Raw genomic sequence first — 288358 nt, forward strand, 5'->3', positions numbered from 1 at the left:
AGATCTTTGGCGGAATGAAGATTTGGCTGATCCGACGCTCCAGTTTCCTGTGAGATTTGATCAAAAACCACCATGGTTCTTTCAGATATCATTGTTTCAGCAATATTCGTTGCTGGAACATCTGTTTCAGTTACTTCCACTTGGACCGGATGAGGTGAAGACTGATGTTGATCAGCAATTGAGCTTTCCTGCTGAATGTGAGAGTTTGCAGGATCTTCAACTAGAGGATCATGAACTGATGCTTCTACTTGATAATCATCTTAGATTCGAGCTGACTCATCAGTTGGAAGATTTTCTGAAGTAGTCAACAGAGCCTCCAGATTGTCAGCAATTCGGTGATCTGGTGATGGAGCAGACATCATTGCTGGATTATTTGGTTCAGAAATGGCAGCGTTAACGGGCTCTTCAGTTAAGATGGGATTCTCTTCTGCTGCTTTATCAGCGGAGTGATCAACTGACAAAGGTTCATTGGTTGAATCTTCTTGAACCACTGATTGAATAATTTCATCAATATGTGCTAGTGTCAAGTCAGCTTCTGAATACATCTTGGGATCATCAATGGGAGGTGCTGACAAGGATGAAGATGGAGCAATTGAAGATGAGGAGACATCTGCTTTCTGAGAAAGGGTAGCAGTAATGTCCATATCAGGCTCTCCTAGCTGATTGTTCAGCTAGTTCTTCAGTCACAAGCTCTTGAGATATTGCTGGGATGATCAGTTCTTGATTCATTTCCCATTGTTTAATTTCTTCTCGTAGTTCAATCAAGTCTGTTTCCAGTTGATCATACACTGCTTTATCATTGAATGCAGTTGGACTTGTGGGATTGAAATTTAGCCGAAGCTCAGCAACAATCTGCCGCAGCTTCTTTTCTCTCGAAAGATCAAATAAATACTTCTTCCTCTGCAAAGCTTGATAAATCGAAGAAGCTTTGACCATCTTCAGCACTACTCTTTCCAGAGCAATAAATCTTTTCAGCTTAGATTTTTTGTGGAGTTCCTTGGCAAAAACATTAACTCAGAAGTTTACCCATTCTTCGTAAACTTGGAGCTTTTCTTCTGCAAATTTATTGACCTCTTGCCAAATAAGATCAATGTGAGTTTGAATGACATTCGTAGGTCTGGGCTCTTTTGTATTTTACCCTTGCCCTTGGAGTCAGTCAAAATGTGAGGAATGGTTAATCCAGACGTAGTTACATCAATCCCCTCTCTAAGCACAACTCCTGTTGGTCTGGAAAATGGTAAAGGAGATTAATGAGAAATAGTAATAAGTGGAGATTTTACTCCAGCAAGTCTTGTTTTATCACTAGATTCAGTGATTTTACTCTTTGGCTGAATGGTGAACAAGGATAACTGATCCTCAGTTGAGGACTCAGTTGGGACTGCCTTCAATGAAACATCCTGGATTGGATGTTGAGCTCCTGATTCCATCATTCTATCAGTTGGTATGACTTCAATTGTGGCAACATGTTTGGTTTTCAGTGTCCGAGGTTTCTTGACGATTGGAGGAGACGAGGTCTTCTTTGTATCAGATCACTGACAATCAGTTTGCGCTTTGAAGTCTTTTCTGTGCTAGAGTCTTTGCAATCTTAACTGATTTGGGAGCAGCCTGCTGCGTCCCAATCTTTTTTTTTATCTTAATAAATTTATCAGGAGAGATGTCCAACTTAGTTTTTGGCGGCAAAATATTCTTGGCATTGAATACTTTGAATTTAGATAATCTCTCCGAATCATCAGCTGCTAACCCTTTGACTTTCATCAAATAGCTCAGCTGTATTGCAAAACCTTTTGACTGCTTGGTGGAAGAGAACATATTCTTCAAGATGTTGAAAATGAGGTGCTTCCAGTTGAGTTTTCGTCCAGCCATGATGACAGTAATGTCTTGGAATTTCTCCAAAGTTAAAGCAGCAAAGGATCCTGCTTTTGCCAGCCCCTTGGCTACAATGTCAGCCAGTAACTGAACCTCGTGCTTCAACTCTTTTTTGGATCGGAAACTTTGATTTTCCGTCCATCAACAGAAAGTAAAGTTTGCATCTCTTCGACATCAAATGCTTTGACATCAGCAAGTTGTGCTAACCCATCAGAAGGCGGCAAAAATATTTCGCCAAGAGAATCTTCAGAGATGGTCAACAAGTGATTGTTTACAGTAGAGATGATGCTTCCATCAGAGTTGATAAATCCACTTGAGTATAAATCTTGAAGTTCCTTCGGATAGATCTCTTGTGAGAATTTCCCTAAGAATGTTTTCAACTCTGCTGATTCAAGCTTCAAAAAGACATTCTTCACATCGGCTTCTCCGATTGATATGGCCGATTCAAAATTGATAGTCATAGCGTTCAATAAGTGTGCCGGAATTTGATTTGCCATTTCTGAGAATAAGAAAACCTGAAATTTTGCAAGATTCAAGCTCGGAGTTTATGAGTTTTCTCTCGATAATTGATGTACGCGTAAGAAGAAACTGAAATGAAGCGGGAATTGTACTTATGTACGTGACTATTCAAATTCTGAACACGTGTTAGTCCATTAAAATTTTGAATGAAAACGTGTGTACGTGTGCTGTAAGCGTGTGTACAATTTAAACAGTTAATATGCGTCCACGTTTTAAAATAAGATTCATCATGAGATAGTAGTCAGTCACGTCACTTGATTTGGAATATAATATGGCTAATTGGTTAACTTATATGAGAATATTAGTGAAATTCCCAACTGAACGATCAGTTGTAAGACTGTGTCCTTTCAGTTGAGAGTTTACTAACATTTGTCTTCTCAGTTAACCTCTTAAAACCAATATCCCCCTTAATAGATGCATATAAAAATTACGAGAATATAAGCAAGATTAATTAAAATTATCCTAAAGCTTAGTAGTGTAATCGTTTGCCGTAATGACATTGTCCTTTCATCTTCCTTGTCCTGGTCTATAATTAAGAGTAGAACAGTTAGTTGCAAACATATCGGCAAATAGAAATTCAACATCTAGAATGGCAGATGCAAGCAGTTCAAAGACTCCGGATATGGCTGAAGATTTTATGAGAGCTGCACTGGAAAAAAGGAAAGAAACAATAGAAGATGAAGTCTTCCATCAAATCCTTCGCTACTGGGAGGATTTACAAGAACTCTAGTTACTTTGGGAGAATGAGATGGCTACTACTCTCGTCCTTGTGGAGAAACTGGAGAAATACCGGGAGCGCCTGAACGTAACATAGACGTTGAATATTTTCGGGCATGACAGAGATTATCAGCTGATGCTCTATAAGGAGAAGAGAATCCTAGAGCTTATGGCTGAGTTTGACAGCTTCCTTAAGACTTCCATTGGAGATTTAACTCAATGGATGACCAAGTGGAGGGCTTTTGTTCAAGAAGAATTGTACACTGTAATTCACGACGATTTCTTCAGATGAATAAAATGTCGTTTCAATTTATCTTTGTCTTTTATTTTCCTGTATTTGTTTTTAATTTCATCAGTTGACAAATAAATCATAAGCAAGATTACTGATAAAGATTAATCGATAAAAATTAACTGATAAAAATTAGGATAAATCAATTAATCCAAATATATTGCGAAAAAGAGAAAACTTAGTCTCGGCCAATGTTTTGGTGAAGATATTAGCTGCTTGCTGATCAGTTGAGACATATTCCAGTCTGATGTCCTTCTTCAAGGCATGATCTCTGATAAAAGGATGCCTGACATCTATGTGCTTGGTCCTGGAGTGAACAACTGGATTATAGGTAATAGCAATCGTGCTTGTATTGTCACAAAATATGGGTGATTCTTTTGCATCAACTCCATAATCTCTCACTTGTTGCTGGACCTAGAACAGTTGAGCACAGTAGTTTCCAGCAGCAAGATATTCTGCTTCAGTTGTTGAAGTTGCTATGGATGTTTGCTTCTTATTGAACTAAGAGATCATTCTGTCTCCTAGAAACTGATATGATCCACTTGTACTTTTTCGATCAAGTTTACATCCTGCATAATCTGCATCTGAATAGCCAACTAAATTGAAAGATGAGTCTTTAGGATACCTAACTCAACATTTTGTGTGCCCTTAAGATATTTCAAAATACGATTGGCAGCTGAAAAATGTGATTGCTTAGGATTTGCTCGATATATTGCACACATACAGACAGTAAATACAATATCAGGATGACTAGCAGTCAGGTACAATAATGAACCTATTAAACATCTGTAAAGTGTTGTCTCAACTGATATTCCCCCTTGATTAGTGTCCAGTTTAACTGATGAGTTCCATTCCAAATTTCTTCAGCAACTCCTTCGTGTATTTAGTCTGACTTATAAAAGTCCCTGTCTCCAGTTGCTTCACTTGTAATGCAAGAAAGAATGTCAGTTCACCCATCATGCTCATTTCAAATTTCTCCTGCATCAACTTAGCAAATTTCTCGCATAATTTGGGGTTAGTTGACCCAAAAATAATGTCATCAACATAAATTTGAACGAGTAGAATATGATCATTCTTGGAGAATTTGAACAATGTCTTATCAACTGATCGAACAGAAAAATCGTGATCAGTTAGAAATTTTGAAAGAGTTTCATACCAAGCTCTTGGAGCCTGTTTAAGACCATATGTATAAGGCTTTGTTCAAATGGTAGACATGATCAGGAAATTGATGATTGACAAAACTCGGAGGTTGTTCAACATAGACTTCCTCTTACAACTGGCCATTTAGGAATGCACTCTTTACATCCATTTGATAGACTTTGAAGTTCTTGAATGAAGCATAGGCAAGGAATATTCTGATTGCCTCCAGTCTTCCAACTGGAGCATATGTTTCATCTTAATCAATCCCTTCCTCTTGCCTATATCCTTGTGCTACGAGTCTTACTTTATTGCGCACAACTGAACCGTCTTCGTTCAGTTTGTTCCTGTACACCCATTTTGTACCTATAATAGTTTTTGAAACTGGTCTTGGAACTAGGTTCCAGACATTGTTATGGATAAACTGATTTAGCTCTTCTTGCATTGCATTTATCCAATTTGGATCAGCAAGAGCTTCATCAGTTTTCTTCGGTTCAAATTGCGATACAAAAGCTGAATAAGTAAATAAATTGAGCATCTGACTTCTAGTTCTTACTGGATCAGATGTGTTACCTATCACCAATTCTGGAGGATGTGCTTTCTTCCATCTGAGTTCAGCGTTTGTTGCTTCTTTATCAGCAACTACTTCTGTGGGCAAATGAATGTTTTCAATTTCAGTTGGACCGGTTTCAGTTGGTAACTGAATATCATCAGTTTGCTCTATCAACTGATCATTAATAACAGCTTCCAGTTCAACTGATTGATTAACACTTCTGGTTCAGGTGTTTGGAGATTGTTTTGATTTATATGAATGTCTTCTTCATCATCATTCTCCAAACTGATATCTGTAAATCTATAAACTAGCTCAACTGGATCAGTTGGTTTAATCGTTAGTGCAGATTCATCAAAGACACATGGATAGATTCTTCAACATTCAAAGTGTTTTTTTTGAAAACTCTATAAGCTTTACTCACTGATGAGTACCCAAGAAATATTCCCTCTACAGATTTTGCATCAAAGGTTTTTAAATGATTTTTACCATTGTCCAGTATAAAGCATCTGCAGCCGAATATTTTGAAGTATGCAACCACACTTTTTCGTCCATGCCAGATCTCATAAGGTGTTTTCAAATGATTCTTATTAATCATTTATCTGTTCTGAGTATAACACGCAGTTTTCACTTCCTCTGCACAAAAACTTTGAGAAATACCGGAATCAGCAGGCATTGTTCTCGCGGATTCTTTAAGAGTTCGATTTCTCCTTTCAGCTACCCCATTTTGCTGAGGAGTTCTAGCTGCTGAGAGCTCATGCTTAATTCCAGCATTTTCTAAAAAATTTGAAAGAATTTGATTGATGAATTCAGTTCCTCGATCGGATCTGATTCTATCAATTCCAACTGATTTTTCATTTAATAATCTCTTGAAAAGCTTGATCAGTTGAGCAGCAGTTTGGTCTTTGGATTTGAGAAAAATAACCCAAGTGAATCTCGAAAAGTCGTCGACAACCACCAAGGTGTATTTCATTCCCCCTAAGCTCATGACTGGTATTGGACCAAATAGATCCATATGCAACAGTTATAAGTATCGGGAAGAAGATTTACGGCCCTTGTTCTTAAAAGAAGATTTTACTTGTTGACCAAACTGACATGGTGAGCAAATTTTATCTTTGGTAAAATCTATTTTGGGTAAACCAGTAACAAGATCATAATAATCAGATATGCAATAGATTGAAATTCAGGTGGTTTAATCTCTTATACCACAACCAGTTTTGAGAAAATTTTGAAGCAACTAAACATACTGGTGCATAAAGTAGATCATTCCAAATACCTTTGTAAGTGTTTCCACACCGTTTTCCAGTTAGGATGATCTCATCAGTTGAGCGTTTGACTGAACACGAGTGTTTGTCAAACTGAACTGAGAATCTATTATCGCATAGCTGACTGATGCTAATCAGATTTTACTTGAGATTCTCAACTAATAAAACATCATTAATGATAAAGTTACCATGGATAAGCTTACCCTTACCCACGGTTTTACCTTTGGAATTATCTCCGAAACTGATGTTTGGACTAGTGTATTTGATCAGTTGAGATAGCAAGTTTGCATCTCCTGTCATGTGTCGTGAGCATCCACTGTCCAAGTATCAGATTGATTCCTTGCTTGTACCTGATACCTGCAATCACACACAAGATATAATATTGGTACCCTTTTCTATTTGGGTCCAAAATTGATTAGTCCTTTAGGAACCCAGACTTGGATCAGTCTAACTGACTGTCCAGTTGTTGTATTCCAGATGGTTTTTCTCGATTTGTGTGTGCTTGGTGTGTAGCGTGCAGACGAAACAATATGTGATTTTGCTTTTTTCAACTAATTGTTCAGCTGATATCTTTTCTGAACTGGATTTCTGTTATAGTAATTGGAGTAGCCATTAGAATAATTTTTGCTGAAAATTTTTGGTGGCTGACTGCGTGAGTCAATCACAACTTTTGGGCTATAACCAATACCACGTCTTTTGCCCTTGTTCATACTTTCAGTTGGCTGTTCAACCAGTTTACTTGGCTTAGTTTGTTCTTGTACCATAACTGATTTGACAAAATGAATGTATTTCCCTTTATCCATATTTAGTTTTGGTCGAGTATCATTGGAAAACATTTCATCTTGGTTACTGAGCCACCAACCAGTTTTATCAGTAACTAATTTCTGTGAGTTCTATATATCAGTTAATGCAGCAGATGATTTGTTCCAAGCCTGAATAAGCTCAGTTTGCTTTGAATTTTCAAGAATTAACTTTTGAATCATTAATTGATCCTTGATTCTTTCACTTTTGAGTTCAGCAATCTCCTTTTTCAGACTCAACATATCAACTGATTCATCAGTTTTAGTTTTATTGTCTATAGGATCAGTTTGCTTTGCTCTAGCCCTTGCAAATGATAAGGCAAGCTTATGATACTCATTAACCATGTCATGCAGAGTTGAAATAAGTTCTTCTCTAGTGAAATGAGTTGAGGCAAAGTAAAATACCTGTTGACTGCTTGATTCCTCTTCTGTATCACCAGCCATTAGACACTTTACTTCCTCCTCACCATCACTGGAATTGCATGAGGTTTCTAGCTCTGACTCTTCGCTATTAATCTCTGCCCATTTTGATTTACTCTTTTCAGCCAAGAGTAACTCATGCTTCTTTCTGAAGGACTTCTTCTCATCCTTGGGTCTCCTCTTGTGCTCATATGATTTCTTCTTTCTTTCAGTTGAGCCTTGACTGTCCCTTTTTGGTTTGGAACAATCAGCAATGAAGTGACCAGGTTTGCCACAGTTGTATCAAGCGTTTGATTCCTCCTTAGAGTTGTTTCTCTGATAGTGCTTCTAGAAGTTCCCCTGATTTTTCATCATAAGTCTTCCAAATTTTTTGATAAACAATGACATGGCATCATTCCTTAGTTGATCAGCAACCTTCTCGACTGAACCAGTTGGTTCAGTTCTTACAGCAGCTAAGGCAGTTGTGACTGCTGGAGTAGAGGGTTCTCCTTCTCGAGTTTGCAGCTCAAACTCATAGGCTTTCAAATCAGCAAATAGGTCATGAAGCTCGACCTTGTTTAGATCCTTGGACTCCCTCATTGCCATGGTTTTAACATCCCGCTCCTTGGGAAGACCTCTGATCACTTTTAATGCAACTTCTTTGTTCGTATACATTTTTCCAAGTGTATTTAGCTCATTGATGATACAGCTGGTTCTTTCATCATATTCATGCATCGTTTCTCCAGCTTTCATTTTGATGTTGTCGAACTTCTGCACAGCAACAAAAAGTTTATTTTCTTTGGTTTGTTCATTCCCTTCGCAAAGTTGGATCAGCTTTTCCCAAATCTCTTTGGCTGTCTTGCACATTTTGATTTTACTGAACGTTGCTTTGTCTAGCGTTTTATACAATATGTCCTTTGCTACGTTGTCCAGATTTGCTTTTCTTTTATCCTCAGCAATCCAATCATCTCTGGGCTTTTCAATTCTGTGAGGTGTCCTATCTGTGATTGCGACTGCTGTGTTGGCTTTCAGAATCTTCATTGATCCGTCACTGATGACATACCACATATCATCATCTTGTGCAGCTAAGTGAGCCTGCATCCTGATTTTCCAATCATCGAAATCCTCTATGGAAAACATTGGGATCTTGTTGAAGGAAGTCATAATGAACAGTTTGGATAGAGATATTTTTAGACAAGATACAACCGCTCTGATACCACTTGAAAGGATCGGCTACAAAGGTGATAAGTGTTTAGAAGTGGGGGTTGAATAAACACTTGCTGATAATGAATTCTTTTCGAATAATGAGTTCATTTTAGTGACAAAATGATGCTCGGTATCTTGTCAGCCGATGACAATCAGTTTGACTAAAAATAGTTGCTGAAGTAAACTGACTGAAAGATAGAATAACTGAATGAAAAATGATAACTGAAATAGTATGCACACAATTTGTTTCTGGATGTTCGGAGAATAGAATAACTCCTATGTCACCCTTTCTATCACGAGGATAGGATTTGCACTAAAAGACTTTGATCAAATACAACAGTTGTATCGACCCACTCCAGTTTGGACTTATCACTGTCAATACTGAAACTCTTAGTTACAAACGAATTTTACAGTTCTCAACTGAATGAAGCACAACTTAACGATTAAGCAAATAATAAAATCGTGCTAACAAGATCAAAAAATGTAGCCTTGAATGATACTGATAAGCGAGTAAGTGTCAGCGTAGTGATTTCAGCAGAGTTTCAGTAAGCTTGAATGATCGTTCTTTTTTTCTTCTCTGGCCTCTTCACTTATTTATAGGCTTCCCTTTCAACGGTAACAATTAAATGTTATTTGAATTTTATATCCGTTGATTTGCCACGTCAATATTCTTTTGACACTCGTACACTGCAGACTCTGAAATGCGGCGTTCCACTACTAGTTGTAGTCTGTTGTACTATTTGTCGGTTGACGTGTTTCATCTGAATGATCTGCGGTTGAACAAAGCGTTTGTTATGTTCTTAAATGAATAAATCAACTGATCAGTTAGTTCTCTTCGAAAGTTAGTTGGATTCAGTTGCGTAGTTCGGTTATTTTCATAATCAGTTGGTTTGCAATTTTTCAAACACCGTAATTTTGTTTCCAACAATTTCCCCCTTTAAGGTGTTTGACAAAACTAAGCACAAAATAACTGAACAACTGAACTCATTGTAGATAACATAAGAGTTTTGATATGGAATTTAGTAACAGTCACTGACTCCAAGACTGTTCTTCTTTTGTTGATCTAGCAGCTCTTGAATTTCTTCCCCCATTTTGTCAAATAAACCCGTTTGAAGAGATAATTTCCGAACATCGGTTGATAAAATATTGACAGTAGTGGATATTTTAGAGACAGCAGATATCATTGTGGTTTGCAACGAGTCTATTTTTCTTGTTACAAGCGTCTCCAAATTTTTGCTGATAACGTCTTGAGTGATGGAGAGATTCTGAGCCAAACCTTTGTTCTTTTGAATTGCGTCCACTGATTGAGAAAGAGAGGTTAAGGCTTCTTGAATTGCTTTCATTTTCTCTGAGTTGAATGCTTCAGAATGTTCTAGCTTCAGAGAATGTTCTAATTGAGTATACTGAATCTTGTTCATATCAGTAATCACTCTATGTATATTATGCTGAATGTCCTGAATTTTTTCAGGAACTAAATCAAAATCTCTGGCGGAATGAAGATTTGGCTGATCCGATGCTCCATTTTCCTGTGAGATTCGATCAAAACCCACCATAGTTCTTTCAGATATCATTTTTTCAGCAATAGTCGTTGCTGGAACATCTGTTTCATTTACTTCCACTTGGATCGGATGAGGTGAAGGCTGATGTTGATCAGCAATTGAGCTTTCCTGTTGAATGTGAGAGTTTGCAGGATCTTCAGCTAGAGAATCATGAACTGATGCTTCTGCTTGATAATCATATGAGATTCGAGCTGACTCATCAGTTGCGTAGTTCGGTTATTTTCATAATCAGTTGGTTCGCAATTTTTCAAACGCCGTAATTTTGTTTCCAAAACCTTTAGCACATACTGTGGTAAAGAAATAAAGTTTTATTTAAAACATTGAATTCTCTTTGTAGAAATGTTAGAAATAGAAGCATGCTTGATAAGATGGTGAAAATTTAAAACTAAAGTGGGGAACGAAGATGTTTGAAGGTGGGAATTGAGCTTGACTATATTTTCTCGAATCAAGGTAACTATCAGCAGCGGAAAAAAAAAAAGAAAAAAAAAAAGAGAAGATGGAGATGTAAGGTGTGGGGGAGCCGAAAAAAGGAATGAAATCCTATTCCTGGCTAAAGTTGGAGATGTAAGGTGTTGAAGAGCCGAATAAAGGAATTAAATCCTATTCCTGGCTAAAAATGTAAACACATAGATTTGAATCTGAGATGAAAGGTTCTAATATAGTCCTTTGATTACTGTATTCAAATTTAGTCGAAAAAAAAATGATAGAAAAATGGGCGCTGCTGGTGATTACTGAGTGCAGAGGAATAAAGAGAGTAAGATTTACACTAATAAACTGATTTAAATCTCTGACAATGGTTGAGAATGGACCCCTCCGTCATTTATGATGCTAGGACTAACGACACACACATAGACGTTCAGGTTTTATTTGAAACAATGTCTAGACCAAGGGAAGTGCAAAGAATTATGCCTTTACATTGATCGACAAGGGAATATGTTGAGTTTCGCTGAGTCTAGTGGATGACTATGAATTCACTGTCGAGCTACTTGTGTCATTTTCTATTTTTTTTCTTGTCACCTATTTTGCTCGAGGGCGATCAAAAGGTTAGTATTGGGGGGTTGATATAGGTGGATTTTACTTGTTTTTCATATAATGTTTTGTCTCGTTGTGTTGCATTTATCATTTAGATTACATTCATTTTGTGTTATTTTAGAGTAATTTATATATTCGTGTTGCTCATGTGTTTAGTTGGTGAAAATGCAGGAGATTCGTGCAAAACTAAAGATCAAAAGGAGAAATTCGAGAGACCTCCGCCAGGGCGCACATTTATTTCCGCAAGGGCGCCTCCAAGATGTGAGAATCAGAATTTGTGCGAGAGTCGTCCGCCCGGGCGGAAACTTACGTCCGCCCGGGTGCGTAAAAAAAAATTGAAAAATAAAATCTGCGCATGCCATCCGCCCGGGCGGAAACTTATGTCCGCCCGGGCGCGCTCGTTATTTTTGGAAATATTTTTGGACGATTTTTTCCCTTAATTCTGAACGGGGAAGATATGGTAGGGAGGGGAGGCACGAAAAAGGGATCATTCAGACTTCATTGGAGCAGCCGCGCAAGCGTTGGAGAGGATTTTTGCGCTTGGATTGAAGATTCGAAGCTTTCCGGGCGTCATTCTTCGCAATTTTCGTCAATTCTAGTATTTTTAATTTAGTTTTTATCTCTTAAACATTGTTGTGTTTATTTCCACTATGAATTCTAGTAGCTAATTTTATTATTTGTTAGGATTTAAGGGGATTCTACCCCAAACTTTGATCTAATTAATTTATATTTCGAGTGTTGCGTTATTCTTGATTATACTAATGTTTTATCGTGTTGTTAAAGCGTAGCTAACTTTAACAACGTTTTTATATTACGAGTGAGTTCGAGAGAATAACTTGTGATCGGAACGAGTAGTATAATCCGTGGATCTACAATTTACATAGACATATGAAAATTGGATACGCGCCGATAGTCATAGTCCTAAGGGTCGAAAACTAGGGGATTTCATAAATCGACATGCAATTCACTCTTGATTAATAATTAAAGACATTTAATTACCTCTTTGAGTAGAATAGGTTGGTATAGCTCGAGAGAGTGTGTTCAATTGAATAGGAAATCCAGTCGGAAGCATACAATCATTATCAAACAAATTAATTAATTAACGAAGGGTAGGTGAACCGATATTCCAAACAAATTCATTTCTCATTGAATTTTAAATCCACCATTTTAGATATTCTATTTCATTATTTAATTCCTGAATATTTTTATTTGCAAGTTTCTTTGATCACAATAGTAATAAAACAACCAATCAATTTTCGTTGCTAAAGATTTAATAACTGAAAACAAAATTGTCAAATACAGTCTTCGATGGAACGATAATCGTACTCACGTACATTATACTATTACTTGACATTGTGCACTTGCGATTAAATTTTGAGCATAAAAAATCATATTTTTTTGAGGATTCCACATTGCAAGTTTTTCTCGATTAGGTGTAGCTACATACGCTTTCCTAGATTCTGGAGCCAGGCATTCTTCCATATGTGAATCCTTCGTTAAATGATTGGAAATCTTACCGGAGCACGTGGAGTCGAGATTCAGAGTCACATTGCTTTCGAGAAAGCGCATGATCTCTACCAGTATGGTGAAGGATGTGGAGCTTAGTTTGCAGAAGAATACAGTATGGGCAGATCTTATCGTGTTTCCGATGCTAGAGTTCGACATTATTATGGGCATGGATTGGCTCACACTTAATGGATCTACCATCGATTTCCAGCAGAGGTCTGTATCTATTAGACCCTCCAATGGGAAATTGTTTATTTTCGAGGTTGTGCAGAACAGATAGATGTCGTGCATCATTTCTTTCATGCTTGCAAAGAAGCTTATTCGGAAGAGCTGCTAGGTTTTTCTTGCCGGTATTATCTCCGTACCCGACAATGGCAGTCGATCGATTGATGATGTGGAGGTTTTCAGGGACTTTCTGGATGTGTTCCCTGATGATGTATCATGCGTTCCACCTGAAGATCTAAGTCACTGTATCGTCTAGCACCTACTGGAATGAAAGAGCTAAAGGATCAAATTCAAGAGCTGCTAGACCAAGGATTCGTTCGCCCTAGTTTCTCTCCATGGGGAATGCTGGTGTTGTTCGTGAAGAAAAATGTAATGTCGCAAAAGTTTGAAAGGTCCACGTAAACCACATGCATGCAGGTTATAAAATTTCTTTTGTATTTTATTAAATTGTTTTAAAGCATTATATGCATGTTTATTTCATGAATTTGTGTTTTAATTCATGGTATATTTAAAGTTTCATGCATTAGGATTTCAAGTTGCATCTCACGCTCGAACGAGAAACGAAGACCGAAGAAATGTAAGAGAAAAATATTTTTATTGAATGATTAATTTTAATTAACTAATACGAAGTGTTTTTAAGTGTATTTTTTGAAAATTGGGCCTTGGTGGGTATTTTACTCTTCATATCGTATTTTTAACCGGTACACAAATTTTAGCGAATCAGTGGAACTTGTGAGGGCTCGAACAATATTTTCAAAAATGTACCTAAACGAATTTTTTTTTGGAGTGTTATCGGGCTTGTTGGGTATGTTTTAATGTCTAATGGGCTCAAGACCTTTTAATCCTTTTTAAAATATTATCAATGGCCCATTATTATGGAATTATATTAACCTAAACCTAGATTATTAACCTTAATCACTCCTTAAACTATAGCAACCGCCCACCCCATTTCCAGCAGCACTCCCCTTCGAATTTTGCAAAGCAAAAGAGCTTCAAGATTCGGCCATTGCTAATTCCTTCAAGAAAGCTTCTTCCCGCTTCTCCGTTGCCCGTCCCACGCGCGTATCATCAAGATTTTGATCATTTAAACGTTAAAACACACATGTATCTCTATTTTATCTTCATTAACGACAATATTATTCTAAATTTTATGTATTTTCACGAAAATTTTGTGATCTACCTTGAGTTTGCATTTTTATTCAAGTTTGACATGAAAGTTGTATCATTTCTTGACTCATTCTCACGTTTTCATGTATTGTTGCAAGGGGCTGCTGATTTCCATGAGTTCTAAGGGGTGTGTGTGCTGTAATTTAAGGTGACATGATGCTAGAAGTCTAGGATGTGCACGGTCTAGGTGAGGGCCGAATGGTTGCACTAGGAGGCCAGGGTTTTGAGTGGTTTGGTGAGGGTTTTTGGTGGACTCGGTGTGGGAGGTCTGAACCAAGCCAAGGTGCGATCCAGGTGGGTCCAACTGAGGTCTACGGGAGGTCCATAACCAGATGGTCTCGGCTAGAAAGGAGTTTGATTGGCTAAGGCCGATTGTGTTTCGTGTGGGCGCGACCGTGCATTTTCTTGGTGGTTCGAGTGGTTCGCTTGCATGGTGCAGAGGGCTGAGATTAGGTTGGTCTAGTAGGGTCCTAAGTTGGGCTAGGATGGGCTGGCATGAGGCTGGTCCCATCGGCTTGTAGGCTAGGATCGAAATTTTCAAGAGTTGGTGCTCTAAGGTCTCAAGTGTGCACTTGTAGAAATTTTCCAGCAACTTTTGGTTAGGATTTGGGGGTCATAAGGGGTCTGGCATACTTGGTTTAGAGGCTGGAGAAGTAGACTTAAGACATGAATTGAGTTGCGGAAACTTGGTTAAGTTTCGGGTCGATTTGGGTTAAAACCGGGACCCCGGTCGAAGTTTTAAAACAAATCGATTAAGTTTTGAAATGGAGTCAATTTTACGTCTAATAAATATTTTTTAATATGTTTTGAGGTGTTTTAAGGAATTTGGTGAGCTTCGGGTCGAAATTTGAGGTATATGGATAAAAAAGTCATTTTGGGTTTCCATGTCATTTTGGGTTTCCAGGGCAGAATGGTCATTTTGCACTCAGGTTGAGTTTTTTGTCCTGGCAGCGCCCTGAGCACAAATTTATCATGTTTTTAAATGTTATATATCACGTATATGATTTTTTATGAAATTATGAAAATTACGTTGCATGCTTTGTTTTAAAGAAAATTACGTATATGCATGATTTTAATAAGTGATGAAAATTACGATATTTTTGAAGGATGAGAGTTGGTTGTTACAGACTATATACGTATATGATGAGTGAGGCTTAGACTCAGTGTACGGGTAATGATGTCGCTGACGTCAACGTCGTCGGTGTAGGGCCCAAAATCAGCACATGTAAACCTCATGCATTTATTTAAATTGTATTATTATTTATTTAAATTTTTAAATGATTTTAGGGATGCATGATTTGTGATCTTTGAATTATTTTAAATTATTATATGTTTAATGGATGTACGCTAAAATGTTTTCTTGAGTTGTATGTTTCAGGCGAATATTCGATGCGAGTTGTATGTTTCAGGCGAATATTCCATGCATTTATGCAAAATCCGTGTATGTTGTGCAAAAAGTTTGAAACAATTTTGGATCAAAATTTTAGATCTCAAAACCGAGTCTACAATCATTTCGAGTACTGTGAATTTTTGGTCGACTTTCTGGAAAACCTTTCAACATATAAAAAGTCTTTGATACCTTCGATTTGACAGTAAATTCGTAATTTTTGGACAAGAAACGAATGAGTTATGATCATTTTCTTGTGAATGATCAAACTGTGACGTTTTAAAAATATGTTCTTCATGTTCTTTTAGTTTTATTTGTTGCAGGCTTTGTTGGAAATCGCCGTGTGATCATTGCTGGGTTTAGGTATGTCGTGTGTTGTGATCATATGTTTTTGGTGTGTCAATCGGGTCGGTAAAGGTGTGAGTGGATTAGAAGTCATAGGGAAGCGAATGGGTAGAAGATGATACTTTTGGGTTTTAGTTCGCGCAAGGTTAGCGCCACATCACTGCATTTGGAGTGCTGCAGCGCTGCTGGTTCATGCTGGGTAGCTCCACGGCGCTGCAACGCTACTCCTCAGTCCCTAGCCGCTGGTTCAATGGCCTACGCGCTTCAAGTGTAGATGCTATTGCTTCATTTAGGTATTAATACGTCGTTATGTACAAGCTTGATGAGGGTTAGGCTAGGTGTTATGAGTCTTGAATGGGAGTCTTTGAGTCACGGTTTAAAAGACGTTCGGGATTTCCATTGCTTGGGAATTGTTCATACTTCACATGAGGATTTTTTTCGGGTTTCGACGTCATGGTTTAGTATGATATTTAACATGGTCAAGTCCCGAGTGGTCTAGAAATTCATAAGTTATTTATTTACTTCGGTGGTTAGTTGATTGGGACGATTAAGTTATGAAATTTGAGCGCGCAGCGGAAGATCTTGAATTTGAGACTTTTTACACCAAAAATATTATATTGATTTTTTATTTAATTTTTGAATTCCGTTGTATCAAAATTGGATTCTGCTTGATTTTTGAAATACGTGTTAGCATGTGTAGCAGTAGCCCAAGAATATCCAACGAATCCCTCAACGCTATGTAAGTATGTTCGACGTGCAAAAGAAAATATTTTATGTTTTTTAGGTATGCTAATTGACTTGTGACCAATTATTAACGGGTTTGGAAGCCGGAGAACACGTCTCGGGACCTCTCCACCCTAGTAAAGTATGACCGGGTTTTGATCAGGATGAAAAGCGGTAAAATATGACCATGAACCAATCCACCCGATAAGTTATGACCGGGGATATTATGTATGTGGTAGTGGACATCTCTGCCAGCTCAGTACTGTGGTTTAGTTTGATCAGGCACGCTATGTTATGGGTCACTTGCTTTGAAACATATCTCTACGCAAAATGATGATGACTATGCATGTTTAAGTATGTATGATACAATTACTTTATGAAAATGTTTATGAAATGATGGCATGTCTATGTTATGCAAGTATGTTTAAAGTTAAGGTACTTATGTGCTACTTTAAAATGCATGTGATTTTATTATACGTTACTTGATATTCTCGATTTATACATGTTGAGTCTTTAGACTTACTAGACTTGATTGATACAGGTGAGGACGATTATGAGGAGACGATAGGCGGAGATAAGTGAGCTAGCTCGAACTGTGCGATGGACTAACCCGAGGACCGCCTTAGTTTTCAAGAATTTTATTTTTATGCATGATAAAATTGTTTACTCCGATTTTTTTTAACGAATTACTTTATGTTATTTTAAAACAAATACTTGTTGCAAGTTCGTTTACATTTCAAACATTTGTTCAAGAATTTACTTGCAAGTGTATTTTGAGAAATTGTTATTCATTTAAGAAAAATTTTATTTTCCGCAAATTTTAAGTATGTTAAAAGTACGGTACGTAACAGTCGGGTACCACGGTTATATGTAGATGGATCCATCGAATAGAGCTGATACAATAGATCTGATACGATTATAGCTGATACGAAAGTCATAATTAATGAACTGAATTCAATAAAAGGAAAAAAGTATACGTATATGATGATATAATGAGACTTGTTTTAACACGTTTTGATTTTATACGACATGTTTACGTTTACGCTTTTAAGTTCATGAAATGTATGTTGTAGTATTTTTCATTGTTGCATGTTGTGTATATGTATTTGTTATAACGTTACAGGTGTGTTGAGTCTTTAGTCTCACTACGTGTAAGGCTCGAGAATTATCAACTGGCATTGATGTTAGACTTGTAAAGGTAAGAATGCATGACATTTAAAGCAGAATTGTGAAGCTAGGCCGAAGCCACACCGCACCCGCGGTACAGGAAGGACCGCACCCGCGGTGCATTGACAGAAAATTGGTGAATTTGTGCGAAGCAAGACCGCACCCGCGGTGGTAGCAAGACCGCACCCGCGGTGGTGAGACCGCACCCGCGGTCATGCAGGGACCGCACCCGCGGTCTAGGTGCTGCACTTTTAGATGGACTCGCCGTGAGCACAGCGCACCCGCGCTCTTAAACTACCGCACCCGCGGTGCTGCATGCGAGAAATCCACCTCCACTCCTTATGTTGACACATGGCATGGTATATATACACTTGGTAGATGATTCATTCTTTCTCATTTCAGAAACAGGAGCACCGAAAGCATCCAAGGGAGAAGACTTCATTCTCTTTGATCTTAAACTAGTAATTTTGAATGAATTACCTATCCAATTTGTGAACCAAGTAGAGATTTGTATTCCTCTCCTCCAAAGCTTCAAAAGGATGTAAGTTTCTTGCAGTTTTAGCATGTTTCAGATACTTATGTTGGGGGAAGTTCAGATTTGATTTAGAATATGTATTATTGATACCGTGAGCATGGTATATTCGTTATCGGATTGAATTTCAGATACCGTATGATGTTGGTTCGATTTTCTAGCATATATGAGTTAGGATACTTACAGATTTCAGAATATATGTTGATGTTTTGATGATAGTATGAGTTGCTTGTGATTGAGTATGATATTAGTGAGTTATCGGTATCGCGAGACTACGCTGTTATGCTGTCGAATTGTATCAAAACCGAGTATTGAATTGTATATGTGCTGAATTGAATTGAGAAGTGATATTGTATGTCTACATTGCCTTTCAGAGTTGTTATTGTCAGACTCGACATTCCGACTTCAAGATCTCGACAGACATTATGCGACGAAAGGTATAATTCATGTGGTCTTGGGATTGCACAACTCGATTCAGATTTGATACGAGTTTCCCTAAATCACATACTAGATTGTTATTACATTTCATTATGTAATGCCTTGTTTATTGATTTATATTCGAGTCCTGAGATAGGAGATACTGGCAGACTGGCCAAAACTAGACGTTTCGGTGTATCGACGCATGGTAGTAGATTTACTCTATGTGTAGACCCTCGATACAGAGTTGACCGAAGTCTAGGAATAAGACGTACCGTTGCCTCGAGTGGTTGGGTAGGTAACAGACCGTCTTATTCATACCGGGATCCCTAGATTAGAAATGAGTCGAGTCAAGATTTAAATGTTGAATACAGATTTGTATTCTTCTACATGTTTAGATTTTCATTCATGTTACTTGATATATGCTATGCTTTTGTACTTGATTTAGTTACATTGCATGCATCCATGTTTTATACTGGGATATGTTCTCACCGGAGTTATCCGGCTGTTGTCGTGTCTGTATGTGTGCATGGCAACAGGTGGGGCAGGAGCTGGGTCACGAGGAAGATGAGAGATTGTTGATAGCGTGGTGATCTCGGGCGTTGCAGCTTACTAGTTGTTTGTACTAGACTTGTACCGAAACTTTTAAACACTAGTGTATGATTGTACGAAACATACATGTATGTACGTTATGTTGTTTAATTAATATAAAGACATGATATGCTTTAGTTATACATTTGAATTAATGTTAAAAGCAAATTTTTGACCCACATTTTCGAACAAAGATCCAATTAAATCCCAAAAGAATTGAGTTAGAGCCCGGGTCCCCACACTACGCGTGTTTTATGCAGGTGAGGATGTTGACGAGGAGGCTGGGGTGTCGAATTCTGAGTAGGCAGGATTGGATGTGCGCACATGACCCAATGACCATATTTTCCGCACATCATGTTTTTATGAGTTTAGTGTGGACATGAACATTTTTATACGCTTGTTTTGTCATGTTGATGATTACCAGGATTTTTACTTGTTTATTTTTACATACATTTATGATGGCCGAGTTGACAATTTTTAACTGCAGTATTTTATCTTTTATTTGATTACGATTATTTTTATAAAGGGGTATTTTCAATAGTAGTGCATGCAAGAAAAATTTTAAATTTCGAAAATAAGTTTTTTTAAAAAAATTGTAGCATTTTCAAGTATTAGATGTTTCATTTGGTATTAGAACAAGGGTCCTGTATAGGGTTGTGCCATCGCCAGCTTCAGCAGCTCGGTCTTAAAGCCTCATGTCTGTAAGTTCACATGTATTAAATGTTTTGAAAGTTTTGTGCCATGACCTGCATGTTTACGCGATACCTATTTTCTGCGATTTTCAGTAACATGTCTAGCTATTTTTACGATTTGAAGAGTATATGTTTAAAAAATAGATTGGATTGCATGTTGGTTACATTTGGAATTGGACATGTCTAAGAATTCGAATATTGAGTATTAGGAGAGGTTGAAAATGATTTGACCATATTTTTTGTTAGTAGTACTGTTGTTCTATTTATGGGTCATAAGTTAATCTCGAAGATTAGGAATTCTTTTGGGGCATGTAGATTTTCTAAGAAAATACTGATGATTCGTGGTTACTAGTTGAGATAAATTTTGAGGATTTCATATAAGAAATAATAATTAAAAGACTACGAAGATCTTTAGAAGTATGAAAATGTATAATATGAGATTTTTGGTATTGATGGAAAGGTGAGATTTTTTGTTATGAGAATTGATTTTGGGTTTATTATGCTTAAAATTATTGAACTTTATGTTACGGGAAACCTATAGAGTGGAATTAGGAATGTCAAGAACTTATGGGTGATTGAGGAATTTTTGTAATTAAAGACCAATTAGATAATTTTCGAGGAAATTTGGAATTATTTTGCAATTGATAAGAAATTTGGGGACTAGTTTAGAATTAAAAGAGAATGTAATTGTTTAAATGATATGAATTTTCGATGATTTAGGCATGAAAGGATATTTAGAACATTGAAATATCTTGGTTATAAGGGCATAAGGAATGTTACTCAAGGCCATTGTAAGATAAATCAATATTGGGCTTGAAAATCTAAACGTTAGTGGAATAATGCTATGGCAAATTAAGAATTTAGAATGATAACAATTTAAGATAAAATTTGATCAATTAGTTAAGTTATAAACTTAGACAGTAAGTTAACTTATATTTGGGAACTTAAGTTTGATGTATCATAAGTTATAACCATGATATTAAGATTTAAAACTATACATTTGGTAAATTAAGTTTTTCTATAAAGTCGAGTATGATTGATGATTAGGTTACTTGATAAACGCATGTAAGAAGTAAGGTAAACACCATGTTTTGAGGAATTTTTTTGTAAGTCATTGAGAAACATTGGAATAAGTGAATACATATGTTGGAATTATGTATATAAGACTATTTGGGTTGCGTAAGCGTGAATTTCAAGTTCATGAGAGAGGCGTTTATATAAAAATATTGGATGAAATAAAAACAAAAAGGAATTAGTTGTGTTCCACATAGGTTACCAACGAACAAATATGAAGATTTTTATCGAGTAAGAAAATCTAAATCTTGATATGGAGTTCTAGAACTCTATGTGGTTATAAGTGAAGTTGATTTATTAAATTTAGTTCATCATTAACAGGAGAAAACTTATTAAGTTTTATAAGCTAGAATTAATTAAGCATTGATGATACGTAAGAATGTGACATTTGTTTCAAAGAGAAAAGTCCAAGGTATTAGGCCTCAACAGTATTGTAATTGGGAAGAAAATAGTTAAAGCATGTCATTGATACTAGGAGGGTTTTATTATTTAGGTACAAGATCGTATATTTGGGTTTTATGGGTTGACGTTACCCGAAATTTAAGATTTGCAACAATTATATATTGGAGATGTACTTGTAAATCGTTAAGTTATGTTAGGTTGGTGCCATAAGATAAAAATTTTATTCAAGGATCTTATGCTAATATTAATATGGGATGGAAATAAGAATTAACTTTTAAATGTATTACCTAGAATAGAAATCTATTAAGAAATTTTGGTGCTAAGTTTTCATGAGTCGAACTGCATGAATTTCAATATTTGGATTTGAAGCTTTAGCATACTTGGAGTTCAAAAAATTTAAGAAAGGATGTTGCTGGTATTTTAATATTGAAATATAATAGGTCGATGAACATTATGGGTATTGTATAAGCAAAGTAAAGTGCGATAAGTTTGGACATCCATTTCTAGTATGAGGAATTGCGAGAAAGGTCAAATTTGAGGTCATAGTAGAATAGAACTAAGTCGTCATAGGCCTTTTTGAGTTGGGATATCACAAATGAAAACTTTGGTAGGCAATTTAATTAGGATTTAAGAGACATAAGGACAGCTTAACACTTATTTTATCAGATTAGTGCAGCGGAAGGATGGATTGTTGAGATACTATAATTAAGAGTCTAAACTTTTGATTATCGAGGATAAGAGAATTTCGGGCACGAAATTCAATTTAATGGGGATAGATTGTAACGTCCCAAAAATTTGAAAGTCCACGTAAACCACGTGCATGCAAGTTATTAAATTTTTTTTGTATTTTATTAAATTGTTTTAATGCATTAAATGCATGTTTATTTTATGAATTTTTGTTTTAATTCATGGTCTATTTAATGTTTCATGCGTTAGGATTTTAACTTGCATTGCGCGCTCGAACGAGTAACGGAGACCGGAGAAAAGTAAGGAAAAATATTTATTGATTGATTAATTTCAATTAACTAATATGAAGTATTTTTAAGTGTATTTTGCAAAAATGGGGCTTTGGTGGGTTTTTACTCGCCATGTCGTATTTTTAACCCGTAAGCAATTTTTATAGAAAATGGGGACTTTTTGAGAGCTCGGGCAATATTTTCAAAAATGTACCTAAACGAAATACTTTTTGGGAGTGTAATTGGGCTTATTACCAAGGGCGAATTAGTAGGTAATTATATAAACCTAAACTTAGATTTATTAACACTAATCACTCCTTAAACTTCAGCAGCCGCCCACCCCATTTCCAGCAGCCATCCCCTTCGAATTTTACAAAGAAAAACTACTGCAAGCTTCGGCCATTGCTAATTCCTTCAAGAAAGCTTCTTCCCGCCTCTCCACTTCACGTCCCACACGCGTATCATCAAGCATTTTGTCATTTAGACGCTGAGGCACGCATGTATCTATCCTTTTCTCTTCATTCACGCCAATACTATGCAGAAGTTTATGTATTTGCACGAAAATTTGGTGATCTACGTTGAGTTTGCATTTTTATTCAAGTTTGACATGAAAGTTGAATCATTTCTTGACTCATTCTCACGTTTTCATGTATTTTTGCAAGGGGATGCCAATTTACATGAGTTATAAGGGGGGCATGTGCTGCTGCAATTTAAGGTGACATGATGCTAGAAGTCTAGGATGTGCACGGTCTAGGTGAGGGCTGAATGGTGGCACTAGGAGGCTATGGTTTTGAGTGGTTTGGTGAGGGTTTTTGGTGGACTCGGTTGTGGTAGGGCTGAACCAGGCCAAGGTGCGATCCAGGAGGGTCCAATTGAGGTCTAGGGGAGGTCCATAACCAGCTGGTCTTGGCTAGGAAGGAGGTGGATTGGCTAAAGGCCGATTGTGCTTCGTGTTAGGCACGGTCGAGCATTTTCTTGGTGGTTCGAGTTGTAACGTACCGTACTTCTGAACTACTTTAAAATTTGCGGAAAATTTAAATTTTTCTTAAATACCAAATAAGATTTTCAATTGAAATCATCCATAATCCATTCCCAAAAAATTTGCAACCAAATGTTCGAAATTTAAAATTTTGCAAAATCATTTGTTTAAAAATCATGTCAGTGACATAAAAATCAGAGTATTTGAACATTGCATAAATTCTTAAAACTTTGGCGGTCCTCGGGTTTAGCCTCCCGCTCAGTCCAAGCTTGCTCACTGGTCCTCACCTCTCGTCTCTTCAAACTCATCCTCACCTGTATCGATCAAGTCTAGTGAGTCTAAAGACTCAGCGTGTATAAACTGGAAGTAGCAAGTAATACGTAATAAAACCACATGCATCTTCAAAATAGTGCATACATACCTGAACTTGAACATGCATACATAAGATTAAACTTACGTACATACATACATAGACGTGCCATCAACATAAAACTTTTCGTAAACATGCTTGCTTCATACATACTTGAGCATACATAACATAATTTTGCGTAGAGGCATGTTTCAAAGCAAGTGACTCATACATAAATACGCTTGATCAGACTAAATCACAGTACTGGGCCGACAGGGAAGATCCACTTCCACATACATGAGATCCCCATTCATAATTTAACGGGTGGATTGGTCCTTGGTCATACTTTACCGCTTTCTAATCCTGATCTAAACCCGTTCATAATTTAACGAGGTGGATTGGTCCCTGGTCATACTTTCCGCTTTCCAATCCCATACATAATTTGGTCACAAGACATTTAGCATGCCTCAAAAACTTAAAATATTTTCTTTTGCACGTCGAACATACTTACTTGGCGTTGAGAGATTCGTTGGATCTCGCTTGGGGCCACTGCTGCACATACTAACATGAGTTCCAATAGTTATCTTTCATAGCTTAGACATATAGTCATGCTCACACCCAAAAAATGATAAATTTCCTTATGACCTTCTAAATCTCTCGGGACTCGACCTCGTTTAATCATCGTACTAAATCATAACATCAAACCCCAAAACAATCACTAAAAGAAAGGCAAAAAAAATTATTTATTTTTTTATATAAAGTCACGGACCCCGTGCCAAGGTCCGTCTACAGGTCCGTGTAGGTTCTGGAATCGCGAACCAACGAAGAAACACTACACTTAAGGCTTATTCATCCTAACTCGATCATATAGACCATGAACCAATGACTTGAACCCCTCCTAGGATGCTATTGAACTTATTCAAACTCAAGTAAATGCCCCAAAACAACTACGCATCACAAACAATGCAACTCAATCCGTGAACACGACCTTTGACACCAAAACAATTCCTACGACTTCTAATTCAACCAAGTGCCTAACGACACGAAACGAAACAACAACAATCATCCCAACATCATTCTCGATATACCTAAATGCAGCAGCGATCAACCGTCGATTTCCAACGAAGCCTACAACAATAAAAATTCAAGAACACATCAATAGCATATATTTTCAGAAAACACAGCTTGAGCAGTCCCACAAAAACAATCATAACTCATTCATTTCTTATCCAAATATTTCGAATTTACTGTCAAATTGAAGGTATAAAAAATTTATACGTTTTATTTGTTGCAAGGTTTTCCAGAAAAGCGACCGAAAAATCGCAGTATTTAAAAGAACAATAAATTTCGAGTTTTAGATCTTAAAACGTTTCAAAAATCAATCTAACAAGTTTTTGCTCAATCTTTGCACATCACACATGGATTTTCACACGTAATAAACATCAAAACACATAATATGACGAGATCGATGCATGAAAAATAGAATATACATGCCTTTTGATATGAAAACTCACGATACGGCGATACCGAAGCGGAAACGGCGCGAGGATTGATCCGGAACGATTAGTGGATCGTTTTCTTGAAAAAAAATCAACAAAAATTTCTGGACAATTATCAAAAGAAGGGGCGGATGCTAGAGGAAGAACAAGGAACCCTATATATCTATATTTTCTTTTTAAAACAAAGAGATGAGATGGTGTGTGTGTAACCTTGAGTGTGTGTGTCTGTGTTGCCAAGTGTGTGTGCGTGAGTTTGTAGATAATTAGGGCCAAATTATTGCTTAATTAAATATTAACCACTAATTAAAAATACTAACCTTCCTCTACTTTAAATAACATCTCCTAATAAAAAAATAAAAAGTACAAGTGACAAATCTTTAAAACTCTAAAAGTCATAAAATCACCTAATAATTAAATTAGGTTTTCAAAATACTAAAAACTTATAAATCATTTAAAATTCCCCATTCTTGACTTAAAATAAAATACCACATTTTAAAATTGCCAAAATCGTCGCCAGTCTCTTTTCCTCGATCCCACATCGAATAATCGCTTGAAGCATGAAACTCAAGAATACATTTTTAACGTGCATCACATAAACATAAATAATTTATAATAATGCAATTTCATAGAACATACATCGCTAGAAAAAAAATCATTTTAAAATTGAATAAATGATTTAACAATTAAATAAATGCATGGGCTTTAAGTGTACTGATTTTGGGTTCTACTAGAGTGGTACGATTGCATGGGGCTGAGGGCTAGGCTTAGGTCAATTGATCGAGCAAAACTTGCACAGTAAAATCCCCAATAAAAATATGATTTTGTATGCTCAAAATAAATCGCAAGTGCACGATGTCAAGTTATAATATAGTGTACGTGAGTACGAGTATCGTTCCACTGAAGACTGTGTTTAACAATTATTATTTTAGTTATTACAACTTTAGCGACGAAATTTGATTGTTTGTTTTATGACTAATAAAATTCAAGAAAATTTAAATAAACAAGCTCAAAGATTAAATGATGAAATATGAATGCTAAATCAATGGATTAAATTTCAAATGATAAAAGAATTTGTTGGGAATTCTGGTTCACCTACCCCTTATTAATTAATTAATTCGTTCGATTGTGTTCTACGCTTCCAACAGGATTTCCTATTCAATTGAACACACTCTCTCCGAGCTATGCCAAACTAATTCACTCAATGAAGTAATTAAATGTCTTTAATTAATTATCAAGAATGAACCGCATTTCGATTGATGAAATCCCCTAGTTTTCGACCCTAAGGACTATGACTATCGGCACGTATCCAATTTCATATGTCTATGCAAATTGTAGATCCGCAGAGTACACTACTCGATCCTATCACTAGTTATTCTCTCGAACTCACTCGTGATATAAAATTGTCGTAAAAGTTAGCTACGCTCAACGACACAATGAAAATCGTAGAATAATCAAGAATAAAGCACAACTCAAAATATAAATTAATCAACTAAAAGTTTGGGGTAGGATCCCCTTTAATCCCAACAAATATGAAAGTTAGCTACTAAAATTCATTGTAAAAATAAATGCAACAATGTTTAAAAATGAAAGAAACTAGATTAGAAATACTAGACGAGACGAAATCTGCGAAGAACGGTGCCCGGAAAACTTCAAATCTTCACTCCAAGCGCAAAGTTCTCTCCAAAGCTCCTTGGCGGCTGCCGAATTATCTCTGAATCGGTCTCCAATTCGTCCCCCTCGCATACCATATCAGTCTTGTTTTGAAATTAAGGAAAGAATCGGCTGAAACAAATCTTGCCAAAAATAAGTGGCGCTCGGGCGGTAGAAAAGTACCGCTCGAGCGCCTAACTTTCATGTAAGTTCCCTCGGCACTTCAACTTACTCGCGCCCGAGCGGTAGAAATGTACCGCCCGGGCGCCAACTTTCTATAAAGTTATGTTTCGAAGGCATTTTCTCGCGCTCGGGCGGTAGAAAAGCACCGCCCGAGCGCCAACTTTCTGTCTCGGCCCTTGAATTATTCACTTCTCGCGCCCGGGCGGTAGAAATGTACCGCTCGGGCGCCGCTTGTTCTGTCCAAATTCTTGAGCTTTCCACCTTTCGCTCTGATTTTCGTTCTCCGATCATTTTTCCTGCAGATCCATCACACACAAGTGAGACATAATCAAAAGCAATTATTTACTATAAAATGAACAAAAAGTAAATGAAATGCATGCATGCGCAATGTAAACACAATTAAAACTAATGCAATAAACACGTAAAAACACCCCCTATCAACCCCCTCATACTAACCTTTTGCTTGCCCTCAAGCAAAACAGGTTAAAGCACGAGACTCTAAACAAACACAACAAAAGTAAAAGACTCAAACAAGAACTAACCAACACAACTAAATACCAATGGTGAAGTGACACGTTTATGTTCATGCCTCAGTTTTACTTTCCCACTACCCATCATAATCAAGTCAAGTCGCAACGAATACTCATTCTCGTCTACACATAAATATCGACTACTAATTTGAACGTGTGTGTGTGTCATGATGGGTCTAGTCATTCGTACGTCAAATAGATCAATCATCAAATCATGCGAGTCACTCAATCAACACTTCAATACAAGTCTCACTAGCATGCATCCCCGTGTCCATTTATCACTAGCCATAAATTGAACATTTATTAAATTTTTAAGTGCAGATAAGGGTGTCGAAAAGAAGGAAAATAAGCTCAAGTGGCTAAAAGTTGGGAGTACACCGATCATTTTCATTGTGCAATTGTCAAGATTTTCCGTCTGACTTTCCTCGTCTCCTTACATCTCCAACTTTTAGCCTAGGAATAGAATTTCATTCCCTTTATTTCGGCTTCTCCCTCACCTTACATCTCCTTTTTTCTCAAAGATCTTTTTGCAAGAAACTTTGTTATTTCAACATGTTGATGCACAATTTTCACAAATGTACTCCCTAGGCTAAGAATATATAACTTTTGGATAATAGCTGGTCAAGAGTATAATATGTAAATTCAGTGCATCGGGAAGGAGGTATATGTAAAGTTCAAGGCACATCAATTGCTCTCATTCACGATCCCAATCAGTGACTTATTTCCACGGGTTTACATGCTAAATCAACTTGTAAATGATGTCTTTCAAGTTAACTACACAAAACTTTCAAATTTCACCATTATTCCTACAAAATTCTAGCCCCCACACGTATGTGCTTAAAAAGTTCAAAATTTATACCATAATTCATGCTTTAACAATCACGAGTATCCTTCACGAAGTGACCCAATCAATATTTTTTTTTTTTTAAAACTATCAATTCACCATCATCATTGACTCATAAACATGTCTTCTCACCATAAACGACACCAAACAAAAGAAATGCAACGAAACTAAGCCAATTAACTAGACAAACAAAACAAACTACCCACCCCCTCATACTTGTGTTGTGCAATGCCCTCATAGCACAAAACGAAACACACAATAAGAACAAAAAGAACTCATGAATGCAAATGCAAGATGGACGATGCAAAAATAAAAAGAAAGGGGAAACAGGAAACTCCCCTGATCAAGGCTCATCCTCGTCATGTTCCGGCGGTTGCACTCCGGCGGCACCCCCGTGCTGGTAGTAATCATACTGGAACTGGAATGGGGGAGGAGGTAGTGGAGACGGCGGCACGGTCGATGGGTCAACGCCCCCTTGCACAAGCAGCGAGCGCATCATGGAGTCAATGTGAGACAGATGGTCGGTGACATACGAGTTGAATTGACCTTGATGCGTTTGGAAGGCGAGATTCTCGGCCATCATATCGGTGTGAGTTCGCCGGCGGGGTGGTGGTGGACGGCGGCGTGGAGCGGCGGCGCTAGAGCCACCTAAATTTTCCTCCTCAGTGGGGAAGTCAATCTGTCTCTTGGCATACTTTCGCTTATCGTCTTCGATGGAAATCGGCTTCATGGGTTGAATCCACTCCTCGTCGTCCCGGAATAGAACTCCCGCCCGGGCACACAACTCGGAGATAATTGTCGGGAAGAACAGACCGACGTGACTGTTGCGAGCACACAACATGATTTGAGAGTGGATAAGTGTGCCTACATTCACGTCGTAGCCGTGAGTTAACGCAAAAAGGAGAACCGCTCGTTCTTTTTGGACCTCGCTCTTATGCGAGACCGGCATCATCCGTCGGGCCACAAATAAGTACCACATGGCAGCGTCAACGGTCAAGAATTTCTCGTCGAAACAGCTCGGCGGTCCGTCCACTGGTTTCCACATCGCACCCGCACCCGGATGGCATAGCGCGGTGATAATCAAGTCATAGTTCGGGTCAGCAGCTAAAGCCTCAAAACGAGAGTTGTCGACCTCCGCCGTTTCCAACAGTGCATTGATAGTTGCCGAGTCACACGGGACATGTACACCCCGAACAAACACCGTCCCATTTCTCCCCTCCATAGCATTCGCGTAAAATTCACGCACCACCGAAACTACCGCCGCCTTAGGATGATTGGAAAAAGTTTCCCATCCGCGCCGTTCCAATTCTATCCGAGGTCCTAGGTGCCTATCGGCAGTTTCTTTTCGGAATCCCCTCTCTACTATCGGATTTCTATTCATCTTGGCATTCTCATACCTAGCCCGCGCTTCTTCACTAACAAAGCGATGCCTAACAAAAGTCGAAGAAGAGGAAGAAACGGAAGTACCTCTTTGTTTCTTCTTTGGAGCCATAGTAGTGGATGAGAAAGATTTTGGGGAAATCGGAGAAGATGACGCTTGAATTCCAAAGGATGAGCTTGCCCACGATGCTTGAGTCTTGATGGTAGGAGAGATTGCCTGCAAAAATTTGAGAGTAGAGTGGAAGATGGTTAGGGATTTTGGGGAGAAATTGGGGAAAGTGGCGTGCAGAATGAAGAAGGGAAAGGGGATCTCGCTTATTAAAGCAGTCGCGCTCGAGCGGTAAAAAGTTACCGCTCGAGCGCCAACCTTCTGTAAGGTAATAGTCAGAGTTGAGCATTCGCGCTCGGGCGGTAGGAAATCACCACCCGAGCGCCAACTTTCTGTATGCCAAGGGAAGTTTCGCGCTCGAGCGGCCTAAAATACCGCCCAAGCGCCAACTTTCTGCCCAGAATCGAAATAACGTTTTTTTTTTTTAAACAAAATTGAAGAACAAGAAACGAGATTAACAATAAATACGAATAAAGACGACAATAATCGAAATTGAATTAATATGCAAGATAAGGGAAAAAGAAGAGTTCTCAATTTATAGTCGAGAGCTTGACTGTCGGTCCGTCTCAGTTCGGATGATCTTGGAACCGTGTGATTCCAAGTTGTGGCTCAACTGTGCCACCCATGTAGTGCTTGAGGCGCTGGGCATTGACCGTGAATGTCCCGTCCTTCCCATCTTTCAATTCGACAGCTCCCGATGGATAAACTTTCGAGATCACGAATGGACCGGACCATCGCGACTTCAATTTACCGGGAAACAAGCGCAACCGGGAGTTGTAGAGCAGAACACTTTCACCCTCCTTAAACTCTCTCTCGATGATTCTCTTGTCATACGCCTTTTTGGTTTTTTCCTTGTAAGACAGTGCGAGATCGTAAGCCAAATTCCGGAACTCCTCCAATTGGTCCAACTGAAGCAAACGCTGTTCACCTGCATCAGTAAAATTAAAGTTTAACGCTTTTGTGGCCCAGTATGCTCGATGCTCTAACTCAACAGGTAGATGACATGCTTTACCAAACAAAAGCCTATACGGTGTAGTGCCTATAGGTGTTTTAAAAGCAGTCCTATACGCCCAAAGAGCATCATCTAACCTCACCGACCAATCTTTCCTACTGACACCTACTACTTTCTCCAAAATTCGCTTAATCTCACGATTCGACACTTCCACTTGACCACTCGTCTGTGGGTGATAAGGGGTAGAGATTTTATGTGTGACACCATATTTGCTCAAATGTTTTTCAAAGAGTTTGTTGCAAAAATGAGTGCCACCATCACTAATGATTGCTCGTGGTGTTCCAAAGCGGTTAAAAATGTTTTTCTTCAAAAATTTTAGAACCACTTGAGCATCATTAGTGGCGTATGCTTCCGCCTCTACCCACTTAGACACATAATCCACCGCCACCAAAATGTATTTTTTCGTGAAAGAATTGGGAAACGGTCCCATGAAATCTATCCCCCATACATCAAAAACCTCACACTCAATGATATTATTTAAAGGCATTTCGTGACGGTTAGAGATGTTACCTGACCGTTGGCATTTATCACAATGTAGCACATAAGAACGAGCATCTTTAAAGAGGGTTGGCCAATAAAAGCCACATTCGAGTACCTTAGATGCCTTCCTCGTTGGTCCAAAGTGACCACCTACCTCACGATCATGGAAATGGTTGAGAATCTTATAAAACTCTTCCTCCGCAACACACCGTCTTATCATGGAATCTGCACAAATCTTAAACAAGAACGGTTCCTCCCAAAAATAGTATTTCACGTCAGAAAAGAATTTCTTTCGTTGGTGAAAAGATAGGTTTGGTGGAGGTGTGCCTGTGACAAGATAGTTAGCGAAATTTGCATACCATGGACAATTTCTCACCTCAAATAGTTGCTCATCCGAGAACCAATCATTGATAGCATGCTCAACAGAATCATTACAAATACATTCTAATCTAGACAAATGATCTGCTACCACATTCTCAACACCCTTCTTGTCCTTGATCTCTAAATCAAACTCTTGCAACAATAATATCCACCGAAGTAAGCGTGGCTTTGCATCTTTTTTAGCAAGTAAATATTTGAGGGCCGAATGATCAGTGAAAACAATTATTTTGGACAAAACAAGGTATGAATGAAATTTGTCAAGTGCAAACACTACGGCTAGTAATTCCTTCTCAGTTGTTGCATAATTTAATTGAGCCTCATCTAAGGTCTTACTTGCATAGTAGATTGTATGAAATACCTTGTTTTGTTGCTGGCCAAGCACGGCCCCCACTGTAGTGTCGCTGGCGTCGCACATTATCTCGAAAGGTAGATCCCAATCCGGTGCCACCAAGACAGGAGCCGTCACCAAGCGCTCCTTCAGATTCTCATATGCCTGTAAACAGTCAGAAGTGAAATCAAATGGCACATCTTTCATAAGTAAAGAAGAGAGAGGTTTTGCAATTTTTGAAAAATCTTTTATGAAACGCCGATAAAAACCGGCGTGGCCTAGAAAACTTCTAACTCCCTTTATGGACGCCGGAGGTGGTAAACTTCTTGATGACTTCCACTTTCGCCTTGTCCACCTCTATCCCGTGCTCCGAAATCTTGTGCCCTAGGACAATGCCCTCTTGTACCATGAAATGGCACTTTTCCCAATTGAGCACCAAGTTGGTTTCCTCGCATCTCATCAACACCACCTGCAAGTTCTGCAAACAGTCATCAAAAGACGGTCCGAAAATAGAGAAGTCGTCCATAAATATTTCAAGAAAAGTTTCTATCATATCATGGAATATAGCGGTCATGCAACGTTGAAAGGTGGCGGGTGCATTACACAAACCAAAGGGCATTCTTCTAAAAGCAAAAGTGCCATAAGGACAAGTGAAAGTGGTTTTCTCTTGGTCCTCGGGCGCAATCATGATTTGGTTATACCCAGAATACCCATCTAGAAAACAATAAAACTCATGACCCACTAACCTCTCAAGCATTTGATCAATAAAAGGGAGGGGAAAGTGGTCTTTTCGGGTGGCATCATTCAATTTCCTATAGTCAATGCATACACGCCATCCCGTGACAGTCCTGGTGGGTATTAGTTCATTCTTATCATTTGTAATCACAGTAATACCACCCTTCTTTGGCACACATTGAACAGGACTTACCCATGCACTATCAGATATAGGATAGATAATACCTGCATCGAGAAGCTTAATCGTCTCAGCTTTCACTACCTCTTGCATCTTAGGATTCAATCTTCGCTGAGGTTGCACAAGAGATGAGTACTTGTCTTCCATCAATATCTTGTGCATGCAGACTGAGGGATTGATCCATTTGACTATCCGCCACCTTCCATGCAATGCGCCCTTGTGCGCTTTTAGAACCTCCACTAGTTTGGCTTCCATCACATCTGTCAAAGCGGCAGAAATAATGACAGGTAATGTGGTATTCTCACCTAAGTAAACGTACTTGAGGTGTGGAGGCAACGGCTTTATCTCAAGTGTGGGTGGCTCCTCGATGCTTGACCTTTGAGGGGTCAAATCTCTTCGTTCTCCTAGATCCTCCAGTCGCATCCTTATCGGCTTTCTCCATGGAAGGTTGGCATTCAAGTGTGCCACGATTTCATCTTTCTCTTCATCCAATTCCTCTTCTCCCAATTCAGTGGTGATAGTGGCCTCCACCGGGTCCCTAAAAGTATCCTGCACATAATGAGACACAAGAGAGTCCAAAGCATCAATTCTAAAACAACTATCAGAATGCAGTGTGTGCTTAAGTGCATGAAAAACATCGAAAGTAATCTCATCCTCGCCCACTCTCAGTTTCAACTTCCCATCTTGCACATCAATCAGTGCCTTGCCAGTTGCAAGGAACGGTCTACCCAAAATCAGAGGCATCTCCGCATCCTCCTCCATATCAAGCACCACGAAGTCCGCAGGGAAAATGAATTTGTCCACTTTCACTAGCACATCCTCAATCACTCCGCGGGGGTACTTGACAGACCTGTCAGTCAGTTGTAAAGACATCCTCGTCGGCTTAGGCTCTCCTAATCCGAGTTTCCTGAAAACAGATAAGGGCATCAGATTAATACTTGCACCAAGATCACACAACGCTTTACGAAAAACAACATCACCAATCATGCAAGGGATAGAAAAACTCCCTGGGTCTTTTAGTTTCGGTGGGATTTTGTTTTGCACCAAAGCAGAGCAACTCTCAGTCAAGTTCACTGTCATGTGATCCTCCAATTTTCGCTTGTTAGCTAAGATGTCCTTCAAGAATTTGGCATAACTAGGCATTTGCATTAAAGCATCGGCAAAGGGAATATTGATATGTAATTTTTTAAACACCTCAAGAAATTTACCGAATTGTGCATCTAGTTTTGCCTTTTTCAATGCTGCAGGGAAAGGCGGGGGGATAACAATCTTAGGATGTGCCGTGGGTGCTGGTGTAGAGTGAGATGACTTACCTTTTGACGCCTCAGCATGCTCATCCGATACTCGGCTTTTCTCTTTCTCTCTAGGCTCCAAAATCTTTCCACTCTTCAACTCAATGGCCTTCACTTGCTCTTTTGGATTAGTTTCGGTGTTGCTTGGCAAGGTGCCGGGCTCTCGATTTGCTATCATCTTGGCCAATTGCCCAATCTGAGTTCGAGCCCCTTAATCGACGCATCTTGATTTTAAAGTCTAGTTTCAGTGGATGAAATAAACTTAGACATCATTTGCTCTAAGTTGGACTTTTCTTCTCTAGGAGGATCGGATCTGTACATTGGTTGTTTGCCATATTGTTGTCCTCCTTGCGGTCTAGTTTGACTGTTTTGACCGCCCCATGAGAAGTTAGGATGTTGCCTCCACCCAGGATTGTATGTGTTCGAATAAGGGTCATGCCTTGGGCGGTTTTGGACTCCCACTTGATGCACAGGTGCTCCTTCGGGCACATAGAATGGATTGTCATCTTGACAGTCTTTCACATAGTGCTCACCCCCACATTTCTCACAGAATGCCTCTTGCAAACGCATAGCCGTGCCACCCATGTTCAAGCCATCCAGTTTCCTGTTTAAAACATCAAGTTGTGCAGTAATAGCAGATAAATCAGTTACCTGGTGAATCCCTGCACTTTTCCGCTGATTGTTCCTGTCAGATTGAGGGTGATAACTGCTAGCAGCCATCTCCTCCAGTAGCTCATACCCTTCCTCAGCAGTTTTTCTCAATAGATTCCCACACGCAGCAGCATCTATCATAGTACGGTTAGGAGTAAGCAAACCGTAATAAAAGGTTTGAACGACTAACCCAAGTGGCAACTCGTGATGTGGGCATCTTCGTAATAGATCTTTGAAACGCTCCCACGCCTCATATAGTGACTCTTGATCGAACTGAGCAAATGTTGTGATGTCTGCCCGCAGCTTCATGGTCTTCGATGGAGGAAAGTATTTGATGAGAAACGCCTTCGCCATGTCCTCCCATGTAGCTATCGAACCTACAGGTAAACAATTTAACCAAGCTTTAGCTTTATCACGCAAAGAGAAAGGAAATAAACGCAGTCTAACAGCATCATCAGAAACTCCATTAAATTTAAAAGTATCGCAAATCTCAAGAAAATCCGCGATGTGTGTGTTTGGATCGTCCACAGCAGTTCCTCCAAATTGGACGGTGTTCTGAATCATCTGGATAATGGCTGGTTTGATTTCGAATTGGTTTGCCCGCACAATCGGCCTCACAATGCTGGGGCGTGCACCATCCAAAGAAGGCTGGGCATACTCTAACATGGGTATGCGGCGTGGCATCTCAATTCGTCTCTCGTTTTGGCGCTCCGCCTCCTGCTCTTGTTCGTGCGTCTCCCATCAGTTCCTTAAGTCTTTGCTGTTGTCTTCGCCTGCGGAAAGTCCTTTCCATTTCAGGGTCACACTCGAGCTCCAAGTCAAGTGACTTTGGCATGCACCGGAAGAGATATCTGAATTAAAATATAGAGTGTTAGTTCAGTAAAAATAAAATACACTAAAGAAAATAACTAAAAATATAATTGTAGATTAATAGTCCCCGGCAACGGCGCCAAAAACTTGATCGAGCAAAACTTGCACAGTAAAATCCCAATAAAAATATGATTTTGTATGCTCAAAATAAATCGCAAGTGCACGATGTCAAGTTATAATATAGTGTACGTGAGTACGAGTATCGTTCCACTGAAGACTGTGTTTAACAATTATTATTTTAGTTATTACAACTTTAGCGACGAAATTTGATTGTTTGTTTTATGACTAATAAAATTCAAGAAAATTTAAATAAACAAGCTCAAAGATTAAATGATGAAATATGAATGCTAAATCAATGGATTAAATTTCAAATGATAAAAGACTTTGTTGGGAATTCTGGTTCACCTACCACTTATTAATTAATTAATTCGTTCGATTGTGTTCTACGCTTCCGACAGGATTTCCTATTCAATTGAACACACTCTCTCGAGCTATGCCAAACTAATTCACTCAATGAAGTAATTAAATGTCTTTAATTATTTATCAAGAATGAACCGCATTTCGATTGATGAAATCCCCTAGTTTTCGACCCTAAGGACTATGACTATCGGCACGTATCCAATTTCATATGTCTATGCAAATTGTAGATCCGCAGATTACACTACTCGATCCTATCACTAGTTATTCTCTCGAACTCACTCGTGATATAAAATTGTCGTAAACGTTAGCTACGCTCAACGACACAATGAAAATCGTAGAATAATCAAGAATAAAGCACAACTCAAAATATAAATTAATCAACTAAAAGTTTGGGGTAGGATCCCCTTTAATCCCAACAAATATGAAAGTTAGCTACTAAAATTCATTGTAAAAATAAATGCAACAATGTTTAAAAATGAAAGAAACTAGATTAGAAATACTAGACGAGACGAAATCTGCGAAGAACGGTGCCCGGAAAACTTCAAATCTTCACTCCAAGCGCAGAGTTCTCTCCAAAGCTCCTTGGCGGCTGCCGAATTATCTCTGAATCGGTCTCCAATTCGTCCCCCTCGCATACCATATCAGTCTTGTTTTGAAATTAAGGAAAGAATCGGCTGAAACAAATCTTGCCAAAAATAAGTGGCGCTCGGGCGGTAGAAAAGTACCGCTCGAGCGCCAACTTTCTGTAAGTTCCCTCGGCACTTCAACTTCTCGCGCCCGAGCGGTAGAAATGTACCGCCAGGGCGCCAACTTTCTGTAAAGTTATGTTTCGGAGGCATTTTCTCGCGCTCGGGCGGTAGAAAAGCACCGCCCGAGCGCCAACTTTCTGTCTCGGCCCTTGAATTATTCACTTCTCGCGCCCGGGCGGTAGAAATGTACCGCTCGGGCGCCGCTTGTTCTGTCCAAATTCTTGAGCTTTCCACCTTTCGCTCTGATTTTCGTTCTCCGATCATTTTTCCTGCAGATCCATCACACACAAGTGAGACATAATCAAAAGCAATTAATTACTTTAAAATGAACAAAAAGTAAATGAAATGCATGCATGCGCAATGTAAACACAATTAAAACTAATGCAATAAACACGTAAAAACACCCCCTATCATCAATCCAGTAGGGTCCTAAGGTGAGCTAGGAGGGGCTGGCGCGAGGCTAGTCACGTCGGATTGTAGGCTAAGATCGAAAATTTCAAGAGTTGGTGCAGTAAGGTCTTGGGTGTACACTTGCAGAAATTTTCCAGCAACTTCTGGTTACTGTTTTTGTGTCATAAGTGATCTGAAATACTTGGTTTAGAGGCTGGAAAAGTAGATTTAATACATGAATTGAGTTTGGGAAAATTTGGTTAAGTTTCGGGTCGATTTGGGTTAAAACTGGGACCCAAGTTCAAGTTTTAAAACGAATCGATTAAATTTTGAAACGGACTCGAGTTTACGTCTAAAAAATATTTTTAAATATGTTTTGAGGTGTTTTAAGGATTTTGCTGAGCTTCGGGTCGAAATTTTGAAGTTCAGGGGTAAAATGGTCATTTTGGGTTTCCAGGGGCAAAATGATCATTTTGCACTCGGGTCGAGTTTTTAGTCCTGGCAGCGCCCTGAGCACAAATTTATCATGTTTTTAAATTTTATGTATCACGTATATGAAATTTATGAAATTATGAAAATGACGTTGCATGCTTGGTTTTTAGGAAAGTTACGTATATGCATGCTTTTCATAAATGATGAAAATGACGATATTTTTGAAGGATGAGAGTTGGTTGTGACTGACGATATATGTATGCAATGGGCTGAGGCTATGACTCATTGGACGGGTAATGTTGTCGCTGACGTCCCCGCCATCGGGTACCACGGTTATATGTAGATGGATACATCGAATAGAGCTGATATGAAAGTCAAAAATAATGAACTGAATTCAATAAAAGGGAAAATTATTTGATAAAGATCCTATTATTTGATTACGATTATTTTTAGAAATGGGTATTTTTCAGCAGTAGTGCATGTATGCAAAATTTTAAATTTCGAAAATATTTTTTAGCATTTTCAAGTAGATGTTTCAAAGAAGATGGGAATATGAGACTTCATCGACTATCGAGAGCTGAATCAAGTGACAGTAAAAAGCATGTATCCATTGTCTCGAATCGAGAATCCAGCTGCAAGGAGCTTCGATATTTTCAAAAATTGATCATCGATCGAGATATCATCAGTTGAGAGTAAAGGAGGCAGATGTGCATAAGATGGCTTTCAAAACGCGCTATGGGTATTATGAATTTTTTGTGATGCCTCTCAGACTGGCTAAGACCCCGAACATACAAACCACATGCATGCATCAAAATTAATTACAATTTATTTAAATACATGGTCTGAAGATATGTTTAAATATTGGTATAATTTAATGAGTATTAACTGAATGTTATGAATGTGAACTTTCTGCAGTCAAATACGCAATGTGCGAGAAAACCGGGGACGATTTTAATGAGATGTCTATTTTAGAAGTTTAGGAATTATAAACTCGAGATTTAGTGATCCAAAATAGGAAAGTGATGAATTTATAAGTAGTAAGGGCGAATTTAATTGGTAACGAAATTTTGCTAGAAAATGAGAAGTTTCAGACTTACGTACCAGAAACGAGTGCCATCAAATATTTTTACAATATTTTTTGTACTTTTAGTGGAATAAATAATGATTTAATTAATTCTTTAATGGGCCTAGATTAGTAGTGATTAATTAAAAGAATTAGGGGCCTTTAATATAACCTAAATCCCATCTAAAAAGTTGATTAAAACCATGGACTACTCCCACCACCTCTCATGCCTCCTCACATCTTTAGCACACACAACACATGCACAGCAATTCCTAGGGAGGGCGAACAATTTAGTCAAGGAAGGAAAGAAGTTTCGCGTTCGTGTCTTCGCTTTCATTTCGTATGCACAAACGATAAAAACATGTTTTCAAACCTTTCTTTATGCACAAATCAGTCCATTTTATTTCATATGTTCGATGTTTGTGTGTGAAAGTTTATGAGGATGATGATGTTTTCATAAAGAATTTCATGTCGTTTTGAAAATTTTTTAAGGAGAGATGAAAACTAAGGGATTAAAGTGTAGATCTAAATGCTTAGGAGTATGTTTTGAAGGGCAAGAATCAAAAGAGAGGTGGATAGGGGCTGCACAACCTTGCAAGCAAAACGCGTGCAGGCCGAGAGGGAAAGGGGTGCCTTTGGGTCTCTTTCGGCTATGGGGGCTTCATGGGGTCATAGCCGTGGTATTGAGGGAAGGTTTATCATTCTAGGAAGTAATAGGAGGGGTCCGTCAGGGATTGGACAAGCTAGTATGGATCAAAGACCGTGACTCCAAAAGTTGCACTTGTAGTCTTGTGTGGGGTGCGTTCAGTTCCTAGGGCTAAGGGGATGGTTTAAGGGCTTTACCAAGGGCTGAGACATGCCTTAGAGTATTGGTGAGGAGTTCTTGTATGAGCCAAGGGTCGAACCAACCATTGTGATAGCCGCTGGTGCACGAGGGAGCCGCTGCACGCAAGAGGGTGAGCGAGGTGAGCTGCTTATGCGAGAGGTTTGAGGCGTAGGGCATCAGGTCTGAGTCCAAAAGGATCTTATCATGGAATTATTTAGGGTCTAATGAAGAGGTCTAGGGCCTGTTTTGGGGTCTTTTCATGCTGTGGTCCGTTCAGGGTCGTAATTTGTTCGAACGTGTCAAAAAAGAGACGAAATGGGCCTAGGTTAAAATTGTTATTTGAGTTTGGGTTGGCTTGGGTTTGGGAAGTTCAAGAATCTTTAATTGGGTTTTAGGAAGTTAATAAAGGTCTGGTCTTGGGTTGGTTTGAATCAAAAGGGTAGTTTGGTCATTTGTTTTTCCGAAAACACGAAAACATGGGTAAACGAGTCATCTTATGAGTGAATTGAGTCTTTTTTGAAACGTAGGTCCTAAGTTAAAATTTCGAGAAGGAGTCTGGACATTTTTAGAGTGTTTAAAATTATGGAATTGAGTTGTTACCATTAAATCAAAGTCAGGGTCGTCCAGGTAAGTATATAGTTTAATTGTGGGCGATCGGTTTGAGGAAAATTCGAGGGTTGTTTGCAACTTCCAAAAACAATTACATATCATGCTAAATGTTATTTTAGAAGTTTTAATGGATATGCATGATACATGATATTTTTAGTAGTTTCGATGTATATGAATGATATAATCCATTTTCGGAAGTTTTAATTAATATAGAAAGTTATGCATGTTTTTATGAAATGATAAAGTAAAGGAAAATATTTTTCAGGAATGTGAATTGATCGTGACGTAATAGAAGTAAGGGTTCTGTGGAAAGCAGGACGGTGACCTTGCAATGAAAAGTGAGTGAACCGTCGAAAACGTGGGCGGGAATCTCAATAATAATGGATCTGTTGAAGAAGTGAACAACAAAGTTATTTTATGATAGGTAGAGGGATCGTCGAAAAAGCGGACGTTGAACACGACGACCTTGTACTATAGTTTATAGATTGATCAATCGACTGAATATTGTCACTATTGAGGATCGGAAATCACTTAGAAAACGATATTCTTATTGAAAAATGTTCGTATATAAGCATGGTTTCAAAATTTTCATATTTCTGAAGGTTTCGAGTTTGCCTGACTAATCTATTTTTAGCCAACGTGATTTCAACTCATGTTATTGTATAATTATGTGCTTGATATGTCAGGGTTGAGCATGCTGATTCATTAGACTCACTAGGTTTGAATGTTTGCAGGTGATGATGATATTGAGTCGTGAGGTGCAGACTATCGAGTCATCCGGGAGGCGCAGTGCATACCCATGGACCTTGAAATTTCGCATATGCTAGAGATTTTAATGATTTTATGGATTATTGCTTTTATTTGTAGACTAATAGGATGATAGAATTTATTGAGTTGGATTTTAGACTTTTATTGATTTATTTAATTATTGCGCATGAATGATTATGGATACTACATTTATTTCATTGTTTATACTAGTTTATTTATGACGACTTAATTATGCATGTTGTAGGAATTAAGAATATTGTTTTAGAAAAATAAAACTAGTGTAAATTAAATGGAATTCATTTATTTCATTGTTTATCTTCATGGATCTCATAAATCGCGTATTTTCAGCCGTACCTTAACTAGTTTATCATTGTATTCATCGATGAAATTTTAATCTATTCCAAGAGTCGAGAGGAACATGATCAGTACTTGAAGACGATTTTGCAGGTATTACGAGACTGAAAGTTATATGCAAAGTTCAGCAAATGCGAGTTTTGGCTAAAGAATGTGGCATTCTTAAGTTTTGGCTATAGAAGGTGGCATTCTTAGGCTACATCGTTCCAAGAGAAGGAATAGAAATCGACCCATCTAAGGCCGAGGTAGTTAAATAGTGGCTGGTGCCTAAAAGTGTAGCTGAAATCTGCAATACCCTTGAGATATTTGAAGAAAAAGAATGCAAAATTTGTATTTGGACCGGAGTGTCAAAGCGGTTTTGACCAGTTGAAGCAAGCGCTCACTACCGCGCCAGTTCTTGCTATGCCAACAGAACAAGGGGAGTATGTGCTTTATACAGGATCAGTTCTCATGCGACATGACCTGGTCATCGCATATGCGTCTAGACAGTTGAAGTCCACGATAAGAATTATCTGACGCATGATCTCAAGTTAACAACAATTGTAGAACCCGAAAATCAGATTTCGTATAAGCCATGCATAATTTCTATTATTTAAATTAAAAATGAATATTTTATATATATATGAAGTGTTTTATTTATTTTAAAAGTAGATGTTTAGTTTTATCTTTTCAGGATAAATACGCGAGACCGGACCGGAGTTTGGAGATTTGAGATAAGATTAATAATAAGAAAATATTCCTAAATTTAATTTAAGCTAAGGGGTAATTTAATTTAAAGACAAATAATGTTTTGGGATTTAATAAATTAATTAGAATTAAGTTGTTAAATAAATTCTTTTAGGTTAAAAATTTAATTAAAGCTTAAATTAAAATGTGTAAACAATTGAGGATGAAGTAATATAGGTCAAATATATTCAAGAAATTAAACATAACTTTTAAACATTTAAATTTGAAGTTATGTATGCCATGTAATATTCTAAGCCAGATTCTAAACTAAATTAAATTATTTTTGCATTTAAATATATATATTGAAGGTTTAAAATCCTAAACAATTAAAATTCAAGGTTTAAATAAAAATATACAATGCAAATTAGTACTAATGACCAACATTTAAAATAATTCAAATGGTTAATAACACCCTATTCAAGCCATCTCTAATTTTATTTTATGGTGTAATCATCTCCCCATTTTAATGCACTAATTATAATCAAATACAAGAATACACCTTATTCCTTCCTCAAGTTATTCTACTAGCAAGTAACGTGAATAGGCAGAAAAAAAAATTAAGAACAAGAATCGACTAGCAAGAGGAAGGAGAAACAATGCAAACCCATTCAAATTCTCACTTGTAACTCCCATTTTAATGTATATTATGGACCCTTTAATACCACTATTAACATTCATCTTCCTTACCTACATATCCTACATCCTATATACTCGAAAATATCAGAAGTACATCAGCTAAAGTCTCGGAAACCAGGAGGAGAAAAGTGAATCAAAAACCACTCAAATTCTTGATTTGTAACTCCCAAACTAAAGGCATATAATGGCACCTTTAACAACTATTATATTATTCACCTTCATCACCTACATTCCCCACAACCTCACCTTCGAAAATTAGCAAAAAACAGCAGCTTAAAAATCGAGATCAGCAGCTGAGTCAAAGAAGAGAAAACAACTCCGTTCTGTCGCGTCGTATTGTCGTTTTGATTTGTTTTTGTCAAAACAAATTCCAGGAATGTATATGTTGCTTTTTTGCTCTTCAATCAAGTCCTATAGATATTTTAAAACATTATATACTCAGGATTTGTGAGGCAAAAACGAAATTTTGACAGCATGTATGTAAAAATCTGTACAGCTTTCTCGGCCTTGGCTTGTTGCTTCACGGTTGTTGTGTTTTCTGTTGGTTTCAGGATGATGTTCGGTTCCAGGCTTCCATGGCTGCTTCTAGGCATTAAGTAGAATGTGTTAGAGTGTTTTTGGCTCAATTTTTTCGGTCCATGACAGCAAGTTCTTCTTATGTGCAGAAATGAACCTTGGTTGCTGTCATTGAGTTGTTTAAATAGGGAGTTCGAACCTTGGCTGTCCTAGGACCGTAGCCATGGTTAGAACCCTTCCTTAACATGTCTAGGATGTTATAAAATCATTTTTTTAAAGCTGGGTTCACAGATCCATAAAAATTTTACCAAAACAATACAAGTTCAATTTAGCTATCTTCTCTTGCTGTGTGAGTACACTTCCATGTGGGTTGAAGCAATGGAATCTGAGAAGAATTCCATGCATTCAAACCAAGTGTGGAATCTCGTGGATCCACCTGAGGGAATTGTTCCCATAGGGGGTAAATGGATTTACAAGAGGAAACTTGGGACGGATGGGAAGGTATTGACCTTCAAAGCGAGACTGGTGGCAAAAGGATATACTAAAAGACAAGGAGTTGACTTTGAGGAAACTTTTTCTCCAGTTGCAATGTTCAAGTCCATAAGGATATTGCTAGCCATAGCTGCATAGTATGAATATGAGATATGGCAGATGGATGTCAAGACAGCCTTTCTTAATGGAGATATTAAGGAAGAGATTTACATGTCTCAACCTGAAGGGTTTACATCTGTCGGAAGTGAGCATATAGTATGCAAACTTCAGTAATCTATTTATGTCTAAAGTAGGCATCTAGGAGTTGTAACCTCAGATTCGACAGAACAATCAAAGAGTTTGGTTTTACTAAGAATCTTGAGGAAACCTGTGTGTATAAAAAGGTCAGTGGGAGTGCTGTGACATTCATGGTGCTTTATGTTGATGACATTCTACTCATTGGAAATGATGTAGGAATGTTGCAATCAACTAAAATATGGTTAGCAAGTAAGTTCTCAATGCAGGACTTGGGTGAAGCATCTTTTGTATTGGGAATACAGATCTATAGAGATAGATCAAAAAGATTGCTTGGTGTCACCCAGTCCACATACATTGATACCATCGTGAAGCGGTTCTTGATGGATGAGTCCAAGAGAAGACATCTACCAATGTGTCATGGCATGTTCCTATCCAAGTCAATGTCTCCCAAGACTGATGCAGAGATAGCGGCGATGACAAGCATTCCTTATTCATCCGCGATTGGTAGCATCATGTATGGGATGATATCTACACGTCCAAATGTGGCTTTCGCACTAAGTGTAGTGAGTAGATATAAATCGAACCCTAGTCTTCCACATTGGAAAGCTGTGAAAGACATCCTCAAGTATTTGAGAAGGACCAATAAACTGTTCTTGGTCTATGGGGGTGGAGAACTGAAATTGGAAGGCTATACCAACTCTAGCTTCCAAAGCGATATCGATGACTCGAAGTCAATCTCTGGATTCATATTCATGCTCAATGGTGCTGCTATCTATTGGAAGCGTTCCAAGCAAGACAAAATAGCGGATTCCACCACTGAGGCCGAGTATATTGCTGCATCAACTGCAGCAAAAGAGGCTGTTTGGATAAGGAATTTCGTCCAAGAGTTGGGCGTCAATCCTAATGGATTTGCTCATACCCCAGTGTTTTGTGACAACACGGGAGCCATTGCTCAATCAAAGGAGCCAAGGTCTCATCAGAAGTCCAAACATGTATTTAGACAAGATTTGATTTTATGATATTGTTAGAATTGAATAGAATTCAAATATGGTGTTTCTGCTACTGTAGACATCGTATAATTGAAGTCAGATTGAAGAACAGATTGTTGATGTATTTGTTATGATTTGCAGAATGGATTTGACTGAGATTTTATATCAGATTCGTATTGTTATTGAGATTATCATTTGTATCAGTATTGATTTCGAAGTCTGGTATTATATTTGTGATGTTTAGACTGACGGGGTTATCGAGACAGTATTGTTATGCCGTCGAAACATCAGTTGGTACAGATTGATCAAATTCAGTATTGGTTTCTGTTATCTTGTGATATGGTTGATATGAATCAGATTGTAGTGTATTCAGATATTAACCAGATAGATTTTGAATTGGATTATACATTGATACAGTGTATTGGTTATTGTCATTTCAGATCAGATATGGACAAATTCGACTTCGAGACTTCGTCTTCATCAGACGGGGACGACAAAGGTATAATAAAGTACCACATCCTCCGAGAGATTGTGGAAAGAGGAGATGTCTCAATTGACAAAGTCAGCTCCGCAGATAATGTTGCTGATCCGCTAACTAAGCCTTTACCTGGACCATTATTCGAGAAGCATCGCGAATCGATGGTTTGAAGCATATGGGTAGTTCGCTCTAGTGCAAGTGGGAGATTGTTAGAGTAGGTACACGTCGAGCCAAGTGTTGGCCGAGTGTTCACAACGAAACTCTATGTATAAACAATCTTTATTTTAATAATATTTGAAATTATTATTTTGGCACATCTTTATCTGTATACACATGCTAGATGCATAGATAAAGTTCTTGTATATACAAATAGTAGAAAGAATATGAGATGCTCATATGATGAGTATCATGAAACTCATATTTGGAATACTGCATATTCTAAACAGTTCCTAGTCGATTCAGCCGTCGCTAAGAAGGATATAGGTCGCTCGAGTTTGAGACTAGTATCTGCGATGTGAGTACCATGTCTCATTGGTAGGGGACATTGTGATGTTCGAACATGCTGATAGGTGCTCCTTGTAGAATGCACTGAACAACCCTCCATAAAGGACTTTCCAAGTGGTTCTCACTTATCGAGTGGAAATGTCCTGTTTTATGGTTGTACACCATTAGTCCTTATTACTCGGGACAACATTGAGACTCTATGTGCTAGCATTACACTTTGACTTGTTTACCGACTCTCATGGGGTCATCAGGTGACAAGGTTGGGTGTTTTGTCGAAACATATAGGAGTCGATGCATTGTAGTCGAGGATTCACCCCTTACCTTTGGGTATGGATATCCTATGTGATCACATGTATATGTAGTATGAAATCTCTGATCAAAATATGGTGGTAATTATGAAAGAGGTTTCATAGATTACACCATCGATGCAACTACGACATGACACATAGTATCGATTCCTTGACAACTCTCGATATACCAATGGTTGTCGACTCGGTCGGAATATATGAGATGAAGGGACCGTACTGTACACTAACCATAATAGAATGGTTTTTGCAGGCACTATCATTTGATACCTAGGGAATCATGTAAGCGATGCTGCTAGGCGTTTAACATGATTGGTTGGGTACTATCAGACTGGAGTTCTGACGTTCTTATTATCAAGGAGTTGATTATTTAGAATGGAGCAATTGGGGTATGCTCGTATAAGGACATGTTTAGTCCGAATCACATGGAAATGTGAACCAACAGCTAGTTGTATCAATGAACCATTGAGGGCCACACAAGTACTAGCTTTCTAGATCTCGTTGAGAAGTAAAATAGTTCAATGTGTTGAACGGCTTATAAAAGAGTTTATAAGTGTAATGAAAAATAGAAGTATGACTTCTATGAGAGAAATGTAACTTTTAATTTGTGGAAGTGTTCCTAAATTAAAAGTTGGCCAAATAAATAATGTTTTTGAAAATTGTGATTTTCATAAACATTATTATGGACTAAATTAAATTAATTCAAGTGTTGAATTAATTAAACACTAGTGAGTCTAGTTGAGTCCAAATAATTAAATTAATTCAAGTGTTGAATTAATTAAATCATATTGGGTCTTGTAGAGCCCAATAGTAAAATAATTATTCAACTAGTGGCTTGAGTAAATTCAAGTAATGTTTAATTAGTCTCAAATTTGTTTGAGATAATTAAATTAATTCCATGAGTTTTTAATTGTTAAAAACCAAATAAAATGCATGCATGAGAGGGGAAGGGTTGGAGATTACTTTTTCAATCTCCAAGGCTTGGCATGCTAAAACTGGTTTTAGTTTTTCCCACAACCAAGACAACTCATCCTTCTCCCATTGCACTAAGCCTTGGCCGAAATTTTTCATGATAATTCGTTCAGTTTGTCTTTTTCAATTGTTGAGGAAAACACTCTCTTCTCAAAAGAAATATCCTTTTATTTTCTAGTGCAAAATAAGAGGGGGATCTACCTAGTTGATGGTGGGGTTAATTTTTGAATAAGGAGTGTTCAAAGGGAGGCTTGTAGATTGTCATCCTTGAAGAGCTTAGTTGTTTATCAACTAAGTTGGAGCCAAACATCAATCTCAAGAGAATGATAAGTATATTTTTCTTAACACCTAATGTATGACATATTGTGTTTTGTATTTGCTACACATCTTAGTAGAGGTGCTCGATTTTTTTCTTGAAAAATAAATTTTGAACTGCCGTTGCGCATTCGAACACCGTAATCGATCGTCTTTCAAACACACCATAATTTTGATAACAAGTACTATATATACAGATCACATACAACAATGAAAAATACTTGTACTTAAAATATCATTTTCATGAAGATGCATAAACTTTAAACATAAACATTTTCATGATGCATTTTCATAAACAGTTTCATAAACATTTTCAAAATATTTTCATATCACCATAAACTTATTCATATTCATCGTGTTCATATTCATATTCGTATCCATATCCATAACAACGTATTCATATTCATATACATATTATCGTATTCATATTCATATTCGTATTCGTTTCCATATATTCATATCATCATATTCATATTCATATCATCCTCAACATATTCATATCATCATCAACATATACATATTCCTTTTTCCTTTCGTTGAATTCAGATCGTTAATTGTGACTTTCGTGTTCATCTACATCTACGTCTACGGGTTGGGCGATGGATCCATCTACATGTAACCACAGTACTGAGCGGCGAACTTCATCTACGTGTTAGGTATGTTGGAGGGATGTCAAGTGAATTTCATATGGCAGTAGGACTTCATCTATCACGTTCCAAGCCCGGACCTGCGCTTGCGTGACTGCACAATGGGCCCCTATAGCAGCTACTTCGTATTCATAATCGTTTTACAAAAATGATTAACACAAGTTTTTATAGAAGTCCATTGTAAGCTCATTATAAAATAATTTTAAATATTTAATTTTTATCATGTGGGACAAGAGGTATATAATTACCCCTCCTTTAGAATGTGATGTCTTCTTCGCGGCCTGACCCCTCGATCCAACAGCACCGAAAATCTAGAGGTGACTCCTACAGGTTCAAGAGGTGGCTCCCAGCCTGACCCCTCGATCCACCAGCACCGAAAATCTAGAGGTGGCTCCTACAGGTTCAAGATGTGGTTCCCGTTATGTAGCACTTTGCCCCTAGGTTCAAGAGGTGCCCCCCATACACATATCATTTTTCCCCTCATAGCACTTATTTCCTGGTGTTCCTTGCAGTGACCAGCTCTTATGCCATTCTGTCACGTCCTGAGCCCGAGCCTGCGCCTGCATGATTGCACAATGGGCCCCTATAGCAAATACTTCGTATTCGTCCTCGTTTTAGGAAAATGATTAACCTAAGTTGTTATAGAAATCCATTGTAAGCCATTATAAACTCATTTTAAATATTTAATTTTTACCATGTGAGACAAGTGGTATTAAATCATCAAGGATCGTCTTTGATATGAATTTGACCAGGCCTGGCGTGCGAATGATGGGAAGGAGATTTATTGAGCGTTGTTGTCTCAGACTTTCAATGATGCGTGAACTAGATTCGACGGCAAATCCTTTTCTCGAAGGGTTCGTGATGCATGGAAGTGAGTTGGGAGCCATAAGATCATTGTTCAAGTGTCAAATGATGAGGAGAACAACACCCGAGACTAGAAGCATCCGAACTAGGGCGGTCGAATATTACCGCCCGAGCGCGCCCACCTGCGGAACATAATTCCAGAACCATAGGCGCTAGGGTAGGATATTACCGCCCGAGGGCGAAGACCTGTGGGAAAATTCCTTGTTTTCTAGTTTAGAGTCCTAATTAATTATGGAACTTATTTTTGAGTATCTTATATTATGTAAACAATATTTGGATGATTTTTGACACACTTTCAGATTATTGAAGATTGAATTGAATGTTCTTAATTTTTTCTCTAAAAAAACAAAAGCTTTTGCTCTGTTATCAAAAATCAAACTTATCAAAGTTTACTTTGTTGCGTTTGTCGATCATTTCTTACGTGAATTGTCGAAGAAGAGTTATTTGAAGGTTTGTCGAGTGTCGATGGTTTTCTCTGTGATGGTTTATTACTAAACCACGTAGTTTTAGGGGTGGAAATCACGCATTCTTTGATTCAAAAGATCGAGACATCACAACACGGATCCTTATTCTTGCGTACGAGTATTCATATCATTTGGTATCAGAGCTTTTGATTCCTTCTGATTCAAGTAAGTTTATCGTTTATTATCAAATTTGTGCTCTATCGTTTTGTTTTCAGATCTGCCTTATTCTATCGTTTCTTGAATCTTGTGATTTTCAAAATTCCGTGAGTCCTTCTTCGTTTTTTTCGAGTTGCACGAGTACATTGTTGTGCAAAAAAAAAAAAGGAGTCCAAAAATTTGCTATAAATTTGTTTTGATATTTTGTTTATTATCTTTTGTGAGTCAATTCAAGTGACTCACAATCAAAAAAATTCAAATTTATTGTTTTACGTAGTCCGTGTAAGTCGATTTTCATGTGTTGTGAAGTTTGAACTTGTGGTTTTGATGCACACAAGCTATAGAGCCTAAAGTGTAACCTACGAGAGATTTGTAGTGAGGAAAAAAAAAAGAGTCGAATGAATTTTCATTGGAGTGACTAGTGAAGATTCGTGGTGAGAAAACTTTATCTTTTATTGTTTTATACTAACTTTTTCTTGCAAGTATAATTTTTGACGATCGTCAATTTCAAACAATGTTAAAAAAGTTGGATAAAATGTGGGAGAGAGAGTTTATGCCCTTACATAAAAGGTATAGGTGGTGCGAAGAAGAGGGTACATATGATAAGCAAGATGATGAGAATAGGCGAGGTAGTAGATTTGGAGAGAATAGAGCGTTGCATTTGGATTGTGATGATGATAAGAGATGTGAGGAGAATATAAGAGTAGGAAGAAGAGGTGAACATGATGCGCATAGGGATTCGTTGGCATCCATGTGGAGGACGAGCTTGGTAGAGAAAATCATTGCTAGACCAATGAAGGAGTTGAGACGTGAAACTACCAAATATGAATATCAAGGTACATTTAAAAATTCAATTTCTCGTACTTGTGATATTATAGGTTGTTGGTGTCTAGAATTGGGAATGATGTTAGTTAACGTCCACGTAAGGAGGTGACAGTAGTAGAGTCATTTGTTGAGCTTGAATCACAAATTGAGGTCGATGTTGTAGTTGAATCTAAATCTGAAGTTGAGGTCGTAGTTGAACTTGAATCTGAATTTGCAACTAGAGTTGATGATGATGCTATTCCACTAGTTGGTGAGTCGAATGATGTTGAACGATATACAGTGGAGGCTCAATCATTAGATGGAGAAGAAGTACATAATTTTTCTACTATAGAAGAGGAGAGTAGGAAAGGATAAATTATTTTACGTAAATTTTTTGAGGAACAAAATATTTCATTTGTTCAATTGAATCAAAATGTTGTTCTTAAAAATCAATTGAATTTCCTCGAAGTGTACTGAAAAAGAATTTAAAATGGCCGAAAGAGAGAGAGAACAAAAGAGTAAGATGAGCATCAAAAGAAAAAAAGATGAGATGAGAAAAAAGAAAGAAAAAGAAAAAGATGCCAAAGAAGAGAAAAAAATAACTTGAAGGCCCAAAATAGAGAAATAGAGAGTTGTTATTCTTGTATAAACCATTTTAAGTACCTTGGTATAACGATGTTTATCCATATTGTGATGGTATAGCCGGTTCAATTCCGAGCGTTGTTATTCCTTCTTTTTAAAGTTTTGTAGTTGTCATGATGAGGAGGCGGATGAGTCTTGTTGAAAGGAGAACCCGATGGGCTGAGCCGTATGAATGCAAGTGCAATCCCGATGAGGTAAGGTTATTTGCCAAAGCAACATCTAAGAGGTATGATTTGCTTACTTACCTTAATTCATTGTTTTGTTGTTTTCAAGATTTTAGTAGAAATGTTGAAAGGATGATTTTAAGAGAGGTGATCATATCTTCATTTTTGTCTCTAAGATTTATGGGTGTGAGAATTATGAGAAGTTCCATGCATTGAGTTTGAACATTGTTGTTTTTGATGTCTCACGAATTGCTAAATTAGTGTGAATTGTGGCTACAAAATTTTGTATGCATTAGACTTCAATTCTTGTGACTTGATAAATGATTGCATGGGTAGTACATTTATTGTATCCTATTTGTATGATTTATATTTGATTGGTGATGGTTTTGAGAGTATTGATAAACTACCTGCACCTATTATGAATTTTGACTTCTCACGAGTTACTAAGTTGATAGGATGTTTTTGCTACAAGTGTTTATATGCATTTGACTTAGATTCTTGTTGAAACGTCTGCTACTCGTTTTCTTAAAACGTGCTAGAATTTTATTTTTTTATCCTTAATCTCCAAAATTAAAAATATACATATATATAAATAATTTAAAATATCTTGTCACAATTTTAAAAATAAACATCCAACTACCATTTAAAAATCCAAAGGATAATAATTTAAAGCATAAAATCGTCAACCATTTACCAACCTACAAACATTATTTGAAAAGTATATCCCATACTATAACCTCTCAAAAATCTCTCATAACATAAATAAAAGAAGTAAAAATATCTTAACATTACTTAAAATCATAAATCACAACTACTGCGGAAAACTAGATTCGCTCATCGGGTTATACGCATCTTCAGTCCAGCAAAGTCAACCATCAAGGACCTCCATTATCAATATATATATATTTCCGCAATTTTATATCAGTGTGCGTTTCACATATACATAAAAATAAACCTATATTGATGTGAATGATGAGAAAAACGAGGTATAAGGCGTGTCTTTGCGTTTTTTACGCTCGAAAACTTAGAGACAATCGCTTCGGATGTGCAATGGAGAGACGGCGAAGGTTTTCTATGAGAAGCTTGGGGAAACCAATGGCTTGCTGCTGGAAAAATCGAGAGGAAGCTGCTGCTGAATGGTATAGAGTGGGCGGCCAAATGAGGGTGGAATAATTAGGGTTTGAGTGTAGGGTATTAAATAAAATAATCTTAATGGGCCTTTTAATTAAAAATAAAGGGATAAAAAAGATTTTAGGCCCAATAAACATTAAAATAATTCCAACAAGCCTAAAAACATTCCAGAAAAATATTTCGTTTAGGTACATTTTTGAAAATATTGTCCAAACCCTCAAAAAGTCCCCTGACTTGCAAATTTGTGAACCGATTTAAATTATGACCCAGAGAGTAAAAATACTCCACCAAGGCCCAACTATGAAAATCTCACTTAAATAATTAAAAATAATACTACACCATTTAAAAATAATTATTTAATAAAAACATTTTTCCTTAATTGTCCCCGATTTCTGTTTCTCGTTCGAGCACGAAAACTACTAAAAGCCCTTATGCATGAAACTTTAATAAACCATGAAATAAAACACATATTCATGTCACAAACATACATTAAATGCATTAAAAATAATCAATTAAAATACATAAAAAATTTGATAACTTGCATGCATGGGGTTCACGTGGACTTTCAAATTTTTGGGATGTTACACTCCCTGTATCTATATTATTATCTTGAGTTATTCTTGTACATTTGGATTTAGTTTATGTTTTGTTGAGCCTTGTCAGCTTTATCTGAATAGTTGTTTGTGGATCGTTGGTTTGTGTAGCGTCCTTACCCTAGCCACTACTAAATAGACTAATAAACATGCAACATTAAACTTAATAATAACAATTAAACAGCGGAAACCAAAACTTAATCATCTTACAACCCAAACGAAAACATAACAATAACAGTAGTCTTAAACATTAATATAACCATAACGAAAACTTAATTCTAAACGAAAATACGGTAAACCACAAAAAATCTCTATTGGATCACCACCGAAAACCCAACTACTCTAGCCACTGCCCTGGTCGTCCGAACCGTCCAACCTAAGACCTGCCCCGTAGAATGGGGTGCCCAAGATGAAAACAAGGACGTGAGCGACAATCGCCTAATACGAGAATGTACGAGTATACAAACTGATATGATGCATGCAAAATGCAATATGCTCGGATATAAAGGATCAAGTCAAGAATCTCATGCTCAGTCTAGAGGCGCCTGAGTGTGTAGTCTCTGATCTGCCCTAGGCATGTTTTGGCTCCTACACTCATCATCAAGACGTGGACATCCAATGTCCAGGTCATCAGAGCCCGCGGGTCCCGTCGGACACTGTAGTTCTCGATGCCCCATCGTCCACAATACAGAATAGAGCTGAGCGGCCCTAACAAACGAGGTATATCTCAAAAGATATCAGGCTCAACATGATATGTCATGCATAATATGCCAAAACAAGTAAAACATGTATCATGCAACAGATAAATATGCAGCATATAAGTGTGTATACTACGCTTGGATATCTCAGTCAGTACATCACGTACCTCACTAAAACAATCTGACAAAAAGTTCTGAACCTAGACAATACCAACATAGTGAAATCACTAACAAACCAGATCAAATATGCTACAAAGATCTCCCTAATAATCCTTAAATCACTATCTAAGGATTTAGGATTATACCTGCGTCTGTCGTCAGCCCGCTGATGATGTCTCGATCTCAGTTCACCGACCCTTTTCTCGAGTCGATACTAGCTCCGAAACTTCCCGACACCAAAGTGCCTTAGAAACTGGCTAGAAAACCTAAGGTACAACTAGAAATCTCTCTGAAGAATGCGGTGAAGGAAACAAAAGAATCGGCTTCCATTTATAGGCTGCATCCGTACTATTTCAGAAAATCCGAACCAATCTTATCTTCCACGTGTCAGAATCTCATTTGTCTAGTTAGATTTCTCGAGATAATGTAATCCTGAAGTAGGTCAGTTTATCCCTTTTAAAATTCAGTGGATCTCAACAACTTGATCCTGATTTATCAATTCCTTAATAATAGTTAATTAACAACTCATTAATTATGTCTTAATTAATACTTCATTCAAAACAAGTATTCGGGTCATTACATCCTCCCCTCCTTACAAAGATTTCAGTCCTCGAAATCGAAACTGAAGTACAATACAACTGAATAAAATACAACTCAAAACAAATGTGGATACTCTGAGCACATACGACACTCTAACTCCCAAGTCGCTTCTGTAGTACCTTGGCGTTGCCATTGCACTAGAAAAAATGGAATGGTCTTGTCTCTGAGCTTTTTCTCTTTCCTACCCAGGATTAAAAGCGGCTGCTCGATATAAGTCAAGTCTTCTTCAAGTTGAACATCTGTCGGACCAAGAACGTGCGATTCATCTACTACATACCGTCGTAGCAACGATACATGAAAGACATTATGAATGCTGGAAAAATATGGCGGTAAAGCCAATCGATACGCCAAATTTCCTACACATTCCAAGATCTCAAAAGGTCTGATGAATCTTGGGGCTAATTTTCCCTTGAGTCCAAATCTCATCACCTTGCGGAACGGTGAAACTTTAAGGAAAACTTTTTCCCCTGACTGAAACTGTAGAGGTCTACGCTTGGTATTCGCGTAACTCGATTGAAGATCTTGTGCAGTTTTAATTCTCTTCTTAATCAATTCCACTACGTCAATCGCTTGTTTCACTAATTCAGGTCCTTGCACTTGTCGTTCTCCTACTTCGTCCCAAAACAAAGGAGTACGATAACGTCTATAATACAATGCTTCGAACGGAGCCATATACCAATGCTACTGTGGTAGCTATTGTTATATGCAAACTCTACAAGCGGCAGATGATCATGCCATGCTGGTCAAAATCCAAAGCACAAGCACGCAACATGTCCTCGAGTGTCTGAATAGTCCTCTCAGACTGACCATCGGTCTCTGGATGATAGGCAGTACTCAGACTCAATGTCGTTCCCAACGATTTTTGAAAACTTCCCCAGAACCTTGAGGTAAAGCGTGGATCTCTATCACTGACTATACTTCTTGGCACACCATGATATTTAAGAATCTCTTGGATGTATAGTCTTGCCATGCGATCGAAACTATATTCCTGACTATACGGAATGAAATGTGCTGACTTAGTCAGTCGGTCCACAACAACCCAAATTGCATCACAATTCTTAGAGGACAGCGGCAAGTGGGTGAAAAAATCCATCGTTACATGCTCCCATTTCCACTCAGGGATACGAAGATTCTGAAGTAATCCTCCTAGGTCGTCGATGTTCAGCTTTCACTTGCTAACAAACTGAACACTTGGCTACAAACTGGTAAACACTTCTCTTCATACCTTTCCACCAAAACTTGGTCTTCAAATCCTTATACATTTTCATGCTTCATGGGTGGATACTCAAATTACTCCTATGAGCTTGAGATAAAATCTCGTCTCTCAATTTAGAATCTTCTGGAACTACGATTCTTCCTGACAGGCACAAGGTTCCATCTGTTTGGAACGCAAAGCCAGATGTGTTGTCTCCGTTAGCTAACCTTGCTAACTTTTCCACCTTCATATCAGAAAACTGAGCTTCTCTTATTTTGGCATACAACATCGGTTCAGATAAAATGCTCTTTACTCGAATGTGTTCCATTCCTTTCTTATGATGGAAGTGAAATCCCAGAGAACAACAATCTTGGATTACACTTGATATAAAACTTGTCTGAAGTGCAGATAATTTCACCTTGCGACTAAGAGCATCAGCTGTAAGATTCACTGATCCTGGATGATACTTGATTTCGCAATCATAATCCTTTAACAAATCCATCCATCTTCTTTGGTGCATATTCAACTCTGCTTGATTGAAGATATACTTCAAACTCTTGTGATCTGTAAAGATCTCAAATCTCTCTCCGTAGAGATAATGTCGCCAAATCTTCAAAGCAAACACAATCGCTGCCAATTCCAGATCAGTGAACTGGATAATCCTCTTCATGCTTCTTCAACTTTCTGGATGCATATGCAATCACATGACCATTCTGGGTTAAAACGCACCCAATTCTTGAAGTGATGCATCAGTGTACACAATGTACCCTCCTGATCCAGATGGCAGAGCTAAAACTGGTGCAGTTGTCAAACGTTGACACAGTTCATTTAAACTATTTTCACAATCATGTGTCCATTCGAACTGAACATTCTTACAGATCAGTGAGTCAATGGTTTGGCAATCTGAGAAAATCATGAAATGAATCTCCGGTAATAACCTGCCAAACATAGAAAACTTCTTATCTCTTGAGCTGATTCCGGTCGTGTCCAACTCAACACTGCTTCGATCTCCTCGCATCTGAAAGGAAACGAAAATCAACCTCTAAATCCTCAAATCAGAATTTCTAATGTCCCAAAAATCTTTGCATGCTCTGATACCACCAAATGTAGCGTCCTTACCCGAGCCACTACTAAACAGACTAATAAACATGCAACATTAAACTTAATAATAACAATTAAATAGCGGAAACCAAATACTTAATCATCTTATAACCCAAACGAAAACATAACAATAACAGCAGTCTTAAACATTAATACAACCATAACGAAAACTTAATTCTAAACGAAAATACGATAAACCACAGAAAACCTCTACTGGATCACCACCAAAAACCCAACTACTCTAGCCACTGCCCTGGTCGTCCGAACCGTCCAACCTAAGACCTGTCCCGTGTAATGGGGTGCCCAAGATGAAAACAAGGACGTGAACGAACATTGCCAATACGAGAATGTACGAGTATACAAACTGATATGATGCATGCGAAATGCAATATGCTCGGATATAAAGGATCAAGTCAAGAATCTCATGCTCAATTTAGAGGCGCCTGAGTGTGTAGTCTATGATCTGCCCTAGGCATGTTTTGGCTCCCACACTCATCATCAAGACGTGGACCTGCAATGTCCAGGTCATCAGAGCCCGCGGGTCCCGTCGGACACTGTAGTTCTCGATGCCCCATCGTCCACAATACAGAACAGAGCTGAGCGGCCCTAACAAACGAGGTATATCTCAAAAGATATCAGGCTCAACATGATATGTCATGCATAATATTCCAAAACAATAAAACATGTATCATGCAACAGATAAATATGCAGCATATAAGTGTGTATACTACGCTTGGATATCTCAGTCAGTACATCACGTACCTCACTAAAACAATCTGACAGAAAGCTCTGAACCTAGACAATACCAACATAATGAAATCACAGACAAACCAGATCAAACATGCTACAAAGATCTCCCTAATGATCCTTAAATCGCTATCTAAGGATTTAGGATTATACCTGCGTCCATCGTCAGCCCGCTGATGATGTCTCGATCTCAGTTCACCGACCCCTTCTCGAGTCTATACTAGCTCCGAAACTTCCCGACACCAAAGTGCCTTAGAAACTGGCTAGAAAACCTAAGGTACAACTAGAAATCTCTCTGAAGAATGCGGTGAAGGAAACAAAAGAATCGGCTTCCATTTATAGGCTGAATCCGCACTATTTCAGAAAATCCGAACCAATCTTATCTGCCACGTGTCACAATCTCATTTGTCTAGTTGGATTTCTCGAGATAATGTAATCTGAAGTAGGTCTGTTTATCCCTTTTAAAATTCAGTGGATCCCAACAACTTGATCCTGATTTATCAATTTCTTAATAATTCTTAATTAACAACTCATTAATTATGTCTTAATTAATACTTCATTCAAAATAAGTATTCGGGTCATTACAGTTTGTGTCTAGCCAACACTTGCATGTGAATGTTTATGAATATAGAAACGTCGTCCCTGAGTCATTTTTATTTTTTACAGATATTTTAAATTTTTGGTATGTTCTATTTACGGAGAGGTCATACCAAAATTTTTATAGGCATGAGGTTCAATTTTAAATTATTTTAAACCATTTTTTGCTGCATTTTCAATATAATCAATATTGTTTGATACTTAATTGTAATTATAATAATATGAGAGATACGTCCGAAGAAGAGTCTAGACATAAATAATTTGTCCACATGTGTTTGACTATTAGAAAACTTTATATGTTTCTCCTGGCGTGAATTGATTTTATTGTCATATGTCCGATTACAGATATGTCATGTTAGAGGCATCAGCATGAAATGAGCTAGTGAGTCATATTGATAATTTTAATGATGATGTGGCATAGTTGTTTTGCTTGAATAGATTTTATATATGATTTTATTTGGTGAAATGGATCGGATATGATAAATCTATGAGGCTTGATGTGATAATTTGTGAATATTAGAACTATATTTTTTCGTGGGATAGAGTAAATGTAAGGTTTAGGAAATTCGAATTACGTAACATGTTTGCATACAATCTAGGGTTTTTATTTAAATTATGTATTTAATTATATTTCAGAGTTTAACAGCATGCTTATTGCATGATATGTGGGTTACTGCATATTTATTAGGGTTTTAATTTACTAGTCGGGTTATATTTTTAACTGGTACGAAAATTTTAACGAGTCAGATTACTTTTTGCGGGTTCAGACAATATTTCCAAAAACATACCAAAACGAAATTTTTTTTTCGGGAGTGTTATTGGGCTTGAAAGATTTATTTTATTTCATAATGGGCCAAAAATCTTTTTAAACCTAATTATTTTAATTAGGACTTATTATACACTAATCTTTTTATTTATAACCTATATTTGAGATGAATGTATGCATTAAAAGTTATCTTCAGAAAGTAATTTCTGCTTGAAAATTTAACGATAAGTATAAATGGTGAATAGTTTAAATATCAAAACATTATTAGATAATGTTCTGTATCTGAACTTCATAGTCCTACGAAGGTGTAATTTTGACTACATGTTTGGCTAGATGTTTCGATTTCAATAGCGTATTGAAGAATAATTGTTTTAGATAATCTTTTACTCCTATTGAATTTTTTATGGTCGAGGCTCTCAAACAAAGATTCAGCTGGTTTCGTCCATAGAAATGATTCATTTGTGAGGTTTTTGTCATGAAGGATTTGTTATGTAGGATGTTGATAAGTCAACCGATGTGCGCAAAATATCTGAAAATTTGTTATTCTTTGGTCAATAGTGAATCGGTTACGATTGAATTTCCTGTGAAATGAAAAATTTATTCTGATCATTCAGTTACATCTATGGATTCCTACACGTCATTTTCATATCATGCCATTCAAGCATTTGTTGATATTATAATACGATGTTGCAAGTATTTGGTATTTCTTGAAATTTGTTCTCCGATCTTTTTTAGCCGGCGCATATGCGCGAGATGTTTAGAGAATCTCGCGCATATGCGCGACATGAATCCGCGCATATGCGCGACGGCACCCGAGACTTGGCAAATTTGAGCAAGGGCCTCGCGTATATGCGCCGAGTAAGGGCGCGCATATGCACGAGCTGCCGTGTAGATACGCGCCAAGGCATATCGCCTCGCGCATATGCGCCGAGAAGGGTCATGCATTTGCGCGAGACGTGTTGCATGTAGGATGAGCCATTTGCTTTACATGCGTGAATGTATATATAGATATATATATACAAAACGTACGAAAATTCTTCAGAATCAGAAAATAATCGAGAAAAGTCTCTGTGAGAAATTTGTCCGTCCGATTTTGAAATTCGTGAGAAATTCGTCCGTCCGATTTTGAATCCGACTTCGATACTGTGTTTCTATCAACGCAGGCTACAACTGGACGTAAGTTTTGTTAAGTTTTGACATGTCTTGAAATTATGATATTGTCAGAATTGAAAAGAATTCATATATGATAGTCTTGGCATGCTAGACATCGTAGAATCGAAGTCAGATTAAGAAACGAACTGATTATGGAATTGTTATGATTTTCTGATTATATTAAGTTGAAATCGGACAGATTTGGATTATGAATGAATTAATGATTATATCGGATATGAGTTATGATTTGTAATTGATGTCTGTTGATATGGTATTGACAGGGAATACTGAGTTTGTACCGTTATGCCGATGATTTGAATTAAATCCAGATTAATCAGATTCAGTGTTAAATTGAGAATGGAATATTGATATTATGATTCTCGATATGTCGTTTCAGATTTATAGAGACAGCCTTGAGTTCAGAATTGATATTGCTTCAGACCGCGACTACAAACGAAAGGTATAAGTCAATGTGGTATTGGGAGATCGACTTGAGTCGGTTTGGACTTGAGTTTTCCTAAATCACATACTATTTGTTATTGTTTGCATTGACTTGGTTTGATATGCTTCTTCTATGGATTTATAGAGAGCATGTGTTAGACGAGTCTCGACGAGTAATCTTGTGACAGAAGTGCCTGATAGTGGCGGGATCGCCACGGGCACATTGCACGATGTCACAAGATAGTATAGAAATCTTGGGACAGATGTGCCTGATAGTGGCGGGATCTCCACGGGCACATTGCACGATGTCACAAGATATGATATGGGCAATAGGGCCACAGTCCATGACGGTTAGGTCAGTACACTGGATGTTTGGTTATATCGACGTGGATAGAACTGGAGTCTTTTCTATTACTGTTGGTCGATATAGGAATACCCACATCTGGAAACCGGGATCCCTAGACTAGGATTGAGTCTAGTCTGAGTCGTGGAGTCACGAGCATTGTCAACAGTTTGATATTGATTATATTTCAGCTTTTGATATGTATTGCTGTTATCTATCCATGCTTTTATGTTTATCATATGATTGCATGTTTCGTTGATTTATACTGGGATTATATTCTCACCGAATTATCCGGCTGTTGTCGTGTTTGTAAGTGTGCAGGACAACAGGTGGGACAGGTTCAGGGTCCAGGAGATGAGTAGAGATCGTGATTAGAGTGGAGGCTCCGGACTTGGATTAGAGATAGGGTTGGATACTTGAGATTAGTTGTTAAACCTTAGTTGAATAAATGTATGTGTACAGGACTTGTACTTCTATACTGAGATGTATATACGTTTTATTTCACTATGTTCCGCATTTAAAAAAAAAATTGTAGACCCTGTTTTATAATTGTTTAATTAGTCCCAATGATGATTATGAACATGATTAGCGTCCGGGTCCCCACAACAGGTGGTATCAGAGCTATATATCCTTGAGACTGAGCTAGGAGCTAGTGAGCGGGGTAGATTGAGGTTTTCTTTCCTGCTTTTGAATGCTAGCATGTCTTACTGCTTTAATATATGTTACTTGTTTATCTGATTTTGATATGGTAATGTGTATTATTGAATATGGATCAGAACCGATTCTTGATCAGAGGTAAGATGATCAGAAAGGGACTGAGACATATTTATTATGTGATTTCTAACCTTTTTGATATTCAGATATGCCTCCAAGAAGAGTACCAGAACATGGTAGCACGTCCAATCCTCCAATAGACGTTACAGCCACTCCAATGGAGACATTGTTAAAAAGGTTTCAGTCTTTTCATCCACCGACTTTGAAGGGTACGGAGAATTCCGTGGAGTGTGAGAGTTGGTTGGATGATACTGAGATGATGTTCGAATCTTTAGAGTATACTGACGAGCGGAGGGTGAAATTGATAGGACACCAGTTACACGACGTTGCTAAAAACTGGTGGATCACAACAAAACGGGCATTGGAACACCGAGGTACGACCATTACATGGAATGTGTTTAGAACTGAATTCTATCATAGGTTCTTTCCAGTGTCTTACAGAAAGGACAAGGGAGCCGAATTTGCTAATTTGAGACAGGCCAGCTTAACATTGAGGAATATGTGGCCAAGTTCTCTTCACTGTTGCGATTTGCTCCACACGTAGCCGAACATGATGAGGCCGTTGCGGACCAGTTCATAAATGGCCTAAATCCGGAATATTTACGTTGGTAAACACTGGGAGACCGAACAATATTACCGACGCCTTGAATAGAGCCAAGGTAGCCGAAGCCGGTCTGATGAGACAGAGAGGAGCTTCGTTTATGATTCCAGCACCGGGACCACAACAACCACCTCCTCAATTTGAAGGTGGCAGCAGCAGTAGCAGGAAGAAGGATTTCTTGAATGCTAAAGGGAAGCAGTTCAAGAAGTCCGGAAGCAATTCTTCTAGCTCTGGGAGTCCTCGACAGAGCCAGAGCTATACTGGACATATTTGCAATACTTGTGGAGGGAAGCATCCCACTGAGCAGTGCCGAGGAGTGTTTGGCAGCTGCCGTATCTGCAAACAACAAGGACACTTTGCTCGAGTGTGTCCACAGAGAAGTGCCCAGGGATCCCAGGCAGCTGAGTCATCGGGATCAGTGGCTCAGACAGGTAGACGATCATCTGCTGTTCATTCTTTTCAGCCAACACCGTCTACTCAGTCACAGGAAAGGCCAGGAGGAAGCCAGACAGTGAGCCAGCCTCCTAGACAGCAGGCCCAAGTTTTTGCTTTGACCGAGGAGCAGGCACAGGATGCACCTGATGATGCTGTGGCAGGTAACTGTTTTATTTCTGGTTATCCTGCATACGTATTGATTGATACTGGTGCATCGCATACTTTTATTTCTGAGAGGTTTGCATTGAGTCGTGCATTACCTACTGAGTCATTGTCTGCGGTAGTGTCTGTTTCTTCCCCGTTAGGGACATGTTTGATATCGGTGAAGTCTGGGGCATATTATATCCGGAGACGGGATATTCGTTGATCCCAGTAAGGTTGAGGCAGTGATTTCTTGGCCGAGACCGACATCTGTACTAGAGATACGCAGCTTTTTGGATTTGGCAGGATATTATCTCCGATTCATTAAAGATTTTTTGAGTATTGCCAAACCGATTACACTGTTGACTCAGAAGAATGCTCCATTTGTTTGGTCTGAGGAATGTGAGACCAGTTTTCTCGAATTGAAGAAGAGATTGACCAGTGCTCCAGTGTTGACTATCCCGTCAGGTACTGGTGATTTTGTTGTTTATTGTGATGCATCTCACCGCGGATTGGGTTGTGTTTTGATGCAGCGGGGGCATGTGATTGCTTATGCCTCGAGACAGCTAAAACCCCATGAGACTCGATATCCAATTCATGATCTTGAATTGGCAGCCATCGTCTTTGCATTGAAGATATGAAGACATTATCTATACGGTGAGAAGTTTGAGATCTATTCTGATCACAAAAGCTTGAAATATCTGTTTTCACAGTCCGAATTGAATATGAGGCAGCGAAGATGGCTTGATTTGCTTAAAGATTTCGATTGTGAAATCAAATACTACCCATGAAAATCCAATGCAACAGCTGATGCACTAAGTCGAAAGGTATGTTCTTTATCCTTATCGACTATGGGTGTTTCGAATTTGATTGAAAACTGCTGTTTGTCTGGATTATTATTTGAGACAGATCGGAGACCTATGAGATTATATACTATTCAAGCTGAACCAGAGCTTATTTTGAGAATTAAAGCAGCTCAGAAAGTTGATCAGAATATACAGAAGTCGATTGCTATGGTCAGAGCTGGACATCGATCGGAATATCAGGTTCAAAATTGTATTTTGTATGTGAATAATCGTCTTGTTGTGCCGAATGTTTCGGAGTTGAAACAACAAATACTGACAGAAGCGCACAACAGTCATTTTTAGCATTCATCCTGGTGGCAGGAAAATGTATAATGATTTGAGGACACAGTATTGGTGGAAACAAATGAAATCTGATGTCACTGAATTTTTAGCCAAGTGTCTGAATTGCCAACAGGTGAAAGCTGGGAGGAAGAAACCAGGAGAACTGTTACAGAGTTTGTCGATTCCTGAATAGAAATGGGATCACATTTCCATGGATTTTGTGACACAGTTGCCACATTCCTCCCGAGGTTGTGATACGATTTGGGTGGCGATTGATCGACTGGCCAAATCTGCATGTTTCATTCCATACAAGATGACGTACTAATATGATCAGATGGCCGATATTTATGTCAAGGAAGTGATTAGATTGCACGGAGTGCCGAAGTCAATTGTCTCCGACCGTGATCCTCGGTTTACTTCGCACTTCTGGCAGAGTCTGCAGCAAGCTCTCGGTACGAAGTTACATCTGAGTACCGCATATCATCCACAGACTGACGGACAGTTAGAGCGTACGATCCAGATATTGGAAGATATGCTGAGAGCTGTAGTGCTTGATTTTAGCACTAATTGACAAGATGCATTGCCATTTTGCGAGTTTTCATACAACAATAGTTATCAAACGAGTATTGAGATGGCACCTTTTGAAGCGTTGTACGGAAAGAAATGTCAATCCCCTCTGTATTGGGATGATATCTCTGAGGTCCCTGAAAATGGACCGGATATGATCAAAGATATGACGGAAAAAATGAAACTGATTCAGAAGAAAATGAAGGCAGCACAGGACAGACAAGCCAAATATGCCAACCTTCGACGACGAATATTGGTATTTGAGGCAGGAGACAGAGTATTTTTGAAGATTTCGACTTTCAGAGGTGTTGTTAGATTTGCCAAGAAGGGGAAGTTGTCTCCACGATACGTCGGTCCATATGAAATTCTTGAAAAGATAGGAGATCGTGCCTATCGACTTGCATTGCCGCCTTCATTATCAGGGATACATGATGTTTTTCATGTATCTATGCTGCGGAAGTATCTCCCTGATGATTATCATATTATGCAACCAGACGAGACCGAGCTGGATGAGACATTGAGTTATGTCGAGAAACCGATTAGGATTATCGATCGTAAAGAAAAACAGCTCAGAACAAAGACGATTCCTCTTGTGAAAGTTCAATGGACTCGTCATGGCATTGAAGAAGCAACCTGGGAGACTGAATCAGATATGAGACAAGAATTCCCAGCATTGTTTCACTTATGTAAGTTTCTAATCAGTTTTTATTACATTCCTTCTTATTGATATGATTAATTGCCTGTGATTTCGAGGACGAAATCATATCTTAGGGGGGGAGAAATTTAATGCCCGAGAATTAATCACTGTTAATTAACGATTATTGAGTTATAAGTCAAAGTGATTACAAAAGGATAAACGAGACACGATTGGAGATAATGTGTGAAAAGATGTATGTGCGAGGATGAACTCTCGCGCATATGCGCGACTCAGCCGGGCGCATATGCGCGAGATGTCCAGAGAACCTCGCGCTTATGCGCGACATGAATCCGCGCATATGCGCGAGGGTACCCGAGACTTGGCAAATTTGAGCAAGGGCCTCGCGCATATGCGCCGATTAAGGGCGCGCATATGCGCGAGCTGCCGTGTAGATATGCGCCAAGGCATATGCGCCGAGAAGAGTCGCGCATATGCGCGAGATGTGTTGCATGTCGGATGAGCCATTTGCTTTACATGCGTGAATGTATATATAGATATATATACAAAAAGTACGAAAATCCGTTAGAATCAGAAAATAATCGAGAAAAGTCTCTGTGAAGTTATAGAAAATCCTTACGTCTTTTGTGAGAAATTCGTCCGTCCGATTTTGAATCCGGTTTCGATACTGTGTTTCTATCAACGCAGGCTACAACTGGACGTAAGTTTTGTTAAGTTTTGACATGTCTTGAAATTATGATATTGTCAGAATTGAATAGAATTCATATATGATGTTCTTGGCATGCTAGACATCGTAGAATCGAAGTCAAATTAAGAAACGGACTGATTATGGAATTGTTATGATTTGACAATTATATTGAGTTGAAATCGGACAGATTTGGATTATGAATAAATTACAGATTATATCGGATATGAGTTATGATTTGTAATTGATGTCTGTTGATATGGTATTGACGGGGATACTGAGTTTGTACCGTTATGTCGATGATTTGAATTAAATCCAGATTAATCAGATTCAGTGTGGAATTGAGAATGGAATATTGATATTATGATTCTCGATATGTCGTTTCAGGTTTACAGAGACAGCCTTGAGTTCAGAATTGATATTGCTTCAGACCGCGACTACAAACGAAAGGTATAAGTCAATGTGGTATTGGGAGATCGACTTGAGTCGGTTTGGACTTGAGTTTCCCTAAATCACATACTATTTGTTATTTTTTGCATTGACTTGGTTTGATATGCTTCTTCTATGGATTTATAGAGAGCATGTGTTAGACGAGTCTCGACGAGTAATCTTGTGACAGAAGTGCCTGATAGTGGCGGGATCGCCACGGGCACATTGCACGATGTCACAAGATAGTATAGAAATATTGGGACAGATGTGCCTGATAGTGGCGGGATCGCCACGGGCACATTGCACGATGTCACAAGATATGATATGGGCAATAGGGCCACAGTCCATGACGGTTAGGTCAGTACACTGGATGTTTGGTTATATCGACGTGGATAGAACTGGAGTCTTTTCTATTACTGTTGGTCGATATAGGAATACCCACATCTGGAAACCGGGATCCTTAGACTAGGATTGAGTCTAGTCTGAGTCGTGGAGTCACGAGCATTGTCAACAGTTTGATATTGATTATATTTCAGCTTTTGATATGTATTGCTGTTATCTATCCATGCTTTTATGTTTATCATATGATTGCATGTTTCGTTGATTTATACTGGGATTATATTCTCACCGGAATTATCCGGCTGTTGTCGTGTTTGTATGTGTGCAGGACAACAGGTGGGACAGGTTCAGGGTCCAGGAGATGAGTAGAGATCGTGATTAGAGTGGAGGCTCCGGACTTGGATTAGAGATAGGGTTGGACACTTGAGATTAGTTGTTAAACCTTAGTTGAATAAATGTATGTGTACAGGACTTGTACTTCTATACTGAGATATGTATATACGTTTTATTTCACTATGTTCCGCATTTAAAAAAAAATTGTAGACCCTGTTTTATAATTGTTTTAATTAGTCCCAATGATGATAATGAACATGATTAGCGTCCGGGTTCCCACACTAATGGAGCCACCCATTACAAACTCTTCGTCCAAGACTGATTTCCATATTATTACGAGCACTGAAAATAGCTGCAGAGCAATTAAGGGTGAGTATTCGGTAAATTCGGTTACTGACCGAGTCGAATTAGTCATAACCGAACCGAACTTAACCGAAATATTTAGTCATAACCGAACCGACCGAATTAATTTTCATAACCGATGAAAACCGATTAATTTAAAAAAAATTGTGATTTAATTTTAATTATATATGTATGGTTTAGGAAATTCGAATTACGTAAGATGTCTGCATACAATCTAGGGTTTTTATTTAAATTATATGTTTAATTATATTTCTGAGTTTAACGCATGCTTATTGCATGATATGTGGGTTACTGAATGTTTATTAGGGTTTTAATTTACTAGTCGGTTTATATTTTTAACTGGTACGAAAATTTTAGCGAGTCAGATTACTTTTTGCGGGTTTAGACAATATTTCCAAAAACATACCAAAACTAAATATTTTTCGGGAGTGTTATTGGGCTTGACAGATTTATTTTGTTTCATAATGGGCCAAAAATCCTTTTAAAGTTAATTATTTTAATTAGGACTTATTATACACTAATCTTTTTATTTAAAACATATATTTGAGATGAATGTATGCATTAAAAGTTATTGTCTTCAGAAAGTAATTTCTGCTTGAAAATTTAACGATAAGTATAAATGGTGAATAGTTTAAATATCAAAACATTATTAGATAATGTTCTGTATCTGAACTTCATAGTCCTACGAAGGTGTAATTTTGACTACATGTTTGGCTAGATGTTTCGATTTCATCTATTGAAGAATAATTGTTTTAGATAATCTTTTACTCCTATTGAATTTTTTATGGTCGAGGCTCTCAAACAAAGATTCAGCTGGTTTCGTCCATAGAAATGATTCATTTGTGAGGTTTTAGTCATGAAGGATTTGTTGTGTAGGATGTTGATAAGTCAACCAATGTGCGCAAATTATCTGAAAATTTGTTATTCTTTAGACAATAGTGAAAACTTGTTCTCCGATTTTTTTTAGCCATATGTAACGATGTTCTATGTGTGATGTGTAATTGATATCTGATTATGCTTTGGGACTGTATTTTCTTGATTGTTGACTTGGGTGCAGATTCCTCTCGAGTGAGGCCACACTGACTGCTTTGATTGTTGGGTTTGTCTTGTTAGTTGGGCATGAGGTTCATAGTCGATCCGAAACACCCTCAAAAACCATTTTATCGGTCAAACCGGTAATAATAAGAAAAAAAGCCTACAGCCTTTTCAAAATGTCCGATTCTCTACATTCATAAAAGAGGAATAATAATACAGATACAATATGGAAAAAAAGTGCTTTACAAGAAAGTAGGTTCTCTAACTAATGGAGCCACCCAATTACAAACTCTTCGTCCAAGGCTGATTTCCATATTATTACGAGCACTGAAAATAGCTTCAGAGCAATTAGGGGTGAGCATTCGGTTAATTCGGTTACTGACCGAGCCGAATTAGTCATAACCGAACCGAACCGAACCTAACCGAAATATTTAGTCATAACCGAACCGACCGAATTAATTTTCATAACCGATGAAAACCGAACCGAATTAAAATCGGGTAACCGATTAGTTTAAAAAAAATTGTGATTTAATTTTAATTATATATGTAATTTTTTTTAACACTACACTTTACACAAATACATAAAACATAAAATCACACACATCACAAATGTATAAGTTTTATTTGAACACAATTAATACACATTATATCGATTTTAAATTTAAAAATTGATAAATAAAATAAATTTATTAAATAATAATATTTATTATATTGGTTAATTCGGTTAATCGATTTCAAAATTTTGAATACCGACTTAACTGATATAATCGATATAATCGAATTTTTTAAATTTGAAAACCAAATTTTCGAAATAATCGAACCAAATTTCCAAATTATCTCGATTCGATCGATTAATTCGATTTAACCAAAATCTTGCTCATCGTAATCACCGGAGAAGAAGACATGACAACGCCCCCTAAGATGAGGCTCCTCCAGTTGCCTCTTCCAAATAATATTATTCATACTTTGAGCCACTTTCATTCCCTTTCTTTTTCTTCGCGTAATCCCAGAAGATTTTCATCGTCTCCATGCTCGCGTTACCAGAAAAACAAGGTTCTTTTTTTTCGTTAACTCTTGGCTTTATTTTTTTGTCTTATCGTGACTTTTTGGTGTTCGTGGGGGCTTTTGTGTGTTTGTTTATGATACGTGAGGGGCCGTTCGAAACGGGCATTGTTAATTTGGAGTTTTTTTTTTTTTTTTTTTTGTTTGGAATTGGAATTCATTGCTCTTCAATAATGGACTTTGGCAGACGGTCCTCATTTTTTTATCCCCTATTTGGTGCTCTTGAATCCATTCGAGGTTTGATGAACTGTTGTTACTGCAAAATGTATCACCCTTCTCCCGCCGACGGCATTACTAATGGATATGGTCCTTCGGTTTGGGAATTTCAAGAATTTGTTGCTAGTTGTTTTTTTTCTTTAGAGCTGGGTTCAGAGCCGTGAAGTTTTTTCTGTTGCCAACTTGCCCAACATCTTGCTTCCTATGTCTGGACACTCCTTTTTTTTTTTCTTCTGAATTATCGGACACAAATTCGACACAGATACGGATAAGGAGACGGATACGACATCAGATACAGAAAATTCTATGTCGTTGATTTTTTGTAGGTTTAACCAGTCAGATTCGTCTTGAATACGGCTAGAATACGTCATAAACATACGGGGATACCGAAAAAAAATAGTTTTTTCTTTTTAAATAATGCAATGAAGTTGTACATTGTATATATATTTCTACAATATATTTATATAAATATGTATATCTCTATAATTTTTAATACTAAATTTATATATATATATATATATATATGTATATTTTAATAATTATCGTATCGTAACATTATCGTGTCTTATATTTTCAAAATTTTCCGTATTACTGTTTCCTTGTCGTATTCAATACGATATCCGTACTTGTATCCATGCAACATAGCTTGCTGCTATAGGTGTTTTGCTTCTGTGATTTAAGGCTCTTCGACTGGCAAAAAACACTAAATTTTTATGAGTAATTGGTGTGTATCATACTCAAAAAACGTTGTATAAAAAAACCATGCACAACAGGATTGTTATCTCATACAAAAGATGTCATTTTTCAAATAAAAATGATCAAAAAATAATCTATTTAGGGATATTTGATTCGATACAACTAGTGAACATTCCATGATTTGTGCCAAATATGTCTTGTTACCTTTTCATAGCTTGGGGATTCTATAGAACATGCATACAAGGCAGTTGGTTTGTTTATGATAGAAACTGTATGTCTCAAATTAATGTTTAAATATAATTTTTCGAGTGAATATTAAATATAAGAAGCAATTCATATGCTTATGCTAGTAATGTTCAGATTTTAAGAGAGTGTGCTTTGTTGGGGATATGGCGAAACATTTGGTGGATTTGTTTTAGGTTAAGTTAGGTTTGAAGGATTATTGTTGGATAGATTAATTTATGCAGCTTAATCAGGTGTTTGGTGTACTTTGATTGGACCCAACACAATGTATTAGGGCCATTATAATAATCTCTCTATGTGATAAATTAATGCATCATGCTGTGAAGAAAGGATTACGCATAAATCAGTATTCTTGTAAATAAAATGTCACTTTCGCCCCTCGCCTCCTCATTATCATCACTATATTTTTCAATTTAAAATTAAATTTCAGGGCCATTATAATCATCTCTTTTAGCAATAATGGTCTCCTAATTCTCCGCCACTCTGCATATTTATTGATTTGCAAAAACACCCCACACCGGCGATTGTATTTGACATGAAAACAGGATATGGAGACAAATGAAGGGCAGGGGTGTCGCCATAAGTACCATCAATTTCCATGGTTTCCTAGAGATGGAGCAGATAAGAACAAGATTGAGCGATCAGATTAAGAAAAAGTGCAGAGGTTGAGTTGGAGTAACTTCTGTTGGAAATTTATTTGAAACTTATCTATCTTCATTTGTATTTTGTATTTTAAATTCCTTGGTTTAGATTAACTTACCGTTTCCCATTTGTTATATATATTCTTGGTAAAAGAGATTAAGATTAAGAGAAATAAACCGCATGTTCTCCATTTCTTCCACCCCTCCAACCATTGATGGTGCCTTGATGGTCCAAATTGGAAATATGTTGTTCTTGAGGAAATAAAGGCACTAGAAAAGAACAGTACATGGAGCGTCACCGATCTTCCATCGGGAAAGAAACTGATGAGATCCTCTTGAAATGGGCGAGCCGAGTAAGGAGTTCCAACGGATCAAATCAACAATTTATAATGTTTGGGAATTTTGAACGAAGACAATGGCTTGAACAACACCTGCAAACAATGAAAAGAACTCGTGAATGGGCGCCGGAGGGGTTTCCGACGTAGCCACTCCGATGATAAAGTCAGCAGGTTGTAAGATGATGAACTTCGAGCAATATTTGAGGAAAAATACGTAGAATGCTTAAAGTTCAAAAGTTTTTCAGGATCATTTAATGACATTAATATCTGCTATTTATAGGAGAGGAATGGGTAGTTACCTCGATTCCCGCGTCATCTACTAAGTCGGTTTACCATACTAGCTTCTGATGACTTCTCGGACACTCCAAGCCCAAGTTGCTCTGGCAGATTAGATTGCCTGTAATGATTACACTCGAGTGTGGCTCATTTATCGAGGTAGCGCTATTCTCGAGGTCGCCCAAGTGGGTAGGACAGGTGAGAAGCACCCGGCCAACTCTATGAGGACCCGGGTTAATAGTAAAGAATTGCGGACAACACCACTCTGCCCAGGAAGGGGAGTTCTACCCGGATGCTCCTGAAACCGATCCTGACTATGACCCGGATCCTAATGGGGGTATCACCACCCATCCCTAAAATAGTCGGGCTAGAGCTTGACTCGCTGTCCCGATTCGATCTTTCCTGCTCTCTCCCGGATTGCAATTGTGAATAAATACCAAGCGAGGGAACTTTCTAAGCGTCTTGTATCCCATACCCCCGACTCCTCGATATCTGATAATTACTATTCTCGAGAGAATCGATTGAACATATCATTACGTATGCATTAACGAGGATGCCACTGAAAATTGCTCGCTTTTCAAGGTAATGATGAGTCTGTGCCCTCGATAACCGCACACGTCTCTTCACTTGTACGCACGATTTCCTAGGCGCCCTGTGATCGTCCGATTAGATTTGAATCGAGGGCGGAGATTAACGCTCTCCCCTATAAATAACGACCTTGCTTATTCTTCCGTCTCATCAGTGCAATGGCAGGTTCAAGCAATTCGAAAGTTCCCGATATGGCTGAGGAGCTTATGACATCTGCAATAGAGAGAAGGAAAACGGCTATGGAGGACGAAGTCTTCCACAAAATACCTCATTTCTGGGAAAAATTATACGAGCTGGAATCCTCTCAGTATGTAGAGGGGGTTCCTACTCCTAAGAATGTGGCTCTTATGCGGAAATATCGCCGACGCCTCGGTGTTGTGGAGTACGTGGACATCTTTACTCACCATGGTGTTTACGCATTAATGCTACAAAGGGAGCTGAAGATCCTGGAAGATATAGCCAGGTCAGATAGCTTTGGCAAGACCGCTACCGGAAATCTCAGTGGTTGGTTGCATAAATGGAGGGTGGTTGTTGAAAATGAATATCTCCGTTTACTTTCTGCTCATTTCTTTTAATTAATAAAATATCCTTTTCGTTTTGTTACTGCATTTATCTGGTAGAACGTCAAAACCAAATTAACAATAAGTAAATAACGAAGATTAACATGACTAATACTTCTCAGACTTAAAACAAAATGCTTGAGCTTTTGAAATCCCGGCCTATCAATCAATATGCCCGAGTCCCGAATTTGTAGTCCGAGAAAAGGAATAAGCCGGGACCAAGAATCCTCCGGTCTGCTGACGTGGCGTCATAATGATATGCGATTTATTAAACTCCTGCCAAACGAAAACGTTCCGTATTCCGAGGTACATCAGATTTGACGTTTTGATAACCGTTCAGACCCTTTCGTCTGCCCCGCGCAATTTACGAGGGGCATCCTGATCGTCCACCTGTCTAGATTCGATGGTTTCGATCAACTCTTGCCTTCGAATAATAAAGGAGACGCTTCGACTGGCTGAGACTCTTGGACTTCCTCCACATTTAAAGACGCTTGCCTATAAATAAGAGGGTACAGATGCACAATGAACCTCAATCCAAAATGTCGAGTTCAAGTGGTTCCAGTGCCTGCAGCAGTACACATGTCCTGGTGACTCCGGAAATGCGTCCTCATGTGGAGGAGCTGAAGAGAAGAATTGAACAACGCATATGGGCGAAGGTCATGGCCGTGCGGGACAAGGTTTATGACCTGGACTATACCTACCGCAATCGTCTCGCCACTACTCGAGCACAAAGAGCAAGAGCGAGGATGTATACCCGAGAGTTCGTAGTAGATCGGGTGACAAATCTGGTTGATGACGAAGTTCTGCTACATATGATGCTGTGGAAAGAGTGGCATGCTTTGAACAAGATAATGAAGGATGAATCCTTCATCAACCTCCGCATTCACGAGTTAACTAATTGGATAACGGAGTGGCAGGATTCTGTATCTAATATAATGGATCCCATAACTTTTCGTCGCTATTTTATGTAATGGAAATTTTATTGATTTTTATTGTTTCACTACTCCTCTGCAAACAAATCTTGTACAAATTTATGCGGACTGAAACAACAGACGTACCATAAATTGTAATAACCCAATCTTTAAAACTGAAACTACCCTTGTGACATACCTGGTGAAAATATGGTCCCAGGATCTGGTATCTCTTGCACTCAGAACATACTCCCGGGCTGGTCAATTTTTTGAATTTGTAATAACATACCGGGGTCTCGAACTACCCGGACTTAGAAATCACCATCCTGGGTCTCTAGGCTTCCCGAGCTACGAGACAAACCCGCCGAGGTCTTCAAAACCTCCCGGCTTATCCACACAGCATCATAATGACACGTGTTACTCTATTCCAACGGTCAGTAATGTTTCGTATTCCGAGGAACAGTAGGCCTGACACTTTAATGACTGCGCGTGTCCCTTCACGTACTATCCGATTCCCGAGGGTCATCTCAACCATCCGTTTAGATGCAAATCAACGGTAGAGATCAAGCCCCTCCCTTTATAAATAGTGGTATACTCTTTTGCCAAAATCACTATTGAATTCATATTTCAGCGGAACTCTTCCGCTTGGATTTCTCTCCTTCTCCGGCGTGTACGATCATTTTCCTCCGACGACCTCCCCACTGTCTCCCTTATTTACTCGTAAGTACTCTTCTTTCAAAATGTCTAATTCTACCTCTTCCACGTCGGGAGCCAACGCACGAGGCTCGCCTAGCGACGAATCTGCTGCGTTACGCTCCGATGCTTCTCAATCTCCCCCACCCCGTCGCTCTATCACCCAACCCGCTAAGAAACCAGTAGCCTCTCCCATTAGACTATCTTCTTCTAAACCCTCCATTCCTAGTCACTCCCGAGCTCTTGCCCAAAAGAAAGGTAAGGGTAAAGCTCGGGCCGCGGGCCCTCCTTCTGCCGAGGCCCCGGGAATTCCCTGGTTCTCCTCTTTGATTAGCACCCTGCGCTCAGGGGCGGATGAGGAACTTAGGACCTTGGGTAATATTCCTTCCAATCTTTCTATCCTAATACCCGGGTCCTCTGATAGGGCAAAAAACCCTCCTCCAGGGTACACTACTTTCTTCCGGGACCAAATTAAGAATGGTCTTAGGTTTCCGATTCACCCCTTTTTCATTGCAGTTGCCAAATTTTTTGGCGTACCAGTTAACCAATTCCACACTAATTCTTTTAAAATAATGGCTGCCACTAATGTCCTCTTTAATATGAACAATTTTCTTATTAACCCCCTCATTCTTCACTATTACTTTTCTTGCCGGTTCGGGGATAATGCCTTTTCCCTGACTGCCCGGCACAATACTCGCTTCCTTGATGATATACCCTCTTTTCAAAAAGGGTGGAAAGGAAGATACTTTTTTATTCGACTTCCAGGGAGATCTTCCCTGCTTGACCGGTTTTCTCTCCTCTCTGCCTACACAACCTTCCCTTCCCGGCACTTATAAATTCGAAGAACCCTTCATTGTGAGCCAAGATTTGGTGGAGGGGCGCAAATACTCATCTTCCATACTAATTTCTGATGATAATTTGATCACGTATGGGTTGAGTCCCCGGGCTGAGGATCCCGAAGATCGCGTTATTGATGAGGTGGCGGGCTCGGGCTCTCAACCCGGTAATTCGCCCCTCTTTCCTGCCGCCTCCTTCCTTGTTCTCTCCTTGATTTACTTAACACAATTTCTTCTTTGTCCAGATAATTCCGAGATGCAAGCGGCCTTTGCTAAAAGACGGGCAGCTGAGAAAACTGCCCTGGGAACAGGATCTTGCGGCGCGCCGCACAGCCGCCGAAGCAGAAAAGAAGCGTGCTGCATAGGAGGCGTCTCAAAGAGTGGAACTTACTGGGGAAGATCTTCTCCGGGAAGATACTTCTCGGGCAATGGCTGAGACTGTAGAGGATGCTGAAGATCTTGCCCCTCATAGTCAAAGAAAAAGAAAAACCGCGGCGGAGCCCGAGCTGGTTGTTCTGGAAGGCCCATCTGAGGGTGATCCATGTACTTCCCCACCTGCACAACCCCGGCCTCCCCCACAACCTACTGGGGCCTCAGCCTCCGAGCTCCCTTCCAACAATATTTTTTTCGAGGGAGCTACTGCCAGTGGTGCTAAGCGCTTCAGGCAAATGCTCAGCCCTACTGAAGCAATATTCTTGAAGAGCATCCCTGCTACTAGCAGGTTTCTGGAAGGATCAAACCGGCTTTTCTCTGTAAGCTCTTCGTCTTATGGTTTAATATTGATACCGACCTATTTTTCCTGACTTTTGTCTTTGTCCAGGCGGCTCAGATGATGGTCTCGGCCTTCGAGGAGGTGGCGGCAGTGGCCACCAGGACGAACAGGCAGGCTCGGGCGTCTCAAGAAGTTCATGACCAACTCCGAGGGGAGATCGCCCGGGCCGAGAAGCTGCACGAGGAGAAGGTTGCCGGGCTCCTTGCTTCCTTGGAAATGGCCAACCAACAGTTGGCCTCAACTCAGCGTGCTAGGGATGAAGGTTTGTCTCGAGAAGAAACTTCTCAAAGGCAAATTGCTTTCCTGGAGTCCCGAGTTCTCTATCTCGAGGAAGAGGCCACTCTTCAGCAACATCGGGTTGTGGCTGCCGAGGACAAGCTCAAGCTCTCCCATCTTACTCATGCGGAATGGAAGACTATTTTCCTCCAGTCTTCAGATTTTCAAGCGGCTGTTGAAGATAAGTCGTATAACTATTTCAAAGTCGGCTTTGAGAAGTGCCGCGAACAATTTGAAGAGGAGGGCCTGATCCCGGCAGGCAAAGAGGACTTCCCAGACATCGACAGAGCCATTGACTCCTTGCCCAAGGACGATGCTGCTGATAAGGAGACGGAGCAAACCTTCGAAGAGACCGGGGAGAAATCTGCTACAGAAGCCTTAGCCTAGGATCGTTTCTTCATACTTTCATACTTTCTTGTGTAATTTTCGCCCCCAGGCATTCGTTATAAAAATCGTTTTCCTTACCATAATATTGTGATCCATTCTTCAAAGGCCGATTTGTATATTTGCTCTTAAATAAATAAACAAAACTTATAAGTGCTAGACGCCATTTGGGTGTAACAAATTCTTACCCGGAATCTCGAACCTTATGGCGGATCAAGTATTTTATAATTGACAAGAAGTTTAAGATGTGAACCTTTGATAATCCCGGCTTCTTACTATGGATCCATATCATTTGAAGTAGGGGACCAAAGGAAAATCTCCAAACTCTTCCTGATCAAGGGTGTGTTGCCCCGAGCCAGGGTGTAGTGCCCTGGGCTTTTGAGAACCAAGGTACGGAGCCTTGGGCCGGGGAGCATGTCCCGGGACTTGGGAATGGTCGAGGTGTGTTGCCCCGATCCAGGGTGTAGTGCCCTGGGCTTTTGAGAACCAATGTACGGAGCCTTGGGCCGGGGAGCATGTCCCGGGAATTGGGAATGGTCGAGGTGTGTTGCCCCGAGCAAGGGTGTAGTGCCCTGGGCTTTTGAGAACCAAGGTACGGAGCCTTGGGCCGGGGAGCATGTCCCGGGACTTGGGAATGGTCGAGGTGTGTTGCCCCGAGCCAGGGTGTAGTGCCCTGGGCTTTTGAGAACCAAGGTACGGAGCCTTGGGCCGGGGAGCATGTCCCGGGACTTGGGAATGGTCGAGGTGTGTTGCCCCGAGCCAGGGTATAGTGCCCTGGGCTTTTGAGAACCAAGGTACGGAGCCTTGGGCCGGGGAGCATGTCCCGGGACTTGGTAATGGTCGAGGTGTGTTGCCCGAGCCAGGGTGTAGTGCCCTGGGCTTTTGATTGTTTTCTTTGTGGGAGATAATAATACAACACTTTTGGGAAAAGCAAATCTTTCATTAATATCCTCAGCGAATCGATTACATCCGTTATGTATAGTATTGCTTTAAATTAAATGCATTCCAGGGTCTTTTGAGAGAGCGTCCTTGTGCATCCTCTAGATAAAAAGATCATGGGCTGACTCTTCGGATGATTTTGTATGGCCCTTCCCATTTTGCTTCTAATTTTCCCACCTCTCCTGCTGGATTGACCTTTTTCATGACTAAATCTCCGATTTGGAAATCTCGGACTCGAACCCACTTATTGTAAGCTCTCATGACCTGACCTCTGTAGGCCTCCATGCGGATAAACGCTCGGTCCCTCTTTTCCTCAACTAAATCCAATTCCCTGGCCCGGCTTTCATCATTATTGCGGGGGTAAGATTCTACCCGGGGAGAAGTCTTTCCAATCTCAACTGGAAGAACTGCTTCAGAGCCGTATACGAGGCTGAAAGGGGTTTCCTGAGTAGGTATACGCGGAGTAGTTCTGTAGGCCCAAAGAACACTAGGTAATTCTTCAACCCAATCCTTCCCTTTACCCTGAAGTCTCGTCTTCAATGCCTGTATAATAATCCTATTGACAACTTTTGTTTGGCCATTTGCTTGAGGATAAGCCACAGAGGTGAAGGATTGAGTGATCTTCATTTCTTGGCACCATGAAACAATTCCTTTGTCTTGAAATTGTCTGCCATTATCTGAGATTAATCTCCGGGGCACTCCAAATCGGCATACAATATTCTTCCACAGGAATTTCAATACCTCCGTTTCGGTAATTCTTGCCAAAGGCTCAGCTTCCACCCACTTGGAAAAGTAATCGACTGCCACTAATAAGAATTTCTTCTGAGCTCGGACAAGCGGGAAAGGACCTACAATGTCCATGCCCCATTGATCAAAAGGGCAGGATGCCCAAATAGGCTTCATAAGAGCAGCCGGGCTGTGTTTGAAATTTGCATGATGTTGACAGCCCTCGCAAGTTTGAACCACCCGAGCTGCATCCTGACCAAGGGTTGGCCACCAAAATCCTGCAAGCATAGTTTTTCGAGCTAGAGACATTCCTCCGAGGTGTTCCGCGCAACATCCTTCATGAATTTCCCGGAGTACATAATCTACCTCCTTTTCAGGCAAGCATTTTAAAAGAGGCCCCTGGAATGATCTTTTATACAAGATTGCATTTAAGAGGACAAACCTGGGAGCTTGTCTCTTAATCTTCTGAGCTTGACCTCTGTCCTCGGGTAGTGCACCCTTTTCGATAAATCTGATTAAGGGCGTCATCCAGGAGCTTTCTGGATCGGGTGTTCCTTCTTTGTCCGTCGAGAGGATCAAGCGGGAGACGTGCAATACCTCCTGGGTGCTTACTTCACTTAGGGATGCTGCCATTTTTGCCAGAATATCTACCTCGTCGTTTTCTTCTCGGGGGATTTGCTCGATACTCCAATCCGAAAAGCCCTCTGCTCGAGCTTTGATAAGCTGTAGATATTTCAGCATCCTATCATCTTTAGCTTCATATACACCCTTTATCTGCTGAGTTACGAGTTGTGAATCAGAATATATAATTATCCGGGAAGCCCCGACTTCCCGAGCAGCTCGAATTCCAGCTAGCACAGCCTTGTACTCGGCCTCATTATTAGTTACTCGGGAATCAATCCTTATTGCCAATTTGATTTTTTCTCCCGGGGGAGATATCATCACGACTCCTACTCCGCACCCCGCAAGGCTAGACGCCCCATCTACAAAAACTCTCCACACTTCCTCTCCACTGGGCTGGATCATCTCAGACAAAAAGTCTGATAAATCTTGTGCCTTGATAGCCACTCGTGGTTTGTATTCGATATCGTACTCCCCCAATTCCACCGTCCACTTAATCATTCGTCCGGATACCTTAGCATGAGTCATGATTCTACCAAGAGGGCTGTTGGTAAGAACCACTATTTGATGCGATAAGAAGTAAGGTCTTAGCTTCCGGGCGGTCACGATCAAAGCCAAAGCAATCTTCTCTAACTCTGTATACCGGAGCTCGGGCCCTCTTAGAGCGTGGCTGACATAATAGACAGGCTTCTGATCAGAGCCTTCTTCTTTGATCAACACTGAACTGACAGCATGCTCTGTAGAGGATAAATACAGGAATAATTTCTCCCCGGGCTCGGGCTTTACTAATACCGGGAGCTCTGCAAGATGGGCTTTCAAGTCCTGGAAGGCTTGTTCACATTTATCGTTCCATCTGAATTGCTGGGCCTTTCTCAAGACTTGAAAGAAAGGATAACTTCTGTGTGCTGATCGAGATATAAATCGAGAAAGGGAAGCAATCCTTCCCGTCAGCTTTTGTACCTCTTTTACAGACTAGGGAGAGGGCATACATAAGACAGACTTCACCTTCTCCGGATTTACCTCAATTCCCCGATCTGTAACCATGAATCCCAAGAATTTGCCACTCTTTACGCCAAAAATACATTTGGCCGGGTTAAGCTTGATCCCATATTGCATGAGGGTGGCAAAAGTTTCCTCCAGATCATCAATAAAAGTAGTGACCTCCCGGGTCTTGCTTAAGATATCATCCACATAGACCTCCACGTTCCGCCCCAGCTGCTTCTCGAATACTTTGTCCATAAGACGCTGATAAGGGGCCCCTGCATTCTTCAACCCGAAAGGCATTACAATATAACAAAATGTACCTCCCGAGGTGACGAAGCTGGCTTTATCTTGATCTTTTTTGGCCAAGGGAATTTGATGATACCCCTGGTACGCATCCATAAAGCTCAGCAGCTCATAGCCCGAGGTGGAATCTACCAGCTGGTCAATCCGGGGTAGCGGATAATGATCTTTGGGGCACGCTTTGTTCAGATCGCGGAAGTCTACGCACATGCGCCATTTGCCAGTGGATTTAGATACTAAAACCACATTGGAAAGCCACGTAGGGAATTGAATTTCCCGAATATGCCCCGCCTTCAGGAGCTCCTTTACTTGCTCTGATATGACTTTGTCCTTTTCAGGACCAAAGTGCCTCTTTTTCTGCTTTACGGGGTGAGACCCCGGGAGGATGTTTAAATGATGCTCCGATATAAAGGGAGAAATCCCCGTAAGCTCCTGCTTTTGGAAATCTCGGAACGAATGCACGCTTTGGGGGGACAAACCCTCAAACCATCTCTGAGCGGAATCCACCAGAGTTGTCAAGAACACTTTGCACTTGATTCTATCAGTATAGCAGTGTAACATGGCCATATTCTCGAATCTGGCTAGATGCTCCTCCGGGTCCGCATTGCCATCATAATCTTTTATTTTGGCAGACTTGAAGTTGCCCGGAAGAGGTTCCCGAACAATGATATCAGCAAATGGACATCCCTTTGCCGCGGCCCGGGCAGAGCTGCGACTTTCCAGCTGTCCTTCTAGGACCTCCATTTTCTGCTTTAAATCTCTCAACTCCTCTGCTGTAGTCGGGGCTTTCGACCCGGCACTATAATCTACATTCTCTTCACTCCCTTCCTCCTCATTCCGCCCCTGCTCCTGCTCTTGCTCCTGCTCCTGCTCATGCTCGGGTGGTGTGTCACGTCGAGAAACTTCTTTCCTGGCCATAGCTTGAGCCATTGCATCAGCCATCATTTTTTTCAATTCCTCACGGGTCATGGTTACGAGATTCTGTTCGGTATTATTAACATTCACTTGTCTTGAAGATTGTCCCCCGTCCCCCTGGGCCCGGGAGTTATCTTGGTCTGTTCTTCTGGTACGAGCCATATCAACGCCTCGAGCTCAATATAATTTCCCACAGACGGCGCCAATGATGAGATCCTCTTGAAATGGGCGAGCCGGGTAAGGAGCTCCAATGGATCAAATCAACAATTTATAATGTTTGGGAATTTTGAACGAAGACAATGGCTTGAACAACACCTGCAAACAATGAAAAGAACTCGTGAATGGGCGCCGGAGGGGTTTCCGATGTAGCCACTCCGATGATAAAGTCAGCAGGTTGTAAGATGATGAACTTCGAGCAATATTTGAGGAAAAATACGTAGATTGCTTAAAGTTCAAAGTTTTTTCAGGATCATTTAATGACATTAATATCTGCTATTTATAGGAGAAGAATGGGTAGTTACCTCGATTCCCGCGTCATCTACTAAGTCGGTTTACCATACTAGCTTCTGATGACTTCTCGGACACTCCAAGCCCAAGTTGCTCTGGCAGATTAGATTGCCTGTAATGATTACACTCGAGTGTGGCTCATTTATCGAGGTAGCGCTATTCTCGAGGTCGCCCAAGTGGGTAGGACAGGTGAGAAGCACCCGGCCAACTCTATGAGGGCCCGGGTTAATAGTAAAGAATTGCGGACAACACCACTCTGCCCGGGAAGGGGAGTTCTACCCGGATGCTCTTGAAACCGATCCTGACTATGACCCGGATCCTAATGGGGGTATCAGAAACCATTTGGGTGCAATTGGATTTTCATAGTCAAACATAAATCCAATGGTAGCATAGAACGACTAAAAGCGAAACTTGATGCCAAGGGATACACACGATCATACGATATTGACTATCAAGAAACTTTCGCTCCTGTTGCTCGGCTAAACACTGTTCGGGTTCTCTTATCAGTTGCAGCTAACTTAGACTGGCCGTTGTATCAGCTCGATGTTAAAAATGCATTTCTTAACGGTGATCTTGAGGAAGAAATGTACATGAAAATCCCACCTGGCTTTGAATCATCACTGACAATGGACAAGGTGCAGTAAGTCTCTTTGTGGGCTTAAACAATCTGCTAGAGCTTGGTTTTATCGATTCATGTGTGTGTTAAAGAATGATGACTACGCTCAATGTCAATCCGACCACACCTTATTTGTGAAGCACTCTGGAGAAGGTAAAATTGTAGTCCTTATTGTTTATGTGGATGACATCGTACTTACTGGAAATTATGAAGAAGAAATGACTAATGTGAAACTTCTCCTTGCTAGAGAATTTGAGATGAAAAACCTCTTGCACCTAAAATATTTTCTGGGAATGGAAGTAGCGAGATCTTCTAGTGGTATATCTATTTCTCAATAAAAATATGTCACTGATCTTCAAAAAGACACATGAATGTTAAAGTGCAAACACATGGACAGTCTAATGGATCCGAACGTCAAGATAGGTGAAAAAAGGCTGCCCTCTTGGTTGACAAGGGAGGATATCAAAAGCTAGTGGGAAATCTAATATATCTGGCATATACATGACCAGATATTGGATTTGTAGTGAGAGTATCATCAATCAATTCATGAATAACCAAACTGAGGAACATATGGATACTGCATATCATGTGTTGAGATATCTAAAAGGTCTCAAGGACTTCTCTTCAGAAAAACAACAGATCGATGAATCAAGGTATATAGTGATGTTGATTGGGCTGGATCTCCTATGGATAGTTGTTCCACATCAGTGTATTGCACATTTGTATGGGGAAACCTAGTGACATGGCGAAACAAGAAGCAAACTGTAGTTGCTCACAGCAGTGCGAAAGCTGAATTTCGAGCCAATGCCCATGGAATCTACAAGGGGATGTGGATCAGAAAGCTACTAACCAAATTGGATGAAAACCCCCAATTAAATTATTGTGTGATAATCAAGCAGCCATCAGCTTATCCAAGAATCCAGTACATCATGATCGGACGAAACATCTTGAGGTGGACCGCCATTTCATCAGTGAGAAGATTGAGAATGGGATTATCAATGTCAGCTACATTCGCACTCAACTGCAAGTGGCAGACATGGTGACAATGGCTCTATTTCATCGTACTTTTGAATAACTATGTTCCAAGCTAGGCATGATCAACCTATATGACCCAGCTTGAGGGAGAGTGTTGGAAATCAGATTCTTATCTCATTAGTTTATTTATTTGAAACTTATCTATCTTCATTTGTATTTTATATTTTAAATTCCTAGGTTTAGAATAGCTTATCGCTTCCCATTTGTTATATAGATTCTTTGTAAATTTAAGAGAAATAAACCGCATGTTCCCCAAATCTTCTTCCTTTACTAACTACAACTTCGTCAAGGGAGGAATAAGAGCGTGGTAGGAGAAGAGGAGAAAGAGAGTTAGATGGTTGGATTGCTATGATGAAAGCAAAGGTGATAATGCTACTGACAAAACAAGGTGAGAAGTCCCAAAGATAATGTGGCAGAATTGATAGAAATGAAGAAGGAAAGGAAAAACGTTGAAAGATAGGACAAACAGAATAAATGAAGGGTACCAAGAATGAAAGATCAAAATCTGAAAATAGTTAAAAATGGGTATAATGGTTATTTTATTCTTTAACATAATATACTATCATGTCCCATCATTTTACACCGGACGGTCAATTAATCCTTTGTAAGGATCGGTTTATTGGATGTAAAGTGTTTAGAAAGAGGGGTTGAATAAACACTTGAAGATTATGAATCTTCTTGTAATAAAGTATCAGTTTAGTGACAAACTGATATAGGATTCTTGTCGGTCAATAACAATCAATTTAATTGATAACAGTTGCGGAAAAATAAACTGATTGAAATATAGAATAACTAACTGAAATGATAACACACAAAGATTTATGGATGTTCGGAATACTCCTACGTCACCCCTTCTATCACAAGGATAAGATATGCACTAAAAAACTTTGATCGACACTAAAATAGTACAGACCCACTTCAGTTCGGACTTATCACTGCCAAAACTGAAACTCTTAGTTAACAACAATTTTCACAGTTCTACGACTGATCTTAGCACAACTGATCTAATTAAAGATCGAATGTAGTACAAAATAGCTTGTGCTAGTTAGCTCGAAAGGTAGCCTCAATTGCTACAAATAAATCTTATAAACGTGAGCTATTTATGCTTTGAGTATGAATAAATCTCAGCAGAGTAACAACAAGTTATTGAGAGTAGTTCGCGTCGTGTCTTTCTCGACTGCTCTTCTCGCCTATTTATAAGCTTATCTTTCAACGGTAACATTAAATAATATTTGAATCTTTATATCTGTTGATTGCCACGTCACTATTCTTCTGACATTCGTACACTGTAGACTCTGATATGCGGCGTTCCACTCCGAGTTGCAGTCTGCTTTTGTACTACTGTTGGTTGAACGGTTGAAAGTCCTTTTCAACAACTGAAGACGTGTACAGCTTCGCTGTGAGCTCGTAACTGATTTATTTCCAAATGATCAGTTATTTCTCGACGTTAGTTCAGTTCAGCTGGATTCAGTTTCCTTTGATGATTCACGCGATACTTTTAAGTTTAGGCGAACTGTGCAGTTCGATTTCTTGATCAGTTAATCCAATAAATATATAGTTTGTCAAACAGCATAAATTATGTTTCCAACAATTTCCCCTTTTTTGGTGTTTGACAAAACTTGTAAGGTTTGAACTGATCAACTGAATTAAAAAGTTCTTCAAATTCATTTGTAGATAAAATAACTTTCTAATGTACAGATTCGTACAAAGAAATAAAAATAAACGATCTTCAACCAGCAATCTGAATATAGTTGATCTTCAGTTCATCTTCTTCCTTTGTATTCTTTTTGACTATTCTTTCATTAATCTATCTGCTTCCCCCTTTTTGTCAATCACCTCAATTTTTCGAGATAAGATGCGAACATCAGCTGCAATAACTTTGACTGCATTGAGCATAACTTCTTGCAGTAATTCAATCTTTTTGGTGACAGTACTTTGCAGAGATTCAAAGCGCTTGCCGACTAACGTTTGAGTCTAGAAATGAGATTCAGTCGACAGTTTGTCTTTCTTGATTTCGTTAATCTGAGCATAGAGAGCATCGACATGGCGAGCGAACTGATCTAGTCTGTGTGTTGTGACTTCTTGATTGGAATTTAGCTTTAACGAATGTGCAAGTTGAGTTGATTGAACTGCAGAGATGGCATTCATCATATCGTTGAGATTGTGCTGAACAGTGTGAATTTCGTCAAACAAAGCTTCTGTATCAGAGATTTGAGGAGACATAACTTTGGAGGATTCTGGACTATGTACCCTTGGTTGTTGAGTAAACACGACCCTGGTGCCTTCAGTTATGTGCATCTGTAATTCCGAAATAGTTTCAGTTGCTTGCGCTTGTCGAAGCTGGGGAGGAGAAGAGACAAGATGATGATCCAAGGTAGAAGATGATTCTTCAGTTCGAGGAGCAACTGGTTCATCAGTTGGTTGAATAATTGTTTCTTCAGTTGTTTGATAAACTGGCTGTGCAATCAGCACTTCTTCAACTATTACTGACTGTAGTTGAGTTTCTGTAGTTGATTCAAAAACCACATGCTCAGTCACTGGTTTGACAGATTCTCCAAAAGTAGCTATTTCAGCTAGTTCTTCAGTAATTTCAGCTTGAGCAGCTGATTCTTTAGCAATTTCAGCTTCTATTGATACTTCAGTAACAAATGTATCGGCTGGTTTTTCAGTCAACAATGCATCCTCAACTGACTCGATGGAATCTAATTGAATGTCAGATGTAACTGAATCGATGACCTCATCAAGATTGGCCAATGACAATTCAGCTTCAGAATAAAGTTTTGGATCATCAGTAGGAAATGATGTCATGAATAAAGTGTGAGCAACTGAAGATGAGGGGATAGTTTCCTTGATAGAAGAAGTAACAGCAATGTCCTTAGAAGATTCTTCAGTTGGCTGTTCAATTGGATCTTCAGCTGAGAAATTTTGAGAAACGGCTGAGATGATCAGTTCTTGATCTATTTCCCAGTGTTTGATTTCTGCTTGTAATCCAATAAGATCTATTTCCAGCTGAGCATATACTGCTTTATCATTGAATGCAGTTGGACTGGTAGGATTAAAGTTTTGCCGCAGCTCGGCAACTATTTTTTGTAAATTCTTTACTCTGATAAGATCAAAGAAATATTTCTTCCTCTCCAGAGCTTGAGTAATTGTTGAAGCCTTGACCGTCTTCAACACCACTTTTTCCAACTCAATAAATTTTTTCAGTTTAGATTTTTCTGTAGCTCCTTGGCAAAAACATGAGTTCGGTCGGGACTTAAAATAAACCTCGATAAAAGTTCTTTATTGGGATTGAATCAATCTGAAAACGAGGTCGACGGTTTAGCGGAATTGGTGGTTGTAAGAAAGACCAGTGGCCGATTAGATTCCTAGGGGCACCTTTGGGAGGAGACCCCATGACAGCTGAATTCTGGGCACCTGTGGTTGCTAAGATGTCAACTAAACTGGCAAGTTGGAAAAAGGCATTCTTATCTAGAGGCGCTCGACTAACTTTGATTAAGTCGGTCTTAAGCACACTACCAACTTACTATATGTCACTTTTCATGGTCCCTCAATGCGTAGCGAAGCACATGGAAACTTTAACGAGGAACTTTCTGTGGGACAGTGCAGACGGGGAGAATCATTGCCATGTTGTTAACTGGTCTCAAGTGTGCAAACCCAAAGAGATGAAAGGTTTAGGATTGGGGAGTGTTCGATTGAGGAATAAATCTCTACTAGGGAAGTGGTGGTGGAGAAGTGCGGTAAAAAAAGAGACAATGTGGAAAAGAGTTGTAGGAAGCATGTATGGTTTTGAAGATAATGGTTGCGATTTAAGGGAGGCAAGGACTGCGACTTTTAGAAGCCCTTGGAAGTTTATTTCTCGGTCCCATTCGTCTTATCAACACTTGATTGGCACGGTGCTTAAGGGAGGGAACTTATTGCGGTTTAGGGAGGATAGGTGTGGGGATCCGGGCTCTAACTCAATTCTTTTGGGATTTAATTGGATCTTTGTTCGAAAATGTGGGTCAAAATTTTGCTTTTAACTTTAATTCAAATGTATTAACGAAAGCATCACATGTCTCAATAGAAATTAAACAACGTAATGTACATACAAGTCTGTGCGTACAAACATACACTAGTGTTCAATAACAACTACAAACATAAGTGCTACACGTCCAGTAGGAAACACTAGGAATCTTCCACGCCCGAGATCTCCACGCTATCAACTCTCTCTTCCTCGTCATGACCCTGATCCTGCCCCACCTGTTGCCATGCACACATACAGACACCACAACAGCCGGATAACTCCGGTGAGAACATATCCCAGTATAAAACATGGATGCATGCAATGTCATAATCATGTACAAAAGCATAGAATATATCAAGTAACATGAATAAAATCTATACATGTAGAAGAATACAAATCTGTATTCAACATTTAAATCTTGACTCGACTCATTTCTAATCTAGGGATCCCGGTGTGAATAAGACGGTCTGTTACCTACCCAACCACTCGGGGCAATGGTACGTCTTATTCCTAGACTTCGGTCAACTCTGTATCGAGGGTCTACACATATAGCAAATCTGCTCCTATGCGTCGATACACCGAAACGTCTAGTTTTGGCAAGTCTGCCAATATCTCCTATCTCAGGACTCGAATATAAATCAATAACAAGGCATTACATAATCAAATGTAATAACAATCTAGTATGTGATTTAGGGAAACTCGTATCAAATCTGAATCGAGTTGTGCAATCCCGTGACCACATGAATTATACCTTTCTTGTCGCACTGTCTGTCAAGATCTCGAATCAAATGTCAAACCTGTCACTTCAAATCTGAAATGGAAATATACAAATGTTCTATATCAAAACACCACTCAAGCAAGTCTTGGAATAATCAATAATCAGTCTCGGTACAAATTGACGGCATAACGGCGTAATCTCGCAATACCGATCAACTCCAACAATAATACACAATCATAATTCATTCCTAATCTCATCAACACATCCATATATATTCTGAAATCTGCATATACTCGATCCATGTATGCTGGAAAATCGAACCCATAGCATATGACATCCATAATTCGATTCGGTAGTGAATATATCAAGCTCATACTATCAAGAACACATATCTTCAACAAAATCATAAATTCTCCAACACATATGTTTCGAACCATGCTGAAATTATATCAAACTTACATCCTTTCGTAGCCAACGATGCAAGGATCAATAATCCGGACTCGGACTTAAAATCAGATTAACAAATCTTGCACAATCTCGAATCTAAAATGGAAAATCTTGAAGGAACAAGGCTTGCTCTCGGTTCTCTCTTCCAGTCTGAATAAATGAAGACTCAGCAGCTTAGGTATTTATATAGCATGCCATGTGTCAACATAAAAATCGAAGGTGGCACTTCGCATGCAGCACCGCGGGTGCGGTAGCTCAGGAGCGCGGGTGCGCTGTGCTCACGGCGAGTTCATCAAAAAATGTAGCACCTAGACCGCGGGTGCGGTCTCACACTGCGGGGGCGGTCTTGCTAACACCGCGGGTGCGGTGTCTGTTCGCACAATTTCACTAATTTCCTCTCAATGCACCGCGGGTGCTGTATCTCTAACACCGCGGGTGCGGTGTGGCTTCGGCCCTGGTGCTCAAAATCTCATAATTCATGCATTCTTATCTATACAAGTCTAACATCAATGCCAATTGACAATTCTCGAGCCTTACATTTCTCCCCCTCTTAGACAAGAGTTCGTCCTCGAACTCATACACAATAAATCATGCAAGTATATACAAAATTATAAAGTCAAAACGGGAAGAAAGACTCACATCAGAAAAATAATTCGGGATGCCTCTGTCTCATCTCAAACTCTGTCTCCCAAGTTGCTTCCTCGATGCCATGACGACTCCATTGAACCTTCACAAGCGGAATGGTCTTGGTTCTAAGCCGTTTCTCCTTCCGATCAAGAATCTGTATCGGTCTTTCCACATAGCTCAGAGTATGATCTAACTCGGCTTCGTCAGGCTGAATGACATGAGAATCATCTGGCATATATTTGCGCAACATCGATACATGAAAAACATCATGTATACCGGACAGTGAAGGAGGAAGAGCAAGTCTGTAAGCTCGATCGCCAATCTTCTCAAGAATCTCATACGGACCGACGTATCTAGGAGACAACTTTCCTCGCTTGCCAAATCTGACAACGCCTCTGAAAGGTGAAATCTTCAGAAATACTCTGTCTCCCTGTTCGAATACTAACGGTCTGCGTCTAATATTGGCGTACTTTGCTTGCCTATCCTGTGCCGTCTTCATTCGCTTCTGAATGATCTTCACTTTCTCTGTCATCTCACGAATCATATCAGGCCCTAACTCTGGTACCTCAGAGATATCATCCCAGTACAACGGAGATCTGCACTTCTTTCCGTATAAAGCTTCGAATGGTGCCATCTCTATGCTAGTCTGATAGCTGTTGTTATATGAAAACTCACACAACGGCAATGAATCTTGCCAATTAGTACCAAAGTCTAGTACTACAGCTCTCAGCATATCCTCTAAAGTCTGGATAGTCCGCTCTGACTGTCCGTCTGTCTGGGGATGATAAGCAGTGCTCAGGTGTAAAGTCGTACCCAAAGCCTGCTGCAACCTGTGCCAAAAGTGAGAAGTGAATCGTGTATCACGATCTGATACGATCGACTTCGGCACACCGTGCAATCTGACGACCTCTCTGACATACAACTCTGCCATCTGATCGTGTCGATAGGTCATTCTGTACGGAATAAAGCACGCTGATTTGGTCAGTCTGTCTATCACAACCCAAATCGCGTCACAGCCCCGCGAAGATCGAGGTAACTTCGTCACGAAGTCCATGGAAATGTGGTCCCATTTCCATTCAGGAACAGACAAACTTTGAAGTAAACCTCCGGGCTTCTTTCTTTTTGCCTTCACCTGTTGGCAATTCAGGCACTTAGACACAAATTCTGCAATGTCTGTCTTCATCTGCTTCCACCAGAATTGTGTCTTCAAGTCGTTATACATCTTCCTGCCACCAGGATGAATGCTGAACCGACTACAGTGTGCCTCCGACATGATCTGTCGTCTCAAATCTGAAATCTCTGGCACTACTAAGCGGTTATTCACATACAGAACAGAATCTCTAACCTGATACTCTGATATATGACCAGCTCTGACCATATCAATCGATCTCTGCACGCTCGGATCAGTTCTTTGTGCTTCTTTGATCCTCGAAATCAGATCTGGCTCAATCTGAATCGCAGCAAGTCGCAGCGGTCTACTCTCTGTATCAAATGTCAATCCAGACAGGCAACAATTTTCTACTAAACTCGATACACCTATAGTCGACAAGGACAAAGAACATACCTTTCGACTTAAGGCGTCTGCCGCTGCATTCGACTTTCCTGGATGGTATTTGATCTCGCAATCAAAATCTTTCAGCAGATCAAGCCATCGTCGCTGCCTCATATTTAACTCTGACTGAGAAAAGAGATACTTCAAGCTCTTATGATCGGAATAGATCTCAAATTTCTCGCCATACAGATAATGACGTCAGATTTTAAGTGCAAAAACAATCGCCGCCAATTCAAGATCATGAATCGGATAACGAGTCTCGTGCGGCTTCAGCTGTCTAGAGGCGTATGCTATCACGTGCCCTCGCTGCATAAGAACACATCCTAACCCTCTGTGAGATGCGTCACAGTATACAACGAACTCACCTGTACCTGCAGGAATCGTCAAGACAGGCGCACTAGTCAGCCTCTTCTTCAGCTCTACAAAACTGGCTTCACACTCTTCTGACCATACAAATGGCATATTCTTCTGTGTCAGCTGGGTGATAGGCTTCGCTATACTGGAGAAATCTCGGATAAAACGTCGATAATACCCGGCTAGACCCATGAAACTGCGTATTTCAGGCACAGAAGTCGGTCTCGGCCAACTGGTAACAGCCTCAACTTTACTCGGATCTACCGCAATACCATCTCCAGATATAATATGCCACAAGAAGACAACCTGTCGCAACCAGAATTCACACTTGGACAGTTTGGCATACAACTGGTCTTTTCTTAAAGTCTTCAATACGATCCTCAGATGATCTGCATGCTCAGTCAAACTCCTCGAATACACCAAAATATCACAATGAAAACAATAACAAACTCATCTAAATAGCTCTGAAAAATACGGTTCATCAAACTCATGAAAACCGCTGGTGCATTCGTCAAACCGAAAGGCATAACAATAAACTCGTAATGCCCATACCTGGTTCGGAATGCAGTCTTCGGAATATCAACGTCTCTAACTCGGAGCTGATGATACCCTGATCTCAAATCAATCTTCGAGTATACCGAAGATCCCTGTAACTGATCAAACAGATCGTCGATGCGAGGCAAAGGATACTTGTTCTTCACTGTTGCCTTATTCAGCTGCCTATAATCAATACACAGTCGCATCGAACCATCTTTCTTTCTAACGAAAAGCACCGGAGCACCCCAAGGTGATACACTGGGTCTGATATATCCCTTGGACAGAAGATCCTCCAACTGTGCTTTCAACTCTTTCAGCTCTATCGGTGCCATCCTATATGGAGCTCTCGAGATAGGAACACTGCCTGGCACAAGATCAATGCTGAAATCAACCTCTCGAACTGGAGGCAACCCTGGAATCTCATCAGGAAAAACATCTGCAAACTCGCAAACCACTGGCAGATCTGCCAATGCTGGGCTCGACTTCAGTAAATCTACTGAATATACGAGAAAGCCCTCTGCTCCTCTCTGAAGCAGTCTACTCATAGTCAGAGCAGATACTAAGGGAATCCGAGATCTGGAACCCTTGTCGTAGAATTTCCACTCATCTGTCATCTCGGGTCTGAATCTGACAATCTTGTGGAAACAATCTACAGTGGCCCTGTACTTGGTTAACATGTCTATGCCAACTATACAATCAAAATCAGCTAAACCAAGTACTACACAATCGAGATCAATCTCATGCCCCTCAAACTGAAGCATACAGTGTCTAACAGTAGTCACAGATATCAAACCACTTTCCCAACGGAGAAGCTATAGACACTACCGTAGACATCGACTCAACAGGCAATGAATGTCTCAATGCAAAATGTTCAGATATAAATGTATGAGATGCCCCTGTGTCAATCAACACATATGCAGGATAACCGCAAAGAAAACAGCTACCTGCAATGACATCATCTGGCGCCTCCTGCGCCTGCTCCTCTGTCAGGGCAAAAACGCGTGCCTGCTGTCTGGGAGGCTGACTCACCGTCTGACTACCTCCTGGTCTCTGCTGGGTCTGTGTAGAGGGTGGCTGGAAGGAGTGTACAGAAGATGCCTGTCTCTCCATCTGTGGCGCTGGTGCTGATGATCCGGTGCACTGGAATCGTTGTGCACCTCTCTGGGACAAACTCTGGCGAAATGTCCCTGTTGCCTACAGATGTTGCAGCGTCCCATAACTCCTTGACACTGCTCCGTCGCATGTCGTCCTCCACACGAGCTACAGTATACGCCACTGTAATCTGACCCCTGACCTCTCTGTCGAGATCCACTCGAACTCGATGAACTACTCCCAGATTTCTTAAACTGTTTGCCTTTAGCCTTCAGAAATTCCTTCTTACCACTACCACTAGCTCCGCTGTCAAAACGAGGAGGAGGTGGTGGAAACTGTACGGTAGTAGGCTGTGGCGGTCTCTGCCCCTGAACACCGTAGGAAGCCCCTCGCTGCCTGATCAAGCCAGCCTCGACTCCCTTAGCTCTGTTCAGTGCCTCTGAAAAAGTACTAGGCCGGCCCGTGTTCACCAAAGTAAAGACATCGGGATTCAGCCCGTTGATGAACTGATCGGCCACTGCCTCATCGTTCCCTGCCACATGCGGTGCAAATCGTAACAATGCAGAAAATTTAGCAACATACTCCTCAATGTTCCACTGTCCCTGCTTCAAATTCGCAAATTCAGCTCCTTTGTCTTTTCGGTAAGAGACGGGGAAGAAGCGCTGATAGAATTCATCCTTGAAGACTTTCCACGTAATGTCAATGCCTCGGTGCTCCAAGGCTCTCTTCGTCGTCAACCACCAGCTCTTTGCAACCTCTTGCATCTGATGCCCTATCAACTTCACACGTCGCTCATCAGTATATGCCAAAGACTCAAACAACATCTCGATATCATCAAGCCAGCTCTCGCACTCTACTGCACTCTCTGTACCCTTCAGGGTAGGCGGATGGAAAGACTGAAATCTCTTCAATAAGGTCTCCATCAGCGTAGCGGTGACATCCATTTGTGCACCTGATGTGCTACCCTGCTCTGGCTGTGGTATACGTCTAGGCGGCATAGATCTGATTATCAAACTGATTAGTACACAATCAATATCATCTGTCTCAGCCCTCCTCTGATCATAGACTGTGATCGAGAATCGGTTCTGATTCAGGCTTGAAATGCTGTAAATCAATTCAGATAATACAACACAACATATAATAGGGAAAACAATAATCATGCTAGCATCTCAAAAGCAAGTAAGATGACTCGATCTACCCCGCTCATTCTATTCTATCTCAGTCTACAGAACCTACTGCTCTGATACCACCTGTTGTGGGGACCCGGGCTCAAACTCAATTCTTTTGGGATTTAATTGGATCTTTGTTCGAAAATGTGGGTCAAAATTTTGCTTTTAACTTTAATTCAAATGTATTAACGAAAGCATCACATGTCTCAATAGAAATTAAACAACGTAATGTACATACAAGTCTGTGCGTACAAACATACACTAGTGTTCAATAACAAATACAAACATAAGTGCTACACGTCCAGTAGGAAACACTAGGAATCTTCCACGTCCGAGATCTCCACGCTATCAACTCTCTCTTCCTCGTCGTGACCCTGATCCTGCCCCACCTGTTGCCATGCACACATACAGACACGACAACAGCCGGATAACTCCGGTGAGAACATATCCCAGTATAAAACATGGATGCATGCAATGTCATAATCATGTACAAAAGCATAGAATATATCAAGTAACATGAATAAAATCTAAACATGTAGAAGAATACAAATCTGTATTGAACATTTAAATCTTGACTCGACTCATTTCTAATCTAAGGATCCCGGTGTGAATAAGACGGTCTGTTACCTACCCAACCACTCGGGGCAACGGTACGTCTTATTCCTAGACTTCGGTCAACTCTGTATCGAGGGTCTACACATATAGCAAATCTGCTCCTATGCGTCGATACACCGAAACGTCTAGTTTTGGCAAGTCTGCCAATATCTCCTATCTCAGGACTCGAATATAAATCAATAAACAAGGCATTACATAATCAAATGTAATAACAATCTAGTATGTGATTTAGGGAAACTCGTATCAAATCTGAATCGAGTTGTGCAATCCCGTGACCACATGAATTATACCTTTCTTGTCGCACTGTCTGTCAAGATCTCGAATCAAATGTCAAACCTGTCACTTCAAATCTGAAATGGCAATATACAAATGTTCTATATCAAAACACCACTCAAGCAAGTCTTGGAATAATCAATAATCAGTCTCGGTACAAATTGACGGCATAACGGCGTAATCTCGCAATACCGATCAACTCCAACAATAATACACAATCATAATTCATTCCTAATCTCATCAACACATCCATATATATTCTGAAATCTGCATATACTCGATCCATGTATGCTGGAAAATCGAACCCATAGCATATGACATCCATAATTCGATTCGGTAGTGAATATATCAAGCTCATACTATCAAGAACACATATCTTCAACAAAATCATAAATTCTCCAACACATATGTTTCGAACCATGCTGAAATTATATCAAACTTACATCCTTTCGTAGCCAACGATGCAAAGATCAATAATCCGGACTCGGACTTAAAATCAGATTAACAAATCTTGCACAATCTCGAATCTAAAATGGAAAATCTTGAAGGAACAAGGCTTGCTCTCGGTTCTCTCTTCCAGTCTGAATAAATGAAGACTCAGCAGCTTAGGTATTTATATAGCATGCCATGTGTCAACATAAAAATCGAAGGTGGCACTTCGCATGCAGCACCGCGGGTGCGGTAGCTCAGGAGCGCGGGTGCGCTGTGCTCACGGCGAGTTCATCCAAAAATGTAGCACCTAGACCGCGGGTGCGGTCCTTACATGACCGCGGGTGCGGTCTCACACTGCGGGGGCGGTCTTGCTAACACCGCGGGTGCGGTGTCTGTTCGCACAATTTCACTAATTTCCTCTCAATGCATCGCGGGTGCTGTATCTCTAACACCGCGGGTGCGGTGTGGCTTCGGCCCTGGTGCTCAAAATCTCATAATTCATGCATTCTTATCTATACAAATCTAACATCAATGCCAATTGACAATTCTCGAGCCTTACAATAGGTGGGTGGGTGGGTTGTTTTTCAATGATCGTTTTCCTCACCTTTTTCTTCTCTGTTCGTCTTCAAATAAACCAATCGATCAGTTTTACTCGGTTTCTAATGGTCAGGGATTTACGTCCTTTCAGTGGGATGTAACGTTCAGAAGAGGGTTGAATGATGTGGAGTTCGGTGAGTACACTTCCCTTTTAGGTATTTTAGAGTCAACTTCTTTGAGTGTGGGTTCGGTCGATGTCAGGGTTTGGGTAGGGGAGCCATCGGGTGTTTTCTCTGTCAGTTCTCTTTACTATTATTTTTTTCCAAGTTCAGATAATCTATCTTTCCCTTATTTCAAAAACATCTGGAAAGTACCGATCCCACAAAAGGTAAAGGTTTTTTCTTGGATAGTGGCTTTGGGCCAATTGCAAACTTGTGACAGGTTACAGAAGAGACAACCAAGTAATATTCTATGCCCATAGTGGTGCAGCTTGTAAGGCTCGAGAATTATCAATTGGCATTAATGTTAGACTTGTGAAGGTAAAAATGCATGGCATTTAAATTGAGAATTGTGGAGTTTGGGCCGAAGCCACACCGCACCTGCGGTACAGGAAGGACCGCACCCGCGGTACATTGAGAGAAAAATGGGGGAAATATGCGAAGCAAGACCGCACCCGCGGTCCTGCAATGACCGCACCCGCGGTCTGAGTATTCCGGAAAATGGAAGGGCAGCCGAGAGCATAGCGCACCCGCGGTACTGGGGTGACCGCACCCGCGGTGTTGCATGCGAAATACCACCTTTGAATTTCGTGTTGACACTTGGCATAGTATATATATACTTTGCAATGACACCTCATTGTTTTCATTCAGAACAGGAGAAACGAGGGATACTCCATGGAAATTCCTTCAAGGTTTTAGACTAGCAAAAAAGATTATACAACAACTAGCCATCCGATTTTGATTTCGAATACGGATTTGTGATCCTTGCGACAAGAGCTATCTAAGGATGTAAGTATATCTCATTTTCAGCATGATTCAGATTTTAGATGTTGGGGAAATTATGATTTTGTTGTAAATATGTGTTCTTGATATATAGAGCATCGTATATTCGTTGTCAGATTGATTTTCGGACACAGTATGCTATTGTTTCGATTTTCAGCATGTATTATTGAAGAGTATATCGATTTTCAGAGTTGGAGAAGATTATGTCATTGATATGATGATGTTGATGAGATTATGGTATTGATATGTGAGTTTTGAATTGGCCAGTATCGAAGAATTAAGCCATTATGCCGTAGAATTTGTACGGAGTATGAGTATTGAATTGTACAAGACTTGTTTGAGTTGTGTTTTGATATGGCGCATTTGTGCATCGTCATTTCAGATTGAATTGACAGAGTTGCCATTCGACTTCGAGATCTCGACCGATTCCTACGACAATAAAGGTATAATTCATGTGGTCTTGGGATTGCACAACTCGATTCAGATTTGATACGAGTTTCCCTAAATCACATACTAGATTGTTATTACATTTCATTATGTAATGCCTTGTTTATTGATTTATATTCGAGTCCTGAGATAGGAGATATTGGCAGACTGGCCAAAACTAGACGTTTCGGTGTATCGACGCATGGTAGTATATTTACTCTATGTGTAGACCTTCGATACAGAGTTGACCGAAGTCTAGGAATAAGACGTACCGTTGCCTCGAGTGGTTGGGTAGGTAACAGACCGTCTTATTCACACGGGATCCCTAGAGTAGAAATGAGTCGAGTCAAGATTTAAATGTTAAATACAGATTTGTATTCTTCTACATGTTTAGATTTGCATTCATGTTACTTGATATATGCTATGCTCTTGTACATGATTATTACATTGCATGCATCCATGTTTTATACTGGGATATGTTCTCACCGGAGTTATCCGGCTGTTGTCGTGTCTGTATGTGTGCATGGCAACAGGTGGGGCAGGATCTGGGTCACGAGCTAGATGAGAGATTGATGATAGCGTGGAGATCTCGGGCATGGAAGATTTCTAGTGGTTTCTATTTAGACTTGTATCACCTATGTTTGTAGTTGGTATGTAAACACTAGTGTATGGTTGTACTAGACAGACATGTATGTACATTATGTTGTTTATTTCTTATAAAGACAATTTTATGCTTTGACTATACATTTGAATTAATGTTAAAAGCAAATTTTTGACCCACATTTTCGAACAAAGATCCAATTAAATCCCAAAAGAATTGAGTTAGAGCCCGGGTCCCCACAACAGGTGGTATCAGAGCAGTAGGTTCTATAGACTGAGATAGAATAGAATGAGCGGGGTAGATCGAGTCATCTTCCTTGCTTATATCATGCTAGCATGTCATGATTTATTGCTTTCCCTATTATATGTTGTTGTATTATCTGAATTGAGTTACAGCATTTTAAGCCTGAATCAGAACCGATTCTCGATCAGAGTCTATGATCAGAGGAGGGCTGAGACAGATGATATTGATTGTGTATTAATCAGTTTGATAATCAGATTTATGCCGCCTAGACGTATACCACAGCCAGAGCAGGGTAGCACATCAGGTGCACAGATGGATGTTACCGCTACACCGATGGAGACCTTATTGAAGAGATTTCAGTCTTTCCATCCGCCTACCCTGAAGGGCACAGAAAGTGCAGTAGAGTGCGAGAGCTGGCTTGATGATATCGAGATGTTGTTTGAGTCTTTGGCATATACTGATGAGCGACGTGTGAAGTTGATAGGGCATCAGATGCAAGAGGTTGCCAAGAGCTGGTGGTTGACTACGAAGAGAGCCTTGGAGCACCGAGGCATTGACATCACGTGGAAAGTCTTCAAAGATGAGTTCTATCAGCGCTTCTTCCCTGTTTCCTACCGAAAAGATAAAGGAGCCGAATTTGCGAATCTGAAGCAGGGACAGTGGAACATCGAGGAGTATGTGGCTAAATTTTCTGCATTGCTACGATTTGCACCGCATGTGGCCGGGAACGACGAGGCAGTGGCCGATCAGTTCATCAACGGGTTGAACCCAGATGTTTTTACTTTGGTGAACACGGGACGGCCTAATACTTTTTCAGAGGCACTGAACAGAGCTAAGGGAGCCGAGGCTTGCTTGATCAGGCAGAGAGGCGCTTCCTACGGTGTTCAGGGGCAGAGACCACCACAGCCTACGACCGTACAGTTTCCACCACCTCCTCCTCGTTTTGACAGTGGAGCTAGTGGTAGTGGCAAGAAGGAATTTCTGAAGGCTAAGGGCAAGCAATTTAAGAAATCCGGGAGCAGTTCATCGAGTTCGAGTGGATCTCGACAGAGAGGTCAGGGTTCAGATTACAGTGGCGTGTATTGCAGCTCGTGCGGAGGGCGACATGCCACGGAGCAATGTCAAGGAGTTATGGGACGCTGCAACATCTGTAGGCAACAGGGACACTTTGCCAGAGTTTGTCCCAGAGAGGTGCACAACGATTCCAGAGCACAGGGTCATCAGCACCAGCGCCACAGATGGAGAGACAGGCATCTTCTGTACACTCCTTTCAGCCACCCTCTACACAGACCCAGCAGAGACCAGGAGGTAGTCAGACCGTGAGTCAGCCTCCCAGACAGCAGGCACGTGTTTTTGCCCTGACAGAGGAGCAGGCGCAGGAGGCGCCAGATGACGTCATTGCAGGTAACTGTTTTCTTTGCGGTTATCCTGCATATGTGTTGATAGACACAGGGGCATCTCATACATTCATATCTGAACATTTTGCATTGAGACATTCATTGCCTGTTGAGTCTTTATCGACAGTAGTGTCTATAGTTTCTCCGTTGGGAAGTGGTTTGATATCTGTGACTACTGTTAGACACTGTATGCTTCAGTTTGAGGGGCATGAGATTGATCTTGATTGTGTCGTACTTGGTTTAGCTGATTTTGATTGTATAGTTGGTATAGATATGTTAACCAAGTACAGGGCCACTGTAGATTGTTTCCACAAGATTGTCAGATTCAGACCCGATATGACAGATGAGTGGAAATTCTACGGCAAGGGTTCCAGATCTCGGATTCCCTTAGTATCTGCTCTGACTATGAGTAGATTGCTTCAGAGAGGAGCAGAGGGCTTTCTCGTATATTCAGTAGATCTACTGAAGTCGAGCCCAGCATTGGCAGATCTGCCAGTGGTTTGCGAGTTTGCAGATGTTTTTCCTGATGAGATACCGGGGTTGCCTCCAGTTCGAGAGGTTGATTTCAGCATAGATCTTGTGCCAGGCAGTGTTCCTATTTCGAGAGCTCCGTATAGGATGGCACCGATAGAGCTGAAAGAGTTGAAAGCACAGTTGGAAGATCTTCTGTCCAAGGGATATATCAGACCCAGTGTATCTCCTTGGGGTGCTCCGGTACTTTTCGTTAGAAAGAAAGATGGTTCGATGCGACTGTGTATTGATTACAGACAATTGAACAAGGCAACAGTGAAGAACAAGTATCCTTTGCCGCGCATCGATGATTTATTTGATCAGTTACAGGGATCTTCTGTATACTCGAAGATTGATTTGAGATCGGGGTATCATCAGCTTCGAGTTAGAGACATCGATATTCCGAAGACTGCATTCCGAACCAGGTATGGACATTACGAGTTTGTTGTTATGCCTTTCGGTTTGACGAATGCACCTGCGGTGTTTATGAGTTTGATGAACCGCATTTTTCAGAGATATTTAGATGATTTTGTGATTGTGTTCATTGATGATATTTTGGTGTATTCGAAGAGTCTGACTGAGCATGCAGATCATCTGAGGATTGTATTGAAGACTTTGAGAAAAGAGCAGTTGTATGCCAAACTGTCCAAGTGTGAATTCTGGCTGCGACAGGTTGTCTTCTTGGGGCATATTATATCTGGAGAGGGTATTGCGGTAGATCCGAGTAAAGTTGAGGCTGTGATCAATTGGCCGAGACCGACTTCTGTGCCTGAGATACGCAGTTTCATGGGTCTAGCCGGGTATTATCGACGTTTTATCCGAGATTTCTCCAGTATAGCGAAGCCTATCACCCAGTTGACACAGAAGAATATGCCATTTGTGTGGTCTGAAGATTGTGAAGCCAGTTTTGTAGAATTGAAGAAGAGGCTGAGTAGTGCACCTGTCTTGACGATTCCTTCAGGTACAGGTGAGTTTGTTGTATACTGTGACGCATCTCACAGAGGGTTGGGATGTGTTCTTATGCAGCGTGGGCACGTGATAGCGTACGCCTCTAGACAGCTGAAGCCTCACGAAACCCGTTATCCGATTCGTGATCTTGAATTGGCGGCGATTGTCTTTGCACTCAAGATCTGGCGTCATTATCTGTATGGCGAGAAATTTAAGATCTATTTCGATCATAAGAGCCTGAAGTATCTCTTTTCTCAGTCAGAGTTGAACATGAGGCAGCGACGATGGCTTGATCTGCTGAAAGATTTTGATTGCGAGATCAAGTACTATCCAGGGAAGTCGAATGCAGCGGCAGACGCCTTAAGTCGAAAGGTATGTTCTTTGTCCTTGTCGACTATAGGTGTATCGAGTCTAGTAGAAGATTTTTGCTTGTCTGGATTGACATTTGATACAGATAGTAGACCGCTGCGACTTGCTGCGATTCAGATTGAGCCAGATCTGATTTCGAGGATCAAAGAAGCACAGAGAACTGATCCGAGCGTGCAGAGATCGATTGATATGGTCAGAGCTGGTCATATATCAGAGTATCAGGTTAGAGATTCTGTTCTATATGTAAATAACCGCTTAGTAGTGCCAGAGATTTCAGATTTGAGACGACAGATCATGTCAGAGGCACACTGTAGTCGGTTTATCATTCATCCTGGTGGCAGGAAGATGTACAATGACTTGAAGACGCAATTCTGGTGGAAGCAGATGAAGACAGATATTGCAGAATTTGTGTCTAGATGTCTGAATTGCCAACAGGTGAAGGCAGAGAGGAAGAAGCCCGGAGGTTTACTTCAGAGTTTGTCTATTCCTGAATGGAAATGGGACCACATTTCCATGGATTTCGTGACGAAGTTACCTCGATCATCCCGGGGCTGTGATTCGATTTGGGTCATCATTGATAGATTGACCAAATCTGCCTGTTTCATTCCGTACAAGATGACATATAGACATGATCAGATGGCGGAGATATACATCAGAGAGGTCGTCAGATTGCATGGTGTGCCGAAGTCTATCGTATCAGATCGTGATCCACGATTTACTTCTCACTTTTGGCACAGTCTGCAGCAGGCTCTCGGTACGACTTTGCACCTGAGCACTGCTTATCATTCTCAGACAGACGGACAGTCAGAGCGGACTATCCAGACTTTAGAGGACATGCTGAGAGCTGTAGTACTAGATTTTGGTACTAGTTGGCAAGATTCATTGCCGTTGTGTGAGTTTTCATACAACAACAGCTACCAGACTAGCATTGAGATGGCACCGTTCGAAACTTTATACGGAAAGAGGTGCAAATCTCCGTTGTACTGGGATGATATCTCTGAGGTACCAGAGTTGGGGCCTGATATGATTCGTGAGATGACCGAAAAAGTGAAGATCATTCAAAAGCGAATGAAGACGGCACAAGATAGGCAAGCGAAATACGCCAATTTCAGACGCAGACCGTTGGTATTTGAGCAGGGAGACAGAGTATTTTTGAAGATTTCACCTTTCAGAGGCGTTGTCAGATTTGGAAAGCGAGGAAAGTTGTCTCCTAGATACATCGGTCCGTATGAGATTCTTGAGAAGATTGGCGATCGAGCTTACAGACTTAATCTTCCTCCTTCATTGTCTGGTATACATAACGTTTTTCATGTATCGATGTTACGCAGATATATGCCAGATAGTTCTCATGTCATTCAGCCTGACGAAGCAGAGTTAGATCAGACTTTGAGCTATATTGAACAGCCGATACAGATTCTTGATCGGAAAGAAAAGAAGCTCAGGACGAAGACTATTCAGTTAGTGAAAGTTCAATGGAGTCGACATGGCATCGAGGAAGCGACTTGGGAAACAGAGTCTGAGATGAGACAGAGGCATCCCGAGCTATTCCGTTGATGTAAGTATTTTGCTAGTTTGATTTTACTGTGTTGTATATACCTGCATGATTAATTGCTTACGAGTTCGAGGAAGAACTCCTGTCTAAGAGGAGGAGAAATGTAAGGCTCGAGAATTATCAATTGGCATTAATGTTAGACCTGTGAAGGTAAGAATGCATGACATTTAAATTGAGAATTGTGGAGTTTGGGCCGAAGCCACACCGCACCTGCGATACAGGAAGGACCGCACCCGTGGTACATTTAGAGAAAAATGGGGGAAATGTGCGAAGCAAGACTGCACCCGCGGTCCTGCAATGACCGCACCCGCGGTCTGAGTATTCCGGAAAATGGAAGGGCAGCCGAGAGCATAGCGCACCCGCGGTACTGGGGTGACCGCACCCGCGGTGTTGCATGCGAAATGCCACCTTTGAATTTCGTGTTGACACTTGGCATAGTATATATATACTTTGCAATGACACCTCATAGTCTTCATTCAGAACAGGAGAAACGAGGGATGCTCCATGGAAATTCCTTCAAGGTTTTAGACTAGCAACAAAGATTATACAACAACTAGCCATCCGATTTTGATTTCGAATACGGATTTGTGATCCTTGCGACAAGAGCTATCTAAGGATGTAAGTATATCTTATTTTCAGCATGATTCAGATTTTAGATGTTGGGGAAATTATGATTTTGTTGTAAATATGTGTTCTTGATATATAGAGCATCGTATATTCGTTGTCAGATTGATTTTCGGACACAGTATGCTATTGTTTCGATTTTCAGCATGTATTATTGAAGAGTATATCGATTTTCAGAGTTGGAGAAGATTATGTCATTGATATGATGATGTTGATGAGATTATGGTATTGATATGTGAGTTGTGAATTGGACAGTATCGAAGAATTAAGCCATTATGCCGTAGAATTTGTACGGAGTATGAGTATTGAATTGTACAAGACTTGTTTGAGTTGTGTTTTGATATGGCGCATTTGTGCATCGTCATTTCAGATTGAATTGACAGAGTTGCCATTCGACTTCGAGATCTCGACCGATTCCTACGACAATAAAGGTATAATTCATGTGGTCTTGGGATTGCACAACTCGATTCAGATTTGATACGAGTTTCCCTAAATCACATACTAGATTGTTATTACATTTCATTATGTAATGCCTTGTTTATTGATTTATATTCGAGTCCTGAGATAGGAGATATTGGCAGACTGGCCAAAACTAGACGTTTCGGTGTATCGACGCATGGTAGTAGATTTACTCTATGTGTAGACCTTCGATACAGAGTTGACCGAAGTCTAGGAATAAGACGTACCGTTGCCTCGAGTGGTTGGGTAGGTAACAGACCGTCTTATTCACACGGGATCCCTAGAGTAGAAATGAGTCGAGTCAAGATTTAAATGTTAAATACAGATTTGTATTCTTCTACATGTTTAGATTTGCATTCATGTTACTTGATATATGCTATGCTCTTGTACATGATTATTACATTGCATGCATCCATGTTTTATACTGGGATATGTTCTCACCGGAGTTATCCGGCTGTTGTCGTGTCTGTATGTGTGCATGGCAACAGGTGGGGCAGGATCTGGGTCACGAGCTAGATGAGAGATTGATGATAGCGTGGAGATCTCGGGCATGGAAGATTTCTAGTGGTTTCTATTTAGACTTGTATCACCTATGTTTGTAGTTGGTATGTAAACACTAGTGTATGGTTGTATTAGACAGACATGTATGTACATTATGTTGTTTATTTCTTATAAAGACAATGTTATGCTTTGACTATACATTTGAATTAATGTTAAAAGCAAATTTTTGACCCACATTTTCGAACAAAGATCCAATTAAATCCCAAAAGAATTGAGTTAGAGCCCGGGTCCCCACACAGCTTGTGCAAGCAAAGTGAGGAAAATCAACACCATCTGCTGATACATTGTTCTTTCACGAGACGAGTTTGGATTAAGGTCATGCAACATCTTCCAGCATCTTCTAGAGAAATGTTTGTCATGGAGAACGGAATTCTCGGTGAAAAGGGAATTGGAATTTTCTGGTACATCATTGTACATTGCACCTTTTGGTCGACATGGATAGAGCGTGATAACAGAATTTTCCGCGACAAAGAAGACTCGACCAGGGACTTAAGGGAGAAGATAAGATTCAGAGTAGTAAAATGGACGACTAGTGTGCCAGTGTTTCAACATTTACTTCTATCCGACCTAGTTAGGGATTGGTGTTTTATTTACTTATGAACTTGTCCTAGTTAGTTAATCAGTGGATGGACTTTGGATTGCTTATCCACTGGCTTTGTAATATCTAATATTATTAGTTTATAAATTAATAGTTTTCGATTAAAAAAAATGTGAGTTTGAATGACATTTGTTGATCTAGGCTCTTCTTGTATTTTTCCTTTGCCCTTTGGATCAGTCAGAGTATGAGGAATGTTCAATCCGGAGGTAGTTGCATCAACGCCCTCTCTGAGTACTACCCCTTTGGGTCTGGCAAACGGTAGAGGATTGAAGTGAGAGATAGTGATCAATGGAGCTTTGACTCCAGCAAGTCTCGTCTTATCACTGGATTCAGTGATCGTCTTCTTTGGTAGAATAAGAGATAGAGGCAACTGATCCTCAGTTGAGGATTCAGCTCTAACTGCCTTCAGAGGAACAACCTGGATTGGCTTTTGAGCTGCTGATTCCATCAATCTTTCAGTTAGTATTGCTTCAACTGTAGCAGCAGGCTTGGTATTCAACGTCCTTGGTTTCTTGAAGACTTTTGGAGATCAGGTCGTCTTAGAATCAGATTCACTAGCAATCAGTTTGCGCAAAGGATCCGGCCTTTGCCAAAAGCCCCTTTGCTACTATATCGGCCAGCAGTTGTACTTCTTGCTTTAGTTCTTTCTTTGGATCGGAAACCTTGATTTTCCGACCATCAATAGATAGTGAGGTTTGCATTTCTTCAATATCAGATGGTTTGACTTCCGTGAGATTAGTTAGCCCATCAGTAGGCAGCTGAAAAAAATTGCAAAAGAATTCGTCCTCGATGACCAGTAGCTGACCATTCACAGTAGTCTTGACGTTCCATTCTGATTGACGAACCCATTTGCATAGATATCTTGAATCTCTTTGGGATAGATTTCTTGGGAAGATAATCCCAAGAATGATTTTAATCCAGCTGCTTCCAACTTCAGAAAGACATTCTTGACTCTTCCGTCTTTCCACAGTGAATATAGAGTCAAAGTCAATAGCCATCGCATCCATTATGTGAGCAGAAATCTGGTTTGCCATTTGATTGCTTGAAATTTGCGAGAAAGAAGATCTGCTTTGGATAGATTTCTGCTCGGGAAATGCTGAAAGTGCTTGTAATGAAGAACCGAATTGAAGCGGGAAGATGATATATGTTGGTGACTGTTCAAATTTTTGGACACGTGTCAGTCTAGAAAAAATTGATTTGAAAATGTGTGTTCGTGTGGTAAAATCGTGTGTAACAAATTGATGGTTTTCAATGTACTAGTCATTGAAGGACATCTTTAAATGCTAATATAAGCAGTCACAACATTTGATTTGGAATAAAATACGATTAATTAGTTAACTTACATGAGAAGATTAGATAAATTATCAATTGAACGATCAGTTGTGAAACTGAATCAGTTCAAATGAAAATTTACTAACTATTGTCTTCTCAGTTAACTTCTTAAAATCGATATTCCCCCTAAATAAGTGCATGTAACAAGACGAAGATTTAAATGACAGAAACAGCGCAATAAGTCTTGTGCTTCAGAAGATGAAGCGATGAGGGTAATGATTACGTCTCTTCAGATGCTTTGAACTTGGGCTTATAAATAAAAGCAACAAAGTTAGTTTAAACACATTAGCAAACAAATATATCACGAGATATAATGGCAGGTCCAAGTAGTTCGAAGATTCTCGACTTGGTTGAAGAGTTCAATGAATCAGCTTTCGAAACACGAAAGGTTGTTATGGAAGATGAAGTCTTCCACAAAGTTCTCCGCTTTTGGCAAAAACTCCAAGATCTCTAGCTCAGTCTGCAGGGAGTAGCATGTGCCACCTCCGAACAGGTGTCACTACTGAAGAAATATCGGTGGCGCCTACGCGTTGCTGATGAGGTGGATATCTTCACTGATGAAGGTATCTACTTACTAAGGCTGAAGAAGGAGAAATGGACTCTGAAACGCATAGCGATTTCAGAGGGTTTTTTGAAGACTTCCACGGCGGCCATATCTTGTTGGTTGACCTCGTGGAGGTCTGCTGTTAAAAAAGAAGTTAAACTTGTACGCTCAGTTTATAATCAATGAAATGTTTATCTGTTTTATCGTTGTCTCTTTACTTTCTGCAAACAAACTAATATCAGTTGATAAATATATATAACAAACTGAATACGAAAAAAGGTAAAATACTATCTGACACTAGTTTAGAAACAGTTAATGAGCTGAGTATTTTTTAACTGATAAATGTTCAACTGATGTCAGTTGATAAGCTTAAAGTGATTGAATAGTAGTTGAAAAAGTAATAACAAAACTGATTGAGATAAATCAATTAAACCAAGTATATTGCGAAAGTGAGAAAACTTGGTCTCTGGTAATGGTTTGGTGAAGATGTCAGCTGCTTGTTGTTCAGTTGACACATACTCTAGTTTGATGGCTTTCTTCAAGGCATGATCTCTGATGAAATGATGCCTGTCATCTATATGCTTGGTCCTTGAGTGAAGAACTGGGTTGTATGTAATTGCAATTGCACTTGTATTGTCACAAAATATAGGAGATTCTTTAGCATCAACTCATAATCTTTCAGTTGTTGCTGAATCCAGATCAGTTGGGTACAGCAGCTTCCAGCAGCAAGATATTCTGCTTCAGTTGTGGAATTAGCTATGGATGTTTGCTTCTTGCTGAACCATGAGATCAGTCTGTCTCCTAGAAACTGACAAGATCTACTGGTGCTTTTTCGATCTAGCTTACATCCTGCATAATTTGCATCTTAATATCCAACTAAATTGAAAGTAGAGTCTTTAGTATACCATAATCCCACATTTTGTGTGCCCTTGAGATAATTTAAAATCGTTTTGGCAGCTTGAAATCGAGCACACATGCAAACAACAAATACAATATCAGGATGACTAGTAGTTAGGTACAAAAATGACCTATTAAACCTCTGTATAGTGTCGCCTCAACTGAGCTTGATCATTGTCCAATTTTACCGATGAACTCATGGGAGTGCTTGCAGCTGAGCATGTTTCCATGCCAAATTTCTTTAGCAATTCCTTCGTGTATTTAGTTTGACTGATGAAAATACCAGTTTCCAATTGATTCACTTGCAGTCCAATAAAAAATGTCAGCTCACCCATCATGCTCATCTTAAATTTTTCCTGCATCAACTTAGAAAATTTATCGCATAATTTGGGGTTAGTTGACCCAAATATAATGTCATCAACATAAATTTGAACAAGTAAAATATGATCATTCATAGAGAATTTGAACAAGGTCTAGTCAACTAATCCAACTCAAAAATTATGATCAGTTAGAAATTTTGAAAGAGTTTCATACCAAGCTCTTGGAGCTTGTTTTATGATAAGGCTTTGTTCAAATGGTAGACATGATCAGGAAAAAGATGATTGATAAAACCTGGAGGTTGTTCAACATAGATTTCTTCCTGCAACTGACCCGTTCAGAAATGCACCTTTTACATCCATTTGATATACTTCAAGGTTCTTGTATGATGCATAGGCCAGGAACATTCTGATGGCTTCCAGTCTTGCAACTGGTGCATATGTTTCGTCATAGTCAATTCCTTCTTTCTGCCTATATCCTTGTGCTACGAGTCTGGCTTTGTTGCGAGCAACTGAACATCTTCATTGGGTTTGTTTCTGAATACCCACTTTGTACCAATAATTTTTTTACAAGCTGGTCTTGGAACTAAGTTCCAGACATGGTTATGGGTAAACTGTTTGAGCTTCTCTTGCATTGCATTTATCCAGTTAGGAACAGCAAAAGCTTCCCCAGTTTTCTTTAGTTCGAGTTGAGAGACAAAAGCATAATGAATGAACAAATTTAGCATTTGATTTCTTGTTCTTACCGGGTCCTATGGATTACCTATTACTAATTCTGGAGGATATGATTCTTCCATCTGAGCTCAGTCTTTGCTGTCTCAATATCAGCTGCTACTTGTGTTGGCAACTGAACGTTTTCAGTTTCAGTTGGAGTTGTGTCAGTTTGTAGTTGAATATCATTTGTTTGCTCTATCAACTAATTGTTAGGAACAAATTCCTGTTGTACCGATTGATCTAGTATTTCAGGTTCAGGTGTTTGAAGATTATCTCTTCTGATATGATTATTTCCTTCAGTGTCTTCTTCCAAACTGATCACTGTAAAACGATTAACTAGCTCAACTGGATCAGTTGGCTTGACAGTTAGCACAGTTTCATCGAAAACAATATGAAAAGATTCTTCAACATAGAGTTCTTATTAAAAACTCTATATGCTTTGCTAACTGAAGAATATCCAAGAAATATTCCCTCTGCAGAGATGTTAAAACTTAAGCAGCAGATCCAGGAGCTCTTAGACAAGGAGTTTATCCGCCCGAGTTTCTCACCATGGGGCGCGCCAGTACTCTTTGTGAAAAAGAAGGATGGGAGCATGAGACTTTGCATCGATTACCGTGAGTTGAACAAGGTAACAATCAAGAACAAATACCCACTTCCTAGAATCGAAAACTCGTTTGATCAATTGCAGGGAGCCACAGTGTTCTCTAAGATAGATCTTCGATCAGGGTATCATCAGCTGAAAGTGAAGGATGCAGATGTCCACAAAACAGCCTTCAGAACCAAATATGGGCATTACGAGTTCTTAGTAATGCCATTTGGATTGACAAATGCTCCAGCAATCTTCATGGACCTCATGAACCGAGTATTTCATCCCTACCTGGATCAGTTCGTCATCGTGTTTATCGACGACATTCTCATATACTCGAAGAGCCATGAGGAGCATAGCCAACACTTGAGGACAGTCTTACCGGTTCTGCAGAGTCGTAAGTTGTTTGCAAAGTTTAGTAAGTGCGAGTTTTGGTTGCAGAAAGTAGCGTATTTGGGGCATGTAGTATCTAGCAGTGGAATCGAGGTGGATCCAGCGAAAGCAGCAGCTGTCAAGGAATGGTTTGAGCCGAAGAATGCATCAGAAATCCGCAGCTTTTTGGGTTTAGCTGGTTACTACAGTAAGTTTATTAAGGGATTTTCATCCATAGCAGTGCCACTCACTTCACTAACCAAGAAAAATGCCAAATTTGTGTGGAGTGATGAATGTCAGAAGAGCTTCGATACGTTGAAGCAAGCTCTTATTTTGGCGCCAGTGCCAGCCATGCCAACAGGGCAAGGATAATTTGTGCTTTATACCGATGCATCTAAGCTCGGGTTAGGCGCATTATTGATGCAGCAAGGTCAGGTTATAGCTTATGCTTCTAGACAGTTGAAAGTGCAGGAGAAGAACAACCCGACGCACGATCTTGAGTTAGCCGCCGTTGTCTTCGCACTGAAAATTTGGAGACACTACCTATACGGCGAGAAATGCCAGATTTTCACCGATCATAAGAGTCTCAAATATTTCTTCACGCAGAAAGAGTTGAATATGAGACAGAGACGGTGGTTGGAACTTGTGAAAGATTACGACTGCGAAATTAGCTACCATCCGGGAAAGGCTAATGTTGTCGTAGACGCTTTGAGCAGAAAAGTTGCCGTCATAGCTCAGTTATCAGCACAGAGACCCCTTCAGTCTGAGATTCAGAAGTTTGGTCTAGAGATTTATCGTGAGGGCAGAGCCCCTAGGCTGTCTAATATGATAGCCAAATCTGATTTGCTAGACCGTATCCGAGCAGGTCAGTCTTCAGATGAGCAGTTACAGAAATGAAGACTGAAAGATGAGGCCAAGGGAAGTGCTTTGTACACAGTTTCAGACGGCATTGTGAGATACAGAGGTAGAATGTGGGTGCCTAGTGGTGGTTCGATCAGACAGGATATTTTGACAGAGGCACACGCATCTCCGTATTCTATCCATCCAGGAGGTACCAAGATGTATAAGACTTACAGATTTCTTATTGGTGGCCAGGGACGAAGAGAGATATCCGCAGGTTTGTGTCTGAATGCCTCACTTGTCAGCAGGTGAAGGCAGAACATCAGAGGCCAGCGGGATTGATTAAGCCACTCCCCATCCCAGAGTGGAAATGGGAGAACATCACGATGGACTTCGTCATTGGACTGCCTAGATCAGTCAGGGGCTTTAATGCCATTTGGGTTATAGTGGACCGACTCACCAAGTCAGCGCATTTTCTACCGGTGAAGACGAACTTCTCCATGACGCAGTATGCGGAGCTTTATATCCGGGAGATAGTCCGTTTGCATGGGTTCCCAGTTTCGATTGTATCCGAAAGGGACCCGAGGTTTACGTCGTCCTTTTGGAAGAGCATACACGCAGTCATGGGAACGAAGTTGCTTTTCAGTACAGCTTTTCACCCGTAGACAGATGGTAAGTCTGAGCGAGTGATTCAGATTTTAGAGGATTTGCTGAGAGCCTGCATGATTGATTTTCAAGAAACCTGGGAGTCTAGACTACCTCTAGTGGAGTTCACATACAACAACAGCTTCCAAGCATCCATTGGTATGGCTCCCTATGAGGCGTTGTATGGAAGGAAGTGCAGGTCACCAGTTCATTGGGATGAAGTTGGTGAGAGAGCAGAACTTGGTCCAGAAATAGTTCAGCAGACCGCAGCCGTAGTAGCCAAGATTCGGGATAGAATGAAGACCGCCCAAAGCCGTTAGAAGAGCTGTAGAGCCCAACTTAATACACGTAAAACCCATGCATTTATTTAATTAGTAAATCCTTTAATTAATTTTAAATGAGTTTTAGCCATGCATGATTTATGAAAATGCATTATTTTAAATTATTCATGTTTATGTGATGCACGTTAAAATATTTCTCGAGTTTCATGTTTCAGGCGATCATTCTAGGCGGGATTGAGGAAAAGGCCCGGTGACGATTTCCGGAAATTTAAAAATGCGGTATTTATTTTTAAGTTGTGGATGTGGCACTTTAAATGATTTGTTTAGTTTTAGCATTTTTAAGCCTAAATCATTTAGGTAGCAATTTTAAGAGTTTAAAACTTTAAAATTAGCATTTTTGTGTGTGTGTTATTTTAATTGTAGAGTTTATATTAAACTAGGTGGGTTAGCCTTTTTATTAGTATTTTTATTAGTTAATTAGTACTAATTACACAAAAATTTAAACCCACACACACGTTTCTACCTCACACACACGTACACAATTTTACACAAATCTGTACACGACTAAACACACACACTCACTTCACGTTTCAGAATTTTATTATTTTGAAAGAGAGAAAACTAGGGTTCTTCACTCATAAAGCAGCCGCCCCCTCTTCTCTCCATCTTCTAGAAATTTTTCGTGTGAATTCTTCAAGGATTTTAGTGCCACGGTCGTCCCGGATCAAGCCTCGCACCGTTTCCGCTTCGATATCGCCGGTTCGGTAACATTTGATATCATAAGGCACGTATATTCTGTTCTTTCTGCATCGATCCTGTCATATTATGTGTTGTGTTATTTTTATGTGTAAAAATTCATGTGTGACATTCGTCGTTTGAGCGGAAAATGGTTTGAATGCGTTTTGAAATAGTTTTTAGATCTGAAATCTCGTAACTTACTGTTCTGTTGAAAACTGCGATTTTTCGGTCGGGATTTTGGTAAAACTTTCAACTAGAAAATTGTAGAACCTTTCGATGCCTTCGATTTGATATAAAATTCGAGATTTTTGGATGAAAATTGAGTGAGTTATGGCGTTTTTCGTAGGACTGCTCAAACTGCGACTTTTACGTAAATTGTGTTCTTGAAGTTTTATTGTTGCAGGCTTCGTTGGGGATCAACGGGTGATCGCTGCTGTGTTTAGGTAAATTGAGTATGAGTTTGGGGTGAGTTCGATGCTTCGTTTCGCGTCAATCGTCGTTGGGCGCAATAGAAATCGTAGGAATCAATTGGGGTCAAAATTTGAGTTTACGAATTTGACTTCTTGCTTGGTGTACGTCGTCGTTGGAATGTTTTTTTGGGAGTCGAGTCAGCGTCTTAGTGTCCTAGGATGAGCCTCGGGGTGTTGTCACGGTATGTGTAATCGAAAATGGAGAGTTTAAGTTTCAGAGTCGCGAAGTTCAGTACACTCGGCGCCCAAGCGGAAATTTCTCACCGCCCGAGCGCCATTCTTTCTGTCTGAGGGTTCTTCGCAGTACACTCGGCGCTCGAGCGGAAATTTGTTACCGCCCGAGCGCGGACCCAGGCACCCGAGAGGTAAAGTTTTACCGCCCGAGCGCTACCCCTTATGTCCAAACATTTTGTTCTTGCTTCTTTTCAAGTTTTAATAGTAAGTGTATGTCTTTTATGGTTGGGAAATGTTCACACGACACTGTAGAGTTTGTTTCGGGGTTTGATGTTACGGTTAGTATGATTAAACGAGGTCGAGTCCCGAGTGAACTAGAATGACAAGCTATTTATGCACTTTGGTGGTGAGCTCGAGTACCTACGTCTAAGTTATGCAAGTTAAGTGTTGAAATTCATTTAGCATGTGCAGCAGCGGCTCCAAGTGAAATCCAACGAATCCCGCAATGCCAAGTAAATATGTTTGACGTGCAAGAAAATATTTTAAGTTTTTGAGGTATGCTACATGTCTTGTGACCAAATTATGTTTAGGATTGGAATGCGTTAAATTATGAATGGGGACCAATCCGCCCGTAAAACTATGAACGGGTTAGATCGAGGTTGGAAAGCGTTAAATTATGAACGGGGACCAACCAGCCCGTTAAATTATTAACGGGGATATCATGTATGTGGCAGTGGATACGTCCCTGTCAGCCCAGTTGTAATGCCCTAGATTTAATATGAATAGACAGAAATTGAGAAATGTAATGCCTGAGATTCTTGTAGATAGTTGAATACGAAACGCAAGAACAGACAGGGCGAAACGATGCGATAAAATATGAAAATTTCGAATGTGCAACACCGCACCTGCGATAGAATTAAACCACCGCACCCGCGGTGCATGGACAGTAGGGTGCCCAAATTTGAGTTTGCAAGACCGCACCCGCGGTCTTAACCATACCGCACCCGCGGTGCTACGACCGCACCCGCGGTCCTTGAAATTCAGAAAATGATAGGGTGGCCGAGAGCATGGCGCACCCGCTCTCCTTAAGTCACCGCACCCGCGGTCATGCGTGGAACTTGAAAAATAAGGACACCTGCTCTTGCCATGCAAATCTGATATATGTGTCTTCATTCCACCCATTTCAGATACGGGAAACAAGGGAAAACTCAGAAGAAGAAGAAAGGTTTCTTGCTTATTAAAATTGATCTTGTGCAAGATTTAGCCATCCAAATTATAATCCAAGTTGAAATTCTTGTTCCTTGCATCGACAGCTACAAGGTAATGTAAGTTTTGTGTAATTCTAACATGTCTCGAATCATAGATGTTGGAGAAATTGTAATATGTTAGTTATATAGGATTCTTGGCATAGTGAGCATCGTATATTCACTATCGGGTTGAATATCGGATATCATACGCAATTGTTACGATTTTCCAGCATATATTGGCATGAGATTATGCAGAGTGTGTGATCTTGTCATAGATATTATGATGATTATGAGTTGAGAATTGCACAATGTTGATATATGATGAGATTGGATAGACCGGTATTGAGAAATCATGTCGTTATGCCGTCCGATTGTACCAAGATCACGTATAGAATTAGATAGGTGTTGAATTGAGTTGGGAATTGATATTGTATGTATCTACATTTCCATTTCAGATTCGTATTGTCAACCGTGACGGCAACTGTGCTACGAAAGGTATAGTACATGTTTTGTTTGGGGACTTGCGACTCAAATGAGATCACATTTGAGTTTCCCAACCAAAATCACATACTTGTTTTATTGATTATATCTTGATATGATTATGATTGTGTATAGATTTGTTTATAGAACTTGTATACAAATCTTGCTATGCTTTGTTTACAGATCATGTGGCATTGCATTAGAATGATTATGCTTGTGTACAGATTTTGTATTCATGCATTAAGATAGGACAGTCTGGAGATCAGGCAGACTTCTGGATGTTCGGCGATATCTCAGCTTAGGGGAAGATCACCGCCCCTTTGTAGACGTGGATACAGATCAGGCCGAAGTCTAGGAATAAGACGTACAACACCTCGATTGGTAGGGTAGGTGACAGCCAGTGACGTCTTACTCACAACGGGATCCATAGAGTTCTAGTCGAGTCGCGTCTAGACATGATTAGACTCGCATTGCATGATTATATATGAATGATATTCATATTAGCATGTTTCATGTTTTAGATTGTTTTAATGCATGTATACATGTTTATACTGGGATTTGTTCTCACCGGTTTTCCGGCTGTTGTTATGTCTGTATGTGTACATAACAACAGGTGGGGCAGGATCTGGGTCGAGACAGAGATGATCGTGTTAGCGTGGAGATCACGGGCGTAGCAGATGGACCAGTAGTTGTCTTTTATTATGTACTGTCTTTTAATACTGGTTAGTTGAGGACATACAGAATAAGACATGTATATTATGTTTGTATGTTGTAAATTAAATAAAGATTGATGCTTGTTTAATTACATTTGAGTAAATGTAAAAGCAAAAAAAAAAAAAAAAAAAAAAATTTGAAACCTGTTTTAGAATAATGATCCATTTAATCCCAAGAAAAAGAATTAGAGCCCGGGTCCTCACACCAGTACTGTGGTTTGTCTGCTCAGGCATTTATTATGTTATGGGTCACTTGCTTTGAAACATGCCTCTACGAAAAATGATGATGTTACGTATGTTCTAGTATGCAGTATGTTTATGACAAGTTTTCACGTTATGGCACGTCTACGTTATGTACGTATGTTCAAGTTTTAGTACGCAAATTCAAGTTCAAGTATGTATGTTCTATTTTAAAGTTGCATGCGGTTTTATTATGTAGTACTCGTTATTTCCCAGTTTATACGTGTTGAGTCTTTAGACTCACTAGACTTGATCGATGCAGGTAAGTATGTTGACTAGGAGACAGGAGGTGGCGACCAAGGGGCAGGATTGGGCTGAGCGAGAGGCTAACCCGAGGACCGCAATGTTTATGTTTTTATGCAAATGTTAATTTGCTCTGATTTCATGCTTTGAGGGAAACATTTTGAGCAAACGTTTTGTGAGCAAATTATATTGTAGTTATTTTGAACAACCATGTCTTATGGGGGACTTGGTTGAGATATTTTTATGGCAAACTTTGAATGTTACTTTATGTTTAAGAAATTTTTTAATTTTTCCGCAAAATTTGAGTATGAAAAGTACGGTACGTTACAAAGGTTCTTGTATGATGCATAGGCCAGGAACATTCTGATGGCTTCCAGTCTTGCGACTGGTGCATATGTTTCATCATAGTCAATTCCTTCTTTCTGCCTATATCTTTGTGCTACGAGTCTGGCTTTGTTGCGAGCAACTGAACATCTTCATTGAGTTTTTTTTCTGAATACCCACTTTGTACCAATAATTGTTTTACAAGCTGGTCTTGGAACTAAGTTCCAGACATGGTTATGGGTAAACTGATTGAGCATCTCTTGCATTGCATTTATCTAGTTAGGATCAGCAAGTGGTTCATCAGTTTTCTTTAGTTCGAGTTGAGAGACAAAAGCAGAATGAATGAACAAATTTAGCATTTGATTTCTTGTTCTTACCGGGTCAGATGGATTACCTATTACTAAATCTGGAGGATATGATTTCTTCCATCTGATCTCAGTATTTGCTGTCTCCATATCAGCTACTACTTGTGTTGGCAACTGAACGTTTTCAGTTTCAGTTGGAGTTGTGTCAGTTTGTAGTTGATTATCATTTGTTTGCTCTATCAACTGATTGTTAGGAACAAAGTCCTGTTGTACCGATTGCTCTAGTATTTCAGGTTCAGGTGTTTGAAGATTATCTCTTCTGATATGATTATTTCCTTCAGTGTCTTCTTCCAAACTTATCACTGTAAAACGATTAACTAGCTCAACTGGATCAGTTGGCTTGATAGTTAGCACAGTTTCATCGAAAACAATATGAATAGATTCTTGAACATTTAAAGAGTTCTTATTAAAAACTCTATATGCTTTGCTAACTGAAGAATATCCAAGAAATATTCCCTCTGCAGATTTAGCATCAAATGTTTTCAACTGGTTTTTACCATTATGAAGGATAAAGCATCTGCAGCCGAATATCTTTAAATAATAAACCACACTTTTTCTTCCATGCCAGATCTCATAAGGTGTTTTCATATGATTCTTATTAGTCATCGATCTGTTCTGGGTGTAACACGCAGTGTTTACTGCTTCAGCCCAAATTTTTTGAGAAATACCAGAATCAGCAAGTATTGTTCTAGAGCTTCTTTTAGCGTCTGATTTCTTCTCTCAGCTACACCATTTTGCTTAGGTGTTCTAGCTGCAGAGAGCTCATGCTTGATTCCAATATCTTCTAAAAAATTTGAAAGATTTCGATTGATGGTTTCAGTCCCTCTGTCAGACCTTATTCGATCAATCCCAACTGATTTTTCATTGAATAGTTTTTTGAAAAGCTTAATCAGTTGTGCAGCAGTTTGTCTTTAGATTTGAGAAAAATAACTCAAGAAAATCTTTAAAAATCATCTACGACCACTAAGGTGTATTTCATTCCCCCTAAACTCATGACTAGTATTGGACCAAAGAGATCCATATGTAACAGCTCTAAGTATCGGGAAGATGATTTACAACCTCTGTTTTTAAATGTAGATCTTACTTGTTTTCCAAACTGACATGCTGAACAAACCTTTTCTTTTGAAAAAATTGTTTTGGGCAGACCAGTTACAAGATCGTGTTTGCTCATATAGGCTATAGATTTAAAGTTTAAATGGTTTAACCTCTTATGCCATAACCAGTTTTTAGAAGATTTTGAAGCATTCAAACAAACTGGTGTATAAGATTGTTCAGTCCAACTTACTTTGTAAGTGTTTCCACAACGATTTCCAGTTAGGATGACTTCATCAGTTGAGTCTATAATTGAACAAGTGTGTTTGTCAAACTGAACTGAGAAGTTGTTGTCGCATAAATGACTGATACTTATCAAGTTATACTTCAAATTCTCAACTAGCAAAACATCTTTAATTGTAAATTGACTATGGATAAGCTTACCCTACCCACAGTTTTATCTTTGGAGTTGTCTCCAAAACTGATGTTTAGTCCAGTATATTTGATCAGTTGAGATAGTAAACTTGCATCTCCTATCATATGCCGTAATCAACCACTATCTAGGTACCAAGTTGGTTCTTTAATTGTACCTGTTACCTGCAATCACACACAGTATATGATTTTGGTACCCATATTTACTTGGGTCCGAAACTGATTAGTCCTTTAGGAACCCAGACTTGAATCAGTTTAACTGACTTCCCAGTTGCTGTGTTATAAATGGTTTTTCTCGAATTTTTGGCAATGTGTGTGTGATGCAAGGATGAAACAATATGCTTAGTATCCTTTTTCAACTTGCCATTCTTTTGATATCTTTTCTGAACTGGCTTACAGTTGTTGTAGTTGTAATAGCCATTCCTAGAGTACTGATTACTCCGACTGAACACTTTAGGTGACCAGTTTGTTTTATCAGTAGTACTCTCAGAGCTATATCCGATACCATACCGTTTGCCCTTGTTCTTTCTTTCATTCAATTGAACAGCAGGTTTACTAAGTTCTTAGAATTCATTTACATGGTTGATTTAACAAAGGTAATATATTTTCCTTTGTTATTATTCAACTTTTGTAGAGTTTCATTTGCAGAATTATCAACACAATCGTTAAAACCTAAACTAGTTTTGTCAGCATTTGATTTTTGAGCATTCTGCATTTCAGTTAACTTAACTGATGACTTGTTCCATGCTTGAATCAGTTCGGTATTTTGTGAAATTTCAGTTTTTAACTGACCTATCAAGACTTGGTTCTCACTCAGTTTGGCTTTTTGCTGTGCAATTTCTCTCTGTAGACTCAACAGTTCAACTGAGTTATCAGCTTCTGTTTTGTTGTCATTGGGATCATTTTTGCATGGTTTTATCCTTCTGAAGTGATCTAGCAAGTTTATGATACTCATCTACCATGTCATGCAAAGTTGCGATGAGTTCTTCACGTGTAAAATTAGTAGAACTGAAATCAAATACATGTTCGTTTGTTGATTCCAGTTCTTCATTTTCAGCCATTAAGCATTTGACTTCCTCTTCATCTTCACTTGAATTGCTTGGGCTTTCTGGTTCTGACTCATCACTGTCAGCTTCAGCCCACTTGGATTTGCTCTCTTCAGCCAAAAGTACTTCATGCTTCTTTTTGGATGATTTCTTGTCATCCCTTGTCCTTCTTCTGTGCTCATAGGGTTTCTTTTCTTTTTTAGTTGATCCTCGACTGTCCTTCTTTGGCTTAGGACAGTCTGCTATGAAATGACCAGATTTGCCACAGTTGTACCAAACATAGGACTCATCGGGTTGTATTTTTTGATATTGTTTTTGAAAGTTTCATTGATTCTTTCTCATAAACCTTCCAAATTTTTTGGCAAACAGTGCCATAGCATCATTGCTCAGTTGATCAGCAGATTTATCAGCTGAACCTGTTGGTTCCAGTCTGACTGCAGTTAAGGCAGTTGTGGTAGTTGGTGTCGAAGGTTCACCGTCTCTAATTCGTAGTTCAAACTCGTAAGCCTTCAAGTCAGCAAACAAGTTATGAAGTTCGATCTTGTTAAGATCCTTTGACTCTCTCATAGCCATGGTCTTTACATCCCATTCTTTGGGAAGACCTCTAATTACCTTCAGCGACCTTTCTTTGTTTGAGTACACTTTCCAAGTGCATTCAGTTCATTTATAATACTACTGATTCTCTCATCATATTCAAGCATAGATTCTCCAGCCTTCCTTTTGATGTTGTCATATTTTTGAACAGCAACAGATAACTTGTTCTCTTTTGTTTGTTCATTTCCTTCACACAGCTGGATCAACTTTTCTCGTATTTCCTTAGTTATGCACATCTTGATTTTGCTGAATGTGACTTTATCCATCATCTTATAAAAGATATCTTTTGCCACGTTATCTAGGTGTGCTTTCTTTTTATCCTCAGTTGTCCATTCCTCTCTGGGCTTTTCTAAGCGTTGAGGTGCCCCATCAGTAATGGCAACTGCTGTATTTGTTTTTAGTATCTTCATGGGACCATCAGTGATGACGTACCACATGTCATCATTTTGTGCAGCTAAGTCAACCTGCATTCTTTTTTTCCAGTCATCAAAGTCTTCCTGGAAAACATCGGTATCTTGTTGAATTAAGACATTTTTGTGAATAAGATTATTCTGAGACAAGATTAAACAAGCTCTGATACCACTTGTAAGGATCGGTTTATTGGATGTAAAGTGTTTAGAAAGAGGGGTTGAATAAACACTTGAAGATTATGAACTCTTTTCGTAATAAAGTATCAGTTTAGTGACAAACTGATGTAGAATTCTTGTCGGTCAATAACAATCAATTTAACTAATAACAGTTGCGGAAAAATAAACTGATTGAAAGATAGAATAACTAACTGAAATGATAACATACAAAGATTTATGGATGTTCGGAGAATTAAATAATCCTACGTCACCCCTTCTATCACAATGATATGATATGCACTAAAAGACTTTGATCGATACTAAAATAGTACAGACCCACTTCAGCTTGGACTTATCACTGCCAAAACTGAAATTCTTAGTTAACAAAAATTTTCACAGTTCTACGACTGATCTTAGCTCAATTGATCTAATTAAAGATCGAATGTAATACAAAATACCTTGTGCTAGTTAGCTCGAAAGGTAGCCTCAAGTGCTACAAATAAATCTTATAAGCGTGAGCTATTTATGTTTTGAGTATGAATAAATCTCAGCAGAGTAACAAGTTTTTGAGAGTAGTTCGCGTCGTGTCTTTCTCGACTGCTCTTCTCGCCTATTTATAGGCTTCTCTTTCAACGGTAACATTAAATAATATTTGAATCTTTATATCCGTTGATTGCCACGTCACTATTCTTCTGACATTCGTACACTGTCGACTGCTCTTCTCGCCTATTTATAATCTTCTCTTTCAACGGTAATGATTATGTCTGTTCAGATGCTTTTTACCTGGGCTTATAAATAAAAGCAACAAAGTTAGTTTAAACACATAAGCAAACAAATATATCACGAGATATAATGGCAGGTCCAATTAGTTCGAAGGTTCTCGACTTGGTTGAAGAGTTCATTGAATCATCTTTCGAAACACGAAAGGTTGTTATGGAAGATGAAGTCTTCCAAAAAGTTCTCCGCTTTTGGAAAAAACTCCAAGATCTCTAGCTCTGTCTGCAGGGAGTAGCATGTGCCACCTCCGAACAGGTGTCACTACTGAAGAAATATCGGCGGCGCCTGCGCGTTGCTGATGAGGTGGATATCTTCACTGATGAAGGTATCTTCTTACTAAGGCTGAAGAAGGAGAAATGGACTCTGAAACTCATAGCGATTTCAGAGGGCTTTTTGAAGACTTCCACGGCGGCCATATCTTGTTGGTTGACCTCGTGGAGGTCTGATGTTAAAAAAGAAGTTAAACTTGTACGCTCATTTTATAATCAATGAAATGTTTATCTGTTTTATCGTTGTCTCTTTACTTTCTGCAAACAAACTAATATCAGTTGATAAATATATATAACAAACTGAATACGGAAAAAGGTAAAATACTATCTGACACTAGTTTAGAAACAGTTAATGAGCTGAGTATTTTTTAACTGATAAATGTTCAACTGACATCAATTGATAAGCTTAAAGTGACTGAATAGCAGTTGAAAAAGTTATAACAAAACTGATTGAGATAAATCAATTAAACCAAGTATATTGCGAAAGTGAGAAAACTTGGTCTCTGGTAATGGTTTGGTGAAGATGTCAGCTGCTTGTTGTTCAGTTGACACATACTCTAGTTTGATGGCTTTCTTCAAGGCATGATCTCTTATGAAGTGATGCATGACATCTATATGCTTGGTCCTTGAGTGAAGAACTGGGTTGTATGTAATTGCAATTGCACTTGTATTGTCACAAATATAGGAGATTCTTTAGCATCAACTCCATAATCTTTCAGTTGTTGCTGAATCCAGAGCAGTTGGGCACAGCAGCTTCCAACAGCAAGATATTTTGCTTCAGTTGTGGGAGCAGCTATGGATGTTTGCTTCTTGCTGAACCATAAGATCAGTCTGTCTCCTAGAAACTGACAAGATCTACTGGTGCTTTTTCGATCTAGCTTACATCCTTCATAATCTGCATCTGAATATCCAACTAAATTGAAAGTAGAGTCTTTAGTACACCATAATCCCATATTTTGTGTGCCCTTGAGATATTTTTAAATCCTTTTGGCAGCTGAGAAATGCGATTGCTTAGAATTTGCTTGAAATCGAGCACACATGCAAATGACAAATACAATATCAGGACGACTGGTAGTTAGGTACAAAAATGAACCTATTAAACCTCTGTATAGTATCGCCTCCACTAATATTCCCCCTTGATCAATGTCCAATTTGACCGATGAACTCATGGGAGTGCTTGCAGCTGAGCATGTTTCCATGCCAAATTTCTTTAGCAATTCCTTCGTGTATTTAGTCTGAATGATAAAAATACCACTTTTCAATTGCTTCACTTAAAAATGTCAGTTCACCCATCATGCTCATCTCAAATTTGTCCTGCATCAACATAGCAAATTTCTCGCATAATTTGGGGTTAGTTGACCCAAATATAATGTCATCAACATAAATTTGAACAAGTAAAATATGATAATTCATAGAGAATTTGAACAAGGTCTAGTCAACTGATCCAACTGAAAAATTATGATCAGTTAGAAATTTTGAAAGAGTTTCATACCAAGCTCTTGGAGCTTGTTTTAGACCATATAAGGCTTTGTTCAAATGGTAGACATGATCAGGAAAAAGATGATTGATAAAACCTGGAGGTTGTTCCACATAGACTTCTTTCTGCAACTGACCGTTCAGAAATTCACTTTTTACATCCATTTGATATACTTCAAGGTTGTAGAGCCCAACTTAATACACGTAAAACCCATGCATTTATTTAATTATTAAATCCTTTAATTAATTTTAAATGAGTGTTAGCCATGCATGATTTTTGAAAATGCATTATTTTAAATTATTCATGTTTATGTGATGCACGTTAATATATTTCTCGAGTTTCATGTTTCAGGCGATCATTCGAGGCGGGATTGAGGAAAATACCCGGTGACGATTTCTGTCAATTTAAAAATGCGGTATTTTATTTTTAAGTTGTGGATGGGGCACTTTAAATGATTTGTTTAGTTTTAGCATTTTTAAGCCTAAATCATTTATTTAGTAATTTTAAGAGTTTAAAACTTTAAAATTAGCATTTTTGGGTGTGTGTATTTTAATTGAAGAGTTTATATTAAACTAGGTGGGATAGCCTTTTTATTAGTATTTTTATTAGTTAATTAGTACTAATTACACAAAAATTTAAACCCACACACACGTTTCTACCTCACACACACGTACACACTTTTACACACACCTGTGCACGACTAAACACACACACTCACTTCACGTTTCAGAATTTTATTATTTTGGAAGAGAGAAAACTAGGGTTCTTCACTCATAGAGCAGCCGCCCCCTCTTCTCTCCATCTTCTAGAAATTTTTCGTGTGAATTCTTCAAGGATTTTAGTGCCACGGTCGTCCCGGATCAAGCCTCGCACCGTTTCCGCTTCGATATCGTCGGTTCGGTAACGTTTGATATCATAAGGCACGTATATTCTGTTCTTTCTGCATCGATCCTGTCATATTATGTGTTGTGTTATTTTTATGTGTAAAAATTCATGTGTGACATTCGTCGTTTGAGCGGAAAATGGTTTGAATGCGTTTTGAAATAGTTTTTAGATCTGAAATCTCGTAACTTACTGTTCTGTTGAAAACTGCGATTTTTCGGTCGGGATTTTGGTAAAACTTTCAACTAGAAAATTGTAGAACTTTTCGATGCCTTCGATTTGATATAAAATTCGAGATTTTTGGATGAAAATTGAGTGAGTTATGGCGTTTTTCGTAGGACTGCTCAAACTGCGACTTTTACGTAAATTGTGTTCTTGAAGTTTTATTGTTGCAGGCTTCGTTGGGGATCAACGGGTGATCGCTGCTGTGTTTAGGTATATTGAGTATGAGTTTGGGGTGAGTCCGATGCTTCGTTTCGCGTCAATGGTCGTAGGTCGCATTAGAAATCGTAGGAATCAATTGGTGTCAAAATTTGAGTTTACGAATTTGATTGCTTGCTTGGTGTACGTCGTCGTTGGAATGTTTTTTTGGGAGTCGAGTCAGCGCCTTAGTGTCCTAGGATGAGCCTCCGGGTGTTGTCACGGTCTGTGTAATCGAAAATGGAGAGTTTAAGTTTCAGAGTCGCGAAATTCAGTACACTCGGCGCTCGAGCGGAAATTTCTCACCGCCCGAGCGCCATTCTTTCTGTCCAAGGGTTCTTCACAGTACACTCGGCGCTCGAGCGGAAATTTGTTACCGTCCGAGCGCGGACCCAGGCGCCCGAGAAGTAAAGTTTTACCGCCCGAGCGCTACCCCTTCTGTCCAAACATTTTGTTCTTGCTTCTTTTCAAGTTTTAATAGTAAGTGTATGTCTTTTATGGTTGGGAAATGTTCACACGACACTGTAGAGTTTGTTTCGGGGTTTGATGTTACGGTTAGTATGATTAAACGAGGTCGAGTCCCGAGTGAACTAGAATGACAAGCTATTTATGCACTTCGGTGGTGAACTCGAGTACCTACGTCTAAGTTATGCAAGTTAACTGTTGAAATTCATTTAGCATGTTCAGCAGCGGCTCCAAGTGAAATCCAATGAATCCCGCAATGCCAAGTAAGTATGTTTGACGTGCAAGAAAATATTTTAAATTTTTGAGGTATGCTACATGTCTTGTGACCAAATTATGTTTAGGATTGGAAAGCGTTAAATTATGAACGGGGACCAATCCGCCCGTAAAACTATGAACGGGTTAGATCGAGGTTGGAAAGCATTAAATTATGAACGGGGACCAACCAGCCCGTTAAATTATGAACGGGGATCTCATGTATGTGGCAGTGGATACGTCCCTGTCAGCCCAGTACTGTGGTTTGTCTGATCAGGCATTTATTATGTTATGGGTCACTTGCTTTGAAACATGCCTCTACGAAAAATGATGATGTTACGTATGTTCTAGTATGCAGTATGTTTATGACAAGTTTTCACGTTATGGCACGTCTACATTATGTACGTATGTTCAAGTTTTAGTACGCAAATTCAAGTTCAAGTATGTATGTTCTATTTTAAAAGTGCATGCGGTTTTATTATGTAGTACTCGTTATTTCCCAGTTTATACGTGTTGAGTCTTTAGAATCACTAGACTTGATCGATGCAGGTAAGTATGTTGATGAGGAGACAGGAGATGGCGACCAAGGGGCAGGCTTGGACTGAGCGAGAGTCTAACCCGAGGACCGCAATGTTTATGTTTTTATGCAAATGTTAATTTACTCTGATTTCATGCTTTGTGGGAAACATTTTGAGCAAACGTTTTGTGAGCAAATTATATTGTAGTTTTTTTGAACAACCATGTCTTATGGGGGACTTGGTTGAGATATTTTTATGGCAAACTTTGAATGTTACTTTATGTTTAAGAAAATTTTTAATTTTTCCGCAAATTTTGAGTATGAAAAGTACGGTACGTTACAAAGGTTCTTGTATGATGCATAGGCTAGGAACATTCTGATGGCTTCCAGTCTTGTGACTGGTGCATATGTTTCATCATAGTCAATTCCTTCTTTCTGCCTTTATCCTTGTGCTACGAGTCTGGCTTTGTTGCGAGCAACTTAACATCTTCATTGAGTTTATTTCTGAATACCCACTTTGTACCAATAACTGTTTTACAAGCTGGTCTTGGAACTAAGTTCCAGACATGGTTATTGGTAAACTGATTGAGCATCTCTGGCATTGCATTTATCCAGTTGGGATCAGCAAGAGATTCATCAGTTTTCTTTAGTTCGAGTTGAGAGACAAAAGCAGAATGAATGAACAAATTTAGCATTTGATTTCTTGTTCTTACCGGGTCAGATGGATTACCTATTACTAATTCTGGAGGATATGATTTCTTCCATCTGATCTCAGTATTTGTTGTCTCCATATCAGCTACTACTTGTGTTGGCAACTGAACGTTTTCAGTTTCAGTTGGAGTTGTGTCAGTTTGTAGTTGATTATCATTTGTTTGCTCTATCAACTGATTGTTAGGAACAAATTCCTGTTGTACCGATTGATCTAGTATTTCAGGTTCAGGTGTTTGAAGATTATCTCTTCTGATATGATTATTTCCTTCAGTGTCTTCTTCAAAACTGATCACTGTAAAACGATTAACTAGCTCAACTGGATCAGTTGGCTTGACAGTTAGCACAGTTTCATCGAAAACAATATGAATAGATTCTTGAACATTTAAAGAGTTCTTATTAAAAACTCTATATGCTTTGCTAACTGAAGAATATCCAAGAAATATTCCCTCTGCAGATTTAGCATCAAAGGTTTTCAACTGGTTTTTACCATTATCAAGGATAAAGCATCTGCAGCAGAATATCTTGAAATAAGAAACCACACTTTTTCTTCCATGCCAGATCTCATAAGGTGTTTTCATATGATTCTTATTAGTCATCGATCTGTTCTGGGTATAACACGCAGTGTTTACTGCTTCAGCCCAAATTTTTTGACAAATACCAGAATCAGCAAGTATTGTTCTAGCAGCTTCTTTTAGTGTTTGATTTTTTCTTTCAGCTACACCATTTTGCTGAGGTGTTCTAGCTGCAGAGAGCTCATGCTTGATTCCAGTATCTTCTAAAAAATTTGAAAGGTTTTGATTGATGAATTCAGTCTCTCTGTCAATGGTCTTTGGTCGCATTAGAAATCATAGGAATCAATTGGTGTCAAAATTTGAGTTTACGAATTTGATTGCTTGCTTGGTGTACGTCGTCGTTGGAATGTTTTTTTTGGAGTCGAGTCAGTGCCTTAGTGTCCTAGGATGAGCCTCGGGGTGTTGTCATGGTCTGTGTAATCGAAAATGGAGAGTTTAAGTTTCAGAGTCGCGAAGTTCAGTACACTCAGCGCCCGAGCGGAAATTTCTCACCGCCCGAGCGCCATTCTTTCTGTCCGAGGGTTCTTCGCAGTACACTAGGCGCTCGAGCAGAAATTTTTTACCGCCCGAGCGCGGACCCAGGCGCTTGAGCGGTAAAGTTTTACCGCCCGAGCGCCACCCCTTCTGTCCAAACATTTTGTTCTTGCTTCTTTTCAAGTTTTAGTAGTAAGTGTATGTCTTTTATGGTTGGGAAATGTTCACACGACACTGTAGAGTTTGTTTCGGGGTTTGATGTTACGGTTAGTATGATTAAACGAGGTCGAGTCCCGAGTGAACTAGAATGACAAGCTATTTATGCACTTCGGTGGTGAGCTCGAGTACCTACGTCTAAGTTATGCAAGTTAAGTGTTGAAATTCATTTAGCATGTGCAACAGCGGCTCCAAGTGAAATCCAACGAATCCCGCAATGCCAAGTAAGTATGTTTGACGTGCAAGAAAATATTTTAAATTTTTGAGGTATGCTACATGTCTTGTGACCAAATTATGTTTAGGATTGGAAAGCGTTAAATTATGAACGGGGACCAATCCGCCCGTAAAACTATGAACGGGTTAGATCGAGGTTGGAAAGCGTTAAATTATGAACGGGGACCAACCAGCCCGTTAAATTATGAACGGGGATCTCATGTATGTGGCAGTGGATACGTCCCTGTCAGCCCAGTACTGTGGTTTGTCTGATCAGGCATTTATTATGTTATGGGTCACTTGCTTTGAAACATGCCTCTACGAAAAATGATGATGTTACGTATGTTCTAGTATGCAGTATTTTTATGACAAGTTTTCACGTTATGGCACGTCTACGTTATGTACGTATGTTCAAGTTTTAGTACGCAAATTCAAGTTCAAGTATGTATGTTCTATTTTAAAGTTGCATGCGGTTTTATTATGTAGTACTCGTTATTTCCCAGTTTATACGTGTTGAGTCTTTAGAATCACTAGACTTGATCGATGCAGGTAAGTATGTTGATGAGGAGACAGGAGGTGGCGACCAAGGGGCAGGCTTGGACTGAGCGAGAGGCTAACCCGAGGACCGCAATGTTTATGTTTTTATGCAAATGTTAATTTACTCTGATTTCATGCTTTGAGGGAAACATTTTGAGCAAACGTTTTGTGAGCAAATTATATTGTAGTTATTTTGAACAACCATGTCTTATGGGGGACTTGGTTGAGATATTTTTTTGGCAAACTTTGAATGTAACTTTATGTTTAAGAAAATTTTTAAACTTTCCGCAAATTTTGAGTATGAAAAGTACGGTACGTTACAAAGGTTCTTGTATGATGCATAGGCCAGGAACATTCTGATGGCTTCCAGTCTTGCCACTGGTGCATATGTTTCATCATAGTCAATTCCTTCTTTCTGCCTATATCTTTGTGCTACGAGTCTGGCTTTTTTGCGAGCAACTTAACATCTTCATTGAGTTTATTTCTGAATACCCACTTTGTACCAATAATTGTTTTACAAGCTGGTCTTGGAACTAAGTTCCAGACATGGTTATGGGTAAACTGATTGAGCATCTCTTGCATTGCATTTATCCAGTTAGGATCAGCAAGAGGTTCATCAGTTTTATTTAGTTCGAGTTGAGAGACAAAAGCAGAATGAATGAACAAATTTAGCATTTGATTTCTTGTTCTTACCGGGTCAAATGGATTACCTATTACTAATTCTGGAGGATATGATTTCTTCCATCTGATCTCAGTATTTGCTGTCTCCATATCAGCTACTACTTGTGTTGGCAACTGAACGTTTTCAGTTTCAGTTGGAGTTGTGTCAGTTTGTAGTTGATTATCATTTGTTTGCTCTATCAACTGATTGTTAGGAACAAATTCCTGTTGTACCGATTGATCTAGTATTTCAGGTTCAGGTGTTTGAAGATTATCTCTTCTAATATGATTATTTCCTTCAGTGTCTTCTTCCAAACTGATCACTGTAAAACGATTAACTAGCTCAACTGGATCAGTTGGCTTGACAGTTAGCACAGTTTCATCGAAAACAATATGATTAGATTCTTGAACATTTAAAGAGTTCTTATTAAAAACTCTATATGCTTTGCTAACTGAAGAATATCCAAGAAATATTCTCTCTGCAGATTTAGCATCAAAGGTTTTCAACTGGTTTTTACCATTATCAAGGATAAAGCATCTGCAGTCGAATATCTTGAAATAAGAAACCACACTTTTTCTTCCATGCCAGATCTCATAAGGTGTTTTCATATGATTCTTATTAGTCATCGATCTGTTCTGGGTGTAACACGCAGTGTTTACTGCTTCAGCCCAAACTTTTTGAGAAATACCAGAATCAGCAAGTATTGTTCTAGCAGCTTCTTTTAGTGTTTGATTTCTTCTTTCACCTACACCATTTTGCAGAGGTGTTCTAGCTGCAGAGAGCTCATGCTTGATTCCAGTATCTTCTAAAAAATTTGAAAGGTTTTGATTGATGAATTCAGTCTCTCTGTCAATGGTCTTTGGTCGCATTAGAAATCGTAGGAATCAATTGGTGTCAAAATTTGAGTTTACGAATTTGATTGCTTGCTTGGTGTACGTCGTCGTTGGAATGTTTTTTTGGAGTCGAGTCAGCGCCTTAGTGTCCTAGGATGAGCCTCGGGGTGTTGTCACGGTCTGTGTAATCGAAAATGGAGAGTTTAAGTTTCAGAGTCGCGAAGTTCAGTACACTCGGTGCCCGAGCGGAAATTTCTCACCGCCCGAGCGCCATTTTTTCTGTCCGAGGGTTCTTCGCAGTACACTCGGCGCTCGAGCAGAAATTTTTTACCGCCCGAGCGCGGACCCAGGCGCCCGAGCGGTAAATTTTTACCGCCCGAGCGCCACCCCTTCTGTCCAAACATTTTGTTCTTGCTTCTTTTCAAGTTTTAATAGTAAGTGTATGTCTTTTATGGTTGTGAAATGTTCACACGACACTGTAGAGTTTGTTTCTGGGTTTGATGTTACGGATAGTATGATTAAACGAGGTCGAGTCCCGAGTGAACTAGAATGACAAGCTATTTATGCACTTCGGTGGTGAGCTCGAGTACCTACGTCTAAGTTATGCAAGTTAAGTGTTGAAATTCATTTAGCATGTGCAGCAGCGGCTCCAAGTGAAATCCAACGAATCCCGTAATGCCAAGTAAGTATGTTTGACGTGCAAAAAAATATTTTAAATTTTTGAGGTATGCTACATGTCTTGTGAACAAATTATGTTTAGGATTGGAAAGCGTTAAATTATGAACGGGGACCAATCCGCCCGTTAAACTATGAACGGGTTAGATCGAGGTTGGAAAGCGTTAAATTATGAACGGGGACCAACCAGCCCGTTAAATTATGAACGAGGATCTTATGTATGTGGCAGTGGATACGTCCCTGTCAGCCCAGTACTGTGGTTTGTCTGATCAGACATTTATTATGTTATGAGTCACTTTCTTTGAAACATGCCTCTACGAAAAATGATGATGTTACATATGTTCTAGTATGCAGTATGTTTATGACAAGTTTTCACGTTATGGCACGTCTACGTTATGTACGTATGTTCAAGTTTTAGTACGCAAATTCAAGTTCAAGTATGTATGTTCTATTTTAAAGTTGCATGCGATTTTATTATGTAGTACTCGCTATTTCCCAGTTTATAAGTGTTGAGTCTTTAGACTCACTAGACTTGATCGATGCAGGTAAGTATGTTGATGAGGAGACAGGAGGTGGCAACCAAGGGGCAGGCTTGGACTGAGCGAGAGGCTAACCCGAGGACCGCAATGTTTATGTTTTTATGCAAATGTTAATTTACTCTGATTTCATGCTTTGAGGGAAACATTTTGAGCAAACGTTTTGTGAGCAAATTATATTGTAGTTATTTTGAACAACCATGTCTTATGGGGGACTTGGTTGAGATATTTTTATGGCAAACTTTGAATGTTACTTTATGTTTAAGAAAATTTTTAATTTTTCCGCAAATTTTGTGTATGAAAAGTACGGTACGTTACAGTTGGTATCAGAGCCAGGTTCTTGTAAAGGGTTACGCCTACCGCCAGCCGCAAGAAGCTCACAAAGTCGCACCTCAAGTCTGTAAGTTTTAAAGTTTCAAAACTCTATGCTATATAATATTGATTAAGTCATGATTTCAGCATGTTCATGTTTAAGTTCAAATTTCGTGCATCGTATGTCATTCATATCATAGTCATGCATGTTGGGTTTACGTGTTGGGTAATTCATTGGAACAGTATGCCTCCTAGACGTATGATTAATCAGGAAGCTAGGGAGGAGGACAGAGAGCCTCGACTTGAGGGAAGAGCCAATCCTCCACCACCACCACCAGATATGCAGGCGCAGATGCTTGCTGGTATGACGCAGTTCTTCGCGCAGTTTGCGAGGAACCAGACTGTTGTAGGCCCCGAGGAGAGGCCTAGACCATAGGCAGTATATGAGAGGTTTCGGAGGATGAGTCCAAAGGAGTTTTCGCGTACTACTGACCCGATGGTAGCTGAGGGATGGATCAAGTCCATCGAGGTAATATTTGACTTTATGGAGCTGACTGACGCTGACAGGTTCAGATGTGATATATTCTTGCTGTCAGGGGATGCTAGACTATGGTGGGAGAGTGCATCAGTGGCAGTAAAATTGCAGACTCTGTCGTGGAACGGATTCAAAGAGGTGTTCTACGCCAAGTACTTCACTGAAGAGGTAGGCTCTCGTCTGACCAGGGAATTTATGACGCTGAGACAGGGAGACAGTAGTGTGGCAGATTTTGTCAGAAAGTTTGAGAGGGGGTGTTACTTCGTACCCCTCATTGTGAATGACGCCCAAGCAAAACTGAGGCATTTCATGGATGGATTGCGGCCGATCTTGCGCCGTGATGTGAGGGTAGCTGGCCCTACTTCTTATGCAATCGCCGTATCTAGGGCTTTGGCGGCGGAACAAGACCAGCGAGATATTGAGGCTGACAGGTTGAGCAAGAGGCCCTACCAAGCGCCGCAGCACCAGCAGCAGCAGCATCAGATGCCCCAGTTCAAGAAACCGTATCAGGGGTCACCAGGGAAGATGCCGTATCATGGACCACCAAAGGGCAAGGGCCCAATTCAGCAGCAGGGGGCGCCTCAGAAGCCCGTTGCTTACCCAGTGTTTCCTAAATGCAACTGCCAGCACCCGGGCAGTGCTTATATGGATCAGGCAACTGCTTCAAGTGTGGAGCTAGCGACCACATGCTGAAAGAGTGCCCGCAGTGGAAGCAGCCAACCCAGGGCAGGGTATTCGCCATGCATGCGCAGGAGGCGGACCCAGACACCACTTTACTGATTGGTAAACTTTTCTACCTAAGCTCAATATTATTTTGCCTTGCATGTGGAATTTTTACTTGGGATTATTAGCGTGCTAGTAATATTTTGTGTGCCTAGGGATATTGAGTTGTATTATGCTTGAGGTATGATAGTAATTTTGGGAATATAAGTTTTGTATTGTGCTAACGCATCTCAGGAAACATTTTTATTAAGAGATTATCCACAACTGCACTGATAGACTCAGGAGCCACTCACTCCTTCATATCGGAGACGTTTGCTAATCATTTGGACCTCAAGTCCATTGGCCTAGACGTGAACTTTTCAGTGACAGTCCCATCAGGGGAAGAGCTGTTAGCTATCAGTGTGGTCAGAGATATCGATCTAGAATTGCATGACCACCTAGTATATGCAGATTTAATCCTATTGCCGATGCCAGAATTCGACATCATATTGGGAATGGACTGGCTGACTAAGAAAAGAGTTCTTATCGACTTTCAGAAGAGATCAGTGCTAGTCAGACCATTGGGCATGGAGCAGTTTCTTTTTGAGCCAGCCAGATTGAGGAGTTTCCCGCGAGTGATCTCTTGCATGCAGGCGAGGAGACTAATTTATAAGGGGTGTCAGGCTTTCTTGGCCAGTGTCATCTCAGCACCGGACGTGCCCACTCCTTCCATATCAGGGGTGCCAGTAGTCAGAGATTTCCCAGACGTCTTTCCAGACGACGTCGCAGGCCTTCAACCAGATAGAGATGTAGAGTTTACAATCGATCTCATGCCAGGCACAGTCCCAATCTCTAAGGCACCGTACAGATTAGCTCCAGCAGAGATGTTAGAACTTAAGCAGCAGATCCAGGAGCTCTTAGACAAGGAGTTTATCCGCCCGAGTTTCTCACCATGGGGCGCGCCAGTACTCTTTGTGAAAAAGAAGGATGGGAGCATGAGACTTTGCATCGATTACCGTGAGTTGAACAAGGTAACAATCAAGAACAAATACCCACTTCCTAGAATCGAAGACTCGTTTGATCAATTGCAGGGAGCCACAGTGTTCTCTAAGATAGATCTTCGATCAGGGTATCATCAGCTGAAAGTGAAGGATGCAGATGTCCACAAAACAGCCTTCAGAACCAGATATGGGCATTACGAGTTCTTAGTAATGCCATTTGGATTGACAAATGCTCCAGCAATCTTCATGGACCTCATGAACCGAGTATTTCATCCCTACCTGGATCAGTTCGTCATCGTGTTTATCGACGACATTCTCATATACTCGAAGAGCCATGAGGAGCATAGCCAACACTTGAGGACAGTCTTACAGGTTCTGCAGAGTCGTAAGTTGTTTGCAAAGTTTAGTAAGAGCGAGTTTTGGTTGCAGAAAGTAGCGTTTTTGGGGCATGTAGTATCTAGCAGTGGAATCAAGGTGGATCCAGCGAAAGTAGCAGCTGTCAAGGAATGGGTTGAGCCGAAGAATGCATCATAAATCCGCAGCTTTTTGGGTTTAGCTGGTTACTACCGTAAGTTTATTAATGGATTTTCATCCATAGCAGTGCCACTCACTTCACTAACCAAGAAAAATGCCAAATTTGTGTGGAGTGATGAATGTCAGAAGAGCTTCGATACGTTGAAGCAAGCTCTTATTTCGGCGCCAGTGCTAGCCATGCCGACAGGGCAAGGAGAATTTGTGCTTTATACCGATGCATCTAAGCTCGGGTTAGGCGCAGTATTGATGCAGCAGGGTCGGGTTATAGCTTATGCTTCCAGGAAGTTGAAAGTGCACGAGAAGAACTACCCTACGCACGATCTTGAGTGAGCCGCCGTTGTCTTCGCACTGAAAATTTGGAGACACTACCTATACGGCGAGAAATGCCAGATTTTCACCGATCATAAGAGTCTCAAATATTTCTTCACGCAGAAAGATTTGAATATGAGACAGAGACGATGGTTGGAACTTGTGAAAGATTACGACTGCGAAATTAGCTACCATCCGGGAAAGGCTAATGTTGTCGCAGACGCTTTGAGCAGAAAAGTTTCCGTCATAGCTCAGTTATCAGCACAGAGACCCCTTCAGTCTGAGATTCAGAAGTTTGGTCTAGAGATTTATCGTGAGGGCAGAGCCCCTAGGCTGTCTAATATGATAGCCAAATCTGATTTGCTAGACCGTATCCGAGCAGGTCAGTCTTCAGATGAGCAGTTACAGAAATGGAGACTGAAAGATGAGGCCAAGGGCAGTGCTTTGTACACAGTTTCAGACGGCATTGTGAGATACAGAGGTAGAATGTGGGTGCCTAGTGGTGGTTCGATCAGACAGGATATTTTGGCAGAGGCACACGCATCTCCGTATTCTATCCATCTAGGAGGTACCAAGATGTATAAGGACTTAGATTCTGTATTGGTGGCCAGGGATGAAGAGAGACATCCGCAGGTTTGTGTCTGAATGCCTCACTTGTCAGCAGGTGAAGGCAGAACATCAGAGGCCAACGAGATTGGTTAAGCCACTCACCATCCCAGAGTGGAAATGGGAGAACATCACGATGGACTTTGTCATTGGACTGCCTAGATCAGTCAGGGGCTTTAATGCCATTTGGGTTATAGTGGACCGACTCACCAAGTCAGCGTATTTTCTACCGATGAAGACGACCTTCTCCATGACGCGGTATGCGGAGCTTTATATCCGGGAGATAGTCCGTTTGCATGGGTTCCCAGTTTCGATTGTATCCGAAAGGGACCCGAGGTTTACGTCGTCCTTCTGGAAGAGCTTACACGTCGCCATGGGAAAGAAGTTGATTTTCAGTACAGCTTTTCACCCGCAGACAGATGGTAAGTCTGAGCGAGTGATTCAGATTTTAGAGGATTTGCTGAGAGCCTGCATGATTGATTTTCAAGAAACCTGGGAGTCTAGACTACCTCTAGTGGAGTTCACATACAACAACAGCTTCCAAGCATCCATTGGTATGGCTCCCTATGAGGCGTTGTATGGAAGGAAGTGCAGGTCACCAGTTCATTGGGATGAAGTTGGTGAGAGAGAAGAACTTGGTCCAGAAATAGTTCAGCAGACCGCAGCAGTAGTAGCCAAGATTCGGGACAGAATGAAGACCGCCCAAAGCCGTCAAAAGAGCTATGCTGATAAGAGAAGGAGAGATCTCGAGTTTGCCGTCGGTGATCACGTATTCGTCAAGATAGCACCCATGAAGGGTGTGATGAGATTTGGGAAAAAGGGCAAGCTGAGTCCGAGGTTCATTGGGCCGTTTGAGATTTTGGACAAAGTTGGGACACTAGCCTATCGTGTTGCCCTTCCGCCGAATCTGGCCGGGGTGCACAATGTGTTCCATGTCTCGATGCTGAGGAAATATTTGGCTAATCCTTCGCACATTCTGAGTTATGAGCCGTTGCAGCTGGCTCCAGACCTGGCTTATGAGGAGAAACCAGTCCAAATCCTAGACAGGCAAGAGCGTAGGCTCCGGAACAGAGTGACTAAGCTAGTCAAAGTTCGGTGGCTAAACCAATCAGTGGAAGAAGCCACGTGGGAGTCAGAGGCAGATATGAGACTTCGCTACCCGGAGTTGTTTGGTAAGACTTAATTTCGAAGACGAAATTTTTATAAGTGGGGGAGGAACTGTAGAGCCCAACTTAATACACCTAAAACCCATGCATTTATTTAATTAGTAAATCCTTTAATTAATTTTAAATGAGTTTTAGCCATGCATGATTTATGAAAATGCATTATTTTAAATTATTCATGTTTATGTGATGCACGTTAAAATATTTCTCGAGTTTCATGTTTCAGGCGATCATTCGATGCGGGATTGAGGAAAAGGCCCGGTGACGATTTCTGGAAATTGAAAATGCGGTATTTATTTTTAAGTTGTGGATGGGGCACTTTAAATGATTTGTTTAGTTTTAGCATTTTTAAGCTTAAATCATTTAGTTAGTAATTTTAAGAGTTTAAAACTTTAAAATTAGCATTTTTGTGTGTGTGTTACTTTAATTGTAGAGTTTATATTAAAGTAGGTGGGTTAGCCTTTTTATTAGTATTTTTATTAGTTAATTAGTACTAATTACACAGAAATTTAAACCCACACACACGTTTCTACCTCACACACACGTACACACATTTACACACACCTGTACACGACTAAACACACACACTCACTTCACGTTTCAGAATTTTATTATTTTGAAAGAGAGAAAACTAGGATTCTTCACTCATAGAGCAGCCGCCCCCTCTCATCTCCATCTTCTAGCAATTTTTCGTGTGAATTCTTCAAGGATTTTAGTGCCACGGTCGTCCCGAATCAAGCCTCGCACCGTTTCCGCTTCGATATCGCCGGTTCGGTAACGTTTGATATCATAAGGCACGTATATTCTATTCTTTCTGCATCGATCCTGTCATATTATGTGTTGTGTTATTTTTATGTGTAAAAATTCATGTGTGACATTCGTCGTTTGAGCGGAAAATGGTTTGAATACGTTTTGAAATACTTTTTAGATCTGAAATCTCGTAACTACTGTTCTGTTGAAAACTGTGATTTTTCGGTTGGGATTTTGGGAAAACTTTCAACTATAAAATTGTAGAACTTTTTGATGCCTTCGATTTGATATAAAATTCGAGATTTTTGGATGAAAACTGAGTGAGTTATGGCATTTTTCGTAGGACTGCTCAAACTGCGACTTTTACGTAAATTGTGTTCTTGAAGTTTTATTGTTCCGGGCTTCGTTCGGGATCAACGGGTGATATCGCTGCTGTGTTTAGGTATATTGAGTATGAGTTTGGGGTGAGTTCGATTCTTCGTTTCGCGTCAATGGTCGTTGGTCGCATTAGAAATCGTAGGAATCAATTGGTGTCAAAATTTGAGTTTACGAATTTGATTGCTTGCTTGGTGTACGTCGTCGTTGGAATGTTTTTTTGGAGTCGAGTCAGCGCCTTAGTGTCCTAGGATGAGCCTCGGGGTGTTGTCACGGTCTGTGTAATCGAAAATGGAGAGTTTAAATTTCAGAGTCGCGAAGTTTAGTACACTCGGCGCCCGAGCGGAAATTTCTCACCGCCCGAGCGCCATTCTTTCTGTCCGAGGGTTCTTCGCAGTACACTCGGCGCTCGAGCGGAAATTTGTTACCGCCCGAGCGCGGACCCAGGCGCCCGAGCGGTAAAGTTTTACCGCCCGAGCGCCACCCCTTCTGTCCAGACATTTTGTTCTTGCTTCTTTTCAAGTTTTAATAGTAAGTGTATGTCTTTTATGGTTGGGAAATGTTCACACGACACTGTAGAGTTTGTTTCGGGGTTTGATGTTACGGTTAGTATGATTAAACGAGGTCGAGTCCCGAGTGAACTAGAATGACAAGCTATTTATCCACTTCGGTGGTGAGCTCGAGTACCTACGTCTAAGTTATGCAAGTTAAGTGTTGAAATTCATTTAGCATGTGCAGCAGCGGCTCCAAGTGAAATCCAACGAATCCCGCAATGCCAAGTAAGTATGTTTGACGTGCAAGAAAATATTTTAAGTTTTTGAGGTATGCTACATGTCTTGTGACCAAATTATGTTTAGGATTGGAAAGCGTTAAATTATGAACGGGGACCAATCCGCCCGTTAAACTAACATTCAAAAGCAGGAAAGAAAACCTCAATCTACCCCGCTCACTAGTCTCTCTATCTCAATCTAAAGGATCTATCGCTCTGATACCACCTGTTGTGGGGATCCAGACGCTAATCATCTTCTTAATCGTAATTGGGACTAATTTAATCAATTACAATAAAAAGGGTCTAATTTTTTTTTTTTAAAAAATGCGGAAGGTAATGGAATCATTCTATTATACAAACCAGTATAATAATACAAATCCTGTATAACATGCATCTAGTCCAAAACTAAGGTTCAACTACTACAATCAAGTAATAAAACCTATCTATATCCAAGTCCGGAATCACCACTCTAATCTCGATCTTTCTTCACCTCTGTGACCCTGAACTGTCCCACCTGTTGCCATGCACACATACAAACAAGACAACAGCCGGATAACTCCGGTGAGATATAAATATCCCAGTATAAACAATGTATCAATGCAATCATATAAAACATATATAAAAGCATAAACAATCATTAAAACATGTATCCAATCTGACTACATGAATCAATATGAATCTGTATTTAAAACAAGGACTCATTCCTAACCTAGGGATCCCGATCTAATTTAGACTTCGGCATGCTGTATCGAATGTCTACAATAGAAGTCGATCTACATCTAATCTCATCAATACACCATAAGTCTAGAGTCTTAGCGGTTCTGACCAAGACTCGGCGGTACTGCCCTAGCTAGGCTGATCTTCCCTATACTCAAATTATTTTTCTGCTATAAATTCAATAGACTAAACATATCAAGATGATAATTTGAAAATATCAATGCAATAAAATAAAGTATGTGATTTAAGGAAACTCAAGTCAAACCTAACTCGAGTTGTGCAATCCCGAATCAACATTTATTTATACCTTTCGTTATGTTGCTCTGATACAACCGAAGTCTCGACTCACAGTCTGTCAATGTTCAATCTGGCAATGACAATATCAATATTCTGTATCAATATTCTATTTAAATCAAGACATCTCTGTCTTATCAAATTCTGACGGTACAACCGTATAATTATGTGTATATATATATATATATATATATATATATATATATATATATATATATACACATAATTATACGGTTGTACCGTCAGAATTTGATAAGACAGAGATGTCTTGATTTAAATAGAATATTGATACAGAATATTGATATTGTCAATATATGTACATACACGCACATGCAAAGGACGAGTGGCTTAATCTTTGTAGCACACGTCTCGCGCATATGCGCGACTCCATCTGTGCATATGCGCGAGACACTCGGCCTCCGCGCGTATCATACACATCGCCTCGCGCATATGCGCCACTCATCTTCGCACATATGCGCGAGGCTCTCTGGAGTTCCTCCACTACAAGAAAATCTTCATTCAACAACAGATCAACGACAACGGTTTTTTATAAAAAGCGTTGTGTTTTGTCTTTTAACAACGAATTCAAGAAAAACCATTGTCGTAGGCTCAAAAAACCCGCTCATAGACAACAGTTTCTTAAAAACTGTTGTCATTGATATGTCTACGACAACGGTTTTTAAAAACCGTTGTCTATTAGCGTGTTTTTTTGGTCTACGACAACGGTTATTAAAAACCGTTGTCTATTAGCGTGTTTTTTTTTGGGCTACGACAACGGTTTTTAATAACCGTTGTCTATTAGCTTGTTTTTTTGGGGATACAACAACGGTTTTTAAAAACCGTTGTCTATTAGCGTGTCCTTTTAGGCCTACGACAACGGTTTTCAAAAACCGTTGTCTATTAGCGGTTTTTTTTCGAGCTAGGACAACGGTTTTTAAAAACCGTTGTCTATTAGCGTGTCTTTTTTGGCCTACGACAATGGTTTTTAAAAACCGTTGTCTATTAGCTTGTTTTTTTGTTGGCCTACGACAACGGTTTTAAAAATCGTTGTCTTTTATTAAAAACCGTTGTCTATTAGCGGTTTTTTTTCCAGCTACGACAACGGTTTTTAAAATCCGATGTCGTAGAATTTTTATAAAATAATTTGTAGTATTATAATACACTACAACGGTTTTTAAAAACCATTGTCGTAGAACGTTTACGACAACGGTTTCATGAAAACACAACGTTAATTAGCGACGGTTTTAGGACAAAACACAACGTTAATTAGCGACGGTGGAAAAAACGGTCGCTAATATTAACGACGGTTTTGTATATACCGTCGCTAAATTCCTATTCGCGATGGTTCTATTTGCGACCGTAGCTTTTACAACCGTCGCTATATTGAATACAAAATACCGTCGCTAATATTAGCGACGGTATAGCCAAAACCTGTAGCAAATTTCAAAAATTCGATCCCGCCTGATTCTCCCTCCATTTTTAGCGACGGTTTGATATATACTGTCGCTACATTCATATTCGCGACGGTTTAAACGAGAACCGTTGCTACTATTTGCGAATGTATCATGTACAACCGTCGCTATATTGAATATAGCGACAGTACGCAAACTACCGTCGCTAAAATTAGCGATGGTTTAGCAAACACCCGTCGAAAATTTCAAAAATTCGATCCCACCTGATTCTCCTTCCACCACTCTCTATAAATACATACAAAATCGTCGCAAAAATGCAGCTACGACAACTGGTTTTCATTTGCGACGGTTTTCAATGTCGTCGCAAATTTTAATAGCATTTTTATACTACCGATGTAGTTGGTATAAAAGACAACGGTTTTAAACCCTTGCAAAATCGTTGTCGTTGGTAGAAAATACAACGGTTTAACACCGTTGCAAAACCGTTGTCGTTGGTAGAAAAGACAACGGTTTAAAACCGTTGTCGTTGAAGACACTTTCAACAACACCCTCAGTTACAAAAGTCGAAAATGGCCTACGACAACGGATTTTATCCGTTGTCATTTGGCGTTTTTGTTGTAGTGCTCGCTTAGGCTTCGCGCATATGAGCGACATCTTCCGCGCATATGGGCGAGGTCTTCTACCTGTTTGGCGCAGGTGCGCGCATCCGGTCGCGCATGTGCGCCGATGCTACTGTCCTCGCACATAAAATTTCACACACGATATCATTTCGTGTCTCGGTTAGCCCTTTCATAATCATCTTGATTAACAATCAATAATCTTAATTTAACACGATATAAAATCTTGGGCATTACATATACTTTGAGTATGAATAAATCTCAGAAGAAACAACAAGTTTTTTAGAGTAGTTCGCGTCGTGTCTTTCTCGACTGCCACTACAAAAAAAAAAATTAGCGACGGTCAATCCGTCGCTAAAACCGTCGCTTAAAGGGTAAAGCGACGGTTTTAACGACGGTTTGGCAGTCCGTAACAGAAGTGCGCGTCGCCTTCTCAAAGCGACTATTTATGAACACCCGTCGCTTAGTAGCGACGGTTAAATTGAAGAAGACCGTCGCTTTTAATAGCGACGGTGTATATATAAACCGTCGCTACAAAAAGCGACGGTTATTCAAACATTGTCGCTATATTTAGCGACGGTTTTCTGAAACCGTCGCTATAGTAAGCGACGGTATGTCAATACCCGTCGCTATTTTAATCGGCGATTTTTTAAAAAAACCGTCTTGCGACGGTCATATATGCAGGGTTCACAACCGTATAAACACTGTCAAAAAATTCACAAATTAATGAAATGTTTACACAACCGTGTTAATACTGCCATAAAATTCACCAATAAACTACTACACAAAAATTAAAATCATGTATTAAATTTTCTGTAATAAAAAAACTTTAAAACCTGATGTACGGGAAGATATGGAGTTCCACGTAACACGTGAGGATTGCATCGACGAGCAAATCTACGATATAAACACGAAAATATGTTGGTACAAATTAAATAAATCGAAATTTCGAAAAAATTGATAGATTTCGCTACTACCAGAGGTAGGTGAAAAATCGTATAAGAAAATGTTCGTGAACCTCGGTATATATAGAATCATAGCGACGATTTTTGAAAAAACCGTCGCTATATAGCGCGGTTCAAGAAAAACCGTGGCTTTGTAGCGACGGTTAAAGCATAACCGTTGCAATAAAGCGACGGGTAAAGCACAACCGTCGCTAATGTAGCGACGATTTATGTATAACCGTCGCTATTTGAGCGACAGAATTACTTAAACCGTTGCTATATTGCGACTGTTCGACAAACCCGTCGCCATTTTGTGCGATGGGTAAAAATAACGACGGGTAATTCGAACAGTCGCAGATCGGCGACGGTTCAACTTTAACCGTGGCTAAACTTAACGACGGTTTTTAAAAACCGTTGCTATTTAAAAATTTAACGACAGTTTAAATAATCTGTCGTTAAATATAACGACGGACATATATTTAGCCGTCGCTATTATAACGACGGTTTTTGTAAACGGTCGCTTAATTTGATAAGCGACGGTTTTATAAAAACTGTCGTTAATATAGCGACGGTTTATGAGAAGTCGTCGCTAATGTAGCGACGGTTATTCTTAAACCGTCGCTATTATAACGACAGGTTTTATTATATTGTCGCTTGATTTAATAAGCGACGGTTGTATAACTAATCGTCGCTATATAGCGACGGTACAACAAAATCGTCGCTATAATAGCGACGGGTTTTCTAAAAACCGTCGCTAAGTTATCCGTTTTTTTGTAGCGTGCTCTTCTCGCCTATTTATAGGCTTCTCTTTCAACTGTAACATTAAATAATATTTGAATCTTTATATTCGTTGATTGCCACGTCACTATTGTTCTGACATTTTTACACTGTAGACTCTTATATGCGGCGTTCCTCTCCGAGTTGCAGTCTGCTTTTGTACTACTGTCAGTTGAACGGTTGAATGTCCTTTTCAACAACTGAATATGTGTACAACTTCGCTGTGAGCTCGTCACTGATTGATTTCCAACTGATCAGTTATTTCTCTACGTTAGTTCAATTCAGCTGGATCCAGTTTCCTTTGATGATTCACGCAATACTTTTCAGTTTAGGCAAACTGTACAGTTCGATTTCTTGATCAGTTAATCCAATAAATATATAGTTTGTCAAACAGCCGAAGTTATGTTTCCAACATCCTTAAATTCTATTTCTTACATTATCTACTTTTTAACCAAGTGCAACCTTAGAGTGCATGCATAATGGTTTAATTTATTAACTACCAACTGAATCAAATAGTTTTTCAATTACAGCATGGTATGTGACCCAACTTAATTATGAGACGATGTAAATTTTGTTCTAGATTTCGTAATTTTTTACTTGTAAAATTTATTATTTCTCGAGAGGTTTCAGTTTAAACATATAGAAAATATTCATGTTAGTTTATTGATGTCTTTCATGCATGCATGCACAGACATGATATTTAGGGGACTAAATTGAACCTTAAATCAGAGTGGCTTCGCCCATATGCCAAGTTGTTGATATATTAGTGATTATCCTGTTTTAGAATACGGGCTCAAAGCTGTAAAATATTTATTTGGAGTGCACCTGAATGATATATCAGAGGAGAAAGATATTGAAATTAATAAAACATAATTATTTGTGGAATGAGGAAGTAAGAGGTAGACTGATGTTTCTTATTCTTGGAATATAATTTTTTTGTTGTTAATTTTGTTAATTATTATTTTTAGTGTATACTTGAATAGATGTTTGCAGTTGTAAAGTGAACAAGAAGATCAAGTATTGGTATCTCAATGTATTGTCCTTGTTAACCTTTTTAAGTTGTATGTATTAAATGTGTGTTTGTTTGGAGAGTGCAATGCGAACTGTGTTTCAGTCCAGTTTCGTTTTCCTAACCAATAATTGCAGCAGTATCAATGAGAATCTTGTCACATTCTTAAAATGGTTATTTATGGACCTCTTAAGTCAATTTCGATCTAGAAACAAGACAAATGTGCCTAGCTGTGTGCTGTGATACGAAAAGAAAATTTACCGTTGTTTCATTATCCCAAAACAATTCATATGAACTACTTTTCATCAATCTGAGCATGACATTCGTTTCTGTACTGTGCTTGTCAAACATAGCCGGTTGGAAATGTGAGATAACGAAGGAAGTTACATACCAAGAAGCAATGAAGTTGCTAAATAACAAATAGAGCCGTAGCCTAAACTAAATCACCTTTTCCAAGGGCATGGAAATTTATCTAAGTTATGCTGCCTGCAGCAATCATGAATTACGAATTTAACTAATAAAAACTCCGAGTAAGAATATACAATTGGTTGAGATAGTGTAGTAGGCATACAGGAGGAGCATTACTTTGTGGCGAAATCAATATTGGAATTATTTCGATAATCGAAAACTTGACTGATGAGCTCACTTGCAAACTTGCTGTAAATTTCATTTAATGATGTCATATCCTTATCACTGTGGTAGCTATTTGTTGCTTGAATTTTCAAATATCATTCCGGTAAATTCAAAACATTATGATGTTTAGTACTTTAGTTGTGCTATCATTGGCGATATCTGCTGCAATATCCTGATACTGCTTTGCAGTGTTTCTTGTCAAGCTGAATTCGAGGAATATGTGCAGCTTTTGTACTCAAGACCTATTTCTATTTAAAGTTTTACATGTAAAAGAAAATAAATGGTAATAATAAACAGCTAGAAGGAATTGAGCTTGTGTATAAATTGTCCAATTAGGTTTATTTAGATTGACCCTGTCCTGGACTCTATTGGATAACAAATATCTTTTACCTATTTAGACAACAGATGCTATTTATGCTTCCTCTTTTTCTTACAATAATCATGTGTTCCACGTGTCAGTTGGTTTTCACTAGTGATTTACTACCAGGGCCTCTGTTGTCTATGTGCTAATATAGTGGCTTTGCGGATATGGCAGAATACAACAACAAATATATAATCTGAGGGTTTGCAAGAAGAGTGAGATCCAGATGAGTGGTTCCAATAACGAAGTATCAACTCAGATTCCAACCCAAGCTCAATCTCTTGTTGAAGGATCTGGAGCTGTTCTGGTATCCGAGTATAAGCCTGTTCATGATGTGGACTACCTACAGGTTTGTTGATCATGTGCCAATCCTATGTCAAATTGATAAATCTTTGTAACAATAAATTGGAAATTTGGATGGTTATTTTTATGCGTCTTATTGATTTTAGCTTTTATGTTTTTGTTTGTAGCTATCTTTTAATTCCTATTGTGACTTAGAATTGTTGTTGAACGGTGAATTATTTTAGCACTTACTTCCTTTAACAGGAGTTACTAGCAATTCAGCAAGAAGGACGTAGAGCAATTGGATTTTTTGGGACAAGAAATATGGGTTTCATGCACCAAGAACTTATTGAGATTCTAAGCTATGCATTGGTTATAACGGTATTACACACAATAATTAATCTGACTTATCACTATGAATGGTGATTCTTTGACTTTCTGACGTTCACTCTTTTATTTCCGTGATTTTCTGTATGAATTCTTGTCTCGAAATCATATTATTTAATTGCAGAAAAACCATATTTATACATCAGGAGCCTCAGGTACTAATGCTGCTGTAATCCGAGGAGCTCTTCGTGCTGAAAAACCAGAGCTTCTCACTGTCATATTGCCGCAGAGTTTGAAAAAGGAACCACCAGAAAGTCGAGAGTTACTTTCGAAGGTAAGAATTGAGGATTGCACTATGCATTTGGTTATAAGATTAAATTACCCAGGCAATGATCCATTTTTATTTTCTCAGCTATAGAAGAATCTAGATGTGCGAGGGAAGGGGAATAAAATGTTGGTAGTGGTGGTAGCTTGTTGGGATCACTCTGTTATTTGTTATCTTGAGTGTGGTTACTAGCTGAGGCTAGGGTAAAGAGAGTGAATCTCTTGGTACATACGATTACTTCTGGTATATTCCTTTTCATTTTATGCAAAGTCTATTTCATTTGCATTCCTCCTATCCTTTGGTTCCTGCGATGATAAATTGAGATGAAATGGGGTGTAACAGAACTACCATAATATAGCCCTTCTCAACTTTTTAATAAACGAACTGGGATTCACAATAGATATTGCAATATATTAACCGCACCTTGTTGATGAATGTATAGATGTACTTGGAAAGGTGTATAGTATGCTCAGATAAATACAAATTAGTACATATTTGTTAGAGTAGATGTCCTGCAAGCCAACGTTTGGCTAGAGAATTTATTAACTCAAGTTAAATAAACAATCTTTATTTTAATATAATTTAACTTTTTATGATCGTGTTATACTTTATCTGTATACCCATGCATACAACATAGATAAAATCCTTGATTATGCTTTAATATAAATGAAGCGTAATTCGATGTTGAAATTCATTTGTAAACACTGCATATTCTAAATTCGTTCCTAGTCGATTCAGCCGTCTAAAAAACATGGATAAAGGTCGCTTGAACTCGAGACTAGCATCTGTGATGTTGTGTACTGCGTTTCTTGGTAAGGGAATGAAGATGTCCAAACATGCAGATGGGTAGTCATATGATGATTATACCGAACAACCCTCCCTCAAACTTTCCATGTGGTTATCATTAATCGAGAGGATAAGTCCATGGTTATAATTGTACACCATTAGTCCTTACGACCCGGGACAACACTGTGGCTCTATATGCTAGAGATGTGCTTTGACTCGTTTACCGGCTCCAGGAGAGTCATCAAGTGGCGAAGTTGGGTATAGTTACGACACATATAGGAGCCAGTGCATTGTAGTCGGGGATTCACCGCTCACCTGCGGGTGTGGATATTCTATGTGATCTGATGAAATAATAGTGCATGGAATATCTGGCAAGAGTATAAGATGTACGTTGGAAAAGGAGTTCTCAAATAGTACACGCGATGCTATTATTATAGTTATCACATAGTTATCGAATTAATATGCAACCCTCGATGAACCAATGGTTGCAGATTCGATCGGGATAAATGAGATGAAGAGACCGTACTGTACGTTAATCATAATCGACTGGTTCTTGCAGGCACTACCAGTGATACCTAGGGGATCATGGGGCGATGCTACTAGACGCTTTTACCATGATCCGATGGGTGCAATCAGAAATGAGTTCTGACATTCTTGATCAAGGTGTTGATGAAAAAATGGGGCTAACTAGGGATAAGCCCGAATAAAGGATTATGTCCTGAATCACAAAGAGTTGTGAACCCACGGCTAGCTGTATCCCTGAACCATTGAGAGTCACACAAGCACTGGATCGTTTGTTCCCGTTGAGAATAAATTTAAGGAGTTGAATTTATATTATAATATAGTAAATTCAAGGAGTTGAATTTATGATAATTAAATTTTGAGAAAATAAATTCAAGGAGTTGATTTTATGATATAATAAATTCAAGAAGTTGAGTTTATGAAATTTGGAGAGAATAAATTCAAGGAGTTGAATTTATAAAATTTGATAATTTAATTTATTAAACTCAAAAGTTGGGTTTATTAAATATTAAATTTTGAGGTGATAAAATTCAATGAGTTGAATTTATAATTTAAATAATAAATTCAAATGTTGAATTTATAATGTATTTAATTTATTAAGCTCAAAAGTTGAGTTTATTAAATATTAAATTTTGGAGGTGATAAATTCAAGGAGTTGAATTTATAATTTGAATATTAAATTCAAATGTTGAATTTATAATGTATTTAAATTAAATGTAATGGGTGTATGTATTATGGGCTTGTAGGAGTACAACACCAACACACAAATTATTAAGGTTCTTAATTGGACTTTAAAAGATTAATTAATTAATTAAACTAGTTGGACTAGAGTAATTAAATTATTAAGCCCATTAAGTGTTTGATTTAATTAATGAGCCCTAAGCTTATATATTTGTATTAGGGTTGGGGTTAATTAAGGAACACTCATAATTTAGAAAAAAAAAAAACTATCCTCCAATTCTTTCAAGGTGATTCACGAGACACACAAGAAAAATCCTCCAAAATATTTTTGCCATTTTTCAAGGAAAAGAAAAATCCTCCAATTTTCTACACGTGTTTGGGCGTGTAGTAAACCGGGATCCAACAGTGGTATCAGAGCCAGGTTTTTCTAAATTGTATGATTTTGATATTGAATAATTTATTTCTAACCATACAAGAAAATTTTTCAAAAAATAGTAACACCATTAAAAAGTTTATTTTTCCAGAAATAAAAAAAAAATCGGGCTGTGCGCGCCTGCGTGCACAGTGGTGCCCTTGCGTCTGCCCGAAATGTTCGGGCAGCAGGGGCGGCTGCCCAAGATTGTCTCGGAAAGCGTGCTGGATGATGTGCTTTAATTGTTTGGGCCTAGGGTGCAATTTTCTGATTTTTCAAATTTTTGGGTAAAATTGATATTTTTGAAAATTTGTTCAATTTTTATTTTGGAAAATTGATTTTTTTAGAAAATTAATAATTTTCTTGTAAAATAAATAATTAGAATATGATTTTAATTATTTATGGTAAAATGAGTTTTACAAGAAATATTGATTTCATTGGAAATTAAATAAAGGAGTTTATTTAAATTTATTAAATTCTTTAATAATTGTGGTGGTTAGTGATAAAATTATTAGATATATGATTTATCAATTAATTAAATTGTTTAATTAAATTGATGTTAATATTTGATATTAAATGCATGAAGGATGATCGAGAGCCTTGACCAATGTGTTAGGTGTATGTTAGGATATTTTACTTTTTATTCGTTTTTAATATTTGATATTATTAAAGTGTGCCTGATTTATGGCCCGTTCCCACCCCATGAGATGTATCCTTTATGTGCCATGGCTATTTAAATGTAATTATTAGAAATAGTGGGAGATCAAAACTGGAAGATGGTGGGCCCGATGAACGAGATGAAGACATGTAAAATATTGGAAGCTCTTGTAATAGTTGCATTTGCATCCCTGCATTCACCTAGGTTTTGGACCTGGATCCATGTTTGGCTCACATGGATCTAATAGTATTGACGATCGATCATCCTTATTTATTGTTGAATGTCATATTATGATATATGCGATATATAGTAGTATGCATGTATGTATATTATTAAATAATATAGTTGCATGAATCTGACAAACATACAAACTCGTGGCACGCGATTTTTAAATTAAAATGATGAGACAATTTTAAAATTAAAATCTCTCATTTTGAATAAGATTCAAAATTTATATCAAACCGAAAAGGTAAAAATTAAAAGAGTTAAATTTTTCCTTGCCTTCCATCAACCGTGGTTGCATGTTGATCGCTAACCGTGGACAGTGTCTGGCTCATATTATTGGGGAGGCCTGTACGCCGGAAAGCTGTGACTTCCACCGGACATATGATGTGAATTGAGTGGAACTTCCTATGACTTCGGCTCATATTATTGGGGGAACTCATGGAGACCGTCCATTACAATTCAATATTGATGGGTTGGTTTGACACGTGAAAATAAACGGCGTCATATTATTGGGCCCTTAATAAACGTGAGGAAAAACACACGGAAGTTGCATATGGATGCAATTGGACTCTACTTTTTAGAAATTTTAATTTGTTGATATTATTCGGGATTATAATTGGCTAATTGGACTCTACGTGCCTACTAAGGAAATACGATTTCCCTTTTTCATCAGAGGGTGGTGGAAATGTCAAAATAGTAGGAGAGAGATTTATAAAATAAAATCTATATTTTATATCTTAACACTATTTTAAAATAATCAGCAACAATTATTTTGTTTCCATATCAGTAAATTTTTCGATTTCGTCACATAATCCTATTTTGGTATTAACAAGCTAACCGAATCTAATTTTCAAGACTGGTTGGGAAAATTGTTTTGAATTCGGAGAAAATGGCATACACACTAATGTCAGTCCTGCTGAACTGACAAAGTATGCAAGATGGTAGGACCATAGTATGCAAGCTAATGTGTAACATGCTCGCTTTTATGTCAAATTAACTGTGGGGACAGTTTGAGGAAATTTGGAATGCTGCTGACATTCGAATGCACGTGCAAGAGTTGCATGGTGCATGAAACTATGCACAACACTTTCAAGGAGCTCATGACAACACGCATGTAAGACAGGGCTTAGGCCCATGAGCATGGTGTACATATGACTGGGCTTATTAAGAATGTGATAGGATTGGAATATGTGATTCCTAAAGAGTTACTAGATAACATCAATTTGTTGTCTTTCTCATCCTCATTTGACGGGGTTATGGTGAACTTCAATTTGAATAAGATAGATGATAACTTTGAAGAGCTAGTTAATATGCTTATGACTTATGAGATCGCCATAAAATAAGAAAAATTGTTGTTTTTATAATGGGTCTTTCGTCGGACGAAAAATGACCCACGAGGTAAGGGAAAGAAATGTTCCGCCCCTCACAAGAAAAATAATCCCAATAAGAGGCAAACTCTGAAAGACACTTAAAAGGCCTACAAAGCTCGATAAGCTAGAACATATTTATTTCACTGGAAGAAGTCCGGACATAAGAAATTATATATGCCAGAAATGTCTGAAAATGATAAGTGAATGTCCAAGTAAACACGAATTCAACAACAAACAAAAGGAAGTTAGATGATCCAAATCCACACAAATATGGCACGCTAGAATATGTCATATTTCCCAAAGAAGGATGCACAAACTAGTGGGAGAAGGTATGTTTGACTTGTCAAACATAAATTCTCTACTTACTTGTTAGTTCTGTCTAAAAGAAAAAATGACCGAGACTACATTTGATGGAAACGTGGAACGTACGCATAGTCTACTGGATTTGATCCACACAGACGTTTGTGGCCCGCTAAGTACAAAATATGGGCAATCCTACTTCATTATCCTTATTGATGACCTATTCGAGGTATGAGTATGTTTATTTGATAAACCACAAATATGAAGCATTTGAAAGGTTCAAAGAATTCAGATCTGAAGTAGGAAAACAACTAGAAAGAAGTATTAAGGCATTTCGATCTGATCGAAGTGGAGAATACTTGAGTGCTGAATTTTTGGGTTATCTAAAAGAGAATGTGATTCTCTCACAGTAGACTCCACCAGCAACACCACAGTTGAATGGTGTTTCTGAACATTGTAAGCAAACCTTGTTTGACATGGTTCGATCAATGATGAGATTCACTGAATTGCCTACATCATTTTGGGGCTTTGCGCTTAAAACTGCGGCAATGTTGTTGAATAATGTCTATACTAGAGAAGTGCATAAAACACCATATGAGATATGGATGGGAAAAACTCCCAAATATTCTTACATGAGAATATGGAGGTTTCCTTGTAGAACCCGTAAATCAGTCTATGTATAAGCCATGCATAATTCTAGTATTTTAAATTAAATTGACTTCATTGCATGATTATTTAAATACTTTTCTTTGAAGTTAATTATTTTAGCCAGCAGTTTAATTTTTATTCTTTTCAGTTAATTCAGTGAGGCCGGACTGGAGTGGAGTTAGAAATAAAATTTAAGATTCAGATATATTTCCAGAATTTAATTTAGCTAGCAAGTAAGTTAATTTAAGTTAAAAAGGAGGTTTGAGGATTTAATTTAATTACTTGAGGTGAATAGGAAATAAGTTCATTTAAGTTCCAATAATTAAGGGTTTAATTCACTAAATTAATTAAAGGATTAGTGAGGCTTTTAAGGGTTATTAATTTACTAGATAATCAATATTTCCCCTTCATTTATTTGTGAATTTTCGGCCCCTTAGTATCTAGACTATTCCTTGCCAACTCATCACCATTTTGACCCATTCTTTTTGGTGTTAACATGCTAATCTTTCTTTTATTATTTTACGTAATCCCTCCAACAAAATCATTTGATAGCAACAAATATTCAAAATTCAAAAAAAAAAAAAAGAAGTGGACTTGGTCTTGATTTGTTTCATATATTGTGCACCCATCTCCCTCACCCCCCCTAACCACTATTTCTCCTCTCCATCATCGGAAACAAGAGCCATTTTCAGTGTCATAATCGTGAGAATTCGGAGGGGTGATAGGAGAGAAAAAGTCGAGTAAGAAGAAAGGTAGAAAAGAAAGCGCTCCACCTCCTCCGCGCCGTATCGTCTCGTTCTTTCGTTTTCTTTCAAAACGAAACCAGTCATGCATATATTCTTCCTTGACTCTTCAATCAAGTCATACTATCATTATTTTTATGTTTTATGATCATCATTTCATGTATGAACCGAAATACATCAAAGAATTTTCTGAAAACATCACATGCAGATTTCGGTTTTCTTATGCAGTTCACGGCTCCCTCTTGTTTTGTGGTTTCAGGTGGATGGTTCGACTCAAGGCTCCCAATGCCTGCATCTAGAAATGTACTAGGACATGTTAGGATCATAATGGTCCATTCATTCAAGCCCCACACCCGCTGGAAACAAAAATTGACAGCAACCCCCATTTCTACCCAAGTGTGTCGAAAAATTCAGTTTGCTGTCATGAGGGAATGGATCGGATCATGGCTGCCCCAGGGGCCTATAGCCATGGTTAGATCACTTCCCTAGCATGTCTAAGACGTGACGAAGTCGACCTTTTGGTGGCTTGGTCCAGGGTGCATCGGTTTTTAAATCAAACGCTAGAACAGCCCCTCCCCTTCTCGGCCCCTTTGATTTTGACAACATGTGTTGGTTCGTGTATGGTGGAATGGTGTGGATCTTGGTTGGCCTAAAGCCCTTAGCCACGGTTCACACCATGCCCCATGAAGTCTAGGTCGTGCCATGGTCAATCAAATGGCCACTGGAACGAGTCGAGACGACAAGCGAAGCAAACACCCCTCACGCGCGCAAAGGTGCTCTCGGGTGAATCTTTTCGATTGTTGCTGGAACATTTTGAATTGTGGCTGGTCTAAAGCCCATATCCATGGTTCAAATCATTCCTTGAGATGTTGTAAGAGGTTTTTGTCAGTGGTTCAAGCCCCAATGGTCGTTAGCCTCGCAAACGACAAAAGCAACCCAAGCGCAGCTGCTGGAAATTCTGTACAGCAGCTTGCTGCATCGGTTCGGTGGCTCGTTCGAGTTCTCGGTTGGCTTTTAGCCGATGGCCTTGGACTAGACAGTGCACCATTGAGTTGGGAAGGTCATGTGTTTGACCATTTGTCATTCGGATCATTTTTGAGGTCGTACAAGAATTTACGGTGCGATGTGCCAAATTGACTCTCAAAAGAGCGTTTCATGTTTTGGCCTCCATTCAGCCAGATTTCGACCCTCACTATTTTAGTAGCATTAATTCATCATTTTTAGCGTATTTTAATCATGACTATATGATGGTTCAGTGTTGGTTCGGGTTGGTTTGGAGTCATGATTAAATACGAAGTCGTTAGACGTAATTGTCGCATTTCCGAACTTAGTTGCATAGTTTTGTCTAGTAAAAGCTATTGCATATTTTTCATGGCATATTTAGGTTGCAGCGAGCCTGGGAGCGATCCAATCCATTCAGTAAAATTAGTACAGGATATTTAATTTAGTCATTTAATTATATTACGTGCATAAAAATAGAAAATACCTATTTTTGAGATTTATGCGATATTGCTTGTGGTCAATTCACTATCATGGGAGCATTATTTTACCGGTAGCCAGTTATCGGTCAGTTCAGTTTGGTACCACCCGGTCGCCAGTGATCGGACAATTCAGTTCAGTTTGGTACCACCCGGTCGCCAGTTATCGGACAGTTCAGTTCAGTGCAGAGGCCACTTGCGTAGACCATAATCTCAACATAAAATTATTTCATATTATTTCAGTACAGGGCTCCAAGGAGCAAACATTTTTACTATGATTTTCAGTTCAGCTATGCACGTATTATAATTGCTCAGTACAAGTTATTTTCAGTATGCCTCATGACATGAGATTTTACTTTCATGCAAATTTTATTATTGTATTTACTTGTTATCTACGATATATGCATGTTGAGTCTTTAGACTCATTAGACTTGATTGTTGTAGGTACTGATGAGCAGGGGGCCGAGGGCGGGGACCAGTGAGCCAGCTTGGGTGGGCAGTAGTGACATCCGAGGACCTCATTTTAAGCACTTACCATTTTATGCAAACTTTTTATCCGTTGTTGAATATTTTCAACTTGTTATTTCTGCAAAAAAATATTTACTTCCGCTGCCATTTTGAATATCAAACTTTGTTTATCGGTTTAGTTGTGAATGAGGGACTCCATTTATTATAAAAGAAAATTTTTAATTTTCCGCAAATTTTCAAGTAAGGATTTTCGGGCCTTCACAGTTAGTATCAGAGCCTATGTTCTTGTAAAGGGTTACACTACTACTGACCACGAGAAGCTCACGAAGTCACGTCTTCGGTCTGTAAGTTTTTACATTTCAGCATTTTATTTAAAGCATGGATTATTCAACAGCATGTCTTAATGAAATATGTATTACGTCCAGATTTTCATTGTTCAGTATTTGGATTTAAATAAATTATGGAATTATGCATGTTAGTTACGTATAGGTTATGTATGGAACAGTATGCCCCTTAGACGCCAAGTTGGACGCCCGAGAGGTGGCGAGGAGCGCCGTCATGAAGACGGTGAGGATCGTAGGCGGGAGGAGGACTTACCTCCACCCCCTCCGCCTGATATGAATGCCCAGATGCTAGCTGGGATGACGCAATTCTTCGCTCAGTTTGCGGGAAACAATGTCGTTGCCGCTGCCGCAGCCAGGCCGACAGGGCCCGAGGCTGTCTATGAGAGGTTTATGAAGAAGCGTCCGAAGGAGTTTTCTGGGACATTTGACCCCATGATTGCCGAGGGATGGATCAAATCCCTCGAGGTTATCTTCGAGTTCATAGAACTTAGAGATGCAGACAGAGTCCGATGTGCCACCTACTTATTCAGTGGAGATGCCCGCTTATGGTGGGAAGGAGCGTCAGTAGCCTTGAACTTGGCTACGCTGACATGGACGCGTTTCACGGAGGTCTTCTACTTCAAATATTTTGCCGAAGAAGTGCGCACTAGGTTGACCATCGAGTTCATGAGCTTGAGACAGGGTGATATGATGGTTACGGAGTTCATCCGTAAGTTCGAGAGTAGCTGTCATTTTGTGCCCCTGATTACGAACGATGCTAAAGCCAAGATGATGCATTTCCTGGTGGGTCTACTGGCCGATCTTGCGACATGATGTTAGGGTGTCTGACCCTACTACTTATGAGGTTGCAGTCTCCAAAGCTCTAGCCACAGAGCAGGATCTGCGGGATATCGAGAGGGATCGCCAGGGCAAGTGCCCAGTCCAGGTACTTACCACACCGCCCTCCTCTTCATCAGCATCAGCAGCAAAACAAGAGGCCATTTCATGGGCCGCCTAGAAACAGAGGCCAGCAGCAGCAGCAGCAGCAGCGGGGACGCCCAGCCCCGAGGACTTTTGAGCACCCAGTCTGTCCCAGGTGCTCACGCCGCCATCCTGGTGCATGTATGTCTGGCTCAAGGAAGTGTTTTAAGTGTGGCAGTCCAGACCACATGTTGCTGCAGTGCCCTCAGAGGAATCTGCCTACCCAAGGCAGAGTTTTTGCTCTCCATGCCACGGAAACGAACCCGGAGACTATGTCGATGACAGGTACCTTTAGCTTTAAGTTATTATTCGAATTTCAGTGTTTTGGGAACCTGAATTAAGATTTTTGAACTTAGAACTGTTATATGACTGCATGTTCTACTCAGAATTATTTTGGGGATTTAAGTTAGAAGAACTTTGACCTTTGCATATCTATAAGTTTAGTCCTTGTAACTATTGGATTCAACTTAGAGTTCCGATCTTTCAGGGAGAATTTTTATATCTGGTTCCGCTACCAAGGCCTTGATAGATTCAGGGGCCACTCACTCGTTTATTTCGGAGGTCTTTGCGAACTTTCTCAAGATCAAGACCATTGGGTTAGACATAGCCTTTTCAGTAGTGTAACCGTCAGGCGAGGAGATGGCAGCTACCAATGTTATCCGAGATATAGATCTTGAGCTGCACGGTAATCTAGTTTATGCGGATCTGATCGTGCTACCGATGCCAGAATTTGACATCATCCTGGGGATGGACTGGCTATTGAGGAACAGAGTGTTGATAGACTTCCAGTAGAGATCAATTCTAGTCCGACCGCCTGGAATGGAGCAGTTCTTATTTGAGCCGGAAAGGTACTTTCCTTTACCGCAGCATTATTCCATATGTTCAGGCTAGGAAGCTCATGCATAGAGGGTGTCGGGCGTTTCTAGCAACCTTTGTATCTGTCCCCGAGGCGCCCAGTCAGTCAGCCTCAGATGTTCCGATCGTTAGAGACTTCTTAGACGTTTTTCCTGAGGACGTCTCTGGTATGCCACCTGAGAGAGAGGTGGAGTTTTCCATCGAGCTTATGCCAGGTACGGCTCCGATCTCTAAAGCACCGTACCGATTAGCACCGAGAGAGATGGTATAGCTTAAGAAGCAGATTCAGGAACTACTCGACAAGGAGTTCATTCACCCGAGTTTTTCACCTTGGGGCGCACCAGTCTTGTTTGTTAAGAAGAAGGATGGCACAATGAGGCTTTGTATTGATTACCGGGAGTTGAACAGGGTTACAGTGAAGAACAAATACCCACTTCCGAGGATTGAGGATCTGTTTGACCAGTTGCAGGGAGCTTCGATTTTCTCCAAGATTGATCTGCGTTCAGGTTATCACCAGTTGAGGGTGAGAGATGCTGATGTTTCCAAGACTGCTTTCAGGACTCGTTATGGTCACTACGAGTTCCTTGTGATACCGTTCGGTCTGATGAATGAGCCAGCGATCTTCATGGATCTCATGAATCGCGTATTCAGCCGTACCTCGATCAGTTCGTGATAGTATTCATAGATGACATTCTCGTCTACTCCAAGAATCAGGAGGATCACAGCAGACATCTGACCACAGTGCTGCAGACCTTGCAGAAGCACAAGTTATTCGCAAAGTTCAGTAAGTGCGAATTCTGGTTAGAGAAGGTGGCGTTCTTAGGCCACATTATTTCTAGCAGTGGAATTGAGGTAGATACAGCGAAAGTCGCTGCAGTCAGAGATTGGGTTGTGCCGTAGAATGCATCTGAGAACCGCAGTTTTCTTGGGCTAGCAGGATATTATCGGAAGTTCATTAATGGATTCTCTTCTATTGTCGTTCCCCTTACAGCACTGACAAAGAAGAATGTGAAGTATATGTGGAGTGAGGAGTGTCAGAAGAGCTTCGATACTTTGAAGCAAGCTCTTATCTCAGCACCAGTATTGGCCCTGCCGTCAGGGCCCGGTGAGTTTGTGTTATATACCAATGATTCGAAGCTCGGTTTAGGTGCAGTTTTGATGCAACATGGGAAGGTGATAGCGTATGCGTCTCGTCAGTTGAAAACTCGTGAGAAGAATTACCCTACCCATGATCTAGAGTTGGCAGCCGTAGTATTCGCCCTGAAGATCTGGAGGCATTATTTGTATGGAGAGAAGTGCCAGATCTTTACCGACCACAAGAGCCTCAAGTATTTCTTTACGCAGAAGGAGCTGAATATGCGTCAGAGCCGTTGGTTGGAGCTTGTGAAGGATTTTGACTGTGACATTAGCTACCACCCGGGTAAAACTAATGTAGTGGCGGATGCATTAAGCTGAAAATTCGCAGTGATGGCTCATTTGACAATTTCGAGACCTCTTCATATTGAGATGCAGAGGTTTGATCTAGAGTCATATCCTCAAGGTAGAGTTCCCCATCTATCTACCTTGACTATCCAGTCCTCTCTTCTTGACCGTATTCACAGTGGTCAGTCAGCAGACGAGCAACTGGCACAGTGGAAGAATAGATATGAAGCCAAGGGCAGTGTCTTGTATACAGTCAGCGACGGTATTGTGAGATACCGAGACAGGATGTGGGTTCCTAACAGTGGTTCTATTCGAGCAGATGTTCTATCAGAGGCCCACATGTCCCCGTACTCTATTCACCCTGGGAGTACGAAGATGTACAAAGATCTGCAGTTGTTGTATTGGTGGCCTGGTATGAAGAAAGACATCAGACTATTTGTATCCGAGTGTCTGACTTGCCAGTTAGTGAAGGCCGAGCACCAGAGACCAGCAGGTTTGCTCAAGCCACTTCCTATTCCCGAGTGGAAGTGGGAGAATGTCACCATGGACTTTGTGACCGGTTTGCCAAAGTCAGTTAGAGGATCAAATGCTATCTGGGTGATTGTAGATCGTCTTACCAAATCAGCGCACTTCTTGCCTATTAAGACGACTTTCACCATGATTCAGTATGCGGAGTTGTACATCCGGGAGATAGTCCGACTTCATGGTATTCTAGTTTCGATCGTATCTGACAGAGACCCCAGATTTACTTCCTCTTTTTGGAAGAGTTTGCATTCGACTATGGGTACGAAGTTGCTGTTTAGCACAGCTTTCCATCCGCTGACATATGGGCAGTAAGAGCGAGTCATTCAGATCTTGGAGGATCTTCTCCGTGCTTGTGTGATTGACTTCTCAGGGAGTTGGGAGTCAAATTTGCCACTGGTAGAGTTCACCTATAACAACAGTTTCCAGTCGTCTATAGGTATGGCTCCGTATGAAGCATTGTATGGCCGTAAGTGTAGATATCCTGTTCATTGGGATGAAGTAGGAGAGAGAGCAGAGTTGGGTCCAGAGATTATTCAGCAGGCTACCGATGTAGGAGTCAAGATCCGTGATAGGATGAGGACTGCTCAGAGTCGACAGAAGAGCTATGCAGATCAGAGGAGGAGAGAACTAGAGTTTGCGGTCGGTGACCATGTATTTGTGAAGGTGGCACCTATGAAGGGTGTCATGAGATTTGGCAAGAAAGGGAAGCTCAGTCCGAGATTCATTGGACCATTCGAGATCCTTGACAGAGTTGGGACGCTAGCTTATCGTGTGGCTCTTCCGCCGAATCTGGCCGGAGTACACAATGTGTTCCACGTCTCCATGCTGAGGAAGTATATGGCAAATCCTTTGCATGTGCTGAATTTCGAGCGTTGCAGCTTACTCCGAACTTGTCTTATGAGGAGAGACCAGTGCAGATCTTAGACAGACAGGAGAAGAAGCTTCGGAACAAGCTTGTTAAGCGAGTTAAAGTCAAATGGCTTAACCATTCTGAGGAGGAAGCTACATGGGAGTCTGAGCCGGAGATGAGAGATCGTTACCCCGAGTTATTCGGTGAGTTTTAATTTCGAGGACGAAATTTCTTTTAAGGGGGGAGGATTGTAGAATCCGTAAATCAGTCTACGTATAAGCCATGCATAATTCTAGTATTTTAAATTAAATTGACTTCATTGCATGATTATTTAAATGCTTTTCTTTGAAGTTAATTATTTTATCCAGCAGTGTAATTTTTATTCTTTTCAATTAATTCAGTGAGGCCAGGACTGGAGTGGAGTTAGAAATAAAATTTAAGATTCAGAAATATTTCCAGAATTTAATTTGCTAGCAAGTAAGTTAATTTAAGTTAAAAAGGAGGTTTGAGGATTTAATTTAATTACTTGAGGTGAATAGGACATAAGTTCATTTAAGTTCCAATAATTAAGGGTTTAATTCACTAAATTAATTAAAGGATTAGTGAGGACTTTTAAGGGTTATTAATTTACTAGATAATCAACATTTCCCCTTCATTTATTTGTGAATTTTCGGCCCCTTAGTATCTAGACTATTCCTTGCCAACTCATCACCCTTTTGACCCATTCTTTTTGGTGTTAACATGCTAATCTTTCTTTTATTATTAGTCCACCTTAATTAATTAATTAATGGAGATATCCTAGTCTAGAAAAAAGAAGAAATCGGCGATACCCTTTTATAATCCCTCCAACATAATCATTTGATAGCAACAAATATGTTGGAAACTAGATTCTGGAGTTTGACAAAACATAAATCAATCGATTAACAAAATATGAATCAACTGATACGCGCAAGCAAGTTCGGCAACTGAACTTATCAACTGAAGTCAGTTAATACAATGATACAAAGTAAACTGATCAGTTGGAACTGATCAGTTAAAAACATTCAGCTGAATGTCTTAAAGTCTCTCAACTGAAGATGTCTCGGGAAAGAACAAAGAAGACGTAACAGAGCACAAGAACGCCGCACAACAACCAAGACTACTTAAGACAACGCATTCCGGACAAAGCAATTAAGACGCCGAACTACAATCATTGAACAGAACATTGCCCAAGGAATGATGAAGTGGAAATCAACGGATACTAGAATTCAAATGCATATCAAAGTTACCGTTGAAAGATAAGTATAAATATGACTGAAGAACAGCAGAAAAAAAAGACGATCACTCAATCTTAAGCTTGCTGTTACTCTGTCAAAATCTCAGCTCACTTTCATTTGAATTACTCGTAGCAATTGTTGCGTGTTTTCTTAACTGCTCGCAAGCGCACGATGTCAAGTTATAGTAAAATGTAATTTTGAGTACAAGTGTCGATCCCACGAGGAGTGTGTATAAAAATGTATATCAATTCTTGTAATTAAAATAGCCAAGACTTTATCTAGAAAAATCAATAATCAGATTTGTTTGTTTAAACGAATTAATTGAAAACAATGAATTAATTAGATCACCGAATTGAGAAATATCAATGAGAGAAAATATCTAGAGAAATGATTTCACAAAGTTTCCACGATAATTATTCATAGTTGAGTTTATATTCCTGAATTCCATTATTTAATGACCAAGAACACTTAGATTATTTTATTCCTTCTTTCCCAAGTGACGAATAACTGTATCTATCAACTTCGATTCAATTATTCCTAATTAGAATCTAAACTTCATAGATAAATGCAAACAATGTTCTTACTAAGCCTCGCTAAAGTTATACGCCTTCTGAACGCTATAAACATTTAACGATGTGTTCTAATGATCTATAATCCTAGTCCCTCTCCCGAGTTGTAGAATTAATCAAACAACAACAATTTATGGCCAGTAAATTGCAGTGCAATAAACACATAGAAACACAAGTAAACATGAAATGGAATTCAATCTTATAAAATAACCACGTCAAATCATCGTGTCCACAAAGCTACGTCATTCTCTAGACTGGAAAGTTAGTTCATCACGAAATCCAAGAGAAAACAAGACATGTTTGTGATTCTAGACATTGCTACGCAATAAAATAAAGAAACAAAGGAAAAGATAACAAATTCGAAGTGTCGTCTCTGTCCCCAGATCCGTCGTTCTTCGTATTTGCGATGGTTCTTCGCACTCTGAATCTCTATATTGTGTAGGCGCTCCGTTTCTTGCGTCTTTTTCTCCCTGGACGGCTGAAGATCTCCTGTGTTTCTCCAGTGACGGCTGCTAACCCCGAGTTTGACCTAGTTCGCGCAATTTATAATATTCTGGACGCGGCGCGCGCGCGGTGGGGCATGAAATGGCGTGGTGGAGCGCGAGTTACTGTTCATCTGCCCGTGCATGTATGCGCGCGGTCGCACATGAAGTCGCGCTGGCGCGCGTTGCTCTCGGGTCTGTACGCGCGGGTGCGCATGAACTGGCGCGGTGGCGCGCCAGCCACTGTCGATCATCCTGCACATCATTGCGTGCTGGCTGCGCGTGATCTCGCGCGGGCGCGCGCGAGGCTCTGTCCGAGGCTTGAGTGTATGTGCGCGCGACTGCGCGTGAAGTGGCACGATGGCGCGCGCACTTCAGTCCCATGGCGTGCTCGTGGTCTTGCATTTCTTGGTTCACTTGGCTTCGTGTCCGCTATTTTCTCCATTCCTGAAATGACAACATAAACAAACCAAAAACGCGTAATTCTGTTCGAAACAAGCATAATTCAAAATGGATTCAAAGGTAAATTAAGTGCAAATCTTGCACTTATCAGCAATCAAGGCTACAATCTGAGCTTATTAGCACTCTCTAAAAGTTGTTAGATTCAATTGTGCTAATATCAGTTACGCACTGAGAATATTGTGTAGAACTAAGAGTTTTAGTTTTGGCAGTTGTAAGTCCAAACTGAAGTGGGTCTGTACAAGTGTTGTACTTGATCAAAGTCTTTTAGTGAATATCATATCCTTGTGATAGAAGGGGTGACGTAGGAGTAATTAAATTCTCCGAACATCCAGAAACAACTCTTGCATATTTCTTTCCGTTTCGTATTCTATCTTTCAATCAGTTACTTTTCGCAACTACTCTAGTTTAACTGATTGTTATTGACCAACAAGATTCCGAGATTCAGTTTTTCACTAAACTGAACTCAAATATTGTTAAAGAACAATTTTAAGTGTAAGTGTTTATTCAACCCCCCTTTCTAAACACTCTTGTTACGATAACCGATCTTATCAAATGGTATCAGAGCAGTTGAATCTTGTTTTTGAATACTTCTGATCTATAAATCTGCTTGCATGACTTCATTCAATAAAATTCCTATGTTCTCAAGAGAAGATTTCGATGACTGAAAAATCAGAATGCAGGCTCACTTAGCTGCACAATATGATGACATGTGGTATGTCATAACAGACGGACCCATGAAGATTCTAAAATAAAACACAGCAATTGCCATAACTGAAGGGGCACCACAGAGAATTCAAAAGCCCAGAGAAGAGTGGACAACTGAGGACAAAAGAAAATGCCAATCTTGACAATGTGGCCAAAGATACTCTGTACAAAACACTGGACAAACCAACATTCAACAAAATAAAGATGTGCAAAACAGCAAAAGAAATTTGGGAAAAGTTGATTCAGTTATATGAAGGAAATGACCAAACAAAAGAAAACAAACTCTCAGTTGCTGTTCAGAAATTTGACAATATCAAAATGAAGGTTGGAGAATCAATGAATGAGTATGATGAAAGGGTGAGCAGTATTGTAAATGAATTAAATTCACTCGGAAAAGTGTATACCAACAAAGAGGTTGCACTAAAAGTGATGAGAGGTCTTTCAAAGGAATGGGATGTCAAAACTATGGCTATGAGAGAATCTAAAGACTTGAACCAGATCGAACATCATGAACTATTTGCTGATTTAAAAGCTTATGAATTTGAATTGCAGAACAGAGAAGGAGAACCATCTACTCCTACAACTACAACTGCTTTATCAGCTGTCAGAATTGAACCAACTAGTTCAGCCGAGAAATTTGCTGATCAGTTAAGCAATGATGCTATGTCATTATTCATCAAAAAGTTTGGAGGTTCATGAGAAAGAACCAAGGAAACTTTCAGAAGCAATACCAGAGAAATAATTCCAAAGAAGAAACAAATTCTTGCTTCAATTGTGGCAAAACAGGTCATTACATTGCTGACTGTCCTAAACTTAAAAAGGACAGTCAAGGATCAACTGACAGAAGAAAGAAACCATATGAGCATAAGAGAAGACCCATAGATGATAAGAAAACCTACAGAAAGAAACACGAAGTTCTATTAGCTGAAGAGAACAAATCCAAATGGACAGAAACTGATAGTGACGAATCAGAACCAAAAAGCTCATATACCTCAAGTGATGAAGAGGGAGTCAAATGTATAATGGCAAATGATACTGAAGCAGAATCTACAAGTCAACAGGTATTTGATTTTAGTTCAACTGATTTTACACGAGAAGAACTCATTTTAACATTGCATGAAATGGTAAATGAGTACCAGAAACTTGCATCATCATTTGAGGAAATAAAGTCAAAGAAAAATGATCACATGGACAGCAAAACCAAAACTGATGAATTAGTTGATGGGTTGAGTCTAAAAAGGGAAATTGCTGAGCTAAAAGCAGAGAGAAAGAAAGATCAGTCACTGATCCAGAAATTGATCCTTGAAAATTCAAAACAGACTGAACTCATCCAATCTTGGAATAAGTCGTCTACTGCACTGAATGAGATGCAGAATTCACAAAAATCAGTTTCTGATAAAACTGGTTTAGGGTTCAGTAATCAAGGAGAAACGTTTTCAAATGATAATCAACCAAAGCTGACAATGAACAAAGGGAAGTACATTCACTTTGTCAAATCAGCAGTGGTACAAGAACAAATTGAGCCCAGTAAACTGATTGAACAACCTACTGAGAAGTTGAAAAAGGCTAGAAGATATGGGATTGGCTATAGTCAAAAGCTTTCAACTGATTCACAAAGCGGGTCATCAAAACGATTTCACAAAAACTATTCGAATGGCTATATCAACTACTATAACTGCAAGCCAGAGATACAGATTGAACAATCAGTTGAATAAGACTAAACCACATACTGTATCATCTGTACACTATTCACCAAGCACACAAAAACCGAGAAAAACCATTTGGAATTCAGCTACTGGAAAGTCAGTTAGACTAATCTAAGTATGGGTTCCAAAAGGACTAATAAGCTTTGGACCCAAATAGATATGGGTACCAAATCATATTATGTGTGTGCTTGCAGGTAACAGGTACAAATAAAAATTCAATATGGTATTTGGTCAGCGGTTGCTCGCGACATATGACAGGAGATGGAAGTATGCTATCTCAACTGACCAAATATAGTGGTCCAAACATCAGTTTTGGAGATAATTCCAAAGGTAAAACCGTGGGTAAGGGTAAGCTTATCCATAGTAACTTTACTATTAAAGATGTTTTATTAGTAGAAAATCTGAAGTATAACTTGATTAGCATCAGTCAGTTATGCGATAATGGATTCTCGGTACAATTTGATAAAAACTCATGCTCAGTGAAAACATCAACTGATGAAATCATTATAACTGGTAAAAGATGTGGAAACACATATAAAGTCAGTTGGAATGAACAGCCTCATGCACCAGTATGCTTTATTGCTTCAAAATCATCTCAAAACTGGTTATGTCATAAAAGGTTAAATAATTTAAACTTTAAATCCATTGCTTATCTGAGTAAACATGAACTTGTAACTGGTTTGCCCAAAATAAATTTTCAAAAGAAAAACTTTGCTCAGCATGTCAGTATGGAAAACAAGTACGATCTTCTTTAAAAAAAATGGGCTGTAAATCTTCATCCCGATGCTTAGAACTATTGCACATGGATCTCTTCTGTCCAATACCAATCATGAGCTTAGGAGGAATGAAATACCCCTTGGTGGTCGTAGATGATTTTTCAAGATTTACTTGGGTTATATTTCTCAAATCCAAACACCATACGGCTGCACAACTGATTAAACTCTTCAAAAGACTTTTAAATGAAAAATCAGTTGGGATTGATCGAATCAGATCTGATCGAGGAACTGAATTCATCAATCAAACACTTTCAAGTTTTCTAGAAAATGCTGGAATCAAGCATGAGCTCTAAGCAAGCAAGAACTCCTCAGCAAAACGGTGTAGCTGAGAAAAGAAATCGGACCCTTAAAGAAGCTGCTAGAACAATTCTTGCTGATTCTGGCATTTCTCAAAGATTTTGGGCAGAGGCAGTAAACACTGCATGTTATACTCAGAACAGATCAATGATTAATAAGAATCATATGAAAACACCATATGAGATCTGGCATGGAAGAAAAAGTATAATCACTTATTTCAAAATATTCGGCTGTAGATGCTTTATTAATGGTAAAAATTACTTAAAAGCATTTGATGCCAAATCTGCAGAAGGAATATTCCATGGATATTCATCAGTTATTATAGCTTATAGAGTCTTTAATAAGAAAACTTTAAATGTTGGAGAATCTGCGCATGTTGATTATGATGAAACTGTACTAACTGATAAGCCAACTGATCAAGTTGAGCTAGCCTGATCGATTTACAAATATCAGTTTGGAAGATGATGACAAAGATGAAAGTCATAACAATCAAGACATCTTTCAAACACCAGAACCAGAGATATTGGATCAATTAAATGAGCAGGAAGTCAATGCTGACAATCATTTATTAAAGCAAACTGATAACATTCAAATACCAGCTGACGAAGCATCAACTGAAGCTGAAAATTGCATTCAGTTACCAACTGAAGAAGTTGCTGATGCAACAAATGCAGAGTACAGATGGAAAATATCACATCCACCACAACTGGTAATAGGAAATCCATCTGATCCAGTAAGAACTCGCAATCAAATGTTAAATTTATTTATTCATTCAGCATTAGTTTCACAACTGGAACCAAAGAAAACTGATGAAGCTCTTGCTGATCCTAACTGGGTAAATGCTATGTAATAAGAGCTGAATCAGTTCACTCACAATAACGTCTGGAACTTAGTTCCAAGACCAACTTCAAAAACCATTATAGGTACAAAATGGGTGTACAGGAATAAACTAAACGAGGACGGCTCAGTTATACGCAACAAAGCAAGACTAGTAGCACAAGGATATAGGCAAGAAGAAGGAATTGACTACGATGAGACGTATGCTCCAGTTGCAAGATTGGAAGCAATCAGAATATTTTTGCTTATGCATCTCACAAAAACTTCAAAGTTTACCAGATGGATGTGAAGAGTGCATTCCTAAATGGTCAGTTACAAGAAGAAGTATATGTCGAACAACCTACAGGTTTTGTAAACCACAAACTTCCTGATCATGTATATTATTTGAACAAAGCATTATATGGTCTTAAACAAGCTCCCAGGGATTGGTACGAAACTCTTTCAAAATTCCTAACTGATCATGACTTTACAGTCGGATCAGTTGATAAGACATTGTTCAAATTTACTAAAAATAATCATATTCTGTTAGTTCAAATTTATGTTGATGATATAATTTTTGGATCAACTAACCCCAAATTGTGCGAAAAGTTTGCTAAGTTAATGCAGGATAAGTTTGAAATGAGCATGATGGGTGAACTGACATTCTTTCTTGGACTACAAGTGAAGCAATTGGAAACTGGTATATTCATTAGTCAAACAAAATATACAAAGGAGTTGCTAAAGAAATTTGGTATGGAATAATGTTCAGCTGCAACTACTCCCATGAGCTCATCAGTTAAACTAGACACTGACGAAGGGGGAATATCAGTGGAGGCGACATTATATAGAGGGTTCATAGGTTCATTATTATACCTAACATCCAGTCGTCCTGATATTGTTTTTGCTGTCTGTATGTGTGCAAGATTTCAAGCAAATCCTAAGCAATCACATTTCTCAGCTGCCAAAAGAATTCTGAGATATCTTAAGGACACGCAAAATGTTGGGCTATGGTATTCCAAAGACTCCACCTTCAATTTAGTTGGATACTCAGATGCAGATTATGCAGGATGTAAGCTTGATCGCAAAAGTACAAGTGGATCTTGTCAGTTCTTAGGAGACAGACTGATCTCTTGGTTCAGCAAAAAGCAGACATCCATAGCTACCTCAACAACTGAAGCAGAATATCTTGCTGCTGGTAGCTGTTGTGCACAACTGATCTGGATTCAGCAACAACTGAAGGATAATGGAGTAACATCAACTGAATCGCCCATATTTTGTGATAATACCAGCACAATTGCCATCAATTACAATCCAGTTCTTCACTCAAGGACCAAGCATATAGATGTCAGGCATCACTTCATCAGGGATCATGCGTTAAAGAAGGATATTCGACTAAAATATATTTCAACTGAACAACAAGCAGCTGACATCTCACAAAACCATTACCCGAGGCTAAGTTTTCTTATTTTCGAAATATTCTTGGTTTAATTGATATATCTTAGAAATTATTAGTAATATTGCTTAACTAACAGAATTATACGAATAAAATAAGAACACAACAAACTGAAAATAACACTTCATTAAGAATACCAACGTTCCCATTTTACAGAAGATATCATGGAATCAACTGAATCTAGCCACGCCCTAACCCAATCATTTAACTCATAAATTCGAACTCTAGCAAATGCCCTAGATTTCGAAATCTTATCAACAACATGCCACTCCTTCCATAGCATCGCCTCCAAAAGACATTGGTCTTCAACCAAATCCCTAACATGTCTAACTTCAAAACGTTCAAGGTATTTCAGTGATCTTGCCTCTTGAGCACGAGTAGGAATAACACCACTGTCACTCACCCTCTTCAACTCATGAATCTTTTCCCATGTTGACATCACCTTCTGAAAGACATATATCTCCATCTTTCTCTTGATATTTGTTAAACGAGGGGTTGACTGCTCAGTAACATGAACATGAGTGCTGCTGCATGCATCAGAATCAGACATATTGAAATATTTATGAACTGATATTGCATCACATTTTTATCACTATCACCTTATTTATAGGAAAATGACGTTGGAGAAGCTGAAGAGTCTCAAGACAATTAATGCGTCTTTCACATTTACCAAGGACTTTAAGTTGTCAGTTGTTCATTGTCAACTGACACCAGTTTGAATTCTGTTAATAATTGTTTAAATAGTCCCAGTTCATGATCAACATATGACAGTTAGTTTCTCATCAGTTTATGTCACAACTGATGAAATATATCATTTGCAGAAAAACAGAGTTAAAATCAGATTTTGGAAGAAGATCAGGAACTAGTTCTTCATGACAAACCACTCAACTCAAATACAGAAAAAGATTTATCCTCCTCTCCACAAAAAGAACCAACTCCACAACAGGCAACTGAAAAGCCAGTTCAAGGAATACCTCAATCCTCTAAGACAGAACATCAGCTATATTCTGAAGCAGAACTATCCTTGGCAAACATTGATGAAATCATACAAGCTATTGCCTTGGAAGCTCAGCTAGAGAAAATACAGTACGACTCAGTTACCCATTCAGCTGAACAACCAGAGCAAAACATTAAGATATCATCTGAAGCACCAGCTGAGTCACTTATTGCTGAAAAATTTATATCTGCTCAAACTGAAGTGCCAAACCAAACTTCAGAAAAAGAAATAACTGAATCGGAAAAAGCTCAAACTGAAGCACCAGTTCAGTCAGAAAGTTCTGCTGAACAAGTTATTCAAACTGATGAACAAGCAAAATCCTCAGAACAAGAAACTGCTGAACATGTAGAAGGTCAGTTGCTCACTGAATCAAAGGAGCAAGAACAAAGTTCAGTTAACTCTCCACAGGAAGCTCCTATGGATGAACCATCCATCTCCATCATTCAGCCAGACAGTCAAATCCTTGATCAAAACCAACCATCATCATCTCAAATTCAAGAAAACATTCCAGCTCAGCCTATGGCTGGAACAATGGAAACTAATCAAGCATTAGTCCTTTTTGAACAACCATCGAAGCATTCAGAAACGCCCAGCCAGAGACCTCCAATTCAATCCACAGAAATGGATGTTGTTCTTGAAGAAATTCAGAACATAGAGTACAGTATGCAGTAGATGCTAGCTGAAATCAAGAAAATTCAATTCGAACAGCTGTCGCATACTGTCAAATTAGATTCTTCGATTGAATTTGACTCAGCAAAACTAAACGCTCTTCAAGCCAACATGGACTCTCTTAGCAGAACTGTGCATGAAATAAAGAAGGGGCTAGTTAGGTTACTCTGTACAACTCAGGATGTAATCAGTCAGAGAGTTGAGCGACTGGAAACCACTGTTTCAAATCAAATAGCATTGCTACAGACCTCTTTCACAACTGTTGCCTCAAGTATCTCAGCAGATGTAAAACTTCTATCCATTGACGTTCGAAAGTTATCAGACAAAATGGAGATGTTTGACAAAAAGGGGGAAGGACAACAGCTGAAGAAGAATTAATCAGATTAGTTATATTCTCAGATTTTATGTTATCTACAAGGAATCCAGATATTATATTCTCAGATTTTATGTTATCTACAAGGAACCCAGTTATTTTATGATTCAGTTGCGTAATCTACAAAGAGCTCAGTTATTCGATCTTAAATCACTTGGTTTTGTCAAACACCATAAAGGGGTAAATTGTTGGAAACTAGATTCTGGAGTTTGACAAAACATAAATCAATCGATTAACAAAATATGAATCAACTGATACGCGCAAGCAAATTCGGCAACTGAACTTATCAACTGAAGTCAGTTGATACAATGATACAAAGTAAACTGATCAGTTGGAACTGATCAGTTAAAAACATTCAGCCGAATGTATTAAAGTCTCTCAACTGAAGATGTCTCGGGAAAGAACAAAGATGACATAACAGAGCACAAGAATGCCGCACAACAACAAAGACTACTTAAGACTACGCATTCCGGACAAAGCAATTAAGACGCTGAACTACAATCATTGAACAGAACATTGCCCAAGGAATGATGAAGTGGCAATCAACGGATACTAGAATTCAAATGCATATCAAAGTTACCGTTGAAAGAGAAGTATAAATATGACTGAAGAACAGTAGAAAAAAAAAAGACGATCACTCAATCTTAAGCTTGCTATTACTCTGTCAAAATCTCAGCTCACTTTCATTTGAATTACTCGTAGCAATCAAGGCTACAATCTGAGCTTATTAGCACTCTCGAAAAGTTGTTAGATTCAATTGTGCTAATATCAGTTACGCATTGAGAATATTGTGTATAACTAAGAGTTTCAGTTTTGGCAGTTGTAAGTCCAAACTGAAGTGGGTCTGTACAAGTGTTGTACTTGATCAAAGTCTTTTAGTGAATATTCTATCCTTGTGATAGAAGGGGTGACGTAGGAGTAATTAAATTCTCCGAACATCCAGAAACAACTCTTGCATATTTCTTTCAGTTTCGTATTCTATCTTTCAATCAGTTACTTTCCGCAACTACTCTAGTTTAACTGATTGTTATTGACCAACAAGATTCCAAGATTTAGTTTGTCACTAAACTGAAATCAAATATTGTTAAAGAACAATTTTAAGTGTAAGTTTTTATTCAACCCCCCCTTCTAAACACTCTTGTTACGACAACCGATCCTATCAAAATATTCAAAATCCAAAAAAAAAAAAAGAAGTGGACTTGGTCTTGATTTGTTCCATATATTGTGCACCCATCTCCCTCACCCCCCTAAGCACTATTTCTCCTCTCTATCACCGAAAACAAGAGCCATTTTCAGTGTCATAATCGTGAGAATTCAGAGGGGTGATAGGAGAGAAAAAGTCGAGTAAGAAGAAAGGTAGAAAAGAAAGCACTCCACCTCCTCCGCGCCGTATCATCTCGTTCTTTCGTTTTCTTTCAAAACGAAACCAGGCATGCATATATTCTTCCTTGACTCTTCAATCAAATCATACTATCATTATTTTTATGTTTTATGATCATCATTTCATGTATGAACCGAAATACATCAAAGAATTTTCAGAAAACATCACATGAAGATTTCGGTTTTCTTGTGCAGTTCACGACTCCCTCTTGTTTTGTGGTTTCAGGTGGATGGTTTGACTCAAGGCTCCCAATGCTGCATCTAGACATGTACTAGGACATGTTAGGATCATAATGGTCCATTCATTCAAGCCCATCACCCGCTGGAAACGAAAATTGACAGCAACCCCCATTTCTGCCCAAGTGTGTCGAAAAATTCAGTTCGCTGTCATGAGGGAATGGATCGGATCATGGATGCCCCAGGGGCCTATAGCCATGGTTAGATCACTTCCCTAGCATGTCTAAGACGTGACTAAGTTGCCCTTTTGGTGGCTTGGTCCAGGGTGCATCGGTTTTTAAATCAAACGCTAGAACAGCCCCTCCCATTCTTGGCCCCTTTGATTTTGACAGCATGTGTTGGTTCGAGTATGGTGGAATGGTGTGGATCTTGGTTGGCCTAAAGCCCTTAGCCACGGTTCACACCATGCCCCATGAATTCTAGGTCGTGCCATGGGCAATCAAATGGCCACTGGAGCGAGTCGAGACGACAAGCGAAGCAAACACCCCTCACGCGCGCAAAGGTGCTCTCGGGTGAATCCTTTCGATTGTTGCTGGAACATTTCGAATTATGGCTGGTCTAAAGCCCATAGCCATAGTTCAAATCATTCCTTGGGATGTTGGTAAGAGGTTTTGGTCGGTGGTTCAAGCCCCAATGGCCGTTAGCCTCGCAAACGACACAAGCAACACAAGCGCAGCTGCTGGAAATTATGTACATCAGCTTGCTGCGTCGGTTCGGTGGCTCGTTCGAGTTCTCGGTTGGCTTTTAGCCTATGGCCTTGGACCGGACAGTGCACCATTGAGTTTGGAAGGTAATGTGTTTGACCGTTTGTCATTCGGATCATTTTTGAGGTCGTACAAGAATTTACGGTGCGATGTGCCAAATTGACTCTCGAAAGAGCGTTTCATGTTTTGGCCTCCATTCACCTAGATTTCGACCCTCACAATTTTAGTAGCATTAATTCATCATTTTTAGCGTATTTTAATCATGACTATATGATGGTTCAGTGTTGGTTCGGGTTGGTTCGGAGTCATGATTAAATACGAAGTCGTTAGACGTAATTGTCGCATTTCCGAACTTAGTTGCATAGTTTTGTCTAGTAAAAGCTATTGCATATTTTTCATGGCATATTTAGGTTGCAGCGAGCCTGGGAGCGATCCAATCCATTCAGTAAAATTAGTACAGGATATTTAATTCAGTCATTTAATTATATTACGTGCATAAAAATAGAAAATACCTATTTTTGAGATTTATGCGATATTGTTTGTGGTCAATTCACTATCATGGGAGCATTATTTTACCGGTAGCAAGTTACCGGTCAGTTCAGTTTGGTACCACCCGGTCGCCAGTGATCGGACAGTTCAGTTCAGTTTGGTACCACCCGGTCGCCAGTGATCGGACAGTTCAGTTCAGTGCAGAGGCCACTTGCGTAGACCATAATCTCAACATAAAATTATTTCATATTATTTCAGTACATGGCTCCAAGGAGCAAACATTTTTACTATGATTTTCAGTTCGGCTATGCACGTATTATAATTGCTCAGTACAAGTTATTTTCAATATGCCTCATGACATGAGATTTTACTTTCATGAAAATTTTATTATTGTATTTACTTGTTATCTACGATATATGCATGTTGAGTCTTTAGACTCATTAGACTTGATTGTTGTAGGTACTGATGAGCAGGGGGCCGAGGGCGGGGACCAGTGAGCCAGCTTGCGTGGGCAGTAGTGACACCCGAGGACCTCATTTTCAGCACTTACCATTTTATGCAAACATTTTTATCCGTTGTTGAATATTTTCAACTTGTTATTTCTGCAAACAAATATTTACTTCCGCTGCCATTTTGAATATCAAACTTTGTTTATCTGTTTAGTTGTGAATGAGGCATTTTAATTATTTAAAAAGAAAATTTTTAATTTTCCGCAAATTTTCAAGTAAGGATTTTCGGGCCTTCACAGTCCTGCTTGCGTGAAGCATACAGTGGGAGACAAATTGGATAGTAGATCCACTTTGTGCTACTTTGTAGGATATCCAAATAATTCTGTTGGATATTATTTCTATCGTCCCAATGAAGCAAAAGTGTTTGTTTAAGAAATGCCACCTTTTTGGAAAAGGAATTTCAATTAGATAGAAAAAGCAAGATGATAGAACTTGAAGAAATTCAAGATACTCCCTCAACTGTAGAAGTTTAACCCATTTCTCAAAAACCAGTAGTTGAAGTACAAGCTCCTAGGAGGTCTGATAGGGTTATTAGACCATCTGCAAGACATATGCTTCTTCATGAACAAAGCCACGATGAGCATTGTGTTGGATGTGATCCAATGAATTGCTAAGAAGCAATATCTGATACTGATTCAACCAAATGGCTTGAAGCCATGCAGTCAGAAATGGTGGATCAACCTGAGAGAATCTTTCCTATAGGGTGCAAATGGATCTACAAAAGAAAGCTTGGGGCGAATGGGAAGGTATAGGGGTGTCAATCGGGTGGGTTGGGTCGGGTTTCGGGTCAACCCGCGAAATTTTTTTTATTTTTTTTCAACCCGAACCCAACCCGAACCCGAAGCAACCCGAAAACCCCCAACCCGAACACGAACCCGTATAACCCGACTCAACCCGTCTAACCCGCCTAACCCGAATTTTTTTAATTTTTTAAAAAATTTAATAAAAAAAATTCAAAAAAATAAAAATAATAATAATATTTTAATTTAAACACATAATAACAAAATTTTCGATTTAAATTTGAAAGTTTAAACGTAAAAAATTAAAAATATATTTACTAAATCAAATAAAAAATGTTAAAAAAATAAAAATATGCAAAATAATATTAAATGATGAAAATTTATAATATAAATATACAATAAATTTTGTTCAAACATACAATATATAAAAATATAGGTAATATTTTCAAAAAAAAAAGTTCGCGGGTCAACCCGCGACCCAACCCGAAACCCGCCTAACATGGCACTAACCCGAAGCCACCCAACCCGAACCCAACCCGAACCCGAAAATCCCCAACCCGAACCTGATTTTTTTCGTGTTGGGTCGTGTCGGGTTGACGGGTCGTGTCGCATTTTGACACCCCTAGGAAGGTAGTGACCTTCAAAGCAAGGCTAGTTGCAAAAGATTATACTCAAAGGCAAGGAGTTGACTATGAGGAAACTTTTTTCACCAGTTGCTATGTTTAAGTCCATTAGAATACTACTAGCCATAGCATCATGGTATGACTATGAGATATGGCAAATGAATGTAAAGACTGCATTCCTCAATGGAGACATCAAAAAGGAAATTTATGTTAGAGTAGGTGCCCGTCGAGCCAAGTGTTGGCCGAGTGTTCACAATGAAATTCTATGTATAAGTAATCTTTATTTTAATAATATTTGAAATTATTATTTTGGCAAATCTTTATCTGTATACCCATGCTAGTTGCATAGATAAAGACCTTGGATATACAAATAGTAGAAAGAATATGAGATGCTCATATGATGAATATCATGAAACTCATATTTGGAATACTATATATTCTAAACAGTTCCTAGTCGATTCAGCCGCCGCTAAGAAGGATATAGGCCGCTAGAGTTCGAGACTAGTATCTGCGATGTGAGTACCATGTTTCATTGGTAGGGGACATTGTGATGTCCGAACATGCAGATAGGTGCTCCTTGTAGAGTGCACTGAACAACCCTCCATAAAGAACTTTCCAAGTGGTTCTCACTTATCGAGTGGAAAAGTCCTAGTTTATGGTTGTACACCATTAGTCCTTATGACCCGGGACAACATTGAGACTCTATGTGGTAGAATTACACTTTGACTTGTTTACCGACTCTCATGGGGTCATCAGGTGGCAAGGTTGGGTGTTCTGTCGAAACATATAGGAGTCGATGCATTGTAGTCGGGGATTCACCGCTTACCTACGGGTATGGATATCCTATGTGTTATCATGTGTATGTAGGTTGAAATCTCTGATCAGAGTATGGTGGTAATTATGAAAGGGGTTTCATAGATTACACCATCGATGCAACTACGACATGACACATAGTATCGATTCATTGACAACTCTCGATAAACCAATGGTTGTCAAATCGATCGGGATATATGAGTTGAAGGGACCGTACTGTACGCTAACCATAATTGAATGGTTCTTGCAGGCACTAACATTTGATACCTAGGGAATCATGTAAGCGATGCTGCTAGGCGTTTAACATGATTGGTTGGGTACTATCAGACTTGAGTTCTGACGTTGTTATTATCAAGGAGTTGATAAGTAAGAATGGAGCAATTGGGGTATGCTCGAATAAGGACATGTTTAGTCCGAATCACACGGAGATGTGAACCCACGGCTAGTTGTATCAATGAACCCTTGAGAGCCACACAAGTACTTGCTTTCTAAATCCCGATGAGAAGTAAAATAGTTCAATGTGTTGAACGGCTTATAAATGAGTTTATAAGCGTAATGAAAAATAGAAGTATGACTTCTATGAGAGAAATATAAATTTTAATTTATGGAAGTGTTCCTAAATTAAAATTTGGCCAAGTGAATAATGTATTTGAAAATTGTGATTTTCATAAACATTATTATGGACTAAATTAAATTAATTCAAGTGTTGAATTAATTAAACACTAGTGGGCCTAGTAGAGTCCAAATAATTAAATTAATTCAAGTGTTGGATTAATTAAATATCATTGGGCCTTGTAGAGCCCAATTGGAAATAATTATTTAACTAGTGGGCTTGAGTAAAATCAAGTAAAGTCTAATTGGGCTCAAATGGGTTTGAGACAATTTAAATAAAAGTCCATGGGCCCTTGTTAATTGTTACAAGCCAACATGCAAAGCATGCATGGGAGGTGAAGGGTTGTGAATACTTTTTATTAAAATATTGCAAAGGCATGCAACTTTTTCTCCCAACTTTTCCCACAACCAAGACAAGACTTCACTCCTCATTCTTGTCTCTCATCTTGGCCGAAATCTTAGGGGCATTCTCTCAAAAATTTTCTCTCATTGTGTTCTTCAATTGTTGAAGAAAATACACACTTCTCTTTGAAAAATCCTCACATTTTTCTAGTGCAAAATTTGAGGGGATTTACCTTGCAAGTGGTGGGCCTAATTTTGGAGGTTGGAGAGCTTGTAGATCTTTCTTGCCATACAAGAGCTTTGTTGTTTAACAACAAAGTTGGAGCCATCATCAACCTCAAGAGGTTGATAGGTAAAAATTTCTAAAACACACTATGTATGACATTATGTGTTTTTATTGTATTTGTTGCACAAAATGAGGTGACCGAAATTTTGCATAAAAAATCAAAATTTTTAACTTCTGTTGCGCTTCCGGTCACCGTAACCGATCCCCTTTCAATTTATATGTCTCAACCTGAGGGATACACATCAGTAGGAAGTGAGCATAAGGTATACAAACTTCAGAGATCAATATATGGTCTCAAGCAGGAGTCAAGGAGTTGGAACCTCATATTTGATAGCACTATCAAAGATTTTTGTTTTGCTAATAATCCTGAGGAACCATGTGTGTACAAGAAAGCTAGTGGGAGTGTAGTGACATTCCTAGTACTTTATGTTGATGATATCCTGCTCATTGGGAATGATGTAGGATTACTGCAATCAACTAAAGTATGGTTAGCCAGTAAATTCTCCATGAAAGACATGAGTGAAGCATCCTACGTATTGGGAATACAAATCTATAGAGATAGATCAAAGAGGATGCTCGGACTCACCCAAGCCACCTATATCGATACCATCATAAAACGATTCTCTATGGAAGAGTCCAAGAGAGGATACTTACTAATATGTCATGGTATTACTCTATATAAAGCTATGTTTACCAAAACTGATGAAGAGATAAAGATGATGACTCGTAGTCCATATGCGTCAGCTATTGGTAGTATTATGTATGGTATGATATCGACTCGTCCTGATGTTGCTTTACGCTTTGAGTGTTACAAGCAGATATCAAGCGAACCCTGGTCCAATGCATTGGAAGGCCGTGAAAGACATTCTTAAGTATTTGAGAAGGACTAAGAACTTGTTCATTGTCTATGGGGGTGGAGAATTGAAATTGGAAGGCTACACGGATTATAGCTTCCAATGTGACGTAGATGATTCAAAATTGAACTCTGATTTTGTATTCATGCTATATGGTGCGGCTGTCTCTTGGAAAGGTTCCAAGCAAGACACTGTTGAGGATTTCCCCACTGAAGCTGAATACATTGTTGCATCTGATGCAGCCAAAGAGGTAGTTTGGATGAGAAATTTTGTCCAAGAGTTGGGCGTTATTCCTAATGGAGTTGATTCAGTCCCGTTGTACTGGGACAACACTGGTGCCATTGAGCAAGCAAAGGAACCAAGGTCTCATCAGCGATCCAAACATGTCCTGAGGAAGTTCCACATCATACGAGAGATAGTGGAAGAGGAGACATATCAGTTGAAAGAGTCCACTCTACAGATAATGTTGCTGATTCACTTATATAGCCCTTGACAGGACCATTGTTTCAGAAGCATCGCGAAGCAATGAGATTAAAGTTAAGGGTAGTTGGCTCTAGGGCAAGTGGGAGATTGTTAGAGTAGATGCCCTGCAAGCCAACGGTTGGCTAGAGAATTTTTGACTCAAGTGAAATAAACAATCTTTACTTTAATATAATTTAACTTTTTATGATCTTGTTATACTTTATCTGTATATCCATGCATACAAATTGATTATGCTTTAATACAAATGAATCGTAATTCGATGTTGAAACTCATTTTTAAACACTGCATATTCTAATTTCGTTCCTAGTCGATTCAGCCGCCTAAAACATGGATAAAGGTCGTTTGAGCTCGAGACTAGCATCTGTGATGTTGTGTACTGCGTTTCTTGGTAAGGGCATGGAGATGTCCAAACATGCAGATGGGTAGTCATATGATGATTATACCGAACAACCCTCCCTCGGACTTTCCATGTGGTTATCATTCATCGAGAGGATAAGTCCGTGGCTATGATTTTACACCATTAGTCCTTACGACCCGGGACAGCTGTGCTTTGATTCGTTTACCGGTTCCAGGAGAGTCATCAGGTGGCGAGGTTGGGTATAGTTACGACACATATAGGAGCCAGTGCATTGTAGTCGGGGATTCATCGCACACCTGCGGGTTTGGATATCCTATGTGATCTGATGAAATAATAGTGCATGGAATCTCTGGCCAGAGTATAAGATATACGTTGGAGAAGGAGTTCTCAAATAGTATACGCGATGCCACTATTATAGTTATCACATAGTTATCGAATTAATATGCAACCCTCGATGAACCAATGGTTGCAGATTCGATCGGGATATATGAGATGAAGGAACCGTACTGTACGTTAATCATAATCGACTGGTTCTTGCAGGCACTATCTGTAACGACCCATTACAGGCCCCGTGGACCGCCCATACGGCCCACTGCCCCAATCGACCCAAGGCTATCCCGATCTTGTGACTTGGCCCGTAGGCCCAGTGGGCTTGCCCACCCTGTGGTGTCACTCACGGGCTTTCCATAGGCGTCGTATGGGTTACTCATAGAACTCTTAAGCCCATGAACTTAAGTATGTGCCTCCCCAGGATCGAACCTAAGACCACATGGATATATAGGTACTTAGCACAATCCTGGTACCAATTGAGCTAGTTACTTAGCACAATCCTGGTACCATACGACGCCTATGGAAAGCCCGTGAGTGACACCACAGGGTTGGCAAGCCCACTGGGCCTACGGGCCAAGTCACAAGATCGGGATAGCCTTGGGTCGATTGGGGCAGTGGGCCGTATGGGCGGTCCACTGGGCCTGTAATGGGTCGTTACACTATCAGTGATACCTAGGGGATCATGGGGCGATGCTACTAGACGCTCGTACCATGATCCGATTGGTGCAATCAGAAATGAGTTCTGACATTCTTGATCAAGGTGTTGATGAAAAGAATGGGGCTAACTAGGGTAAGCCCGAATAAAGGATTATGTCCTGAATCACAAAGAGTTGTGAACCCACGGCTAGCTGTATCCCTGAACCATTGAGGGTCACACAAGCACTGGATCGTTTGTTCTCGTTGAGAGAATAAATTCAAGGAGTTGAATTTATATTATAATATAGTAAATTCAAGGAGTTGAATTTATGATAATTAAATTTTGAGAAAATAAATTCAAGGAGTTGAATTTATAATATAGTAAATTCAAGAAGTAGAATTTATGAAATTTGGATAGAATAAATTCAAGGAGTTTGAATTTATAAAATTTGATAATATAATTATTAGAAACACACATGTACTTGCCTTGATTCTATGTGGCGTAATTTTCTTAATAAATCTAGATTCTTGTAAGCTCTAAAACAGGAATTTCAAGTCTCAGCCGTCCGAAAATCAAATTTGGGTTCTGCATGGGCTTGGCTGATGCTTGACAAAGCCGGGTTGAAATTTAAAATATCATTCTAAGTTTATCAAAAGTGAGGTCATATTTGATTGTAGATTTGTTCTTCATGTTGATTTTTTTCGGGCATGAGAAAGTTGGGTAAGAAGGAATTCGGTGCTGGTGAACGATGGTGGAGGATATTTATAATGACTTGTAAAATTTTAAAATATTTATATAATTTATAATGGTTTATGTATGGTTATCGAATTTTGAAAGATTTATATTATTTATATTGATTTTTTTATATATTTCTTGCCAATTTTTTTTAAAAAAATTTGGCGGTTTTGGTTGGATTAGGGTTTTAGCAACCCGTCAAGTTGGCGGGTTGGGCAATTGCTGAGTCGTTTGACCACTCGATGTGATACCATGTAGTCATGTACATTTGTTGTTTTGAATTTTTTTAAGGTTTACAAGTGAAGGAAAAAACCCATGGATAGATGTTTAGTTGAACAGGTCTAATAGAAATATATTTTATCTATATGACTATGCTTCATATGTTATGTGAAAGAAAATAATATAATTTAATAAGCACATCACTTATTTTTGGATGCTATGTTTTGAGCTCCGATTAATTATGCGCCTAGAAAGATGGTCTAGGAAAACCTATACAGCAGATCATAACGATGCAGTAATTTGTGGGTTTCCAGGTACAAAATGTGATAGAGAAACCACACAATGATCATCTTCCATTGATAGAGGCCAGCAGGTATGCAAGTGTTTCTTTTGAGGAAGCATGTTTAATTTCGCATTCTGCTGTTTCTTATTTCAATATGGAGCTGAAGTTTTAAAGTAGCATAATTCAAAATCAAGTTGGATGATTGAAATTCGAGTAGAACATTTGTGCTAATTACGAGGCTAAATGTTGCAAACGCTGTTTAAGAAATGGAATTATATTGCAATTAGAATGTAAAATAGTCCCAGAGATAAACTATGTATACAAACCCTAGCCTTATGCTAGTATTTTCCCCAGCCTAAGCTAGTAACACACTCATGCACCGTTTGATACGTATGATGAGATTACTAATATGAAGATAATAGAAGAATAAGAAACTTGAGTACGTAGACATTTAGTACAAGGGTTTGAAATCAGTTTCTGTTTGGTTCTAGGGATTCCGTATGGATAAATAATAGTACAATATTATCATTTCCAACTTTACCCCTTTCCCAAAACATATCACGCTTCCTCTCTTTTTCACTCCAAAGTCTTCCCAAATACTCTCTCACTGATTGCTGCTTTTTTGCATTTCTTAGATCTCACATCCGATGTACAACAGAAGAAGAAATTTCAAAGTAAGTGACGGTGATGGGTTACCAAAAAATGTTCCTCCATTTTTTTGAGTTCCCAAGTTGTTGAAAAGCGGAAGTTCAAAGAAAGTCTTTAACTCGTTGTTGTTTCTGTTAAATTTGATTCCTTTGTGTCTTCGAGAAGTAACATTTTCAGGTCTGCCGACCGTTGATTTCTGGAATTACACCGTCGAAGCATCTCTCGAATAAAAGTTCACAGGACGAAACGATGCACTCCGTCTGAAAGTCTATGCGATGGTGATTTTTTCCTTTCTCTGCATATTATGTTTATGTGTCCGAGTTTATGATCTGAGAACAGCATATTTGCCTAATAATGTGATATTTGTTATATTAATTAACTCCATGTACTGTGTAAGCTTGAATAAAAAAAGTTTTATGTACATATTTGGCTTTAAAATTATAATATATGTTCTGTTCAACGCAGCCCAAAACACACGTCGTGTTCGTCGGAAGGAAGACTGGAGTGTTTGATAGATGGCCTGATGCCAATGCCCAAGTTTATCGTTTTCCTGGTGCTTGTTACAAAAGTTATGGAAGTAGAAAAGCTGCCGAGGAAGCCTTCAATTTGTACCGTGAAAGAACCGTTTGACGTCTCAGATTTAAACGAATCCAGTAGCTCCGCATCTACTACAGCTGAACATAGTGCTCCGAGAACAAATGAAAGTAAGAAATTAGTTGATCTCGTGAAGGAATTATCTGATTTACGTCGTGAGAATCGCAACGTAGGTATGAAAATGGAGAAGTTGTCCGAGGATATTGGAAAGTTGTTTAAGGATTTGGAAATTAATTATGTTCCATAGAAAATTCTGTACACCAAGCTTCGTTCGTATTTTAAAAATTATTGTTTGAACGGTACTTGTAGTCTTCAATTGCCCTGTCTGAAACAACACAACAAACTAACATATATGTCCAAGTGTTGCCTACTGCACATTCTTCTCTACATGTCGAAGAAACACAAGTCATTGTATGACACAAAGTTCTCTGATGCAGGTATGAGAATTGGCGTATACTTTCCTTAACCATTCAAATTCTAAATGTATCTTATATCTCTGTAGTTAGAATTTCTTCTGTAAATTATATTGTGTCGGTTGTTTCTTAACTTCATGTGGAGTAAATAGTAAATTTTGTTCTCCGCTTATTAATTTACTTGGTACGTAATTTCTACACTCACCAATTTATGTTGGTAACATGCATCCTTTACTTACGTACAGTTGTCAAAAACAGTGAAGTGGGTGTCTACATTAAGAAGTGAAAATAATTTAAAAAAACTTATTTCATTGTTACCATATTGCAGTGTAATAATTTCTGGTTCAGTTGTTGCTTATTATTCGGTAGGTGTTGACCTACTGAAGATATGCATCATTGCAATATCTACGCCAGTCAGCTTATTGAAGACAAGTAGTTGGAGGAATTTAGTAAATAAATCCTTGTTGTTATAAATAGGAAGCATGCTTAGTATGATACTACGGGAGACTCAACATAGTATAGGGGTTCTTCATGTGGTGTATTTTAAAAATTATTGTTTGAACGGTACTTGTAGTCTTCAATTGCCCTGTCTGAAACAACACAACAAACTAACATATATGTCCAAGTGTTGCCTACTGCACATTCTTCTCTACATGTCGAAGAAACACAAGTCATTGTATGACACAAAGTTCTCTGATGCAGGTATGAGAATTGGCGTATAATGTCCTTAACCATTCAAATTCTAAATGTATCTTATATCTCTGTAGTTACAATTTTTTCTGTAAATTATATAGTGTCGGTTGTTTCTTAACTTCATGTGGAGTAAACAGTAAATTTTGTTCTCCGCTTATTAATTTACTTGGTACGTAATTTCTACACTCACCAATTTATGTTGGTAACATGCATCCTTTACTTACGTACAGTTGTCAAAAACAGTGAAGTGGGTGTCTGCATTAAGAATTGAAAATAATTTAAAAAACTTATTTCATTGTTACCATGTTGCAGTGTAATAATTTATGGTTCAGTAGTTGCTTATTATTCGGTAGGTGTTGACCTACTGAAAATATGCATCATTGCAATATCTACGCCAGTCAGCTTATTGAATACAAGTGTTGACCTACTGAAGATATGCATCATTGCAATATCTACGCCAGTAAGCTTATTGAATACAAGTAGTTGAAGGAATTTAGTAAATAAATCCTTGTTGTTATAAATAGGAAGCATGCTTAGTATGATACTACGGGGGGACTCAACATAGTATAGGGGTTCTTCATGTGGTGCACAATGTCTGCACGTTATCCAAATTGCTCCGAAGAAACTGTGAGCAGCAAGTACCAGGTACCTGTAATTGATCTGGTTTCTGATGATGAAACATTTACGTGCAGTGACAAGGAATGTAGCTGATAGTCAGCCAAAGTTGTTAACTGCTGATCAACTTGGAGATGTTTACGAAAAGGGTAAGAAGAAGCGGAAATTGTGTCACATAGCTTCCGTGCATGCTTCAGTCCGTGAATGTCATGCTCCAGAAACAAATCAAGATGTCAAATTGAAGCTTGGAAACAACAGCAAGTCAAAGGAAAAACCATCCAAAACAAACGCCCAAACATCGAAGAAGGTTGCAGTTATCGAGCTGTCATTAGATGATTCAAGTGCTTGAAAAACGTTTACTACGGAATTCTATGCAGATATGGCACCACCCTTATTTTGTTCTCACCGACTAAGTTACAGTATGATGATGAACTGTGGATTTTGGCTAAATGTATATAGAAGTGTGTACTTGGTTGTCATTTCTGCACACATTATATGTAGTGTGTGTTACATGTCCATGTATGTGTAAAGACTAGGTACTGTCCAACAATGTCAAGGTGTTTTTTTTGGCAAATGTAGTTGGCTGTAAATGACTAATTTCAATGCTAGTTCACTTGTGTTTTTTTTGGACAATGATCGAGCAAAACTTGCACCTTAAAATCCCCAATAAAAATATGGTTTTTTATGCTCAAAATTTATCGCAAGTGCACGATGTCAAGTAATAGTATAGTGTACGTGAGTACGAGTATCGTTCCACTGAAGACTGTATTTAACAATTGTTATTTTCAGTTAGTGAACATTTAGCGACGAAAATTGATTTGATTCTTTTAACACTACTATGCTCAAATAAATATGCAATTAAATAATTCTATGAGTGAAGAATGAGAGTTAATGTCTAAAATATTGAGTAAAATTCAATGAGAAATGAATTTGTTGGGAATATCGTTTCACCTACCCCTAGTTAATTAATTAATTCGTTCGATATTGATTATATGCTTCCGATATGATTTCCTATTCTACAGAACACACTCTCTCGAGCTATGCCAAACTAATTCGACTCAATGAAGTAATTAAATTTCTTTAATTATTTATCAAGAGTAATCGCATTTCGATTTATGAAATCCCCTAGTTTTCGACCCTAAGGACTATGACTATCGGCGCGTATCCAATTTCATACGTCTATGTAAATTGTAGATCCACGGATTATACTACTCGTTCCTATCACAAGTTATTCTATCGAACTCACTCGCAATATAAAAACGTTGTTAAAGTTAGCTACGCTCTAACAAAACAAGCAAACAATAGTATAATCAAGAATAACACAACAATAGAATATAAATTAAATCAACTTAAAATTTGGGGTAGGCTCCCTTTAAATCCCAACAAATATTAAAGGTTAGCTACTAGAATTCATGATTGAAATCAACAAAATTAAGTTCAAGTGACAAAAACTAAATACGAAATACTAGAAGTGACAAAAAACGCGATGAACGATGCCCGGAAATCTTCAAATCTTCAATCCAAGCGCCAGCGGCTCTCCAAGGCTTGTGGTGGCTGAATAATGGAGTCTGAATGATCCTCCATTCGTGCCTCTCCCCTTTCCATATCTTCCCTTCTCCAAAATAAGGTAAAAGATCGGACAAAAAATCTTGCCAAAATTAGGTGGCGCTTGGGCGGTAGAAAAGTACCGCTCGAGCGCCACACTCTCTGTAATTTATTCCTTGTCGATCATTTCTCGCGCTCGGGCGGTAGAATTTCACCGCCCGAGCGCCACATCTTCTGTCCGTCTCTTCAGCAACTCACCTCTCGCGCCCGAGCGGTAGAAAACTACCGCTCGGTCGCCAACCTTTCTGTACTCAATCTTGTTGGCTTAGCACTTGGCCCCGAGTTCCGTTTTTCCGGCCATTTTTCCTACAAATTTGTCACATCCAAGTGAGACACGATCACATGCCAATGTTTGCTCTAAAATGAAACAAATGTGACCGAAATAGACGTATGCACAATGCAAACACATGCCAACTAATGCAATAAAACACGTAAAAACGACACCTATCAGACAACACATCTCTAAATTCCACATCTCAGAAGTGTTGAACTTTGAATTTAAGTTATTGGAATTATAGTACTGAACGAGGATGTCTTCGTACGATAATGAATTGTATGTTATAATATTTTGCACAAGAAAATAAAAGATTACGAATTGGTTGTTAGCTATTAATCAATGTGGGAATGTCAAATGGAAAATTTATATTTGGAGCATGACAAACGTAGTAGGAATATCATAAAACTATATGGAATTGCACAAGGGTATACAATACAATTCATTACAAATTACAGTGTTGTACTTGACAAAATAGAGCACACAGGAAGCAATTCACAAAAAAAGATCTAACAACATCTCCATCTTCGACAATGAGGAACAAAATATGAGATTACAACATCTCCATCACCGACAATTACGAAAACTAAGTTCATCTTCATCACAAAATCAAAACCCATTGTTCCAACACAAACATAAATCTTTGACCCCTACTCACCACGCAATAACCTCTTAACCAAGCAAATTCTTCCACGCTCGCCAAGTCTTTTGAACAATGCCAAGTCGTTATGGTTGTTGAACAACAACTTCGCTGCAGCAACTTGTTCGTCTTCTGAAAGATCTGTAAGACCCTGCAATGCATCCAAAACTGTATCTTGAACATCAGAAATTTTTTCCTCCGCGGAAATTTCCTTGATCAATTGTGACATCGTGTCTTTTGTTATGCGCGCGAGGTTGTTGATTGCTTCGACTATTGATGCATCATGTTCGCTCGTGTGCTTCCTTTTCTTACTTTTCGAAGATGTACCTGCATTTGTTTTAGACGTTGGCGTATGCGTCTCAGATATGGAATCGTCAGCACCATCGAAAGGGATAAATGTACGAGTCTCGCCAATGAACTCTTCGTTTGGATTGTCTTCGCCAAGTTTAAGAACTTGTTGTAACGCATTCTCAAAATTCTTTGAGTGCTCCCCAGTAGCTCGATCGTTTCCAAAAATTTCACCCCAATCATTGAAATGCATCCATTGCTTATGCCGCATGGCTCTAAAACTTGGGTCATGCTGCATCAAACATGAAGCGAACGAGTATTGTGTACACATTTTTAACTTAAGTTCAAAGTATGTTAGAGTACATACCTTCAGAATTGATTCCCAAGTCTCGTCTGTAGCATCGATCGTGTTATCAGTATCATTCCAACCGACACCACTCTTGGATAACAACGTCACCAAAGTACTATATGTTTTCTTCCATAAGTGTATTTTTGAATTTATGTGAGGATTCCCACGTATATTTGTTCCTGGTATTGCTTTCTGCATTGCATTCTCCAACAAAGTCAAGTAACCAGCTTTGATACCATTCTCGCTTTTCCAACCCTTTGTCATTACATCTTTCAGCGACTGTATTAAGACATCTTCTTCACGGCCACTCCAACTTCGCCGTGTCTTCTCCGGTTGCTTGCACCTTGCAATGCGGCTACCAGAAGTAGCTACACTGTCCATGAGTACGCGAAATCTGAGTGGAGAATTCTGTCATTAAATCAACATCATAAGTACATGTAGTAGTATTCACTGACAATCTTAAAATGTAACATCAAAGGATAAAATGGTACATTAAAATATTTTAGTGACATATACAACGTGCTTCACAGAAAGTTCCGTCAATTACACTTGTTGCTCTCAAAACAACTACAACATCAGATTTAGATAAACAATGTAAAGATGTGCAGCCCCAGACAATCACATATTACAAGAAGGAATAGTTAAATGTAGGTGTTCCACATGGACATTGCGCACTGATCTCGCCAATTAACCCACTCGTTCGACGCCTCAAAACTGCTTATGTACTCATTTTGTGTCTCGTGAATGGGACTACCAACTTCATCCTCGTATTCCTCTAAAGGATCATCGGGCATTTGATTACGAATGAAATTATGTAATAGAATGCAAGCAAGAATTATTTGACTTTGAACATGCAAGGGGTAGAACGAAGGACTTCGAAGGATAGCCCATCTCTTTTACAACAAACCGAATGCTCTTTCAATAATATTTCTTGCTTGTGAATGCCTCCAATTGAATAACTCCTTGTGATCTTGTGGTGCGGACGCACGATTGCCCCAAGCATCCCTATGATATCTTACTCGTCTGTACAGAGTCAAAAAACTCTCGGCATTAGCGTATCCATTGTCACAAAGATAATAACACCCTGCACAACGGTTACGTACGACATAATTATTCTTAAAGGGCCAAGCTTTAATGGTAAATGTTGGCAGAAATTAAAAAGTAGACAGAAGTAGACAACAAACTCATTCACATATAACCTCTTGGAATCTTGAATGCATCATCCCGAGTTAATGCATCTCTTAAAACCCTGGCGTCTGCGGCAGACCCCTCCCATCCAGTAAGAGCGTAAATGAAATTCATATTTCTATCACAAACCCCCAACACATTAACCGCAATATTTTCTTTTCTGGTTCTGTATTTGGCTCTGTCTCTGGCAGAACGTGTACTCCGATATGAGTTTCATCCAACGCACCTAGACAACCCTTTCAAAACAATGAAACGACGTAAATAATGGTCAAACAATACTAAGTTTCACTAAAAATGTAGTGCCCAAATTCAGTACACGTATAACCCATGAATTCATTTAATTATTAAATCATTTAATTAGTTTAAATGAGTTTTATCCATGCATAATTTATGAAAGCTCATTATTTTAAATTATTCATGTCTATGTTGATGCACGTTAAAACGTTTGTCGAGTTTCATGTTTCAGGCGATTATTCGAAGCGGGATTGAGGAACAGACCCGGTGACGATTTTGGCAATTTAAAACGTGGTATTCTATTTTAAGTTGAGTTGGGGGCATTTTAAATAATTTATGGAGTTTTAGCATTTTTAAGCCTAAATTATTTATTTGGTAATTTTAAGACTTTAAAACTTTTAAAAGTTTAGCAAGTGTGCACTTTAATTTAATTAGGGGACCTTATTTAAAGATGAGTGGGAATAGTATTTTTAATTGAATTGTTATTTGAGTCAACCTTTTTATTAGCACCTTGGTTAGTAAGGTTAATTATTAATTAGCAAAAGTTAGTCTCATAATATTTTAAAACACACGCTACACACACAAATTACACACGTTTACACACACCTGTAGCGCTCAAAACACACACACAAGTCTCAATTCAAGTTTTATTATTTTGAGAGAAAGAAAAACTAGGGTTCTATACTCTTATAGCAGCCGCCCCTCCCCTAGGCTTTTCCAGCAAGATTTCGGTGAATTTGATTGCAAGAAAACGGTGCCACGTTCGTCACCAATCTAGCCTCGCTCCATCTCCGCTTCGGTGTCGTCGCTACGGTATTTTAAATATCAAAAAGGCACGTATATTATGTTCTTGCTGTGTCGATCAAGTCATATATCGAATTGCGTTGTTTTTATGCGTAAAAGTTATGTATGATGATAGTAGTTTGAGCGGATCATGGATCGGATCAATCTCGAAGGAAAATTTTTAGATCTAAAACTCGTTTTTACTGTTCATGTCAAAACTGCGATTTTTCTGTTCATATTTTGGGAAAACTTTCAACGGCAAAAACGTAGAACTTTTCGATACCTTCGATTTGACATAAAATTCAAGATTTTTGGACGAAAAATTAGAGAGTTATGATATTTTTCATGTGACTGCTCAAACTGAAATTTTAAGAAAAGTTTGGTACCATTGTATTTTTGAAGTTTTATGTTGCAGGCTTCGTTGGAAATCGACGGGCGATCGTCGCTGCATATGAGTATGTTAGTATTGAGGTTTGTTGTAGGTCTCAAGGTTTTGTTGGACGTCGTTAGGTGTTTGAATTAGTTTAAAGTCGTAGGAACTCGGTTGATTTCAATTGCCAATTAGCGCTGTATTGGGTAGCATGGTGAACGTCGTATCTTGAAGTGTTTATATAAGTTTTATGCAATGTTATGGTGTCCTTAAGGTGTTGAATCATCGTGTTCAAGTGTCAATTTGGGTGTGTAGGCATGTGCATAAGTTTTCTCGTAGGTTTCTTCGTACAGTGTGCAGACGGACCCCCACACGGACCCGAGCACGGGGTCCGTGTCTTTGTTTTCCCTTGGTGCGTCTTTACAGTAGGTACACGGACCTGGTTCCGGACCCATACACGGGGTCCGTGCCCCTTCCCTTCCCGAGTAGTCCTTTTACAGTACCTACACGGACCCTCACCCGGACCCTGACACGGGGTCCGTGCCTTTGTTTTCCTTCGGTGTCAATGTCCAGAGCCTACACGGACCCCTACACGGATGTAGGTACGGGGTCCGTGTCCTTCATTTTTGGGGAAGGAAAATTTATTATGCTTTGAGGTTAGACGTCATGGGTTAGTACAATGATTTACAAAGTCGAGTCATGGGGAATTGTAGAACGTCCTAAGAATTTAATGAACTCGTAAGTGAGCATGATTTACCTACGTCTAAGTATGCAAGTTAAGCATGTCAATCCATGATCAGTATGTGCAGCAACGGCCCCGATCGAAGCCCAACGAATCCCTCAACGCCAAGTAAATATGTTTGACGTGCAAAGAAAATATGTTTAAGTTTTTGAGGTATGCTAATTGACTTGTGACCAAATTATGAATGGGTTTGGAAGTCGGTGAACGTGGCCGAGGACCTCTCCGCCCCGTTAAATTATGAACGGGTTAGATCGTGGTTGGAAAGCGTTAGATTATGAACGGGGACCAACCAGCCCGTTAAATTATGAACGGGGATCTCATGTATGCGACAGTGGATACGTCCCTGTCAGCCCAGTACTGTGGTGTGTCTGATCAGGCGTTTATTATGTATGGGTCACTTGCTTTGAAACATCCTCTACGCAAAATGATGAAGTTATGTATGTTCAAGTATGTTCAAGTATGCAGCATGTTTATGAAAAGTTTAAGTTATGGCACGTTGAAGTATGTATGTACGTATGTTCAAGTTTTAATACGCAAGTTCAAGTTTCAAGTTATGTATGTCCTATTTTAAAGTTGCATGTGATTTTATTATGTAGTACTCGTTATTCCAGTTTATACGTGTTGAGTCTTTAGACTCACTAGACTTGATCGATGCAGGTGACTATGTCGATGGGGAGACGGGAGGTGGCGACCAAGGGGCAGGCTTGGACTGAGTAGGAGGCTATACCCGAGGACCGCCTACGTTATTTTAAGATTTTAAGCATGAAAACTTTTATACTCTGATTTTATGTTTGGTTGTGAGACAGCTTTTCTTTTAGCAAATTTTAATTGTGATGGTTGATTTTAAAGATATGTTATGAATGATGGGTGATGATCGTGTGGATGTTTTTATTTAAGAAAATTTTTAATTTTTCCGCAAATTTTAAGTATGAGAAGTACGGTACGTTACAGTTGGTATCAGAGCCAGGTTCTTGTAAAGGGTTATGCCTACTGCCAGTCGCAAGAAGCTCTCGAGGTCACACCTCAAGTCTGTAAGTTTTAATGTTTTGAGTTATGCTATGTATTATGCATTAAGTCATGATTTCAGCACGTCTATGTTTTAAATTCGATTTACGTGCATCTTATGATATTGGTATTGCATACATGCATGTTGGGTTTACGTGTTGGGTAATTTGTTGGAACAGTATGCCTCCTAGACGTGTGATCGACCGTGAAACAAGAGATGAGAACAGAGAGCATCGGGAGGAGGAGAGGGCCAATCCTCCACCACCTCCACCACCAGATATGCAGGCTCAGATGCTTGCTGGTATGACACAGTTCTTCGCACAGTTTGCGGGGAACCAGGCAGCAGCAGGCGCAGGGGCGAGGCCCCAACCAGAGGCAGTATATGAGAGGTTTAGGAGGATGAGTCCGAAGGAGTTTTCGGGTACTACTGACCCGATGGTCGCTGAAGGATGGATCAAGTCCATCGAAGTAATCTTTGACTTTATGGAACTGACCGACGCAGATAGGGTCAGATGTGCCACGTTCCTTCTGACAGGGGACGCCAGATTATGGTGGGAGAGTGCATCTGTGGCAGTCAACTTGCAGGTGCTGCCTTGGAATGGTTTCAAGGAAGTTTTCTACTCCAAGTACTTCACTGAGGAAGTACGAACCAGACTCACCAACGAGTTTATGACGTTGCGGCAGGGGGACAATAGCGTGGCAGATTTTGTTAAGAAGTTTGAGAGGGGATGTCACTTCGTGCCCCTCATTGCTAATGATGTCCAGGCGAAGTTGAGGCACTTCTTAAATGGTTTGCGGCCGATCTTGCGCCGTGACGTGAGGGTAGCTGGCCCTACTTCTTATGCAGTTGCAGTCTCTAGAGCTCTGGCTGCAGAGCAAGACCAGCGGGATATTGAGGCGGACAGGCAGGGCAAGAGGCCCTATCAGGCTCCACCGCAGCCACACCATCAGCAGCAGAATCAGCGACCCCACTTTAAGAAACCGTATCAGGGGCCACCAAGAAAGAAACTTTTTCAGGGACCGCCGAAGGGCAAGGGTCCCGTTCAGCAGCAAGGGGCGCCGCAGAGGCCCGTTGTTTACCCAGTGTGCCAGAAGTGCAACCGTCAGCATCCCGGACAGTGCCTATGGGGATCCGGGAAATGTTTTAAATGTGGGGCTACAGATCACGTGCTGAAAGAGTGCCCACAGTGGAAGCAACCAACCCAGGGCAGAGTATTTGCCATGCATGCACAGGAGGCGGACCCAGACACCACCCTACTGACTGGTAAACTTTTCTACCTAAGCTCAGTATTATATTGCCTTGCATGTGGAATTTTTCTTTTTGGGATTATTAGCGTGCTATTAATACTTTGTGTACCTAAGGTTATTGAGTTCTATTGTGCTTAAGGTTTATGGTATAAATTTTGAGATATAAGTTAGTTTTGTGTTGTGCTAACGCGTCTCAGGAAACATTTTCATTAAGAGACTAGCCACAACCGCGTTGATAGACTCAGGAGCCACTCACTCCTTCATATCAGAGACGTTTGCTAATCATTTGGACCTCAAGTCCATAGGCCTAGACGTGAACTTTTCGGTGACAGTCCCGTCAGGGGAAGAACTGTTGGCTACCAGTGTGATCAGAGACATTGATCTAGAACTACATGGCCACCTGGTATACGCAGATTTAATCCTATTGCCGATGCCAGAGTTTGATATCATTCTGGGAATGGATTGGTTGACCAAGAACAGAGTCTTAATCGACTTTCAGAAGAGGTCAGTTTTGGTTAGACCGCCGGGCATGGAGCAGTTTCTTTTTGAACCAGCCAGATGGAGGAGTTTCCCTCGCATGATCTCGTGCATGCAGGCAAGGAGGCTAATTTCTAAGGGGTGTCAGGCCTTCTTGGCTAGTATTATCTCAGCGCCTGACGTGTCCATTCCATCTTTATCAGAGGTACCTGTAGTCAAAGAATTTCCAGACGTCTTTCCTGATGACGTCACCGGCCTTCCACCAGAGAGAGAGGTGGAGTTTGCAATCGATCTCGTGCCAGGCACAGCGCCAATCTCTAAGGCACCATACAGATTAGCTCCAGCTGAGATGTTAGAGCTCAAGCAGCAGATTCAGGAGCTCCTCGACAAAGGATTTATCCGCCCTAGTTTCTCACCGTGGGGCGCGCCAGTGCTTTTTGTGAAGAAGAAGGATGGGAGCATGAGACTGTGCATCGATTACCGAGAGCTGAACAACGTAACGATCAAGAATAAGTACCCACTTCCAAGAATCGAAGACTTGTTTGATCAATTGCAGGGAGCTACAGTTTTCTCTAAAATAGATCTTCGATTAGGGTATCACCAGCTGAAGGTTAAGGATGCAGATGTCCACAAGACAGCTTTCAGGACCAGATATGGGCATTACGAGTTCTTGGTGATGCCATTTGGATTGACAAATGCTCCAGCAATTTTCATGGATCTCATGAACCGAGTATTTCAGCCGTTCCTCGACCAGTTCGTCATAGTATTCATTGACGATATTCTCATATACTCGAAGGGCCATGAGGAGCACAGCCAGCATTTGAGGACAGTTCTACAGACCTTGCAGAGCCGTAAGTTGTTTGCGAAGTTTAGTAAGTGTGAATTTTGGCTAGAGAAGGTAGCGTTTTTGGGGCATATAGTATCTAGCAGTGGAATCGAGGTGGATCCAGCGAAAGTAGCAGCTGTCAAGGATTGGGTTGAGCCAAAGAATGCATCAGAAATCCGCAGCTTTTTGGGTTTAGCCGGTTACTACCGTAAGTTTATTAAGGGGTTTTCATCCATAGCAGTGCCACTCACTTCACTCACCAAGAAGAATGCTAAGTTCGTGTGGAGTGAAGAATGCCAGAAGAGCTTCGACACGTTGAAGCAAGCTCTTATTTCGGCGCCAGTGCTAGCCATGCCAACAGGGCAAGGTGAATTTGTGCTCTACACCGATGCATCTAAGCTCGGGTTAGGCGCAGTATTGATGCAGCAAGGTCGAGTCATAGCTTATGCTTCCAGGCAGTTGAAGGTGCACGAGAAGAACTACCCGACGCACGATCTTGAGTTAGCCGCCGTCGTCTTCGCACTGAAAATTTGGAGACACTATCTATACGGCGAGAAATGTCAGATTTTCACCGACCACAAGAGTCTCAAATATTTCTTCACACAGAAAGAGTTGAATATGAGACAGAGACGGTGGTTAGAACTTGTGAAAGATTACGACTGCGAGATTAGCTACCATCCGGGAAAAGCTAATGTTGTCGCAGACGCCTTGAGCAGGAAAGTGGCAGTGGTAGCTCAGTTGTCAGCTCGGAGACCGCTACAGTCGGAGATTCAGAAGTTTGGTCTAGAGATTTATCGTGATGGCAAGGCTCCTAGGCTGTCTAATCTGACAGTCAAGTCTGATTTACTAGACCGTATCCGAGCAGGTCAGTCTTCAGATGAGCAGTTACAGAAATGGAGACTGAAAGACGAAGCCAAGGGCAGTGTGCTGTACACAGTTTCAAACGGCATTGTGAGATACAGAAGTAGAATGTGGGTGCTTAGTGTTGGTTCGATCAGACAGGATATTTTGACAGAGGCACACGCATCTCCGTATTCCATTCACCCAGGAGGCACCAAGATGTACAAAGACCTACAGTTATTGTATTGGTGGCCAGGGATGAAGCGAGACATCCGTAGATTTGTATCAGAATGTCTCACTTGCCAGCAGGTAAAGGCTGAACATCAGAGGCCAGCAGGATTGGTTAAGCCACTTCCCATTCCCGAGTGGAAGTGGGAGAACATTACTATGGATTTTGTGGTTGGTTTACCGAGATCAGTCAGAGGATCGAACTCCATTTGGGTTATAGTAGACAGACTCACTAAGTCAGCGCATTTTCTGCCAGTGAAGACGACTTTCTCCATGACGCAGTATGCGGATCTCTATATCCGGGAGATCGTCCGGTTGCATGGTTTCCCAGTCTCTATTGTGTCCGACAGGGACCCGAGGTTTACATCGTCCTTCTGGAAGAGCTTACATGCAGCTATGGGGAAGAAGTTGCTTTTTAGTACAGCTTTTCACCCGCAGACAGATGGCCAGTCTGAGCGAGTAATTCAGGTTGTAGAGGATTTGCTAAGGGCGTGCATGATTGATTTTCAAGGAGCTTGGGAGTCTAGACTACCTCTAGTGGAGTTCACCTACAACAACAGCTTCCAGGCATCCATTGGTATGGCCCCCTATGAGGCACTGTATGGGAGGAAGTGCAGATCACCAGTTCATTGGGATGAAGTTGGTGAGAGAGCAGAGCTTGGGCCAGAAATAGTTCAGCAGACTGCAGACGTGGTGGTCAAAATTCGTGAGAGAATGAAGACTGCCCAAAGCCGTCAGAAGAGCTACGCCGATAAGAGGAGGAGGGATCTCGAGTTTGCCGTAGGAGATCACGTCTTCGTCAAGATAGCACCCATGAAGGGTGTTATGAGATTTGGGAAGAGAGGCAAGTTGAGTCCGAGGTTTATTGGACCGTTTGAGATTTTGGACAGAGTTGGGACACTAGCTTATCGTGTTGCCCTTCCGCCGAATCTGGCCGGGGTGCACAATGTGTTCCATGTCTCGATGTTGAGAAAATATTTGGCTAATCCTTCGCACATTCTGAGTTATGAACCCTTGCAGCTTGCTCCAGATTTATCTTATGAGGAAAGACCGACTCAAATCCTCGACAGACAGGAGCGCAGACTCCGGAACAAAGTGACTAAGCTAGTCAAAGTTCGGTGGCGGAACCAATCAGTGGAAGAGGCCACATGGGAATCAGAGACAGATATGAGACTTCGCTACCCGGAGTTGTTCGGTAAGACTTAATTTCGAGGACGAAATTTTTATAAGTGGGGGAGGAATTGTAGTGCCCAAATTCATTACACGTATAACTCATGCATTCATTTAATTATTAAATCATTTAATTAGTTTAAATGAGTTTTATCCATGCATAATTTATGATAGCTCATTATTTTAAATTATTCATGTCTATGTTGATGCACGTTAAAACGTTTGTCGAGTTTCATGTTTCAGGCGATTATTCGAAGCGGGATTGAGGAACAGACCCGTTGACGATTTTGGCAATTTAAAACGTGGTATTCTATTTAAGTTGAGTTGGGGGCATTTTAAATAATTTATGGAGTTTTAGCATTTTTAAGCCTAAATTATTTATTTGGTAATTTTAAGACTTTAAAACTTTTAAAAGTTTAGCAAGTGTGCACTTTAATTTAATTAGGGGACCTTATTTAAAGATGAGTGGGAATAGTATTTTTAATTGAATTGTTATTTGAGTCAACCTTTTTATTAGCACCTTGGTTAGTAAGGTTAATTATTAATTAGCAAAAGTTAGTCTCATAATATTTTAAAACACGCGCTACACACACAAATTACACACGTTTACACACACCTGTAGCGCTCAAAACACACACACAAGTCTCAATTCAAGTTTTATCATTTTGAGAGAAAGAAAAACTAGGGTTCTATACTCTTATAGCAGCCGCCCCTCCCCTAGGCTTTTCCAGCAAGATTTCGGTGAATTTGATTGCAAGAAAACGGTGCCACGTTCGTCACCGATCTAGCCTCGCTCCATCTCCGCTTCGGTGTCGTCGCTACGGTATTTTAAATATCAAAAAGGCACGTATATTTTGTTCTTGCTGTGTCGATCAAGTCATATATCGAATTGCGTTGTTTTTATGCGTAAAAGTTATGTATGATGATAGTAGTTTGAGCGGATCATGGATCGGATCAATCTCGAAGGAAAATTTTTAGATCTAAAACTCGTTTTTACTGTTCATGTCAAAACTGAGATTTTTCTGTTCATATTTTGGGAAAACTTTCAACGGCAAAAACGTAGAACTTTTCGATACCTTCGATTTGACATAAAATTCAAGATTTTTGGACGAAAAATGAGAGAGTTATGATATTTTTCGTGTGACTGCTCAAACTGAAATTTTAAGAAAAGTTTGGTACCATTGTATTTTTGAAGTTTTATGTTGCAGGCTTCGTTGGAAATCGACGGGCGATCGTCGCTGCATATGAGTATGTTAGTATTGAGGTTTGTTGTAGGTCTCAAGGTTTTGTTGGACGTCGTTAGGTGTTTGAATTAGTTTAAAGTCGTAGGAACTCGGTTGATTGCCAATTAGCGCTGTATTGGGTAGCATGGTGGACGTCGTATCTTGAAGTGTTTATATAAGTTTTATGCAATGTTATGGTGTCCTTAAGGTGTTGAATCATCGTGTTCAAGTGTCAATTTGGGTGTGTAGGCATGTGCATAAGTTTTCTCGTAGGTTTCTTCGTACAGTGTGCAGACGGACCCCCACACGGACCCGAGCACGGGGTCCGTGTCTTTGTTTTCCCTTGGTGCGTCTTTACAGTAGGTACACGGACCTGGTTTCGGACCCATACACGGGGTCCGTGCCCCTTCCCTTCCCGAGTAGTCCTTTTACAGTACCTACACGGACCCTCACCCGGACCCTGACACGGGGTCCGTGCCTTTGTTTTCCTTCGGTGTCAATGTCCAGAGCCTACACGGACCCCTACACGGATGTAGGTACGGGGTCCGTGTCCTTCATTTTTGGGGAAGGAAAATTTATTATGCTTTGAGGTTAGACGTCATGGGTTAGTACAATGATTTACAAAGTCGAGTCATGGGGAATTGTAGAACGTCCTAAGAATTTAATGAACTCGTAAGTGAGCATGATTTACCTACGTCTAAGTATGCAAGTTAAGCATGTCAATCCATGATCAGTATGTGCAGCAACGGCCCCGATCGAAGCCCAACGAATCCCTCAACGCCAAGTAAATATGTTTGACGTGCAAAGAAAATATGTTTAAGTTTTTGAGGTATGCTAATTGACTTGTGACCAAATTATGAATGGGTTTGGAAGTCGGTGAACGTGGCCGAGGACCTCTGCGCCCCGTTAAATTATGAACGGGTTAGATCGTGGTTGGAAAGCGTTAAATTATGAACGGGGACCAACCAGCCCGTTAAATTATGAACGAGGATCTCATGTATGCGACAGTGGATACGTCCCTGTCAGCCCAGTACTGTGGTGTGTCTGATCAGGCGTTTATTATGTATGGGTCACTTTCTTTGAAACATCCTCTACGCAAAATGATGAAGTTATGTATGTTCAAGTATGTTCAAGTATGCAGCATGTTTATGAAAAGTTTAAGTTATGGCACGTTGAAGTATGTATGTACGTATGTTCAAGTTTTAATACGCAAGTTCAAGTTTCAAGTTATGTATGTCCTATTTTAAAGTTGCATGTGATTTTATTATATAGTACTCGTTATTCCAGTTTATACGTGTTGAGTCTTTAGACTCACTAGACTTGATCGATGCAGGTGACTATGTCGATGGGGAGACGGGAGGTGGCGACCAAGGGGCAGGCTTGGACTGAGTAGGAGGCTAGACCCGAGGACCGCCTACGTTATTTTAAGATTTTAAGCATGAAAACTTTTATACTCTGATTTTATGTTTGGTTGTGAGACAGCTTTTCTTTTAGCAAACTTTAATTGTGATGGTTGATTTTAAAGATATGTTATGAATGATGGGTGACGACCGTGTGGATGTTTTTATTTAAGAAAATTTTTAATTTTTCCGCAAATTTTAAGTATGAGAAGTACGGTACGTTACAAAAAAACACTACAAAAAAATGATTTTCCATAGCACGTCATCAACAGCGTGCATTAAACGCACGTTGCGAATACTACTTTTCACGGCATGCACCCATATGTGCGCCGTTAATAGTGTTGCCTTGATACTATTAACGGTGTGCATTAAAATCATCCTGCGGATAGTAACTTGATAATATTCACGGCGTGCATTAAAAGCACGCTGCGGATATTATTATGTACGGCGTGCATTAAAACACGCTGCGGATAGTAATACCTGCAGTTTGCATTTATGTGTGCTGTTAATAAATTATATAAACGACAGCGCACAATAAAGGCACGCCGTCAATAGTATTATTCACGGCCTGCATAATATAAGCACGCTGCGGAAAATGAATTCAAATTTTAAAGCTTTACTAAAGCCGTCGCTAATTTTAAAGTTGCGACGATTATAAGGCCACATTTAGCGACGTTTTACAAGAAACCGTCGCTGATTAGGCCACATTTAGCGAAGGTCTAGAACAAACTGTCGCCGATGCAAATCGACGACGGTTTATGATTAACCGTCGCTAATAGACTTACGTTGGCGACCGTTTAGTAACAAACCGTCGCTAAAAAATCGTAAATTCTCTATTTATTCCCGATCTCCGTTCCATTTTACTTCACAACACTTAAAATTTTTCTCTACTTACATGATTTATGTTTCGATTTAAATACATGTTTTTGTTTCAATTTTTGGTTAATTTTTTAATTGTTAATTAAGATCATGAGTATTTTTTTATTGTTAATTAAGATCATGAGTATTATTATTATAGTTGTATTGTATTTTTATAAAAATGTATTAAATTATAAAAGTAATTTTTTTTAAATTTACGCAAAATTAAGCGACGGTTTTGGAACTGTCACGAAATTATAACACCGTCGCTACATTTTAAGACCGTCGCTAAATTAGCAACGGGTTTACACCGTCGCCATTTGGTGACGGTTTTGTCTAAAACCATCGCTAATATTTTTTTATTTTATGACTATTGACGGCGTATATGTGCACGCTGCAGAAAGTTGTATTAACAGCGTACATATGCACGCTGCCAATAGTTTAACTATCAAAAGCATACTCTGCACGCCGTTATTAGACTAAACCGCAGCGTAAATCGCACGCCGCCAATAGTGTCAAACTTAAACAGCTTTCAACTTTACAGCGTACGTCGCAGCGTGCATTGCCTTTCCGCGGCGCATATTGCACGCTGCGGAAACCCACTTTGCTTGTAGTGAAAATTTGATGGAGAAACTTAAAACTAAATAAATTTCTTTACAATGTAATACCTCAAACCATTTCCAAGGTTCGATGTCACAATTGGCATCCACAGGCGTAGGCTTCACAAGAAGTAACGTATACAACTTCAACAACGCACGCATAACTTCGTGAAAATGTGCGCTGACTGTCTGTCCACTACGCATGTAATCATGACTGGTTACCCGATTTTTCTTGTGGTGTGCCAATATAGACAAAAACATTGCAACCTTTTCTTGGACGTGGACATATCAAGAATCTGTTAGTCCTCCTAAATGTATTAAAAGATAGCACACCTTCCAAATGCGTTTCTGACGCGAAACTTGATACGAATAAATAGCAAACACGATTAAACAATCGCACCCTCTATTCAATTACGATAACAAGACTCGTGTGTTTTCCCGATCTTTGAAACAAGTAATGGATAGGTGTGATATTCACCTCTAAACTAGGAGTTTAGCAACAAATAAACACGAGTATAAACAATCGCGTTTCAAGAGAACCTCCAAAGAACCCGCCCTTGGCAACCCTCGTGATACTCGATTGACAAACGCCACAAAAGATAAATCTTTTGATAAGTTTGATTTGATACAAAGCAAAAGTTATAACGAAACTTAAGCTTGTGTTGAGAGAATTCTCAATATCATAAAAGATGAATAATAATCAATGTTGTTTACAATGATGAAATTTTCGAGTATATATTGTCTCAAAATCAAAAAGATATGAAATCTAGTTACCAAAATAAATAAAACTCTTATTTAGGAAAATAACTCTACATCAAAACTAAAGGGCACGGACCCCGTGTAGGCCTCCGGGTGAGGGTCCGTGTAGGCTCTGTAAAATTACTCTCCGGAAAACAATGGACACGGACCCCGTGCACAGGTCCGTGCTCGGGTCCGTGTAGACTCAGGTTTCTCTTCCTCAAATGTAATGGACACGGACCCCGTGTACTGGTCCGTGCTCGGGTCCGTTCAGCCTCGCTTCTTCAAAATAATGCTTGATTAATGTTCCTTCGGCTTTCCAACGTGCTCCCATGCATCACGAGCCCTTCTCCCTTGCTTATCAATAATTTGAACACCATGTCCGGCCAGATTCACATCATACTCCCCTTCTTCAAAAAGATTTGTCCTCAAATCTTGCCCCCCTGCACAAAAACGAAGCAAGTTAGTAATAACAAGGACGATATTATCAACATGCTTACCTCTAAGCTCAAGTTTGTAGACGCTATCGTTTGCCCGCTCCCTTAGCACAGGAATTCCCAACATCACCATTGTCTTTCCTACAAACTCATCAACTTTACCAAACATTAAATAACAAATGACACCAAATAACAACAACAAGATATTATTAAGTATCACGAAAATCAGATTCCTCCCCTTCTTAGACCTAGTCAACACACAAATGATATCCATACACGTGTACGACCATAGCTCACTAGGAATAAGACATAGTTCATGCACGATATAAGAATCTAGGCAAAATGGCAATCTCTTATATGCAATGCATGCCTCACAATCCCACTCAACATACCTCTTCATATGCAACCAACACATATAATCATGCATTTTATCAAAGATAAAAACACCACTATATGCATCACTAGTACATAACTCATGCAATGAATATAGAATGAAGAATTTATTCTCCTTAAAATTGTACTCATTATGCACATAAAAATTCTTACATTCATTCATGCTATTTCCAAAGCCATCATCAAACAAGTAAAAATCATGCAAATAGAACACATTAAATGTACTATCCATGTAATCATTCAACTCATCACGTGAATTGAATTCAATTGCACACAAGTCATTGCCATGACAAAGCCTTATCAACTTGACAATCTTTGAACACTCAAAATCAATCACATTTGAATCTAGTCCATTCAATATATCACCACTTTCAATTTTGTGACGCCTCGACAAAATCGTTAACTCATAGTTAGGCCATTTGGACATCACACTTTCAACACTCACCCCAAATTCTTGAGCACAACACAACAATGAATTAAGATAAGGACTAAAATCATACCTCATGCTTGTTGCGTGGGCAACTATGCTTACCTCACGGTGATTGCTCTCAACACCAAATGGATCACCCCATTGCATTTTTACACCTTCCACATTTGCTCGTCCCCTCATCACAACTTCATCATAACCCTGCAAATGAGAAATAACGATGCTCGGGATTGAACCGGCTATATTATCACTAGATATGTAAATCTCATCTTTGTACCTAGGTACTTGGAGAGATTTATACAAAATTAAACAACTCTCATCCTCACTCTTTTCACTCTTTTGGGCCTTCAAATTATATTTCTTTTCTTTTTCTTTTTCTTTTTCTTTGATCTCTTTTTCACACAACTCTTTTTTTTCATCGAGGGCCATCTCACTTTTTTTATCACTCTTTTTTTCGACCATCTCATTTTCTTTTTCTCTCAACTCATAACAAATTGATTCGTCAATACAAATGACATTCGTAGACAGCGGAGCAAAAGAAACAACTTGCACATCATCTAATAACTCACTCTCCACAGCACAACACTCAATACTCGCATGAGACACAATTGAAGTATCAACCTCAACATTCAAATCATCCACAGGTTTGGCTTCAAGGTTGGAAGTGGAATCCACTATCTTCATATCCTCAATTGTACATTGGCTAATATGATGTCCAAACTCTAGACACCAAACACATTGAATATCACAAGTACTAATTTTTGAAATTTTAGATGTACCTTGATATTCATATTTGCTAGCTTCACGTCTCGACTCCTTCTTTGGCGTATCACTGATTTTCTCTCCCAAGCTCCTCCGCCAAGTGGATGTCAAGGACTCCCTATTCACATCTCTCTTACCACCTCTCATATTAATGTGTTTTGGAGCAAATTGCTTCCTCAACACCCTTTTCATCTCATCCCACGTAACTATAGGGTCATCCCAACATCGTCTCCTACGCAATACTAACTTATCCCACCAAGTCGTAGCATAGTCGGTAAACTCACTGCAAGCTCGTCTTACCTTCATTGCTTCAGTATAATCATCCCGGCTCTCAAATACACACTCCATTCTCTCTTCCCACTCAAGGTACACATTTGGATCGGCTTCCCCACTGAAAAATGGAATTGTCATCTTCGTACCACTCAGTCTATACCCTTCCCGGCTTCTATACCACTTATCCTCATCAAATCTCCTATAACGATCCATGTTCAACAACGTATCTCCTCCAACTCTACTACCTCGCCTATTCTCATCAATATACACATCATACATCTCCTCTTCTTCACACCTCCGATATTTTTTTCGTTGAGACTTAAACTCCTTCTCCCACCTTCTATCCAACCCTCCTAACATCGTTTTAAATTGACGTCCGTCAATCATTATACCTGCAAGAAAAAGGTTAGTATAAAACAATAAAGAATAAAGTTTCCTCACCACAAATTCTCACTAGTTACTCCAATGAAAATTCACTCGCACTCGTCTTTTTCCCTCACCACAAAACCTCACAAATCACTCCAATGAAAATTCACTCCACTCAAATATTTTCACTCAAGTGAGAATTCTCAAGGGGGCGCTTAAGCCTCGTGGCTTCCACGTATCAAACTTATGAGATCAATCCTGTGACGTCTGAAATTCGACTCACTTAGACCACACAAGAACAAGCAACTTTGAAAAATTGACTAGAATGCGACTAAATGATAAGGACAAACTTAACGCTGAAATATAAGCGCTAAAATTCCAACAAACACCCGATTCCAAAATTAATATTTTTTTTTCTCTCTTTTTTTTTTCGGGTGAACAGTACCGTGAACAGTAATTCCGGAATGAATAGTGAATCCGGCGTGAATAGTAACTCCGGAAATAATAGTACTCCGGCGATGAATAGTATTCACGAATCCGGCGATGAACAGTAATTCAGGCAATGAAAAGTAACTTCGGATATGAACAGTACGCTACAGTACCGTGAACAGTATTCCGGAAATTGAACAGTAAGTCCGTTCCGTGAACAGTAACTCCGATCGTGAATAGTATATCTGACACGATGAACAGTTCCGTGAATAGTAAATTCGGCGGCGATGAACAGTAAAATGGGCAGATGAACAGTTCCGTGAATAGTAAAACCGTTAATGAAAAGTACCGTCGGATGAATAGTGCCGGCGATGAACAGTATCCACGAATTTTTTTTTTTTTTTTTTTTTTGTAGATTCAGCAACAACGTAGAAATCGCTACACGAAAATCGGTATTGAAATCCTACGAAGAATTGAATGGATACGCTTACTTGAATCAAAAACCTTGAGCTCTGATACCAAATGACGCGAAACTTGATACGAATAAATAGCAAACACGATTAAACAATCGCACCCTCTATTCAATTACGATAACAAGACTCGTGTGTTTTCCCGATCTTTGAAACAAGTAATGGATAGGTGTGATATTCAACTCTAAACTAGCAAGAGTTTAACAACAAATAAACACGAGTATAAACAATCGCGTTTCAAGAGAACCTCCAAAGAACCCGCCCTTGGCAACCCTCGTGATACTCGATTGACAAACGCCACAAAAGATAAATCTTTTGATAAGTTTGATTTGATACAACGCAAAAGTTATAACGAAACTTAAGCTTGTGTTGGGAGAATTCTCAATATCATAAAAGATGAATAATAATCAATGTTGTTTACAATGATGAAATTTTCGAGTATATATTGTCTCAAAATCAAAAAGATATGAAATCTAGTTACCAAAATAAATAAAACTCTTATTTAGGAAAATAACTCTCCGTCAAAACTAAAGGGCACGGACCCCGTGTAGGCCTCCGGGTGAGGGTCCGTGTAGGCTCTGTAAAATTACTCTCCGGAAAACAATGGACACGGACCCCGTGCACAGATCCGTGCTCGGGTCCGTGTAGACTCGGGTTTCTCTTCCTCAAATGTAATGGACACGGACCCCGTGTACTGGTCCGTGCTCGGGTCCGTTCAGCCTCGCTTCTTCAAAATAATGCTTGATTAATGTTCCTTCGGCTTTCCAACGTGCTCCCATGCATCACGAGCCCTTCTCCCTTGCTTATCAATAATTTGAACACCATGTCCGGCCAGATTCACATCAGTTTCGATTCATTGTCAAGTTCAACACGCATTGTACATCACCCGCATCAATAATCATATTCAAATGGCTAAATTGAGCGTTGATTCTCTGTGTCATGCTATACAAAACTGGTCTGGTACGAGTGAGACGACGTCGATGGGCAACGATTCTCGTACGTCGTCGAATTAGAATGCACAACATCAATAAGTTTGTAAACAACAGTTGTTGTACCATTAGAACCAGTAGAAGGTTTCTACGTTTCATGTCCGTCTTCCCACAACACTCAACAAACGAGCAGACATTATTACTCAGTCGCACAAAACAACAATAGTAATTCAATGTTAACAAAAACACAGTTAGTAAAGGGAATTGTGTTTTGTAAATACTCTCTTTCGGCGATATGAGAACTCGTAAGAATTTTATTACAATTAAATAAAACGAACATATGAATTATGCAAAAGTAATGTAGAATACGGTGAATGCACCATTGAAGCCTCAAATGTTGGATTGAAGTTAAAACTCGGTGACGGAATTAAATATTTACATCCGAAAATGAAGAAAAGGTTATAAATTTGTGAGAGAAATAAGTCGGTCAGAAATATAACAACAAATCCTTGAAATAGATAATTTACCTGCAGATAGTACGGAATTTATAAGCAATTTGAGACGCCGAACTGGACTTCAATGGATGATATGTAGTAACCCTCCTGGAAGAACCACGGCGGCCATTTTCAATCCATGCTGACAATTAAGTGAGAAATGCGCAACCACGATGTGAAGTAGGGCGGAGGGTAATTTAGGAAATGAGACAAGCTTCCTCATCTACTGTAGAAATAAAGACTACGAATACCTTCTTGACTTTGGGATTGAATTCTTCCATTTTCACATTTCTACAGTGCGTGATTCACGGGCCCATGGTTATCCCCAGTGGTGTAAAAACTGAACCAAACGTTTGACTAATAGTGTTATCCTACACTAATCCAAAGTACCAAACGCAGCATCAAGACAGAGTAAACTTCCTTTACCACTCAAACCAACGTCCTATTATTTCCTTTTCCCCTTCCCCAAGTTAATACATCTAGAATTTTCCTACGCTTTGGCCCATTTCATTAAGGCCCAAGACACCCAAGTCCCTAACACTAAAGCACATACCTTGTGTTTCTGTCGTTGAACATATGTTCAGCTCCTACTTCATCACCCTTTTCTAGAGTCGTCGTTGAGTAACACTTTTTTATTTGTTTGTTTGTTTATTCGTTTACTTCAGCATCATTGGATAGTTGCAAGAAACAAGTTCTTACGCAACTAGATTAATTGGTCACCGTCGAATGATGCTTAAATGGCACCCATTAGTCAGATTTTTTTTTGGCCTATTTCACTAAATTATTGCTATTTTCTTCTTTTTGGCTATGAAGAAAGGAAGCTTCCTTTCCGTACCATCATCTGTGATTATGGTTGGAATGAAAAGGGAAGATAGATGCAGAGTTTCCCTGCAACCCATACATTAAAAATGCAAATCCTGTCCACTTCCACCCCCTAGGTCTTATCGTAGATATCTTTGTCTAGACCTTCAACTGTTCTTGTAACGGTTTATTTTGTGCTTGTCTATGCAGGCTGTGCAACATGGACATCATATCTCAAGTACAACAAATCATATGTTTTGCACAGTAGATTGCTCATGGAAACTTGTCAAGAAGCAAAAAATTTGCGCAAGATTGTTACTCTTTTTTACCTTGATTGACCACCCAGGGCTAGTTCTCTTCTTTTGAAATGTTCGTTTATTTTTTGACATTTTTCGGCAAGCGATCGTCAGTGAATTAGAATATCAACAAATATTGATACAGTAAATTTATTAGAATGCCTTCATTTTTAAAGTGAATGAGGTGCCTTTTGTGTTCCTTGTTTGCATGCGAACTTGTGATACGTACCAAATTGCTTGAACTCTTATGTCCTAGTTTTATTTGCTATTGCCTGTGAATCCATTTAGGATGTTTAAAAAATTGAATCAATGAATTTCAAATTCATGATTCAAAATTTATTTGGGTTGTTTGAATAGATTAATTTAAGGCGAATTTCAATTTCATCAGCTTATGCACTTTCGTTAGTGATTATCATGGATTTCAAATGCCTTTAAATGCCTCTAAAATTTTTTAAAGCTGTTTTGATTATTATAGTTTGAAAACCTTCGAGAAAATGCCAAGTTTGGAGAAATATTGTCAAGTTTTTAAGATAAAATTGACTAAAAGTAAATTGCAGCTTGGTGTTAAAAATGGTCGAACAAAGTAATTTCGTGGTAGAATGCTTGTTCTTGCTAAGGTGTAATCAAAAGAAATGGATCGAAATTAAGAAAAATTTATGTTTGAATCAAAACCAAGTTCTATCCAAATCTCAAAATGTTAAAATGTTTCCTTCTCTAACTAGAGCTTGAGTTTGGGCATATCTCAAAACATTCGGCATATTTTTGAGTTATTCAACATATCACTCTAAAACAAAGCCTTAAATGGTTTGGAATGTATTTATTTAGGGCCAGTTTGGTTAGTAGGATTAAAGGTGGATAAGTTAATAATGTTTTGTTTGCTTTGATTTATAAACGTGAGATTGATTATCTGTGGGACAGCTTTCACTGTGTGTGTTGGACAATAGATCCAGTCGAAAAATAAGGATAAATCCTATCCCACAACTCCAGTACAGATTTATGTCCTAAATACCCCTGATGTATAAAATCAAATTTGCAATTTATTCCTTACGTCATTACTCATTCTTCCATTTTCTTCGTCAGTAGACTCTTGCCATTGACCGGTGGTGAAGAAAATTGAAGTCGACAGGGAAGTACGAAATCCTCATACCTATTACAGATCTGAAGATTTTGTTGCTTCTTCGAAGGTGAGACCCGAAAAATTTTAGATTTCAAGCTACGTGTGATTTTTGATGTTGGATCTTTTAAATAACGCCTTAGACGGTAGGTTTTTGAGCGATTTCTGTTTTGGTGTTTCGGACTTATGGTAAAAATGAATTGTAGACAAAGATTAATGTTATGGTGGCGTTAGTTTTGTGTGTTCTTCTACTGTTGTTACAAATAATGCAGTTAAAAAAGGCTAAAAATTTTTGCCCCTCGTACGTTGTGATAGACATTGCTAGTCATTTTCTCTTCCAGTGTTGTAAAAGAATTTTTTTTTTTGTAACATACAATATTTTTGTATTCGTAATGAAGATGTACAGAAGTTTTAATTATGTTAACAATTAAAGGTAGGATTTGTTAATTTCTGTATTGGGTTGATCTAACAATTTTTGTATTTGCTAAGTAAGTGTGCGAATATCGGAAGACAGCCTCTAGGTTTGGGGGAGGAAAGAATATTAATGGTTTAATAAATACTATATTAATATGAAGGTATTTTGGTCAATAATACATTTAGCATGATTTTATCCATCTCATTAATTTCACACCACACATGATATTAAAATTATATATCTTATCATATCAACCATTTATCAATCAAATTATTAATGATTCAATTATCACATCCTACTTACCAAGCGAACCATTAATATATAATTACAATCACCGTAATTATAACACATTTTCATTAGTTTTGAGGTCGGTTACATGAATATTATTTATCCAAACTAAGCGATTTTCTCACATGTAATATCTTAAACAAATATCTAAGATATTATCATAACCAATGTTATCTAAGTTTGGCAAAAACTTGTGTGAGACTGTCTTACGAGTCGTATTTTATGAGACAAATATCTTATTTGGGTCATACATGAAAAAGTAATACTTTTTATGCTAAAATTATTACTTTTTATTGTGAATTTTGGTAAGGTTGACACGTCTCATAAATAAAGATTTCTGAGACCATCTCACAAGAGACCTGCTCTCTAAGATTTCAATGGCTTACTCCTCCTATTCTTTCAATTAACTTGTCAATCTATAATATGTCGAATTGAAGTCGTGTTTTGTAATGCCCGAGATTATATCATTTAATCCGAAATTATTTAATTGACGAATTGATGTTATTATGGAAGGAAAAGCCAGGAAAATAAATAAGAAGACATGAGTTATCACTACAACAAAAACGTCAAACGACAACGGATAAAATCCGTTGTCGTAGGCCATTTTCGACTGTTGTAACTGAGGGTGTTGTTGAAAGTGTCTTCAACGACAACGGTTTTGCAACGGTGTTAAACCGTTGTATTTTCTACCAACGACAACGATTTTGCAAGGGTTTAAAACCGATGTCTTTTATACCAACTACATCGGTAGTATAAAAATGCTATTAAAATTTGCGACTGCATTGAAAACCGTCGCAAATGAAAACCGTTGTCCTAGGCATTTTGCGACAGTTTGTAAAAACCGTCGCTAATATTTGTTGCGACGGTTTAGCAAAACCGTCGCCAATCACAGTTGCGACGGAATTACTCCGCAATCCGTCGCTAAATGTAGCGACAGTATTCATGTGGAAATACCGTCGCTATTTTGCGACAGTTTACAGGTCCGTCGCTAATATTTTAGGTAAAATAAAAAAAAATTTAAGAATTTTATAAATCTGTGTTGTGAATTGGTACAATCTTGTAAGAGATAAAAACTTTAAGTGTCATGAAGTGATAAAATCGTATAAAAGATAAAATTTTAATTGTTTTGAAATGGTAAAAAAATCGTGTAAGAGATAATAAAATTTTAAGTGTTGTGAAGTGATAAAATTGTGTAAGAGATAAAAATTTTAAGTGTTATGAAATTGTAAAATCGTGTAAATGAGAAAAATTTTAAGTTTGGTGAAGTGAAGTGGAAGAAAATGGAGTGAATTTGTATGTATTTATATAGAGTGGTGAAAGAAAATGGAGGGAGAATCGGGCGGGGACGAAGTTTTGAAATTTGCGGCGGGTGATGGATAAACCGTCGCTAATTTTAGCGACCAGAGTTTGCATACCGTCGCTACATTGAATATAGCGACAGTTGTCATTGATACGGTCGCAAATAGTAGCAACGGTTCTAGTTTAAACCGTCGCGAATATGAATGTAGCGACGGTATATATCAAACCGTCGCTACAAATGGAGGGATCGAATATTTGAAATTTGCGACGGGTTTTGCCTAAACCGTCGCTAATATTAGCGACAGTTTGTTTAACCGTCGCTAATATTAGCGACGGTTTAAAAAACCGTCGCTCATTAACATTGTGTTTTGTCCTAAAACCGTCGCTAATTAACGTTGTGTTTTCTAAAACCGTTGTCGATTGTCCCAAAATACACACTAATAGACAACGGTTCATGAAACCGTGGTCGTAAACGTTCTACGACAACGGTTTTTAAAAACCGTTGTAGTGTATTATAATACTACAAATTATTTTAAAAAAATTCGACGACAACGGTTTTTAAAAACCGTTGTCGTTGCCCAAAAAAACACAATAATAGACAACGTTTTTAAAACCGTTGTCGTAGGCCAACAAAAAAACAAGCTAATAGACAACGGTTTTTAAAAACCGTTGTCGTAGGCCAAAAAGGACACGCTAATAGACAACGGTTTTTAAAAACCGTTGTCATAGCTCAAAAAAAAACCGCTAATAGACAACGGTTTTTAAAAACCGTTGTCGTAGGCCTAAAAGGACATGCTAATAGACAACGGTTTTTAAAAATCGTTGTCGTAGCCCAAAAAAACAAGTAATAGACAAAGGTTATTAAAAACCGTTGTCGTAGCAAAAAAAAAAACACGCTAATAGACAACGGTTATTAAAAACCGTTGTCGTAGACCAAAAAAACACGCTAATAGACAACGGTTTTTAAAAACCATTGTCGTAGACATATCAAAGAAAACAGTTTTTAAAAAATTGTTGTCTATGAGCGGGTTTTTTGAGCCTACGACAACGGTTTTTCTTGAATCCGTTGTTAAAAGACAAAACACAACGCTTTTTATAAAAAACCGTTGTCGTTGATGTGTTGTTGAATGAAGATTTTCTTGTAGTGTATGGGTGAGACCAGAAGGTCTGGCGCATATGCGCAGAGACGAGACACGCATATGCGCGAGAAGCACATGCCGAGACAGTAAGTCTCGCGCATATGCGCGAGACGGGGCGCACATATGCACGAGCTGGTGTATTTGAAATATGCTGAGACAGTAGGTCTCGCGCATATGCACGAGGACGGGGCTCACATATGCGCGAGCAGAGAAAATGTTATGCGCAGAGACAGAGAGTCTCGCGCATATGCACCGGTATTGGACGCGCATATGCGCGAGACGTGCTGTATGAAGATTAAGCCACATGTCTTTGCGATGCAATTAAGATATATAATCAACTTCATTTCCTTCAGAATTCAGCAGAGAAGAACCGAGGAAGACTCCATAGAAAATTCTCATGCTTTTCATTTTAGAAACTTGTGCAAGATCCGACCGTCTCATTTTCGATCCGAAGTTAGTTACGTGTTCCTCTCGTCGAAGTCTTCAAAAGGATGTAAGTTTTCTTATGTTCTTGTATGGTTCGAAAATTTATTTTTGGGGGAATCATGATTCGATTGGTATTATGTGTTCTTAAGATGGTAAGCAACATATAATTGAAACCGGATCGAAGAACGGACACAGTATACAATTTTTATTGATTTTCTAGTATATTTGATTGAGACTATACAGATTTGGTGTTAGAATTATGTTGTTGATGATTATGAATTGTTGATTGTTATCTACTGATGTTGTATTGCTGGATATATCGAGATTGTGCTGTTATGCCGTCAAAACAGAATTAGATTGAGTTCTGATCAAATCCAGTATTGCCTTGAGTTGTATATGATATTGTACTTCTCGAATATGTCATTCCAGATTTGGTATTGAAGGCTTCGAAGAACGAACAGAACCAGATTGAGATTTGATTCAACCAAGAACTACGAAAAGAAAGGTATAAAACCAATGTTAAACCGGGAGATACAACTCGAGTTAGAGATAACTGGAGTTTCCCAAAACCACATACTTATTTGTTATTGCTTTAATACCTTTGTATTCTTTGAATGTATGTGCTTGTTCTATTGATTTATAGAAAAGCAGAGAATAGAAAATAGATATCGAGGAAGAGTCTTTGGCAGAGGTTCCAAGTCACTGAACGTTTGGTTTATATCGGTGTGCTTAGGAGTAGATCGACTCCTATTATAGAGATTCGAAATAATATACCGAAGTCCGGGAATAAGAACGTACCACCATCTAGATGGGGAGAGTAGTTGGGAGACTTGTTGCGTTCTTATTCAAACTGGGATCCCTAGACTTGATAAGAGTCGAGTCAAGATTAAGAATTAAAGAGTTTGATTTAAAGTTTTATATCGAATATGTTTCTCAGATTATGATACATGCTATTTGATAAATGTTTATGCTTTGGTATATACTTATATGAAATGCATGTATACGTTGTTTACACTGGGAATATATTTTTCACCGGAGTTATCCGGCTGTTGTTGTATTTGTATGTATGCATGACAACATGTGGGACATGATCAGGGTCGAGAAGAGGATGAAAGATTGAGATTAGAGTGGAGATCCGGGCCTAGACGTAGAATTGATTTTCAACACTTGATATGTAGTTGTTGAACTCTAGTCTGTTATGACTTTGATTTGAATAGATTTTGTATCTTTGATCTTGTTGTAGATATTGCACTTGATCTTGTAAATTAAATAAGATTGATTATCACATGTTGTCACCATTTTTACACTTATGTATTCTAAAAAAAAAAAATTCGACCTAGATTATTTAATTAATCCGTTTAATCCCAAAGATGATTAAGAAATGAGTTAGCGTCCGGGTCCCCACATGTTTGGTTTCCTCTATACATGAACAACCATATTAGACGTTTTTCTTTAATCTTATCCTCAATAGGGCTACACCTAAATAGTTCATAATCATTTCATTCCTAATTTTAACATTTAGTGTTTTGCCACACATCCATCTTAACATATTCATCTCAGCTACCGTTATCTCATGCATATGTAATCATGTAGGCCAACATTCCCGCCATGAATCATTGCTTCTCGAACAATATGTTTATAACATTTTCCTTTCAATCTCACAGACATCCTTCTATCGCACAAGACTTCTGATGTCATTCATTTTCCTCCACCCTGCTTTAATCCTATGGTCTATATCTTCTCGAATGTCCCTAGTGAAACGTCTCGCTCATTTTTAAAAATGCGGAAATATTTTTTTTTACTAGCTCACACTTTCGAAATAAATATTCGACCATAAAAATAGCGTCGTTTAAAAATAATCAAACTCATCCTTTAAAATAATCATATTTATTTTTAACATAAAAATATTTAAAATCATTAACATATGAAAATATTCATCTCCTCTCAATCTCATAAATCGTAATGCGGAAAACATGTGGTCCTCGGGTCATGTCACTGCACCAGGTCTGCCTACTCAGAGTTCGGCACCTCCAGTCCCCTCATCATCAAGCTCACCTGCTTCACACACGCCTAGTGAGTCTAAAGACTCAACACGCTTGTACCAGGAATAACAAGTACATATACATAGCACACAACAATGAAAAATATCATACTCAACATATCTTTCATGAATTTTAAAAGCATAACGTAAACGTGTTGTGTAAAATCATATCGTATTAAAGCATGTCATTTCATCATATATGTAAAAGTGTCGTGTAAAATCATAATGCCAACATACATTTCATGAACTTTAAAACATGACTATAAACATATCCTATAAAATCATGTCGTGTCAAATCATGTCATCTCATATCATCATATACATGTCAAAACATGTCATCGCATGTTATCATATACGTAAACGTGTCGTGTAAAATCATATGTTGTGACTTTCGTATCAGCTCTATCGATGGATCCATCTATAAAACCGTGGTACCCGACGGCTGGGACATCAGCGAAAGCATTACCCGTCCATTGAGCCTTGGCCTCAGCTCATCATATCTCATATCATGTCAATGGAAATACGATCGTCGGGCTCCCTCTGGGCCTTCTCCCGTAAACGGGCTCCCTCTGGGGCCTTTTCCCTCACGATATCTCCAATCATATCATCGTATACATATACATCGTCAGTCACAACCAAATCACATCATTCAAAAATAGCATCATAATCATCACTTAATAAAACATGCATATACGTAACTTTTTCCTTTAAATCAAGCATGCACCGTATTTATTATAATTTCATAAAAATTCATAAACATGATGCATAAACATTTAAAACGTGATAAAATGTGCTCAGGGCGTTGCCAGGACCAAAATCTCACCCAGGTGCAAAATGACCATTTTGCCACTAGAAACCCAAAAATTACCATTTTGCCCATAGACGTAAAATTTCACTTCTTTGACATATTCTTAATTCCATTGACTCTAACAAATCCCAAATAATTATTTAAGCTTTCAAGAACTTTTCTATATTTTTGTTTGGCTTAAATATATGACTTTTAAATTAATCTTTAAATATAACCTATTAATGCTTTTTAATCCCGAATTAAACCAAACCTTAGCATAAAATTCTCAAATTTAAAACTTAGACTTCTAATAATTATTTCAACTTAAATATAATTTCGCATAATTTTATTAAGCTTAAATCTAGGCGTTTCAATTAATTCTTAAATTAACCTTTCGTGCGACGAATAAATCCCGGATAAATCCAAAACTCATTATTTTGATATGAAACTTACCAAACTCCTTAAAACATCCCAAAAAAATATTTAAAATCATCCCTAGACGTAAACTCGAGTCCATTTCATAACTTAACCTAATTGTTTTAAAACTTGAATCGGGATCCCGGTTTTAAACCAAATTGAACCGAAACTTAACCAAAATTTTTCCAACTTTTTACCATAACTTAAAAACCCATTCTAAACCATTTACTACTTAAATTATTCCATCTAAATCCATAATGTTTCGGCTACCCTCAATAAAACTCTCGGCCCCTCCTTGTGCTCTCATCTTCCAACACATGTATTCAACTCCATCAAGTTTCGGTCCACCTTCCATCTTCACTTGTCCAGCTTTAAGTGTCACCCTTAAGACCTTAATGAACTCCTATACCAATCCTAAACGAAACATAAAGCTGCTGTTCAACTAAAAGCAGAAACTTCGAGCCTCTCCAAGAACAACTACCCGCTCTCTTCAACTACACCCCTTTCGATCTGCTCCTGGACCGATACCAGCTGTTCCAGCCCTTAACCCACCTCTCCTAGACCTTGACTGGACCCTCATGAACCAGCCTAACCCACGGCTTCTCCGCCATGCAAACCGCAGCTCCCCCACGATCGCGGTTCTCACAAAAACGCCAACCCGAAGCCAACACCTACATCTCTCGATCGATCTCGCTTGGGCTGTTTCTAGCGTGCGCTGAACTCTTTCAAACCTTGTCTCAGACCCACCAGAGTCTGATCCGTGGCTCGGAATGGTCCTGGCGTTGCTGGCCCAACCTCTATACAAGATCTCCCCTAAACCGAAACATACAAGGAACTTCCACCTTCGATCTACAGCAACCCTTCTCAAGCCTACGACAAGCTCTCAACGTTTCGACTCCAGCCTATAGCCATCTCGATTCTCAACATGTTCAGCCCTTAGGACCCTAATTCGACAGCCCCTTGCACCATAGTAACAAAAACGTGAGATGTATGCAACAACATACAGTTTTCGTGTCAAACCAAGAGCATAAAAGATTTGCCATGCCAATACTGAAAAATGCATAACACACATGAAAGCACATATATGACGTGAATGGTGCAGAAATAATGATACAATGTGTGCCTTGATGTATTAGACGTGAGGAGATCGAAGAACGAGCGTCGGGAGGATTTCTTTTGCAAACACAAGAAGTAATCGATGGAACCTTCAGCTGGAAATGATGAAAATGAGGGGAAACATTTCTGAAAGTGAGGATAAGGAATGCTGAATAGGGGTGTCGGTTGTTGAGAAGGGTGATAATGGTTGTAGGGTCAAATGTGTATTATTTAAATAGTTAATAATTAGGTTAATGAGCCCTTATTTTAAATTAAAAATAATTAAAAGAGTTTAAGCCCAATAAGCTTAAAAGTAAGCCCATTTAATCCAAACACATTCTCGAAAAATATTTCGTGTTGGAAAGTTTTTGAAAATATTAGCCGAACACTCAAAAAGTCCTCCGATTCAATAAATTTTGCTCATCGTTATAAATTAAAATCACGCGGATAAAAACACCCAATAAATCCCAATTCTTTGAAAATACCTTTAAAACATCTTATATTAATTAATAAAAATTAATCGTATAATAAAATAATTTTTCTGATAATTCCCGACCTCCGTTCCTCGTTATAGCGCGAAATGCAACTTAAAAATCTATAATACATAAACCTTTAAAATTTCGTAAAATAAATTCTGTCATGCATGAATTATGATAAAATGCATAAAAATAATTAAACACAATTTTATAAAATAAACATGCATTTTATGATTTAAAAAAATTAAATAAAATACCAAAGAAATTTAATAACTTGCATACATGTGGTTTACGTGAACTTTTATATTATCTGGACGTTACAATCTCCCCCCCTTAAATTGAATTTCGTCCCCGAAATTCGCTTATCCTTGATAATCACAAAGTTTAGTATCCTAATAGTCTATGCTTCCGCTGCACTACTCTGATAAAATAAGTGTTGAGTTGTCCTTACGTTTCCTCAATCCTATTTAAATTGCCTATTGAATCCTTGATTGCGAATCGCAACTTAACACGACTTATGGTGACTTAGTTTTATTCTACTATGTCCTCGAATGTTGACTTTTCTTAAACTTCCGAATATTAAAAATGGCAGTCCGAATTTTATTCCGTCTTACTTTCTTATACTATACCCAGGATGTTAATTGACCTATTATATTTGCATTTCTGCAGTTCAACTTGAGAAACCTTATCACCAAAAATTACTGATATACTTGTATTTTCGGTAATACACTTAAAAGTTAAACCTTATCTCAACCACATAATAATATTAGCCTAAGATCCTTGAATCGAATCTTTATCTTACGGCACCAAACTTTCGTAACTTAACTATTTACAAGTACATCCTTAATATAAAATTGTTGCAAATATTAATACTCGAGTAACGTTAATCTATAAAACCCAAACATATAATATCGATATTCTTCCATTAATATTTTAAATCCCTTTAAGTCCAAATTACATGCTTAAACTATTTCATTTCCAATTACAATATAGTGGAGGCCTAAAACTCTGCACTTTTCTTATTGGAACAAATGTTGCATTCTTATGTATCTTTAATGCTTAATTATTTCTAGCATATAAACTTAATAAGTTATCTCATGATAGCATTAGACTAACTTTAATAAATCAACTTCACTTATAACCCATAGAGTTCTAGAGTCCTCATATCAAGCTTTTAGATCTCTTACTAGATAAAATTCTTAATATTTATTAATTGATAACTTATGTTGAACACAACTAATTACCTTTTGTTTTTATTTCCCCCAAAAATTCCGTATGAACAAATATCTCATAAATTTGAAATTCAAACCTACTTAATCCAAATAACTTTGGATAAAATAATTCCAATACACATATCCGCTTAGCCCAAGTTTCTTAATGACTTTCAAAATTCCTCAAAACAAGGTGTCTACTTCACCTCTTACATGGGTCTATCAAATATCTTAACCATTAATCACACCCAAATTTCTAGAAAAAATTAAATTCCAACAAAGGTATAATTTTAACTCCAAAGATCACGATTAAAAATTATGATACATCAAACTTAATTTCCCGAAATTTTGTCAACTCTGTGTTTACTCTTATAACTTAACTAACTGATCATTTTACCTTAAATTGTCGTCACTTTAAATTCTTAATTCACCACAAAATTATTTCACTAACGCTTAGATTTTCATGCCCAAGATTGATTCATCCTACAATATCCTTGATTAACTTTCCTTATAACATTATAACCCAGATATTTCAATATTCTAATTATCCCTTCAAGCTTAAACCATCGAAAATTTTTAACACTTAAATTATTTGATTCCATTTATTGTTAAACTATTTCCCCCAAATTTCTTAAAATTGCAACATTAATTCTATATTTTCTCAAAAATTATCCAATCTTTCCTTAATTTTGAAAATCCAACAATTACACATAAGTTCTTGGCGTACCTAATCCCATTTTATAGGTTTCTCGTAACATAAATTTTAATAATCTTAATATTATTAGACCCAAGATCAATTCTCATAACCTTGAAAATTACTTATTTTACCCAAGTGTTCCTCAAAAGTTCCAATTTAATCCTCAAATTTTCAAAATTTGCAATTTGGTCCTTAAAATATTCGAAGATTACAATTTTGACCCTATAATTCCTCGAAACTTGCATTTTTTTTCCATAAAATTTTTGACTTGGCCTCATTAAACTTTAAAATTCTCAAAATAAAATTTAATCCCAAAGTTTGGTAAATTCGAAATAGTCCCTTAGAATTTTATTGTTGCATTTAGGTCCTCAAATTATTGGTTAATACAGTTAGGTCCTTAAAATTCTCAATTCATTCAATTAAATTCTTAGGTCCCACTAGGTAGAGTATGCATCCTAAATAAATTCTACGTTTTTATATTTCCAAAGATTGTCGTAGTTTTGGAATAATTAATCCTTACATGGAATCCTCAAAAATTAATTCAACTAGCAACCACGAACCATCAGTACTTTCTTAAAAATTCTACAAGTCCCAAAAACATTCATAATTTTCAAGATTAACTTATTACCCCAAAGCGTAGAACATCGGTACTTCTAACCTAAAATCAAGATAATCAAATCATTATCAACCTCTCCTAAAGCCCAATATTCGAATTCTTAGACATGTCCAATTCCAAACATAACCAACATGAAATTTAATTTAGTTTTGAAAACAGTAAATAGCAGTTAAACATATACTGCAGATCGTCATAAAGCGTAAATCATGTTAACATGCAGGTGATAAGAGTAAATCATTTAAATCATAAAAGCTTACAGACTTGAGGCTTGAAAACTGAGCTGCAAAAACTGGCGTTGGCACAACCCTATACATGACCCTTGCTCTGATACCAACTGAAACGTCTCGCTCATTTTTAAAAATGCGGAAATATTTTTTTTTTACAAGCTCACACTTTCGAAATAACACTTAAAAATTATCTTAAATATTCGACCATAAAAATAGCGTCGTTTAAAAATAATCAAACTCATCCTTTAAAATAATCATATTTATTTTTAACGTAAAAATATTTAAAATCATTAACGTATGAAAATATTCATCTCCTCTCAATCTCATAAATCGTAATGCGGAAAACATGTGGTCCTCGGGTCATGTCACTGCACCAGGTCTGCCTACTCAGAGTTCGGCACCTCCAGTCCCCTCATCATCAAGCTCACCTGCATCACACATGCCTAGTGAGTCTAAAGACTCAACACGCTTGTACCAAGAATAACAAGTACATATACATAGCCCACAACAGTGAAAAATATCATACTCAACATATCTTTCATGAATTTTAAAAGCATAACGTAAACGTGTTGTATAAAATCATATCGTATTAAAGCATGTCATGTCATCATATATGTAAAAGTGTCGTGTAAAATCATAATGCCAACATACCTTTCATGAACTTTAAAACATGACTATAAACATATCCTATAAAATCATGTCGTGTCAAATCATGTCATCTCATATCATCATATACGTGTCAAAACATGTCATCGCATGTTATCATATACGTAAACGTGTCGTGTAAAATCATATGTTGTGACTTTCGTATCAGCTCTATCGATGGATCCATCTATAAAACCGTGGTACCCGGCGGCTGGGACATCAGCGACAGCATTACCCGTCCACAGAGCCTTAGCCTCAGTTCATCATATCTCATATCATGTCAATGGAAATACGATCGTCAGGCTCCCTCTGGGGCCTTCTCTCGTAAACGGGCTCCCTCTGGGGCCTTTTCCCTCACGATATCTCCAATCATATCATCGTATACATATACATCGTCAGTCACAACCAAATAACATCATTCAAAAATAGCATCATAATCATCACTTAATAAAACATGCATATACGTAACTTTTTCCTTTAAATCAAGCATGCACCGTATTTATTATAATTTCATAAAAATTCATAAACATGATGCATAAACATTTAAAACGTGATAAAATGTGCTCAGGACGTTGCCAGGACCAAAATTTGACCCAGGTGCAAAATGACCATTTTGCCACTAGAAACCCAAAAACTACCATTTTGCCCATAGACGTAAAATTTCACTTCTTTGACATATTCTTAATTCCATTGACTCTAACAAATCCCAAATAATTATTTAAGCTTTCAAGAACTTTTCCATATTTTTGTTTGGCTTAAATATATGACTTTTAAATTAATCTTTAAATATAACCTATTAATGCTTTTTAATCCCGAATTAAACCAAACCTTAGCATAAAATTCCCAAATTAAAAACTTAGACTTCTAATAATTATTTCAACTTAAATATAATTTCGCATAATTTTATTAAGCTTAAATCTAGGCGTTTCAATTAATTCTTAAATTAACCTTTCGTGCGACGACTAAATCCCGGATAAATCCAAAACTCATTATTTTGATATGAAACTTACCAAACTCCTTAAAACATCCCAAAAAAATATTTAAAATCATCCCTAGACGTAAACTCGAGTCCATTTCATAACTTAACCTAATTGTTTTAAAACTTGAATCGGGATCCCGGTTTTAAACCAAATTGAACCGAAACTTAACCAAAATTTTTCCAACTTTTTACCATAACTTAAAAACCCATTCTAAACCATTTACTACTTAGGACCCTATAGCCATCTCGACTCCAGCCTATAGCCATCTCGATTCTCAACATGTTCAGCCCTTAGGACCCTAATTCGACAGCCCCTTGCACCATAGTAACAAAAACGTGAGATGTATGCAACAACATACAGTTTTCGTGTCAAACCAAGAGCATAAAAGCTTTGCCATGCCAATACTGAAAAATGCATAACACACATGAAAGCACATATATGACGTGAATGGTGCAGAAATAATGATACAATGTGTGCCTTGATGTATTAGACGTGAGGAGATCGAAGAACGAGCGTCGGGAGGATTTCTTTTGCAAACACAAGAAGTAATCGATGGAACCTTCAGCTGGAAATGATGAAAATGAGGGGAAACATTTCTGAAAGTGAGGATAAGGAATGCTGAATAGGGGTGTCGGTTGTTGAGAAGGGTGATAATGGTTGTAGGGTCAAATGTGTATTATTTAAATAGTTAATAATTAGGTTAATGAGCCCTTATTTTAAATTAAAAATAATTAAAAGAGTTTAAGCCCAATAAGCTTAAAAGTAAGCCCATTTAATCCAAACACATTCTCGAAAAATATTTCGTGTTGGAAAGTTTTTGAAAATATTAGCCGAACACTCAAAAAGTCCTCCGATTCAATAAATTTTGCTCATCGTTATAAATTAAAATCACGCGGATAAAAACACCCAATAAATCCCAATTCTTTGAAAATACCTTTAAAACATCTTATATTAATTAATAAAAATTAATCGTATAATAAAATAATTTTTCTGATAATTCCCGACCTCCGTTCCTCGTTCTAGCGCGAAATGCAACTTAAAAATCTATAATACATAAACCTTTAAAATTTCGTAAAATAAATTCTGTCATGCATGAATTATGATAAAATGCATAAAAATAATTAAACACAATTTTATAAAATAAACATGCATTTTATGATTTAAAAAAATTAAATAAAATACCAAAGAAATTTAATAACTTGCATACATGTGGTTTACGTGAACTTTTATATTATCTTGACGTTACAATCTCCCCCCCTTAAATTGAATTTCGTCCCCGAAATTCGCTTATCCTTGATAATCACAAAGTTTAGTATCCTAATAGTCTATGCTTCCGCTGCACTACTCTGATAAAATAAGTGTTGAGTTGTCCTTACGTTTCCTCAATCCTATTTAAATTGCCTATTGAATCCTTGATTGCGAATCGCAACTTAACACGACTTATGGTGACTTAGTTTTATTCTACTATGTCCTCGAATGTTGACTTTTCTTAAACTTCCGAATATTAAAAATGGCAGTCCGAATTTTATTCCGTCTTACTTTCTTATACTATACCCAGGATGTTAATTGACCTATTATATTTGCATTTCTGCAGTTCAACTTGAGAAACCTTATCACCAAAAATTGAGATTTGGTTCAACCAAGAACTACGAAAAGAAAGGTATAAAACCAATGTTAAACCGGGAGATACAACTCGAGTTAGAGATAACTGGAGTTTCCCAAAACCACATACTTATTTGTTATTGCTTTAATACCTTTGTATTCTTTGAATGTATGTGCTTGTTCTATTGATTTATAGAAAAGCAGAGAATAGAAAATAGATATCGAGGAAGAGTCTTTGGCAGAGGTTCCAAGTCACTGAACGTTTGGTTTATATCGGTGTGCTTATGAGTAGATCGACTCCTATTATAGAGATTCGAAATAATATACCGAAGTCCGGGAATAAGAACGTACCACCATCTAGATGGGGAGAGTAGTTGGGAGACTTGTTGCGTTCTTATTCAAACTGGGATCCCTAGACTTGATAAGAGTCGAGTCAAGATTAAGAATTAAAGAGTTTGATTTAAAGTTTTATATCGAATATGTTTCTCAGATTATGATACATGCTATTTGATAAATGTTTATGCTTTGGTATATACTTATATGAAATGCATGTATACGTTGTTTACACTGGGAATATATTTTTCACCGGAGTTATCCGGCTGTTGTTGTATTTGTATGTATGCATGACAACATGTGGGACATGATCAGGGTCGAGAAGAGGATGAAAGATTGAGATTAGAGTGGAGATCCGGGCCTAGACGTAGAATTGATTTTCAACACTTGATATGTAGTTGTTGAACTCTAGTCTGTTATGACTTTGATTTGAATAGATTTTGTATCTTTGATCTTGTTGTAGATATTGCACTTGATCTTGTAAATTAAATAAGATTGATTATCACATGTTGTCACCATTTTTACACTTATGTATTCTAAAAAAAAAAATTCGACCTAGATTATTTAATTAATCCGTTTAATCCCAAAGATGATTAAGAAATGAGTTAGCGTCCGGGTCCCCACATGTTTGGTTTCCTCTATACATGAACAACCATATTAGACGTTTTTCTTTAATCTTATCCTCAATAGGGCTACACCTAAATAGTTCATAATCATTTCATTCCTAATTTTAACATTTAGTGTTTTGCCACACATCCATCTTAACATATTCATCTCAGCTACCGTTATCTCATGCATATGTAATCATGTAGGCCAACATTCCCGCCATGAATCATTGCTTCTCGAACAATATGTTTATAACATTTTCCTTTCAATCTCACAGACATCCTTCTATCGCACAAGACTTCTGATGTCATTCATTTTCCTCCACCCTGCTTTAATCCTATGGTCTATATCTTCTCGAATGTCCCTAGTGAAACGTCTCGCTCATTTTTAAAAATGCGGAAATATTTTTTTTTACTAGCTCACACTTTCGAAATAAATATTCGACCATAAAAATAGCGTCGTTTAAAAATAATCAAACTCATCCTTTAAAATAATCATATTTATTTTTAACATAAAAATATTTAAAATCATTAACATATGAAAATATTCATCTCCTCTCAATCTCATAAATCGTAATGCGGAAAACATGTGGTCCTCGGGTCATGTCACTGCACCAGGTCTGCCTACTCAGAGTTCGGCACCTCCAGTCCCCTCATCATCAAGCTCACCTGCTTCACACACGCCTAGTGAGTCTAAAGACTCAACACGCTTGTACCAGGAATAACAAGTACATATACATAGCACACAACAATGAAAAATATCATACTCAACATATCTTTCATGAATTTTAAAAGCATAACGTAAACGTGTTGTGTAAAATCATATCGTATTAAAGCATGTCATTTCATCATATATGTAAAAGTGTCGTGTAAAATCATAATGCCAACATACATTTCATGAACTTTAAAACATGACTATAAACATATCCTATAAAATCATGTCGTGTCAAATCATGTCATCTCATATCATCATATACATGTCAAAACATGTCATCGCATGTTATCATATACGTAAACGTGTCGTGTAAAATCATATGTTGTGACTTTCGTATCAGCTCTATCGATGGATCCATCTATAAAACCGTGGTACCCGGCGGCTGGGACATCAGCGAAAGCATTACCCGTCCACTGAGCCTTGGCCTCAGCTCATCATATCTCATATCATGTCAATGGAAATACGATCGTCGGGCTCCCTCTGGGCCTTCTCCCGTAAACGGGCTCCCTCTGGGGCCTTTTCCCTCACGATATCTCCAATCATATCATCGTATACATATACATCGTCAGTCACAACCAAATCACATCATTCAAAAATAGCATCATAATCATCACTTAATAAAACATGCATATACGTAACTTTTTCCTTTAAATCAAGCATGCACCGTATTTATTATAATTTCATAAAAATTCATAAACATGATGCATAAACATTTAAAACGTGATAAAATGTGCTCAGGGCGTTGCCAGGACCAAAATTTGACCCAGGTGCAAAATGACCATTTTGCCACTAGAAACCCAAAAACTACCATTTTGCCCATAGACGTAAAATTTCACTTCTTTGACATATTCTTAATTCCATTGACTCTAACAAATCCCAAATAATTATTTAAGCTTTCAAGAACTTTTCCATATTTTTGTTTGGCTTAAATATATGACTTTTAAATTAATCTTTAAATATAACCTATTAATGCTTTTTAATCCCGAATTAAACCAAACCTTAGCATAAAATTCCCAAATTAAAAACTTAGACTTCTAATAATTATTTCAACTTAAATATAATTTCGCATAATTTTATTAAGCTTAAATCTAGGCGTTTCAATTAATTCTTAAATTAACCTTTCGTGCGACGACTAAATCCCGGATAAATCCAAAACTCATTATTTTGATATGAAACTTACCAAACTCCTTAAAACATCCCAAAAAAATATTTAAAATCATCCCTAGACGTAAACTCGAGTCCATTTCATAACTTAACCTAATTGTTTTAAAACTTGAATCGGGATCCCGGTTTTAAACCAATTGAACCGAAACTTAACCAAAATTTTTCCAACTTTTTACCATAACTTAAAAACCCATTCTAAACCATTTACTACTTAGGACCCTATAGCCATCTCGACTCCAGCCTATAGCCATCTCGATTCTCAACATGTTCAGCCCTTAGGACCCTAATTCGACAGCCCCTTGCACCATAGTAACAAAAACGTGAGATGTATGCAACAACATACAGTTTTCGTGTCAAACCAAGAGCATAAAAGCTTTGCCATGCCAATACTGAAAAATGCATAACACACATGAAAGCACATATATGACGTGAATGGTGCAGAAATAATGATACAATGTGTGCCTTGATGTATTAGACTTGAGGAGATCGAAGAACGAGCGCCGGGAGGATTTCTTTTGCAAACACAAGAAGTAATCGATGGAACCTTCAGCTGGAAATGATGAAAACGAGGGGAAACATTTCTGAAAGTGAGGATAAGGAATGCTGAATGGGGGTGTCGGTTGTTGAGAAGGGTGATAATGGTTGTAGGGTCAAATGTGTATTATTTAAATAGTTAATAATTAGGTTAATGAGCCCTTATTTTAAATTAAAAATAATTAAAAGAGTTTAAGCCCAATAAGCTTAAAAGTAAGCCCATTTAATCCAAACACATTCTCGAAAAATATTTCGTGTTGGAAAGTTTTTGAACATATTAGCCGAACACTCAAAAAGTCCTCCGATTCAATAAATTTTGCTCACCGTTATAAATTAAAATCACGCGGATAAAAACACCCAATAAATCCCAATTCTTTGAAAATACCTTTAAAACATCTTATATTAATTAATAAAAATTAATCGTATAATAAAATAATTTTTCTGATAATTCCCGACCTCCGTTCCTCGTTCTAGCGCGAAATGCAACTTAAAAATCTATAATACATAAACCTTTAAAATTTTGTAAAATAAATTCTATCATGCATGAATTATGATAAAATGCATAAAAATAATTAAACACAATTTAATAAAATAAACATGCATTTTATGCTTTAAAAAAAATTAAATAAAATACCAAAGAAATTTAATAACTTGCATACATGTGGTTTACGTGAACTTTTATATTATCGGGACGATACACCTAGTCTTTGAATAATATATTATAAGCAGCGAAAAGCTTCACACTCTAGTGTTAGAGTAGGTGCTCGTGGAGCCAAGTGTTGGCCGAGGGTTCATGTTTAAACTCTATGTATAAACAATCTTTATTTTAATAATATTTGAAATTATTATTTTGGCACTTCTTTATCTGTATACCCATGCATGTTGCATAGATAAAGCCCTTGAATATACAAATAATAGAAAGAATATGAGATGCTCATATTATGAGTATCATGAAACTCATATTTGGAATACTGTATATTCTAAACAGTTTCTAGTCGATTCAGCCGTCGCTAAGAAGGATATAGGCCGCTCGAGTTCGAGACTAGTATCTGCGATGTGAGTACCATGTTTCATTGGTAGGGGACATTGTGATGTCCGAACATGCAGATAGGTGCTCCTTGTAGGGCACACTGAACAACCCTCCATAAAGGATTTTCCAAGTGGTTCTCACTTATCGAGTGGAAACGTCCTAGTTTATGGTTGTACACCATTAGTCCCTATGACCCGGGACAACATTGAGACTCTATGTGCTAGCATTACACTTTGACTTGTTTACAGACTCTCATGGGGTCATCAGGTGGCAAGCTTAGGTGTTTTGTCGAAACAAATAGGAGTCTATGCATTGTAGTCGGGGATTCACCGCTTATCTTCGGGTATGGATATCCTATGTGATCTCATGTGTATGTAGTTTGAAATCTCTGATCAGAGTATGGTGGTAATTAAGAAAGGGGTTTGTTAGATTACACCATCGATGCAACTACGACATGACACATAGTATCGATTCATTGACAACTCTCGATATACCAATGGTTGTCGAATCGGTCGGGATATATGAGATGAAGGGACCGTATTATACGCTAACCATAATAGAATGGTTCTTGCAGGCACTATCATTTGATACCTAGGGAATCATGTAAGCGATGCTGCTAGGCGTTTAGCATGATTGGTTGGGTATTATCAGACTTGAGTTCTGACGTTCTTATTATCAAAGAGTTGATAATTAAGAATGGAGCAATTGGGGTATTCTCGTATAAGGAAATGTTTAGTCCGATTCACATGGAGATGTGAACCCACGGCTAGTTGTATTAATGAACCATTGAGGGCCATACAAGTACTAGCTTTCTAGATCCCGTTGAGAAGTAAAATAGTTCAATGTGTTGAACGGCTTATAAAGGAGTTTATAAGCGTAGGGAAAAATAGAAGTATGACTTCTATGAGGAAAATATAACTTTTAATTTGTGGAAGTGTTACTAAATTAAAAGTTGGCCAAAATAAATAATGTATTTGAAAATTATGATTTTCATAAACATTATTATGGATTAAATTAAATTAATTCAAGTGTTGTATTAATTAAACACTAGTGGGCCTAGTAGAGTCCAAATAATTAAATTAATTCAAGTGTTTAATTAATTAAATCATATTGGGTCTTGTAGAGCCCAATAGTAAAATAATTATTCAAATAGTGGCTTGAGTAAATTCAAGTAATGTTTAATTAGTCTCAAATTTGTTTGAGATAATTAAAATTAAGTCCATGAGTTTTTAATTGTTAAAAATTAAATAAAGATTTGCATGCATGGGAGATGAAAGGTTGGGAGACATTTTTTGTATAACCAAGTCTTGGCATGCAACTTTTTGCTCTACCTTTTTCCACAACCAAGAAAAGTCTTCCTCCCTTGTCTTCACATCATGCAATGGTCGAAAATTAGAGATAGAATAACCCTTCATTTTTCTCTCAATTTTCTTCTTCAATTGATGAGGATAGAAAATACTTCTCCTTGAAAAATCTTCTTATTTTTCTAGTGTAAAATAAGAAGGGTTCTAGCTAGTTGGTGGTGGGCCTAATTTTGAAGAAAGGAGGAGGCTTGGAGATCTTCTTGCCATTCTAGAGCTAAGGTGTTTACACCTTAGTTGGAGCCATCATCAATCTCAAGAGATTGATAGGTAATGATTTCTAAACACCCTATGTATGAAATTTCGTGTTTTTCGTATATGCTACACACTAGTACATTAGGGTGCTTGATTTTTGCCTTAAAAACATTTTTGAAACTTCCGTTGCGCTTTTGGGCACCTTAATCGATCATCTTTCAAGTAGTACCAGAGCTAAAGATATTATTTTGTGTAGCATATACATGATATTATATTGAGGTCGATGTCTAACCGCATGAGATGATTTTTTGTAAATTTTTGGCCGGAATCCGGCGACGGTGCTTCGGCGACGGCGATGACGACTAGGGTTTCCAAAAGTGTTTTGGATTATCAAAGTGTCATGGGCCTTGATGTTGTTGGGCCATTAGATGGCTAACATATTTGTGAAATTTAAATGGGCCAAAATATTTTTGGTAAAAAATGAATTTTTGGGCCCTTAAGTTCAAATTTACAAAAGTTGCAAATATTTTCTCATGAAATAAATAATTTAAGTTGGACTTTAATTATTTATATTAAATGGTGATTTACAAGAAATTCATTTATGAATAAATTAATTAGAAAGTAGACAAAGGTGTTTGTATACTTTGTTAATTTAGTTTATAATCGTGGCGGTTAGTGATTGGATCAAGATATATAATATTGGATCCATTAATTATTGTAATAATTAATTGATGGTGTATGATATGTGATATTATGCATGAAGGATGATCAAAAGCCCAAGCCCAATTCGCTAGGTGTATGCTATGATATTTTGTGTTGAATGATTGTAATAATTATCAAATTTAAAGTGGGCTTGGTTTATGGCCCGTTCCCACCCCATGAGATGTATCCCTATTTGCCATGGATATTTATTTGTAAATATTGGTATAGTGGAAGATCAAGATTGGAAGATGGTGGCCTTCATGATTATGAAGATCGAAGACATGTAAATATTGGAAGCTTATGTAATAGTTGTATTTGCATCCCTTGCATTTCCCAAGGATTGGACCTAGGCTCGTGCTTAGCTCACACAGGCGATTAGTTTTGGGGCGATTGATCATCCTTGTTTTGTTTACTGTTTGTAATGTATGCATGATATGTTATAAATAATGAGTATGTGCGTTATTATTATGATAATAACAAAGTTGCATGAATCCGTCAAACATACGATCAAGCATGGCGAGTTTTTAAATAAATTAATGATGAGACCTTTCAAAATTAAAAACCCTCATTTTGAATAAGATTCAAAATTAATATCAAGCCCGAAAAGGAGAATTATAAAGTTTATAATTCCATATCTTCCATCGACAATGGGTGCATGATGAACGTTACCCATACTCGAGGCTCAGATCATATTATTGGGGGGCCCTGGGTGCCGGAAAGCTGTGACATCTATTGACATGGTGATGTGAACTACGTGGAACTCCCATGGTTTCGGCTCATATTATTGAGGGAACTCATGGCGACCGTCCATTAAGGTTCAACATCGATGGGTAAAGCTTGACACGTAAAGATGAACGACGTCATATTTTTAGGTCCTAATCAAACGTGAGACAAAATTTTACGTAGAGGGTTGCATGGTGATGCAATTAGAAACTACCTTTTAGAAATTGTGATTGACTGATATTATTCGGGATCATAATTCGCTAATTGGACCTTGCGTACCTACTGAGGAAAGGAGTTTCCCGTTTTCACTAGAGGGTAGTGAAAAATGTAAAAACAGTGAGAGCGAAAATTTATAAAGTAAAAGTCGATACTTTATATCTTACTAAATATTTTAAAATAGTCATTAACATTTATCTGTTTCACTTTTCAGTACAAATTTGACAATGTCTTCGATTCGCAATCCGTTATCTGCTATACTCGAAAAACATGTTTTAACCGGACCTAATTACCTCACTTGGCTAAGAAACCTAAAGATCGTCTTGAATTCGGAAAAGATAGCATATACACTGAAAGCCAGTTGACCTAATTACCTCACCGAGGCTCCGACTAGCTGAACTCCTGAGGAATTGCAGACTTACAAGGATTGGTGTGACCATGACTTGAAAGCCAGTTGTTATATGCAGGTTTCTATGAATGATGAGCTGCAGAGGCGTTTCGAGGATGCAAAGAATGCTCCTGACATTCATTTGCATCTCAAGGAGCTCTTTGGTGAGCAAACTCGGCCTCTTAGGCATGGTACCGTCAAGGAGCTGATCACTTTACGCATGCGAGATGGGGCCTCGGTCCATAAGCATGGCCTAAAGATGATTGGGCTTGTGGATAAGCTCATTGGCATGGATTTAATGTTGCCTTCGGAGTTGACCACCGACGTGTTGCTCTTGTCATTGCCTAGCTCGTTTGATCCTTTTGTGGTGAACTTCAACATGAACAAGATGGAACCGACCCTTGAGGAGTCGGTGAACATGCTTGTGACCTTTGAGTCCACCATCCAGGAAGAGAAGCCGGTTCTTTATGTGGGCTCTTCATCTGGTACGAAGATTGGTCCACCTAGGAAGAGAAAGAAGCGTTCCTTCCAACGTCCCAAGAAGAGCGTGCCCTTGAAGAGGCAGACTCCGAGTCCCGCTGTAGTAGCCACACCAGTGAAGGCTGACAAGACTGTTGACATATGTCATCACTGCAAGAAGCCTGGACATTGGAGGCATAACTGCAGGGAATATCTTGCCCAGAAGAGTTCTGGAAACGGTATGTTCTATATTGAAGTAAACATTTCAATTAACTCTACTTCTTGGGTATTGGATACCGGCTGTGGTTCACATCTCTGTAATGATTTGTAGGTGATGGGAAGAAGTAGAAGGCTTAGGGAAGGTGAGACCTTCTTGAGGATGGGCAATGGAGCAAGAGTTGCTGCCAAAGCCATAGGAGATGTTTACTTATTGTTGAACAATGATTTTAAGTTAATTTTGAGAGATGTTTTGTTTGTACCAAATTTGGTAAAAAACAATATTTCCATTTCTATGCTTGATAAAGATGGATTTTCTTGTTTATTTAGCAAAGGTGTTTGCAACATTTACAAGAATGAATGTTTAATTGGTACTGGAGAACTTGAAAACTTTCTCTACACCTTAAAATACAAAAATATTCCACTAAACAATGTCAAAGCAATAACAACAACAAACAAGCGAAAATAAGATACTCTAAATTCGGCACAATTATGGCATGCTCGATTAGGACATATTTCCCTAAGAAGGATGAACAAGCTAGTGGGAGTAGGTATGTTTGATATGTCTGATATTAATGCTCTCACGACTTATGAATCCCGTCTGAAAGGAAAGATGACCAAAATTCCCTTTAAGGGCCATGTGGAGCGAGCCAAAGGGTTATTGGATTTGATCCATACCGATGTGTGCGGTCCACTTAGCATCACCACTAAGCATGGACATGCCTACTTCATCACTTTTACCGATGACTTTTCGAGGTATGAGTATGTGTATTTGACGAAATACAAGTCTGAAGCCTTTGAAAGGTTCAAAGAATTCAGAAGTGAAGTAGAGAAACAGTTGGGACGAAGCATCAAGGCACTTTGATCAGATTGAGGTGGTGAGTACTTGAGTGCCGAGTTCCAAGAGTATCTTAGGGAGAATGGGATTCTCTCGCAGTGGACTCCGCCCGCTACACCGTAGTTGAATGGTGTTTCGGAGCTTCGTAACCGGACTTTGATGGACATGGTTCGGTCTATGATGGGGTTCACGGAGTTGCCGCCATCCTTTTGGGGATATGCGCTTGAGACAGCGGCACTGTTGTTGAACAATGTCCATTCAAAGGCAATTGACAAGACACCATATGAGATATGGATGGGTAAGCCACCCAAATATTCTTATCTTAGAATATGGGGGTACCCTGCTTATGTGAAGAAGGTAGTGGGAGATAAATTGGATAGTCGATCCATTTTATGTTACTTTGTGAGATATCCAAGAAATTCAGTTGGATACTATTTCTATCATCCACAAGAAACAAAAGTGTTTGTTTCTAGGAATAAAAACTTTTTGGAAAAGGAATTTCTATTGGATAGAAAAGGGGAGATGATAGAACTCGAAGAGGTTCGAGAGACACCCACAATTATAGAACCCACACCCGAAGAGCCAAGAGAGGAGATACAAGCTCCTAGAAGATTCGAGAGAGTCTCAAAACCACCTATGAGGTATGGTCTGCTTCTTGAAGAGGGCCATGATTAGCCTGACCATGGATGTGATCCAAGGACCTTCAAGGAAGCGTTATCTGATGCCGATTCATCCAAGTGGCTTGAAGCTATGTAATCTGAGATGAATTCCATGCATTCGAACCAAGTGTGGAATCTCGTAGATCCACCTGAGGGAATTGTTCCCAGAGGGTGTAAATGAATTTACAAGAGGAAACTTGGGGCGGATGGGAAGGTATTGACCTTCAAGGCGCGATTGGTGGCAAAAGGATATACTCAAAGACAAGGAGTTGACTTTAAGGAAACCTTTTCTCCAGTTGCAATGTTCAAGTTTATAAGGATATTGCTAGCCATAACTGCATGGTATGACTATGAGATATGGCAGATGGATGTCAAGACAGCCTTTCTTAATGGAGATATTAAGGAAGAGATTAACATGTCTCAACCTGAAGGGTTTACATCTGTCGGAAGTGAGCATATGATATGCAAACTTCAGATATCTATTTATGGTCTAAAGCAGGCATCTAGGAGTTGGAACCTTAGATTCGATAATACAATCAAAGAGTTTGGTTTTACTAAGAATCCTGAGGAACCCTGTGTGTATAAGAAGGTCAGTGGGAGTGCTGTGACATTCCTGGTACTTTATGTTGATGACATTCTACTCATTGGGAATGATGTAGGAATGTTGCAATCAACTAAAATATGTTTAGCAAGTAAGTTCTCGATGCAGGACTTGGGTAAAGCAATCTTTTGTATTGGGAATACAGATCTATAGAGATACATCAAAAAGATTGCTTGGTCTCACCTAGTCCACATACATTGATACCATCGTGAAGCGGTTCTCGATGGATGAGTCCAAGAGAGGACATCTACCAATGTGTATGGTGTCTCTATCCAAGTCTATGTCTCCCAAGACTGATGCAGAGATAGCGGCGATGACAAGCATTCCTTATGCATCTGCGATTGGTAGCATCATGTATGGGATGATATCTACACGTCCTGACGTGGCTTTTGCACTAAGTGTAGTGAGTAGATATCAATCGAACCCTGGTCTTCCACACTGGAAAGCTGTGAAAGACATCCTCAAGTATTTGAGAAGGACCAATAAGTTGTTCTTGGTCTATGGGGGTGGAGAACTGAAATTGGAAGGCTATACCGACTCTAGCTTCCAAAGAGATATCTATGACTCGAAGTCAACCTCTGGATTCATATTCATGCTCAATGGTGCTGCTGTCTCTTGGAAGAGTTCCAAGCAAGACAGTACAGTGGATTCCACCACTGAGGCAGAATACATTGCTGCATCAACTGCAGCAAAGGAGGCTGTTTGGATAAGGAATTTCGTCCAAGAGTTGGGCTTCATTCCTAATGGAGTTTCTTCTGCCTCGGTGTTTTGTGACAATACGGGAGCCATTGCTCAAGCAAAGGAGCCAAGGTCTCATCAGAAGTCCAAACATGTATTGAGAAAGTACCACATCCTCAGAGAGATTGTGGAAAGATGAGATGTCTAGATTGACTGTAAGGCTCGAGAATTACCAGTTGTCATTGATGTTAGATTTGAAGAGGTGAGAATGCATGACATAAAAATGAGAATTTTTAAAGAATGGCCGAAGCCATACCGCACCTGCGTCTCGAACAAGACTGCACCCGCGGTGTATTATTCAGAATTATGAAGTTTGGCCGTAGCATTACCGCACCTGCGGTCTTGCAGAGACCGCACCCGCGGTCGACGATTTCTGGAAAATGAAATGCTGCCGAAACATGAGCGCACCCGTGCTGCATGCGAGAATGCCACCTTTGTTTCTTAGCTTGACACATGGCATGTATATATATATATATGAAATTGCTGAATCTTCATTCTTCATTCCAGCAGCTGAGAGCACCGAGAGTTTCCCTTTGTTTTCTTCAAAGTTTCTTCAGATTAGAATTGAGATTTTGCAACAACTAGCTATCCGATTTTAATTCCGAGCCCGGATTTGTGATCCTTGCAACAAGATCTAGCTAAGGATGTAAGTATTGTTCAATTCCAGCATGTTTCAAAATTCACATGTTGGAGAAGTTATGATTTTGTTATAAATATGTGTTCTTGGTATATTGAGTATCGTAGAAATGCAATCGGATTGAATTTCGGATACCGTATAGATGTTCTCGATTTGTCCAGCATGTATTAGTTGAGAATTATGCAGAATTTCATAATTGATAAGTGTGTGATCTTGAGTATGAGTTGAGGAATATGAATGATTGATATATGTGGAGTTGTGAATTGACCGGTACCGAGAATTACGCCGTTATGCCGTCGATTTGTACCGAGATTTATTATTGATTGGAATACGTGTTGCTTTGAGTTAGAGATTGATATTGTATGTCTCAAATATTGTCATTTCAGATTAGTCTTGACATAGTTGACATTCCGACTTCGAGACTTCGACAGATTGTTCGACAGGAAAGGTATAATTCATGTGGTCACGGGATTGCACAACTCGATTCAGATTTGATATGAGTTTCCCTAAATCACATACTAGATTGTTATTACATTTGATTATGTAATGTCTTATTGATTGATATATATTCGAGTCCTGATATAGGAGATATTGGCAGATCAGGCCAAAACTAGACGTTTCGGTGTATCGACGCATAGTAGTAGATTTTCTCTATGTGTAGACTCTCGATACAGAGTAGACCGAAGTTTAGGAATAAGACGTACCGTCACCCCGAGTGGTTGGGTAGGTGACAGACCGTCTTATTCACACCAGGATCCCTAGATTAGAAATGAATCGAGTCAAGAACTAAATGTTGAATACAGATTTGTATTCTTCTACATGTCTTAGATCATACTTCATGTTACTTGATATATGCTATGCTTTTGTATATGATTATTACATTGCATGCATACATGTTTTATACTGGGATTTGTTCTCACCGGAGTTATCCGGCTGTTGTCGTGTCTGTATGTGTGCATGGCAATAGGTCGGGCAGGATCTGGGTCTCGAGGTAGATGAGAGATTGATGATAGCGTGGAGATCTCGGGCGTTGAAGATTTCTAGTGTTTCCTATTAGACTGTTACTACTTATGTTTATAGTCGGGATTTGAACACTAGTGTATGATTGTACTAAAAAGACTTGTATGTACCTGATGTTGTTAAATTATTATGAAAACATGTTATGCTTTAATTATACATTTGAATTAATGTTAAAAGCAAAATTTTGACCCACATTTTCGAGCAAAGATCCAATGAATCCCAAAAGAATTGAGTTAGAGCCCGGGTCCCCACATTGACAAAGTCGACTCCGCAGATAATCACTACAAGAAAAAATAGAGTCAACAACACATCAAAGACAACGGTTTTTATTAAAAATATTGTGTTTTTTCATTTAACAACGGTTTTAACAAAATCCGTTGTCGTATCCTATAAAAACGCGCGTAAAGACAACGGTTTTTAAAAACTGTTGTCTATGAGGGTGTTTTTTTTTTGCTACGACAACGGTTTTTAAAAACCGTTGTCTATGAGCGTGTTTTTATGGGCTACGACAACGGTTTTTTAAAACTGTTGTCTATGAGAGTTTTTTTTTTTTTACTACAACAACAGTTTTTAAAAACCGTTGTCTAAAAGCATTTTTTTTGGGCTACGACAACGGTTTTTTAAAACTATTGTTTATGAGAGTTTTTTTTTTTTGCTACAGCAACAGTTTTTAAAAACCGTTGTCTAAAAGAATTATTTTTGGGCTACGACAACGATTTTTAAAAACCGTTAATATGTGTTTCTGTCACGGGTCAAAGACAACGGTTTGTGTAAACCACTGTCTTTCATGTGGTTTTTGTAGAACTATGACAACAGTTTTGTAAAACGTTGTCGTTTTTAAATTTTTTTTTTGTCAAAAAACCGTTGTAATTGTACTAAAACTTTTTAAAAAATCGGCATTTAGCGACGGTACTAAAACCCGTCGCTATTTTAAATTCGCGACGGTTATACCCGTCGCTACATTTGGCGACGATTATTCTAAACCGTCGCTAATTCAAATTAGCCACGGTATTATCAAACTGTCGCTATTGGTTACAAGAAACACAGTAGCATATTCAAATTCGCGACTGTAACGACCGTCGCTAATTTTAAAACCGTTGCAAATTCGCGCATTGTCTATAAATATCATCACACTTGCTCATTTTCATCCTATACGAAATTTTTCTCTCTTCCTTCCCCTCAAAATTTTTCTCCCTCCACACGAAATTTTACTCTCTTCCCTCCACTCGAAATTTTTCTCCCTCCAAACAAAATTTTTCTCTTTCCCTCCTCAAAAATTTTTTTATCTCTTCCCTCCACAAAATTTTTCCCTTCACAATTTTTCCCTCCACGAAATTTTTTTTATCTCTTCCCTCCACAAAATTTTTCCCTCCACGAATTTTTTTTATCTCTTCCCTCCACAAATTAATTTTGGAGTTATGATTATAAGTAATAATAGTATATGACAAAGATTTAAATTTTTTATTATTATAATTAATAAATTATCAAATATTTTTTTTATTTTCCGTAAAACATTAGCGACGGAATTAATGTTCCAAACCGTCGCTAATTAGCGACGGTAAATATATACACAACGTTGCAAATTAGCGACGGAAGTCATATAAATACCGTCGCAAATTAGCGACAGTAACCATATACACTTCGTCGCTAAGTAGAAACGGAATTCATCTCAACACCATCGCTAATTAGCGACTTTTATTAAACCGTCGCTAATTAGCAACGGTTTTCTTATAAAAACTGTAGAACCCTTAAATTAGACTACGTATAAGCCATGCATAATTTCTAGTATTTAAATTAAAAATGATTTCCTTATTATTTAAATAATTTTAAAGTTGTTAGTCATGATTGTTTAGTTTAAATCGCATAAGTTTAGTTTATCTTTTCAGTTAATTAAGTGAGGCTGGATTGGAGTTGGAGTTTTGAGATAAAATTTAATATTTAGAAAACATTCATAGAATTTATTTAAGATAAATAATAATTTAATTTAATGTAAAATAATGTTAAGGAAACTTTAATGATTTATTTAATTAATTAGAGATAAGTAGTAAATAAATTCTTTTTTGTCCAATAATTTAATTAAAAGCCTAAATTAAAATATGGGACCAATTGAGATAAGTTAATCTAGGCTTATTTTATTTAAGAAATTAACATGTTGGTAATTTAATTTAAAGATTTAGACATGCATGCAAGATAATGTCTATCCTAAATTAATTTATTAATTCACTAAATTATTTAATGGGTAGATAAAACACCAAAGATTTAAAATTCAATAATTAAGAAATATTTTTCCCACAATTTTATTGTAATTTTCGGCCATCACCTTTTTAGGATTTAATTAATTTGTCAACTCTCCATTTTTGATATATTTTCTTACCCCTTCATGGTAGAATAATTTCCACAATTTTAATCCCCCAATAGTTTATAATTTAGCCATTTTCCTACCCCATTTATTTAGTAGAAAAATCGGCCCCTCCCTTCTAGACTTAAAAATATTTGACAACTCATTCCTCGGATTCTTTTCCTTACCCTTTTCTGGATAGATAATTCCCTAAACTTTATTTACCACTGATTAATATTGAAGCAATATTTGTACCATGTTTATCTAGGCAATATTTCATCCCCATTTATCATGAAGATTTCGGCCACCTCATTTTAAAAGATTTAATTTTTGATTTGGCAACTCACCATGTGATTTCTTTCTTTAATCTTTTCTTGGTAGATAATTTCCCCCATTTTTAAATCACCAACAATTAAATAATTAAGCAATTTTCCTACCCTTATTTGACAAGAGAAAATCGGTCATCTCTCATCTCATTAAACCTCCCTCAATCAAATAATATCATATCATTCCTTATCTATCAAACTCTAGGATAGAAAGATTTTTAATTGCCATTCTAATATCCCATTTAATTAGTAAACTCCCCTCATTTCCTAACCACTCCCCCCTCACTCCATTGTCTCGAAAATTCAGAAGAAAATAAGTAGGAAAAAACGAGAGAAACAACAAGAAAATAAGAGAGAAAAGTAGAAAAGAAAAGAGAACCCCGTCTCCGCCGCGCCGCGTCGTCGTATTGATTCGTTTTCATTTCAAACAAATCCAAGGGTTTTGGCTCGATTCCAGGCAACCAAGGCTGCTTTTGGTCATGTTATAGGGTGTGTTAGGAAGGGTTTAGTTCATTGGTTGCATGCCATTCACCCCAGCAAAACCGAATGGGGCAGCAACGCGTCCATGGTGCATTTTGAGTCGCGATTCTGGTTTTTTGTTGTCCAGGCTGTGGTTCGGATCTTGGTTGGCCTTTGGGCCTGTAACCGTGGGTTCAACACTTCCTTGGCATGTTTAGGACGTGACCAAGTCGGCCATTCATGACTTGGCTCATGGTTCCATCAGTTTTTCTAAATAAAACCAGAACAGCTCCATCGATCCCTTTCATTTCTGCATATGTGAGTTTCTAGTATATGGTTTTGGTGTGGATCTTAGTTGGCTCTTTAGCCCTTAGCCACGGTTCATACCATACCCCTTGATGTCTAGATCGTGCCATGATCAATCAAATGTCCGTTGGGACGATCCATGACAGCACAACAATATCAATACCCCACGCGCACAGAATTGCTCTCGGTTGGGAATATTGTCGTATTTCATGACGTGGTTCGAATTGTGGCTGGCCTAGGGCCCTTAGCCATGGTTCAAATCATTCATTAGGGTGTTGGTAAGAGCCTCTGGTCAGTGGTTCAAGCCCCAATGTTCGGTAGTCTCGAAAACGACACAAGAAATCGAAGGCACAGCTGCTGTAATTTTTGACAGCAAACGTGCTGCGGTTCAGAGGCGTGTTCCGGGTACTTGGTTGGCTTTTAGCCTATGGCCTTGGACTGGAAAGTGCATCATCGAGTTACGAAGGTCATTTTTTTGGCCGTTCGTGATTCGGCTCATTTTAGAGGTCGTACGAGAATTTACGGTGCCATGTGCCAAAATGACTCTCGAAAGAGCGTTTCACGTTTTTGGCCTCTATTCACTATATTTCGAGTACTGCAAATTTAGGAGCATTATTTCATCATTTTAGGCTTATTTTAGTCATGACTATATGATGGTTCGGTGTTGGTTCGTGTTGATACGGAGTCACGATTAAATACGAAGTCGTTAGACGAAATTGTCTCAGTTTTTGAATTCAATTGCAAGTTTGGTCAAGTTAAATCATATGCATATTTTTCATGTTAGATTTAGGTCGCAGCGAGCCTGGTAGCGATCCAACCCAATCAGAAAATTATTATAGGATATTTAATTATGTTATTTAATTATATTACGTGCAAATACTCATTTAGAGATTTATGCGATATTGCTTGTGGCCACTTTACTATCATTACTTCACCCGGTCGCCAGTTACCGGTCAGTTCAGTTATGTACCACCCAGTATACTGTGGCATTAGTCTGATCAGATGCTCATTATTTCACCCGGTCGTCAGTTACCGGTTAGTTCAGTTCAGTTCAGGGACCACTTGCGTAGACCATAATCTCACCAAGAAAATTATTACAAGTTATTTCATTACAAGGCTCCAAGGAACAAATATTTTTACTATGATATTTTCAGTTCAGTTATGTACGTATTATAATTACCTTTGAAATGATATTTTATGTTACACCTCATTACAAGATATTTTCACTTGCATGCGCTTTTTATTATTTAATTACTTGTTATTTACGATGTATGCATGCTGAGTCTTTAGACTCACTAGACTTGATTGTTGTAGGTATTGATGATGTCGGGACCGAGGGCAGGGACAAGTGAGCTAGCTTGGGTCGGCAGTAGTGGAACCCGAGGACCTAATTTTTCAACATTTATTATTTTATGATCAAATATTTTTATCTGTCGTTGGATTATTTTTAAACGGTTATTTTGCAAACATTAAATTCTTCCGCTGCCATTTTGAATATTAAATGTTATTTATCAGTTTAATTTGTGAATGAGACATTTTAATTATTTAAAAAGAAAATTTTTAAATTTTCCGCAAATTTTCAAATACGAATTTTCGGGCCTTTATAAAAACCGTCGCAATATTTAGTTTAACAACGATTTTTCAATGCTACGACAACGGTTTTTCACCGTCGTCTTTAGAAATGTACGACAACGGTTTTTCACCATTGTCTTTGAGCACACCCTTTAATCACATGACCTTTAACAACGGTTTTAAAAGACCTACGACAACGGTTTTTCACCGTCGTCTTTAGAGTCTACGACAACGGTTAAAAACCGTTGTCTTTGAGCATACCCTTTAACCACATGACCTTTAACAACAGTTTATTTGACTTATGACAACGGTTAAAAACCGTTGTCTTTTGCCTTTTAGTGAATGTTGCAGATACGCTAACTAAGCCTTTACCTGGACCATTATTCGAAAAGCATTGCGAATCGATGGGTTTGAAGTATATGGGTAGTTGGCTCTAGTGCAAGTGGGAGATTGTTAGAGTAGGTGCCCGTCGAGCCAGGTGTTGGCCGAGGGTTCAGTGTTTAAACTCTATATATAAACAATCTTTATTTTAATAATATTTGAAATTAGTATTTTGGCACTTCTTTATCTGTATACCCATGCATGTTGCATAGATAAAGTCCTTTATATACAAATAGTAGAAAGAATATGAGATGCTCATATGATGAGTATAATGAAACTCATATTTGGAATACTATATATTCTAAACAGTTCCTAGTCGATTCAGCCGTCGCTAAGAAGGATATAGGCCGCTCGAGTTCGAGACTAGTATCTGCGATGTGAGTACCATGTTTCATTACACTTTATGTGCTAGCATTACACTTTGACTGGTTTACCGACTCTCATGGGGTCATCAGGTGGCAAGCTTTGGTGTTTTGTCGAAACATATAGGAGTCGATGCATTGTAGTCGGGGATTCACCGCTTACCTTCGGGTATTCATATCCTATGTGATCTCATGTATATGTAGTTTGAAATCTCTGATCAGATTATGGTGGTAATTAAGAAAGGGGTTTCTTAGATTACACCATCGATGCAACTACGACATGACACATAGTATCGATTCATTGACAACTCTCGATATACCAATGGTTGTCGAATTGGTCGGGATATATGAGATGAAGGGACCGTATTGTACGCTAACCATAATAGAATGGTTCTTGCAGGCACTATCATTTGATACCTAGGGAATCATGTAAGCGATGCTGTTAGGCGTTTAACATGATTGGTTGGGTACTATCAAGCTTGAGTTCTGACGTTCTTATTATCAAGGAGTTGATAATTAAGAATGAAGCAATTGGGGTATGCTCGTATAAGTACATGTTTAGTCCGAATCACATGGAGATGTAAACTCACGGCTATTTGTATCAATGATCCATTGAGGGTCCACACAAGTACTAGCTTTCTAGATCCCGTTGAGAAGTAAAATAGTTCAATGTGTTGAACGGCTTATAGATGAGTTTATAAGCGTAAGGAAAAATAGAAGTATGACTTCTATGAGGGAAATGTAACTTTTAATTTGTGGAAGTGTTCCTAAATTAAAAGTTGTCCAAAATAAAGAATGTATTTGAAAATTGTTATTTTCATAAACATTATTATGGACTAAATTAAATTAATTGAAGTGTTGAATTAATTAAACACTAGTGGGCCTAGTAGAGTCCAAATAATTAAATTAATTCAAGTGTTGAATTAATTAAATTATATTGGTTCTTGTAGAGCTCAATAGTAAAATAATTATTCAACTAGTGGCTTGAGTAAATTCAAGTAATGTTTAATTAGTCTCAAATTTGTTTGAGATAATAAAATTAAGTCCATGAGTTTTTAATTATTAAAAATCAAATAAAGATTTGCATGCATGGGCGATGAAAGGTTGAGAGACAACTTTTTGTATAACCAAGGCTTGGCATGCAACTTTTTGCTTTACCTTTTTCCACAACCAAGAAAAGTCTTCCTCCCTTGTCTTCACATCATGCAATGGCCGAAAATTAGAGATAGAATACTCCTTCATTTTTCTCTCAATTTTCTTCTTCAATTGTTGAGGATAGAAAATACTTCTCCTTGAAAAATCTTCTTATTTTTCTAGTGCAAAATAAGAAGGGTTCTAGCTAGTTGGTGGTGGGCCTAATTTTGAAGAAAGAAGGAGGCTTGTAGATCTTCTTTCCATTCAAGAGCTAAGGTGTTTACATCTTAGTTGGAGCCATCATCAATCTCAATAGATTGATAGGTAATGATTTCTAAGCACCCTATGTATGACATTTCGTGTTTTTCGTATATGCTACACACTAGTACATTAGGGTGCTCGATTTTTGCCTTAAAAACATTTTTGAAACTTCCGTTGCGCTTTCGGGCACCTTTATCGATCATATTTCATCTAGGACTTCTATATTATCAAATTTCAATTGGGCTACCCATTTTTCTAGATTCATGACCAAATTTACAAAATAAATATTCATTTTTTCAGCTATTAATTCTAAAACATTTGCTTTCAAAATCTTCAAGACATCTATATAATTTTTTTTATTTAAACCTTCTTTAATTTTGTCTGTTTGAACGATATCGTCCACAAACAACATACACCAAGGTGCCTTATCTTGAATATCTCCCGTAAGCTCATCCATAACCAAAAACAAAGAGGTAAGGGATTAAAGACCGATATGAATCCTCATACATAAGAAAATAAAACACGACTAATTGGAATCGCGCCCTTAGTTATGTGGTTTGGTATTAAACAATCACAGAGAAATCAATCGACAATATACGAACCTTCAAAGAACTCGTATTTGACAATCTACTTAAGAAACGATCGACAAAAGCCACAAAGTAAAAGTTTGATAATTTTAATTTTTGATGACAAAGCAAAAGCTATGAGTGAAAAACTCAAAAACATTCAATTTAATCTTCAATAATCTGAAAAGTGTGTCAAAATTCGTCCAAATATTGTTTACATAACCTAAGATACTCAAAAATAAGTTCCATAATTAGTTATGAATCTAAACTAGGAAACAAGGAATTTTCCCTTAGGTCTTCACGCTCGAGCGGTAATATTCTACCGCCCTGGTGACGATGGTTCTAGAATTCTGTTACGCAGGTGGGCGCACTCGGGCGGTAATATTCGACCGCCGGCGCGGATGCTTCTGGTCTCAGGTGTTGTTCCTCCCTTCTTAGACCTAGTTAACAACAAAAAATTTCCATAAAAGTGTCCGACATAAGAATTAAGCTTAGGTGCCTTCTCCCTATACGCAATGCACCCTTCACTACGCTACTTAACATACCTCTTCATATGCAACCAACACATATATTCATGTATTTTATCATCGATAAAATCACAGCAATACGCCTCATTAGGACGTAATTCATAAAACGAACAATTTATTCTCCTTAAAAATTCATTCATCATAAACATAGAAATTCTTATATTCGTTCATGCTCTTTCCAAAGACAACATCAAGCAAATATAGGCCATGCAAATAGAACATGTCACATGTGCTATTCATAGAATCCCTTCTCATCACAAGTGTAACGCCTCGAAAATTTAAAGGTCCACACGAACCACATGTACGCAAATTATTAAATTCCTTTGTATTTTAATTAAATGTTTTAATTGCATTCATTAATTATGTTGTGCATATTTGCATGCTTAAAATATACTTTTCTACATGATTGCATTAAAATGTATTTTTAAAGGTTATTCGAGTTGCGATCGAGGAATGGAGACCGAGGGCCGAAAAAATAGAAAATGTTTTTATTGGTTAATTGTTTTTAATTATTTCAAATATGGGTGATGATTTTCTTATTTTTGAAAATACGGGGTTTTGAAGTGATTTTATCGCCGGGACGTAAACTTTATCGGTGTTGGTTTTTCAACAAAAATATGAACTTTTTGGCTACGAACCTTTTGGCAACCCGGCTATTAAATTCACAAACTTATTTTTACCAAAACTATTTAATATTTAATTAAATCCTAATTAAAACTAATGGGCCTAAATTGTTGGCTTGATGGGCCTTAAAGCCTTGTTAGTGTTTAATTAGTATATAATACACTTAAAACCCTCCCCAAACCCCACAATTTACACGTATAATTTCTGAAATTTCCTCACCATCACACGGCACACAACCGCACACTTTGGGAGGAAGAAAAAATCGAGAAGCTCAAGGGAAGTTCAAAGCCAAGGTCTTGCTCCGTTCTTCGCAATTGTCAACGGTTTTCGTGCGTTCAAAACGCAAAGGCACGCCTATTCTTTCCTTCAAAACATCATCACACCATATTATATTTATGCATGAAAAGTTTGGAAAACAAGTAGCACCTTGAGTTATTTTTGGATTTGTGGCATATGTCAAACTTTTGCTTGTAATTTTCCTTAAAAAATCATGTTTTTGTATGGTTAAAGGGCTGCCATGATTTATGTTATGATCACACATTGTTTTACATTGCTTTGAAGGCCTAGAACACAACACATATGCTGGTAGAACAAAAGAATACAAGCTGGAACAGAAAGTGGGTTGTGCGTGTCAAGGGCTCGATTTCATGGTTTATGGGACTTGGCTTGCTTAGGGCTGGGACCAGGGCTATCTATGATCCGTGAGGGGTCAATGGAAGAGTCCTAGCCATGTTAGGACTCGAGATAAGAGGCTGGGTAGTATTCCTAGCAAGCTAGGACTCCACCCGAGAGCATACCAAGGAAGCTGCGCAGATGTGCATCAACTTGTGCAGGGTTTGTGGCTCGTCCAAGGGCTTTGGGGCTGGGTTAGGCTAGGTCCTTAGGGTCCTAAGAAGGTGCACAAGGGTTTGTGAAAGGGCTGGTGCAGCCTGGTTGGTTGCTGGGCTAGAGGGAACATGAGGGAAGCATGGTAGCATGTGCTGCGCGAGAGGTTGCTGTCGTGAGTGGTGCTTCGGGCGCAAGTTCGAGGGCTTGGGCTGGCCTGGGCTTGGTCTGGGCATGTTCCAGGGATGGCTAGGGTTGGTTGGGGCTCGGTGGTTAAGGGCTGGTAGAAGCTAGACTAGTTAGGAGTCATATGGTACATGGGAGTCTCACGCAGAAAACATGCTGAACTTGGGTCGATTTCCAGGAAGTTTTTGAGCAGGCTAGGGCTGGTTTTTTGGGTTGGGCTTGGTCAGTAGGGTCCCTAGATGGGTTGGCTAGGTTTTTGCTGAAGGTGGCACGGGCAGGGCTCGAGTAAATTGGGAGATGGCTCGGCGGGTTCGTTAGTGTGTCAAAAACGAAAATTAAAGAAGGACAAATTGAGCCATGGGTCCACGGGTGTGGCTCATGACTTGGAAGGGTATAATAAATAATAAAAATGCTATGTTTAAAATTTGGGATCATAATAACGAGTTTTGGATTTATTCGGGATTTAATCGCCGCACGAAACGCTAATTAACGTGTTAATTGAAATGCCTAGTTAAGGTTTATAAAATTATGAAAAATTAGGTTTAAGCTTAAATAATTATTATAAGTCTAAGTTTTTAATTTGGGAATTTTATATTAAGGTTTTGTTTAATTCGGGATTAAAACGTATTAGTATGTCACATTTAAAGATTAATTTAAAAGTCATCGAATTAAGATAAATAAAAATATGAGAAAATTCATGTAGGCTTAAATAATTATTGGGACATGTTAGAGTCAATGAAATTAAGAAAATGTCAAAAACGAGAAATTATACGTCAGGGGTAAAACGGTCTTTTACACCTAGAAATTAGTAAATGTCATTGTAGTGTCCTAAATGATATTTTATATGCTAACATGATTATTTTCAATGATTATGTATGTTTATGAATTTTTATATGTTGAAATATGATTTTTAAATGTTCATGAATTTTTAAGTTGTAAATTGAACATTTAAAAGATATGTTGCATGCTTGGTTTCAAAATAAAATGATATTATATGAATGTTTTTATTAAGTGATGGAAATACGACATGTTGAAGGATGTGAAGGGATTGTGACTGCTACATGTTCGAAATATCGTGAGGGTTATGGTCCCAGTGGGAGCCCGACGATCGTGTTTCCTTGGATACAAATATGAATACGAATACGTTCATACGTAGGCTAGGGGGCAGTTGACCGGTGAGAGTGTTGCTGGTGTCCTCCACCGCCCAGTACCGTGGTTTTCTTTAGATGGATCCATCGCCCAATACGATCAAGAATACGAGTCACAATCACGATCTGAATTCAACAAACATGAACACGAACATGAATATGAATATGAATATGGATACGAACATGGATATGGATATGAATATAAATATGTTTATGTTGATATGAAAATGTTTATGAAAAGTTTATGAAAATGTTTATGTCAAAGTTGACGCATCATTATGAAAATATTTTTATTAAAAGTTTATGCATCATGAAAATGTTTATGAAAATGTTATTGCTTTAAAGTTTATGTGTCTTCATGAAAACGATATTTTAAGTACAAGTATTTTTCACTGTTGTATGTGATCTGTATATGTAGTATTTGTTATCAAGATTATGTTGTGTTGAGTCTTTAGACTCACTGGATGTTATTGATGCATGTGATATTGATTATGAATATATATATATATACATATTCGAAAATAAGCCTTTGAATAGTTTGCATGTAAGCAGTCCTACAAAAAATAACATTTAGAAATAATCATAAGTATTTGAGAATATAACAGAAACATAAGCAAGTAAACTCCTGACATCCACCAGTGAAATAAATCAGCGTATATATATATAAATACATACATATATATAAATACATACATATATATATATATATATATATATACTCATATCCTCTCAATCTCATAAAAATCATAAATGTGCGGAAAACATGTGATTCTCGGGTCGTGTCGCCCCACCAGGCCTACCTACTTTGAGTTTGGCACCTCCAGTCTCCTCATCTAAATTCTCACCTGCGTCAAACACGCCTAGTGAGTCTAAAGACTCAAAACACCTGCACCGTTGATAGCAAATACATATACATAGTACATAGCAGTGAAAAATACTGTAATCAACATATATTTCATGAACTTAAAAGCATGAATGTCGTAAAAAATCATAACGTGTCAAAACATGTTAGGATCAGTTAACTCGGATAAAGTGTTTAGAAGGGGGGGTTGAATAAACACTTAGGATTTTTGAGTTCTTTTCTGAATGTGAGTCAGTTATTAGGAAACTGATCTCGAAATCTTGTATGTCAATCTCAATCAGTTAACTAAAATAATAAGCAAATAAACTGAAAGATATATTTGAATATTTTGGCTAGGGTACTGTAAAAACTAAAGGTAAGGAAAAATGAACACACAAATTTTTATGGATGTTTGGAGACCTCAAATGCTCCTACGTCATCTTTTCTATCTCAAGGATAGGTCTTCATTAAAAGTCTTTGATTAATACTAAGAGATGTAATAACTCACTTTAGTTTGGACTTAAACACTGCAAAAATGAAACTCTTAGCTTCTTTTCAAACTTATCAGTTGATAACTGAACTGCTCAAAGGAGTAACCTGATTGCTACAAATAAATAAGTGAAGTGTGAGCTTGAGATTGAGATTTTCAAACTGGATATGAGATTTAAAATGAATTGCAACTGACTCGATAACTTATTGTTCTCTAAGTAGTCGTGTAACTGATATTTGCATGAAATCGTCTCTTATTTACACAACTGAACTCCTTATCTATTTACAGCCTTCGATTCCAACTGCAACATTGAATGCATTAAATAACTGATGTCTGTTGAGTCATATTTTTGTCCATTTGTAGACATCCTTCTGACAATTGTACGATGTATCAAACTATTGTGCGCCAATAGATCTGCTCATGTAAAGAATGCCAGTTTTCCTCTGAAATTCAAACTACAACTGATGACGAAGTCAACTGATCAGGAGTCAAACTGGTTGATTGATCAGTTCAGCTGGTCTTATACCTGGTAATCAGTTCTAACTGACGTCCTTTCAGTTTAAATAATATGTTAGCCTGTGTTTCGCTTTAGCTATATCACTTCTACCAATATCTCGTTCAATTCTGATCGACAATTTCGGAATCATCAGTTTTGAGACTTATTTATTTTGAGAAGTTTAGTTTATTTGCTTCATTTGTTGTAACTCCCCGAAAATTTAAGGACCACGCGAACCATATGCGCAAATTATCCTTTGTGCGTTTCAATTAATTGTTTTAATTGCATAAATTAATTATGTTGTGCATATTTACATGTTTAAAATATATTTTCTACATGATTGCATTAAAATATATTTTTAAAGGTTATTCGAATTGCGATTGAGGAACGGAGAACGAGGGCTGAAACATAAAAAATGTTTTTATTGGGTAATTGTTTTTAATTATTTAAAATAAGGGTGATGCTTTTCTTATTTTTGAAAATAAATGGTTTTTGAGGTGATTTCATACGCCGAGACGTAAATTTTATCGGTGTTGGTTTTTCAACTTAAATACGAGCTTTTTGGCAACCCGGCTAATAAATTCACAAATTTATTTAAACAAAAACTTTGTTAATATTTTATTAAATCCTAATTAAGACTAATGGGCCTAATTTAGTGGCTTAATAGGCCTAGGCCTAGTTAATTTAATTAGCATATAATATGTTTAAACCACTTCAAACCCTACACCTTGCACCTCAAATACACGGCCACACACTTTTAAAATCAGAAACTCTCCCCACCACCCCCTTTTACACAATACAACTTGCAAACCACATCGTAGAAGGAATTTTCGAAGGTTTAAGGGAATTCAAGCCAAAGGTTTCACTCTGTTCTTTGTCGTCAACAATTTTTAGTGCGTATAAAACGTAAAGGCACACCATATTCTTTTCTTCAATCATCTATCACACAATATTATTTATTTAATCATGTTTTGTATGAAAACAAGTGACGTTTTTAACTATTTTCGTTTTTGCATGAACATGAAATTTTCAGGCGTGATTTGTGATCCAAAAGTTGTTATTTTCATGTACAAAGTGTCTGCCATGATTAGAGTAGGATCAAGGATTGTTATTACACGACTTAAAGAGTCCTAAGAACACACACACACGCTGCAAACACGAACTGATTTCGCTGGAACCGAATTCGAACGATTGAGTCATAGGTGATCGGGTTTCATGATGTATGTTGCATAGCTTGGCTCGGTTGCATCCAGGGCTGGGATAGAGTCGTGAGGGGTCAAGGAAGAGTCCTAGCCACGCTAGGAATCGAGTCAAGAGGGATGGAGAGGAGTCTTAGCAAGCTAGGACTCCAACCCGTGAGCTTCAAATAGAGAGCTGCGCAGGTGGGCATCAGATTTGTGGAGACTTTGTGGCTCGGACAGGGGATTTGGGGCTGGGCTAGGTCCTTAGAGTCCTAGGAGGGTGCACAAGGGTCTGGGAAGGGGCTGGTGTGGTTTGGTTCAGGGAGGGCACGAGAAAAGCCAGAAAACATGAGGGATGCTTGAAAACGCGCAGGTTGTTTCCTTGGATTCAGAAGCTTCGCTGTTGGGTTCTAGGCATTGGGCTGGTCGTTGTCCAGGGTTGGTTAGGGTCAGGTTGGGTCAAGGGCTAACCAGCTGGAGGTGTCCTAGTTGGCTAGGAGTATTGGTAAGGGTAGGACTCTTCACACGCACACACACATGCAATCTGCTGTAGGTTGCAGTAGGATTTTCGAGGGTTTAAGTGGCTTGCCTAGGGATTGGGCTTGGTCAGTATGTCCCTAGGTGAGTTGGCTACGGTTTGCCTCGAGTGGCTCGAGTAAATTGGGAGATGGCTCGGGTGGTTCGATAAGGTGTCTATTTCAAAAATTAAAAAGCTAAAAATGAATCCATGGGTCCACGGGGGTGCCTCATGACTTGGAAGGGTAGAATAAATATTAAAAATGCTATGTATAAAATTTGGGATTAAAATAACGGATTTTGAATTTATTCGGGATTTAATCGCCACACGAAATGCTAATTAACGAGTTAATTGAAAAGCCTGGTTTTATGCCCGATCAAATTATGAAAAATTAGGTTTAAACTTAAATAATTATTATAGGTCTAAGTTTTTAATTTGGGAATTTTATATTATCGTTTGGTTTAATTCGGGATTAAAACGCATTAATATGTTATATTTAAATAATAAATTAAAAGTCTAATCTTTGAGCTAAATAAAATTATGAGAAAATTAATTTAGGCTTAAATAATTATTGGGACATGTTAGAGTCAATGAAATCAAGAAAAAGTTAATATCGAGAAATTTTACGTCTAGGGGTAAAACGATCTTTTTACACTCAAAAATTAGCAAACGTCATGGAAGTGCTCTAAATATTGTTTTTATGATATTATGATTAATTTTAAATGTTTATGAAATGTTCATGATTAAATTATGATTTTAAATGTCTATGTGATTTTTATAAATTAAGGAAGACATTTAAAGACATGTTGCATGCTTGGTTTCTAAAAATAAAAATATATGTTACGCACGATTTTTTAAAGTGATGAGAATGTAAACGTTGAAGGAAGTGAAGTAATAATGACTAATTCGATAATGTTGGAGATATCGTGAGGGTGAAGGTCCCAGTGGGAGCTCGACGATCGTATTTTCATCATTACAAATATGAGGTAACGATATGTGGTAACGGTAAGAATAGGAATATCGTGAGGGGAAAAGGCACCAGAGGGAACCCATTTATGGGAAAAGGCCCCAGAGGGAACCTCGACGACCGTATTTCTATTCGAAAGAGGATAGGCCAGGGCCCAGTTGACCGGTGAGAGTGTTGCTGGTGTCCCCTGCCGCCCAGTACTGTAGTTTCATGTAGATGGATCCATCGACTTTTTGAGGTTTAAGGAAAGTCACAATTAACGATCTGAATTCAACAAAGAAAAGGAAAAGGAAAAGGAAAATGTTTATGATCATGTTAAAGGTTATATGTCATGTTGAGGAAAAAGGAAAAAGTTAAAGTTTATGGTTGCATGTCATGAAAAAAGTTATTTTTACGTAAAAATATTTTCACTGTTCCATGTGATTTTATATGTATTATTTGTTAAAAAGATTATGGTTTGTTGAGTCTTTAGACTCACTAGGTGTGATGGATGCAGATGAGGTTGAGGGAGGTCTTGACGGTTGATTTGACTGGACTGAAGGCGCACACAACCCGAGGACCAGCGCTTCTACTTTTTTTCGCATTTACGACTTATGACTCATGATTTATGTTGAAGATTTTAAGACAATTTATTTATGCTTTTTGAGAGATTTTTGAGAGGTTTAGTATGGGCTATACTTTTCAAACTTATTACTTTTTAGGTTTGATAAAACAGTTGACGATTTCATTTTACGACTATTGCACTTGATTTTCAAAATGCTAGTTGGTTGGTGTGGGGACCCGAACTTAATTCAATTCTTAATTACTTTTTGGGAACAATTAATCAATTAACATAAACATGGTCTAAATTTTTTTAAAAAAAATACAAGAGTACGCAGCATATGAAATGTAATGACCCGAATTCTTATTTTGAATGAAGTATTAATTAAGACATAATTAATGATTTGTTAATTAAGTATTATTAAGGAATTGATAATCCGGGATTAAGCTGTTGGTATCCACTGAATTTTAAATGGATAACCCGACCTATTTCGGATTACATTATCTCGAGAAATCCAACTAGACCAATGAGATTCTCACACGTGGAAGATAAGATTGGTTCGGATTTTCTAAAATAGTGCGGATGCAGCCTATAAATGGAAGCCGATTCTTTTGTTTTCTTCACCGCATTCTTCAGAGAGAGTTCTGGTTATATCATAGTTTCTATTCAGTTTCTAGGGCACATTGGTGTCGGGAAGTTTCGGAGCTAGTGTTGACTCGAGGAGGGTCGGTGAACTGAGATCGAGACATCATCAGCGGGCTGACGAAGGACGCAGGTATAATCCTAAATCCTTAGATAATGATTTAAGGATCATTAGGGAGATCTTTGTGGGATGTTTAATCTGGTTTGTTAGTGATTTCATTATGTTGGTATTGTCTAGGTTCAGAGATTTCTGTCAGATTGTTTTAGTGAGGTACGTGATGTACTGACTGAGATATCCAAGCGTAGTATACATACTTATATGCTGCATATTTATCTGTTGCATGATACATGTTTTACTGCTTTGGAATATTATGCATGACATATCATGTTGAGCCTGATATCTTTTGAGATATACCTCGTTTGTTGGGGCCGCTCATCCCTATTCTGTATTGTGGACGATGGGGCATCGAGAGCTACAATGTCCGACGGGACCCCCGGGCTCTGATGACCTGGACATTGCAGGTCCACGTCTTGATGATGAGTGTGGGAGCCAAAACATGCCTAGGGCGGATCAGAGACTACACACTCAGGCGCTTCTAGACTGAGCATGAGATTCTTGACTTGATCCTTGATATCCGAGCATATTGCATTTCGCATGCATCATATTAGTTTGTATACTCGTACATTCTCGTATTGGGCGATTGTCGCTCACGTCCTTGTTTTCATCTTGGGAACCCCATTCCACGGGGCATGTCTTAGGTTGGACGGTTCGGATGACCAGGGTAGTGGCTAGAGCAGTTGGGTTTTCGGTGGTGATCCAGTGGAGGTTTTCTGTGGTTTATTGTTTTCTAGTTCATAATTATGTTTTCGTTATGGTTGTATTAATGTTTAAGACTGCTGTTATTGTTTTGTTTTCGTTTGGGTTGTAAGATGATTAAGTTATTTGGTTTTCGCTGTTTAATTGTTGTTATTAAGTTTAATGTTGCATGTTTATTAGTCTGTTTAGTAGTGGCTCGGGTAAGGGCGCTACATTTGGTGGTATCAGAGCATCAAAGATTTTTGGTACATTAGTAATTCAGTTTTGAGGATTTAGAAGTTGATTTTAGTTTCCTTTCAGATGTCAGGAGATGGAAGCAGTCACGGTAGTGTGGGACATGGCTGTTATGGCGACGATGAGGCTGGCTGAGAACATCGTCGTAGAGATCGTGACGGAAGGTGTCACCGAGATCATGATGAAAGGAGACGTAGGAATCTTGTCTACATTATGGATTTCATGAAGATTGGACCTCCACCATTACCGGAGATGAGAATGCTGATGTTGCTGAAGCTTGGGTTGATATCATGGAGCACTGTTTTCGAGTGCTGCACTATGACGAGGATGAGAAGATGGAGGTAGCTGATTTCATGATCCAAGGAAAAGCTCGGAAATGGTGAAAACCTGTTTCTGCCATTCTAGTTCAGCAGCATGGGCGGATTCGTTGGGAACATTTCCGTCAGGCCTTCATCAATCATCACTTTCCGCCAGCTCTTCGCCAGGCGAAGGAGATGGAACTGTTGACCATTTAGCAAGGAGATTCGAACATTGAGGATTATCAGAAGCGTTTTACGGATCTGTTGCCGTACGCTTCTTACATCATTGAGAATTCTGTAGCAAAATATTCTCACTTTTTGAATGGTTTGAACCAGGAGATTTTTGATCGGGTTTCTGTCTGTGATGATCCTACTTCGTACGAAGGATTAGTGAATCATTGTCGTCAAGCCTAGCTCAGTATTGCTAGGAGGAAGGCTATGCAAGCTAGCAAAAGTTCTAGTTCGTTGGGACCAAGGGGTCAGTCTTTCAAGAAGTCTGCATCTTTTTCTTCTTCCGGTTCTGGAGGAGTACACAGCTTTGGCAGGAAAAAGATGCAATGTGGCCACTGCAGGAGGCAATCAGTCTGACGGAGAATTGTCGAAGAACAACAGGTGCATGTTTTAATTGTGGTGGTTTTGGTCACATGAAGAGGGATTGCCCTAATTTGGAGAATCAGAGTGGAGTCGGAGGTTCTATGACATGGCCTTATAGTGGAAAACAGTCTGAGGCCACTGTGCAACAGAAAGGTTTTCCTGCTCAAGGTTCTCGTCGTGGAGGAATATCGCAAGGATCTCAGCAACGCCCACGAGTTCAGGGGCAAGTGTTTGCCTTGAACCAAGAGCAAGCTGAGGAGCATAACGAGAGAGTCATTGCAGGTAATTTTCTTTTATGTGGTATTCCTGCATATGTATTGATTGACACTGGGGCATCACATTCATTCATAGCATCAATGTTTGTTAAGAAGCATAAACTACCCTACGTGTCATTATATGTTTTGTTGTCGGTGTCTACACCGATGGGACAAGAGGTTTTAGCTAAGCGACTTGTAGTAGACTGTTTGCTAGAGTTTGAGGGAAATTAGTTGTCTGCCAATTTGATGATATTGGCTACGGAATATTTCAATTGTATTATGGGAATCGACTTATTGACTAAGTATAGAGCGACGGTAGATTGTTATCAATGTCTCGTTCAGTTTCGTCCAGAAAGAGACGAGAATTGGTTCTTCTTTGGTGAGGGAACTCGACCTCCAATGCCAGTAGTGTCTGCTGTAAAGGCACAACAATCTTTAGCAAAAGGAGGAGAAGGATACCTCATTTATACTGTTGACGTATCAAATTATGTAATCGACGTGAAGAACATTCCAGTTGTCGATGAATTTCCTGATGTTTTCCCCGATGAAATTCCTGGATTTCCTCCAGAGAGGGAAGTGGAAGCGGAGATAGAGTTGGTACCAGGAACCGCACCTATCTCCAGAGCGCCTTATAGATTGGCACCAACAGAGATGAAAGAGTTGAAACAACATTTACAAGATCTTCTGGACAAAGGGTACATTAGACCCAGTGTGTCTCCTTGGGGAGCACCAGTGTTGTTCGTTAAAAAGAAGGATGGGTCTATGCAGGCTTTGCATAGATTATCGACAGTTGAACTGAGTAACAGTAAAGAATAAATATCCGCTACCACGGATTGATGATTTGTTTGATCAACTGCAAGAGACTTCAGTGTACTAGAAGATCGATTTACGGTCTGGATATCATCAACTTCGAGTTCATCAACGTGATATCCCTAAGACTGCATTTCGGACAAGGTATGGGCATTACGAGTTTCTAGTGATGCCGTTTGGTTTGACGAATGCTCCAGCAGTATTTATGGATTTGATGAATCGAGTATTCCAGGAGTATCTTGACGAGTTTGTCATTGTCTTTATTGATGACATACTAGTATACTCTCGTAGCCTTGAAGAGCATACACAACATTTAAGGATTGTGTTGCTAACTTTAAGGAATCACCAACTATATGCTAAGTTGAACAAGTGCGAATTTTGGATCGACAGAGTTGTATTCTTGGGACATGTTATATCCAAAGATGGGATATCATTGGACCCTAGCAAGATCGAAGCTGTGTTGAGTTGGGAACGACCGGAATCAGCTCAAGAGATAAAGAAGTTTTCTAGGTTTGGCAGGTTATTACCGGAGATTCATCTCAGGATTTTCTCATATTGCCAAACCATTGACTTAACTGACTTGTAAGAATGTGCAGTTCGAATGGACTCATGATTGTGAAAATAGTTTCAATGAACTGCGTCAACATTTGACAACTGCACCAGTTTTAGCTCTGCCATCTGGATCAAGAGGGTACATTGTGTACACTGATGCATCACTTCAAGGACTAAGGTGCGTATTAACCCAGAATGGTCATGTGATTGCATATGCATCCAGACAGTTGAAGAAGCATGAAGAGAATTATCCAGTTCATGATCTGGAATTGGCAGCGATTGTGTTTGCTTTGAAGATTTGGCGACATTATCTCTACGAAGAGAGATTTGTGATCTTTACAGATCATAAGAGTTTGAAATATATCTTCACTCAAGCAGAGTTGAATATGCGCCAAAGAAGATGGATGGATTTGTTAAAGGATTATGATTGTGAAATCAAGTATCATCCAGGATCAGCGAATCTTACAGCTGATGCTCTTAGTCGCAAGGTGAGATTATCTGCACTTCAGACAAGTTTCATATCGAGTGTAATCCAAGATTGTTGTTCTCTGGGATTTCAATTCCGTCATAAGAAAGGAATGGAACACATTCGAGTAACAAGCATTTTATCTGAACCGATGTTGTATGCCAAAATCAGAGAAGCTCAGTTTTCTGATCCGAAGGTGGAAAAGTTAGCAAGATTAGCTAACTGAGACAACACATCTGGCTTTGCGTTCCAAACAGATGGAACCTATTGTTTGTCAGGAAGAATCGTAGTTCAAGAAGATTCTAAATTGAGAGACGAGATTTTATGTGAGGACCCGGGCTCTAACTCAATTCTATTGGGATTTATTGGATCTTTGCTCGAAAATGTGGGTCAAAATTTTGATTTTAACATTAACTCAAATGTAATAACCAAAGCATAACATGTCTTTATAATAACTAAACAACATCATGTACATACAAGTCTGTTTGGTACAATCATCCGCTAGTGTTCAAATTCAACTACAAACATAGGTAGTAACAGTCTAATAGGAAACACTAGAAATCTTCAACGCCCGAGATCTCCACACTATCATCAATTTCTCATCTAGCTCGAGACCCAGATCCTGCCCCACCTGTTGCCATGCACACATACAGACACGACAACAGCCGGATAACTCCGGTGAGAACATATCCCAGTATAAAACATGGTAAGCATGCTATAGAAACAATCTAAATCATAAAACATGCTATCATGAACATATTCAAATGTAAGGCTCGAGAATTATCAGCTGTTATGGATGTGAGATTCACAAGTTGGAGAATGCATGACATTTGAATTGAAATTGTGAGGTTTGGGCCGAAGCCATACCGCACCCGCGGTGTTAGAGATACCGCACCCGCGGTGCATTGAGAAGAAATTGGTGAATTTGTGCGAAGCCACACCGCACCCGCGGTGCTAACAGGACCGCACCCGCGGTGGTGAGACCGCACCCGCGGTCATGCAGGGACCGCACCCGCGGTCTAAGAATTTCGGAAAATGCAAGATGTGCCGTGGGCACAGCGCACCCGCGCTACTAGTGTACCGCACCCGCGGTCTTGCGTGCCAAGTGAAAAATAAACCACTTGTCCTTTGTCATGCATATATGATATGTGTCTTCTTCCTCTTTCATTTCAGAACTGGAGAGCCGAGGGAATGCTTGGGAGAAAGCTCATGTCCTTTTTGATTTTCAACTTGTGCTTTTGATTGATTTTGTGTTCCGATTGTAATTCCGAGTGTAGAATTGTGATCCATGCAACAAGAGCTATTCAAGGATGTAAGTTTCTTCTATTTTCAACATGTTTCAGATTTTAGATGTTGGGGGAAATTATGGTTTGATTTGTGAAAGGTGTTCTTGATATGTTGCACACTATAGAAATGCGATCAGAACGATTTTTGGGTACCATGTGATGCTATTTCGAATTTTCAGAATGTATTATTGAAGAGTGTATAGATTTTCAGAGTTTGAGAAGATTATGTCATTGATATGATGATGTTGATGAGATTATGGTATTGATATGTGAGTTGTGAATTGAGCGGTATCGAAGAATTACGCCGTTACGCCGTCGAATTATATTGAAACCGATTTCAGCCTTGTATATTGAATTGTTTGAGATGTATATTGATAGAGTGCACATTGATTATGCCCTTTCAGATTTGTATTGGCTATTGTGAACTCAAGACTTCGACTACGACACCGACTATTCGACAAGAAAGGTATAATTCATGTGGTCACGGGATTGCACAACTCGATTCAGATTTGATACGAGTTTCCCTAAATCACATACTAGATTGTTATTACATTGATTATGTAATGTCTTGTTTATTGATTTATATTCGAGTCCTAAGATAGGAGATATTGGCAGATTGGCCAAAACTAGACGTTTCGGTGTATCGACGCATAGGAGCAGATTTGCTATATGTGTAGACCCTCGATACAGAGTTGACCGAAGTCTAGGAATAAGACGTACCGTTGCCCCGAGTGGTTGGGTAGGTGACAGACCGTCTTATTCACACCGGGATCCCTAGACTAGAAATGAGTCGAGTCAAGATTTAAATGTTGAATACAGATTTGTATTCTTCTACATGTTTAGATTTGCATTCATGTTATTTGATATGCTATGCTCTTGTACATGATTATTACATTGCATGCATCCATGTTTTATACTGGGATATGTTCTCACCGGAGTTATCCGGCTGTTGTCGTGTCTGTATGTGTGCATGGCAACAGGTGGGGCAGGATCTGGGTCATGAGCTAGATGAGAGGTTGATGATAGCGTGGAGATCTCGGGCATGGAAGATTTCTAGTGTTTTCTATTTAGATTTGTATCACCTATGTTTGTAGTTGGTATGTAAACACTAGTGTATGGTTGTACTCGACAGACATGTATGTACATTATGTTGGTTATTTCTTATAAAGACAATGTTATGCTTTGACTATACATTTGAATTAATGTTAAAAGCAAATTTTTGACCCACATTTTCGAACAAAGATCCAATTAAATCCCAAAAGAATTGAGTTAGAGCCCGGGTCCCCACAACAGGTGGTATCAGAGCTGTAGGTTCTGTAGACTGAGATAGAGTAGAATGAGCGGGGTAGATCGAGTCATCTTCCTTGCTTATATCATGCTAGAATGTCATGATTTATTGCTTTCCTTATTATATGTTGTGTTGTATTATCTGAATTGATTTACAGCATTTCAAGCCTGAATCAGAACCGATTCTCGATCAGAGTCTATGATCAGAGGAGGGCTGAGACAGATGATATTGATTGTGTACTAATCAGTTTGATAATCAGATTTATGCCGCCTAGACGTATACCACAGCCAGAGCAGGGTAGCACATCAGGTGCACAGATGGATGTCACCGCTACACCGATGGAGACCTTATTGAAGAGATTTCAGTCTTTCCATCCGCCTACCCTGAAGGGCACAGAGAGTGCAGTTGAGTGCGAGAGCTGGCTTGATGATATCGAGATGTTGTTTGAGTCTTTGGCATATACTGATGAGCGACGTGTGAAGTTGATAGGGCATCAGATGCGAGAGGTTGCAAAGAGCTGGTGGTTGACTACGAAGAGAGCCTTGGAGCACCGAGGCATTGACATCACGTGGAAAGTCTTCAAAGATGAGTTCTATCAGCGCTTCTTCCCCGTTTCCTACCGAAAAGATAAAGGAGCTGAATTTGCGAATTTAAGGCAGGGACAGTGGAACATCGAGGAGTATGTGGCTAAGTTTTCTGCGTTGCTTCGATTTGCACCGCATGTAGCAGGAAACGACGAGGCAGTGGCTGATCAGTTCATTAACAAGCTGAACCCCGATGTCTTTACTTTGGTGAACACGGGACGGCCTAATACTTTTTCAGAGGCACTGAACAGAGCTAAGGGAGCAGAGGCTGGCTTGATCAGGCAGCGAGGCGCTTCTTACGGTGTTCAGGGGCAGAGACCGCCACAGTCCACGACCGTACAGTTTCCACCACCTCCTCCTCGTTTTGACAGTGGAGCTAGTGGTAGTGGTAAGAAGGAATTTCTGAAGGCTAAGGGCAGACAGTTTAAGAAATCCGGGAGCAGTTCATCGAGTTCGAGTGGATCTCGACAGAGAGGTCAGGGTTCAGATTACAGTGGCGTGTATTGCAGCTCGTGTGGAGGACGACATGCGACGGAGCAGTGTCAAGGAGTTATGGGACGCTGCAACATCTGTAGGCAACAGGGACACTTCGCCAGAGTTTGTCCCCAGAGAGGTGCACCACGATTCCAGAGGGCAGGGTCATCAGCACCAGCGCCACAGATGGAGAGACAGGCATCCTCTGTACACTCCTTTCAGCCACCCTCCACACAGACCCAGCAGAGACCAGGAGGTAGTCAGACGGTGAGTCAGCCTCCCAGACAGCAGGCACGTGTCTTTGCCCTGACAGAGGAGCAGGCGCAGGAGGCGCCAGATGACGTCATTGCAGGTAACTGTTTTCTTTGCGGTTATCCTGCATATGTGTTGATAGACACAGGGACATCTCATACATTCATATCTGAACATTTTGCACTGAGACATTCATTGCCTGTTGAGTCGATGTCGACAGTAGTGTCTATAGCTTCTCCGTTGGGAAGTGGTTTGATATCTGTGACTACTGTTAGACACTGTATGCTTCAGTTTGAGGGGCATGAGATTGATCTTGATTGTGTAGTACTTGGGTTAGCTGATTTTGATTGTATAGTTGGCATAGACATGTTAACCAGGTACAGGGCCACGGTAGATTGTTTCCACAAGATTGTCAGATTCAGACCCGACATGACAGATGAGTGGAAATTCTACGGCAAGGGTTCCAGATCTCGGATTCCCTTAGTATCTGCTCTGACTATGAGTAGATTGCTTCAGAGAGGAGCAGAGGGCTTTCTTGTATATTCAGTAGATCTACTGAAGTCGAGCCCAGCATTGGCAGATTTGCCAGTGGTTTGCGAGTTTGCAGATGTCTTTCCTGACGAGATTCCAGGGTTGCCTCCAGTTCGAGAGGTTGATTTTAGCATAGATCTTGTGCCAGGCAGTGTTCCTATCTCGAGAGCTCCGTATAGGATGGCACCGATAGAGCTGAAAGAGTTGAAAGCACAGTTGGAAGATCTTCTGTCCAAGGGGTACATTAGACCGAGTGTATCACCTTGGGTTGCTCCGGTGCTATTCGTTCGAAAGAAAGATGGTTCGAAGCGATTGTGTATTGATTTCAGACAGTTGAACAAGGCAACAGTGAAGAACAGGTATCCTTTGCCGCGCATCGACGATTTGTTTGATCAGTTACAGGGATCTTCTGTATACTCGAAGATTGATTTGAGATCAGGGTATCATCAGATCCGAGTTAGAGACGTTGATATTCCGAAGACTGCATTCCGAACAAGGTATGGGCATTACGAGTTTATTGTTATGCCTTTCGGTTTGACGAATGCACCAGCGGTTTTTATGAGTTTGATGAACCGCATTTTTCAGAGATATTTAGATGAGTTTGTGATTGTGTTTATTGATGATATTTTGGTGTATTCAAAGAGTCTGACTGAGCATGCAGATCATCTGAGGATTGTATTGAAGACTTTGAGAAAAGAGCAAGTGTATGCCAAACTGTCCAAGTGTGAATTCTGGCTGCGACAGTTTGTCTTCTTGGGGCATATTATATCTGGAGAGGGTATTGCGGTAGATCCGAGTAAAGTTGAGGCTGTGATCAGTTGGTCGAGACCGACTTCCGTACCTGAGATACGCAGTTTCATGGGTCTGGCCGGGTATTATCGCCGTTTTATCCGAGATTTCTCCAGTATAGCGAAGCCTATCACCCAGTTGACACAGAAGAACATGCCATTTGTGTGGTCCGAAGATTGTGAAGCTAGTTTTGTAGAGCTGAAGAAGAGACTGACTAGTGCGCCTGTCTTAACGATTCCTTCAGGTACAGGTGAGTTCGTTGTATACTGTGACGCATCTCACAGAGGGATAGGATGTGTTCTTATGCAGCGAGGGCACGTGATAGCGTACGCCTCTAGACAGCTGAAGCCGCACGAGACTCGTTATCCGATTCATGATCTTGAATTGGCGGCGATTGTTTTTGCACTCAAGATCTGGCGCCATTATCTGTATGGCGAGAAATTTGAGATCTATTCCGATCATAAGAGCTTGAAGTATCTCTTTTCTCAGTCAGAGTTGAACATGAGGCAGCGACGATGGCTTGATCTGCTGAAAGATTTTGATTGTGAGATCAAGTACCATCCAGGGAAGTCGAATGCAGCGGCAGACGCCTTGAGTCGAAAGGTATGTGCTCTTTCATTGTCGACTGTAGGTGTAGCGAATTTAGTAGAGGATTGTTGCTTGTCTAGATTGACATTTGATACAGATAGTAGACCGTTGCGACTTACTGCGATTCAGATTGAGCCAGATCTGATTTTGAGGATCAAAGAGGCGCAGAATACTGATCCGAGTATTTAGAGATCGATTGATATGGTCAGAGCTGGTCATATATCATAGTATCAGGTTAGAGATTCTGTTCTGTATGTGAATAACCGCTTAGTAGTGCCAGAGATTTCAGATTTGAGACGACAGATCATGTCAGAGGCACACTGTAGTCGGTTCAGCATTCATCCTGGAGGCAGGAAGATGTACAATGATTTGAAGACACAATTCTGGTGGAAGCAGATGAAGACAGGATATTGCAGAATTTGTGTCTAGATGTTTGAATTGCCAGCAGGTGAAGGTAGAAAGAAAGAAACCCGGAGGTTTACTTCAGAGTTTGTCTGTTCCTGAATGGAAATGGGACCACATTTCCATGGATTTCGTGACGAAGTTACCTCGATCTTCGCGGGGTTGTGACGCGATTTGGGTTGTGATAGACAGACTGACCAAATCAGCGTGCTTTATTCCGTACAGAATGACCTATCGACACGATCAGATGGCAGAGTTGTATGTCAGAGAGGTCGTCAGATTGCACGGTGTGCCGAAGTCGATTGTATCAGATCGGGATCCACGATTCACTTCTCACTTTTGGCACAGCCTGCAGCAGGCTTTGGGTACGACTTTACACCTGAGCACTGCTTATCATCCTCAGACAGACGGACAGTCAGAGCGGACTATCCAGACTTTAGAGGACATGCTGAGGGCTGTAGTACTAGACTTTGGTACTAGCTGGCAAGATTCATTGCCGTTGTGTGAGTTTTCATACAACAACAGCTATCAGACTAGCATTGACATGGCACCGTTCGAAGCTTTATACGGAAAGAAGTGCAGATCTCCGTTGTACTGGGATGATATCTCTGAAGTACCAAAGTTGGGGCCTGATATGATTTGTGAGATGACCGAGAAAGTGAAGATCATTCAGAAGCGGATGAAGACGGCACAGGATAGGCAAGCGAAGTACGCCAATGTCAGACGTAGACCGTTAGTGTTTGAGCAGGGAGATAGAGTATTTTTGAATTTCACCTTTCAGAGGCGTTGTCAGATTTGGCAAGCGAGGAAAGTTGTCTCCTAGATACGTCGGTCCGTATGAGATCCTTGAGAAGATTGGCGATCGAGCTTACAGACTTGCTCTTCCTCCTTCACTGTCTGGGATACATGACGTTTTTCATGTATCGATGTTACGCAGATATATGCCAGATAATTCTCATGTCATTCAACCTGATGAAGCCGAGTTAGATCAGACTTTGAGCTATGTTGAACGACCGATTCAGATTCTTGATCGGAAAGAGAAACAACTCAGAACCAAGACCATTCCGCTTGTGAAAGTTCAGTGGACTCGTCATGGAATTGAAGAAGCAACTTGGGAGACAGAGTCTGAAATGAGACAGAGGCATCCCGAGCTATTCAGTTGATGTAAGTATTTTGTTAAGTTTGATTTTACAGCTTTTGTATATACCTGCATAATTACTTGCGTACGAGTTCGAGGACGAACTCTTGTCTAAGAGGGGGAGAAATTGTAAGGCTCGAGAATTATCAGCTGTTATGAATGTGAGATTCACAAGTTGGAGAATGCATGACATTTGAATTGAAATTGTGAGGTTTGGGCCGAAGCCATACTCACCCGCGGTGTTAGAGATACCGCACCCGCGGTGCATTGAGAAGAAATTGGTGAATTTGTACGAAGCCACATCGCACCCGCGGTGCTAACAGGACCGCACCCGCGGTGGTGAGACCGCACCCGCGGTCATGCAGGGACCGCACCCGCGGTCTAAGAATTTCGGAAAATGCAAGATGTGCCGTGGGCACAGCGCACCCGCGCTACTAGTGTACCGCACCCGCGGTCTTGCGTGCCAAGTGAAAAATAAACCACTTGTCCTTTGTCATGCATATATGATATGTGTCTTCTTCCTCTTTCATTTCAGAACTGGAGAGCCGAGGGAATGCTTGGGAGAAAGCTCATGTCCTTTTTGATTTTCAACTTGTGCTTTTGAATGATTTTGTGTTCCGATTGTAATTCCGAGTGTAGAATTGTGATCCTTGCAACAAGAGCTATTCAAGGATGTAAGTTTCTTCTATTTTCAACATGTTTCAGATTTTAGATGTTGGGGGAAATTATGGTTTGATTTGTGAAAGGTGTTCTTGATATGTTGCACACTATAGAAATGCGATCGGAACGATTTTTGGGTACCATGTGATGCTATTTCGAATTTTCAGAATGTATTATTGAAGAGTGTATAAATTTTCAGAGTTTGAGAAGATTATGTCATTGATATGATGATGTTGATGAGATTATGGTATTGATATGTGAGTTGTGAATTGAGCGGTATCGAAGAATTACGCCGTTACGCCGTCGAATTATATTGAAACCGATTTCAGCCTTGTATATTGAATTGTTTGAGATGTATATTGATAGAGTGCACATTGATTATGCCCTTTCAGATTTGTATTGGCTATTGTGAACTCAAGACTTCGACTACGACACCGACTATTCGACAAGAAAGGTATAATTCATGTGGTCACGGGATTGCACAACTCGATTCAGATTTGATACGAGTTTCCCTAAATCACATACTAGATTGTTATTACATTGATTATGTAATGTCTTGTTTATTGATTTATATTCGAGTCCTAAGATAGGAGATATTGGCAGATTGGCCAAAACTAGACGTTTCGGTGTATCGACGCATAGGAGCAGATTTGCTATATGTGTAGACCCTCGATACAGAGTTGACCGAAGTCTAGGAATAAGACGTACCGTTGCCCTGAGTGGTTGGGTAGGTGACAGACCGTCTTATTCACACCGGGATCCCTAGACTAGAAATGAGTCGAGTCAAGATTTAAATGTTGAATACAGATTTGTATTCTTCTACATGTTTAGATTTGCATTCATGTTATTTGATATATGCTATGCTCTTGTACATGATTATTACATTGCATGCATCCATGTTTTATACTGGGATATGTTCTCACCGGAGTTATCCGGCTGTTGTCGTGTCTGTATGTGTGCATGGCAACAGGTGGGGCAGGATCTGGGTCACGAGCTAGATGAGAGGTTGATGATAGCGTGGAGATCTCGGGCATGGAAGATTTCTAGTGTTTTCTATTTAGATTTGTATCACCTATGTTTGTAGTTGGTATGTAAACACTAGTGTATGGTTGTACTCGACAGACATGTATGTACATTATGTTGGTTATTTCTTATAAAGACAATGTTATGCTTTGACTATACATTTGAATTAATGTTAAAAGCAAATTTTTGACCCACATTTTCGAACAAAGATCCAATTAAATCCCAAAAGAATTGAGTTAGAGCCCGGGTCCCCACATCAAAAGTAATAGATTTCATAATCTATGAAATCAAATCAAAATAAGCATGCAACTCAATTCAGATAAACATGCAATTTAAATCAAATCATATAAACATGCTGTCATAACTGAAAGCAATAAACATGGGTTTCATAGTCTATGAAACCACATCCATAAACGCATGCAGTTCTAGTCAAATCATGACTAGACTCGACTCAACTATAACTCTAGGGATCCCGGGGTAAATAAGACGTCACTGTCTGTCACCTACCCTCCCAATCGAGGTGACTTACGTCTTATTCCTAGACTTCGGTCATATCTGTATCGAATAATCTACAATAGGAGGGTGTCTGCTCCTATGTAACGATACACCGAACGTCTAGAAGTCTGACTATCTGTCAAACTTTCCTATCTCAAATGCAATGTATAACAATCTGTACACAAAGCATGTTCATTTCAAAAGATTTGAATATAAAGTCTATAAACAAATCATAGTCATATCAGAAGATAAACAATAATCAAGTATGTGATTTTATTGGGAAACTCAAATGAGATCTGATTTGAGTTATATCTTCCCAGATATCACATGAATTATACCTTTATCATCCCCGTCTGAGGAAGACGAAGTCTCGAAGTCCTGTCTGTCCATCTCCAATCTGAAATGACAATATCAAATACATTGTATCAATGTGTAGCTCAAGTCACAATCTGTTCTGATCAATACCCAACTCAGTACATAATCTGATCAATATCTGAACAACATACAATCTGATCGTATCCACAATATCACGATATAATCTAAATCATATCTGACTCTGATCAATCAGAATTAACTGATGTTTCGACGGTATATCAATACAGTCTTGATAACACAACAATATAAACATCACGAATAACATATCAGAACTCGTAATCAATACCATATTCTCATTATTTTAATCCCAGTATATCACTATCTATCAAGTTTAATTCAAGAAATACTGAAATTCATAACACAGATATATGGTATCCTTTCTTCGATCTGATTTCACCTATCTACTGAATAGTCTATTCAGGATACATAAACATAATCATTTCTCTATTCTTGAATCAAGAAAAATCCAATTCTAGAGTTCCATCTCAATTAATATATTCTGAAAATCATAACAATTGTATAATCAGTCTATTCTTCAATCTGTCTTTGATTATACAATGCCTACTGTAGTAGAAACACTATATCAGAATTATATTCAATTCTGACAACATAGTATTTTCAGAACATCTCAAAACGTAACAAAACTTACGTCCTTGTGTAGCTCGTAGTGAGAGGAACACGATACCGCGTTCGGATTCGAATTCTGATGCACGGATTCTTCGAAATCACAAATCTAAAAGGCGTAAGGATTTTCCTCTCAAACCTTCGATCCTTTTTCTGAAATTCTGAGAGAAACCACGTGTAACTATCATATATATACTGCATGCAACCATATAAAACGTGGCATAGCTATTCTTGTTGCACGTGAGACCGCGGGTGCGGTAACTCAATGAGCGCGGGTGCGCCATGCTCTCGGCAGCACTACCCATTTTCTAGAATCGTCGACCGCGGGTGCGGTCTTGGTTAATACCGCGGGTGCGGTCACCCCACTGTAGCTGCACCGCGGGTGCGGTCCTTCTAGCACCGCGGGTGTGGTGTAGCTACGGCCTTGCTTACAAAATTCCACAATTGTATGACCGCGGGTGCACTCTTGTTCTGGGCGCGGGTGCAGTCTTGCAAAACCCAACTTTCTCATGTCTTTTCTTCCCTCATTGCATGTCATGCATTCTCATATCTTCCGAGTATCACGTTAATGAAGATTAATACTCTTGGTTTATCAATTCTATAATTCTTGGGCATTACATTTCTCCCCCTCTTAGATCTGAGTTCGTCCTCGAACTCACAAGCAATCAATTCTGATATACTAGAAGAAATGTATAATATAGTTTAACATCCAAAATCATCTCACTAACATCATTCTGAGGTATATTTCTTCAATCAATCTCTGATTCTAGTCTGGAATCAGAATTCACTAAGTATAATATCAGAATACTTTACACAATGATTCTGGCAGAATCAATCTCACATTACTGGTTATACAACATCCGTATATGCCCATCTATAGTTCATAACAAAGCAATACCAGCATTTGTTATCAAATTTGTTTATCCCAATCGAGGACAATTCTATCTTCGGTATTAAATACCAATCATCATCATCCGATGTTGGTTGTCTTAAATCTGTCCATTCTGAACTGTCTTGCTAGCTATTATCGGATAGTAATTCATACAATGACCATAAGTCATATCAGCTAGTGTTAACATTCAACACTAAAGCTCTACCAATATCTCCCAATATCTGGATAATACACTCTGACTATCTGTCAATCTGTATAACAATCAAAGAGAGAGCTTAGGATCTACTCTGTCACAAGTGGCAAATAATTCAACAATCATGACCCGATATACTCTATTGCAATCTTCTCGTCAATCTGACCATGCTTTGACATCAATCTGTGTCATTTGCTCATGTTCGTACATCATCTTGTACAAACTGATAGATATAGATTGAACAATCTGTCAATCACAATCATATCATATTTCAATCTGGAGAAAATGGCGGTAATTTCATTACAAAAGCCATAGAAATGCACTCCCATTTCTTTTCAGAAACATATATATCTATGATAATCTTCTGATTTTTGTCTTCATCTGTTGACAATTCGTACCGTTCAGTACAATTTCTGCCAAAATTTCAGTACAACTCTGTCACAACTGACTTAATCTGTCTATACCAAAACTGTCTGTTCGAATATCATACATTCTCAGTCACAAACATGACAACTGAAGTCACTACAGCGCATTTATGACACTATCTGTGATTTCAACTTCGAACTATTCGGCATAACAATCAGTTAATCATAAAAAGTAAAGAAAAATACCTACCTGGTATTCGGCTCTGATTATAAATATCAATTATGTTATACAACTTTGAAACATTCTGACATCATGACACAATCAGTCTAATACAGACCACAAAATCACATATCTGTTTCTCTGACCGATACTTTGCTCTGATTATCGAAATATTGTTCTGACCACTCTGATCACGTTTCTGAACTGCTGAAATTCTAGAATTCATTTCTGATACAAGCTGAACTGTATATACTCTCAACGGTTCATAAAATCTGTATCAATACTGATTCAGAATAACAATAATCTATACTAATCTAGTCAATATATAGGATTGTAAGTTCTAACAATACTATCGATTCTGACAAATCAATCAGATCTTCATGCCATTCTGATCAACTGCTATATATCATCTGCAAATATAATATGCTCCCCAAACAATACAATCTGTATAAAATACTAATCTAGAAGCAATAATTCTCAAGCAGTTCAAAACACAATCATATCAGATAATCTGTCAACTCATATAATATCAATATCTGACATTTCTGACTTTCTGATCTTTCTGATATCGGTATCTGATCAGTCACTGATCACAATATCAACTGTCTTAAAATCAATAAGTATACTAACATCAGATATCATCTATTCTGAATACAATCTGTTTCAAACAAAATACATATCTGAACAATTTCTGTATACAAGAATCATAATTCTCAGAATATTTGATATGATCTTTCGAATATTCTTTCAATTCATTTTGTATCATTCTGTACACTCAATATCATTCTGTACTGAATTCTAAAACAACAATCAGTATCTGATCTGAATTCAATTCTGAAATCTATCTTTCTGATATCAAGCAAATCTAATATCTTATCTAGGCAAACATCAGCCAACTCATACTTCATTGGCAAATCTGCCAATTCTAGGCTCGATTTCAGTGGATCTACTGAATACATAAGGATGCAATCTGCTCCTTTCTGTACTAATCGAGTCATATATAATACAGATATCAAAGGAATTCCAAATCTAGAATCCTTACTAGGGTATCTCCACTGATCAGTCCTCTCTGGTCTGAATCTTACCATTTCTGCAACAATTCTACAATATATATGTACTTGTTCAGCATATACATATCAATAATGCGTTCAAATCAGAAACACAAGTACATCATAATCTGTCTCTATCTCATTCTCATCTTACTGCAGTATACAATATATGCAGAAAGCTCTGATATCAACATTTCCTCAACAAGCAAGGACATCAATACTACAGTACATACAAATCCAACAGATACAGCATCTTTCCATGCAACTCAGTCAAAGATATTCTTAACAAATGCATTAGTATATATCAATACATATGCAATAGAATCATAAAGAGTAGTACCTGTTGTGAATTCTGGATCTGAGTTTTCAATTGGACTCTGTTCCCTACAATCTTCGGGAACGCTCCTGAGGACAGACTTTAGCAAAGTGTCCCGGCTGTCCACAAATATTGCATCTACCAGTCACTCCCTGGCATTGCTCGGTGGAATGTCTCCCTCCGCAACTCCTGCAATACACTCCAGTATAGCTCGGACAAGAACTACTGGAACTCGAGGAACCACTTTCCAACTTCTTGAATGGCTTCTTCCGAGCTTTCAGCAAATCTTGCTTGCCACTCGTACTGCCGTGATCATATCGAAGAGGGGATTGCTGTGCCTGAAGTGGCTTCACACACAACCTTGTCAATTGTCTAATCAGACTTGCCTCAGCTCTCTTTGCTCTACTCAAGATATCAGCAAAATGGTAAGGTCGTTGCAAGTTCATAAATGCAACTACCTCTGAATTACGCCCTCTGATGAATTGATTTACTATAGCTTCATCATTCCCAGCTATCTGAGGAGAAAAATGCAGTAGAGTAGAGAATTTAGCAATATATGCGTCAATATTGAGCTGCCCTTGGCTCAAATTCTCAAACTCTAATTTCTTGTCCTCTCGGTACGACGCTGAGAAAAATCTTCGATAGAATTCAGTTCTGAATATTTCCCACGAAATCACTGTACCTCTCTGTGCCCACATTCTTCTACTGGTAATCCACCAACTCCTGGCGGCTTCTCGTAACTGATAAGGCACCATTTTAACTCTCTGTTCATCTGTACAATCCAGTAAATCAAACAAGATTTCTATATCATCAAACCAGTTCTGACAGTCTTCAGATATCTCGGTACCATTCAGAACCGGCGGCTGTAATAACTCAAATTCTTTCATCTTTTCTTCTAGCTGAGCTTCTGATGCATCTATCTGTTCAGACGAAGTACTGCCCTTTTCTGAAATTCTTCGAGGCGGTATATCTGAATATCAAACAGATTAGTACACAATCTATACAATCTATCTCAGCCCTCCTCTGATCATATACCTCTGATCTGGAATCGATTCTGATTCAGGCTTGGTATATACATGCTGAAATCAATTCGGATACAATACAACATGTACTAGGGAAATCGATAAACCATGCTAGCACACATCATGTAAATCAACATTGACATAAATCTCATGCTAGCAATCACATGCAAGGAAGAAAATTAAATCTACCCCGCTCATTCCCTTCTATCTCAATCTATAAACTCTATCAATTCTGACTATCTCAGTCTAAAGGATCTATCGCTCTGATACCACCTGTTGTGAGGACCCGGGCTCTAACTCAATTCTTTTGGGATTTATTGGATCTTTGCTCGAAAATGTGGGTCAAAATTTTGCTTTTAACATTAACTCAAATGTAATAACCAAAGCATAACATGTCTTTATAATAACTAAACAACATCATGTACATACAAGTCTGTTTGGTACAATCATCCGCTAGTGTTCAAATTCCAACTACAAACATAGGTAGTAACAGTCTAATAGGAAACACTAGAAATCTTCAACGCCCGAGATCTCCACGCTATCATCAATCTCTCATCTAGCTCGAGACCCAGATCCTGCCCCACCTGTTGCCATGCACACATACAGACACGACAACAGCCGGATAACTCCGGTGAGAACATATCCCAGTATAAAACATGGTAAGCATGTATAGAAACAATCTAAATCATAAAACATGCTATCATGAACATATTCAACAGTAATAGATTTCATAATCTATGAAATCAAATCAAAATAAGCATGCAACTCAATTCAGATAAACATGCAATTTAAATCAAATCATATAAACATGCTGTCATAACTGAAAGCAATAAACATGGGTTTCATAGTCTATGAAACCACATCCATAAACGCATGCAGTTCTAGTCAAATCATGACTAGACTCGACTCAACTATAACTCTAGGGATCCCGGGGTGAATAAGACGTCACTGTCTGTCACCTACCCTCCCAATCGAGGTGACGTACGTCTTATTCCTAGACTTCGGTCATATCTGTATCGAATAATCTACAATAGGAGGGTGTCTGCTCCTATGTAACGATACACCGAACGTCTAGAAGTCTGACTATCTGTCAAACTTTCCTATCTCAAATGCAATGTATAACAATCTGTACACAAAGCATGTTCATTTCAAAAGATTTGAATATAAAGTCTATAAACAAATCATAGTCATATCAGAAGATAAACAATAATCAAGTATGTGATTTTATTGGGAAACTCAAATGAGATCTGATTTGAGTTATATCTTCCCAGATATCACATGAATTATACCTTTATCGTCCCCGTCTGAGGAAGACGAAGTCTCGAAGTCCTGTCTGTCCATCTCCAATCTGAAATGACAATATCAAATACATTGTATCAATGTGTAGCTCAAGTCACAATCTGTTCTGATCAATACCCAACTCAGTACATAATCTGATCAATATCTGAACAACATACAATATGATCGTATCCATAATATCACGATATAATCTAAATCATATCTGAGTCTGATCAATCAGAATTAACTGATGTTTCGACGGTATATCAATACAGTCTTGATAACCCAACAATATAAACATCACGAATAACATATCAGAACTCGTAATCAATACCATATTCTCATTCTTTTAATCCCAGTATATCACTATCTATCAAGTTTAATTCAAGAAATACTGAAATTCATAACACAGATATATGGTATCTTTTCTTCGATCTGATTTCACCTATCTACTGAATAGTCTATTCAGGATACATAAACATAATCATTTCTCTATTCTTGAATCAAGAACAATCCAATTCTAGAGTTCCATCTCAATTAATATATTCTGAAAATCATAACAATTGTATAATCAGTCTATTCTTCAATCTGTCTTTGATTATACAATGCCTACTGTAGTAAAAACACTATATCAGAATTATATTCAATTCTGACAACATAGTATTTTCATGAACATCTCAAAACGTAACAAAACTTACGTCCTTGTGTAGCTCGTAGTGAGAGGAACACGATACCGCGTTCGGATTCGAATTCTGATGCACGGATTCTTAGAAATCACAAATCTAAAAGGCGTAAGGATTTTCCTCTCAAACCTTCGACCCTTTTTCTGAAATTCTGAGAGAAACCACGTGTAACTATCATATATATACTGCATGCAACCATATAAAACGTGGCATAGCTTTTATTGTTGCACGTAAGACCGCGGGTGCGGTAACTCAATGAGCGCGGGTGCGCCATGCTCTCGGCAGCACTACCCATTTTCTAGAATCGTCGACCGCGGGTGCGGTCTTGGTTAATACCGCGGGTGCGGTCACCCCACTGTAGCTGCACCGCGGGTGCGGTCCTTCTAGCACCGCGGGTGTGGTGTAGCTACGGCCTTGCTTACAAAATTCCACAATTGTATGACCGCGGGTGCACTCTTGTTCTGGGCGCGGGCGCAGTCTTGCAAAACCCAACTTTCTCATGTCTTTTCTTCCCTCATTGCATGTCATGCATTCTCATATCTTCCGAGTATCACGTTAATGAAGATTAATACTCTTGGTTTATCAATTCTATAATTCTTGGGCATTACATTTTATCTCAAGCTCATAGGAGTAAGTTGAGTATCCATCCTGGAAGCATGAAAATGTATAAGGATTTGAAGACCAAGTTTTGGTGGAAAGGTATGAAGAGAATTGTTTACCAGTTTGTAGCCAAGTGTTTGGTTTGTGAGCAAGTGAAAGCTGAGCATCGACGACCAGGAGGATTACTTCAGAATCTTCCTATTCCTGAGTGGAAGTGGGAGCATGTAACGATGGATTTTGTCACCCACTTGCCGCTGTCTTCTAAGAATTGTGATGCAATTTGGGTTGTTGTGGACCGACTGACTAAATCATCACATTTCATTCCGTATAGTCAGGAATATAGTTTCGATCTCATGGCAAGACTATACATCCAAGAGATTCTTAAATATCATGGTGTGCCAACAAGTAAAGTCAGTGATAGAGATCCACGCCTTACCTCAAGGTTCTGGGGAAGTTTTCAAAAAGCGTTGGGAACGACATTGAGTCTGAGTACTGCCTATAATCCAAAGACCGATGGTCAGTCTGAGAGGACTATTCAGACATTGCGTGCTTGTGCTTTGGATTTTGGACCAGCATGGCATGATCATCTGCCGCATGTGGAGTTTGCATATAACAATAGCTACCACAACAGCATTGGTATGGCTCCGTTCGAAGCAATGTATGGTAGACGTTGTCTTAATCCTTTGTTTTGGGACGAAGTAGGAGAACGAAAAGTGCAAGGACATGAATTAGTGCAACAAGCTATTGACGTAGTGGAATTGATCAAGAAGAGAATTAAAACTGCACAAGATCGTCAATCGAGTTACGCGAATACCAAGCGTAGACCTCTACAATTTCAGTCAGGGGAAAAAGTTTTCCTTAAATTTCACCGTTCCGCAGGGTGATGAGATTTGGACTCAAGGGAAAATTAGCCCCAAGATTCATCGGACCTTTTGAGATCTTGGAATGTGTTGGGAATTTGGCGTATCAATTGGCTTTACCGCCGTATCTGTCCAGCATTCATAATGTCTTTCATGTATCGTTGCTATGATGGTATGTAGCAGATGAGTCGCACGTTCTTAGTCCGACAGATGTTCAACTTGAATAAGACTTGACTTATGTCGAGCAGCCGCTTTTAATCCTGGGTAGGAAAGAGAAAAAGCTCAGAAACAAGACCATTCCACTTGTTCTAGTGCAATGGCAACGCCGAGGTACTGCAGAAGCGACTTGGGAGTTAGAGAGTCGTATGCGTTCAAAGTACCCTCATTTGTTTTGAGTTTTATTTTATTCAGTTGTGTTGTACTTCAGTTTTGATTTCGAGGACGAAATCTTTGTAAGGAGGGGAGGATGTAATGACCCGAATTCTTATTTTGAATGAAGTATTAATTAAGACATAATTAATGATTTCTTAATTAGGTATCATTAAGGAATTGATAATACGGGATTAAGCTGTTGGTGTCCACCGAATTTTAAATGGATAACCCGACCTACTTCGGATTACTTTATCTTGAGAAATCCAACTAGACCAATGAGATTCTGACACGTGGTAGATAAGATTGGTTCGGATTTTCTGAAATAGTGCGGATGCAGCCTATAAATGGAAGCCGATTCTTTTGTTTCCTTCACCGCATTCTTCAGAGAGAGTTCTAGTTATACCATAGTTTCTAATCAGTTTCTAGGGCACTTTGGTGTCGGGAAGTTTCGGAGCTAGTGTCGACTCGAGGAGGGTCGGTGAACTGAGATCGAGACATCATCAGCGGACTGACGACGGACGCAGGTATAATCCTAAATCCTTAGACAGTGATTTAAGGATTATTGGGAGATCTTTGTGGCATGTTTAATCTGGTTTGTTAGTGATTTCATTATGTTGGTATTGTCTAGGTTCAGAGCTTTCTATCAGATTGTTATAGTGAGGTACGTGATGTACTGACTGAGATATCCAAGCGTAGTGTACACACTTATATGCTGCATATTTATCTGTTGCATGATACATGTTTTACTGCTTTGGCATATTATGCATGACATATCATGTTGAGTCTGATATCTTTTGAGATATACCTCATTTGTTGGGGCCGCTAAGCCCTATTCTGTATTGTAGGACGATGGGATATCGAGAGCTACAGTGTCCGATGGGAACCGCGGGCTCTGATGACCTGGACATTGCAGGTCCACGTCTTGATGATGAGTGTGGGAGCCAAAACATGCCTAGGGCAGATCAGAGACTACACACTCAGGCGCCTCTATACTGAGCATGAGATTCTTGACTTGATCCTTGATATCCGAGCATATTGCATTTCGCATGCATAATATTAGTTTGTATACTCGTACATTCTCGTATTGGACGATTGTCGCTCACGTCCTTGTTTTCATCTTGGGCACCCCATTCCACGGGGCAGGTCTTAGGTTGGACGGTTCAGACGACCAGGGCAGTGGCTAGAGCAGTTGGGTTTTCGGTGGTGATCCAGTGGAGGTTTTCTGTGGTTTATCAGTTTTCTCGTTCAGAATTATGTTTTCGTTATGGTTGTATTAATGTTTAAGACTGCTGTTATTGTTTTGTTTTCGTTTGGGTTGTAAGATGATTAAGTTATTTGGTTTCCGCTGTTTAATTGTGTTATTAAGTTTAATGTTGCATGTTTATTAGTCTGTTTATTAGTGGCTCGGGTAAGGGCGCTACATGAAATAAGTACTTATCTCATTTACAAGATCACTATCCAGATCTAAATACAAGTCCTGTATAACCGTAAATCATAATAACTACTGTTTCTTCACTACATCTCAGGTGACGTAACAGATATACTCCTAAGTTCGGATCTCCACGCTAACTGTCTTCTCTCATCCTCTTCTTGACCCTAATCCAGTCCCACCTGTTGTCATGCATACATACAAAACAAGACAACAACCGGATAATTCCGGTGAGAAATACATCCCAGTATAAACAATGTAAACATGCAATCATATAAAACATATACAAAAGCATATAATAGCTATCATCAACATGTAGCAGCTCAACAAACATGAATGATAAGAAACTGTAACTCAACTAGTCATATCAGACTCGACTCAAACAACGCGTCATCTCAGACTCGACTCATTCCTAATCTAGGGATCTCGGTGTCTGGATATTGACAATTATATCGAATCTCAGTCGATAGGAATGAATCAACTCTAAACGACATCGATATAATTCATATATCCAGTGTCTGGGCGAATCGGCCGCAGAATTGACGAATCAGTCAAGGACTTGGCGAATCAGCCAATAACCAGACGAATCAACCGGTGACTAAGCGAATCAGCCAATAACTAGACGAATCATCCAGTAACTAGGCGAATCAGCCAGCAACTAAGCGAATCAGCCAATGACTAGGCGAATCAGCCAATATCAATACATACAATGTCTGTGAATCAATAGACCACACATATCAATCTCATCAATTATAAGTATCAATGCAATAACTAAAGTATGTGATTTATGGAGACTCGAGTCAAATCTCACTCGAGTTGTACAATCCCAACTCAACATTAATTTATTAATTTTTCTCTGTTAATCTGATTCTGTCGAAGTCTCGAACTCAAAGCCTGTCAATACTCAATCTGGCAATGACAATATCGAAGGAATACAATATCAATACCTTCCTCAATCAATACTGGATATAATCAGAACTCAATCAAATTCTGTTTCAACATTATAACTGCACAATCTTAATATACCCAGCCATACAACTCGATACATATCAATTCCAGCAACTCATGGTTAATAACGATACACATCCGATATCATATCTCAACCCAATTAACTCTGAAATTCATAACAATTCTATATTCAGTCTGTATCTCAATCTGACTTTGATGATACTATTTCTAACATGTCAAAAACATCATATATTAATCATATCCAATTCTGGTAATATCATAATTTCAAGACATATCAAAACTTAACAAAACTTACGTCCAGTCGTAGCCTGCGTTGATAGGAACACAGTACTGATGTCAGATTCAAAATCAGACGGACGGATTGAAATATAAAGGCGTAAGGATTTTCGAAGCTTCTTCGACATCTTCTGATATTTTTTTCATTTATGAAGAAAGATGTTATATATATATATATATATTATATATATATATATATATATATATATATATATATAAATATATATATCTCGTGCATGCAAGGGGCAAGTGGCTCATCCCACATATTACACGTCTCGCGCATATGCGCGACAGTCATCGGCGTATATGCGCGGGACCTACTAGTCTCGGCGTTTGGCTTTACAACTTCTGGCGCATATGTGCGACGCCTCTCCGCTGCAGATGCGCCAAACTCTCTGGACTCGACTTCTTGGACAACACCTGCTCGTGCATATGCGCGTCATGCCTCGCGCATATGCGCGAGACTTACTATCTCGGCAATCACTCCAAGTACTTGCCTGGCGCATATGCGCGCCCCTTCTCGCACATATGCGCGAGGTGTTCTGTCCTCGCGAAGGGTCTTTCGTGCAGATGCGTGCCTTTCTCCGCGCATGTGCGTGATGCCTACTTGTTTTCAACCTTTGTTCATGCTATCCCATGTCCTCTTCCATGTTATATCATCATCAAATCATAATCCAGTCTCCTTTTTGGATATCCTGATCTGATCCGTTTCGTCTATAATCTCATCAATTAATCAACGAATCATTTTAGATTAACAACACCTCAAATCTCGGGCATTACAATTGTAGTGGCCAAATTCAGTACACGTATAACCCATGCATTTATTTAATTATTAAAGTATTTATTTAATTTTAAAACGAGTCCTAGTAGTTCATGAATTATTTAAATGCATTATTTTAAATTAATTATGTTTATGCGATGCACGTTAAAATGTTTTTCGAGTTCCATGCTTCAGGCGATTATTCGAGGCGGGATCGAAGAAAAGACCGGTGACGATTCTTGGCAATTTAAAATGCGGTATTCTATTTTAAAGGCTAGGAAGGGACATTTTAAATAATTTAATTAGTTTAGCTTTTTAAAGCCTTATTTATGTGTTTAGTGATTTAAGAGTTTAAAACTTTTAAAATTAGCATTTTTGTGTGTATTATTTTAATTGAGGGATTTTATTAAAGTTTAAAGAGTGTTAGTATTTTATATAGTTTTATTTATTATTTAATTAAGCAATTTTTCCCTAAACTATTAATCACACACACACACTAAATAGCGACACACACACACACACAAGTCTTTTCAGATTTTAAAATTTTTGAGAGGATAGAAAAACTAGGGTCTCCTTCCCTAGAGCAGCCGCCCCTTCCACTCAATCTTCAGGTTTTCGGTGATTTTTGTTGCAAGATTTTGGCGCCACGTTCGTCCCGGATCGACCCTCACTCCGTCTCCGCTTCGGTATCGTCTTTACATTATTTTAAATATCAAAAGGCACGTAGAATCTCTCTTTTATGCGTCGATCATGTCATAGTATGTGTTGCGTTATTTTTATGCGTAAAATCCACGTATGATGTGTAGTAGTTTGAGCAGGAAAATTTATCGATGCGTTTTGAAAGAGTTTTTAGATCTGAAATCCCGTTTTTCACATGTATTTTGAGTTACTGCAAATTTTCGGTCAATAAATTGAGAAAACTTTCAACAGGTAAAAATGTAGAACGTTTTGATACCTTCGATTTGATATAAAATTCGAAATTTTTGGACAAAAATCGAGGGAGTTATGGAGTTTTTCGTGGGACTGCTCAAGCTGCGACTTTTATGTAAATTGTGTTCTTGAAGTTATTTGTTGCAGGCTTCGTTGGACATCGCCGGGCTTGTGCTACTGCATTTAGATATGTTACGAGATGTATTTAGGTGTTATTTGGTGGTTCGTTTGGGTCGGGATTGGCTTGGGATGTAATAGAAGTCGTAGGAAGCGAAACGATGCCTAATTACGGGTTATTGTTGTGTTGGAATTAATTGTTGATGCTTAGGGACGTTTGGGGCGTTTTTATGGGTTTGAATCAATGTAATAACATCCTAGGATGAGTCTAGAGGTGTTGGTTCATGGTCCTTAGGCTTGGATTGAATGTGTGAAAGATTAAGTTAGCGAATTTTCGTGAATTTGCAAAGACAGAGGGTACCCGGACCCCTTCTCGGACCCCAGCACGGAGTCCGTGTCCTTTTTCCTTCAAAAATATGAATTTCCAGAGTCTACCCGGACTCGTACACGGACCCCTACACGGGGTCCGTGTACACCCTTTAAAAAAAATTAATTTTTTTAATTTTTTTTAGGATTTGCTTCGAGGTTCTATATCATGGTTTAGCACCTTGTTTAAAATTTATTTATGTAAAAATATAGGATTTGTTTTATGGTTTTATGTCATGGTTTAGTACGATGATTATAAGAGGTCAAGTCCTGAGCGAACTAGAATTTCATAAGCTACTTATTCACTTTGGTGGTGAGCTCGAGTACCTACGTCTAAGACATGCAAGTTAACTATTTAAAATTCATGGTAGTATGTGCAGTAGCGGTCCCAAGTGAGATCCAACGAATCTCTCAATGCCAAGTAAGAATGTTGACGTGCAAAGAAAATATTTTAAGTTTTTGGAGGTATGTTAAATGCCTTGTGACCAAATTATGTTAGTATTGGAAAGCGTTAAATTATGAACGGGGACCAATCCGCCCGTTAAATTATGAACGGGTTAGATCGAGGTTGGAAAGCGTTAAATTATGAACGAGGACCAACCAACCCGTTAAATTATGAACGGGGATCTCATGTATGTGGCAATGGATACGTCCCTGTCAACCCAGTACTGTGGTTTGTCTGATCAGGCATTTATTATGTTATGGGTCACTTGCTTAGAAATATGCCTCTACGCAAAATATAGTCATGTATGTTTAAGTACGTTCAGTTATGCAAGCATGTTTATGAAAGCTTTCAAGTTATGGCACGTCTATGTATGTACGTATGTTCAAGTTACGTTATGCAAGTTCAAGTTCTAGTATGTACGCTTTATTTTAAAGTTGCATGTGGTTTTATTATGTAATACTCGTTATTCCGGTTTATACGTGTTGAGTCTTTAGACTCACTAGACTTGATCGATGCAGGTGAGTATGTTGTTGAAGAGACAGGAGGTGGCGACCAAGGGGCAGGCTTGGACTGAGCGGGAGGCTAAACCCGAGGACCGCCATGTTTAAGTTTTATGCAAAAGTTAAATTACTCTAATTTCATATTTTGATGGAAATACTTTGTGCAAACCTTTTGGAGCAAATTTTATTGTAGTTATTTTGAACAACCATGTCTTATGGGGGACTTGGTTGAGATATTTTATGGCAAATTTTGAATGTTATTTTATGTTTAAGAAAATTTTAAATTTTTCCGTAAATTTTGAGTATGAAAAGTACGGTACGTTACAACAATTCTCCCCCCCTAAGTTCCGATTTTTTCCCCGAAATCATAGGTAATCCATCAAATATCACGTCAGATACAATAGGGAATTGAGAATAGAAGCTAAACAAGAATACTCACCTCAGTGAACTAAAGCTGGGAACCTCTGTCTCATATCAGACTCAGTCTCCCAAGTAGCTTCTTCAACGCCATGACGACTCCCCTAAACATTCACCAGTGGAATAGGCTTCGTTCTGAGCTGCTTTTCCTTCCGATCAAGAATCTGAATCGGTTTTTCAAAATAGCTCAATGTTTCGTCCAATTCGGCCTCGTCTGGCTGATTCACATGTGAAGCATCTGGCATGTACTTCCGCCATAATGATACATGAAAGATATCATGCATTCCAAATAATGAAGGCTGGTAGGGCTAATCGATAGGCATGATCTCCTATCTTTCCAAGAATCTCATACGGTCCAATATATCGCGGAGACAATTTCCCTTTCTTGTCAAATCTGACCACTTCCCTGAAAGGTGAAATCTTCAAGAATACTCGGTCTCCTGTCTCAAATACCAACGGTCTACGTCAAACATTGGCATATTTGGCTTGTCTATCCTGGGCTGCCTTCATTCTCTTCTGAATTAGCTTCACTTTTTTCAGTCATATCTCTGATCATATTCATATCATGTCCAATCTCAGGGACCTTAGAGATATCGTTCAAATACAGAGGGAATATGCATTCTTACCGTACAACGCTTTGAAAGGAGCCATCTCAATACTCATCTGATAGCTGTTGTTGTACGATAATTCACAAAGTGACAATACATCGTGTCAACTAATACTAAGATCTAGCACTACAGTTCTACAGATATCCTCCAATGTTTGGATAGTCCGCTCTAACTATCCTTCAGTCTGAGGATGATGTGTGAAAAAGCTCATTGTATATCTGCCAATAGTACCAAACCAATCACAAATCACATTCTGATATAATTAACTTTGGCATTCAGTTCATTCTAACCACTTCTATGACATTGATCTTGGTCATCTGGTCACGTTTGTACGTCATCTTGTACAAACTAACATATGCAGGTTTGATCAATCTGTCAATCACAATTCCATCGAATTACCATTTTAGAAAGATTTCGATAGTTTTATCACAAAATTTATAGAAATGTACTCCCATTTCTATTCAGACATATACAAGCTTTGTAATAGATCTTCTGGTTTCTATCTTTCTGTTTTCATCTGTCGGAAATTTAGACATTTCAGTACAAATTCTGCCATATCTAATCTCATTTGTTCCTATCAAAACATTTTATATTATCAGGATGTATACTGAATCAATTATTGCGCACTTCTAACAATATCTGTCCTTTCAAATTCAAAATATCTAGCACAAACAAGTCAGTTACTAACATACAATACAATGTTACTTACCTGATATTCTGATCGACACCTGTTCTGACTATCGATATCGAATTCTGTTGTGTAAATCTGAAATATTCGGCACAACAAGAGGAGTATTCTCATACAGTATACTATCACACACCTGTTATTCCGATTGATGATCTTCTCTGATTATCGAAATCAAGTTCTGAACCTTCTGATCAAATTTCTGAACTACTTTATCTCTCGAAATCAGTGCGGGTTCAACTCACGCCGTATACAGTCTCAACGGTATACAATCTGTATCAGATACTGATCAAGAAGATAACAATTCTCAAATATGTATATAATAACCTGCTAAACTCATAGGACTGTAAATTTCTGACACTAACGTCAATCTCAGCCAACTGATTACGGTTTAATTCTGCTAAAATCAATAAATACATCATCTTCAGATATAACACACCCTGAATGCAGTCTGTCTCAATAAAGATTCACCATTTCAACAGTTTCTGATATCAAATCAAGGGTAAAATCAATCTCTCTGACTGTAATCAGATCTGAAGTCTTATCTGAGGAAAGCATCAATAACTTTCATATCATTGGTAAATCAGCCAATGATAGAGTCAACTTCAGTAAATCAACTGAATACATAAGGAGTCCCTCTGCTCTTTTCTGTCACAATCGAGTCATAGATAGTACGGATATCAAAGGAATTCTCAATATAGAATCCTTATCGTACAATATTCATTCTTTGGCCATCTCAGGTCCGATTCTCTCCATCTTCTGGAACTAATCTATGGTAGCTCTGTACTTGGTCAGCATATCAATATCAGTAATGCAGTCCCAAAATCAGACAACACTAGTACAATACACGCTACCACACGATCTAACTCGATCTCATTCTCATCCTACTGTAGTATACAATATTTTACAGAATTCACAGATATAAAAACTCTCCCCAATCGGTATAGAAATAAAATATCACAGTAGGTATGAACTCAACAGATAAAGCATACATCAATGCAGTTCTCAGAAATCATATACATAGGATGTAGGAGAATCTCTCAATACATGCCTGGAATAATCATAAAAGAATAGTTACCTGCCATGACATCATCTGGTATCTCCTGAGCCTGCTCCTCTGTCAAAGAAAATACTTTGGCCTGCTGTCTCGGAGGTTGACTCACGGTCTGGCTCCCTCCTGGCCTCTGCTGTGATTGAGGAGTCATCGGTGGTGGCTGAAATGAATGAACAACAGCGGATCGTCTACTCGACTGTGCCGCTGGTCCGGACGATTCGGCTCCCTGGGATCTTTGGGAACCCCGCTGTGGACATACTCTGGAAAAATGTCCATGTTGTTTGCAGAAGTGGCAACTACCAATTACTCCTTGACATTGTTCAGTAGAATGTCTCCCTCCACAACTTCTTCAACGAAAATGCGAACGTTTTCGCAACCCGGCTAATAAATTCACAAACTTATTGTACCAAAAATATTTTTATTATTTTAGTTAAGTCCTAATTAAGACTAATGGGCCTAATTATCTTTTCATGGGCCTAAGATTGTTTGAAGAGTTAATTTAAGTATTTAAAGTACTAAATCCTACCCCATAACCTATTCTACACGCCCCACACCCCTAGAGTTTTAAAAATCTTCCCCACCAGCAGCAAATACACGTGCACACACCCACAAATTTAGAGGAGAAAAATGAGGAAGCCTTGAGGAAAACTTGTAGCCAAAGTCTCGCCGTCGTTCTTCGATTCGTCAACGAGAATTCGTGCGTAAAATACGCAAAGGCACGCCATATTCTTATTTTTCTCATCCATCACACCATAGTAATTATTTAAAATTATTTTGCATGAAAAACAAGGGAGGCCTTTATATATTTTCGTTTTTCTAGCATATGTGATTTTTAAAGCATGATTTATGACTCAAAAACATGTATATTGGGTTGTTAAGGGGCAGCCATGATTAGGGGTTGATAAAGGATGGTTTTACACAAGTTATAAGGCCCTAAATACACACCACAAACGCTGTAAAATAATAAAGAAAACCAAGCTAGGAACCGTGAGTTTTTGGAAGGGATTGTGTGTATGTGTGGTTCAAAGCACTCGTTTCTTTGCATGTGGGCAAGTGGCTAGACCAAGCTTGGTGGTTGGGTCCTCGGGGTCATGGTTAGGTCCTAGGAAGGGTCCTATGAGGGCTGGGGGCTCGAGCCTTGGCCTGGGGAAGAGTCCATGGGAAGTGGGACTATCCCCCAAGGCATGCGCAGGTATGGTTCAGAGTTCCAGGGGCTGTGGCTCGGTTTGGGCTGGGCTAGGTTGTCTGTCAGGGTCCCATGGAGATGGTCAAGGGTTAGGGCAAGGTTTGGAGAGGCATGGGTCGCTGCTGGCTCGATGGAAAGTTAGAACCGTGGAAGAACAAAGGTGACGCACAGGTGCTGTCCAAGGGCAGCGCCTTGCTGCTTGGTTCAGGGGTTCGGGCTGGGGGTGGCTCGGTTCAGGGACTAGTCAGGAGTCATTAAGGGGTTGGTAGAGCCCCAGGCGGCTAGGAGTCCATAGATAAAAAGGACTCTTCACACGCACAAACACATGCAATCTGGTGCAAGCTTCAGTGGGTTTTTTTGAGTGGTATCAGAGCCGACCTCTCTTAGTACGGTGTGGTTTGGGGACGAACCAAGCGGAAGCTGGTGGGCATGTGAGGCCCGGGGCCGAAGAGGGCGGGGGGTGATCGCCGGTGCCATCAGTTGCACGGACAATGAGCGGCTCCTGGAAGGCTTCTAGGTGGAGGGAACATGAATGAACCGACCCACACGGGAATGAGAGGGATTCCGAGACTGTTCAATGTAATGGACTGTACAGTTGAAGAGGGATTAAAATATTTGATTGGTACTACTCATATCACGAAGGTGCATCTTCTTTTCGGTAGCTCATCACATAAGAACTCAAAGTTAAGCGTGCTTGACTTAGGACAATTTTGGGATGGGTGACCTCCTAGGAAGTTTCTCAGGGTGCGTGTGAGTGAGGACATAAGCATGCTGGAAAGACACGTCTTGGTACAGTGAGGACAGTCGTCGAATCTGGGGCGTTAAAAGTGGTATCAGAGCAAAAGTCCTGTAAAAGGTTGTGCCACCATCAGCGCCGGAAAGATCAGTCGTCAAGCCTCAGTCTGTAAGTTTATATGCTTTATATGATTTTATGATATTACCTGCTAAGTATATGAATTATATGTTTACGTCACATGTTTAATAGTTTTATGATAATTTATGATTTATATGCTTTAGAAATTTTATATGTGATACGTTATGAAATAAGAAATTATTTGGGCTATTAAGGATAAACGAATTTCGAGGACGAAATTCAATTTAAGGGGGGAAGATTGTAACGCCCCGAAAATTTAAAAGTCCACGAAAACCACATGCATGCAATTATTAAATTCTCCTGTATTTTAATTAAATGTTTTAATTGCTTTAATTAATTATGTTGTGCATATTTACATGTTTAAAATATATTTTTCTACATGGTTGCTTTAAAATATATTTTTAAAGGTTATTCGAGTTGCGATCGAGGAACGGAGACCGATGGCTGAAAAATAGAAAATGATTTTTATTAAATAGTTGTTTTTAATTATTTAAAAATATGGGTGATGCATTTTATTATTTTTGAAAATAAGGGCTTTTGAGGTGATTTTATACGCCGGGACGTAAATTTTATCGGTACGGTGTTGGTTTTTCAACGAAAATGCGAACGTTTTCGCAACCTGGCTAATAAATTCACAAACTTATTGTACCAAAATTATTTTTATTATTTTAATTAAGTCCTAATTAAGACTAATGGGCCTAATTATCTTTTCATGGGTCTAAGCTTGTTTGAAGAGTTAATTTAAGTATTTAAAGTACTAAATCCTACCCCATAACCTATTCTACACGCCCCACACCCCTAGAGTTTTAAAACTCTTCCCCAACAGCAGCAAATACACGTGCACACACCCAAAAATTTAGAGGAGAAAAATCGAGGAAAACTTGTAGCCAAAGTCTCGCCGTCGTTCTTCGATTCGTCAACGAGAATTCGTGCGTAAAATACCCAAAAGCACGCCATATTCTCCTTTTTCTCATCCATCACACCATAGTAATTATTTAAAATTATTTTGCATGAAAAACAAGGGACACCTTTATATATTTTCGTTTTTCTAGCATATGTGATTTTTAAAGCATGATTTATGACTCAAAAACATGTATATTGGGTTGTTAAGGGGCTGCCATGATTAGGGGTTGATAAAGGATGGTTTTACACAAGTTATAAGGCCCTAAATACACACCACACACGCTGTAAAATAATAAAGAAAACCAAGCTAGGAACCGTGAGTTTTTGGAAGGGATTGTGTGTATGTGTGGTTCAAAGCACTCGTTTCTTTGCATGTGGGCAAGTGGCTCGACCAAGCTTGGTGGTTGGGTCCTAGGGGTCATGGTTAGGTCCTAGGAAGGTTCCTATGAGGGCTGGGGGCTCGAGCGTTGGGCTGGGGAAGAGTCCATCTTCTTTTCGGTAGCTACTCATATCACGAAGGTGCATCTTCTTTTCGGTAGCTCATCACATAAGAACTCCAAAGTGAAGCGTGCTTGACTTGGGGCAATTTTGAGATGGGTGACCTCCTGGGAAGTTTCTCAGGGTGCGTGTGAGTGAGGACATAAGCACGCTGGAAAGACACGTCTTGGTACAGTGAGGACAGTTGTCGAATCTGGGCGTTACAACATGTGGGGCAAATCTCAAAAAAGTAGAGAACTTGGTCACATATTCTTCAATATTCAATTGACCCTGTCTCAGATTGGCAAATTCGGCCCCCTTGTCTTTCCTATACGACACAAGGAAAAATCTCTGATAAAATTTAGTTCTAAATACATTCCAGGTAATAGTCGTACCTCGATTCTCTAATTCTCTTTTTGTCTTAATCCACCAGTTCTTTGCATCGTCATGCAACTGGTGTCCTATCAGCCGAACTCGTCGCTCATCTGTATACTCCAACGAATCGAACAACATTTCTATGTCATCCAACCAACTCTCACAGTCAACCGAAGTCTTGTTCCTTTCAGGGTTGGCGGTTTGAATGACTGAAATCTTTTCAATATTTTTTCCATAGGAGTGGCTGTAACATCCATGGGAGGATTCGAAGCACTACCCTGTTCCGGTTCTCTTCTCGGAGGCATATCTGATAATCAAATGGATTAGTAACAAATACCATAGTTCTGTTTCAATCCTCCTCTGATCATCTTACTGCTGATCTAGAATCGGTGCTGATCCAGTCTCAATAAAACATATTACTATATCAAACCAGATAAGCAAGTAACATGTATTAAAGCAGTAAGACATGCCAGCAATCAAAAGCAGTAAAGAAAACCTCAATCTACCCCGCTCACTAGCTTTTATCTCAATCTAAAGGATCTATCACTCTGATACCACCTGTTGTGGGGACCGGAACTTAATTCAATTCTTAATCACTTTTTGGGAACAATAAATCAATTAACATAAACAGGGTCTAAATTTTTTTTAAAAAATTACAAGAGTACGCAGCATATGAAATAAGTCTTATCTCATTTACAAGATCACTGTCCAGATCTAAATACAAGTCGTGTATAAACGTAAATCATAATAACTACTATTTCTTCACTACATCTCAGGTGATGTAACAGATATACTCCTAAGTCCAGATCTCCACGCTAACTGTCTTCTCTCATCCTATTCTTGACCCTAATCCAGCCCACCTATTGTCATGCACACATACAAAACAAGACAACAGCTGGATAATTCCGGTGAGAAATACATCCCAGTATAAACAATGTAAACATGCAATAATATAAAACATATACAAAAGTATATAATAGCTATCATCAACATGTAGCAGCTCAACAAACATGAATGATAAGAAACTGTAAATCAACTAGCCATATCAGACTCGACTCAAACAATGCGTCATCTTAGACTCGACTGATTCCTAATCTAGGGATCCCGGTGTCTGGATATTGACAATTATATCGAATCTCAGTCGATAGGAATGATACCCTAAACGGCATCAATATTATTCATATATCCAGTGTCTGGGCGAATCGACCGCAGAATTGACGAATTAGTCAAGGACTTGGCGAATCAGCCAATAACCAGACGAATCAGCTGGTGACTAGGCGAATCAGCCAATAACTAGACGAATCAGCCATTAACTAGGCGAATCAGCCAGTAACTAAGTGAATCAGCCCATGACTAGGCGAATCAGCCAATGACTCAATACATACAATGTCTATGAATCAATAGACCACACATACCAATCTCATCAATTACAAGTATCAATGCAATAACTAAAGTATGTGATTTAGGGAGACTCGAGTCAAACCTCACTCGAGTTGTGCAATCCCAACTCAACATTAATTTATACCTTTTTCTCTGTTAATCTGACTCTGTCGAAGTCTCGAACTCAAAGCCTGTCAATACTCAATCTGGCAATGACAATATCAAAGGAATACAATATCAATACCTTCCTCAATCAATACTGGATATAATCAGAACTCAATCAAATTCTGTTTCAACAGCATAACTGCACAATCTTAATATACCCAGCCATACATCTCGATACATATCAATTCCTGCAACTCATGGTTAATAACGATACACATCCGATATCATATCTCAACCCAATTAACTCTGAAATTCATAAAAATTCTATATTCAGTCTGTTTCTCAATCTGACTTTGATTCTACGATGTCTAACATGTCAAAAACATCATATATGAATCATATCCAATTCTGGTAATATCATAATTTCAAGACATATCAAAACTTAACAAAACTTACGTCCAGTCGTAGCCTGCGTCGATAGGAACACATCACTGAAGTCAGATTCAAAATCAGACGGACGGATTGAAATA

The 288358-nt window shown here is 38.9% G+C and overlaps 1 protein-coding gene, 2 long non-coding RNA genes, 1 other non-coding gene and 1 pseudogene across 4 annotated transcripts; 3 read left to right on the forward strand and 2 right to left on the reverse strand.

Moving 5' to 3' along the window:
• The first annotated feature begins 35302 nt into the window (after positions 1 to 35302).
• LOC140833192 (small nucleolar RNA R71) lies at positions 35303 to 35408 on the forward strand. The gene has a single exon (XR_012118325.1). It is a non-coding gene; the product is annotated as a small nucleolar RNA R71 (small nucleolar RNA).
• Positions 35409 to 69398: 33990 nt separating this feature from the next.
• LOC140833085 (uncharacterized) lies at positions 69399 to 206493 on the forward strand (annotated as a pseudogene).
• Positions 185653 to 186677, reverse strand: LOC140831833 (uncharacterized). The gene is made up of 2 exons (XM_073195559.1): positions 186298 to 186677; positions 185653 to 186222 (listed from the first exon to the last, which is right to left on the reverse strand). The coding sequence occupies exons 1-2, from the start codon at positions 186658 to 186660 to the stop codon at positions 185653 to 185655; spliced, it is 933 nt and encodes a 310-aa protein (XP_073051660.1). The 5' UTR covers positions 186661 to 186677.
• On the reverse strand, positions 186686 to 199791 carry LOC140831789 (uncharacterized). Its single transcript, XR_012117942.1, has 3 exons — positions 199540 to 199791; positions 187479 to 187703; positions 186686 to 187363 (listed from the first exon to the last, which is right to left on the reverse strand). It is a non-coding gene; the product is annotated as an uncharacterized lncRNA (long non-coding RNA).
• Positions 206494 to 251630: 45137 nt separating the features above from the next.
• LOC140831790 (uncharacterized) lies at positions 251631 to 275390 on the forward strand. Its single transcript, XR_012117943.1, has 3 exons — positions 251631 to 251717; positions 251823 to 251855; positions 275116 to 275390. It is a non-coding gene; the product is annotated as an uncharacterized lncRNA (long non-coding RNA).
• Positions 275391 to 288358: the final 12968 nt, after the last annotated feature.

This window comes from Primulina eburnea, chromosome 5 (assembly GCF_022965805.1).
Source record: "Primulina eburnea isolate SZY01 chromosome 5, ASM2296580v1, whole genome shotgun sequence".
Lineage (NCBI taxonomy): Eukaryota > Viridiplantae > Streptophyta > Magnoliopsida > Lamiales > Gesneriaceae > Primulina > Primulina eburnea.

Coding starts and splice junctions, on each gene's coding strand:
- LOC140831833 (XM_073195559.1), bottom strand. CDS start 186,660: ATGGACAGTGTAGCTACTTCTGGTAGCCGCATTGCAAGGTGCAAGCAA. Junction 186,223..186,297: donor CTTGGGAATCAATTCTGAAG/GTATGTACTCTA, acceptor TGTTTGATGCAG/CATGACCCAAGTTTTAGAGC.